Consider the following 264,899-nt stretch of genomic DNA (forward strand, 5'->3'; position numbering starts at 1 on the left):
GCAGTGTAGCTATTCTTGCATAGAAGGGAAATCAATTATACGAGTAGAAGACACTTTTATACTGGTTCTAACTGTGTCCACTCTAGCTGTCGCACTGGTTTGAAAATCACACCCCTAACCAAGAAGTTTCTACCAGCACCAAATCCATGTGTAGACCAGGCCTGACTTGGCAACAGCTTGACTGCTGGTGTGTGGAGCCCACTGACTATCAAATTGACTCGCGGTCCATCCACCATGAATATCACTCTGTAGTAATCACATCCGTGACTTGGAGAGGGTTTCAGAAGCAATCCTGTCTGGCCATAATCATTGCCAAAGGAGAGCTGCCGTGTGAGCGTGTGTCTCCAGAGGGGGGCCAAGTTAGCAGCCCCAATGCAACTTTTAATGGCTCAGCTAAATCGCACTGGGCATCATTAAAAGATCACATTGCGCTGTGTATTGCAGTGTGCGGAGAGTTTTCTCGAGGCATTTGGTCTGATCGCTACAGCAACGAGGTATCACACAACTGTGAAACGGACCTTTAATGAAACCCTTGGGGATGTGACAACTTTCCCAATGTTTCTGTAAGTGGCAATTGTTTTAATTGGCGTAGAGCAGAGAGACATGGTGCCACATTCATTTCCGATCTATCAGCCCTCCTCTTTTAGTGCTGAGAGCTAGCCAACCAAAACACCCCCGCTGAATGTTAGTAAGGGTGCAACAGTCCCCTTACACGTGCGAAAGTTGGGAATCGTCCCACACCTGCAACACTATGTGGTCCCACCAGTTTGTGCTTGTTTCCTGGGCCCAGAATTGGTGTTCCACAGCGTGAACCCACCCCATTAACAGCATGATCTCCAAAGCGCCGGGGCCCGCAGTTTGAGAGAATTCTGTATCCATGTCCTCATCACTCTCATCACCGCACTGCCGTCTCCTCCTCCTTGCCTGGTTTTCCAGGTTCTGGTTCAGCATCAACTGCACGATAATGTGCGAGGTGTTTACAATGCTCATGACTGCTGCGTTGAGCAGAGCGGGCTCCATGCTTGCTGTGGTATGGTGCCTGCACTGAAAAAGGGCACAAAACGATTGTCTGCCATTGCTCTGACAGAGAGAGGGGCGACTAACGACATGGCTTATGGGAAATTAAAATCCACAAAGGCGGAGGCTTCCATCAAGGAGAAACACAAACAACCATCACTTGGAATGGCCCCTTCAAGGATCGAACTCAAAACCATGGGTTTAGCAGGCTGTTTATTTCACGGAGGAAAGAGAGAGCAAATGAATACAAACCAAATCTGCTCTATTTCTTGTTTTGATCCACTCCATCTATCCTTTACATCTTAGGCTGGCAGCAGATGGTGCAGTATGACTGCTAGCCATCATCATCCCCTGGGTGCTTAGCAGAAGATGCTGCATTAAGGCTGCAAGCCATCATCATCTCCTGGGTGCTTAGCAGAAGATGCTGCATTAAGGCTGCTAGCCATCGTCATCTCCTGGGGTTTAGTAGAAGATGCTGCATTAAGACTGCAAGCCATCGTGGCTGGGAAAAGCCAGGAAAACAGCTGAGTGGGTAGTTGGCCCTGATAAGAGGTCTGGAGGCCAGGAGATGGAGGAGTCTCTCTCCAGCCCTGGAGGGGGAAGGGCTAGCTGCCTGAGAGGAAGGTACCTGAACTGGAGCAGTGCTGAGGAATAGGGCAAGGGAGCAAGGGAGCTCCAGCCTGGTAAAACCCCAGGCTGCAGGCCTTGTTGAAGGTCGACAGAGGTACTAGGGCTGCAGAGATACAGCCTGGGAATAGGCAAAGGCAGTAGGTCTTAAATCTCTTGCCAATGATGGGTGGCCATTACAGACTGCAGTCTGCCCCAGTGAGCAGGGGCTAGATGATGACTGGCAGCAGCCACTGAGGCAAGGTGGGTTTAGAGGGTTGGGGATTCCCCTGGGAAAGGAGACTCAGAACGAGGGGATACTGCTGGGACAGAACCCTGAGGTAAAGGGCCCCGGAGTCCGGGACAGACATGGGGCCAGTGGCAGGTGAGACACCAGCCTGCAGAGGGCGCTCTGGGCTGGACAAGAGCTAATTCCCAATATGACCAGCAGGAGGCACCATCCCAGTGAGTCTTGCTGTACTGATGAGTTTGCTGACTTGAAAGTCCCTCTGAATTGGATTGCTCAATGGTCTGCGGGGAGATGTTGGATGGGATGGGAACTGAGTTACTGCAGAGAATTCCTTCTTGGGTGCTGGCTGGTGAGTCTTGCCCACATGCTCAGGGTTTAACTGATCGCCATATTTGGGGTCGGGAAGGAATTTTCCTCCAGGGCGGATTGGCAGGGGCCCTGGAGGTTTTTCACCTTCCCCTGCAGCGTGGGGCATGGGTCGCTTGCTGGTGGATTCTCTGCAGCTTGAGGTCTTCAAACCAGTTTTGAGGATTTCAATAACTCAGTCCTGGATTAGGGGTTGTATGAAAGTGGATGGGTAGGGTTCTGTGGCCTGCCTTGTGCAGGAGGTCAGACTAGATGATCATATTGGTCCCTTCTGACCTATGAGTCTATGAGTCTATGACTTGAAAAAAAATCACAAGATTTTACAAATACAGTAATAAACCTTGGAGGGTTTTTTTCCACATTTGCCTTCTGGGTTTTGACCTTTCTTGGGTCAGGTTTTCACAGGTTTTCTCCGCAACTCAAAGGGTTAGAAAACTAGTTCTTTTTTTTTTTTAAATGAAAGCACAGATTCTCACAAAAAAAACTTGGCTAACAGAGCTGGAGACGTCAAGAAACACAAAATATCACCTGACAAAGTCACGCGAGACAGTCGAGGAGGCTACGCACCCAATCTGGACAGGACGTGAAAGTGAAAGTGGACATACATAGGCTGGTGGCAGCGGCTCATTCCCAGGGCTGGAATTTTGGCCAGGCACTGGAGTATAACATCCCTGCTCTTGCAAAACGTAAGGTGGGGAGGTGCTCTCAGTCACATGGGCAGAGTTGGAGTGGGACGTCTGTGTCCCAGGTCAAGAAGAAGGGGAACATCTTCTCGGAGAAGGGGTAGTTGAAAGTGAAGATGTGCTCCATGGTGTCGTTGTTGTAGAAGGAGAGTTGTCCAAGGAGGTAGTCTAGATGCACCTTGATCCTGCGCAGAGACGCCCGTAAGAAAAGCGTCGTCTTAGGGGTGCTGAGCGCCTGGTACTCCCCATTGTTAAACTCCAGCCCCCAGAACCCCCGCTCAGCCGTTATGTAGAGATTCCCCTTTCTCTCCACCGACTCCCGGGCGGCGCCGACGATCCAGCCTTTCCCGGCACCCACATCCACTACCCAGTCCAGCTGGCCCCTAGTGATGCCTGGGGCACCCAGCACGCAGGGCCGGAAATCAAAACGCTCGGAGTTGCTGGGAAGGTACTGGGGGCGGTCACCGAGCCTCATGCTTTTCTGGTCTTGGGAGATCAGCAGAGTGGGGAACGCGGTGTTGGGATCCAGCTTCACCTCCACTGGGGAGAGAGAAGCAGAGAGTTAGAGTGAGATCTTGGCATGCAGCACAACGGCCGCTGTGAAATCTCACTGCGCCCTGGACTGGTATCGGACAGTCACTGACCTTTCTTCTTGGTTCCGAAAAATCGATCGCACATATCCGAGATCAGCTCCTCCTGCTGGTCCTTCTCGCCGTCCTCTCTCGCGCCAGCCTGCTCTGGCGTCTGACGGAAAACTACGAGACACATGAGAGAAATAAATTACCCATGGGAGAAACTGCCTCCAAAAGGGACAAACGGAGGCAGGCTGGTGGGAGCTCAGGCTACAAACTCCCGTGGTCAGCCCCATTGTAGGTACTTCACTTCCCAGTAGGGGGTGCTCTAATGACAGCAGACAATCTCTATAGAGGGAGGACTCAAACCCTGAATGTTGCATTGTCTTCTCCCTCTCTTGTTTTATACATGAACAACAAATTACACCTACAGCCAGCACTGGAAGCAGTCAGTTTTTATGGGTTTATAATTTTGAGGGATAAATATCGATGTTTATTTTGAAGTTTTTTTTCTTTTTTTGTCGACTGAAATTTTCACAGGTGCAGGAAATTTCGGGTTTTAAGCATTTTGTTCTATTTTGATCGACCAACATTTTCACAGTTCTGCCACATGATGGGTTTTAAGCCTCTCTTTTCTGTTTTCATGGATTTAAATTTTTCAGAGTTGCAGGAAATCCTTTTTTGGGGGGTAAAGGGGGTCAGACAATACAGTAACTCCTCACTTAAAGTTGTCCCGGTTAACGTTGTTACCTTGCTGATCAATTAGGGAACATGCTCGTTTAAAGTTGCGCAACGCTCCCTTCTAACGTTCTTTGGCAGCCACCTGCTTTGTGCACTGCTTGCAGGAAGAGCAGCCCATTGCAGCTAGCTGGTGGGGGCTTGGAACCAGGGTGGACCGGCAGCCCCCCCCCACCCCAAGTTCCCTTGCAGCAGCCGCCCAGCAGGCTATTAACTGCTGGCAGTTCAGCTGTCCCTCCCCCCACTGCCATGTGCTGCTCCTGCCCTATGCCTTGGAGCTGCTCAGGGGAGCCTCCTGCTTGCTGTGCAGGGGGTGGGGGGAAAGAGGGATGCTGATGTCAGGGTGTCCCCTCCTCCCCCCGCTTCTGTACCCTATCTCCACAGTGCAGGCGGGGGACACGACAGGGCTCAGGACAGAGGGAGTTTGCAGGCAGCAGTTGCTGTCTCAACGTGCTGATCTACTTAAAAAGGCAACATACTTAGAGTGAGGACGTATATTTAAAGGGGCAGCACGCATCTCTCCCCCACACACACAGGGTGTGTGTCTCTGTCTCTCTCTGCCATGCTGTCTCCCTTCCCTCCATTTGTGCTGCCTTGTAGGGTATGAGGCTACATTAACGATGTGTTAACCCTGGAGGGCTCAGCCGAGTGCTAGTTCATCGTTTAGCAGTAAGGCTCCCTGGGAAATATCCCTCCCTCTTCCACCCCCTGACTTCACCAAGACCCATGTTTCCTGGCGGATTTCACCAGCCTCAGAGGCTCACTGTGACCCTCCACTTAACCCTTCTCTCTCTAGAGACACGGGTCATCGTCTACTGAGCCATTTTCCTCATAAGCCAGCGAGGAAGGTGCGGAGAAGCTATCCTCCCTTGCACAGTCTCTGTTGTCTCACAGTCTCAGTGATTAAGCAGGGGGGCAAAGAGGGTGGAGCCCAGGCTCACCCTCTAGCCCAGGGACCCTAATAGTATCAGCTATGGTATCGGGCAGTGAAAAATGTCATTTCCCGAGCGCCGGAGATGGGTCACCCTCATCCCCAGCGTCACTGCAGCTAGGTCGACAGATTCCTCCGTCGAACTCGCTACTGCCTCTTGGAGAGAGGACAGAAAAACCCCTTCCACTGAACTAGGAGGCGTTTCTACCCCAGCGGGAGAGGGGCAGCCCTTGCAGTGGGAAAGAGCGGCCGTGGCGTCTACATGAGGTTCAGTAGCAGAGATGTGGCTGCAGCCTCTCTGTGCCTTAGTGCTTTTCATCTGTAGAGGCAAAGCACTTTAGAGGGTAGGCCAATGTCCCTTCCAGCCATTTTTCAGATGAGAAAACTGAGGCAGGGAGCAGGGGAGGGGCTGTGATTTGTCTGGGATCACTGGCATAGAACCCTGGTCGGCTGAGTGCCAGCTCTGTGCGCTAGCCCCTAGGCCACCCTTGCTAGACTGGGGGAAACTGAGACATGCCAGGGGGTGACAACCCACCCATTTATCAAAAAGCTCCAGCAAGGAATGAGTCAGACTATGGGGATCTCCTCCATCTACTCACCCTCCGGTATGTCATTTTGGATCCTTAGCGACAGATCCTTCCGGCTAATGCCGTCCAATATCTTCACGGCCATTTGCAGAGCCCTGGGCTCCTGGTAAGCCTGGACCATGGCTCGAGCTATGTCCATCGTGTCGGCCGCCTCTGTCTTGGAGCGGGGGATGCGCTTGTAGCCATCTTCCAGCGGATAGTTCTCCAGGTGAAACTTGAACATCTTGAATTCCCGCGCTTCTAGATCGTTCAAATAATCTACGAGCTTGCAGCACGCGCTCTCTGCCATCTCTACCCTGGGCTGGCGTTCCAGAGCTCAGCAGGAAAGTGCCCTGTGCCGTGATAATATGAATCACTATTGCTGTACATCTGTCGGTCTCAAAGCCCTTTAAGGAGGAGGGAAGTATTATTAGTGCCATTTTATCAACTGGGAAACTGAGGCACAGAAAGGGGGAAGTGACTTGCACAAGGTCAGGATAGAACCCAGGAGTCCTGACTCTCAGCCCAGTCTAGGCACTAGACCCCACTCCCCTCCCAGAGCCAGAACCCTGAAGTCCTGACGGTCCTTAGCCATGGCCTAGCTCTGCCCACTAGGCCATGCAGCCTGATGTTTGTGCACCAAGCTAGCGGTGGCTGGAAATTTACTCAGGGAAATGCCAATTTTGTCAACATCAAAATATTTTGACGAACGGGTCTCGTTTTGGCCAAATGACCCACAGTACCTAACCCCCTGTGGAAACCAGTGGGAGTTGGGCATCCAGCATCTACAGCCATCCCACTAAGTGCCCATTCGCACCTTTAGGCTCCTGCATCCCTTTACAAATCAGTCCCTGGGCTGTAATAAAACATCCGCAGCTGAGCAGTGCCAGCAGCCTCGGGCTTACGGAGCTCAGGCTGCGGGGTTAGAACACGGCCGCGTAACTGTTCCAACTCAGGCAGGAGAGCCCTGCCTCCATCACAGGTGTTGCGAGGATCAATAAATCCCCAGAGGCGCTCAGACAGTGGCTAGAGACCCGAACTGGGATGCAGGACACCTGGATCCTCTGTCCGTCTCTGTTGGTAGGGGACTTCGGACAAGTCACTTCCCCCACCGTACCTCAGTTTCCCCACCTGGGCCATGGGGTTAATGATCCCAATTTCTTTTGCAGAGCACTTCAAGAGCTGCTGAAGGGAAGACCCAGGGGCTATGGGGCGTTATGAAGCACCTGACACAGACACAATCCCACATCGCCCCCCCATGCACATCCCATAGCAGAACTGGGTCCGGATCCCAAATCTGGGCTCCTCGTGCATCCCTGCAGCTTCCCCAAGCCAGTCCCTTGCCTCAGTTTCATCCCCACCTCCTGCTTTGGGCGCAGGGAGCTTGAACTGCTTGAAGCCAGCTTTAACCGCCGGGCCCCCAGTGCCCTCTTGGGTTGGCACCCGGGCTCCAGCCACTCGGCTGGTGGGAATTGGCGTCACCCCCATGAGGAAGTCAGAAGGCAGCTGAGAGCTCCCAGGCCCAGCTGCTGCGGCCTCTCAGGTCCCTGCCCGCCTGCTTCCCCCAGAGCCCAGGGGTGGCTGTGGGGGGGGGGGCAGCAGAAGGAGGGGGGGCAAGAGTCAGAGAAGAAGGGAGGGTTATCAGAGGGGGGTCAGGAGGGGAGGGGTGGAGAGGTGGAGGGTCTCGGGGGAAGGGGAAGAAGAGGGGGTCAGATGGGGTCAAGAGGGGTGGAGAGGAAGAGGAGATCGGGGGGGAGGGAGAGGAAGATGGAGGGGGGAGTCAGAGGGGGAAGGAAACAGGAGAGGAACAGGGAGACAGATGGGAAGAGAAGGGGGTCAGGCGAGGGGAGGGGAGGGGACAGGAGAAGAAGAAGAGATGGGGGAGAAGGGAGAGGGGGGCAGGAGAGGAAGATGAAGGGGGAAGGTCAGAGGGAGGAGACAGGAGAGGATCAGGGGGCAGATGGGAAGAGAAGGGGGCTGAGGATGGGACGGGGGCAGCACTTCATGAGTGGTGAAGAGCTGCCGGAGCTCAAGCAATATTTTAGCTTTCACAACAGACGGGCCAGGCCCAGCGGGGTTAGGAAGCGCCAGGCTCAGAGGGGCTGGGGTTAGGAAGCCCAGAGAGGCTGGGGCTCAGCCCTGGCCCAAATTAAGCCCTGGAAGGGGGACAGGAGAAAGCGGGGGGAGGGGGCGGAGGAGAGGGGAAGGTGCCTGAGGATGCAGGTTGAGGGGAACCTCCCTCCCCCACATCCCCGAGCATTGCCCCAGCCCAGCCCCACTCACCAGCCCCGAAAGTGAAAGTGCTCAGAGGCGGAGGAAGGAAGGATAAAGTCCACCCCACCCCCACATCCCCTGGGCTCCAGCCCTCCCTTAGCCCAGGGCTGCTGCGGAGCATCCCCACGGCGCAGGGGAGGCTAGACCCAGCCCGTCTGCGTGTGGAGACTCACCGGGGGAGCTGGGCAGGGAGGGGTGGCAGGGCAGGGAGCAGCACAGGGGACATGGGGGATACAGGGCGATTGCAACCTGGCTTTTCCCTGTAGATCAGGCCTCTGCTTTGAGTCTGTTGCCTGGGAGGGGTCCCAGCCCCCTCATACCAGCCCGTTTCCTCCACCCCCCCCATTTCCCCACCATATCACCTACTCCCCTGGCATCCCTGCTGCCCCCACGTGCCCCCACCTCATCCCTCATCTCCTCCTGCCCCCATCCCTTGCCATACTGACCCCCTGTCCTTCCCCCATCCCCAATTCTGCTGGCACCCCCTGCACCCCTGATCCAAGGCAGTAGAGGAGGAGACAGGGCCCATCCCCACCTGACACCTTCCCCAGCTCCTGCCCAGCCCCCTACCCTGAACCAGCCCTGCTAGGGAGGCTGGGACAACTCATCCCCTCCCCAGGGTGTCATCCACATCTGGAACAGCAACCCCTCGCAGTTCTCTCCATCTGTAGTGCCCCCAGATCAAGGGGAACTCAGGGCCATTCACCCCATTGTGCAGAGAGGGAAACTGAGGCAGAGATAGCAGAAGGACCTGGCACAGCGGGGAATAGAACCCAGGAATCCTGAGCACCAGGCTTTAGATGCTAGGACACACTGCCCCCTGGATGGCAGCTAAAGATGACTCAGAGATGGGAAACCCTGGTGCCTGCCAGAGCACTTGGTCCCTCTCCTTGTCTCAGCCAGCATGAGGGGCCCATTGTCCACCCTCCATGGGGGCTGTGTGGCAGGGCATGGGCCCACCCCCGAGGGAAGGGGCATGCTGGCAGCACAGGGGATGGATTGTATGTGCATCTGGCAGCTGCTGTAATAGTGCCCTCGCTGGGCTGGCGGAGCAGGGCCACTCCTGCTATGCCGTGCCCCATTGCCCCTGGATGGCTCCTTGCTCTGGGGACCCCACTCCCCCGTGCCATGCGCCATTGCCTCCATGGAGCCCCATAAAAATGTTTGAAGCTGGGCCCACAGAAGGTAAATCTGGCCCTGGATATGAGCAAATAACCCCGCGGAGAAGGAGACGCAGCTGAACCAACCCAACAGGGCCGTTTGCAGGGTAAGAGAGGTGTTTTGGCAGTGAGATTTGGCCACCCATGGTGGGAAAGTTCCTGCACGTTAACACCCAAGAAAAAACCTACCAGGAAAAGGGCAAAAGGCCCTGGCTCAAATGCTAACAGTCCCTGGTCATGGAGCCACATGTCCAGAGCTCGGGGAAGCCCCTTCCTCACTGCATCCCTAGGGGAAGCCACGCGGCTTCTCCACCTCCTTGGACTGAACCTTGGAGCTTCACTCTCTGAGTCACTTCAGCGGGTCCCCCTGAGATGAGCACCTCAGGGAGAGGTGTACCCCCACAGGGAGCCATGTGCACCCCCAAATCCAGCCCCTGCAGTGACCTTCCGCCAGCAGGGCAAAGACAGCAGGGTTTCTCAGCCTGCTGGAGCACAGCATAGAGCGTCCCTGGTTAACACGGGGGCCAGAGAGTTACAGCCTGGTCCATCTTCACCCCCTTTTGTCCCAGTTCATCTTCCAGCCGCCCAACATGCAACAGCCCCCACCTGGCCCCTCCTCAGTCCTTTGGTCTTCCCGGGCAAACTCAGCCAGCTTCCTGCAGCGGGATGGGCCAGCCATGGTCCTTAGTTGCTAGGTACCAAATGTCTGGGCAGCCGGCCTGACCATTGTCTTCGAGGACTCTCCATGGCCGTGGGGCCCAGGCCCCAGCGAGCCAGGCATCCGGCACACCTGGGTCTCAGGATCTCTGCAGAGAGTAACCAATCTTTTCCTACCATCTCCATACAAGGGAAACTGAGCAGACAGGATATTAATACAAAATATTACAGAAAATCCCCACTTCATCACCCCCGTCCCTCTCACATGGATCCAGCTGGGTTCTCTGTCACATTCTTCAGGTTGGGGAGTACGTATATCCCATCAGCCCCTGCAGTGCTCCCCCTCTGTGGGTGGGCTTTGAGAGAGCTGATTCTACTCTTCTAGCAAGTCACTGGGTGACCGTGAGCAGCTTACCTGGCTGCAAATTCCCAAAGGGAATTAGGCATCTGGATTGCATGGAAACCAATGGGATTTAGGTACGTAAGCGCCTTTTAGGATCGAGGCTGTAGTGTGCCTCAGTTTCCCCCACAGGAATAATTGGCTTCTTGGTTTCCGATGCACCCAGCACCACCAGAGCTGGACAAGTCCCTCCACGTCCCCATAGCCCCTGTTCTTCAACTGTGGCAGTGGGAGGAGAGTTTTCCTTTCACCCTAGGTGGTGCCCATTAAAACTGTGAACTTTTTGTGTCTGGGAGGCGCCCGGCACGAAGGGGTCCCAATCTTGGTGATTCCGTGTCTGGGCAGCGCCTGGCGTGACGGGACCCCGATCTCAGTGACTCTGGGTCTGAGTAGCGCCTGGCCCGACGGGGCCCCGATCTCGGCGACTCTGGGTCTGAGCAGCGCCCGGCCCGACGGGGCCCCGATCTCAGTGACTCTGTGTCAGAGCAGCGCCCGGCCCGACGCGGCCCCGATCTCGGTGACTCTGTGTCTGAGCAGTGCCCGGCCCGACGGGGCCCCGATCTCGGTGACTCTGTGTCAGGGCAGCGCCCGGCCCGACGGGGCCCCGATCTCAGCGACTCTGGGTCTGAGCAGCGCCCGGCCCGACGGGGCCCCGATCTCGGCGACTCTGGGTCTGAGCAGCTCCCTTCCCCACAGCTCTACTAGTGCCCTTCAATCCTAACCCACAGCCCCTGCTATCCCAGCCCTGCTCCCCACACCGCCAGCTGTTGCAATGCCTCTCAGTCCATCTTGTAGCCTCCGCCACAACCTGATCCTGGTCTCCTCCCTCTCCCGTAACTCCATCGGTGCCCCTCAGTCCCGACCAGCAGCCCTCTCCCACTGCTTTTCTCAGCCCTTGGCGGCAGGACCCAACACTGTGATGAGTGCACTGTCACAGACACTTTCCTCCTAAGCACCAGCTGATGGAGCCTGTTTGCTTGGTGGAAAGTAAATATACTCAGGGATTATCCAGTCACGGTCACCTGGACATGTAAACAGACCTAGGCAGTGCTCCTGTTCCTCAGAAACATCCTGTTTGCCTTGGAATGGTGCCAACCACACCAGGGACCCAAATTTTGGCTGGGACCCTGTGAAAGGCACATGATCCAGGAAGGAGTGGCTCCTGGGGTTAAACTGATTGCCAGAGATGCTGAGAGCAGCATTGGTTAATTTTCAGGAGCTGCCCCTTTCATGTAGAGGCATGGACAGCAGGTGGCATTTTCCCCTCTAGCTGGAGAGAGGATAACAACCTACTACAGCTGAAAGCTGACCACGCTTGCTTCTATAGTTCACTGGGGAGAAGGGCATGGCTCGATATTAAATTGTTGAGGACCAGGCAGAGGGAGGGGATGTGATGGTATCTTTCCCAATTCTGAACCTTAGCGTCCAAAATATGGGTACCAGCATGAATTCCTCTAAGCTCAATTACCAGCTTAGAACCTGTAGCGCTGCCACCAATCAGGAATTCCAGTGCCTGATACACTCTGGTCCCCCCAAAACCTTCCCTGGGGACCCCCAAGACCCAGACCCCCTGGATCTTAACACAAGGAAAGTAAACTCTTTCCTTCACCAGTGCCTTTCCTAGGCTTCCCTCCCTGGGTTACCCTGGAAGATACTGTGATTCAAACCCCTTGAATCTTAAAACAGGGAGGGATGTTCCTTCCCCTTCTCCCTCACCCAGAGGCAATACAGATTCAAGCTCCGTGAACCTAAAACAAAGGGATTCCACCCCTCTCCCCTCCCTTCTCTTTCTTCCCTGTTAAGTACAAACTCTATTCCCTTGAGCCTCAACAAGGGGGGAAAAATCAAACAGGTCCTGAAAACAAAACTTTTAATAAAAAGAAAAGAAAATAAAGAAAATCACTGTAAATTCAAGATGAACTATTAAAGGGTCTTTCAGTTTATAGAAACTGGAGGAAAAGCCTCCTCTAACAGAAATATAATGTAAAATACTTTCAGCCAAATACACATTAGAACTCTACCAGCCAGATACACATTTGCAAATAAAGGAAAAAAACAATTAAAAGACTATAACCGCCTTCCTTACTAAATACTTGCTATTTTGCATATATGAGACTGTAGCAGGGAGATTGGCAAGAAACCTGGTTGCATGTCTAGTCCCTTCCAGGACTCAGAGAGAACAAAGCCAAACTCAAAAACACAAACAAAGGTTTCCCTCCACCGAGGTTTGAAAGTATCTTGTCTCCTAATTGGTCCTCTGGTCAGGTGTTGCAGGTCACTGTTTGTTAACCCTTTACAGGTGAAAGAGACATTAACCCTTAGCTATCTGTTTATGACAGGGGGTCAGTGGTTGTTATATACACAGTGCAGGAGTAGAGGTGGGAAGGCAGTAGATTTCCTCTGCTGGCAAAATTGTCGATATTTTGACAAAATTTCCCATCCTGAAAAGTTAAAATCCCAAAAATACTTCATCCTGCAAAGTCGCCATGTCAGAAAACTGAAATCTTGAAAATTTTTCAGTCCCAAAAAGTCAAAACCTCAAAAATGTTCTCACCTTGAAAGGTGAAATCTCAAATATTTTCTATCACAAAAAGTCAGTATCTCGAAGATTTTCCTGACCCAACAAGTCAATTTCTCAATTTTCCCATCATAAAGTCATTTTTCTGACACGGAAAGGCGAAATCTCAATTATTTCTCATCACGGCCCAACAATGTAGCATTTAATTTCGGAAAGGGGAACTACACAAAAATGAGGAGGTTAGTTAAACTCTGACAAATGAAGTGTAAAAATACAATTAGGAAGGCCAAAAAAGAATCTGAGGAACAGGTAGCCAAAGACTCAAAAAGTAATAGCAGAATTATTTTAAGTACATCAGAAGCAGGGGCCACTGGACGATCGAGGTGCTACAGCAGCACTCAAGGATGATAAAGCCACTGCGGAGAAACTAAATGAATTCTTTGCATCGGTCTTCATGGCTAAGGATGTGAGGGAGATTCCCAAACCTAAGACACTCTTTTTAGATGACAGATCTAAGGAACTGTCTCAGACTGAGGTATCATTAGAGGACGTTTTGGAACAAATTGATAAATTAAACAGCAATAAGTCACTGGGACCAAATAGCATTCACCCAAGAGTTCTGAAGGGACTCAGATGTGAAATTGCAGAACTACTAACTGTAGTCTGTAACCTATCATTTAAATCAGCTTCTGTACTAGATGACTGAAGGGTAGCTAATGTGACATCAATTTTTGAAAAGGGCTCCAGAGGTGATCCCGGCAATTACAGGCCGGTAAGCCTGACTTCAGTGCCGGGCAAACTGGTTGAAACTATAAGAACAATATTGTCAGACATAGAGGTTAATATAATTTGTTGAGAAAGAGTCAACATGGTTTTCGTAAAGGGAAATCATGCCTCATCAATCTACTAGAATTCTTTGAGGGGGCCAACAAGCAAGTGGACCAAGGGGATCCAGTGGATATACTGTACTTCAATTTTCAGAAAGCCTTTAACAAGGTCACTCACCAAAGGTTCTTAAGCAAAGTAAGCTGCCACTGGAGAAGAGGGAAGGTGCCCTCCTGGATTGGTAACTGGTTAAAAGATAGGAAACAAAAGGTAGGTATAAATGGTCACTTTTCAGAATGGAGAGAGGTAAATAGTGGTATCCCCCAGGGGTCTGTTCTGGGCCCAGTCCTATTCAACATATTCATAAATGATCTGGAAAAGGGAGTAAACAGTGAGATGGCAAAATTTGCAGATGATACAAAATGACTAAAGATAGTTAAGTCCCAGGCAGACTGAGAAGAGCTACAAAAGGATCTCTCAAAACTGGGTGACTGGGCAACCAAAAGGCAGATGAAATGCAATGTTGATAAATGCAAAGTAATGCACATTGGAAAGAATAATCCCAACTATACATATAAAATGATGGGGTCTAAATTAGCTGTTACCACTCAAGAAAGAGATCTCGGAGTCATTGTGGATAGTTCTCTGAAAACATCCACTCAGTGTGCAGCGGCAGTCAAAAAAGCAAACAGAATGCTGGGAATAATTAAGAAAGGGATAGAAAATAGGACAGAAAACATCATGTTGTCCCTATATAAAGCCATGGTACACCCACACCTTGAATATTGCATGCAAGTATGGTTGTCCCATCTCAGAAAAGATACACTGGAATTAGAAAAGGTTCAGAAAAGGGCAACAAAAATGATGAGGGGTATGGAACAGCTTCGGTATGAGGAGAGATTAATAAGACTGGGACTTTTCAGCTTGGAAAAGAGATGGCTAAGGGGAGATATGATTGAGGTCTATAAAATCATGACTGGTGTACAGAAAGTAGATAAGGAAGTGTTGTTTACTATGTCTCATAACACAAGAACTAGAGGTCACCAAATGAAATTAATAGGCAGCAGGTTTAAAAACAAACAAAAGGAAGTATTTCTTCACCCAACGCACAGTCAACCTGTGGAACTCTTTGCCAGAGGATGTTGTGAAGGCCAAGACTATAACAGGGTTCAAAAAAGAACTAGATAAATTCATGGAGGACAGATCCATCAATGGCTATTAGCCAGGATGCGCAGGGATGGTGTCCCTGGCCTCTGTTTGCCAGAAGCTGGGTATGAGCAACAGGGGATGGATCACTTGATAATTCCCTGTTCTGTTCATTCCCTTTGGGGCACCTGGCATTGGCCACTGTCAGAAGACAGGAAACTGGGCTAGATGAACCTTTGGTCTGACCCAGTAGGGCTGCTCTTGTGGTCTTCTGACAAAAAGTGAAAATCTCAAACTATTCCTGTCCTGAAGGACTGAAATCTTAAATTTGATCATCACAAGTGGAAATCTTGGCATTTTTCTGACACAGAAAAGTGAAATCTCAACAATTTGCCATCACGAAAAGTCCAAACCTCAAAAATGGTCCTGCACCAAAAATAAAAAACAAACTCCATATGACTCAATCATTGCAATAAATTTGAATTAATTTTTTTTCAGTTTTGACCTATTTTTTTATCTACTTTTTTCGTCCCTTACCAGTTAACAAATTTTGAAACAAAAAGCCATTCCAAGCCAGAACTTTTCTGTGTCCAAAATCTCCAGACCAAGACAGGTGGGGCTAACCATAAATTACAGAATGCAGTAGGGGCTGGGTGCATCTTTAATTTTGAGTGATTGTTTCTGTGTTGCAAAAGTGAAAATTCCCCAAAACTGTCCTGGAATTTCCGGATGGCTCCTTTCAAGAATTTCAAACATTCCTTTTTCAAGACAAACAATGGGGCAAAAGCCACTTTTCCCCACACACCGTTTCACCTGCATCAGAGCTATCTTTCCAGCTGGAAATTCGTGTCAAAAATTCCTGGCACACCATATCCAGGAGGGATTGAATCTCTCACTTCTCCTAAGCCACGCAGGTATTTAAGCACCTAATTTCCACTGGTTTTGAATCCCTTTGCCAGGATCTGGGCCCCTGGGCTTTGGGGGTTTCATTGTGGGGGACAATGAGACAGTCTGGCCAAGGAGTGAGGTGTGGGCAGGGGGGCTCAGGTTTCAGGAAGCAGAGGGCTGATGATTTGCCATTGGTGTGGCAGGGTGGTGAGGTGGCAAGCCATCTGACAATCCCCTGGGGGCGGCCAAGGGGAGGAGCCCCCAAGGGAGGCTGTATATATGGGGCTGGGGCTCCGGGGCTGGGGCAGTGAGGACGGGACAATGGCTTCATCTGCAGCCACGTGCGTCCTGGCCTGGGCCCTGGCACTGCTCTGCGTGGGGACCCAGGGTAAGGGAGGCAGGGGCTGTCTTGGGTTGGTGTTTGTTGGTGTGTAGTGTGGTAGAGTGTGTGGCTGTGCAGCAGGGTGTTGGTGTTTAGTAGAGTGCGTGTTGTGGAGCAGTGTGCTGTTGTGTAGTAATGTATGTTTTGTGGAGCAGGGAGTTGTAGAGCAGTGGAGTGCATGTTGGGGAGTGGTATGTTGTGTAGTGGAGTAAAGTTCGTGTTGTGTTGCGCAGTAGGCTGTTGTGCATAGTAGAATGCATGTTGTGGAGCAGTGTGTTGTGTAGTAAAGTATGTGTTGTGGAGCAGTGTATTGTAGTGGAATGCATGTTGGGGAGTGGTGTGTTGTGTTGGGGAGCGCCTGTTGTATTGTGTAATAGAGTGCGTGTTGTGAAACAATGTGCTGTTGTGTTGTCTTGTGTAGTAGAATGCATGTTGTGTAGAAGTGTGTTGTGTTGTGGAGCACCTGTTCTGTTGTGTAGTAGAATGCATGTTGTGTAGCTGTGTGTTGTGTTGTGGAGTGCATGTTGTGGAGCTGGAGCAGGCTGTTGTGTTGTGGAACAGTGTAGGAGAGTGTGTGCCGAGGAGCAGTCTGTCATTGTAGAGTTGTGTGATGTGAAGTGTAACAGACTGTGTTGTGCGATGGAGCCGTATGGTACTGTTCAGGGGACTGTTTTGTTGTGTTGTGGAGCGTAATACACACTGTGTGTTGTGGAGCAGCGTGTTGTGGATTAGTGTCGTGGCCTGGGGGCTGTGGTGAAGTGCAGTGGGACACGCTGTCATTGTGTAGAGTAGCACAGTGTGTTTTGTGAAATGATGCGTGACATACCAACCTGGCAGCGGGTCAGAGATGGACAGCAGGAATTTCTCAGTCCGCTCTGCTCTGACCACTAGAGCCCCTGCCCCTCTCCTCCCCGAGCCAGGGAGAGAACCCAGGAGTCCTGGTTCCCAGCACCTTCCCCCAACCACTAGACACCTCTCCCTTCCTTTCCCTTCCCAGAACCAGGGAGAGAACCCAGGCATCCTGATCCCCAGCCCAGGGATCTGTGTTCCCCCCCATTTCTGATCTCTGTCCCTTGTTCATGGCCAGGTGCGGACCCTGCCCCCTGCATCTTCCCCTTCACCTACAAGGGCAAGGTCTACACGGAATGCACAACCAAGGACAGCATCTGGGCCAGCGTCTGATCCAGCATCTGGTGCACCACCACCACCAACTACGACCGGGACAGGGCCTACAAGTTCTGCTCTGAGGAGGGTGAGTGCCTGGGGTGGGACAGGGATGGGGGCAACCAAGGGTCAGGGAGCAGCAAGGGGATGGGACGGGGGCAGCCAGGGGTTAGGATTGGGATGGGGGGTAGCCGGGGGATGGGATGGGGGGCAGCCAGGGGGCAGAATGGTGGTGGAGAAGAAGCCGGGGGATGGGATGGGGACGGGGGGCAGCGCTGGGTAGCACAGACAACCGTCGTGTTCCCCACTTGTGATCCTACACGCCCGGAGCTGGCAGGTCTGGCCCATGTCCTGGCACTCGGCCACCATCTTCCTGGCACCCGCCCCAGCGACACCTCCAGGACCTGGGCAGGGCAAAGCCACACAGTCCTTCTCGCTGTCTAACCCCATACACTCCCCATTTGTCTGTCTAACCCCATATAACCCTCTCTGTCTGTCTAGCCCCATATACCCCATCTGTCTGTCTGGTTAACCCCATACACTCCCCATTTGTCTGTCTATCCCCATATACCTCCCCGTCTGTCTGTCTAACCCCATACACTCCCCATTTGTCTGTCTAGCCCCATATACCCCCTCTGTCTGTCTGGTTAACCCCATATACTTCCGATCTGTCTAGCCCCATATGCCCCCCATCTGTCTGTCTCTCTAGCCTCATACACTCCCCATCTGTCTGTCTAGCCCCATATGCCCCTGTCTGTCTAGCCCCATATGCCCCCATCTGTCTAACCCCATGCATCCCCTCTGTCTCTCTCTCTAACCCCACATGCCCCTTCTCTGTTTATCTGTCTAGCCCAGTACACCCCTGCCATCTCTCTATCTGTCTGTCAATGGGTCAGACCCTTTGTCACAGACTCACAGGTTGTGCCCATTCTTGGCCCCATACGGTCCCTGGAGGGAACCTTCTCGAGGGTCCACTCTCTGGGGGGTTAAGCCCCTCTGCCTCCTGGAGCCGCACCTATCTGAGCCTTAGCACGTCTGTCTCTCGCCCTGGGCCCCCTGAGGAGTGCACTCGCTCTGGACCCTCCCGAGGCCTCTGCTCCCAGAGGGAATAATGCCACCCTGTTCTCTAGCCCGGAGAGACCCTCAGCCAGCGTAAAACAGGAGGGTTTATTGAGCATCTGAACCAGCCCAGGGTGGGGTGAGGGGTCTGCACCCATTTGCGCTGCCCCCTGTCTGTGTCTCCCCCTAGCCTCCGGCGGGAACGCGGGTGGCCAGCCCTGCTTCTTCCCCTTCGTGTATAGGGGCCGCACTTTCCACACCTGCGCCATGGAGCAGAGCCACGGGGCCCAGCCCTGGTGCTCCACCACGGCAAACTACGACACGGACGGGCGCAGGAGCTCCTGCCCTGACACATGTATGGTGCCTCCGGGGGCTCCCCAGCCAGGGGACATGGGCACAACAACACTGACGGGCCCAGGGTCTCCCCATGGACCCAGCTCAGCAAGGGACCCTCATCCCAACCCGCAGCCCCCTGCCAGCCCAGCCCTGGGCTCCCCCACCAGGTCCACTAGTGCCCCTCACTCCTGACCCACAGCCCCCTGCTAGCCTGGCCCTGGGCTCCCCACCCCCAGCTCTGCCGGTGCCTCTCACTCCTGACCCACAGCCACCTGCTAGCCCAGCCCTGGGCTCCCCACAGCTTTGCCAGTGCCTCTCACTCCCGACCCGCAACCCCTGCTAGCCCAGCCCTGGGCTCCCCCCAGCTCTGCCGGTGCCTCTCACTCCCGACCCGCAACATCTGATAGCCCGGCCCTGGGCTCCCCCTAGGGTTTCCAGGTGTCCAGTTTGTCACCAGAACACCCAGTCGAAAAGGGACCCTTGTGGCTCCGGTCAACACTGCTGACCAAGCCATTAAAGGTCCAGTTGGCAGCGCAGCAGGGCTAAGACAGGCTCCCTGCCTGGCTCTGTGCCAGCATGTCCCACCAGCTCTTAGGCAAGGGGGAGGCCAGGGGCGCTACACACGCTGACTCCACCCGCAGGCGCAGCCCCAAGTACCGACTCCACAGCTCCAATTGGCCAGGAGCTGCGGCCAATCAGAGTTGCGGAGACAGTGCCTGTGGGCAGGGGCAGTGCACAGAGCTCCCTGGCCACCCCTCAGCCTAGGAACCAGAGGGACAGGTCGCCACTTCCCAGGAGTCACCTGAAGTCAGCGCTGCCCAGATCCTGCACCCCCAAACCCTCATTCCCAGCCCCACCCCAGAGCCCACATCCCTTCTGCACGCTGACCTTCTGCCCCAGACTGGAACTCCTTCCACATCCCAAGTCCCTCATCCCTGGCCCCACCCCAGAGCCTGCACCCCTCCCACACCCCGACCTTCTGCCCCAGCCCGGAGCCCCCTCTGCACCTCAAACCCCTCATCCCTGGCCCACCCCAGAGCCCACATCCCTCCCACACCCCAGTCGCCTGCCCCAGCCCAGTGAAAACGAGCAAGTCAGCGAGGGTTGGGGAGAGCGAGTGACAGAGGGAGGGGGATGGAGTGAGTGGGGGCAGAGCCTCAGAGAAGGGGCAGGGCAAGGGTATTCAGTTTTCTGCTATTAGAAATTTGGCAACTCTAGCTCCTCCCACAGCTCTGTGGGAGCCCCATAATCCTGACCCCCATTCCCTGCACTACCCCAGAGTGATTGGGAGGCAGTGGCCAGGCTGCTGGGGGGCTCAGGGTTTTATTTACCTGGACACAGCCTCATTTTGGGGGCGATTCTGGTTTGAGTGTGTCCCACATTACCCAGCATGCTCTCTGTTTCCCATGTCTCCCACGTCCCATCTCCCTCCCCTGCCTGATCTCTCCCAGTGCTTGGCGGGAAATCGGAGAAGCCCTGTACATTCCCATTCTGGTACAAAGGCAGGAGGTACACGACTTGCACCATGGATGACAGCAAGCGGCCCTGGTGTGCCACCACGAGGAACTATGATGCGGACCATAAATGGAGGTACTGCGGCATGGCAGGTACATGGGGCCAAGAGAGACACAAGGGGTGGGTGCACTTTGCAGCTGGTATGGGCAGCGCCCAGCGCAACAGGACCCCGATCTCTATGACTTTGTGTCTGGGCAACACCCGGCCCGATGGGGCCCCGATCTCGGCGTCTCTGTGTCTGGGCAGCATCTGGCATGACGGGGCCCAATCCCAGTGATTGTATCTGGGCAGTGCCTGGCGCGATGAGGCCCCGATCTCAGTGATTCTGTGTCTGGGTAGCAGATTGAGACATTGGATCTGGGAATGAGCTATAGAATCATAGACTTTAAGGTCAGAAGGGACCATTATGATCATCTAGTCTGACCTCCTGCACAAGGCAGGCTACAGAATCTCACCCACCCACTCCTGTAGCAAACCCCTAACCTATGTCTGAGCTATTGAAGTCCTCAAATCGTGGTTTAAAGACCTCAAGCTTCAGAGAATCCTCCAGCAAATGACCCATACCCAAGGCTGCAGAGGAAGGTGAAAAACCTCCAGGGCCTCTGTCAATCTGCCCTGGAGGAAAATTCCTTCCTGACCCCAAATTAGTTAAACCCTGAGCATGTGGGCAAGACTCACCAGCCAGCACCCAGGAAAGAATTCTCTATAGTAACTCAGATCCCATCCCACCTAACAGCCCATCACAGATCATTGGCATATTTACCGCCAGTAGTCAAAGACGTATTAATTGCCAAAATCAGGCTATCCCATCATACCATCGTCTCCATAAACTTATCAAGCTGTCACAGAGTGTGGGGGAGTCAAGGCCTGCACCCCCGGCTTCCTGCGATTCACCATGACTCTCAACCAGCCAGTAAAGCAGAAGGTTTATTTAAATGACAGGAACACAGTCCAAGACAGTCTTGCAGGCACGGACAACAGGATCCTCCCCAATTAGGTCCATCTTGGGGTCCCAGGAGCACCACAGCCTCCTTGGAGCGTCAGAGCCCTGTCCGTCCTTCCCTCCATTCCCCAGCCAGCTCCTGAAACTCCTCTCACGCTCTAGCCTTTGTTCAGCTTCCCAGCAGAGGTGTCGCCTGGCCTCCAACCCCTTCCTGGGTTCTCACTTTACATGCTCAGGCATCTTCCCTCCAGCCAGTCTCCCATCCCCCAGTGCAGACGGGCCTCCCAGGCCAACACCCCCCACTCAACATTCACAGACCACAGTAAGAACAGTCCCAGTTCATCACACAAGCTTAGTCTTGAAGCCAGATATGTTTTTTGCCCCCACTACCCCCCTTGGAAGGCTGTTCCTGAACTTCACTCCTCTGATGGTTAGAAACCTTCCTCTAATTTTCAGTCTTTTTCCTACCCTAGAAATATCTTTAGGAATATCAACATTTTTTCCACCTTTGATTGGAGAGGCAAAAATGAAACCTCGAAAATATTCATCAACTGAAAACCCAAACTCTCTTTCAATTCGGCTCAGTTGAAACGTTTTGTTTCGATCATTTTGAAACGTCGTTTCCATTTCCACCTTTTTTCTTTTTTCTTAACTTTTTTTTCTCTCTAATGAGTTTAAATTTAAAAAAAAAAAAGATGCTCCCATCAGGAACCCAGAATTTATTTTTAATTTCAAACGTGTCTAAACTTTTCCATGCTGCTTTCCCTCGACATCTTTTCAAGTCGGGAAATGCATCAAAACTAGCAAAATGTTGAAACGCTTTCAGTTCCCGTGAATCAGCATTTTTTTCACTTAAAAATAGTTTTGTTGAGCAAATTCACCCCCAGTCCTCCCAGCAAATCGCCTACCCTGCATCCTGCCTTCTGCCCCATTTTAACGCTTTCCTCATTTGCCTTTCTCCACCAGCGGTGGGGGGGAATTCGGAGAGCGGCCCTTGCGTCTTCCCTTTCATCTATAAGGACACGACCTACCACAGCTTTACAGCAGTCGATGACAAGATGGGACAATCCTGGTGTGCTACCACTCCCAACTACGACAGCCCTGACCCCACCAGTTAGGGGCTGGCTCAGGATTGATCCTGGGTGATGCTCCCCCGAGCTTTGCCCAAGGCACCAGTAAGCATTTCAGACTGGCAGACGAGCAGAGTGAACTGGGAGCAGGGAAGGGGTGGTAATTGTTTCCTGGGGTGGGGACAGTGCCTTCCAATGGATCCCAGAGGTGCTAGGATATTTCAAAGCTTTGGAGACGCAACTGCCACTACAAAGCAATTAAATCCTTCTCCAGCTGAGAGCTGTGTCTTCTCGCAAGGGGCTGGTGTTGTAAGAGGCAGAGGTTTCCAGAGCACCTGCTCCATCCAGCCTCGGTGAGGCACTCCAGCGACGTTTGCGCCAGGAATGAGATGGTCTTTTCAGCCACCGACACAGATCTGTGCACACCTGGACCCAGTGTGACTTCCGCTCTGCACAGATCCAGAGCTGAAGGTAAAGACTGTACCTCTTTCCCAATGGCCGAAAGCCCTGCTAGGGTGAATCAGTATCAGGCCAGGGCGGTGGCATGCTGGTCTCCTAATCCAAAGCCCAGGAAGTCTGCAGTGGGTTTAGGATCGGGCCTGCCACATTCAGACAAGAGCCTGTTCCTACTCCAGACAGCCTCCTCAGCACACAGAGCGTAGGTGGATGTGACGGTCCGCACCCCTGTATTCCTCCCTTTTAGGATTTTTAAATCTCAACCCGTATACTTCAGGAGTAATTTGAAACCTTTGTAAAACAGCTTTCTTAAATTCGGAATATTTCAAAGCTTCCTGAACTGGCATTTCAGTAAGTACATTCAAAACTTTACCAGACAGTTTTGCAGTCGGGGTGAGGACTTCCTTGTCAGAGCCCTGGCACATCTGGGCTTTGCCATGTCAGTTATGAAAGTAAAAAAATTGCTTGAGTCCTGGCACCTCTTTCATCACAAATGAAGCACCGGGTACGTCCACACTGCGCATTCAGCCCAGCTCTGTGACAGTTGCTGTACCCGGGTCTCGCAGCCATGCTAGCATGCCCACTCTGCGCCACACAGCCCTGGGCTGCGTCCACATTGCAAAATGCTGTGCTGAGTCAGACTGCTTAGTGTGTGGACAGAAGTGGGCCTTGGTCTCAAACCGGAGTCAGAGTCCGGGTTGAGTGTGCGGTGTAGACACAGCCTGCTCGGCTGGCAGGCTAGATTGCCCAGTGGTTAGATATCTAGCACGTGGGAGTCTAGGTTTTAATCCTCTGCTTTGCTACGGACTTTCCGTGTGCCCTTGAGCCAATCACCCAGGCTATGTCTATTCTGCCGGGGCGAGGAATGATTGCAGGATGGGCGGATCTACCCAATCTAGTTAGTTAGCTCAGGTATATCTCCGTGCGCTGTAATCACACCTCCAAATTGCAGCCTCAACCTACCCTCTCTGTGCCTCAGGGTACATCTACATTGCAAAAAAAAGTAACTTCACAACACCATATCTCAGAGCATTGGGCTATGGAATCAGGCTTGCCCTGCAGGGTTGAAAACACGTGGAGGCAGTGAAGACATTCCCACCGGAGCTCCCAGACCAACTCACCTCTCTGGGTCTCAGAGCCAGAGCTCCAGAGCAAGCGGAAATATCTACACTGCTGTTTTGAGACCCATGAGCCTGAATCAGTAGATCTGGGCTCAGACTTTCTGCAATTTTTTTTTTTTTTGCGTGTAGATGCACCCGTTCCCTATCTGTAATATAGGGGTAATGGCCCGGCAGGACAAGGAGGTGTTATAAGGATCGAGAGGTGCTTAGGTTGGGCTGTAGATTCTGGTCTCAAGTCTCCCAGATAAGCTATGCACGGACTGGGATTTTCAAGTCATGGGAAATTCAACAAGTTTGAAATTTGTTTATGGAACAAAACATCAAATTTTGAAATTTCCCACAAAATGAAATTTTCAACAACAAAACAATTGAGGCTTAAGCCAAAAGTTTTGTTTCTAGAAAATTAAAAAGCTTCATTTCTATAAAAGCGAAATGTTTTGTTTCCCTGTTCTGTTAATCCCTCTGAAGCAGCTGGCAATGGCTACTGCTGGAAGACAGGATACTGGGCTAGATGGACCATGGTCTGACCCAGTGTGATCATTCTTCTGGTATGTTCTTGTCACAGTCTGGTGAGTCTTTGCATTCCCGTTTGTGGAGGGGATATCCACACCTTCCCTGTGTTGTCTGAGCATGGTTAAGCACAGTCCACTGCCCATGGGGAAGGTGGCTCATTTTGGATCAGACAGGCTGGGCAATAATCTCATGGTGAAATGTCATCACGACATTGTAAGGTTGTGAATTCCCCTGCAGGATGTGATGCAGGAGCAGTGGAAGCTTCCTAAAAGTGTGAGGGAGTGAGCACCGGCATCTGAACTGTGCCCACGACCCCCTGCACTACCTCTTCCCCTGAGGTCCCATCCCTGTGCCACCCTTTCACCCCCAAGCCTCCATCCTGCCCCTTCCTCTGAGGATCTGCTCCCGTGCCACCTTTTCCTCCCAAGTCTCTGCCCTCACACCGCCCCCCCCATTGCTCTTCTCTGCCCCCTCACCCCCTCACTCGCCCTTAAGGCCAGTAAAAAGGGGGAGTCATGGCCCCGATTGCCCTCATTCCAGCACCCCTGATGTGATGCCTCCAAAACCAGCCAGCCCTGCCTAGGCTGAAGCCATTCAACAGATCTGGCCCAAGCAAGGGAAGATGGGATCGGCTCAGGTGCATGCAGGCGGTGAGCAGGGCCCTCGGGAGGCCAGGGCAGGAAGTTGCAGGGAACGAATGATTTACATTTTGGCAAACACAAGCAGGGGGCCAAGCTGGGAGCCTCCGTCTCCACCAGGCGCCAGATCACCATCCTCGTGGCCTGGATGTGCCACGTTGCAAACCTGGCGGCCTGGGCAGCCTGAAACCGGATCCAGGGCCATGGGGCTGGGAGGGCCCCAGGCAGAGCCCGAGGGACCTCTCCCCCCATCGCCAGAGAAGGAGCCACCTCAGGGCTGCCCAGGCCCAGGGGGGGGGGGTCCTGCCCTTGGAGGTCGGCACCACCCTGCTGGAGGTGTGGGTGGGGGTGAGACAAGGGGGGCTCTGAGGGGCGGGGCCTGTGGCTGGTGCTATGGGGAAGGGCGGGGCTCTGAGAGGCGGGGCCTGTGTCAGGTGCTATGGGAAGGGGCGGGGCCTGTGTCAGGGGATATGGGGAGGGGCGGGGCTCTGTGGAGCAGGGCCTGTGTCAGGTGCTATGGGGAAGGGGCGGGGCCTGTGTCAGGTGCTATGGGGAAGGGGCGGGGCTCTGTGGAGCAGGGCCTGTGTCAGGTGATCTGGGGAAGGGCGGGGCTCTGGGGGAAGGGGCGGGGCTCTGTAGAGCGGGGCCGGTAGCAGACGTTGAAGGTGGGGCAGAGCTTGTGGCGGGAGGGGAAGGGGCGGAGCTTTGGTGGGCGGGGCTTGTCTCGAGCAGGGGTGGGGGCAGGGCATGGCCCAGAATCCGATTGGCCGCCGGCGCACCCGACCTCGCTCTCGCGAGGTTGTCGCGGGCAGGCGGGGTTCGGGCTCTTTCCAGCTCTCGCGAGAACACGGCGAGAGGCCCCGCTGCGCCTGCGCCAGACTCTGGACAGCAGCCTCTGTGGAGTGATGGGAGCGGGGAGGTGAGACCGGAAACGGCTCCGGGGACCCCTCCCCCCGCGCCGCGTCACCGGCTCCCGCTTCCCCCCGGTACCCCCCGCGTCACAGCTACGTCACGGGAGCCCCGGGGACTCCCTTGCCGCGTCACCGACCCCCCCCGGGGATACGCCCCCGTCACCGCCCCTCCCAACTCCCCCTCCCCGCACGGGGGTTCCCTGCCCTCCTCGGGTGCCCCCCCCGGCCGCCGGCCTCCCCGCTCCGCAGCAGGTGCGCAGAGCCCAGGGATTCAAAGCTGGGGAGGCACAAACAGGGGCTGGGGGTGGAACCCCCCTTCCCGTATTGCTGGGTCCTGGTTATGGGGGGGGGTCACATGCAGATGCTGAGAGATCCAACATGTGGTGGAAATGTTCACAGGGGAGGAGCAGGTGTCCTGGCTATGGGGGCTGAGGGCGTGGATTGGGGAGGGGAGGGTGTCCTGGCTATGGGGGCTGAGGGCGTGGATTGGGGAGGGGAGGGTGTCCTGGCTGTGGGGGCTGAGGGCGTGGATTGGGGAGGGGAGGGTGTCCTGGCTGTGGGGGCTGAGGGCGTGGATTGGGGAGGGGAGGGTGTCCTGGCTGTGGGGGCTGAGGGCGTGGATTGGGGAGGGGCGGGTGTCCTGGCTATGGGGGCTGAGGGCGTGGATTGGGGAGGGGAGGGTGTCCTGGCTGTGGGGGCTGAGGGTGTGGATTGGGGAGGGGAGGGTGTCCTGGCTATGGGGGCTGAGGGAGTGGATTGGGGAGGGGAGGGTGTCCTGGCTATGGGGGCTGAGGGAGTGGATTGGGGAGGGGACGGTGTCCTGGCTATGGGGGCTGAGGGAGTGGATTGGGGAGGGGACGGTGTCCTGGCTATGGGGGCTGAGGACGTGGATTGGGGAGGGGAGGGTGTCCTGGCTGTGGGGGCTGAGGGCGTGGATTGGGGAGGGGAGGGTGTCCTGGCTATGGGGGCTGAGGGCGTGGATTGAGGAGGAGAGGATGTTCTGGCTATGGGGGCTGAGAGCGTGGATTGGGGAGGGGAGGGTGTCCTGGCTATGGGGGCTGAGGGCGTGGATTGGGGAGGGGAGGGTGTCCTGGCTATGGTGGGGGTGATGGGGTAGGTATTGATGCGGGCAGGAGAGTGTCCTGGCTTTAGTGGTCAGGTAGGTAAGACTGAGAGCCACTGGCTGGAGTGTAGCTCTGGTGTGTGTGTGGGGCGGAGTGATTCTCAGGGCCTCCCCATCTCTGTCTCTCTCCCCACAGATGCCCCGTCACTGCTCTGCTACCGGCTGCTGCACGCGGGACACCCGCGAGACCCGCAATCGAGGCATCTCCTTCCATCGGTAAGAACTACCCTGGCCCTGCTTCCTCCCCACAATCTCCCCTTACAACCAGCCCTTCCGTCCTCCTCTCCCTGAGGGGAAGGTGCAAGGGGACAGCCAGGTACCCTGAACGGCAGTAAGTGTAATGCCAGCAGAAAGGAAATACTTTCCCAGCACAGCCAGCCTGCGTAACTTCCTGCCACTAGGACTCAGTCATTATCATCAAAGCTTGTTGCTCCAAAACCACAGCTGAGACCTGGTGTGATAAAGGAATCGCTGAGGAGTTAGGACCAGTTTTCCCTTGTAGGCAGGTTATTCCAGAGCTGTCCACTAGGGAGTGTCTTGCCTCTTCTTCTAAAGCAGCTGGGGTCTGTCGGAGACGATGCTGGGCTAGAGAGACCTTTGGTCTGATCCAGTCTGGCTGGTCCTATGTCCCATCTCCAGTGGATCATTTGGAGGTGGTGTTCCTTTTTCTTCTCCGTACCTAGAGGACATTAGCATCTCTGGGTTGAAAACTCCTGGGGGGAGGTTGTTCCTGGATCTGCCTTTGCCCCTCCTTGTGGCGGTTGAACCCCTGCCCTGGCCCATGCCTCTCCCGGGAGCTGAACGGTGCCATCTCTGTCCTCGCAGGCTGCCCAAGAAGGACAACCCACGGCGCAGCATGTGGCTGGAGAACTGTCAGCGCAAGGACCCGAGCGGCCAGGGCCCCTGGAATCCAGCCTCCGACTACATCTACTTCTGCTCCAAGCACTTCGAAAAGAGCTGCTTCGAGATGGTGGGGATCAGGTGGGTGCAGGAGGCTGAGCCGACAACCAGGGATGCCCAGCTCTGTGCCTCGAAGCTGGGTGGTGCTAGCTTGGGAGATGAGCTTTTTCACCAGGTCTCCATAACTGTGCCAGCAGCTGCCCCTGGCATCCCAGCTTGGGTGGGGGGGGGGGGATGGAGAAGAACAGTGCCACCAGTCACATAAATGCCTGGTTCAGGTCCTCTCCCCTCTGGGAGGGTGGGTTGGACCTTGTGGAGCCGTGTGCTGAACCCTCTTCATCTGCCCTCTGGAAGTATGGACTGGTCCATACAGTTCCCCTAATCCTGACATACCTCCTCCTACCCGTGGGAAGATGGACTGGTCTGTACAGTTCCCCCTAGTCCTGGCATGTACCCCCAAAGATGGACTGGTCCATGTGGTTCCCTCTAGTCCAGATGCCCCCCCTAGTGAAGATAGACTGGTCTATACGGGTCCCCATAGGTCAGATGCCCTCACCCTTCCCTCCCTGTGAGGATGGACTGGGCCATACGGTTCCCCCACCTTCCAGTCCAGACACAGCCCCTCTATCCAGGAAGGTGAACTGGTCTGTATGGTCCCACTGGTCCAGATGCCCTTACACTCCCTGTGAGGAGGGACTGATCTCAATGGTTTCCCCTAGTCTAGACACTCCCTTTGTCCCACAAAAGTGAGCTGGTCTATTCTCTCCCCCCGCCCCCGTGCATCCGCATCCCATCTCCCTCTCCCTGTGAGGACTGAAGGACAGTGTGTCTCCCCTGAGATCTAGAGTTGAATTAAGGCCTGTTTGTCACAGTTCCTTGGCCCCATTTTGCAATGAATTATGTTGAAACGCAGTTCCGGTTTGTTACAGCAGCTCTCTTAATGCAGGGGCTTGCTAGCGAGCGAAAGAATGCACAGGGTGGGGGTTTGACGTTAATGTTTTTGAGAACATAAAAGTAGTGGGGGTTTATTGTAAGGTGGGTTAAACGTACCCGCAACCACTTATCCATGTGAGTAAAGTCATCCCACAGATGCGTGATAGGACAAAGAGCTCATCAGCGCCAGAAAGTTAACCGGGTGAGGTGTGAATGTAACGTCCTGTAACTATTGTACAATAACTACCGGCAAGTCACGGGGCTCAGGGCAGGGGAGAATGGATGAAATGCTCTGCCCGGTGCTAGATGGGAGGTCAGAGCAGATGATCTTCTGGCCTAAAAAATCTATGAATGTGGGACCCCCAGGGCTGGCTGTGTGGATCCAATCGTGGGATCCAATCAGGGCCTTAAGCGCCTGAATAAAACATGGTGTGGTTCAGAGACTAAGGGATTTGCAAGAGAGAGGGTAAAAATGTCAGACTGCTGCTTATTTCGAAACCCACATGCAGGTGACCACAAATTAAGCCCTGGTATACACTTACTAGCTACATGGCTCAGGGGTGTGAAAAATTCACACCATCGGGTGCCGTAGTTAAGCTGCTCTACGCCCCGGTGCGGACATGGCTAGGTCGACAGAAGAATTTTCTTGGGGAGGTGGATTACCCGCCTCTCCATCAACACAGGAAGCGTCTACACTGCTGCTGCGCTGCCCATAGTGTAGCCCCGGCCTAAGACAGACCGACTGGTAAACTGAAAACCGTATGCCCCAAAGTCAGAGCCTCATCTTGGCGTAGTGGTTCCTAGAGGGCAAAGAGCCATTTAAAAATATTCCCAGGCCAGCAAAGAGACACCCAGCTAAGCTAGTGGAACAGCGTTCCCATCCAAGAGTCCCCGTGCCAGGAGAGCTTCCTCCCAAGGTGATGGGGTTCTCCCCAAGCCAGCTGGGCCGGGGGCAGCTCGTGCCTGCCGATGTTTCTCCACAGCGGCTACCACCGGCTCAAGGAGGGGGCCGTCCCTACCGTCTTCGAGTCCTTCTCCAAAGCGCGCCGGGCAGCGAAGGTGAGGGCTTCTCGACAGAAGGGTGATGACCCCAAAGCTGCCAGGGCCTGGAGGAAGTGGAGGTGAGTGCCCGCCCTGTAGATGGTCTGCTGGGCTGTGTCGTGGGGTGAGGGGCTGGGATGTGCCAAGGCAAAGCACATGGAGCAAGGGGTGTGCAGGCTGGGTTGTGGATCAGAAGGGCCCAGTCTGCCCCCATGACACTGATGGGGGCCCAGCCGTGGCAGGGGGCAATGGGTCCGAATGAGGAGCTGAAACTGGCTCTGCTGGACTGTGTGCATTGGAGACCAGATCTGTAGGGCAGGGAGCGGGGTCAAGGTCTGGAGTGGGTGGGGCAGCCCTGCATGTTATCTCCTGGGCTAGATTTGAGGGGGCGGGGTCAGGATCGGGTGGTGGGGAGAACTAGGGCTGTCCCTGTATGTTGACCGCAGGCTTGGTTGGGGTGGGGCTATCCTGGGGGCGGGGTCAGGGTGTAGGTGGGCGGGGCTGGGGCTGCCTAAGGTTTGGATTGGGGGTCAGGGGTTGAGGGGGGTTGGGATGGTCTTGCTCTGGGGCTCTGCTCTGCCTTCCCCCTGCAGTGCGTTGGGCTCTTTCCCCTCAGACGCGATCCAGGCCAAGGGGAGCAGGACTCCCCAGCCAATGCGGAGATCTCGTGCTTCCCGGAGGAGGAGGAGTCTGAGCTGGCCACGCCCGCGGCCGCCCCCACCACTGAGCACCGCAGCCTGCCCGGGCCGCTCCCCCAGGAGGCGGAGCTAGAGGATCAGCATGACGTCATCCTGGCCAGCCTATCGGACATCCTCCTGGAGTACCCGGCCGTGGCCACGGGGCAGGAAGCGGCCACAGCCACACCAGCACTCCCAGAGACAGAGGCCCCCACGCTCCCAGAGACAGACGCCCCCTCAGAGGCCCCCACGTCGCCCACCCCGGAGCCGCCCCGCCCCGTCTCCCCGTCTTTCTACATGCTGCGCCTGCCGCCCCCGGCCGGCGCCTACATCCAAAGCGAGCACAGCTACCAGGTGGGCAGCGCCCTGCTGTGGAAGCGGCGCGCAGAGGCAGCCCTGGAGGCCCTGGACCGGGTCCAGCGGCAGCTGCAGGCCTGCAAGCGGCGAGAACAGCGGCTGCGGCTGCGCATCTGCGAGTTGCAGCGGGAGCGGCGGGCGGCCCCGGACATGCGGCGCCAGCTCAAGGAGCACCTCCAGGTCTTCGAGCTGCAGCTGCTGCGCGACCTGGAGTGAGCCTGGGACTGTGCTAAGGGGCCATCTGTGCGTAGGGCAGGGGGGCTTCACTCCACCCCAGAGGGACTGCATGGGACTCGGGCCTCCGCCCAGGCACAAAGCCCTGGGCTCTGTGGCTCGGCCATGGGCTGAGCTCACTCCCTGCCCACAAAATGTGGCAGGCAAGGGCTGCAGACACAAACCTTGTGACAGCACTTCTCTGCCCCCCACTCCCGCCCTGACCTCCACCTCTGTGCCAGGGAGGCGGATCGATGGGGTTTGTAAATAAAGATCTTGTTTTATGTGGGGGTGATGATCCCAGAGTGTGCACAGCCTGGTGTGAGTGTGGCTGCGGGGCAGCTGCAGGATCAGTCCCAGGGCGGGCAGTGCCCCCAGTGTGCATTTGCCCATTGCCCCCAGGGCAGTTGTGGGTTCAGTCCCAGGGCAGGCACTTCCCCTGCTGTGCGTGTGGTCATTGACCCAGGGGAGCTGCTGGGTCAGTCCCAGGGCGGGCAGTGCCCCTGGTGTGTGTGTGCCCATTGCTCCAGGGGAGCTGTGGGATAGGTGCTAGGGTAGGCACTGCCCCTGGTGTGCATGTGCCTGTTGCCCCTGGGGGAGCTGCGGGGTCGGTTCCAGGGCAGGCACTGCCTCTGGTGTGCGTGTGCCTGTTGCCCCTGGGGGAGCTGCGGGGTCAGTTTCAGGGCAGGCACTGCCACTGTACGTGTGCCCTATGGCCATGAGCACCTCAGCTCCATGCCTACGATTTTCCCCCTGCATCCATTCCCCCTTGACTTTGGGGTTCCCTTAGTCTCACCGGACCAGAATCCCAGCTTGCCCAGGCTCTGCTACTTGATCCCCCCACACTCCCCATGCTGGCTGCCAGGGGCCTGCTGTTGGCACGGTGGGGGCTGGGGAGGGGGTTGATGCCACCTATGTGATCGTCCCCTGCCCTCTGACAGGCCAAGCACCAGAACTGCGAATGCGCTGAGCTCCCAGCTGAGCGATAAAATGAGGGGCATGAAACGGGCCACATGGCAGCGAAGATGGACTACTGGGAGACTTGATAACGAGCTGGTGTGAATACCCCTAGCAAACAGAACAGTGTTGGGTTACACCAGCTGCGGATCTGGCCCCACTGAATCGGGGCCAGTTGACACCAACCGTGGGGGTTTTTTTTTTACATGTAATTACGAAATGATGAGTTCAGGACTAAACTGTCACCCCACTGAATCTGGGCCGGTTGACACCAGCCGTGGTGTTTTTTTTTACATGTAATTACAAAATGACGAGTTCAGGACTAAACTGTCACAAGCACCGACGTGTTCTCTGTCTATAAAACATGCCCCCCGTTGCTCACCACCCGTGAGGCCCAGCAAGCGCAGCAAATAGTGCCACGGCTGCGGCGGCCTTCTCTGTGGCCCAGGGGTGGCCTGTGCAGGGAAGCTCGGGGGTGGGGGGGCCCTGCTGGATTCCCCACCTGAACCACTGGCTCCCTTGTGCGCTGTAACTGCCCCAAATGGACAGCATCACCCGGAGTACCCCAGCATGAGAGATGGAGGAGGTAGACGATCAGGAGGAACGTACCTGGACAGCGGTCCAGGCCTGGGACTGGCCTAGGTAATTAAGTTCCCTAGTAGGTACCATGGGGGGCATCTTTCCTAGGGCTGAACCTCCCTTTCCTGTTTGGGGTGTGGGTCAGGCATAATCAGGGAGAGTCCGGACACCCCTTCTTCCCAGGCCATGGATGTGTGGGAGAGGTCCTGGTTTCTCTGGGGGTGGGGAAGAGATCCAAGCAGCCTCCTAGTTCTTCCCAAAACGTCCCTCAATGTCTCAGAGCAAGGTGGCGTTTTCACCTGGGGATCCAGCCCCATTGGCCCCAGCAGGAGTCAATGGAGCAGACCCCCAGCAGAGGGTCAGTTGGCCACAGTTCCTTTTAGGTCACCATCACTCAGCAGCCCAGGCTGATGAGCTGGACAGGGCAGGGGCAGTCGGACCCAGAGCGATGTCAGTAGAGCAACCAACAACCCAGAGCCACCCCAGGACCTTGTCCTGGCTTAGCCTTCACTGGATGAGCAGGAGCATTACACGGAGCTGCACAGACACCATGTGAGGGATGGTCTCTGCCCCAGTTGACATGCACCAGGCAGAGGTGTGGGACGGGAGCATCAGCATTTTCATTCTACAGAGGAGAAAGCAAGGCACAGAGAGATTGAGGCGCTGGGCTGGCACTCGAACCCAGCTCTCAGCACCACCTTCTGCCAGCTGAGAGACCCAGCTCACGTTTCCTGGGAATCGGGGACAGCGAGCTCGGGGCCCCCGGCTCCTCCCGTGAAGGCTCAGTCAGACAATTGTCCCTCATTTCAAGGTCCTAAAGTTGCATCCACGTGACACCATGTCACTGATGGTTGGGAACTCTTTTGATCCCGAATGGAGGGGTCCTGGCCCTGGGGGTTATCTACACTGAAGGGGACACATCTGTGATAGATCTCGGGGTGCCCAGCACTGTGACCCATCTCTAGCAAAAGGGGATAGTTCGTGGTAGCCAGGTTTCATCTTGACTCCACCAGCCCTTCCACCACCCAAGGACTCTCTTCTGGGCAGTGCCTGCCCCAACTTCACTTTGCATGATAACAGGAGCACCCTGAGTCCCTTTGCCCTCTTATATCCAGCCCCTGGCACAGGCTACTCATAGAAATTCCAGATCCTCTGCCCCCAGGCCTACCCCAGTTTTGCCTTCAGCCACCGCTCCTGTAAACCACACTGCACTGACAATGCAACAGAGGGGTTTATTTAGGAAGAAGTAAAGATTTAGCTAGGAGTGCGAGGAAGTGGTGGAAACAGTTACGCCGCACAGCAAAATCACAGGGTGCGGAGGGTCTGATAGCTAGTTTCCTTTCCTTGCTAATAAAGTAAGTTTCCCCCCCACACCCTCCGTGCAAGTAAAAGTTCAGTCTGTTGCAGGGCTGCCTGGGGATTTCCTCTGCGAATGCATCCAGAGTGCATTTCCCTCTGTGGTATGCTGAAAACAGTCTTTTTATCCTATTCGCCAGCAGGGCAAACCTCTGCCTTGTGGCAATGTTCCTTTTTTTAACATTCCGGTGGTTTCATTCGATAGTTCGCACTGACCGGTGATTTCCTGTACAAAATCTTGGTATTGTGCCAGACTAAACAACTAAGCCTTGCATTGCGTCACCAGCTAAGGAGGGGGAGCGGGAGGGGGACAACTCCCCTGGCCAAGTGGGCCATCGCCGAGATATTATCCCCCTGGGGTCTAATTTCTTCTCCAAGTCCATAAAGCATACAGTCAAGATCAAAACATTATCCCTTAAATGTCACCTGTACATGCATCTCGCAATGATTTTGAATCTTGACAAATTACGAGTGTTCTGTAGGTACTTTTCTCATTACACTTTCTGGATTAATATCCTTGGTACAGTGAGTTTGTCAGGTCTCAGGTGAGAGCTGTTTGCAAAGAAGGGGACCTTTCGCCAATGGTTTATGGTGTTTCAGCGTCACACTAGGGCTGAGAGGGAGTTTTCCATCAAGTGCTTTTTTTTAGACAGAAAATTGTTGCGTTTTTTTCCTTTTCTGAAACATTTTTTTTTTCACCAAAAGAGCCTGTTGGTGAAATGTAATTTTTTTCAGCAAAAACATGACTGCTTGGAAAATGGAATATTTCAATTCAGAAATGCTGCAGGGATGGCTTATGGGGATTGTAGTTTGGTTGTCTCATGTCCCCATTCTCCTCTATAGACTGGTCTCTCCATTTGGAACTACATCTCCCATGATGAACTACAGCATAGCATTCCCATTATGCACCACCTCTGTCCCCAAGAGGAGAGACCATAGTGCTTCATGGGAGATGTAGTCTGACGAGAGACCAACCTATAGAGGAGAATGGACACATGAGGCAACATGATGGCATTTCAGAATTGAAATATTTAGGGGTTTTAGCCAAAATTTTTCATCAGTTGGTGAAATTTTTTTCACCATGTGGCTGAAAGTTTCCAATATTAAAATTTTCACCAAGCAAAATTGAAATTTTCTGTTGAAAAGTCAGAGAAAACAAAAAAAAATCCACTTTCAAGGTAACTTTCTGAGGACAAATTTAGCTGAAAACAAAACACTTTTGTTTCATCAATATTTTCCGTGGGAAATGTAACCAAAATTGAAAATTTTTCACATCCAACGCTATTGTCTCTGGAAAATTAAAGGTAAAATGAAAAATTTCTGTTCAATTGATGTTTTCCGTGGAAAGTTTAGATAGGAACAAAAATTTTCTCTTTCACTGAAATTTTCTGTGGAAAGTGTAGATGAAAAGGAATATTTATGGTTCCATCTATGTGTTCTGTGGAAAAATTAAGGGAAAAAAGACAAATTTTCTCTCTTGCCAACATGTTCTTTGGAAACTTCAGACAAAAAATTAAAAAAATCAGTTCTGTTGACATTTTCTGTGGAAAATTTAGGCAAAAAAAAATTCTAATCCTTTTTTTTCCCCCGCTGCAGAAAATTAAAACAGAAATGTTCTGAGGAAACCCCCTTGTTTCTCAACCAGCTCTCACCCCACGACATGTCCCAAGTACCTCCTCATTTTAGGTCCATATTTGGGTAGCATGGCCTATTGGCCACACTTAGGACTTCTTGGTCAATCCAGCCCTGTGCTTCAGCTTGGCCACGGCCCCCTTGACCTCCTTGTTCCTCAGAGTGTAGATGAGTGGGTTGAGGGCCGGTGTGACCACAATATAGAAAACAGCGATGTGCTTGTCCCGGTCGGGGGCGGCGCCGGAGCGGGGCCTCATGTACATGGAGATGACGGTGCCATAGAAGATAGCCACCACGGCCAGGTGGGAGGCGCAGGTGGAGAACACTTTGCGTCGCCCAGCAGCCACCTGTCCTTGCAGCACGGAGGCCAGGATGAGGCCATAGGAGGCCAGGATGATGGCCAGCGGGAGCAGCAGGATGAGCACAGCTGCCCCGAAGACCACGCCCTCGGTGAGGTGCGTGTCGGTGCAGGCCAACTCCAGCACCACCGGCAGCTCGCAGAAGAAGTGGTTGACCCGGTTGGGCCCACAGAAGGGCAGCTGCAGGGTGCAGGCCACATTGACCACCGAGAGGAGGAACCCAGCAGCCCAGGAGGACAAGGCCAGCGCCCAGCAACGGCCCCACCCCATAAGGGCGGCGTAACGCAGCGGCCAGCACACAGCGATGAAGCGGTCGTAGGCCATGGCGGCCAGCAGGATGGCCTCCGTGCTCCCGAGCGAGAGGGCAAGGTACATCTGGGCGGCGCAGCGAGCGAAGGGGATGGATTTGCTCCGAGTCAGGAGGTGGGCCAGAGCCTGGGGGATGGTGCAGCTGGTGTAGCAGATCTCCAGGAAGGAGAGGTGGCTGAGGAAAAAGTACATGGGGGTGTGGAGGCACGAGTCGGCCCACACCAGGCCCACGATCAGCAGGTTGCCTGCCAGGGTGGCCAGGTAAGTGGCCAGGATGGCCGCAAATAGGAGGCGCTGCATCCGCAGCCGGCCAGACAGACCCACCAGGATGAACTCGGAGACTGAGGTGCGGTTCTCATCCTCCATCGCCTCCATCCGCCTGCAGGGAGAGAGAGTGGGGGGATAACGTAGGCTGGGTTGTGAGGCAGACCCAACGGGCTAGGCTACGCCGGAGTCAATCCAGAGTCACATCTGACTGCACAGAGGGCAGGGCTGGATTCTGATCTCAGCCCCCTGAGGTCAATCTGAATTTCAGGAGCAACTCCAGATTGACCACAGGGGGACTGAGATCAGAATCCAGCCCTGCACCCATTGCTGTCAGGGGTGACTCCGAGCAGGGATCTGTACCTGCCCCTCCCAGGAGAATGCCCTACTCACTGAGCTATTAGCAAGTCTCTCTCTCTCCCCACCCTCCTTCCTTATCCTGCACTTGCAAAATATGTTTGTCAAATCTTTTTAAACTTCCTAGTCATTAAAGATCCCCTGGAACATCCCATCCCCAACCCCTACTCCCACACACAGCCCAGATTCCTAGCCACTTTCGGCTGGTTTCTCCATCACTTCCTGTCCCAAACTCTTGCCATAGTGTTGCTTTATGCTGTTAAAGAGCCACTGTGCTCCACCCCAGAGGTGGCTGCAGCTCAGCACCAGTTGAGGGGTCCCTGTATAACCAGCCCCTGTGCCCCACCTCAGATCCCACGTCCCCTGCCTGCCCAGAGTGATTTGCTGGGCATGGAGCTCTGCACAGAAGCTGCGGATGGGATGTTCAGAAGCCTCCAACAATTGGACAAGACACCGGTAAGGCCTCACCTGTAATACTGTGTCCAACTCCCCCGTGTTCGAGAAGGAGGATTCCGACCGGACAGGAGCTGGGATGAGCAGGAGACGATGCCCTGATCTCCTGAGAACGAACTGGCAGAACTGGGCCCGTTTAGGCTGGAATGCAGGCTGAGAGGGGCACCGATAGGTCTATCAATCCATTTGCAAGGTGAACAAATGGGGGGACAAGCGACTGAAGCAGAATTTTTCATACTGCTAAACATGAATGCAGATGTCCAGGAACAAAGAAACGAGGCTGTGTTGTATGCACAGGGTGGGGGGCTCTCTCCTGGGGAGCAGGGACGCTGACAAAGATTCAGGGGGTCATGGCACCTAATCAGCTGAACATGAGCTCCCAGTATGGCCAGAGGAGCCAGTGCAATCCTGGAGTGTGCAAAGAGCAATCTCAAGTAGGCACAGAGAGGTTATTTTACCCCTGGATCTGGCCCTGGGGCCATCACCACTGGGATCCGGTGTTCATTTCTGGTGCCCACCATTCAAGAAGGAGGCTGATAAATCAGAGAGGGGGTCAGAGAAGAGCCAGGAGAATGATTGAAGGATTAGAAAACCTGCCTGAGAGTGATAAACTCCAGGAACTCAAAGAGAAGATCCAGGGGGGTCTTGATCCCAGTCTATAAGTGTCTACAGAGAACAAATATTTCATAACGGGCTCTTCAATCTAGCAGACAATGGTCTAACCCCGTCCAATGGCTTTAAGTTGAAGCTAGACAAAATCAGACTTGAAACAAGACGTCCATTTGGAATAGGGAGAGTAATTAACCATCGGAACAACTCGCCATGGGCATGGTGGATTCTCCATCACTAGCAATTTTCAAACTGGATGTTTCCCTGAAATTCTTTGGGGGCTGTTCTCTGGCCTGAGTTATACAGGGGGTCAGACTAGATGATCACATTGGTCCCTTCTGGCCTTGGGATCTATGAATCTAGGAAGTTTAGACTTGAAATTAGAGGAAGGTTTCTAACCATTAGAGGAGAGAAGTTCTGGAACAGCCTTCCAAGGGGAGTAGTGGGAGAAAAAGACATATCTGGCTTCAAGACTAAGCTTGATAAGTTTATGGAGGGGATGGTATGATGGTATAGCCTAATTTTGGCAATTAATTTGACAACTGATCTTTGATTATCAGCAGGTAAATATGCCCAGTGGTCTGTGATGGGATGTTAGATGGGATGGGATCTGAGTTACTGCAGAGAATTCTTTCCTGGGTGCTGGCTGGTGAGTCTTGCCCACATGCTCAGGGTTTACCCATATTTGGGGTGGGGAAGGAATTTTCCTCCAGGGCAGATTGGCAGAGGTCCTGGAGGTTTTTCGCCTTCCTCTGCAGCGTGGGGCACAGGTCACTTGCTGGAGGATTCTCTGCACCTTGAGGTCTTCAAACCACAATTTTAGGACTTCAGTAACTCAGACATAGGTGAGGGGTTTGTTACAGGAGTGGATGGGTGAGATTCTGTGGCCTGCATTGTGCAGGAGGTCAGACTAGATGATTATAACGGTCCCTTTTGACCTTAAAGTCTATGAATCTGTGAAGGACGATGTGGCCCAAGGGCAAAAGGGGATATGCTGACCGGGAGCCATGTGAGGCTGGAAACCAGACGCAGGGCAGGTTCTGGAGCAGCCTCACAAGAGGAAGAGGTGAAGGCAAGACAACAAACCAGAGCTTGATGATTTTCTGCCCCACAAACTTTACTCAGGTTAAAATAATGATGAAGATGCAGGAGCTTGGCTTTTAATGGAGGTTAGTAGCTCTGATCAAACTCCAGCCACCCTAAGATACAACTACACTGCAGGGGTGTTCCTAGAGTGGGCTAGCCTGAAATGCTAGTGAAGACAGGGCAGGCATGACAGGAGTTCATGCCTATGGTCCCTGAGGGTAAAATACTAGGAGCATGAGCTTTTTTTGATAGTGACAATAATCATAGAATCTCAGGGTTGGAAGGGCCCTTAGGAGGTTCTAGTTTAACCCTCTGCTCAAAGCAGGGCTAATCCCCAGACAGATTTTTGTCCCAGATCCCTAAATGACCCCCTCAAGGGCTGAACTCACAACCTTGGGTTTAGTAGACCAATGCTCAAACCACTGAGCTATCCCTCCCTCATACACCCATATAGAATCATTGGACTGGAAGGGACCTCGAGAGGTCATCAAGTCCAGTCCTCTGCACTCATAGCAGGACCAAGCACCCTGTTTAGCCCGGTGTCCTGGCTGCATTTCTATGTAACTCAGGTTATGAACACACCTTTTATTGTGTCTCCTTAGTTTCACGCACGCCAGGCAGGCAAAACTCACGAGCCAGACCTCAGAACGATCCCCTGGTCAACTTTCAACCCAGGAGATTGGTTTTATCAAAGGAACCACCGGCGAGTCGTTTCTTTGCCTGCAAGGTTTGTGCTCAGGCCACGATTCCCAGCTTCACTCCTCAACTAGGAGGGTCCGAAGCCAACTCTTTTATTTAAACATAAGCCAAGCGTTTCCCGTGACTGCCTGACCCCAGTGGCTGGGCCTTTGAGAGAAACACCAGACAGCAGGAGGCTCAGCAGCATGGCTTATGTAGGACAGGAGCTCCTGAGGCGAGTCAAGCCCCTGCGATAGCCGACAGTCCTAGTGTCCTGTTTGGTGAATTTATCACGCTCCACCTTCAAACCAGTTTGGTTGTTTGCCCCCAACTTCTCCTATCCCAGAACCTCCCTCTGATGGAGGTTCTCCAGCCTTCTCATTTCCAGCCTCTGTTTATTCCTGGCCAGCTCATCCCCATTTGTCTGTGGGCCAATAGCTCTTCTCCCTTCCTGCCGTTCACCCCCATGTCCCCTCCCAGCCTGCATTTTACCAAGCTCTTTCGGTCTCCGTCCATAGACTCCAAGGCTAGATCAGACCCGTTGTGACCATCGAATCTGATCTCCCTTCTAGCACGGATTGGAAAACGGCCCGCAAAATAATTCCCAGGCCTGATCATTTAGAAGAAGAGCCCGTCTCGATTAAAAAATTGTCAGTGATGGAGAATCCACTACCAAACCTTGGGAACTGGTTGCGATGGTGAGTTCCCCTCGCGGTTAAAAATTTGCACCTTCTGTCTATCTTCCACTTCCAGCCATTGGACAGTGTTAGCCCTTCCTCTGCTAGGTTGACGAGCCCATTCCTGAATATTTGTTCCCCATGGAGATACTTACAGACTCGGATCAAGTCACCCCAAAGCGTCTCTTTGTTCAGCTAACTACGCTGAGCTCCTGGAATCTCACGCTCTCAAATCCTTTCACCATTCACATGGCTTTTCTCTGACCCCACTCCAGTATATTGTAAGAAGGTGTAGTGGATGGGCTGTTTGTCTAAAAGCTCACCTCTGGTTCAGACAGGAATTAATTCAGGGTTGTTCTCCAGCCTGTGCCATCCAGGGGATCAGACTAGAGGATCACAACAGTCCCTTCTGGCCATGGGGTCTATGAATCGTCTCAGAATGCCATGGGATAAGAACATAAGAAGAACATAAGAACGACCATACTGGGTCAGACCAAAGTTCCATCTAGCCCAGTATCCTGTCTACCGACAGTGGCCAATGCCAGGTGCCCCAGAGGGAGTGAACCTAACAGATAATGATCAAGTGATCTCTCTCCTGCCATCCATCTCCATCCTCTGACAAACAAAGGCTAGGGATACCATTCCTTACCCATCCTGGCTAATAGCCATTTATAGACTTAATCACTATGAATTTATCCAGTTCCCTTTTAAACGCTGTTATAGTCCTGGCCTTCACAACCTCCTCAGGGAAGGAGTTCCACAAGTTGACTGTGCGCTGCGTGAAGAAGAACTTCCTTTTATTTGTTTTAAACCTGCTGCCCATTAATTTTATTTGGTGACCCCTAGCTCTTATATTATGGGAATAAGTAAATAACTTTTCCTTATTCACTTTCGCCAAACCCCTCACAGGAGCGGCGCCAGGGTTTTTGGCACCCTAGGCGGGGGTCCTTCCACGCTTCCGGTCGGCGGCAAATCTGCAGCAGGGGGGTCCTTCCGCGCTCCAAGTCTTCAGGGCACTTCAGCGGCGGGTCCCGGAGCGAGTGAAGGACCTGCTGCAGAATTCCCGCCAAAGACCCGGAGCGTGGAAGGACCCCCCACCGCCGAATTGCCTCCGAGAGTGGCAAAATGCCGCCCCTCCAAATCCTGGCACCCTACGCGACTGCCTAGGTCGCCTAAATGGAAGCATCAGCCCTGACCACTCATGATTTTATATACCTCTATCATATCCCCCCTTAGTCTCCTCTTTTCCAAGCTGAAGAGTCCTAGCATCTTTAATCTTTCCTCACATGGGACCCTCTCCAAACCCCTGATCATTTTTGTTGCCCTTTTCTGAACCTTTTCTAGTGCCAGTATATCTTTTTTGAGATGAGGAGACCACATCTGCACGCAGTATTTGAGATGTGGGCGTACCATGGATTTATATAAGGGCAATAATATATTCTCAGTCTTATTCTCTATCCCCTTTTTAATGATTCCTAACATCCTGTTTGCTCTATCCCCTTTTTAATGATTCCTAACATCCTGTTTGCAGAGTTGACTGCCTCTGCACACTGCGTGGACATCTTCAGAGAACTATCCACGAAGACTCCAAGATCGTTTTCCTGACTTGTTGTAGCTAAATTAGCCCCATCATATTGTATATATAGTTGAGGTTATTTTTTCCAATGTGCGTTACTTTACATTTATCCACATTAAATTTCATTTGCTATTTTGTTGCCCAATCACTTAGTTTTGTGAGATCTTTTTGAAGTTCTTCACAGTCTGCTTTGGTCTTAACTATCTTGAGCAGTTTAGTATCATCTGCAAACTTTGCCACCTGTTTACCCCTTTCTCCAGATCATTTATGAATGAGTTGAATAGGATTGGTCCTAGTACTGACCCTTGGTGAACACCACTAGTTACCCCTCTCCATTCTGAGAATTTACCATTAATTCTTACCTTAGTTAATAGTTCCGCAACTTCACATTTGAGTTCTTTCAGAACTCTTGGGTGAATGCCATCTGGTCCTGGTGACGTGTTAATGTTGAGTTTATCAATTCATTCCAAAACCTCCTCTAGTGACACTTCAATCTGTGACAGTTCCTCAGATTTGTCGCCTGCAAAAGCCGGCTCAGGGTTGGGAATCTTCCTAACATCCTCAGCCGTGAAGACTGAAACAAAGAATCCATTTAGTTTCTCCGCAATGACTTTATCATCTTTAAGCGCTCCTTTTGTATCTCGATCATCAAGGGGCCCCACTGGTTATTTAGCAGACTTCCTGCTTCTGATGTACTTAAAAAACATTTTGTTATTACCTTTTGAGGTTTTGGCTAGCCATTCTTCAAACTCCTCTTTGGCTTTTCTTATTACACTCTTGCACTTAATTTGGCAGTGTTTATGCTCCTTTCTATTTGCCTCACTAGGATTTGACTTCCACTTTTTAAAGGAAGTCTTTTTATCTCTCACTGCTTCTTTTACATGGTTGTTAAGCCACGGTGGTTCTTTTTTAGTCCTTTTACTGTGTTTCTTAATTTGGGGTATACATTGAAGTTGGGCCTCTATTATGCTGTCTTTAAAAAGCGCCCATGCAGTTTGCAGGGATTTCACTTTAGTCACTGTATCTTTTAATTTCTGTTTAACTAACTCCCTCATTTTTGCTTAGTTCCCCCTTTTGAAATTAAATACCACAGTGTTGGGCTGTTGAGATGTTCTTCCCATCACAGGGATGTAGAATGCTATTGTATTATGGTGACTATTTCCAAGCAGTCCTGCTATAGTTACCTCCTGGACCAGCTCCTGCACTCCACTTAGGATTAAATCTAGAGTTGCCTCTCCCCTGGTGGGTTCCCGTACCAGCTGCTCCATGAAGCAGTCATTTAAAGTATCGAGAAATTTTATCTCTGCATTTTGTCCTGAAGTGAAATGTTCCCAGTCAGTATGGAGATAATTGAAATCCTCCACTATTATTGGGTTCTTAATTTTGATAGCCTCTCTAATTTCCCTTAGCATTTCATCATCACTATCACTGTCTTGGTCAGGTGGCTGATAATAGATCCCTCATGTTATATTCTTATTAGAGCATGAAATTACTATCCATAGAGATTCTATGGAACATGTGGATTCACTTAAGATTTGTACTTCATTTGATTCTACATTTTCTTTCACATATAGTGCCACTCCCCTCCCTGCATGACCTGTTTTCTCCTTCCGATATATTTTGTACACGGAATGATTGCGTCCCGTTGATTGCTGTCAGTCCACCAGGTTTCTGTGATGCCTATTATATCAATATCCTTTTTTATCACATGGCACTCTAGTTCACCCATCTTATTATTTAGACTTCTAGCATTTGTGTACAGGCACTTTAAAAACTTGTCCGTTTATCTGTCTGCCCTTTTCTGATGTGTCAGATTCTTTTTTATGTGAATGTTTATCATCTGATCTGGCCCTTACATTATCCTCTTCCAACACAACATGCATCTGACAAAGTAGGTATTCACCTACGAAAGCTCATGCTCCAAAACTTCTGTTAGTCTATAAGGTGCCACAGGATTCTTTGCTGCTTCCAACACAATATTATCTCTGTTCTACCTCAAGGTCACCAAAGCCTCAGACCAGACCCGTCGTGACCATCTAATCTGATATCCCCTCTAGCACGGACCTGGGAACGGAGACTAGAACATCTATTTCTTGGGAGAGTCCAACCCTTTGAAATTGGTTTTCATTGCGAAAAGGCAAATCTCTAAATTTCCTGCGCAACAAAATTTTCGCCAAGTTTTGTTGTGGTAAAACCACAAAGGTCTTCCCCTTTCGGTGTTGAAAACAAAAATCCCCTTCCGTTCTGTTTTGTCATCTAGGAAACCAAACACAAATTGAAAGAAAAAGCTGTCTCAAAATGACAAACTGAAAAAGTGGCCGATTCCTTCCCCCCACTTCCCTCCACCCCCCGGTCATGAAATACCATTGAAAGCAATAGGGTTCCCGCGGAAAGTTTTGACTGAGACAGAACAGCATTTTCCAAGGGGAGAAGGGGAAATGCCTGTTGGAAACCGTTTCACCCGCTGTAATAACCATTGCACCCTCTGCAAGAGGGAAGTGAATACAAATTGAGAAATGTCTCACCTTCATTCTTCTCTACCGAGTTTGCAAACGCCTGGAAAGGCTGAGGAGCTCCCAGCCCCATGGTGCAGCAGGGGCTTCACATAGAAAGCAGCTCTGTGGCAAAGACGAGAGGCTCAGACACAGACGGAGCTCTGGGTCAGGCTCCACACCCAGAATAGGCTGTGTCAACTGCTCATGCAGAAGTTGACTTTCAGGTCAACCAGCCATGGAGACACAGAGCAGAGAGGGCTGCTAGACAGGGACTTGCCAAATTGTTTTGCTCACCCTCTTATCGAAGATTGGTACATAACTGACGTCCTGGGTGTGGGAAGATCCCCACCTCACCCTCCAGAGAGTGCGTTTTTCATCCGTCTCCTGAATCAATACACGAGATATCCTCGCTTCCACACTCAAAGCCGTCACCTGGCTGTGGTTGTTAGCGAAGCCGTCAGCACCAGAAGAGACACTAAATCAGACCCATAAAACCTCTGCAGCACAAAGGACATGGGCTACAACCCAGAGGGGCACTGGAAGGCCCGTGGCGTGTTCCCCCCAGCACAGATCTCTCTGATTGCCTGGGGCGGAGGACCAGCTCCACTGGGACCACTCCATTCCTGGTGGCAATTAACGAGCCTTGTCTGGCTCATAGACAGTCTCCTGTGGGTGCTCATCCCATGGAACCTGCAGGATTTTCAGCCTCTCTGAGCCTACGGTGGGAACCAGAATTAGAGCCGAGAAAATCACAGATTAAGAATGACCCCACTGGGTGAGACCATGGTCCATCTTGTCCAGTATCCTGTCTATGACAGTGGCCCATACCAGAGCTTCAGGGGAACCTACAGAACAGGGTGATTATGCAGTGATGTACCCTGCTACTGGTAGCCAGAGGTTTAGCATCACCCTGAGCATGGGGTTGTGTCCCTGACTCTCTTGGCTAATAGCCGTCGATGGACCTAGCCTCCAGTATCTTCTCTGGTGCTTTTTTGGTCCCAGTTGTGCTTTTGGCCTCCACAACATCCACCTGCAGTGAGATCCACAGGTTAACGTTGCACTTTGTGAGAAAGGACTTCCTCTTGTTTGTGTTATGGATTTCATTGGCTGGCCCCTGGCTTTTGTGTTATGTGAAGTGGTAAGTAATTCCTTATTTGCTTTCTCCACACCAGCATGATGTTATCAACCTCTGTCCTATCCCCTCTTAGTCATCTGTTTTCACCGATGAACACCTCTAATAGTTTTGGTCTCTCCTCATATGGAAGCTGTTCCATAACTTTGGTCATCATCTTTGTTGCCCTTCTCTGAACCTTTTCCAGCTAGCGATGTCCTTTCTGAGTTGGGGCAGCCAGAACCGGACGTGGTATTCAAGTTGTGGGTGCAACCATAGGTCAGATAGCAGCATTGCAATATTTTCTGTCTTATTTATCCTATTCCTGTCCGGTCAGTCCCTAGCATAACGCTGGCCTGTTTGATCGCTGCCTGCAGATGAGTTTGCAGAGAACTAGCCTCAGGGACACCAGATTTTTGGTTCTCTGGCAATTCCTAAAAAATCAGCAGGTGAGGAGAGGGCAGGATTCATGGTGGGTCCATCCAGAAAGGGGATTTTTTTGAACTTGTCAATGAATGGAAAGTAAAAATAAATAGGGCGGTGGTGTGCCCCAAACTTTTCTCCCCATTAACAGGAATGGAACGTGTCCGCGTCCCCACCCCACACCCCGACTGGGAGCGAAGCTGCAGCCAGGGCCAGGGGCTGGGGTTGCAGCCAGGGCAGAGCTGGAGGGGGGCTGGGGTGAGTGGCAGGGCCAGAGCAGAGCTGGGGGCTGGGTGGTGCTCCGTCCTCACCCTCATGGGGAGGGTCTCCAGGGCCCCCAGGTGATCCTTCACACACCCCTGGGGGGGAACACCCCACAGTTTGAGGACCACTGAAATAGAGTGATGAGATGTCCTGGGACTGTCTCAATATTAGGGGCTCTGTCTTCTCAAGGACCCTGTTGCCTGTTGTCCCAATTTTTCACCCTGGCTATCAGGTCACCATAAAACAAACCAAAATAAAAACATCTGTGTCCGTTCACTGCTGAGCTCTCTGTGATGTGGGAATAAAGCAAAAGGAGCTTTCCAGTTGTTTTCCATCATAAAACCAATCCGTTGTGGTTCAAAAATGTGGAAACCAACTTTTGGATGTTGCCTGAATATTTTTTCCCCACAGCTGAAATAATTTGGCCACATTGACCCAGATTTACTAACCGTCTCCAAGTCGTCACATCTGAACATTTAATCCAAGACAAGTTTAGGCTGCATAATTTCATCCAGATCTAACTGAAACTTGCCAGGATCTGAGAATCCAGGGTCCATGTGGCATCTGCTCCAGGGCAGAGGGGTAGGAGCCAGCCCCAGGCATCCCCACCACCTCCAAGTTGGGTGTCACTGGGGCTGAGGTGGGTGTTGGTGCCAGCCTGTCTGTGTGGGGAGAATTGGCCTTGTGAATAGAAAGCTCACTAGTGAAACGTGCGACTTCATCTTCCTCTAGTGGCCACTCCGCAGCAGGGAGTGGGGAGTTGGCCCAATTTCCCAGCTGTTCATTTCAGGTTCTTGGATTTTAATATATGGAGGTATACCTATCGCATAGGGCTCGAAGGGACCTTAAAAGGTCATTGAGTCCAGTCCCCTGTCTTCACAGCAGGACTGAGGACCAAGTACCACCCCTGACAGATTTTTTGCCCCAGATTTCTAAATGGCCCCCTTTAAGGATTGAACTCACAACCATGGGTTTAGCAGGTTAATACTCAAACCACTGAGCTATCCCTCCCCTTCAGACAATTGCAACAGAAAATTCCCACTTCATCACACCAGGCACCTGGGAAAAGCAGCAGGCCAGGAAACACAGGGACCTGCTAGATCTTCCAGAGGACCTGGGCCTGGATCCTTGACATAGGGGGGCAGATGTTGGGGCAACATGAATCGTGCCAGCCATGCACAGAGGCACCAACTTTATGATTTCCGGAGGGGTTCTTGACCCCCCACAATCCATCCCAAGCCCTGCCCCCTCTACCCTTCCCCTCATAAAGGGGAAACTGAGGCAATGGAGCAGGGTAGTGACGTGCCCAGGGTCACTGAATGGCATAGCCAGGGATAGAACCCAGGTGTCCTTCATCCAGTCCAGTGCTAGAGCCATTAGAGCCCTGTGATCCTGGCTGGAGAGTGAGCCATCCCCTCGAGCCCCATCCCTCCTAGAGAAACCGGGGGGGTCTCTAGCCCTAGAGACAATGACCCATCCCCTGCCTCATCCCCTTTGCTAGAACCTCACTGAGACACTCAAGCCCCTCTGCCCTCTCTCCCCATTCCCTCTCTAGCTCTTTCACAGCAGAATGCAGCCCCAAGAAAGGGGCACCGTGAGGGACAGGCCAAGCGTGGGACTGGTGAGGATGCGGCTTTGAGTTTCTCTTCCCCCCTCAGGGGCTCTGTGACCTGAGCAAGTTACCCAGCAAGAGCAGGAGCAGGGGACGAAAGGGGCCAGTCCCAGGCACCAGGCTCCCGAGAAACATTTCTCCTGCAAGGCGTCAACGTCCATGCAAGCTCCATCAGAAAAACATTTGGGAAGATCCAAAATGAGAGCGGAGAATTTCCTCCCAGCTATCTCCTTTTGCTTCCTTCTGACTTCCAGTGGCTTTTGCATCTTTGTGATCAGGGCACCATCACGCCAAGCGCGGCCCAGACACAAAATCACCAAGATTGTGGTCCATAAACCAATGACCAATTATCATCTAGGGCAGGGATAGGCAACCTAAGGCACGGGTGCCGAAGCTGGCATGCGAACTGATTTTCAGTGGCACTCACACTGCCTGGGTCCTGGCCACCACTCCGGGGCGCTCTGCATTAAAATTTAATTTTAAATGAAGCTTCTTAAACATTTTAAAAAACGTATTTACTTTACAGACAACAATCGTTTAGTTATATATAATAGACTTATAGAAAGAGACCTGCTAAAAACGTTAACATGTGTTACTGGCAAACAAAACCTTAAATCAGAGTGAATAAACGAAGACTCAGCACAGCACTTCTGAAAGGTTGCTGACCCCTGGGCTAGGGGCTGGGGCTCTCTGTTCCCTCTAAATGGGAGAAGAGGCAACGCCTACTCTATCTAGCCTGATTTACATGCTGTTTACCCATAGTCCCACCTGTTGAGTTTGGCTGTGCTACCTGGCAAGTTCTCAGGCTTCAGTGTGTAAATGTGACAATAGATTATTATCCTCGCTGGACTCAAGATGGGGCAGGGGGCTGGGGCATGAAGCCACCTGGCTGAGAGGTCACCCCGAGAGTACAAGCAATGTCGTTTGGTTGGGTAATGAAATGAGTAGAGCAGGGGATAGGAGGGCTGGAAATGAGGGAGGGGATAGAGATTTGCAGAGGAGAGAAGAGGAAGATGGGCTAATTTGTGGGTTCCCCATCTAGAGATTTGCTTTTCTGTCCTTGTGAGCACAAATCTGTGGGGGTACTTAGAGCAGAGGCTCATTGACTGTGAGGTGAAGCTGAATGAAGTGAATGGACTGTGGTAACACAGCGCTTAATGCAATGTGGCCCCCCATCTTAGTGAGCGTGTCTGGGCAGTGCCCAGCCCAACGGGGCCCCGATCTCAGTGACTCTGTGTCTGGGCATCGCCCAGCCTGACGGGGCCCCGATCTCGGTGACTCTATGTCTGGGCAGCGCTTGGCGCAGCAGGGCCCCAATCTCAGTGACTCTGTGTCATGGCAGCGCCCAGCACAAGGGGACACCTGGGCCATGCTGAACGAGTCTCTGGTTTCCTGTTCTACTGACATTTCCTGCCCAGTGCTGGCTGCAGCGTCAGTGCCCAGTTGCTGCCATGGGCCCCGAAGCCATGGACCAGGCGTTCATCCTCTTCCTCATCTGCTGTGAGTAGATTCCCCTGCCCACCTCCTACCCACACCCTATGGCTGGAGTGTCCCCCCCCCACGGCCAGAGTTCTCTCTGCCCAGTCCCCACCTCGTGGCCAGAGTGCCCCCCATCCCCCATCCCATGGCCAGAGTGTTCCCCCACCCAGCCCCCACCCCATGACTGTAATGTCCCCCCTCCTAACCCCCATCCCATGGCTAGAATGCCCCCTCGCCCACCTCCCCCACCCCGTGGCCAGAGTGTCCCCCATCCCCCATCCCATGGACAGAGTGTTCCCCCACCCAGCCCCCACCCCATGGCTGTAATGTCCCCCCTCCTAACCTCCCATCCCATGGCTGGAATGCCCCCTCGCCCACCTCCCCCACCCCGTGGCCAGAGTGTCCCCCACACACCCAGCCCCCCAACCCAGTGGCCAGAGTGCTCCATCCAGCCCCCCACCCCACTCAGAGGCTGGGATGTGCTGGCTTAGGGACTCTGGAGTCCAACTGTTTGGTGATTGCTTAGAGGAGTGACAGTGCTAGGGTTAGCCCCATCTCCACCCTCCACTGCCCCTCTCTGCCCCCCCAACCCCCTTCACTGCCCCCTCCACTTGTAACCAGATTTGCCTGTTACTTTGGGGTTTGCTCATTTATTAGGGTTACTCTTCTGGGGGGTGGGGGGTTCTGTACTTCTGTACTCTACTCCTTGCTGCAAGTTCCCTCCCAATGGAGCTACCCTGCAGGACCTCGGTTCCCTCCCAATGGAGCCATCCTGCAGGATCTCAGTTCCCTAAGGCTGGGTTCCTCCAGCCCCAGAATCAGACGAACACACACATTAACAGAGCGCGTCTGAGAGGACCGAGTTAATCAGCACTCCCACGCTAACCCCTCATATGTCCCTGGACTCAGCAGGCTGGGTCGAGCAGCACTTCCAAGCCATCCCCCTCATACGCCATGGGCCCCGCACCGGAGCAGAGCTCGCCTGAGCAGGCTGGGTTGAGCAGCACTTCCACGCTGCCACCCTCATATGTCCCAGGGTCACCACATCTCTAGCCCCACTTTCACATAGTAACCCACCTGATGAGCAAACCCCACAGGATGTTTGGGCGCTGCAGGGAACTTTTAGCTTAGGTACGAGGTGCGCTGCTGCAGAGCAAATGAGGAAACCAAAAACCACCCACAAATGGGGGAAGGAGAGAGAGAGAAGCAACCAGCTTAACTATTAAAGTTATTTCTTTCCAGGCGTCACAGAGTGTGGGAGAGTCAGGGCCCTGCACCCCTCACTTCCTGCGATTCACCATGACTCTCAGCCAGCCAGTAAAACAGAAGGTTTATTAGACGACAGGAACACAGTCCAAAACAGAGCTTGTAGGTACAGAGAACAGGACCCCTCAGTCAGGTGGTGGGGAGTCCAGATCCAGGTTCCCACCACCATCCAGCACCAATGCAGAAAGTAAACTATGCAACATTCCCAGGTCAATACTCCCCACTCCCTACTCCGTCACATCTCTCCCCCCTTCGAGATTGAACTCAGCAGGGTCACTCTAACCAGTGACCTGGGGAAATTCAGGGCCCCCTCTCTGGGACAACGCATCAGCTAGCCCATTGGCACTCCCCTTCACATGGACCACCTCCATGCCATAATCCTGCAGGAGCAGGCTCCACCTCAGGAGCTTGCCGTTGGCTCCTTTCATCTGGTGCAGCCAGGTCAGGGGAGAGTGGTCGGTGCACACAGTGAAGTGTCGCCCAAAGAGATATGGCTCCAGTTTCTTAAGGGCCCACACCATGGCCAGGCATTCCTTCTAGATGGCTGCATAGTTCTGCTCCCGGGGTAGCAACTTCTTGCTCATGTACACGATGGGACATCTCTTCCCCTTTTCATCCACCTGCATTAACACAGCCCCCAGTCCCGTGTCTGAGGCGTCGGTGAACACCATAAAGGGCTTGTCAAAATCTGAGGTTACCAGAACTGGGCCACTGACCAGAGCCTCCTCAGAACCTGGAGAGCCTGCTGGCACTGCTTGGTCCAGATCACCTTGTCTGGCTTCCCCTTCCTGCATAGCTCAGTGATACGGCCAGCTATGGCGCTAAAGTGGGGCACAAATCTTTGATAGTACCCCGCCATCCCAATAAAGGCCTGGACCTGCGTTTTGGTTTGGGGAGCGGGCCAGTCTCTGATCACCTCCACCTTGGTTGGTTCTGGCTTTAGGCAGCCACTCCCCACCCAATGGCCCAGATAAGATACTTCAGCCATCCCCACCTTGCACTTCTCAGCCTTTATAGTCAGCCCAGCCTCCCAGAGTCTGTCCAGCACTTGTCTAACCTGGGACACATGGTCCTCCCAGGTCTGGCTGAAGACGCAGATGTCATCAATATATGTCACAGCAAAATTCTCCTTCCCCCACAGTAGCTGATCCACCAGGTGCCGGAAGGTGGCCAGCACCCCCTTGAGGCCAAAAGGCAGGGCCAAGAACTCATACAGCCCCAGAGAGGTGATAAAGGCCGATTCCAGCCTGGCATCTGCATCCAGTGGCACTTGCCCGTAGCCCTTTGTAAGATCCATGGTGGTAAGGTAGCGAGCTCCCCCCAGCTTGTCTAGGAGCTCGTCAGGTCTGGGCATGGGTTAGGCATCAGACATGGTGATGGCATTGAGCTTCTGATACTCCACACAGAACTGGATCAACTCGTCCTTTTTGGGGACCAGCATCACTGGTGAGGCCACAGGGCTGGAAGATGGCTGGATCACCCCCAAAGCCAGCATGTCCCTGACCTCTCTTTTCAGGTCCTGAGCAGTTTTCTCTGTGACTGAGGGCTTGTCTACATCACAAAGTTGCAGCGCTGGTGAGGGGGTTACAGCGCTGCAACTTAGGAGGTGTACACATCTGCAGGGCATCACCAGCACTGCAACTCCCTGTTTGCAGCGCTGGCCGTACTCCCGTTTTGTCTCGGGTGTAGAGGATCCAGCGCTGGTGATCCAGCGCTGGTAATCAAGTGTAGACACTTACCAGTGCTTTTCTTGACCTCCGTGGAATAAGCAGGTATCCCAGCATACCTGAGGAAGCCTCTCTGGTAATCAAGCAGGTATCCTTCCCCGCGGTTTGCTCCGGTGTTCTCCGAATCCCCCCCCAAGCGGGTCTCCTTCCCAGCGGTTTGCAGGGGGGTTCGGGGAACGCGAGAGCAAACCGCGAGGAAGCAGGTCTCCTTCCCCGGTTTGCTCTCGCGTTCCCTGAACCCCCGTGCAAGTAGGTTTCCTTCCCCGCACCCCCGAGCAAGCAGGTCTCCTTCCCCGCCGTTTGCAGGGGGGTTCGGGGAAAGCGAGAGCAAACCGCGGGGAAGGAGATCTGCTTGCTCGGGGGTTCGGGGAACGCGAGAGCAAACCGCTGGGAAGGAGACCTGCTTGCTCGGGGGTTCGGGGAACACTGGAGCAAAACCGGGGAAGGAGACCTGCTTTCCCGCGGTTTGCTCTTGCGTTCCCCGAACCCCCCTTGAAGCCGCCCAACAGCGCTGCAGTGTGGCCACATCTAACACCACTTGCAGCGCTGGTTGCTTTAAGTGTGGCCACTCTGCAGCGCTGGCCCTATACAGCTGTACTAATACAGCTGTAACAACCAGCGCTACAAAATTGTAGATGTAGACATACCCTCAGAAGGGGAGCATCTTATAAGTGGGTGCAATCCTGTCTCCACCCGGTGGACAGTCAGATTAGTGAGTCCAGGCTGGTTGGCAAACAGCTGTCAGTACAAATGCAGCACCCCTCTGATCTCAGCTTGCTGGGCAGGGGTCAGCCAATCAGAGAGGGGAGGATTCCAGGGAGGAGCCATCTCCTGTCTCAGGGAATAGATCTACTAAAGGGTCATCTCCCTGCTCCTCCCAATGTCCACACACGGCCAACACCGCATTCCCCGTTTCATAATATGACTTCATCATATTAACATGGTACGCCCAGTGGCGGTGCGCTCCGTTAGTTCCACCACATAGTTTACCTCATTTAGTTGCCTGACAGCCTTGAAGGGACCTTTCCAGGCAGCCTGTAGTTTGTTTCTTCTCACGGAGATGAGAACCATCACCTGATGGCATAGGCAAGGGCGCGTGCCGTGTGGTCATACCAGACCTTCTGCTTCCTCTGGGCTCTGGCTAGATTCTCCTTGGCCAAGCACATGAGCTCAGCAAGTCTTTCTCGGAAGGTCAGGAGTTCAGGACATACTCCACCACTGATTCTCCATCGGGAGTGGCCTTCCCCTCCCATTCGTCTCTCATCAGGTCCAGGGGCCCCCTTACCCTCCTTCCATATAACTGTTCAAAAGGTGAAAACCCGGTAGACGCCTGGGGCACTTCCCTGTATGCAGGTGAGGTAAGTACTTGGTCCAGTCCTGCCGAAGCTGGTTCATAAAGGTTTTTAGCATCATCTTTAGCGTCCCATTGAACGTCTCCACCAGCCTGTTGGACTGGGGGTGATACGCTGAGGCCCAGGTGTGCCAGACCCCACATTTCTCCCACAAGCACCAGAGCAGGGCTGACATGAAGTTGGATCCTTGGTCTGTCAAGACTTCCTTGGGGAACCCCACTCGGCTGAAAATGGTCAGCAGCACATCCGCCACGGTGTCTGCTTCAGTGGAAGCTAAGGCCATTGCCTTAGGGTAGCGGGCAGCGAAATCTACCACCACCAAAATGTATTTCTTCCCCGTCCGGATCGTCTTGCTGAGAGCCCCCACTATGTCCACAGCCACCTTCTGGAAAAGCTCCTCTATAATAGGCAAGGGTCTCAAAGCCGCTTTCCCCTTGTCCCGGGCCTTCCCCACCCTCTGACAGGGGTCACAGAATCGGCAGTACTGTTGGACAGTACGAAAGACCCCAGGCCAGTAAAAGTTCTGTAGCAGCCTCTGCCTGGTGCACCGAATTCCCTGGTGCCCTGTGAGAGGGATGTCATGGGCCAGGTACAGCAGCTTGTGGCGAAACTTCTGGGGGACCACTGGCTGCCTCCGGATCCCCCACTACTCCACTTCCCCGGGGGGAATCCATTCTCGGTACAGGAACCCCTTCTCCCACAGGAACCTCTCCTTGCAACCTCTCCTCATGAACTGTACCGCACTGAGGTCGGCCAGGTCCCTTAGCTTCCACAAGGAGGGATCTGTCTGCAACTTGACCTAGAACTGAGCAGCTGGGGAAGGGATGGAGACCTGCTCTCTCTCACTGGCTGGGACTGAAGCCGCCGCCCCTCTGAGCCTTGTCCCTGGGCACTTCCTCCCCACCAGGGTAGGATCCTTTGCCCTGACCTCGGGGAGGGTATCTCACCGGAGTCATAGTGCCCCTTGCCGGCTCTGGCTACAGTCATAACCAAGGCATTCTTGGGGTTGCTTGTCCGGTCCTCTAGGTCACTCTACATCAACACCTCAGTGGGCAAATGGTGGTGCACCCCCATGTCCTTGGGGCCCTCTTTGGCCCCCCATTTCAGGTGTACCCTTGCCACAGGCACCTTAAATGGGGTCCTGCCCACTCCTGTCAGGGTCAAATAGGCATTGAGCATCACCTGATCTGGGGCCACCACCTCGGGCAGGATGAGCATCACCTCCGTGCCTGTATTCCAGTATCCATTGACCTTCCTCCCATACATCTCCAGGGGAACAAGGCACTCGCTCTGCAGGGACAGCCCCATGCCCACCCTGTAAACGGAGAACCTTAAGTCTGTAGCATCCCACCCCTCAGAGGAACTGGTCTGGGAAACTCCTCCCTCCTGAGCAGTTTGTAAGCTGCCAGCCCCCCCTGCCTGGGAAGCCTGCCCCTTGTCCGGCTGGGTCTCTACACAGTTAACCATGTGTGGGTTCGGTTTGCTCAGTCTGTCCTTGAGCTTGGGGCGCTGGGACCGTATGTGGCCTCTCTGGCTACAGTAATAGCAGCTCATGTCGCGTTGGGCCCCTTGAGCAGGTCGGTTGCTCGGTCCCGATACTGTTTTTTCCCCTTGAGAGGGGGTTCTCCACATTCCCACTTTGGGGGGCTCCCAGGGTGACTCTCTCTCTGCACCATCGTGGGCTTATTCTTTTGGGACTCATCCTTTCTACCCCCTGACTGGCTGTCCACAAACTCATCAGCCAGCTGCCCTGCGCTCTGCAGGTCCTCTGGCTTTTTGTCCCCCAACCATATCCTCAGGTCGGATGGGCACTGTTCATATAGTTGCTCCAGTACAATCAGTTTAACCATGTCCTCCTTAGTCTGGCCCCATCTGCCCACTTGTGGACATATCTCCCCATTCAGAGGGTCCATTCCAGATATGTGTCCTCAGGGGTTTTACGCTGACTCCGGAACTTTTTCCGATACGCCTCAGGAGTTATCCCAAACTTGCCTAGCAGGGCCTTTTTGTACAGTTCATAGTCCCCTGCCTCCACCCCTTCCATTCAGCTGTATACCCCATGGCTTTGGGGTCCAGTAAGGGGGTGAGAAACCGGAGCCTGTCTGCAGGGTCAACCCTGTGCAGCTCGCAGGCCATCTCAAAGGCCATTAGGAATTCATCTGTGTCCTCCCCTCAAAGCTCCATGCAATCCTGGGTCCCCCCTCACTCACCGCAGCAGGGGGCTCTCAGCCTTGCCAACTTCAGTTCATGCTGCCGCTGTTTCTCCCAATCCTCCAGCTCTTTCAGTTTTATCTCCCTCTCCAATTCCAGCTGCCTCCACTCCAGTGATGGGGAGCTCTGCCGTGAGGATCCCCTGCTGGCCACGGGAGTCACGGTGCCCCCAGTGTTCACCGGGCTCCTTCCAGCCCTTCCCCTAGCTATAAGTAGGAGGGGCCTTGGGATGCCCTCAGCAGCAGTCTGACCCCTCCCAGCCTGTATCTGCCAGGCTGCTTCCCTCAGGGACAGGAATTGGCTCCTCTGAGCGATCCTTCTCCTCCAGCTGGGCAATCAGCTGTGCTTTGGTGAGCTTTCCAATGCACAGCCCCCTCTGCTGGCACAGCTCTACCAGGTCCCTCTTAAGGCGATGGCTATACATCTTCCCTCTGTTCCCAAGTTGCTGTGGACTCGCAGGCCTGTGTGCTCTCAGCTCCCCACGGTTTCCAGGAAGAACCCCTACTGTACCAGCCCTCCTCCAGGTCACCACCTCTCTCCCGGGGTCAAGCCGCAGATGCCTCCACCCCTGGAACCACTCACCAAGGGGACCCTGTTCCTGAAACAATCCTTCTCTCTCCCAGGGTCAAGCCACAGACTCCTCCGCCCCTGGAATCGCTCACCGTGGTCCCCAGGGGGACCCTGTTACTATAACAGTCCTTCTTGCTGGTCACACACTCCCAGGGGTTAAGCGTAGCTTCTCTGATCCCAAAAACTGCTCCTCTCTGAGCCTTCAGCACGCCTCGTCAATCCCCCTTCATTTTACTGCTCCCCAGTTACTTACTGCAGGAAGCGCTATCCACAGGGTGCAGTACATCCCACCGCTTCCACCAGTTGTCACGGAGTGTTGGGGAGTCAGGGCCCTGCACCCCCCTCTTCCTGCGATTCACCGTGACTCTCAGCCAGCCAGTAAAATGGAAGGTTTATTAGATGACAGGAACACAATTCAAAAAGAGCTTGTAGGTACAGAAAATAGGACCCCCTCAGTCAGGTCCATCTTGGGGGCTAGAAGGTCCAGACCCTGGCTTTGGACCTCTCTCCATTTCCCCAGCCCACTCCAAACTGAAACCCCCTCCAGCCATCTCCCCCAGGCTCCCCCCGGCTCCTCCTCCAGGCTTTGTCCAGTTTCCTGGGCAGAAGGTGTCACCTGGCCCCAACCTCCTCCTGGACTCAGGTTACGTGCTGAGGTATCATCCCTCAAGTGAAGTCACACGCTGATATCCCATTCCCAACGCAGACAGTCCCAGTAAAACTCCCACACGACATTCCCAGGTCAATACACTCCATTCCGTGCTCTGTCACACCTACTCTGTCACACCAGGGAATAACCATAGGGGAGCCAAATGAACAAAACAGTTATAATATTAAATCTAACTTAAATTGATTATAAAAGTCAGGTTTACAAAACTGTAATTGATCACACAAGTCAGGGTCAGAAGGCTACACCTAGAGAGCGAGAGCTGGGTTCCCACCACTCTGTGAAGCTTGAATTGATCAGGGATCCCAGGTGGTGTTAGCTGAGGGCCCGGAGTGCTGGAAACAGGCAGAGCCCCCAGCACGATCAGTCAGGAGAAGATGACGTCCCAATGGAACTGATGCAGATTTTGGATCCAGGCATCAGAGCACTGACTTGAATATAGGTAGGGGTTTTTGTAGACAAACAACAATGGTTCAAGGGAGAACACTAGATGTGTTTATGTGTAAACAAGGGAGGATACCAAAGGTGTTTTGTTCAGGCTAGACCCTGGGAGCTGATCATTCCTAGCTATGGACGGTGTTCCTTCCAGGGAGCTCACAGTCCAATCAGGGAGTTTCACTATTTCGGATCCCAGTCAAGGATTGGTTACTAGAATTGGGCTGATCACTGCAGAGCTGGGGGTGTGCAGACCTGGGCTCATTAACATCGGGAGCAGAGATCCTCCAGCATGCACTGATTTCGCTGGGCCCAGAGTTTCCTGCAGTTCTTGCCTTGGAAACTCTGGTCTCCAGGCTGTGCTGATGGAGATGCCTCCTTGTCCCATCTCCCATGCAGATGAGGCCAGGGGAGTTTCCTTAATCTGGTCACTCTTGTCCCAGGGGTTTTGGTGGGTCTCCCACAGCCTTTCCATTGCTTTTTGTAAGTCTGCCGTCTGATCGGCTTTGGTGCAAACAGAGGCGCAGTGGGGTGGGGGGCGAAGGTCTGGGTACTGCGCCCTGGTTCCCCCAGAACACAGAGCTGCTACGTAGCACACTCCTCCACTGCTCCCCTCTGCCATCCCCCATAGACCATCCCACAGACCCCCTCCACTGCCCCCTTCTTCCATCCCCCACAGACCTCCTGCACTGCCCCCTCCACTCCTCCACACAGGGCCCCCCTTCACTGCTCCCCTCTGCAGCCCCCACAGAACCCTTCCGCTGCCCCTCCACCGCCCCACTCTGCCACCCGCCACAGACCTTCTGCACTGCCCCCTCCACTCCCCCGCACAGGGCCCCCCTCCACTCCTCCACTGCCCCCCTCTGCCACTCCCCACAGACCACCCCACAGACCCCCTCCACTGCCCCTCCACTGCCCCCTCTGCCATCTCCCACAGACCCCCTGCACTGTCCCTTCCACCACCACCCCACAGACCCCCCCCACTGCCCCACTCTATCACCACCCCCCACATACCCCCTCCACTGCCCCCCTCCACCACCCTGCCACAGACCACTTCCATTCCCCCACACAGAGCTCCCCTCCACTGCCCCCATGCTCCCTACCCTCTACCTCCCTTTCCACCTCCCGAGTCCTTCTACTGCCCCCCTCCACTTCCACCTCCACCCGCTCTGCCCGGGGCCGTGTCTCTGGCCAGTCTGGCTGGTTGGACGGGAACCATTGGTGTGACCCCAACCCATCCCTGGGGAGGTCTCGGTGCCAAGGGAGACCCAGGGGGTGTCTGACCCCTTCCCCAGGCCCCCTAGAGCCCCTACCACCAGGGACCCCCATTTGCCGCCCAGGCCCCTCCCACCAGGGACCCACCCTCCCCCCATATTGACACCCCCCCCATTCATTACAGGTGTCCTGAGGATTGGCCGCCCCCCAGCTGCTGCAGCACGTGAGTGACCCTGGGATGGGGGATAGGGGGGTCGGGATGGGGGCTGACCCCTCCCCCTCTTCCATGCAACCCTCTGGGAATCCCAGAGAGCCAGGCCCTCCCGCTCCAGGGAGGGGCCGAGCCATGGGGGGGAGATCTCTGAATCCCCCCCAGTAGAGTTGCCAACTTTCTACTCGCACAAAACCGAACGCCTTTGCCCCGCCCACTGCCCGCCCCTCCTCCGAGGCCCTGCCCCCGCTCTGAGACACACCCCCGCCCCACCCCTGCTCTCTCCATTCCCCCCCGCCCTCACTCACATGCTCACTTTCACCGGCCTGGCTCAGGGGACCTGGATGTGGGAGGGGGTGAGGGCTCTAGCTGGGGGTGTGGGCTCTGGGGTGGAATCGGGGATGAGAGGTTTGGGGTGCAGAAGGGGGCTCCAGGTTGGGGCAGGGGGTTGGGGTGCAGGAGGGGGTCAGAACTCTGGCTGGGGGTGCAGACTCTGGGGTGGGGCTGGGGATGAGGGGCTTGGGGTGCAGGACAGTGTTCTGGGCTGGGACCAAGGGGGTTGAAGGGCAGGAGGGTGATCAAGGCTTGGGTACAGGGTTGGGGCACACAGAGGGAGTGAGGGCTCTGGGATGGGACCAGAAATGAGGGTTTCAGGGTGTGGGAGGGAGCTCTGGGCTGGGGCGGGGCGGTACAGGAAGGGGTGAGGGCTCTGGCTGTGGGTGCAAACTCTGGAGTGGGGCCAGGGCTGAGGAATTTGGGGTGCAGAAGGGGGCTCTGGGATGGGGCGGGAGTTGGGGTGCAGGAGGGGATGAGGGCTCTAGCTGGGAGTGTGGTCTTTGGGGGTGGGGATGGGGATGAGGGTTTTGGGGTGCAGGACAGTGCTCTGGGCTGGGACCGAGGGGTCTGAAGGGCAGGAGGGGGCTCTGGGCTCTGGGCTGAGTTGGAGTGCAGGCTCTGGCTGGGGGTGCGGGCTCTGGGGTGGTGCTGGAGTTGAGGGGTTTTGGGTATAGGAGAGAGCTCTGAGCTGGGGCCAAGGGGTTCAAAGGGTGGGAGGGTGATCAGGGGTGCAGGCTCTGGGTGGCGCTTACCTCAGGCAGCTCCGGGAGCAGCAGCACGTCCTGTCTCCGGCTCCTACACAGAGGCACAGCCAGGCGGCTCTACACGCTGCCCCGTACGCAGGTACCACCCCCACAGCTCCCATTGGCCATGGTTCCCGGCCAATGGGAGCTGCAGGGGTGGCAATTGGGGTGGGGACAGCATGTCAGCCCCCTGGCTGCCCCTACGTGTAGGAGCCAGAGAGGGGACGTGCCGCTGCTTCTGGAGGGTGGGGGAAGGATAGGTCTCTGCCCGATGGGGGGTGGGGGAGGGGAGGGGAGAGGTCTCTGCCCCCTGGGGAGCAGGGTGTGGGAGTCTGTGTCTCATTGCCCCTCCCTCTGTCACCCCAGACAAGGCCTCACTCCGGGTGAACCCAGCGGGGGGCATGGTCCCTGCTGGAGGGCGGGTTTCCTTGCGCTGCCTCTGCCAGGTGCCCTGCGCCCGGCTCTTCCTCCACAGGGACACGGGCCCCATCCCGGTGCAGCACGCCGAGGCGTGGGGCCAGGCGGCCGAGTTCCCCATCAACCGCGCCGGCCCAGGTGACACCGGCACCTACCACTGCAGGTATCTCAGCCGATATGGGCAGCCCCGGTGGTCAGAGAGCAGCGACCCTGTCCGGCTGGTTGTGGGAGGTGAGTCCCCAATGTGCGGCTGACTCTGGGATGCGGTGGGGGTGCTGGTTATACGAGGACCCCTCACCCAAAGCTCAGATGCAGCCACCTCTGGGGTGAGGTGCAGAGGCTAATTATACAGGGACCACTCACCTGTCGCTGGGACACAGCCCCTCTGGGCTGGGGTGCAGGGGCGGGTTATATGGGACACCTCACCCAGAGTGGAGATGCAGCCACCTCTGGGGTGGGGTGCGGGAGTTGGTTATAGAGACCTTCACCCAGAGTGGAGATGCAGCCACCTCTGGGATGGGGCGTGGGGGCTGTTTAACAGCACAAAGCAACACCCCAAGCATTTGGGACAGGAAGTGAGGGAGAATCCAGTGGAAAGCGCAGAGTGTATTTAGGGCAGTCGTGTGGAACACACACACACACGAAAAATTCACAGGGATCCTGAGATGCTCTCCTGGAAGGAACTGAATGAAGCAACCCGCCCCCCTTCACTGCCCCTCTTCTGTACCCCCTTCCCAGCTCTCATCAGCGAACGCTGCTTCTCTTCACTTTGCTTTCATCCTGTTTCTCCGGCGTGTGCGAGGCGTGGGGCTTTGTACGTCACAAGTCACTGGGTCCGGTTATGCCCCGTCAAACTGGGGAGAACTATTATCAGGCGTCTCGCTGCAGCGAGGCAGCCAATGGGCTGAGAAGCCGAAGTCTAGTTTGGGTGGGTTTTTCCTGTACAACTATTTTTAAAATCAGAAGCAAAAGTTAATAGGGAAAAACAACCGAGAACTCCCCACACACACACTGGGGTTTGGCCAGGACGACGGGGTTCCTGCCCCTCCATGTGGGGGGACATGCCAAGGGATCGGTACCGCCCAGGCGCTGGCAGGGCTCGGGGATGGCACCCAAGATAGTGGCAGGGATAGCAGCCAGACAGACCAGGCTGGGAGGTTTCTGGTGCTGGATTTAAACATCCTTCCTCTGCCACTGCTCTTTGTACAGGCACCAGCCCGGATTCCAGCCCCAGTGCCCCCACCAGAGACCCCAGCCCCACCACCCCAACACCCCCGGCACACAGCCAGAGCCCTCCGCCGGGTAAGTGACGTAGGAAACAGAGGCCCAGGGCTGGGTTCGGATCTCAGCCCCACCAGGGTCAATCCAGAGTCACTCCTGACTGTTGTGGGGTCATATGGGGACCCCTCGCCTGGCACTGAGATGCAGCTCCTGTGGGGTGGGGCATGGGAGCTGTGTATACAGGGACCCCTCACCTGGTGCTGGGATGTGGCCCCTCTGGGGTGGGGCATGGGGACCCCTTACCTGGCACTAAGATGCGGCCTTTCTGGGGTGGAGAATGGGGGCTGTTTAACAGCACAAAGAAACAATCCACGGATTTGGGAGTGGACGTGACCGAGAATCCAGTTGAAAGCACAGAGGGTATTTAGGGAGGTTGAACATAATCCTCTTCCTCCCATCCCTGCTGGGGTTTGGCCAGGACACTGGGGTTGCCACCCCACTTCTGGGGGGCCATGCCAGGGGAGCTGCACTGCCCAGCACTGGCAGGGCTGGGGGATGGCGCCTGAGACAACAGCAGGGGTAGCGGCCAGACACACTGGACTGGGAGATTTCTGGTGCCGTGTTTAACACCCCTCCTCTTAATACAGGCACCAGCCCAGATTCCAGCCCTGCCACACCCCTCAGGGACTCCAGCCCCACCATCCTGGTACACAGCCCTCTGCCAGGTAAGTGACATGGGAAACAGAGGCCAGGCCAGGGCTGGGTTTGGATCTCAGCCCCCCAGGGTCAATCCAGAGTCACTCCTGCTTGCTGTGGGTTCATACGGAGACCCCTCACCCAGCACTGGACGTGGCCCTCGGGGGTGGGGCACGTGGCTGGTTATACAGGGACCCCTCGCCTGGCACGGGGATGCAGCCTCTTTGGGGTGGGGCGCGGCACGACACAGCACAGGGGCTGTTTAACAGCACAAACACCCCAAGAGTTTGGGACAGGAAGTGACAGGAGGGGGAGGGATAGCTCAGTGGTTTGAGCATTGGCCTGCTAAACCCAGGGTTGTGAGTTCAGTCCTTGAGGGGGCCATTTAGGGATCTGGGGCAAAAATCTGTCTGGGGATTGGTCCCCCTTTGAGCAGGGTGTTGGACTAGATGACCTCCTGAGGTCCCTTCCAACCCTGATATTCTATGAAAGAAAATCCAGTTGAAAGCATAGAGGGTATTTAAGGAGGTTGAACAGAATCCTCTGCACCCCCCCACCCCTACTGGGGTTTGGCCAGGACACCAGTGTTCCCACCCCCCATATGAGGGGGGGCATGCCAGGGGATCTGTACCTCGCAGGGCTGGGGGATGGTGCCCAAGACAGTGGCAGGGGTAGTGGCCAGGTAAAGCAGGCTGGGAGGTTTCTGGTGCTGGGTTTAACACCCACACACACACACACTCTTTGTACAGGTGCCAGCCCAGATTCTAGACAGCCACAGCCCTCTGCCAGGTAAGTGATGTGGGAAACGAGGCCCAGGGCTGGGATCAGATCTCAACCCCCCAGGATCAACCCAAGAGTCACACCCAGTTGCATTAGGAGCTTGGTGAGGTCTGATCCTAACACCCCACACTCCCCTGGGAAGTGCCTGCAGACTGACTCCTCCCCTCTTTAGCAGCTCCGGCCCCACCCTGGCACCTGGATTTTACCCAGGGCAACATCATCCGTCTGGGCCTGGGCGCCGGAGTCCTGCTGGCCGTGGCACTGATCCTGGCCGAGTCCTGCTGCAGCTGGGAGAGACGAAGACCCTGGACCAAGAGAGCTGCCAGATGCAGGGGAAGGGTCCCCCCACCAGGGCATCTTATGCCCCTCGACCATGACCTCCCCCACTGGGGGGGCCGCTCCTCACTCCCGACCCGCAGCCCCATGAAGCCCAAAGCCGTCTGCGAAGAGCTACGAAGGGATCTCGTAAAACGGGCGACTGGGAGACAAAACTCGCCAATGAAAAGCAGCATTGATCAATGCAAAGCACTGCACATGGGAAACCGTAACCCCAACTCTGCAGGCAAACGGACAGGGTCGAAATGAGCTGTTATCGCTCAGGAAAGAGATCTCGGCATCAGTGTGGACAGTTCTCTGAAACCATCCGCTCACTGTGCAGCGGCAGCCAAAAAAGCCACCAGAGAGTTGGGAATCATTAGGAAAGGGATAGATCATAAAACAGAAAATATCATGTTGCCTCTATATAAATCCATGGTTTGTCCACATCTTGAATGCTGGGTGCAGATTCGGTCGTCCCAGCTCAAAAAAGATACATTGGAATTGGAAAAAGTTCAGAAAAGAGCAACAGAAATGATCCGGGGTCTGGAACGGCTGCCGAATGAGGAGAGATTAATCAGTCTGGGACTGTTCACTTGGAACAGCTTAAGCCAACCCCCTCCTCCCCCCAAATTTCACCATCCATGTTCTGCAGTGCAGGGTGTCAGTGACCCCTTTCACGCAGCAAGCCTCTGAGTGTGACTGCCTCTTAATAAATTAAAAGGGGGGGGTAATTTAATGGGGGGGCTCAGGGCTGGCAGCCCCATGGACCCCCATGTAACCACCTTGTGACTCCCTGAGGGGTCATGACCCCCAGTTTGAGACCTCCCCCTGCTAGAGCAGTGGTTCCCAAACTTTAACAACCTGTGAACCCCTTTCACTAAAATGACAAGTCTCGCAAACCCCCTCCGAAAAATGAATATTGCCAGGGATTTTCTCGTTTACCCGACTATGAATTATAAAAGCACTGAGCGCAGAAATATAAAATTTGTTCTGATGACATGCGTATTGCACACTATTTATTATCGATTATTATTTATCATGACAGTGTTTTTATTACATCATGTCTAAGCTCTCACTTTCGTAGCTTGTATCACTTTGAATAAGCCTGTTATAAGACAAGGCTCCTACGTTTCATCAAGGAGTAGCCGACGTGAAACAGCAGGAAGAGATTTAAGACGCCAACTCAAAGAGTTCCTCCTACACAAGCATTCAGGGGTAGCGCAGTCCAGGCAAACAACGCGCGTGACAACAAAGCTTAAATTTGTTCTTCATAATCATTTTAAAAGCAGCACTAGCTGCCTATTTCATTCTAAAAACAGCCAAAAATATCCACCTCCCTTTCCATTTCTTATAAAGTGTCTTGAAGTTTAAATCTCCTCAGTGTGCTAGATCTGCTTGCTTCAATCTGCTTAGCTCTTGGAAGTCCAGGGGCTCCGGGCTACTGGCCCTGTGCTGCCTGGGATCCTTAGGGACAGCTCTGTCCGCCATTAGGGATTTTTTTCCTGAGAACCCCCTGTAATATTTTGCGAACCTCAATTTAGGAACCACTGTGCTAGAGGGTCTCAACAACACAGCGGTCGGTGTTGAACCCGGACCGGCAAACCAGTCAGGGGGGATATGATGGATGTCTATGAAATCCTGACTGGTGTGGCGAAAGGGATTAAGGAACTGTTATTTACCCCTTCTCGTAACACAAGAACTAGGGGCACCCAATGAAATTGACGGGCAGCAGATTTAAAACAAACACAAGGAAATCCTTCTTCACATACCACACGGTCAACCTGTGGAACTCCCTGCCACAGTAGGTTGTAGATGCTAAACTTATAATGGCGTCTGGAGGAACGGCCCATCAATGGCTATTAGCCAAGCTGGTCAGGGACGCAACTCCATGCTCTGGGTGTCCCTAAACCACTGACTGCCAGAAACTGGGACTGGATGACGGAGGCTGGATCAGTGGATAATTGCCTGTGACGTTGCACTCCATAATTTTTTATGGAAATATGCTGATGAGTGTGAATACGGTGTAACTGGAATATGCTTTATGCAAAGGTCTCTTGTAAGGTATCATTACAAAGCTTATAATCTATGGAGTGTGTTCATCCTCTTTGTATGAATGTATCATTCTTGTATCTGAAACTAGGAATATGAAGTAGAACTCTGAGGCCCATTGTAATTATGCAAAGTGTGGGTCATTAATGGTGGTTTAGAATCCTGATGGCTCCCATTGACTAGGACAATTGGTTGTAAATGGCTCTGTTTACTTGCAAACATTCCTCTGTATGTGTAGGCCAGCCCAGGAAGAATGAAGACTGGGGTCTCACAGGACATATTACCATGTCACATGATACTGGAATCCATATTAAACCTGGTGCTTTTCCATTCAGAAGGAGGGATGGGGACACAGAGAGACAAAAGAGTCCTGCCTTGTGCCAAAGCGATAAAAGGGGGTGGATCAGAACAAAGTGGGTCCCAGTCACGAAAAAGCCTCTAGTTTCCACCTAAAATTCCTGCTGCAGCTAACCAGGGCTGTACCAGGGGACAGGATTAGGCCCAGACTAGGAAGGAGTCTAGTCTGTGAAAGAAGCTTATTGGAACATCTCAGTAATCAGTTTCTAACTGTATTAGACTTAGACTTGCGTATTTTGTTTTATTTTGCTTGGTAACTTGTGTTGTTCTGTCTGTTATTACTTGGAACCACTTAAATCCTACTTTTTATACTTAATAAAATCACTTTTGTTTATTGATAAACCCAGAGTAAGTGATTAATACCTGCAGGAGCAAACAGCTGTGCATATCTCTCTGTCAGTGTTATAGAGGGCAGACAATTTATGAGTTTACCCTGTATGAGCTTTATACAGAGTAAAACGGATTTATTTGGGGTTTGGATCTCATTGGGAGCTGGAAATAGGTGACCTGCTGAGCAGATTTTGGTTAAAGCCTGCAGCTTGGGGGTGTGGTTCAGACCCTGGCTCCGTGTTGCAGCAGGCATAGCATGTCTGGCTAAACAAGGCAGGGTTCTGGAGTCCCAAGCTGGCAGGGAAAATGGGCTCCAAGGTTGTTTCAGCACTTCAGGTAACAGTCCTAAGGGTCCCATTGCCCTGTTCTGTTCATCCCCGCTGAAGCACCTGACCCCAGCCACTCAGACGAGAGGATACTGGGCTACACGGACCATTGCTCTGACCCAGTGCAGCTGTTTATGATCCAGCCACATGGATGGTGCCCCTGGGAAGTTGCTTTAGAGGAGAAAGTCCTTTAGTCCAGGATCTGAGTCTGTGAAAGTGACATTTCGACTCGAACAGTGGTGTTCTGTGTTGAGTTTCCCGGTAGCCCGCGCTGTTTCCACCCTCCTGCCTCAGCAGCTCGGCTGTCATCAGCAGTGGTAATAACCTTCTGGTTGTTTCCACTGCAGTGTCCCGAAGGCCTGACCCTGAGCTGGGGCCAGCTGTGGGTACCCAGCCACACCACTTGTCACCATGTGTGTCCGTGTCAGGGGCTGCATGCTGCTGGGCGATGCCTGCAGAAGGGGCTCGGGATGCCACCACCGCTACTCCACAAGGCAAAGCATGGGCCACCCAGAGGCGATTGCTCGGGGGCTGGCAGTGTCCAGGAGCTGACACCTGACAAACCAGTGGCCTGGGTCTCAGAACCAGCAGAACTGATTTGGCTAAAATTCTCCCCCCAAAATTCATCCCACAGCATTCACCTGGGCTGGGGTAATTCTATCCCCAGTGATGAACATCTGGTGAAGTCATCAGCATCTGGAAAACTGGGGCTTATAATGGGAAGAGTTTTCCCCCAGCTCTGGGAAGGGAGTGGGGTCTAGTGGTTAGAGCGGGGGGGCCTGGGAGCCAGGACGCCAGGATTCTCACCCTGGCTCTAGGATGGGAGTAGGGTCTAGTGCTTGATGGGGGGTAGGACTCCTGGGTTCTATCCTCCTGTGACAAAGTGGGAATGTTCTTAATGTTTTGTATGAATATGCTGTATGTGCCTCAGTTTCCCCTGTGTTATTCAAGTATCTAGGTGGTGGGATATGGGTCTGTGATTATTGCAGAGCCCCCCCCCTCCCCGAGGGTTGGTGTGATGCCGATGGGCTGCCTGGGCTCAGACAATAGCCGACACTGTGTATCCTGGCAACTGATGGCCAGGTGGAGGCTGGGGGACCTGTTTGCCCGGGAAAGAGACAAAGGGCGGACGAGGGGCAGCTGGGCATGACAGAGGCCGGGCTGCTGGAAGGGGGTCAGTCATCTGGTTTGGGACTAAGGTGGGAGGAGCCCAGGGGGGGGCTCCCCCCCTCCCCCGAGATGGACTTTGCTGGCTGCTCCTGATTTCAGTGCTAATGAGCTCGGTTCTACACTGTGCTCCCGATCGCTAATAAACCTTCCACGCTGGCTGAGAGTCCCTGCTGAGTGCAGAGGTGGGGCGCAGGGCCCCTTTGGGGGGCATGGGAGGCTTCTCCTGGGGGGGGTCCCAGCCAGGTGGAGTCGCTGCAGGGAGCTCACAGTGTGAACAGGGGCGCTGAAGCCAAGGGGGGTTGCCCTAGGCAGAGAGGGCCCTGGGAGGTGTCGCACTGCGATGAGGATCCTGTCTGACTTCATTTGGCGTGGTCCCAGAGCACCATGCCTGCGTACTCTGTTACACCTCCACAAGCTCCCTCCCCTCTCACTGCCTCGGTTTCCCGCTTTGGAGACGGGGGCTACCGATCCTGGCCCGGCTTTGAGGTCTATGGGACAGAAGGGCCTGTTATTATAGTACACTCCCCTTGCTGTGGGGCACCTGTAGCCCTGTCCAGCTCCCAGCTCTGTCAGGGGGACGGAGAAAGGAAATCCAGCTACCTCTGAACAGCCAGGGCTCAGCCAGCCTGGCAGAAACTAAATTCGGGGTAGGGGAATGGCATCTATTACCCCTGTGTCAGGGAGCCCCACTGTGGCGGAGTGGGAATTTTTCATAATAACTTGTATTACTATGGTGTGTGCCTCAGTTTCCCCTATGCAGTGCCTGGTAAACTAGGTGGTGGGAAAAGGCTGTTTACTCTTTACAGAGACCCAGGTGTGACTGACGCCAGCTGTCTGGGGCCAGGTCACTGGCCCATGGAGGGTCCCAGAAGATAATGGCCCGGCTATTTGGTACTTAACAACTAATGATGGGGGATGGTCCCCCTCCACAGGAAGCAGGCCGGGTATGAGCAACTGGAGGACAAAGGGCAAAGGAGGGGGACCAGGTGACCAGGTGTCCCAGACCCAGGCCAAAGACTGGAGGAGGGACTGGGGGGTCGCTCCATGTGGGGCACTGGGAGCAGGATGCTCTTTGGGGCTGTCTCCCAAGGCCCTGGGGGCTCAGCGAGAGGAAGATGCTGTCACCGTAGTCTAGCCCGGTCCACGGACGTCCTGGTGGGGCCCGAGGGCACATGGCATGTGAACACCAGCATGTGGGGCAGATCCCAGGAGCCCATGGTGTACACTGTCCCCCAGCAGAGTCTGAGCCAGGACAGGTGGGAGCGACGCCTTCAGACCCTGCATCCTGCTCCCGCCGGGGCTGGAGGTGGGGCAGAGGGGGCAGCATGGAGGAGGTGGGGTGGACCGAGCCGTGCCCAGGGGGGTGGGCACCCGAGAAGGGAGCAGAGTTGGGGGGAACCTGATGCCCAGCAGTCTCAGCGGATGTATCGAGCAGTTGAAGGCACCCTGACCCCCAGAAATATCCCAAGCCTGTCACTTTGCAGCCAGCAGGAGGCAGCGGGCTCACACCCACGCCCCTCGGCCTAACAAATTCTCCTGCATATGTTTGGTGCTCAGAATAAATTCCTGGCCAGTCCCCGGAGGTGGGACAGGCCTGCACCCAGCCTCGTAGCAGCTCACCCATTGGCCGTCTCCTGTAGTTCCGCCCCTTTGGTTTTATCCACGTATTGGTTTATTTACTGCCCCCTGCTGGGGAGAATCAGACCAGTTTCTCCCCCCACCCCCCACCTCACCCCTGGCTGGGTGCAATTAGAAGCAAGTCCAGAGCTGGAAAACAAAGCCAGGCGCTGCTGAACGGTAGCCGTGAGTTGATGCACCGCTGTGGATAATAACGCCCATCTCCGTAGGGTGAGCGCTGTTAAAACCAGCCTGGCAGCAGTCCGGGCCCCGAAGCGCTTACAAGCTGAAGTAGACACAAGGTGCATCACAACAGACCGGCCTTCTGACGCTGAAAGGCAAACGTTATAAACGGGAACAAGGACAAGGCAACATGCCTGGCACTTCTGGACACAAACATGGCTTCTTCCTGCTTTCAGTAGGTGACATGGACCGGAAGAATATGTAGTCGGTGGAAGTGTTACAGGATACGGAACTCTTGTAACTTTATCACAAGTCTCCTGCTATTTGGTGCTTTACTAAAATCCCCATCTCCCAGAGTCAGGTTATTTTGTGAGAGTCATAGAGATGTCAGGCAGGAAGGGGCCTTGTGAGTTCATAAGAATAGAAGAACGGCCCTACTGGACACCAATGGTCCATCTAGCCCAGTAGCCTGTCTTCTGACAGTGGCCAATAGCAGGTGCTTCAGAGGGAATGAACAGAACAGGGCAAACATCCAACCCCTATTGTCCAGTCCCGGGTCCTGGCAGTCAGAGGTTTAGGGGCACCCAGAGCATGGGGTTGCGTCCCTGACCATCCTGGCTAATAGCCATTGATGGACCTGTCCTACAGGAACTTACCTAATTCTCTTTTGAACTCCATTATCGTTTCGGTGTTCACAACATCCTCTGGCAAGGAGTTCCACAGGTCGACTGTGTGTTGAGTGAAGAAATACTTCCTTTTATTTGTTTTAACCAGCTGCCTGTTAATTTCATTTGGTGACACTTCCTTATCTACTTTCTCCAAACCAGTCATGATTTTATAGACCTCCATCTTATCCCCACTTAGCAGTCTCTTTTCCAAGCTGAAAAGTCCCAGTCTGATTAATCTCTCCTCACATGGAAGCCGTTCCATACCCCTAATCATTTTTTTGCCCCTTTCTGTACCTTTCCCAGTCACAATATATCTTTTTTGAGTTGGATCAACCATATCTGCACCCAGTATTCAAGATGTGGGAGTACCATGGATTTATACAGAGGCAACATAAAGATGCAAGCACTGGAATGGGTTACCTAGGGAGGTGGTGGAATCTCCTTCCTTAGTGGTTTTTAAGGTCAGGCTTTACAGAGCCCTGGCTGGGATGTTTTAGTTGGGGATTGGTCCTGCTTTGAGCAGGGGGTTGGACTAGATGATCTCTTGAGGTCTCTTCCAATCCTGATATTCTATGATATTTTCTGTCCCTTTCTTAATGAGACCCAACATTCTGTTTGCTTTTTTGACTGTTGCTGCACATTGAGTGGATGTTGAGGGATGGGGAGAGGTTCATCCCTCCCCATTCTCCACTCCCCCAGCGTTTAGCATTTCAGCGCTGCTGAGAAGTTTCCCATTCAGCATGGCCAACCGATCCCCACCTCTGGCATCCTCTGGCTGCGTCAACTCTGCCAGCTCCTGCATCTCCTGCATGAGGCCTGAGTCGCTGGCCTGCTGGGACGGGGCGGCTCTGGCAGGGAAGTCATGATGGCTGCAGAATCAGTGCGTGCAGCGAGCAATATTCTTTTTCTGCCATATCAGCAGCGCCACCACCATCACTGCCCCCACGACCGGCACCACCACCGCCTCCGCAATACGGCTGGACCAAGATCCGGGCTCTGCAACCAACGACAGGAATTGCGGCATTAGCAGGAGATTTGGTCAAACCCAGACAAAAACTTCCAGCCTCTTCACCACGCTCAGCGTTTCACCATGGCGCCCGCAAAAGGGATTTTCTGATTTGAGACACTCCACAGTCCCCGGCTAATCATGGGTTTGCCGATTTCCCTGGGGCTCTGAGGCGCTACCGTAACATACCTAATTGATAATGTGCAGCACCTAGCGCTGTGGGATGCTGGGCAATGACTGAGGCTGCTCAGCACCAAACACTTTAGATTAAGGTTCACTTGACAGCTGGTTTATAAGGTGTTCGTATGGGATGAATATACAGTCTCAGCATGTTAAAGACACGGGTAACGAGTGTGCTTGTCTACATAGGGCCTCTCAGGAAATCTAATCTGACTTTTAAAGTGAATTAGTTAAACAGCATTAAACCCCTGTGTGAACACTCTCCTTCAAGATTAAAGCAGCCTGAATTCAATTTAGCTTAATTCACTTCCAAAGTGAATCAAATTCAGGCCACTTCAATTCTAAATAAGAGCGTCCACACAGTGGGATCAATGTGGTTTAGCAAATCCACTTTAAATTCAGGGCAAGTCTATACTACAAAATTAACTCAACCTAAGTTACGTTGACGTACAGCCAGGGCAGTAATTAAATCGCTTTTGCATGTCCACACTACGCTCCTTGTGTCAGCGGCGCGCGTCCTCAACCTGCCAGCGTGGGGCACGGTGGGACGGCGTCTGAAAGGCAGCCACAGGTGATGTCATTAGCACCCCGGCATCGATCAAATTGCATCCATGGAAGCGCTAGGCCTCGCGCAGAGCTGGAGTTACTCCATTAGTTCAGCAGGTGAGTTCCACGGATGGTAGCTGCCTTTCAATGTAGACACTGACAGAGTGAGGGTGACGTAAGCTGCCTTATGTTGACCTAACACTGTAGTGCAGACCAGAGCCTGCACTTTGACATGATTCGGATTAATTTTCCGAGTGGCCCCGTGTAGACAAACCCTGCAGTCACCATTCAACCCTTTCTAAATTACTTCTACGTGGACCCTCAATATAAAGTGTCACCCAAGAAATCAAGTCCTAGACGGGCACGGACATGGCATTGGGAGCCAAGCGGTCAGTACCCAGAGGCTCTGCCCCACGCACTCTGCTCCATCGGCCAGTTAGGAGCTGGGCAGGACAATCTGCCAAGGAGCCAGGCAGCAGCCAGAATTTGCTGATGATCCCAGCAGTTCGGCAGCCCATTCCCAGCCCAGTTACTCACCCGCAGCTGCAGTCCCAATGCTGACCAGGGCCACCTGGGAGGCCGGAGCTGAGGATGGCGCTGAGGTTGGCGCAGGCTCTGGAATGAGACAATGCAGAGGCGGTTGCAGCGAGCAGATGCAGAGTCCCAGCAGGTCACCGCAGAGGGGTCCCATCCCCTCCAACCCCTTAAAATCTGCCCCCCAAATGCCGCTGCTCAGAGTCAGAGCAGGGTCGGGTCGAGAGGGACCTCGAGGGAGCATCTGGCCCAGCCCCCAGCGCTGAGCCCGGACCAGTTACCTTAGATCACCCTTTCAGGTGGTTTGTCCAACCTGTTCTTAAAAACCTTCAATAACGGGGATTCGCCAACCTCCCTTGGAAGTTGTTCCAGAGCTTCACCAGCTATAGAGTGAAAAACCTTTTCCTCCTGCAGAACCGAAATCTCCCTTGCTGCAGATTATCACAGAACCATAGAATATCAGGGTTGGAAGGGACCTCAGGAGGTTCTAGTCCAACCCCCTGCTCAAAGCAGGACCAATTCCCAACTAAATCATCCCAGCCAGGGCTCTGTCAAACTGGGCCTTAAAAACCTCTAAGGAAGGAGATTCCACCACCTTCCTAAGGAACCCATTCCAGTGCTTCACCACCCTCCTAGTGAAATAGTGTTTCCTAATAGCCAATCTAAGCCTCCCTCACTGCAACTTGGGACCATTACTCCTTGTTCTGTCATCTGCTACCACTGAGAACAGTCTAGATCCATCCTCTCTGGACCCCCCCTGCAGGTGGTTGAAAGCAGCTATCAAATCCCCCCTCACTCTTCTCTTCTGCAGACTAAACAATCCCAGTTCCCTCAGCCTCTCCTCATAAGTCATGTGCCCCAGGCCCCTAGTCATTTTTGTTGTCCTCTGCTGGACTCTCTCCAATTTGTCCACAACCTTTCTGTAGTGGGGGTTCCAAAACTGGATGCAATACTCCAGATGTGGCCTCACCAATGCCGAACAGAGAACAATCACTCCCCTCGATCTGCTGGCAATGCTCCTACTAATGCAGTCCAATATGTCGCAGGCCTTCGTGGCCACAAGGGCGCACTGCTGACTCATACCCAGCTTCTCGTCCACTGTAACCCCCAGGTCCTTTTCTGCAGAACTGATGCTTAGCCAGTCGATCCCCAGCCTGTAGCGGTGCCTGGGATTCTTCCATTCTAAGTGCAGGACTCTGCACTTGTCCTTGTTGAACCTCATCAGGTTTTTTTTGGCCCAGTCCTCCAATTTGTCTAGGTCCCTCTGTATCCTATCCCTACCCTCCAGCGTATCTACCACTCCTCCCAGTTTAGCGTCATCTGCCAACTTGCTGAAGGTGTATCCATCCCATCATCCAGATCATTAATGAAGATGTTGAACAAAACTGATCCCAGGGCCCCTTAGGCATACGCAACATATGCAGCTGCATAGGGCACCTGAAAATTTGGGGCACCACTGGGTCTTAGTGTCCACCCATCTGGCTTTCCTATCCCTGTTCTGACCCTTCCTGCAGGCTCCCACAGCTGGCTGCTGCAGCCTGGTGAGTCTTCCTCGGGAGGGGAACTAGTAATCAAAAGTGAAAAAGCCTCCAGCCTGCCGGACCTATTAGTACAACACTGAAACTGTTAAAGAGCCAGTCAAGGGGTAATGAACCCATTTAACAGGCCTTTGCCAACGCCCAGGTATCTACTGTCAGTTTCTGAACAAACACAGCAGAAAGTGCAGCAACGGGAACGAGACCCTGCCGCATGTCCTGTGTGGATGCAAGCAGCACGCCGGAGCCTGGCGGCACCGCCACAACGCCATCCTGCCGTCCCTGGGGAAGATCACCGTCGACTCCGCCATCCCCGGGACAGACAGCCGACTGCGACCCGACATCTTTGTGACGGACGCAGAAAAGAAGGTCCTCCTAGTAGACTTTATGGTGCCTTTTGAAAAGCAGTCACCAGCCTTCCACGAGGCCCGAGCACAGAAGGAGTAGAAGTACACTCCGCTGGCTGAGACCCTGAGAGCCCAGGGCTATGAAGTCCAGGTACACGCCCTGATCATGGGAGCCTTGGGCTCATGGGACCCCCGCAACGAGCCGGTTCTGAGAGCGTGTGGGGTCGGTCGACGCTACGCCTGGCCCATGAGACAGCTCATGGTGTCCGACACCATCAGGTGGTCCTGAGACATTTATACCCAACACATCACCAGACATCGCCAATACCACACCGAGTAACCGAGACAGATGACCAGGGAAATCACCCACTTCCTTCCCTGAGGGACCAAGGGACGCACCCTACCCATGTACTTATCCACTCCACCGATACTGACTTGGACTCCTTATTCATTCCATGGGTGGCGTACCCAAGCCCACTTATCCACTGACCTTTTAAAAACCCCCACACCCCAATCTGAGTCTATGCCGGTTATGCAATATGTATGTATCTTTTCATCCTTGCAAACGATATCTGTAACCCCCCATAACCCAAGCCTGACCCCAGATGTACACTACCTTCCCTCTCAACCTGTGTATATTTCATTTCAAACATTCACTTTAATCATTTTTTTTACTCCAAACATGTCAGTCTACAGGACCTTAGTTTAAAATTCGTTTAAAAATATTTCATTAGTGAGTTGGTGAAGATTATAAAATCACATCTCTAAAAAATCCGTGCATAGATTTTTAGATGCACACTCATCTTCAGCCTTAAATGCTTGGATCTTCAGACATATGGGTTTTTTTTAAATAAATCCTTCAAAAGACCCCCCTTATCTAAAATACACATTTTAATTTTAATTACTATAGTAAAAAAAAAAACAAAAAACCTGCTTCCTGTCCTTCCTGTCCTTTCTGTTCATCTCTTTCTCCCTTCACCCCCGTCCCACGCCCCGTTGAAGAGAGCCCTTAAAGGGACAACACCCTTTTCCTTCCAGATAGCTAGACAAAGAGTTTCCCTTTCTTTTCTTTGGACTCTCTGATGAACTAGTTTTAAGAGAACCCTCCAGCAAAATCAGTGCCTAGCAAGATATAAAATCCTTTGTCAGGCCTAAAAACTTTGGAAACATTTTTTTTAAAGTTGGTGAAATGTCTATTGTTATGGAGATCACACACAGTAAATCAGTGTTCCCTTTTTCTAAAAGCAATGAACGTTGCTGGGAACACACTAAACCTCTGTGACCGATTAATTTAAAATAATGTCTTTGTTCCAGTGAGTTAAATATGTAGTAATCTGGAAGGGTTACTTTATGAAGACTTAAGCGTACATTTAAAATATAAAATCAGCGTAGAAATACTGATTAAGAAAATGTAAAACAGAGGAGAGCTGCAGCATGTATTCCATAATATTTAATGTTGTATTCAGCAAGACAGCTGACTCGCCCTTACTACAAAGTCTTTGCAAATAAATGTCCCAGGGCCACCCGGGGGGGGAGGGCAAGCGGGGCAATTTGCCCCAGGTCCCTCCAACGAGAATATAGTATTCTATAATATTGCAACTTTTTTTTTTATGGAAGGGGCCCCCAAAAATTCTTTGCCCCAGGCCCCTGAATCCTCTGGGTGGTCCTGTAAATGTCTGACAAACTTCGGGGCATATCAAAAAACCCATGACTGACATTTTTTATTCCCAAGTTTAGTGCTTTTAATTAGGTACTTTCTGCACGTCCATTCTGCATGAGGGAGAGGGCATGGGGGTCTCTGTGGGGAACTGTGACTCTCCGCCACCGTGAGGCAGACCAGGCATCTCGTTATCATTTCCTGTCTCATCTCTCACCCTTTCCCGCCAGGCTGCGAGCTCAGGCATTGAGGCACCGGTTAATAATACTGCATAGGGCCCCATAAATCCTAAGGATGGCCCTGCCAGGACTGACCCTTGGGGCCCTCCGCTTGGTATCGGCTGCCAACTAGACCTGGAGCCGTTGATCACTACCCGTTGAGCCCGACGATCTAGCCAGCTTTCTATCCACCTTATAGTCCATTCATCCAGCCCATACTACTTTAACTTGCCGGCAAGAATACTGTGGGAGACCGTATCAAAACCTTTGCTAAAATCAAGGTATATCACATCCACCGCTTAAGCTCATTACTAATTGTCCTAGCTTCAGAGGGACTGAGAACAATTGATCCCCGTCCTCTTTATAACAGCCCTGAAAATCTCTGCAGCCTGTTCTCAGGTCTCCTTTTCTCAAGACTAAACATGTCCAGTGTGTTTAACCTTCCCCGCTAGGCCAGGTTTTCTAAACCTTTCAGCATTTTTGTTGCTCTTCTCTGGATTCTCTCCAATTTGTCCACAACTTTCCTAAAGCATCACACCCAGAACTGGACCCTGTACTCCAGCTCAGACCTGACCAGTTCCCAGGAGAGCAGGACAATGACCTCTCTTGTCTTACAGACAATGCTCTTGTTAATACAGCCCAGAGTAATATCAGCCTTTTTAGTGACTGCATCACACCAGGGGCTGCTAATCAATTTGTGACCTGCCCTAACCCCTAGCTCCTTTCCAGCCGTGCAACCCCCTGGCTGGTTATTCCCCAGTTCGGAGCTGGGCACTGGATTTTCCCTTCCTAAGTAACGCACTTTTCACTTGTCACTACTAAATTTCATCGGCCTGAACTAGCCCAATTCTCCAGTTTCTCCAGGTAGCTTGAATTCTCCCCACTCTCTCTATGGAAAGTGGAGCCTTCCTCTGTCTCACAGCTGGAACCTTCCAGGCAGCCCCAGCCAGGACCCTGTGATGACGTTATCTGATTAAAATATGACCATGTTCATCATTGTTGCAACCACTGTTATATATTTGAAACAAATCTTGCACAAAGGTTGCCAAGCGAGGTGTCTATGGAAAGGTGATGATCTGCTGAATATGATTATGCTATCTATATGCATGCTTCATTTTTGTATTTTACATTATGAGCATTGGCTCTGTCCCTGGATTTCAAAGGTTTGCTCCTGGGGTAACGCCCACAAGGTAGTTAGCCAGCACATCTGGGAGGCGGCTATTCAAATTGCGTGACCCATCGAAAGAACTTTTAACTCACAATGGAAGACATCCACCTAGCCTGGAGGGACTTTCCTGTGAACGTGCTGTCTGAGGTATAGCTAATGGCTTCTACTGTGACCAAGTGGAATCATGCATGGATGTGTGACTTGCCCATGTGACTCCAAACTCCATCTTGTCCCCTGTGAGTTTCCACTAGCTGTGCTGAGGGCTTTGTTTGAAACAACGGGTGTCCCGCCACATTGTAGAAGCTAAAAGGCCCTGGAAACATCTAATGGGAGTATTCTAACCAAGGGTCTGAGGACCTTCCAGTGATTTTGAAGCAGCCAGAGACTTGACTTAAGCCAGCAGTTTATTCCATCCCTGCTACAAGCCTGAACCAAGAACTCTGCAAGTGTTGTATGTATGTGATTCCTTTAACCAGTTTTAACTCTCACCTTTTTACTTTCGTTTTATAAATAAACCTTTAGATTTTAGATACTAAAGGATTGGCATCAGCATGATTTTGGGGTAAGATCTGAGTTGTATATTGACCGTGGTGTGTGGCTGGTCCTTTGGGATCAGAAGAACCTTTTAGGTGCCACCGGACTCCTTGTTGTTTTTGTGGATACAGACTAACACGGCTACCTTCTGATACTTTTATTTAATGAAATTGGTTTTAAAGAACCACTCATCTCTAAGGTGAGTGGTTTTGGTGGTGATACAAGGACTAGAATGCCCAAGGAAACTGCTGTTCTGACTTCCTGTTAGCCAGTGGGGTGAAACAGAAGTTTGCTTCTGTTGCTGGTTTGGTGTATCTCATGGGAGAAGAACCTCCAGTTTTGGGGTGTATCTGCCCAAAAGGATTAAAATTCAAAACAATCTGGACAAACTGGAGAAATGGTCTGAAGTCATTAGGATGAAATTCAATAAGGACAAATGCAAACTGCTCCACTTAGGAAGGAACAATCAGTTGCACACATGGAAAATGACTGCCTAGGAAGGAGCATGGCGGAAAAGGATCTGGGGGTCAGAGTGGATCACAAGGTAAATATGAGTCAACAGTGTAACGCTGCTGCAAAAAAAGCAAACATCATTCTGGGATGTATTAACAGCTGTGTTGTGAGCAAGACGCGAGAAGTCATTCTTTCGCTCTACTCTGCGCTGGTTAGGCCTCAACTGGAGTATTATGTCCAGTTAGACTCATAGACTCATAGACTCATAGGTCAGAAGGGACCAATCTGATCATCTAGTCTGACCTCCTGCACAAGGCAGGCCACAGAACCCCACCCATCCAATTTTATAACAACCCCTATCCCAGGATCGAGTTATTGAAATCTTCAAAATTGGTTTGAAGACCTCAAGCTGCAGAGAAACCACCAGCAAGCGACCCGTGCCCCACGCTGCAGGGGAAGGCGAAAAACCTCCAGGGCCCCTGCCAATCCACCCTGGAGGAAAATTCCTTCCCGACCCCAAATATGGCGATCAGCTAAACCCTGAGCATGTGGGCAAGAGTCACCAGCCAGCACCCAAGAAGGAATTCTCTGCAGTAACTCAGTTCCCATTCCATCCAACATCTCCCCGCAGACCATTGAGCAGACCTATCTGGTGGTAATCCAAGATCAATTGCCCAAATTAACGATCCTATCATAACATCCCCTCCATATACTTATCAAGCTTTGTCTTAAAGCCAGAAAAGTCTTGTGCCCCCACTACTTCCCTCGGAAGGCTGTTCCAGAACTTCACTCCCCTAATGGTTAGAAACCTTCGTCTAATTTCAAGTCTAAACTTCCTAATATCCAGTTTATACCCATTCGTCCTCGTGCCTACATTAGTACTAAACTTAAATAATTCCTCTCCCTCCCTAACGTTAACCCCCCTGATATATTTATATAGAGCAAGCATATCCCCCCGCAGCCTTCTTTTGGCCAGGCTAAACAAGCCAAGCTCTTTGAGTCTCCTTTCATAAGGCAGTTTTTCCATTCCTCGGATCATCCTTGTAGCCCGTCTCTGAACCTGTTCCAGTTTGAATTCATCCTTCTTGAACATGGGACACCAGAACTGCACACAATATTCCAGATGGGGTCTCACCAACGCCTTGTATAACGGTACTAACACCTCCTTATCCTTGCAGGAAATACCCCGTCTGATGCATCCCAAAATCGCATTTGCTTTTTTAACAGCCGTATCACATTGGCGACTCATAGTCATCCTGCTATCAACCAGCACCCCAAGGTCCTTCTCCTCCTCCGTCGCTTCCAACTGATGCGCCCCCAACGTATATCCAAAATTCTTATTATTAATTCCTAAATGCATAACCTTGCATTTTTCACTATTGTATTTCATCCTATTTCTATTACTCCAGTTTACAAGGTGGTTCAGATCTTCCTGAATAGTATCCCTGGGCACCACATTTCAGGAAAGATGTGGAGAAATTGGAGAGGGTCCAGAGAAGAGCAACAAAAAATGATGAAAGATCTAGAAAACATGAACTGTGAGGGAAGATTGAAAAAGCTGGGTTTGTTTAGTCTGGAAAAGAGACAACTGAGAGGGGACATGATAAGAGTTTTCATGTACATAAATGGTTGGTATAAAGGGGCAGGGAGAAAAAAAAAATTCTTAACCTCAGAGGACAGGACAAGAAGCAATGGGCTTAAATTGCAGCAAGGGCAGTTTAGGTTGGACATTAGGAAAAGCTTCCTAACTGTCAGGGTGAGTAAGCACTGGAATAAATTGCCCAGGAAGGTTGTGGAATCTCCATCGCTGGAGATTTTTAAGGGGTTGGACAAACTCCTGTCAGGGATGGTCTGGATGGTGCTGGGCTTGCCATGAGTGCAGGGGACGGGACTAGATGACCTCTCGACATCCCGTCCAGGTCTTTGATTCTGTGATTCTATTTCTCAGCAGTTTGTCCTGAATTTGGTATTCTCAGCTGCAACCCATTGAGACACAGTTACCATCTCGTGTAAAACAGGGGTTACAAGTGAGGGGCATTTCTTGGGGCTGTGATACAGGCATGGGAGGGCAGGAACCCCAAGACATCAGCCAAGGGCCACCACTGGCTGCAGACTGGGATCCCGCTGTGCAAAGCAGGCAGCTGACGCTCCATGTTACACCTCAAACGGGTGGAGGAAACTCAGCTCAGGTGGTTCAGGTGTTCATGGAGAACAGATATGTCAGTCTCTCTTTCAGCCAGAACGGCAGCACAGCCAGTGAGAGAGAGCAGGGGGCCTGGGTTTGATTCCCTGACCTCCCTCTGACTGGCTGTGTAACCTTTGGTAAGTCACTTCTGTGCCTCAGTTTCCCCCCTCAGATATTTTGTCTATTTAGATGGTAATTTCTTAGGGGTAGGGACTGATTTATTCTGTGTCTGGGCAGCGCCTGGCCCGACGGGGCCCCAATCTCGGTGACTCTGGGTCTGGGCAGTGCCCGGCCCCAATCTCAGTGACTCTGCGTATGGGCAGTGCCCGGCCTGACAGGGCCCTGATCTCAGTGACTCTGTGCCTGGGCAGCACCCGGCCCGACGGGGCCCCGATCTCGGGGACTCTATGTCTAGGTGGTGCCCAGCGCGACAGGGCCCTGACCTCCATGACTGTCTGGGACCTGCCAGGAACTTGTAACTGAGAGAGCAAACCTGGTTGAGGGGTTTGACCTGAGGTTGGAGCTGGGTCTGATCTCTGTTTAGCTGTCAGCAGGCATGCTGGGTGGTTTCTTATTTTCCATGTTTTCTCTGTGCTGCTAGGACTAAATGTGCTTTGTGACGGCTGGTTGGTACCTGGTGTACATTGTCGCAGCCCTGGAAAAAAGCGAAGCACAGGGGGCTTAGGGTGACCAGATAGCAAGTGTGCAAAATTGGGACAGGGAAAGGGGGGTAATAAGCATCTATATAAGACAAGGCAAAGCCCTGAATATCAGCACTGTCCCTATAAAATCATGGCATCTGATCACCCTACGGCTGGTGGACCATGCTCAGATATGTTGGGAAACTCACAGCAACATTCACAGGCAGTGCAAACCCAAACCCAGACCCCCAGGCTGGCGGGAGACAGACACAGGCCTCCACCTTAGAGAGGGGGTGGCTGGGAAGCTGGAACCTGACATCTGTGCCCTCCAGAGGCCCAGGGGAAATCCACAGTGCGGTTACCCCTGAAACTGTGACCCACGGCACTTACCTGTTACAATCAGATGGATGAAAACCAGACACTTGCTTTTCTGCATCTCAGATTCAATCTTATAAACCCCTGCAATGGCTTTGCTGGCGTTCATCACGGTGAACCATCTGTTGGACACAGAGATGTGCCTGGCGAAGAAGCTGTGGAGCAGGTTTGATTTCCCTGGACGGATGATGGCTATCGGCACCCATGTCCCAGCCAAGGCATCATACCAGGACAGCTGGGCAAAGTGCTCTGAGAGGTTAAGGGGCTGTTGTGCATCGCCACCCTTGGGCACAGATATAGAGATTTCCTGTTGATGTTGGCTGGGGCCTGGGAGAAGAAATCAACATTTTGGACTGGTTTTGGTGAAGCCTGGAAGTCGTCAGACCCAGATCTGCCAGGGGAGGGAGGGATGAGTTACAGGGGGCGCTTCAGATATAAGGCGCGGACCCTGCAAATGCTCAAGCAAGCCTTACGCTGCGGGCATAGCATCACCCTCAGCTCGCTGCTCGAGGAAGCGTTTACACAGCAGAAAGAGCCCTGCCGCGCTGAATCACAGGGTGGGTCTACACAGCAGCCAGATAGCCATGGGTGCCCCGTGCCAGCCAACTCCGGCTCTCGGGGCTGGGGCTGCACAGCTGTAAAACTGCTGAGTAGATTTGCACTCCCGTGAATGGGGAGGGTCTCGGAGCCCAGGCTCCAGCCTGAGCCCCAATATTTACATGGCTGTCTTTAGTGCGCGCACGCGCACGCGCACACACACACACACACACACACGCACACACACGCAATCCAAGTCAGCTGAGCCAGCCTCGGTGCTGCTGGGAGGAAAGGGGGAGGCTTGGCAGTGTAGACACCCCCGAGTGTTTGCAGAATCAGAGCCAGAATCACTAAGATCTGTGCAGTGCCCGGCACAATGAGGGACTGCTTTCTACACACACATCCCTCAATGCGCTGTGTTCCACACACCCCTCTTCCCTCTCCAAATGGCCTCCCAGCACATCCCCCCTCCGGTTTCCCTTCGGGACTCTCCCTTTCAAAGCCTTTCAAGGACCCCAGCCCCGCACAGAGCTCCCTGGGTGGCACTTACAGGTGTCAGGTACAGCTTGCCCAGCACGCTGCAGTAAGACGACGACTTTAAAGGCGATGCTTGCAAAGACAAACGGATGGGTTTGGTTTTTACACCTCGTGGCACCTGAGCTGTGCTGAGCCATGTCTGGCGCCCACATTGTCATCCGGGCAACCCCCAAGCAGGCCCGCCCCTTGATCCTGCCTCCTGCACAAAGCGTATCAATCCGCACGCTAACCACCCTGCAAAACTCCTGCGGGCCCCCTCTATGGAAAAAAAAAGCCTTCCAAAAAATCCAGACGGCCGTATAAGACCACGAGTGGGATGGCGAGAAATCGCTCCGTTACACGTGTCAGCATTTGTGTGTCCTATGGCAAGGAACGCCCTCAAACACAGTTAAAAGAGGGCAATCTTCGGCACCGTGTTATTTCCAAGAAATAGTATTTATCCCCCATTCCTCCAGCGCTCTGCTTCAGCAACTGTGTGCCTCTCTGCCTCATGCAGGTGCCGGGCCAGCAAAGCATGTTAGCGGGTGCTTTGTTTAAAGCACCTCAAATGTCCCCTGGAAGCAGGGACCGCATGTAACGCAAGAGGGCTCGTTTCTCTGTGATTCGGCAGGGGCGCTTGTGGGAGACTGTGAATATGGCCCTGCATATTTTTAGACCTGCCCTGCGAGAGTTATGAGCACCTCGGCATGTCTAACAGCGACTGTCCAAGAGATCAGTTGTTTTCTCCCAGGCTCCTAGCAGGAAAGCCACAAAATGTCATTCCTACGCAGGCTGTGTATCATTCTTCTGGGGCTTGGTGTCTTAAACCAGCCTGTGCCCTTTGAGTGACTTGTTCCTCATCTGAAACCTATTTCAGCCCAAATAAGGATGATCTCCCCCCCCCCCCGTCCTTTGTGCTCCAGTGTCAAACAGCAAGCGTGGCCGTCTTACCTCCTGAAAAGCGAGTTTCCTCCACATCTTTCCTTCCCCAGGGCTGCTGGCGATTCCCCCCTGTGCGAGAGGCCAACTGATAGAGCAAAATCTAAGCAGGCAGGAAAAGCAGAGCGGAAGTGGCCACATCCTTGTGAAGATGTCAGAGGAAGAGCGAGGAGGTGCTGCCCCACACAACCAGGTTTCACTTCTCAATTTTACGGAAGCGACAGCTGTAGCCTTGGGCCTGGCGTTTGTCACCTCTGCAAACAAAAACAACAACAACAACAAAAAAGCCCTGTCCTGAGAATTCGCGTCTCAGGAGGTTCCCCTGCCAAAATCGCCAGGTTGGCTTAGAAATCGGGAGCTGAATAGGAAACGCCAGGGGCTCTGTCTTTGCCTTCGGAACTTTGAGCCGTGTGGCCTGTTCCCTGCCCCAAGGACCAGGAGCTTCAATATTTTGTTTTCGATGGAACTTCCTTGAACCCGGGTGCCGTGGTCAAGAGGCAAGAAGCGGGGCAGGCGTGGGGTGTGAGACCATGAACGGGAGCTTGGGAGAGAGGCAGCGTGGCCCGGGGCAGTGGGGGGACAGGGGGAGCCTAGGGAGTCAGCGGGGGCCAGGGGTGAGGGGGGATGGGGGATCGAGGCAGCAGCAGGGACCGGGGCAATGTGGGGATGGGGGAGCCGGGGGGGGCAGCAGAGTGGGGGATGGGGGGGGATGTGAAACGTAACAAGCAGCACACAGCGGTCACCAAGCCGTGTCTGTCTCTCTCTCGCGTGCACAAACACATCCCCACCGGGCGGGACGGCCAAAAACCAGAGTTATCGGCTCATTCCCCAGCCACACGATGTCTGCAGCCACAGCCTGGCCTTGAGAGGGGGAGCCATTATTCCGAGAAAGCAGCTGGGGGGTGGGAACTGGAGCCGTCTCCTCTCTCCTCCCATTGGACTGATTCAGGCGAGTTGGAGCCAAAAGGATCATACAAGAGGGGATGATGGGCAGGGAATTGGCCCAGGCTAGCGCTGCGGGCGGTGGCACCAGGCAGCTCCGCTCCATGCCGGGCAGTGCAAGTTCTTTGACTGAGCGTGGGAGCCGTGAGCTCACTGCAGGCGGGTGGCGTTGGGTGCCCTAGTCTCGCTCCCTGGATTCTCTGGCATCCAAGCAGAGAATCCTGGGCGCTGTTTGTGACCACCCCTGTTCCAGGCCTGGGGCCAATAATAAAATAGCTTCTGCTAGCAAACCAGCTGGAAGCCATGGCTCTCAGTGCTCCAGCAGTGGGAAATTAATGTGCTAGGCCTCACACTGCTCCCACTTGGCTTAGCGGCGAACCCTCCCCCCACCAATTCCCCTTTGCTCAGCCCCAGGGAAAAGGCAGCCGTGCCCCACCCGACCCAGCCCCTTGCTAGCTAGTATGTGCCAGCACCTTACAGCGCTCAGCTGCTCCAACATGGACACACACAGAGAGCAGGGGGCAGCAGGATTTACACACACAACAGGGCCCGCCCCTCCAGCAGAGGGCGGCACGCACACACGCACACACATGCGTGCCCAGCCCTTCTGGCAGGGACACACACACATCAGGGCCCAGCCCCTCCAGTAGTGGGCACCAAGGACACATACACCCAGTGCAGCCCATATTCTTCACAGTGATATTATGATAGGATTATGGCATAATTATGATGCATTTTGTACAAGACCGGTCATGCAAGGTGTCACTGGAAAGGTTATGGTTTACTGAATATGATTATCCTATTTGTGTGCATGTATCATGTTTGTATCTGGAGTTAGGAATATTGACAATGTACCTGTATTTCAAATGGACTTACTCTGGGTGACACTCACAAGCAGCTTTTCAGGTACAACAATGAAGCCAGACAGTGCTGATGGCCCATCAGCAAAGACAATGGACCCTGGAAGAACTTAACCTTCCTGTGAACCTTCCAGACCGTCTGTAAGTTATGGCTGCTATGACTCATGCAAGGTCATGTGACCAGGCCACATGTTTCTGGACTCCATCTTGGAATGTCAGTGTTTTTCTACAGACTGGTCTGGGAACCAAGTTTTCAAACAAAGGGTTCCCGCCTTATGCCAAAGCCGTATAAGGGAGGGAGTGACATCATCTGGGGGTCTTCACCAATGACTCCCCACACAAGTGGACTCCTGAAAACACCCCTGAACCGGGGGAACCCAGTACTAAAGGGATTTCTAGCCTGTGCGTGAAAACACTGGGGATGCCAAGCTGCAAAGCCAGTGTAGCTTGTGCCTTAAGAACCTGCAGCCTGCTTTTGCCATCCGTCAGGCTGAGAGATTGTGCATTCAGATCCTATCCTTCTAGTACAGGGGTAGGCAACCTATGGCACGGATGCCGAAGGCGGCATGTGAGATGATTTTCAGTGGCACTCACACTGCCCGGGTCCTGGCCACCGGGGGGGGGCTCTGCATTTTAATTGAATTTTAAATGAAGCTTCTTAAGCATTTTAAAAACCTTATTTACTTTACAGACAACAATAGTTTAGTTAAAAATTAAAGACTTCTAGAAAGAGACCTTCTAAAAATGTTAAAATGTATTACTGGCACAGTGCGAAACCTTAAATTAGAGTGAATAAATGACAATTCGGCACAGCACTTCTGAAAGCTTGCTGACCCCTCTTCTAGTAGGTTAAGCTGAGTTTGTGGTTTTGTTTATTTGCTAGGTAATCTGCCTTGATCTGCGTGGGAATCTTAGCTCAGGGGGCTGCTGCATTTCCTCTCCACATTGAGTTGGGGGGGACCAACTCTACGAGCTTGTGCTACACAGTTCCCTGAGCAGTACAAGATGGTTTCATGTTGGGTTTATACCCCAGTTTGGGGGATGTGTGCCTAGGGAGCTGGGGGTTATTTTGGCTGGAGCCTCTCTACTGTTGGTTCATGCAGTGGCTGGCCAGAGCCTGCATGTAACTGCAGCTGGGTGTGGCCCTGCCTGTGTGAATGCTGGTGAAAGTGTAGGACCGGGAGCGGGTCTGCAGCTTGTCATACAGCACAGTGAGAGAGGGAGCTCCAGCTGGTGGGTCAGAGGGCTCAGTGGTACCCCAGTTCCAGGTGGCACCCTGGGGGGAACGCATCACACAGGGCCCAGCCGCTCCAGCTGGGGGTGACACACACATGGCCTTGGTGCCTATATTATTTTGAAGGCAGGTGGGGGGTGGTCTCAGTGGGGGGATGGGACCAGTATCTGTGGGGGCACAGGTGCAGAGCAGCAAAGGGGGCAGGGGGGAGAATTGCTGTGGTACCAGATTCCCACTGGCAAAGTCCCACCCCCCTCACCTTTTCTTCCCTCTCTGACTCTCACCTTGGCCACAACTCCACCCCAGGACATCAGTCCCCAGGGGGTACCCACTGCGGCCCACCAACCCATGGCCAGAACAGGGTCACGCTGCACCCAGCCTGCGGCATCACCCTGCACCTCCCCACCTGAGCTCCTCCATCTCCCACCTGTGCCAGGGCCCTGCTCACCCATGGCACATCCAGCAGGCCCCAGGGCATCTTCCCAGCAGCCAAGCAGGAATTATGGGGTCCCAGGCGCCCCTGCCAGGCAACCGGTGCCACATGTTCCGAGGATGCCTCCGGAGGGGTGGAGGACGTCCTCAGGCCTCCTGGGCAGAGATGCGCCCCCCCAGCCCCCAGGATCTGTGTCCCTAGCCAGAAGGGACAGTTTGGGGCTGCACGGATGGAAGCGGACGCTGATTAACCCCAGTGCACATCGCCAGGCAACATTTCCAATCACCTGCCGTTTGGGATGTTTCGGGTCTTTTTCAGTGCCTGGAAAATGAAGTTCTGTTTATTCATTTGATACAAAATATAGACATATTAATAAAGTCTTCATAATAATAGTAATTCAATCTAAGTAAAAAGAAAATTTCATTCTTCAGCTCTACATCTGTACCTTTTTCAGTTACAATGGATCTTTTTTGAGATGGGGCGACCACATCTGCACCCAGTATTCATGATGTGGACATACCATGGATTTATGTAGCGGCAACATGGTATTTTCTGTCTTATTTTCTGTCCCTTTCTTAATGAGTCCCAACATTCTGTTCGCTTTTTTGACTGCTGCTGCACATTGACCAGATATTGAAGGATGGGAGGGTTCATCACTCTCCATCCCTCAGCATTTAGCATTTCAGCATTGCCAAGAAGTTCCCCATTCAGCACAGCTGACCGGACCCCACCGCTGGTGTCCTCCGGTTGCGTCAGCTCTGCCAGCTCCTGCATGGAGCCTGCGTCGCCAGCCTGTTGGCACGGGGTGGCTCTGGCACAGAAGCCAAGATGGCTGTGGAACCAGCATATGCGGTGAGCAATATTATTTCCCTGCCATAGCCCCAGTGCTAACACCAACAGCAGAAAGACCACCACTGCCCCACCACCACCGCTACACTATGGCTGGACTGAGATCCGGGCTCTGCAAGCAACAACGGGAGAGCTGCATTAGCAGGAGAGTTGGTCAAAGCAAGCGAAAATTTCCAGCTTCTCTACCATGCTCAGCATTCCACCCGGCACGCAAAAGGGATTGTCCAATTCGAGACGCTCCGCTGTCCCCAGGTAATCATGGGTTTGCCAATTTCCCTGGGACTCCGAGGCGCTACCGTAACATACCTAATCGATAATGTACAGCGCCTAACCCTGTGAGCTGCGGGGCCATGACTGGGCCTGCTCGGCACCATACACTTTAGATTAAGGTTCACTTGATCACTTGTTTATAAGGTGTTCGTACGTGGTGGATATACGGCCTTGGCATGCTACAGACACAGGTAACGAGTGTGTTTGTCTACACTGGGCCACTCAAGAAAACTAATCTGAATTGACTTTTAAAATGTATTAGTCAAACAAAATTAAACCCCTGTGTGGATGCTCTCCTTCAAAATAAAGGCAGCCTGAACTGTATTTAGCTTAATTCACTTCCAAAGTGAATTGAATTTAGGCCACTTCAATTCCAAATGAGAGTGTCCACACAGGAGCGAGGGTCAGTGAAGTTTAAAGAATCCACTTTAAATTCAGGGCAAGTCTACACTACAAAATTAAGTTGACCTAAGTTACGTCAACATACAGCCAGGGCAGTAACTAAAACGCTTTTGCATGTCCACACTACGCCCCTTGTGTCAGCGGCGCGCGTCCTCAACCTGCCAGCGTGGGGCACGGTGGGATGGCGTCTGAAAGGCAGCAACAGGCGATGTTATTAGCACCCCGGCATTGATCTAACTGCATCCACCCAAGCGCTAGGCCTCGCGCGGAACTGGAGTTATTCCGTCGCTTCAGCGGGCGAGTTCCATGGCTGGGAGCTGCCTTTCAGTGTAGGCACTGACAGAGTGAGGGTGACATAAGCTGCCTTATGTCTACCTAACACTGTAGTGCAGACCAAAGCCTGCACGTTGACTCCATTCAGATTAATTTTCCTGAGTGGCCCTGTGTAGACAAACCCTGTAGCCACTATTCAACTCTTCCTAAATTACTTCAATGTGGAACCTCAATATAAAGTGTCACCCAAGAAATCAAGTCATAGATGGGCATGGACGTGGGGCTGGGAGCCAAGCGGTCAGTACCCGGAGATTTTGCCCCACCCATCAGCAGTCGGGCAAGGAGAAGGGATGTAAAGCCATGGACGGCTCTCAGCAAGAGATGGAGATCTGACCCTGCTACTCCCAACCCTGCTGGGACCAGGGAGCAGAGACCCTCTCTCCTGACTGCCTCTTGGCCTCTAGCTGACACCGTGCTGTTCCTTGCTGTCTGGCCTGGACAATCTGCCGGGGGGCCAGGCAGCAGCCAGAATTAGCTGGCTATCCCGGCAGCCCATTTCCAGCTCCATCACTCACTCCCCGCTGCCATCCTGTTGAGGTGATCGTCCCTGGCCAGGGAGGCCGGAGCTGAGGTTGGCGCAGGCTCTGGAATGAGACAATGCAGAGGCGGTTGCAGCGAGCAGATGCAGAGTCCCAGCAGGTCACAGCAGAGGGGTCCCATCCCCTCCAACCCCTTAAAATCTGCCCCCCAAATGCCGCTGCGCAGAGTCAGAGCAGGGTCAGGCTTAGAGCGACTGTGATAGGGAATCTGGGCCAGCCCCCAGTGCTGAAACCAGGCCAGTTATCCTGTATTCCAGCCCTGGCAGGGGGTTTGTCCAACCTGTTCTTAAAAACCTCCCATGACAGGGATTCCCCAATCACCCTTAGAAGCCTGTGTCTGGGCAGCGCCTGTGTCATAAACAGATAGCTAAGGGTTAATGTCTCTTTCACCTGAAGCACCTGACCAGAGGACCAATCAGGAAACCGGATTTTTTCAACTTTGGGTGGAGGGAATTTTGTGTCTGAGTCTTTGTTTTCTGGCTGCCTGCTTTCTCTGAGCTTTGGAGAAGTAGTTTCTACTTTCTAGTCTTCTGTTTCTATGTGTAAGGACAAAGAGATCAAATAGTAAGTTATATGGTTTCTTTTCTTTGGTATTTGCATGAATATAAGTGCTGGAGTGCTTTGATTTGTATTCTCTTTGAATAAGGCTGTTTATTCAATATTCTTTTAAGCAATCGACCCTGCATTTTGTCACCTTAATACAGAGAGACCATTTGTATGTATTTTTTCTTTCTTTTTATATAAAGCTTTCTTTTAAGACCTGTTGGAGTTTTTCTTTACTTCAGGGAAATTGAGTCTGTACTCACCAGGGAATTGGTGGGAGGAAGAAATCAGGGGGGAGATCTGTGTGTGTTGGATTTGCTAGCCTGATTTTGCATTCCCTCTGCGTGAAGAGGAAAGTACTTTTTGTTTCCAGGATTGGGAACAGAGAGGGGGAGTCACTCTGTGTAGTTTCACAGAGCTTGTGTCTGTGTATCTCTCCAGGAGCACCTGGAGGGGGGGAAGGGAAAAAGGATTATTTCCCTTTGTTGTGAGACTCAAGGGATTTGGGTCTTGGGGTCCCCAGGGAAGGTTTTTCAGGGGGACCAGAGTGCCCCAAAACACTCTAATTTTTTGGGTGGTGGCAGCAAGTACCAGGTCCAAGCTGGTAGCTAAGCTTGGAGGTTTTCATGCTAACCCCCATATTTTGGACGCTAAGGTCCAAATCTGGGACTAAGGTTATGACATGGTGTAGCAGCGGTTGGGAGATAGACAGAATCCAGAAGCCAGTAGGAATATTATATTTTTCTTTTCTCTGCTAAGGGCTTTTTAGCAGAGAGAAACAGTTTGGTTTTAAAAGGGAACCAGAGAGAATTTTTTTTTCTGCTCTCTCTGGCAGTTTGTGGCTTGCATGTTAAGCAAGAAGCCATTAAGGTGCTATTAAGAGTCTTTTGTCACACAATAGCACTCCCATTGAGAGTCATTACCAGCACTATATAAATGCAAATAAAGTGGTTTTTCAGGTTTACTTAACATTGAAGATTAGCTAAAGGCACTGTTGCTAGGCAGACTCCAGGAGGCAACAGAGCCTGCAGTTCAGAAGATAAACACCGGAGGGCACCCCAACCCAAGAAAACAGGAACCATGACTTCTAAGGCAAAAATTGAGGCCGAAGTACAAATCAAAGAAGCTGAACACAGGCGACAACTGGAAATAAAACAAAAAGAGATGGAGATGAAAGAAAGAGAAGAACAGATCAGAGAGGCAGCCTACCAAAGAGAACAGGCAGCCTACCAAAGAGAACAGGCAGCCAAAGAGGCAGCACACAAAAGAAAACTAGAAGAAGAAGAGGTGGCCTACCGAAGGAAACAAGCAGAAGAAGAGTTGGCCCACAGAAGGAAGCAAGAAGAAGAAGAGGCGGCCCACCGCCGAGACATGGAAAAACACCAAAAAGAAATGGAAAAACAACAAAAAGAAATGGAAAAACAACAAAAAGAGAATGAAGAGAAGGAAAAACAGAGAAAACATGAACTGGACTTGGCAAAAGCTGGGCTGCATGTGCCAGCCAACCCTACCAACCCGGCGCCAATTATTGCTCCACAGCACAGGAAATTTCCCACCTACAAGGCAGGTGATGACACCGAGGCCTTCTTGGAAAATTTTGAAAGAGCCTGTCTTGGGTACAGCATCCCCGAAGACCAGTACATGGTAGAATTGAGGTCACAGCTCAGTGGACCTTTAGCAGAGGTGGCAGCTGAAATGCCTAAGCAGCAAATGAATGACTATAAACTTTTTCAAACCAAGGCCAGATACAGAATGGGGATAACCCCAGATCATGCCCGTCGGCGCTTCAGAACCCAAAAGTGGAAACCAGAGGTGTCATTTCCCAAACATGCCTACTACATTGCAAAAAACTATGAGGCCTGGATAACAGGAAACAACGTTCAAACCTTGGAAGAACTGCACCTCCTCATACAAATGGAGCAGTTCTTGGATGGTGTTCCTGAAGACATCACACGGTACATACAAGATGGAAAACCCAAAGATCTCGCTGAGGCGGGGGAGATTGGAGCCAAATGGATGGAACTGGCAGAAAGCAAGAAAGCTACTGTCAAGGGGAACGATTACCCCAGGGGGCACACAGACCATAAACCCTACAACCGAGGACAGCCAAAGACCCCACATACCACCCAAGTAAAGCCACAGACACCCTACTCTTCCACCTCACCAGTCTCCAGTAACTCACCTCGGCCCAGTGACCCATCAGATGGAAGATGCTTTAAGTGTAATGAACTGGGACATATCAAGGCCAACTGTCCCAAGAACACCATGCGAGTGCAATTCATTACACCACCATCACACCAAAGATCCCCAGGCCCGGATGCCTCTCAAATACCCTTGGAGCGAAGGGAAAATTTGAGAGTGGGCGGAAAGAAGGTTACTGCGTGGAGAGACACGGGGGCACGAGTGTCAGCTATCCACCAATCCTTCGTAGACCCCAAATTCATCAACCCAAAGGCCAAAGTTACAATTTACCCCTTCATGTCACAAGCTGTAGACTTGCCTACAGCTGAACTGCCTGTCCAGTACAAAGGCTGGTCAGGAATGTGGACTTTTGCAGTCTATGACAATTATCCTATCCCCATGCTACTGGGGGAAGACTTGGCCAACCAGGTGAGGCGGGCCAAGAGAGTGGGAATGGTTACACGTAGCCAAACCAGGCAAGCTTCCAGACCCATTCCTGTTCCTGAGCCGTCCACAGACGCCCCGTCTGTGTTACCAGAGACCCAGACAGAGGTAGTGGACCCGGATTCCATGCCTACCACTGAAACAGCCACAGCATCTCCAGTCCCAGGCCCGGAACTGGAACAGCAACCAGCACCAGCAATTGCAACCACATCTTCAAACTCAACGCCAGAGGGCGCCAGCGAGCCAGAACTGGCAGAAGCACAAGACAGCCATACCCAAAAGGCTCAGCCAGAGCCTGAAATACCCTCAGGTGCACCAGGGGAGAGCGGTTCACCAGCAACGAAAACAACCCCATCACCTACATCGCTTCCAGAGGGACCAAGCCCAAGTCCACAGTCTGAGGAAGAACTGGTGACCCCAGCCTCAAGGGAACAGTTCCAGACTGAGCAGGAAGCAGATGACAGCCTTCAGATAGCTTGGGCGGCGGCACGGAGCACCCCACCGCCTCTCAGCTCTTCTAATCGATCCCGGTTTGTTATAGACCAAGGACTTTTATACAAGGAAATTCTTTCTGGTGGACACCGGGAAGAATGGCAGCCGCAAAAACAGTTGGTGGTTCCAACTAAGTACCGGGGGAAGCTCTTAAACTTAGCCCATGATCATCCCAGTGGCCATGCTGGGGTGAACAGAACCAAGGACCAGTTGGGAAAGTCCTTCCACTGGGAGGGGATGGGCAAGGATGTTGCCAAGTATGTCCGGTCTTGTGAGGTATGCCAAAGAGTGGGTAAGCCTCAAGACCAGGTCAAGGCCCCTCTCCAGCCACTCCCCATAATTGAGGTCCCATTTCAGCGAGTAGCTGTGGATATTCTGGGCCCTTTCCCAAAAAAGACGCCCAGAGGAAAGCAGTACATACTGACTTGAGTGGACTTTGCTACCCGATGGCCAGAAGCAGTCGCTCTAGGCAACACCAGGGCTAACACTGTGTGCCTGGCCCTAACAGACATCTTTGCCAGGGTAGGTTGGCCCTCCGACATCCTTACAGATTCAGGGTCTAATTTCCTGGCAGGGACCATGGAAAAACTGTGGGAAACTCATGGGTTGAATCACTTGGTTGCCACCCCGTACCACCATCAAACCAATGGCCTGGTGGAAAGGTTCAATGGAACTTTGGGGGCCATGATACGAAAATTCATCAACGAATTCTCCAATAATTGGGACCTAGTGTTGCAGCAGTTGCTGTTTGCCTACAGGGCTGTACCACATCCCAGTTTAGGGTTTTCACCATTTGAACTTGTGTATGGTCACAAGGTTAAGGGGCCATTACAGTTGGTGAAGCAGCAATGGGAGGGGTTTACGCCTTCTCCAGGAACTAACATTCTGGACTTTGTAAGCAACCTACAAAGCACCCTCCGACACTCTTTAGCCCTTGCTAGAGAGAACCTAAAGAATGCTCAGGAAGAGCAAAAGGCCTGGTATGACAGACATGCCAGAGAACGTTCCTTCAAGGTAGGAGACCAGGTTATGGTCTTGAAGGCGCAACAGGCCCATAAGATGGAAGCATCATGGGAAGGGCCATTCACGGTCCAAGAGCGCCTGGGAACTGTGAATTACCTCATAGCATTTCCCAATTCCTCACTAAAACCTAGAGTTTACCATGTTAATTCTCTCAAGCCTTTTTATTCCAGAGACTTACAGGTTTGTCAGTTTACAGTCCAGGGAGATGATGCTGAGTGGCCTGACGGTGTCTACTACGACGGGAAAAAAGACGGTGGCGTGGAAGAGGTGAACCTCTCAACCACCCTGGAACGTCTGCAGCGGCAACAAATCAAGGAGCTGTGCACTAGCTTCGCCCCATTGTTCTCAGCCACCCCAGGACGGACTGAACGGGCATACCACTCCATTGATACAGGTAATGCTCACCCAATCAGAACCCCACCCTACCGGGTGTCTCCTCATGCCCAAGCTGCTATAGAACGGGAGATCCAGAACATGCTACAGATGGGTATAATCCGCTCATCTACCAGTGCATGGGCATCTCCAGTGGTTCTGGTACCCAAACCAGATGGGGAAATACGCTTTTGCGTGGACTACCGTAAGCTAAATGCGGTAACTCGTCCGGACAACTATCCAATGCCACGCACTGATGAGCTATTGGAGAAGTTGGGACGTGCCCAGTTCATCTCTACAATAGACTTAACCAAGGGGTACTGGCAAGTACCGCTAGATGAACCTGCCAAGGAGAGGTCAGCATTCGTCACCCATGCGGGGGTGTATGAATTCAATGTCCTTCCTTTCGGCCTTCGAAATGCACCCGCCACCTTCCAGAGGCTGGTAGATGGTCTACTAGCTGGACTGGGAGAATTTGCAGTTGCCTACCTCGATGATGTGGCCATTTTTTCAGACTCCTGGCCCAAACACCTACTACACCTAGAAAAGGTCTTTGAGCGCATCAGGCAGGCAGGACTAACTGTTAAGGCCAAAAAGTGTCAAATAGGCCAAAACAGAGTGACTTACCTGGGGCACCAGGTGGGTCGAGGAACCATAAACCCCCTACAGGCCAAGGTGGATGCTATCCAAAAGTGGCCTGTCCCAAGGTCAAAGAAACAGGTCCAATCCTTCTTAGGCTTGGCCGGATACTACAGGCGATTTGTACCACACTACAGCCAAATCGCTGCCCCATTGACCGACCTGACCAAAAAGACCCAGCCAAATACAGTTAAGTGGACTGATGAGTGTCAAAAGGCCTTTACCCAACTTAAGGCAACGCTCATGTCTGACCCTGTGCTCAGGGCCCCGGACTTTGACAAGCCATTCCTAGTAACCACGGATGCATCTGAGCGTGGTATAGGAGCAGTGCTCATGCAGGAAGCAACAGATCACAACTTCCATCCTGTCGTGTTTCTCAGCAAGAAACTGTGTGAGAGGGAAAGTCACTGGTCAGTCAGTGAAAAGGAATGCTATGCCATTGTGTACGCCCTGGAAAAGCTACGCCCATATGTTTGGGGACAGCGGTTCCAACTACAAACTGACCATGCTGCACTAAAGTGGCTTCATACTGCCAAGGGGAACAACAAGAAATTTCTTCGTTGGAGTTTAGCTCTCCAAGATTTTGATTTTGAAATTCAACACATCACAGGAGCTTCTAACAAAGTAGCTGATGCACTCTCCCATGAGAGTTTCCCAGAATTCAGTAGTTAAAAAGTGTTCTTAAAATGTAGAAGTCTGTTAGTTATATACTTAGGGGTATATGTAAAGGTGCATGTGTTGTATTAATCTGTTTATTTTCAAGTTCTAGAAGGAAATCGCCGCCAGTGAGCTTCCCCACTGTCTGCAATTTGGGGGGCGTCATAAACAGATAGCTAAGGGTTAATGTCTCTTTCACCTGAAGCACCTGACCAGAGGACCAATCAGGAAACCGGATTTTTTCAACTTTGGGTGGAGGGAATTTTGTGTCTGAGTCTTTGTTTTCTGGCTGCCTGCTTTCTCTGAGCTTTGGAGAAGTAGTTTCTACTTTCTAGTCTTCTGTTTCTAAGTATAAGGACAAAGAGATCAGATAGTAAGTTATATGGTTTCTTTTCTTTGGTATTTGCATGAATATAAGTGCTGGAGTGCTTTGATTTGTATTCTTTTTGAATAAGGCTGTTTATTCAATATTCTTTTAAGCAATCGACCCTGTATTTTGTCACCTTAATACAGAGAGACCATTTGTATGTATTTTTTCTTTCTTTTTATATAAAGCTTTCTTTTAAGACCTGTTGGAGTTTTTCTTTACTTCAGGGAAATTGAGTCTGTACTCACCAGGGAATTGGTGGGAGGAAGAAATCAGGGGGAGATCTGTGTGTGTGTTGAATTTGCTAGCCTGATTTTGCATTCCCTCTGCGTGAAGAGGAAAGTACTTTTTGTTTCCAGGACTGGGAACAGAGAGGGGGAGTCACTCTGTGTAGTTTCACAGAGCTTGTGTCTGTGTATCTCTCCAGGAGCACCTGGAGGGGGGAAGGGAAAAAGGATTATTTCCCTTTGTTGTGAGACTCAAGGGATTTGGGTCTTGGGGTCCCCAGGGAAGGTTTTTCAGGGGGACCAGAGTGCCCCAAAACACTCTAATTTTTTGGGTGGTGGCAGCAAGTACCAGGTCCAAGCTGGTAGCTAAGCTTGGAGGTTTTCATGCTAACCCCCATATTTTGGACGCTAAGGTCCAAATCTGGGACTAAGGTTATGACAGCCTGGTCCAACGGGGCCCCAATCTTGGCAACTCTGGGTCTGGGCAGCGCCCGGCCTGACAGGGCCCCGATCTCGGTGACTCCGGGTCTGGACAGCGCCCGGCCCGACAGGGCCCCGATCTCAGTGACTGTCTGGGCAGGACCCAGCCGTATGTGGATAAATGGAAGAAATGGCTGATCTCTCCCCAGGACCTGCCAGGAACTTGTAACCGAGCAAGCAAACCTGGCTGAGGGGTTTGAAAGTCCAACCACTACCACAGCCTGAGGTCGGAGCTGGGGCTGATCTCTGTTAAGCTTTCAGCAGGCATGTCAGGTGGTTTGTTTTTTTCTGTGCTGGTAATGTAGCCTATTAATTAGACTTGTTTTACATAAAATATAATAGTGATAAATGGAATGGTTAGGATGGATTACGTTGATTAGAGTATTTAGTAGAAGGTATCTGGATTATATTGATGATGTGGATATTGTTACTTCTTCTCTTTTCTTTGCTTTACCAGGCCAGCCACCCTCTCTGGCTAGCAGAAAGGAATGGCCTGGTGCCATTGGGAAATACGCATCGGGTAAGCTGATAAGGGCATACTCTGATGCTAAGGCATACCCGAGGACAAGGGTTTTATTACGTCTGCTATAAGGCCTTGCTTCTTGTACGCACTGCAAACTAAGTTTGTGTAAGGTTCTTTTGTAACCTCTTTAGTAATCCTTTCTAAAATGTAATCCTGTCTGAAATTCTCTGTAAAACTGTTTGGTGTGAGGGAAGGCTGAGTGCATGGTTAAGGATGAGTGTGAAAGTCATCAAAAATGTCCAGCTGGTCAAGTGAGAGACTTGGAAACACCAGAAAACATCCATTGTATCCGATGCTAACCGAGTTAGCAGATTTGACAACCCTGGAGATGAGGTCAACATCCCCGAAGGTGAGACAACAAATAAAAGACAATGATGGGAAAAGCCAGCAATTATCATCAAATGCTAAAGCAGCAAAGAGTCCTGTGGCACCTTATAGACCAACAGACATATTGGAGCATGAGCTTTCATGGATGAATACGACTTCGTCGGATGCATCCACGAAAGCTCATGCTCCAATACGTCTGTTAGTCTATAAGGTGCCACAGGACTCTTTGCTGCTTTTACAGATCCAGACTAACACGGCTACCCCCCCTCTGATACTTGACATCAAAGGCTAATGACTATTGCAAAATCCACAGACTCGAATGGGAACTTACAAGTATAAAGCTGGAGTGTTCTGCCATGGGACTCTGGGTTCAGTCCTGCAAAGCCTCAGAGCATCGGCTTCACGATGGACAGAGCGCAGCTCCTCACTCGTGCTCAATCTAACTGGCCATTAGATTGACTCGAGCTATGACAGTCCGGTAACCGTTGTGGTATGTAAGGGTTGAGTAAAGACCTGGGTGACTACTACCGTGGTAATAGGGCGTAGGGCACGGGTGAGCACTACTCCTTTTGCTTGATAGAGTGGCCATCCTGTCCCTTCTTTTTTGCTTGTTACGGATAGATAAGCATTACAGCCGCGTAAGAAATGTGGAATCCCCTCTGGAGGAAGCAGTGTTCTCACGCTTCTCGCTCCTTTTTCCCAGCTACATCAAATGTGTTCAGGGTTGTGGCCCCCATATGCTGCTGATTAAGGAAATTTGTAACTATAAAGGACTGTAACAGTGCCAACATGATATGGATAATATTGTTAACAGTAAACAGGGGCGGGTAGAATTATATTCCATATATAGTTATTAATATTCATTATATGGGTGTTCATACGACTAAATAAGGGTGTTGAGGTGTTGTAGTAGATCCAGGTATTTGTGTATTAACTTGGATAAAAGAGTGTAAAGTGATTAACCTGGCGCTTACTCGATGGGTTGGGTCGAGGGGAACAAGTACTGCAACTGCTCAACACCACTTGCCGTCACCTTCAGCCCCCCACTAAAACCTCTCCAGCGCATCATCAAGGATCTACAACCTATCCTGACTGGAGGACGATCCCTCACTCTCACAGACCATAGGAGACAGGACAGGCCTCACTTACAGACCTGAAGCAAATACTCACCAGCAACCACACACCACACAACAAACACACTAACCCAAGAACCAATCCCTGTAACAAAGCCAGTTGCCAAGTCTGTCCACATATCTATTCAAGGGACACCATCATAGGACCTAACCACATCAGCCACACCATCCGGGGCTCGTTCACCTGCACATCTACCAATGTGATAGATGCCATCATGTGCCAGCAATGTCCCTCTGCCACGTACATTGGCCAAACCAGACACTCTCTACATAAAAGGATAAATGGACACAAATCAGACGTCAAGAATTATAACATTCAAAAACCAGTCAGAGAACACTTCAACCTCCCTGGACACTCAATAACAAAACACTCTTCAACAAAAAAACTTCAAAAACAGACTGTGACGAACTGGGAAAGTTCTTAATGTTTTCTCTGAGTACTGTGTTGGTGCCTCAGTGTCCCCATGGCAGTTCTTAAGTATCTGGCAAAGCAAAGGGCCAGTGCACCTAAATGCCTGACACTCTGACAGCAACTAATGGCCTGGGCCCCTCTCTGCAAAGGTGCCAGCTGAAGGTGTTGAAGACAAAGGGTACAGGTGACCTCCTGGCCCGGGAAAGGGGCTGAGGAGAGAGGAGGGGCTGGGAGGGGTTGTTAGTCTGGAGCTGGCTGGGGTCAAGGGTGGAGGGCAGACCTGGGGGTCTGGCTCACTGCCCCCCAGAATGGACCCAGCCGAGGGGTCCGGTTTGCTGTATCTACAAGCTCTGTTTTAGACCCTGTTCCTGTCATCGAATAAACCTCAGTGTTACTGGCTGGCTGAGAGTCACGTCTGACTCAAAGTGGGGGTGCAGAACCCGGTGGCTTCCCCAGGACCCCGCTGGGGTGGACTCGCTGTGGGAAGCACACGGAGGGGCAGAGGATGCTGAATGCTCCAAGGAGAGACCCAGGAGGTGAAGCTGTGTAAGCTTCTTGCCCTAAACAAGTCTGCTCCAAGGGAGAGGAGGCTCCCCAAAGTCCTGACTGGTTTGGTGGGGAGCAGTTCCAGAGCATCGCCCTGGGACTCCGTGACAACTGGTGGCAGAGGTGGGATGTACTGCATCCAGTGAATGGTGCTGCTTGCAGTAAGTGATTGGGGAGCAATAAAACAAAGGAGGAATAATGAGGACCAGGCGTGCTGAATGCGCAGAAAGGGACGGTTTCAGGGGGCAGTTAACCTCTGGGAGTGTGTGACCAGCGAGAAGAACTGTTGGAGTAACAGGGTCCCCCTGAGGACTGCAGCGAGCAGTCTCAGGGGCGGAGGAGCTTGCCGCTCGACCCTGGAAGAGAAAAGGATTTTTGCAGTAGCAGGGTTCCCCGGGGGATTGCAGGAGCAGTCCCAGGGGCGGAGGAGTCTGCAGCTCGACCCTGGCAAAGAGGTGGTGATCACGAGAAGGGCTGGCACACCAGGGGTTCTTCCTGGAAACCATGGGGGAGCCAAGAGCACACAGGCCTGTGAGTCCAGAGCCACTTGGGAACGGTGAAGTGATGGCCTATCACCATCTCCTTGAGAAGGACATTGTGATCCTGTGCACAAAGAGAGGGTTACGCATGGGGAAATTCACCAAGGCACAGTTAATCATGCAGTTGGAGGAGAAGCACCGCTCTGAGGAGCAGATTCCTGGCCCAGATGGGGCTACAAGAGGATCTGAGAGCAGCTGGAGCATCAGCCAGGCATCCCCAGGAGTCTGGTCCCCAATCAGACGAGGGTCTTCACGATTGGGTTCCCCATCATGAGACTGGAGACGGATGGGATGGGAGCAGAGCCCGAGAAAGCAAGAGGACCGTGAGAGAAAGCAAGAGCCCGAGGAAAAGCTGCATAAAAAGCAGCAGCAGCATGGACTGGTGATGGTGAAGCGGAGAGACACAGGGGGCTACCCAGGGGTCAGTGGGGAAACACGCCTGCAGGGGCGAGACCCTGGGACAGAGAGAACTGTGGTGGTGCAGCCCCAGATGCTGAGGGACTGTGGGACCTGGGTGAAGTTCCCTGGGATGAAGCCCCTCACCCTGCCTATGGCCCAGATCCCTGTGCAGACCCAGGAGGGGTCGGGCTGGCTGGTAGTTGGGGTTCTCCAGGATATCGGCTGGGAGGCCCTGTTGGGGGGTGACTGTCTCCCCATGGGACAGGATCCAGGCCCCGCCCCTGTAACGGCCGAGGGTTTAAATTCAAATCCAGGGAACCAATTGGCTAGGATTGAAATGGTCAGTAAAAATACAAATAACCTGGCTGGCAGGCGGGACGGGCTGCAGGGCTCAGGATACCTGCCTACCTATAACCAGCCCCCTGGGGCTGAGTGGGAGGGAGAGAGGCTCCCTGCCCCCCTGCACACCGGAGAGGGGGCTCACGCTGGCTCTGATGCTGTGACCAGAGCAGAGAGCTCGCTGCCTGTCCCCACTGGGACAGCAAGGGCAGCGCTGAGCACAGGGGGAGCTGAGACCCCAGCTGAGTGGGGGGACAGCCAGGCAGGTCAGCTCGGCTGCCAACCAGGTTTGCCTGGTCCAAACATGCTGCTGGAAAGTAATTACACAGCAGGGAGGGAGCTACCAGGGAGAGGGCTCAGGGGGGCTGTGACCCCAGGCCCAGCCAGCGAGAGGGAGCAGGTCCCACTCCCTGCCCCAGCTGCTGAATCCCAGACCGAGCTGCAGAGGGATCCCTCCTTGAAGAAGCTGAAAGAACTTGCTGGCCACAGCACTGCAAACCTCCTTGGGGAAGGCTGCAGGGACAGAGTCCTGCCGGAGAAGGGATTCCTGTACCGGGAATGGGCTCCCCAAGGGGAAGTAGAACTGGGGGAAATCGGGAGGCAGCTGGTGGTGCCCCAGGAATCCACAGGGTTCTTCCCATTTGAGCTGCTGGATGGGAGGAGAATGAGGGGACCCCTGGACCTGAAGGTGAAGGATTGGATGGAGAAGGGGGAAAGCCCCCTGGGGGATCTCTTCCCTGAGGTGAAAAACAATCTCCCCATCAGGTGTTCCCCATTCAAAGTCACTGGGAAAGCAGCCCAGAACCTGAAAAAAATGGTCAGGGACATGCTGGCTTTAGATGGGATCCAGCCATTTTACAGCCCATGGGCCTCACCCGTGGGGCTGATCCCCAAGCGAGACAGAATGATCTGGTTTTATGGGGGCTATCAGAAGCTTAAAGCCATCACAGTGTCTGATGCCGACCCCATGCCTAGGCCTGGGGAGATTCTAGACAAGCTGAGAGGGATGGAAAACTTGGCCCTGGAAGACACTAATAACACGTGCATCTTTAGCCAAACCTGGGAGGAACAGGTATCCCAGGTGAAAAGGGGGCTGGGCTGCCTCAAGGAGGTGGGACTGACGGTAAAAGCTAAAAAGTGCAAGGGGGGACGGCAGAGGTGTTGGGTCTGGGCCACAAAGTGGAAAGCGGCTGCCCAAACCCAAAGCTGGCAAAGGCCAAGATGGGGGCTCTTAACCAAGAAAGCCCGAATCACAGACCAGAGGGCTGGAAAAAAACCCAATCCCAGCTTAAACCCAGGGGTACTGGAGTGGCAAAGGGTGTGGGCTGCAAAAACCTTCCCACATGCGGTCTGCAAGTGCCATCAAGCACACCCGACCTAAGGGAGGGCGTAAAACTGGACTGTCCTGGTGTAACTCACACCAAGAGATGGGAGAGATGCTGGGGCATCCATGGGAACCTTGGTGGGTTCGAACTTCCCCAGGTTACTGGCTGGAGTGACCTCGCTCAGTTTGGTCTCGAAGGGGGGAGAGATGTGACGAACTGGGAAAGTTCTTAGTGTTTTCTCTGAGTACTGTGTTGGTGCCTCAGTGTCCCCATGGCAGTTCTTAAGTATCTGGCAAAGCAAAGGGCCAGTGCACCTAAATGCCTGGCACTCTGTCTCCTAGCAACTGATGGCCTGGGCCCCTCCCCTGCAAAGGTGCCAGCTGAAGGTGTTGAAGACAAAGGGATCAGGTGACCTCCTGGCCCGGGAAAGGGGCTGAGGAGAGAGGAGGGGCTGGGAGGGGTTGTTAGTCTGGAGCTGGCTGGGGTCGAGGGTGGAGGGCAGACCTGGGGGTCTGGCTCACTGCCCCCCAGAATGGACCCAGCCGAGGGGTCCGGTTCGCTGTATCTACAAGCTCTGTTTTAGGCCCTGTTCCTGTCATCGAATAAACCTCTGTGTTACTGGCTGACTGAGAGTCACGTCTGACTGCGAAGTGGGGGTGCAGAACCCGGTGGCTTCCCCAGGACCCCGCTGGGGTGGACTCGCTGTGGGAAGCGCACGGAGGGGCAGAGGATGCTGAATGCTCCAAGGAGAGACCCAGGAGGTGAAGCTGTGTGAGCTTCTTGCCCTGAACAAGTCTGCTCCAAGGGAGAGGAGGCTCCCCAAAGTCCTGACTGGCTTGGTGGGGAGCAGTTCCAGAGCATCGCCCGGGGACTCCGTGACACAGACTCTAATGAGAAACTGCAAAACTGGAATTAATTTGCAAACTGGACACCATCAAATTAGGCCTGAATAAAGACAGAGTGGATGGGTCACTACAAAAACTAAAAACTAATTTCCCCGTGCTAATTTCCAACTACTGTGACTCACACCTTCTTGTCGACTGTTTGAAATGAGCCACCCTGATTACCACTACAAAAGTGATTTTTCGTCCTATTGATAATAGCTCAGTTCCACTTTAACTGAATTGTCTCGCTAGAACTGACACCCCACTGGGTAAGGCAACTCCCATCTTTTCCATGTACTGTTATATATATCTTCCTACTGTATTTTCCACTCCATGCATCTGATGAAGTGGGTCTTAATCAACGAAAGCTTATGCCCAAATAAATGTGTTAGTTTTTAAGGTGCCACAAGAACTCCTCATTATTTCTGCAGTAAAGGAGTTCATTTACTCAATCCGCCGCCTCCTCCTTTCCTTCTCTAACAGTAAATATAAGGCCATCTGCAGGACCTCTGTGTGTGTGGGATTGAACTGTTGTATTTTCAATAAACATGGCGTATTGCCTTTTCCCCTGAAAAAGATCCTGTGTGCATAACACCAGGACTAAATGTGCTTCACTTTGCGGTGGCTGGTTGGTACCTGGTGCACATTGTCGCAGCCCCAGGAGAAAAGCATAGCACGGGGCTGGACCTGCTGGGAACTGACAGCGATATTCAGAGGCCGTGCAAATCCAAGCCCCCAGGCTGGAGGGAGACAGATGCAGGCCTCCACCTGTGAGAGGGGACGGCTGGGAAGGTGGAAACTTGACATCCGTGCCCTCCAGGAGGCCCAGGGGAAATCCATGATGCGGTTACCCCTGAAATTGTGACCCACGGCGCTTTCCTGTTACATTCAGATGGATGGAAGCCAGACACTCCCTTTCATCCATCTCATGCACAATCTTCAAATTCCCTGCAATGGCTTTGCTGGCGTTCGTCACGATGAACTGTCCGTTGGACACGGAGATGTGCCTGGCGAAGGAGCTGTTGTAAGGGTTTGATTTCCCTGAATGGATGACAGCTATCTTCATCCATGTCCCAGCCAAAGCAGGGGACGAGTACAGCTTGGCAAAGCGCTTTGAGCAGTTAAGGGGGTGTTGAGTGCTGTTGCCTTCAGGCACAGAGATATAGAGATTTCCTGTTGACATTGGCTGGTGCCTGGGAGAAGAAATCAACATTTCAGGTCGGCTTTGGTGAAGCCTAGAAGACGTGTGGAAGTAGACCAAGAACTGACAGGGATTTCAATGCAAACACTCTCTTTTGTTAGCAAGAGTCAGGCTAACTGTAACCCTAATAACACGAGATTTGTAGAAGCGAAGACTGCGTGAGGCGAGTGGGAAAGAACTGTGGGAGAAGTCGTTGGGACCTTGTGTAAATAATATGAAATGAAGACTAAAGTCTAAATAAGTAAGAAAAATAAAACATCAGGATGACCTATGTATAAACAAAATGCAGCTGTTGCTCATTATTGTCTGTAACAAAGGTATAAATGCTTGCTGGAATTTTTTGTCAGGGAGAGACCTGTTTAGCTCTCCTCCTCCACCGAATTGCTAACAATAATAAAATTAATTTGCTGCACCCAACCAAAAAACTGAAAACTCTGTTTTTCTCCGACAGACGTCAGACCCAGATCCGGCAGGGGAGGAAAGGATACACTACCGGGGGTGGGCGGCACTTCAGATATAAGGCACGGACCTCGCAAATGCTCAAGCAAGCCTTGAACCGCAGGCATAGTTTACGCAAGTCACCCTCAGCTCACTGCATCCTTAGCCCCGTCTACACAGCAAAACAAGCCCTGCCACGCCGAATCGCAGGGTGGGTCTACACAGCAATCAGACACCTGCAGCAGGCCCATGCTGACTGTGGGGCTGTCAAATTGCCAGGTAGATTTGCGCTCCAGCAAACAGGGAGGGTCTCAGAGCCCGGGCTCCCGTCTGAACCCCAACATTTACACTGCTGTCTTTAGCCCGTTAAGGTTCCATCCCCACTTTGAACTTTAGGGTACAGATGTGGGGACCTGCATGAGACCCTCTAAGCTTAATTACCAGCTTAGATCTGGTTTTGCTGCCACCACCCAAATTATTTGAGTCATCTGGGAAACTGTTTACCTCTCCTCCCCCAGAATATCTTTTTTCCAAGTATTATAATCCTTCCCTAAGTAGCCTTGAGAGACTTCTCCACCAATTTTTTGGTGTACAGTGATTTAAACCCTTGGATTTTAAAACAAGGAGAATTTAACCATTCTCTCTCCTTCCCCCCCCCCAATTTCTGATGAGTTTAGATTTAACCCCCCTGCATTTTAAAACAAGGAAATATTAATTAGATTTTTAAAAAGATGGCTTTTAATTAAAGAAAGAAAGGTAAAAATTATTTTCATAAAATTAGGATGGAAAATAACTTTACAGGGTAATCAGATTCACATAGCCCAGAGGAACCCCCTTTAGCCTTAGGTTCAAAGTTATAGCAAACAGAGGTAAACCCTCTAGCAAAAGGAACATTTACAAGTTGAGGAAACAAAGATAAACTAACACGCCTTGCCTGGCTGTTACTTGCAAGTTTGAAATATGAGAGACTTGTTCAGAAAGATTTGGAGAGCCTGGATTGATGTCCGGTCCCTCTTAGTCCCAAAAGCGAACACCCAAAACCAAAGAGCACAAACAAAAGCCTCCCCCTCCTCCCCAGATTTTAAAGTATTTTGTTCCCTTATTGGTCCTTTGGGTCAGGTGTCAGCCAGGTTACCTGAGCTTCTTAACCCTTTACAGGTAAAAGAATTTTGGCGTCTCTGGCCAGGAGGGATTTTGTAGTATGGCACACAGGAGGGCTGTTCCCTTCCCTTCATAGTTATGACACGCCCGCCAAATCACAGATAGTGTTGGACAGCCGGTTCCACACCGGCTGTGATTTTTTCCTGGAGCTTTGAGAGAAAACAGAGTTAATAAGACACATGCACCTTTAGACATACTACTGGTTATATAAAAACTAACAATATGTTCCATATTCCAAGAACAATTTTTAACCAGTTGATTTAGGGAAACTTTTATGGTAGAGTGCATTAGCCACTTTGTTAGAAGCTTCTGAAATGTGTTGTATTTTAAAATTAAAATTTTGGAGAGCTAAACTTCACCGAAGAACTTTTTTAATTCCTTTGGCGATATGAAGCCACTTTAGCGCAGCATGGTCGGTTTGTAGTTGGAAACGCCGTCCCCAAATGTATGGCCGTAGCCTTTTTAGCATGTACACAATGATGTAGCATTTCCTTTTCACTGACTGACCAGTGGCTTTCCTTTTCAGACAGTTTTTTGCTGAGAAACACGACAGGACGGAATTTTTGATTCGGTCCTTTCTGCATTAAAACTATGCTTGGACACATTTGTGGTTACTAGGAACGGCTGGTTAAAGTTTGGGGCCCTTAGCACAGGGTCAGACATGAGTGTCGCTTTAAGCTGGTTAAAGACCTTTTGACATTCATCAGTCCACTGAACTGCATTTGGCTGTTTTTTTTTTGCTTAGGTTTGTCTGTGGGGCAGCGATTTGGCTGTAGTGTGGTACAAATCGCCTATAATATCCAGCCAAGCCTAAGAATGATTGGACTTGTTTTTTTGACTTTGGGACAGGCCACTTTCGGATAGCATCCACTTTGGCCTGTAGGGGGCTGATAGTTCCTTGATCCACCTGGTGTCCAAGGTAAGTCACTCTGTTTAGGCCTATTTGACACTTTTTAGCCTTAACAGTTAGTCCTGTCTGCCTGATGCGCTCGAAGACTTTTTCCAGGTGCTCCAAGTGTTCTGCCCATGAGTTAGAAAAAATGGCCATATTATTAAGGTAGGCAACTGCAGATTCTCCCAATCCCACTAGGAGACCATTTACAAGTCTTTGGAAGGTGGTGGGGGCATTTCACAGCCCGAAAGGGAGCATATTAAATTCATACACCCCTGCCTGGGTGATGAAGGCTGACCTTTCCTTGGCGGGTTCATCCAGTGGTACTTGCCAGTACCCCTTGGTTAAGTCTAATGTAGAGATGAACTGGGCACGTCCCAATTTCTCCTATAGCTTGTCTGTGCGTGGCATTGGACAGCTGTTGGGACAAGTTAAAGCATTTAGCTTACGGCAGTCCACGCAAAAGCATATTTCCCCATCTGGTTTGGGAACTAGAACCACTGGAGATTCCCATGCACTGTTAGAGGGGCAGATTACACCCCTCTGTAGCATATTTTGGATTTCCATTCTATAGCCGTTTGGGCATGAGGAGACACCCAGCAGGGTGGAGTTCTGATTTGGTGAGCATTATCTGTGTCAATGGAGTGGTACACCCGTTCTCAGTCACCCCAGGATGGACTTAGAACATTGGTGCGAAGCTAGCGCACAGCTCCTTGATTTGCTGTCGCTGCATATGTCCCAGGGTCGTGGAGAGGTTCACCTCTTCCACGCCGCCGTTACTTTTTTTTTTCTTCAGGTAGTAGACACCTTTAGGCCACTTAGCATCATCTCCTCCCTGGGCTGTAAACTGACAAACCTTTAATTCTCTGAAATAAAAGGGCTTTAGAGAATTAACAAGGTATGCTTTAGACTTTAGGGTGGAGGTGGGGCATGCTATGAGATAGTTAACAGCTCCTAGGCGTTTTTGGATTGTGAATGGCCCTTCCCATGACGCTTTTATCTTATGGGCCTGGAGCACCTTTAAAACCATAACCTGGTCCCCTACTTTGAAGGAACGCTTTTTGGCATGTTTATCATACCAGGCTTTTTGCTCTTTTTGAGACATTTTTAGGGTTTTTTTTAGCAAGGACTAAAGAGTGTCAGAGGGTGTTTTGTAGGTTGCTTACAAAGTCCAGAATGTTAATTCCTGGAGAAGGCGTAGAACCCTCCCATTGCTGCTTTACCAACGGTAATGGCCCCTTAACCTCGCGGCCATACACAAGTTTAAATGGCGAAAACCCCAAACTGGGATGTGGTACAGACCTGTAGGCAAAAAGCAACTGCTGCAACACTAGGTCCCAATCATTGGAGTGCTCATTTACAAATTTACATATCATGGCTCCCAAAGTTCCATTAAACCTCTCCACCAGGCCATTGGTTTGATGGTGGTAAGGGATGGCCACCAAGTAGTTCACCCCATGAGCTTCCCACAGGTTTTCCATGGTCCCTGCCAGGAAATTAGTTCCTGAATCTGTAGAGATGTCGGAGGGCCAACATACCCTGGCAAAAATGTCTGTTAGTACCTGGCACACACTTTTAGCCCTGGTGTTGCTTAGAGCTACTGCTTCCGGCCATCAGGTAGCAAAATTTATGAAAGTCAGTATGTACTGCTTTCCTCTGGGTGTCCTCTTTGGAAAAGGACCCAGAATATCCACAGCTACTCGTTGAGATGGGACCTCAATTATGAGCAGTGGCTGGAGAGGGGCTCTGACCTGGTCTTGGGGTTTTCCCACTCTTTGGCACACCTCACAAGACCGGACATAATTAGCAACGTCCTTGCCCATTCCCTCCCAGTGGAAGGACTTCCCCAAACGGTTTTTGGTTCTGTTCACCCCAGAATGGCCACTGGGATGATCATGAGCTAAGCTCAAGAGCTTTACCCAGTACTTAGTTGGAACTGCCAACTGCCTTTGAGGACGCCCGTCTTCCTAGTGTCCACCAGAAAGAGTCTTTTTGTATAAAAGTCCTTGCTTTACAACAAACTGGGATCGGTTAGAAGAGCTGAGAGGCGGTGGGGTGCTCTGTGCTGCCACCCAAGCTTTCTGAAGGCTGTCATCTGCTTCCTGCTTGGCCTGGAACTGTTCCCTTGAAGCTGTAGACATCAGTTCCTCCTTAGACTGTGGACTTGGGCTTGGTCCCTCTGGAAGCGATGTAGGTGATGGGATTGTTTCCATTGACTGTGAACCGCTCTCTGCTGGTGGACTATGTGGTATTTCAGGTTCTGGCTGAGCCTCTTGGGTAGGGTTATTCGCTGCTTCTGCCAGTTCAGGCCTGCTGGTGCCCTCTGGCATTGGAGTTGACAGGTTTGCAAGCACTGGACTCAGTGCTGGCAATGGTTCTGGGGCTAGTTGCTTTGCCAGTTCCGGTTCTGGGACTGGCTTTGGCTGGGTCTCTGGGACTGGATCCACTATGGCTGTTGCAGTCGTTGGCAGGGGATTCAGATCCACCACCTCTGTCTGGGTCTCCGGTAACAAAGACAGGGCCCTGGTGGACAGCTCAAGAACAGGGATGAGGGTGAAAGCTTGCTTAGCCTGGCTGCAGGTGACCATTCCCACCCTCTTGGCCAGCTTCACGTGGTTGGCCAAGTCTTCCCCCAGTTGCATGGTGATAGGATAACTGTCATAGACTGCAAAAGTCCCTGTTCTGACCAGCCTCTGTACTAGACAGGCAAGTTGGCTGTAGGCAAAGTTACAGAGTGTGACATAAAGGGTTGAATTGTCATCGGGGCTTCTGGCTTGATGAATTTGGGGCCCACTAAGGATTGGTGGATAGCTGACAATTATGCTCCAGTGTCCCTCCACACAATAACCTTCTTCCCGCCCACACCCTGTTTTCCTTCGCTCTGAAGGTACCTGGGAAGCATCTGGGCCTGAGGACCTTGGGTGTGACTCCGGCATAATGAACTGCAGTCGGTTGGGGTTCTTGAGGCAGTTGGCCTTCACATGCCCCAGCTCATTACATTTAAAACATCGCCCAGCTGACTGGTCACTGGGCCGAGGTGGGTTGCTGGAGACGGGTTTGGTGGGACGATAAGGTGTCTGGGTTTTTTCCTTGGGATGTAGGTGGGGCCTTGGGCTGCCCCCAGTGATAGAGTTTTGTTTCAGTTTGCCCCTTCTGATATTCGCCCCAACTGCTACTAGTTTTTTTTCTTTTCTGCCATCTCCACCCATTTGGCTCCAATCTCCCCCGCGTCGATTACACTTTTGGGCTTCCCATCTAGGATGTACCTTTATTTCCTCAGGAACATCCTCTAAGAACTGCTCCATTTGCATTAGGAAAGAGAGATCTTCCAGAGATCTAACGCTTGCTCCTGATATCCAGGCATTCCAATTTTTTTCAATGTGGTAGTCATGTCGGGGAAAATGCCACATCCAGTTTCCATTTTAGGGCTCTGAACCGCTGACAGGCATGCTCAGGTGTTAGCCCCATTCTGATTCTGGCCTTGTTTTTAAAAAGTTTATAACTGTTTGTGTTTTTTAGGCATTTTAGCCGCCACCTTTGCTAAGGGCTTACTGAGCCGGCCTTAGCTCTTGGGCCTAAGAGGGACCAGACATCAATCCAGGCTCTCCAAATCTTTCTGAACAAGTCTCTCATATTTCAAACTTGTAAGTAACAGCCAGGCAAGGCGTGCTAGGTTTATCTTTGTTTTCTCAACTTGTAAATGTTCCTTTTGCTAGAGAGTTTACCTCTGTTTGCTGTAACTTTGAACCTAAGGCTAGAGAGGGTTCCTCTGGGCTGTCCCCACACGCCCTCCTCCCGCTGCAGATCGCCCCCTCGCATGGGGTGTCCCCACACACCCTCCTCCCACTGCAGATCGCCCCCACACACGGGGTGTCCCCACACACCCTCCTCCCGCTGCAGATCGCCCCCCCCACACGGGGTGTCCCCACACATCCTCCTCCCGCTGCAGATCGCACCCCCCACACGGGGTGTCCCCACACACCCTCCTCCCGCTGCAGATCGCCCCCCCACACACGGGGTGTCCCCACACACCCTCCTCCCGCTGCAGATCGCCCTCCCCGCCACACGGGGTGTCCCCACACATCCTCCTCCCGCTGCAGATCGCACCCCCCCACACGGGGTGTCCCCACACACCCTCCTCCCGCTGCAGATCGCCCCCCCCACACGGGGTGTCCCCACACACCCTCCTCCCGCTGCAGATCGCCCCCCCCACACGGGGTGTCCCCACACATCCTCCTCCCGCTGCAGATCGCACCCCCCACACGGGTGTCCCCCACACACCCTCCTCCCGCTGCAGATCGCCCCCCACACACACGGGGTGTCCCCACACACCCTCCTCCCGCTGCAGATCGCCCTCCCCGCCACACGGGGTGTCCCCACACATCCTCCTCCCGCTGCAGATCGCACCCCCCACATGGGGTGTCCCCACACACCCTCCTCCCACTGCAGATCGCACCCCCCACATGGGGTGTCCCCACACATCCTCCTCCTGCTGCAGATAGCACCCCCCACACGGGGTGTCCCCACACACCCTCCTCCCACTGCAGATCACACCCCCCACACGGGGTGTCCCCACACATCCTCCTCCCGCTGCAGATCGCACCCCCCCACACGGGGTGTCCCCACACACCTTCCTCCCGCTGCAGATCGCCCCCCCCACGGGGTGTCCCCATACACCCTCCTCCCGCTGCAGATCGCACCCCCCCCCACGGGGTGTCCCCACACACCTTCTTCCCGCTGCAGATCGCCCCCCCCATGGGGTGTCCCCACACACCCTCCTCCCGCTGCAGATCGCACCCCACACACGGGGTGTCCCCACACACCCTCCTCCCGCTGCAGATCGCACCCCCCACATACGGGGTGTCCCCACACACCTTCCTCCCGCTGCAGATTGCCCCCCACACACGGGGTGTCCCCACACACCCTCCTCCCGCTGCAGATCACCCTCCCCGCCACACGGGGTGTCCCCACACATCCTCCTCCCGCTGCAGATCGCACCCCCCACACGGGGTGTCCGCACACACCCTCCTCCCGCTGCAGATCGCACCCCCCACACGGGGTGTCCCCACACACCCTCCTCCCACTGCAGATCGCACCCCCCACACGGGGTGTCCCCACACACCTTCCTCCCGCTGCAGATCGCACCCCCCACGGGGTGTCCCCATACACCCTCCTCCCGCTGCAGATCGCACCCCCCCCCACGGGGTGTCCCCACACCCCCTCCTCCCGCTGCAGATCGCACCCCCCACACGGGGTGTCCCCACACACCCTCCTCCCGCTGCAGATCGCACCCCCCCACACGGGGTGTCCCCACACACCTTCCTCCCGCTGCAGATCGCCCCCCCCCACGGGGTGTCCCCATACACCCTCCTCCCGCTGCAGATCGCACCCCCCCCCCACGGGGTGTCCCCACACACCCTCCTCCCGCTGCAGATCGCACCCCCCCCCATGGGGTGTCCCCACACATCCTCCTCCCGCTGCAGATCGCACCCCCCCACACGGGGTGTCCCCATACACCCTCCTCCCGCTGCAGATCGCACCCCCCCCCACGGGGTGTCCCCACACCCCCTCCTCCCGCTGCAGATCACACACCCCCACACGGGGTGTCCCCACACACCCTCCTCCCGCTGCAGATCGCCCCCCCGCCCCGTTCAGGCCCCTGGTTCCCAGGGGACCGGCACAGCGCTGCCCGGGGCGCGGCCCCGCCCGCCGGGTGCACAGACAGGAGATACCCCCCCCCGCAGACGGGCCCGCGCGAGCGGCCGCACGGGGGGCACCAGCGGGCCCGGTCCACGCGCTTCGGTCGCGCGCCTGACTCCGCCCCCGCCGCGCGGCCTCACAGCCAGCCCCGCCCCGCCCCTTCCCGCGCGCCGCTCCGAGGGGGAGGGGGCCCCGCCCTTCGCCCGCCCACGGCGCGCGCCGGGCGCGAGCGGCTCCACCTACCGCCCGAAGAGCGAGTGCGACCCCCCCCCCGCCCCCCGCTCAGCAACACCCGCCCCTGCCCATGCGCAGAGCGCACCTGAGTACGGCCCCGCCCCTTCCCGTAACCGCTCCCGAAGCCCCGCCCCGCGCCGCCAACCTTCCCCCGAAGCCCCGCCCCCGCCCCCCAGGGGCCTGCGCTCAGGGGGGCGGGAAGGGCAGCGGCTCCGCCCCAGCCCCGCTCGCGCCGCCGGGGGGGGCGGGGCGCTAATGACTCCTGACAGCCCCCCCCAACCCCACGCCTCAGGTGCCCCCCCGCGGGGCTGGGGACCCCGCGCCTGCGCAGTCAGACCTGGGCCCTGTGTCCAGCTGGGCGGGGCCCCTTGCCGAGGGGGGGTCCTCTGCCAGCCTCCCCCCCGCCGCCCCCGATTGTTGGGGGGGGGCTCCCCAGCCTTCCTGCTGCTAACCAGGGTGGCGCAGCGCCTGGGGGGCGGGTCAAAAAGAGGGGGCCCCTCCCTCCCCCGGGTGACATGGGGGCGCCCCTCAAATCTGTCCCTTCAGAGCCCCCCAAAGCCTGCCGAGCTGTACGGGGCGGGACCCCCAAGGCCGGACTGCGCCCAGAGCCGGAGACACCCCCACACCTAAGGTAACACACTGAAATTCAAGAGGGTTTCCCCCAGACCAACGTGGCGCCCCTGACTTGTAGGAGGACCCCCAAATTCAAGGGGACCTCCCCAGATCAGGGTATCCTGGCAGTCTGCAAATGCCCCCCCCCCATCTGTCAGCTCAGCACCTGGCATGCTCCTCACTGCATCCGCTTGGGGGGTGCCCACCAGGTGGGGTCCCCCGCTTCCTTCGGGGGGGGAGGGGGGATGGGGAGGAGCTTGTGGCCGGGGGAGGGGAACAGGGGTGGTTGCCGTGGTTACCACCCCCCTGGCGCCACTCCGACAGGGTGCGCCGGGGTGACGGGGGGCAGGTAGCCAGGGGGATCTGGGCCCCAGAGGGGGGCACCGTCCGTGCCCGGGGTGGGCAGGGAGTCCCAGGGCAGGGGACACTGGCTAGGCTCCAGGGGGTTGTGGGTAATTGGGGCCCAACTGGGGGGCAGCCCCAGATCTTCTGGGCTGGTGATGGGGTCAAAGAGGTCGCTGGGGTCAGGGGTCAGGGAGGCCATGCTCAGGCCCCAGCCAGGCCCCGGTTCCGGGGCCACAAAGGCCTCAGCCACGCCCAGGAAGGAGCTGGCAGCTGGGGCAGGAGGCTCTGGGCCAGGATGCCGGGGTTCTGTGGGGGGCGCAGGGTCCCTTGGGGTCTCCTGGGCCAGGATGGAGGAGGCCAGGCGGTGCATCGAGGCTTCAATGTCAGTGAATTGCCTGGGGAGAGAAGAGAGGGGCTGTGAGCTTCCCACAGCAGTGCCCTTAGGGGCTGTGAGCTTCCCCCAGCCATGCCCAAGGGGCTGCGAGCTTTCTGCAGCAGTGCCCTGAGGGGGGTGTGAGTTTCTCCCAGCAGTGCCCTGAGGGGCTGTGAGCTTCCCCCCCAGCCATGCCCAAGGGGCTGTGAGCTTTCTGCAGCAGTGCCTTGAGGGTGCTGTGAGCTTCCCCCCAGCCGTGCCCGAGGTGCTGTGAGCTTCCCCCCAGCCGTGCCCGAGGTGCTGTGAGCTTCCCCCCAGCCATGCCCAAGAGGCTGCAAGCTTCCCCCCAGCAGTGCCCTTAAGGGCTGCAAGCTTCCCCCCAGCCTTGCCCAAGGGGCTGCGAGCGCCCGAGGGCTCCCACCTGCTGATCTGGTTGTGCAGGAACCGCCGGTGGTTCACCCGCTGCTTGCCAGGGCGGCTCTTGCGGGGTCTCTGCAGCGTCCGCATCATGTGGGACGAGGCCACGGTGACAAAGGTGAAGAGATCCCGGCCACGCCCAGAGAGCGCCACCTGCTGGGGGGGCAGGAAGCTCAGGGACAGGCGCCCACCCCGCTGCATCCCAGCTCTTGGGGTGGGGGCTGCCAGGCAGAGCCCCCAGGCTGGGCGAGGCCGGCCCCCAACAGAGCCCTGCAGGAATAAATGACAGTTCTCAGCCCAGCAAGCCTGAGACTCCACAGAACCCTGGGGAGAGGGGCTGCGGGTCGGGAGTGAGGGGCACCAGTAGGGCTGGGGTGGGGGGGAGCCCAGGGCTGGGCTAGCAGGGGCTGCGGGTCAGGAGTGAGGGACATCAGCAGAGCTGGGGTGGGGGGGAGCCCAGGGCTGGGCTAGGAGGGGCTGCGGGTCAGGAGTGAGGGACACCAGCAGAGCTGGGGTGGGGGGGAGCCCAGGGCTGGGCTAGGAGGGGGCTGCGGGTCATGAGTGAGGGGCACCAGCAGAGCTGGCTTGGGGGGGAGCCCAGGGCTGGGCTAGCAGGGGCTGCGGGTCGGGAGTGAGGGGCACCGGCAGAGCTGGGGGGGAGCCCAGGGCTGGGGTAGGAGGGGGCTGCGGGTCGGGAGTGAGGGGCACCGGCAGAGCTGGGGGGGAGCCCAGGGCTGGGATAGCAGGGGGCTGCGGGTCGGGAGTGAGGGCACCGGCAGAGCTGGGGGGGAGCCCAGGGCTGGGCTAGGAGGGGGCTGCGGGTCATGAGTGAGGGGCACCAGCAGAGCTGGCTTGGGGGGAAGCCCAGGGCTGGGCTAGCAGGGGGCTGCGGGTCGGGAGTGAGGGGCACTGGCAGAGCTGGGGGGAGCCCAGGACTGGGCTAGCAGGGGCTGCGGGTCGGGAGTGAGGGGCACCGGCAGAGCTGGGGGAGAGCCCAGGGCTGGGCTAGCAGGGGGCTGCGGGTCGGGAGTGAGGGGCACTGGCTGGGGTTGGGGGGAGTGCAGGGCTGGGCTGGGGGGTCTCTGTCTCCGAATAGGGGTCAGCCCCAGCTGCGAGGGGACAGCGCCTCCGGCTGGGCCCCCCAGGACACTTACTTGGTTCGGGGTCCAGCTGTGTGAAGAATCAGCTGTGGTCGCACCCCTAGTGCTGCGTGGGGGGAGGAGGCCGTTCGGTTCTCCCTGGGGGCTGCCCCCCCCTCACCTCCTGCCCCCCCAGCCCCGACCCTCCCAGCCAGCCCCAGCACCGGCTCGGGTCTCTGGTGGGGCCAAGCGCCACTGAGAGAAGCAAGAAGATGCTCAGAGAGTCACTGTCTGAGCCCCTCCCCACTCCCCCCACCCGTCTGAGCCTCTCCCTCCTGCTCACCCCCCCTCTGCCCCCCATTCCTGCGGGAATGGGGCATGGGGCCTTAGCCCCCAGGGGCCACTGTCTGCAAGCTGCCCCAGGGTGGGGGGGTGGCTGGCTTGGGGGGGGTATGGCACGGGGCCTCCCCCCTCCAGCCAAAATCCTTCACTGTGCTAGTTAGGGGGCTGAGGGTAGGGGGCTGAGGGGGACCCCCTTTGACTCTAATAACAGGGGTGGCTTGATGGGGCCCCTCCCCTAATCCGTCTCTTCCTCTCCCTGGACCCCTATCAACCCCCCGAACCCTCCCCACCTCCCCCACCCTCCCCATCATCTCCTGCCCCCCCTTCGGCTCCCCCCATCCCCCCCCCCACACCAGCTGCCCAATTAGGACATTCTTTCCCCTGGGATGCGGCCCTGGCACTTAGCAGCAATTAGGGGCGTCCGGGGGCCGGGGGGAGCCACGTGCCGGCGGCTCCATGGAGATGAGCTCAATGGGGCGCACGGGGGCAGGAATCCGGCTGCACAAAGGGGCCCCCCCAACTCCCCCCTGCAGCCGGCACCCGGCCACGCGGAGCAGTTAGAGCAATTGCTGGCAATTGGAGACTTAAGTGCGAGGTCAAAGTGTGTCCAACCCCCACCCGTCCCCGCATCAGCCCTGGGCCCCTCTACCCCAGCGTCCCGCCCCCTGCATCAGCCCTGAGCCCCTCTGCCCCAGTGTCCTGCCCCCCACATCAGCACCTGGGCCCCTCTACCCCGGCGTCCCGCCCCCTGCATCAGCCCTGGGCCCCTCTACCCTGGCATCTCGCCCCCTGCATCAGCCCTGGGCCCCTCTACCCCGGCGTCCCCTTGCATCAGCGCCTGGGCCCCTCTGCCCCAGCGTCTCGCCCCTGCATCAGCGCCTGGGCCCCTCTACCCCGGCGTCCCGCCCTCTGCATCAGCCCTGAGCCCCTCTACCCCGGCGTCCCGCCCCCCACATCAGCGCCTGGGCCCCTCTACCCCGGCGTCCTGCCCTCTGCATCAGCCCTGAGCCCCTCTACCCCAGCGTCCCGCCCCCTGCATCAGCACCTGGGCCCCTCTACCCCGGCGTCCCGCCCCCTGCATCAGCCCTGGGCCCCTCTATCCCGGCGTCCCTCCCCCTGCATCAGCACCTGGGCCCCTCTACCCCGGCGTCCCGCCCCCTGCATCAGCCCTGAGCCCCTCTGCCCCAGTGTCCTGCCCCCCACATCAGCACCTGGGCCCCTCTACCCCGGCGTCCCGCCCCCTGCATCAGCCCTGGGCCCCTCTGCCCCAGTGTCCCGCCCCCCACATCAGCACCTGGGCCCCTTTACCCCGGCGTCCCTCCCCCTGCATCAGCCCTGGGCCCCTCTACCCCGGCATCTCGCCCCCTGCATCAGCCCTGGGCCCCTCTACCCCGGCGTCCCCTTGCATCAGCGCCTGGGCCCCTCTGCCCCAGCGTCTCGCCCCTGCATCAGCGCCTGGGCCCCTCTACCCCGGCGTCCCGCCCTCTGCATCAGCCCTGAGCCCCTCTACCCCGGCGTCCCGCCCCCCACATCAGCGCCTGGGCCCCTCTACCCCGGCGTCCTGCCCTCTGCATCAGCCCTGAGCCCCTCTACCCCAGCGTCCCGCCCCCTGCATCAGCCCTGAGCCCCTCTGCCCCAGTGTCCCGCCCCCCACATCAGCACCTGGGCCCCATTACCCCGGCGTCCCTCCCCTTGCATCAGCCCTGGGCCCCTCTACCCCGGCATCTCGCCCCCTGCATCAGCCCTGGGCCCCTCTACCCTGGCGTCCCCTTGCATCAGCGCCTGGGCCCCTCTGCCCCAGTGTCTCGCCCCTGCATCAGCGCCTGGGCCCCTCTACCCCGGCGTCCCGCCCTCTGCATCAGCCCTGAGCCCCTCTACCCCGGCGTCCCGCCCCCCACATCAGCGCCTGGGCCCCTCTACCCCGGCGTCCTGCCCTCTGCATCAGCCCTGAGACCCTCTACCCCAGCGTCCCGCCCCCTGCATCAGCCCTGAGCCCCTCTGCCCCAGTGTCCCGCCCCCCACATCAGCACCTGGGCCCCTCTACCCCGGCGTCCCTCCCCTTGCATCAGCCCTGGGCCCCTCTACCCCGGCATCTCGCCCCCTGCATCAGCCCTGGGCCCCTCTACCCTGGCGTCCCCTTGCATCAGCGCCTGGGCCCCTCTACCCTGGCATCTCGCCCCCTGCATCAGCCCTGGGCCCCTCTACCCCGGCGTCCCCTTGCATCAGCGCCTGGGCCCCTCTGCCCCAGCGTCCCGCCCCCTGCATCAGCGCCTGGGCCCCTCTACCCCGGCGTCCCGCCCTCTGCATCAGCCCTGAGCCCCTCTACCCCGGCGTCCCGCCCCCCACATCAGCGCCTGGGCCCCTCTACCCCGGCGTCCTGCCCTCTGCATCAGCCCTGAGACCCTCTACCCCAGCGTCCCGCCCCCTGCATCAGCCCTGAGCCCCTCTGCCCCAGTGTCCCGCCCCCCACATCAGCACCTGGGCCCCTCTATCCCGGCGTCCCTCCCCCTGCATCAGCCCTGAGCCCCTCTACCCCGGCGTCCCGCCCCCCACATCAGCGCCTGGGCCCCTCTACCCCGGCGTCCTGCCCTCTGCATCAGCCCTGAGCTCCTCTACCCCGGCGTCCCGCCCCCCACATCTGCGCCTGGGCCCCTCTACCCCGGCGTCCTGCCCTCTGCATCAGCGCCTGGGCCCCTCTACCCCGGCGTCCCGCCCCCTGCATCAGCGCCTGGGCCCCTCTACCCCGGCATCTCACCCCCCACATCAGCGCCTGGGCCCCTCTACCCCGGTATCCCCTTGCATCAGCGCCTGGGCCCCTCTACCCCGGCGTCCCGCCCTCTGCATCAGCCCTGAGCCCCTCTACCCCGGCGTCCCGCCCCCCACATCAGCGCCTGGGCCCCTCTACCCCGGCGTCCTGCCCTCTGCATCAGCCCTGAGACCCTCTACCCCAGCGTCCCGCCCCCTGCATCAGCCCTGAGCCCCTCTGCCCCAGTGTCCCGCCCCCCACATCAGCACCTGGGCCCCTCTACCCCGGCGTCCCTCCCCCTGCATCAGCCCTGAGCCCCTCTACCCCGGCGTCCCGCCCCCCACATCAGCGCCTGGGCCCCTCTACCCCGGCGTCCTGCCCTCTGCATCAGCCCTGAGCTCCTCTACCCCGGCGTCCCGCCCCCCACATCAGCGCCTGGGCCCCTCTACCCCGGCGTCCTGCCCTCTGCATCAGCGCCTGGGCCCCTCTACCCCGGCGTCCCGCCCCCTGCATCAGCGCCTGGGCCCCTCTACCCCGGCATCTCACCCCCCACATCAGCACCTGGGCCCCTCTACCCCGGTATCCCCTTGCATCAGCGCCTGGGCCCCTCTACCCCGGCGTCCCGCCCTCTGCATCAGCCCTGAGCCCCTCTACCCCGGCGTCCCGCCCCCCACATCAGCGCCTGGGCCCCTCTACCCCGGCGTCCTGCCCTCTGCATCAGCCCTGAGCCCCTCTACCCCAGCGTCCCGCCCCCTGCATCAGCCCTGAGCCCCTCTGCCCCAGTGTCCCGCCCCCCACATCAGCACCTGGGCCCCTCTACCCCGGCGTCCCTCCCCCTGCATCAGCCCTGAGCCCCTCTACCCCGGCGTCCCGCCCCCCACATCAGCGCCTGGGCCCCTCTACCCCGGCGTCCTGCCCTCTGCATCAGCCCTGAGCTCCTCTACCCCGGCGTCCCGCCCCCCACATCAGCGCCTGGGCCCCTCTATCCCGGCGTCCTGCCCTCTGCATCAGCGCCTGGGCCCCTCTACCCCGGCGTCCCGCCCCCTGCATCAGCGCCTGGGCCCCTCTACCCCGGCATCTCACCCCCCACATCAGCGCCTGGGCCCCTCTACCCCGGTATCCCCTTGCATCAGCGCCTGGGCCCCTCTACCCCGGCGTCCCGCCCTCTGCATCAGCCCTGAGCCCCTCTACCCCGGCGTCCCGCCCCCCACATCAGCGCCTGGGCCCCTCTACCCCGGCGTCCTGCCCTCTGCATCAGCCCTGAGACCCTCTACCCCAGCGTCCCGCCCCCTGCATCAGCCCTGAGCCCCTCTGCCCCAGTGTCCCGCCCCCCACATCAGCGCCTGGGCCCCTCTACCCCGGCGTCCTGCCCTCTGCATCAGCCCTGAGCTCCTCTACCCCGGCGTCCCGCCCCCCACATCTGTGCCTGGGCCCCTCTACCCCGGCGTCCTGCCCTCTGCATCAGCGCCTGGGCCCCTCTACCCCGGCGTCCTGCCCCCCACATCAGCGCCTGGGCCCCTCTACCCCGGCATCTCACCCCCCACATCAGCGCCTGGGCCCCTCTACCCCGGTATCCCCTTGCATCAGCGCCTGGGCCCCTCTACCCCAGCGTCTCGCCACCGCCCCCTGCATCAGCGCCTGGGCCTCTCTACCCTGCATCAGCAGCTGGGCCCAGCCCCTTCCCTGTCCCCCAGATCGGACCCATGGCCCATCTATCCTGGCATCCAGCCCCTTTCCTGCCCCCCAGGTGGGATCCATGGCCCATCTACCCTGGCGCCCTGCCCCCCGGATCAGACCCACGATCTATCTACCCCAATGATCAGACCCATAGGCCCCTCTTGCCTCCAGCAGAGGGTGGCAGACACCCTCACCCTTTTCCCCGACACAGACACAGACATACATCTGCTTCCCTGCAGTTGGCTAAGCCAACACCCCCCCCCCACGCCTTGGCAAACACTGCCCCCCCTTCCTGGCTGGGGGAGATCAAAGCTCACCTGCCCCCCTCCCTGGCTCCCCTGCCCTTCGCAAGCAGGCAGCAAAATAAACTCAGGCTGGGAACAATGTCGCCTCTCATGTTAGCAGGGCCTTGCCGGGTGTGTGTGCACGGGAGGGAGGTCGAGGGGCAGCGAAAATCCTCTGAGTGAGGAGACCAGGATGCCTGGGTTCTTTCCTGGCCCTGAGAGGGGAGTGGTGTCTAGTGGTTAGAGTGGGAAGGGGGCTGGGAGCCAGGACTCCTGGGTTCTCTCCCGGCTCTGGGAGGGGAGTGGGGTCTAGTGGTTAGAGCGGGGGGGCTGGGTGCCAGGACTCCTAGGTTCTCTCCCGGCTCTGGGAGGGGGAGTGGTGTCTAGTGGTTAGAGCAGGGGGGCTGGGAGCCAGGAGGCCTGGGTTCGCTCCCCAGCTCTGGGAGGAGAGTGGGGTCTAGTGGTTAGAGCAGGGGGGGGCGGGCTGGGAGCCAGGACTCCTGGGTTCGCTCCCCAGCCCTGGGAGGAGAGTGGTGTCTAGTGGTTAGAGCAGGGGGGGCTGGGAGCCAGGAGGCCTGGGTTCTCTCCCCAGCTCTGGGAGGAGAGTGGGGTCTAGTGGTTAGAGCAGGGGGGGCTGGGAGCCAGGAGGCCTGGGTTCTCTCCCCAGCTCTGAGAGGAGAGTGGTGTCTAGTGGTTAGAGCAGGGGGGGCGGGCTGGGAGCCAGGACTCCTGGGTTCGCTCCCCAGCCCTGGGAGGAGAGTGGGGTCTAGTGGTTAGAGCAGGGGGGCTGGGAGCCAGGACTCCTGGGTTCGCTCCCCAGCTCTGGGAGGAGAGTGGGGTCTAGTGGTTAGAGCAGGGGGGGCGGGCTGGGAGCCAGGACTCCTGGGTTCGCTCCCCAGCCCTGGGAGGAGAGTGGGGTCTAGTGGTTAGAGCAGGGGGGCGGGCTGGGAGCCAGGACTCCTGGGTTGTCTCCCGGCTCTGGGAGGGGGGTGGGGGTGGGGGTGGGGGTGGGCGGGAGGAGCTGGTTGGCTTGCAGACCCTCGCACGGCACCCAGCAGGGTCTGAGCCTGGCTGGGGATGCTGCTTGCAGCTCCTCTCGACCATGGGGCTGGCTGGGCCTCACCTGGGCACAGAGTCGCCTGCTCCAGCCAGCTGCCTGCCCTGCCCCATGGCAGCCCCACTCCCCCTGCCCCATGGCGCCCCCTTTCTTCTCCCTCCCCCTTTCTCTGGGGCTAGCTTGACTCAGCTCTTTTTTGTTCCCTGCATCTGGCCGCTCCCCCAGTTCACTCCCTCCCCTTCTCTTCCCCCAGCCACCCGCCCTGGCGCACTGTTTGCCCTGCTGCCGAGGCATGACGGCCACGGGCCGCACGATTCCTGGGCACAGCTCATGTCCGCTTTGGCTAAGGCCTAGGCCAGGGGGCCAGCGGGGTTCCCTCCCGGTCCCAGCCCCAGCCCCAGCACTCCCCCTGCCAGCAGCGGTTTGGCAGAAAAATAAACCACCAAAGACCAGCGAGGGGCCGGGCAGACAGACAAACACCCTCCCCCTCCTCACAGCTCCCCCTGCTCTAACCACTAGCCCCCACTCCCCTCCCAGAGCCGGGGAGAGAACCCAGGAGTCTTGGCTCCCAGCCCTGCTGCTCTAACCACTCGACCCCACTCCCCTCCCATAGCCGGGGAGCGAACCCAGGAGTCCGGGTTGGGCTGATATTTCTGTTGTTCATTTCCTTCTGGGGGCAGGGGGCAGGTCAGGGGCTAGACAAACCCAGGAGGAACAGGCCTGTTTGCCGGGGGGGGGTCCCCGCTGCCTGCTGAAGCTAAAATTACAGCCTGGGGCAAACTGCCTCAGGGGACGTTTGTGCCCTGTCCCCAGTTACCCCCCGTGGGAGTCCCTGTCCCCGCCCCCCCCAGCGCACCGCAAGCACTTCCCAAAATTCCCTGCACCCGCCGGTGGCAACTCCCCGACCGGGTAGCTCCCCCCGGGAGGGCAGGCTGGGCGTGCCCCGGGGCACCGGAACAGGGGGCCATGGCCCCCCCACTTTTTACCTGCCGCAAGGGCAAGCGACGGGGAGGGGGAGGAGAGGAGTGAGGGGGGGGTCTCGGAGGGGCGGCACGGCACAGGGCCCCCCCCAATTTTAGCACCCAGCCACCGCTCCTGATGTGCACAGCCGGTTCCGCCATGCGCCGCCGTGCGCCGGCTCCACTTCGTTTTGCAGTGTAGCCGCGGCGTTAAACCGGAGCGGTTGCTTTGTGCAGACGACTCTGCAGGGCGGCAAGGGGGCTGCTCCTGGGGAAAGCCCATCGTGTTTGCTGAAGGGAGGGATTTACTCACATACCCACAGGCGGCCCCCAGAGCTGGGCGCCCGGCCAGCAGCCGCTGCTCGCCCGGCCTGAGTCCCAGCACAAACGAAGCACTGTGGGGAGGGGTGATGGGCCCAGTGGGGGGAGGGGGACAGCAGGGGCCAGGTGCATTTTCCCTGAGACCAGTCCGGGGAGGGATCTCTGGCTTGTTCCTCTCCCTGCGGTTTGGTTTGTCTCTGCGGGCGAGTCACCGACATTTCGGCAGAAAGTTTTTCCAAGGCAAACGCCCTGGACCCAGGCCTGGCCAGGTCCCCGCTCCCAGATGGCTGCCTCAGGGTGGCACTAAGGGGTACAGGGCTGCAGGGAGCGGGGCAGGGGCTCAGCAGGGGGTGCTGGGCTGCAGGGAGCGGGGTGGGGGTCCAATAGGGGGTGCTGGGCTGCGGGGAGCAGGGTGGGGTCTCAGCAGGGGGCACTGGGCTGCGGAGAGCAGGGCAGGGGTTCAATAGGGAGTGCTGGGCTGCGGGGAGCGGGGGTGGGGTCTCAGCAGGGGGCGCTGGGCTGCGGAGAGCAGGCAGGGGGCTCAGCAGGGGGCGCTGGGCTGCAGGGAGCAGGGTGGGGGTCCAATAGGGGGTGCTGAGCTGCGGGGAGCGGGGTGGGGTCTCAGCAGCGGATGCTGGGCTGCGGGGAGCAGGGTGGGGGTCCAATAGGGGGTGCTGAGCTGCGGGGAGCGGGGTGGGGTCTCAGCAGGGGGTGCTGGGCTGCAGGGAGCAGGGTGGGGGTCCAATGGGGGGGCTGAGCTGCGGGGAGCGGGGTGGGGGGCTCAGCAGGGGGCGCTGGGCTGCAGGGAGCGGGGTGGGGGCCCAATGGTGGGGGTGCGGGGCTGGGGGTGGCCAGCAGGGGGCACTCTCACCCAGCAGTCAGTGCCAACCCTGAGGCCTCACGATGGCAATTTTCCGAGCCAACCGGAGATTTCCTGGTGCCGACGTTCCCTGGGTGACAAGGGACGTTTTTCCCTGGCCCAGCAATGGCCATTTTTCAGCTGGCTCCTTGTTTTCCTTCCTCGGTCTGTGTCTCTGGCACTGTTTATTTCTCGCGCCCGCAGCTGGCGCTGGGCCCGCTGAACCCAGCAGGGGTGTGCCCGCCCCAGCAGGGCCACCTCACCCTGCCTTGCGTTCTCGCCTTTCTCCTTGGGGGTCTTTTTTCCTAGTTCGTTCGTCCCTTCTCCCTCCCTCCGTCCCTCATGTTTCAGGGGAGCCCCCTTCCTTCCTTTCCTGACCCCTCTGTCGAGCCGCCCGTCCCGCCTGCCCCGTGGCTGGAAGAACCAGGTCGCTCTCTGCAGCTCAGACAGAAGCCAGGAGCATGCGCCCCCCGCCAGGGGCTGGCCCGGCTCAGCCCCACATACCGACCTAGCAGGGTGCGTGGAATGCGGACAGAGCAGACGGCGCAGGCCAGACACACACACACGCCCGCCAGCCGCGCACACACCCGCCCCAGCCAGGGCGCCGCCAGCCGCCGACCCCGCCGGACCCTGGGCAGCAGGGGGCACAAGGCCAGCGACAGGGCGATCGGACCCCCCCCCCCCCAGCCCTTCCGGCACGGCTTGGGGCTTGGAGGGTCGGACGAGAGGCGCACCGGACAAAGCCATGGACTGATAGATAGATTGATCGATCTATATGGGGACAGACAGACGGGGGATCTGGAGGACGGGCGACTAGGCAGACAGACTCTGCCGGCCGAGTGACATCTCCTCTCCTGCCGTCGGATCCAGCCCCGTGTCCAGCCCCCCAGCCATGGACCCCCCCTCCAACGTGTCGTCCCCCTCCAACGGCTCGCTGGTGGGTGGGCTGCCGGAGGCGGCAGGGCTGAGCCTGCTGGGGGCGGCCGGGGCGGCCGGGAACCTGTACACGCTGGCAGTGGCGCGGGCTGGGGCCGTCCCCTCCCCGCTTCACATCCACATCGTCCACCTGGCGCTGGCCGACCTGCTGTACCTGGCCGGGGTGCCCTTCGTCGTGCACAACGGGCTGGCGCGGGACTGGTGCTTCGGCGAGGCCGGCTGTCGGGCCCTGCTCAGCCTGGACCTGCTCACCATGCACGCCAGCATCTTTCTGCTCACCCTGCTGAGCACCGAGCGGTGCCGGGCCGTGCGGCGCCCCTTCCGGGCCGCTCGCCGCTCCCCCGCCCGCCGCCAGGCCCTGGCCGGGGCCGCCTGGGCCTCCGCCTTCGCCTTGGCGCTGCCCATGATGCTGATGGTGCGGCAGGAGGAGCGGGCGGCGGACGACGGCCGGGTGCGGCGGCTCTGCGTGCCCACCTGGCACGAGGCCCAGTACAAAACCTACCTGACCGTGCTCTTTGTCACCAGCATGGTGGGGCCTGGGCTGGCACTCGGGTACCTCTACGGGCGGCTGGCGTGGGCCTACTGGCTCTCACAGAGCCAGGGGGTGCTGGGCCCCCGGCGGGGGCCAAAGCAGCGGGTCTTCTTCCTAATTTTCCTCATCGTCGTGGCCTTCTGGGCCTGCTTCCTGCCCTTCTGGCTCTGGCAGCTGGTGCCTCTCTACAGCCCGGGCATGGCTGCCCACCTGCCCGTGGCCACCGAGATCTACATCAACCACCTGGTCACCTGCCTGACCTACAGCAACAGCTGCATCAACCCCTTCCTCTACACGCTGCTGACCCGCAGCTACCGTGACTACTGGCGGGTGCGACGGGCCGGGCGCAGGGCAGCGCCGCGGGCACAGGACGCGGGGCGCTGAGCAGCCAACAGACCTCCACAGGTAGGGGGCAGAGTGGGAGAGGGGCACTGCTGGGGAAAGATCGCAGCACTGGTGAGAGGTGCCATGGGGTACTGCTGGGGGAGGATCACAGCGTTGGAGAGAGGTGCAGTGGGGCACTGCTGGGGGTAGATTGCAGCATTGGGGAGAGGTGCTGTGGGAAGATTACAGCGCTGGGGAGAGGTGCCACGGGGCACTGCTGGGGGAAGATCACAGCGCTGGGGAGAGGTGCAGTGGGGCACTGCTGGGGGACGATCGTAGCTTTGGGAAGCTGTGCCGTGGGGCACTGCTGGGGGAAGATTGCAGCACTGGGGAGAGGTGCTGTGGGGCACTGCTGGGGGAAGCTCGCAGCTGTGGAATCCCCAGCTCTTGTCCAGCCCTAAGCCAGGGGGATGGGAATGGAATGGGGTACAGGGTTTCCCCTCTAGGGGGCGCCAGCCCCCTTAGCAGCCATGTGTCTATCTCACACTGCCAGAGCTGGAGCTTGGATCGCGGGGGCGGGGGAAGCTGCTGACATGGCCCCCTCCCCCAGTGCCCTCACACATGCTGCTGGCTCTGAGCCCCCTTCTCTCTGCACCCCTAGGAGCGGCGCCCCCCTGTGGCAAGCCCTGGACACGGCCCTACCTCACCCACTGCCCCATGAGGACGATGCATCAGCCCCCAGCGACCCCTCGACCCCACGCAGCCGGGACCGGAGGAAAAAGGAATAGGCCCAGCAAGAAACAAGGCGCCAGGACTCCTGGGTTCTCCGCAGCCAGCTGCACTGGGAGGGAAGGTGGGGGCAGGTCTCCTGGGTTCTCCGCAGCCAACTGCGCTGGGAGGGAAGGTGGGGGCAGGACTCCTGGGTTCTCACCCCGGCTCTGGAAGGTGTTGGACCTCTGTGGTACCTTTGGGGACCCCTGTATGAAATGGATGTAGGGGGGGTTCTATGCCGGGGGGAGGTAACCAGAACCCCTCAGGCACTACCACAGTGGGGGGTCCATGCTCCCTGTGCCCAGCTCCAGGGATGTTCTGCCCGCGAGGGAGGTGCCACAAGCCGGCACCGCGTCTGCCTTTGTGGTCCTCAAAGAGAGACACCCCTCCGGGTCCCTCCCCCAGCTGTGCCAGCCCCACCCTGGGCCCACGGAGCTGGGCATGAGCCCTGCAGTGCCCAGGGGCTCCAGTGGCTTCGCCCTTGGCCTTGCCAGGCTGGTCCTGCTCTGCTGGGCGACGGGCTGTGGCTGGCACCAGCCTCCTGCCAGACAGCAAAACCCAGGCACGAGCACAAGGGTTTTGGGGGGGGAGGGAGCATTGTGAGCCAGGACTCCTGGGTTCTCTCCCTGGCTCTGGGAACGGAGAGGGACTGGGAGCCAGGACTCCTGGGTTCTCTCCTAGGAGGGGAGTGGGGAGGAAAGAGCTGGGAGCCAGGACTCCTGGGTTCTCCCCCTGGCTCCTCCCCTGCTGAAACACCCTGCGCTAAGATTGTAACTTTGGTCTCTCTCTCTGGCTGCTGCAGTGGGGCCCAGGCCGAGTGCTGGGGTCCTGTCCAAACTCAGCTCCCCTGGAAACGCTGTGAGGGGCAGGCCCCAGCTTTTAACCCCCCCCCCACACTCTGAGCTGAGGGTGTCAATAAACTGCCCGTCTCTCCGCATCTGCTGCGTGCGTCTTGCCCCCCGTTCACCCCCACTAGGCAGCCACGTGCAGCGAATCCGAGATGAATTTTAATAGAAGACACAAACCGGGGGGGGGGGGGTGTAAAACGAAAAGCAAACAGAACCCCCTGAACTCCCCACAACCTCACCCAGCCAGTGCCCACTCCAGCCCTGCCCGCCCAGGGGGGGAAACACCCCACAACGGCTCCAGCCCCAGCCACCTTAGGAGCCTCCATGCCCCAAATCACTGTGCAGAGAGAACAGCACGGGAGGGGGGGGGGGGAAGGATCCAACCAGGGAGAGGGGGAGACCCCCACAGCCAAAGGCCAAGAGACGCTAGGAAAAGGGGGCCTGGCGGGGAGGGGATTGGCGACCCAGCATTTGCTGGAGAGGGGGAGGGCTTAGCAGAGTTTCCATTGCTCTTCAGGGCAGGGGGGGGGTCCCACCGTTTGTTGGTTGTAACCCCAGGTGGACCTGCTAGGGTTTACACTGAGCTGCTGACGTGGGGAACTCAGAGGACCCGATCCTGGTGGGTGGGAAGGATGTGGGGCTAGATGGGCCTGGGGTCTGGTCTGAGGGACAGGAAGGGGGCGGGATACCAGGGTAGATGGACCCAAGGGGGGGCGGCTCCATAGGGCAGGGAGGGGGCTGATGCCAATGAGGCCCCGGGGTGCCCCTGATGGCCGGGCCAGAGGCCGGGGTGCCCCAGACGGGGGCAGGACCCAGCCGCCAGGGGTGACACATTGGCACCAGGTGAGGGGTCTCGCTGTGGGGCCTGGGACGGGATCTGAGTTGCGGGGGTTCAGCCCCAGGGAACCCATTAACCCTTCAGTTCCTGCTTCTTCCAGGGTGTAGCTTGTGGGGGCGCCCCTGGCCAGCGCCACAGCACAGGGGAGGGGAGGGGTGGGGGAAATGTGCCCAGGTGGCCCCTCTAGTCCTGGGGCTGAACAGGCAAAGGGGTGGGAGGGTAGCTGGGTCGGGGAGATCCCAGGCTGGGGGTGCTGGGTCAGGGGGGCAGGAGATCCCAGACTGGGGGTGCTGGGTTGGGGGGAATCCCAGGCTGGGGGTGCTGGGTGAGGGGGAATCCTAGGCTGGGGGTGCTGGGTCAAGGGGGCAGGAGATCCCAGACTGGGGGTGCTGGGTTGGGGGGAATCCCAGGCTGGGGGTGCTGGGTCAAGGGGGCAGGAGATCCCAGACTGGGGGTGCTGGGTTGGGAGGGACCTCAGGCTGGGGGGGTGCTGGGTCGGGGGGAAGGAGATCCCAGACTGGGGGTGCTGGGTTGGGGGGGGCAGGAGATGCCAGGCTGGGGGGTGCTGGGTTGGAGAGGATCCCTGGTTGGGCGTGCTGGGTCGGGGGGGGGCAGGAGATCCCAGGCTGGGGGGGCTGGGTTGCAGGGGATTCCTGGTTGGGGGGTGTTGGGTCAGGGGGGATCCCAGTAGGAGGGAGCCATTGCTGTGCCCCCCTGGCGGTCAGACCCTGGTGGGGGGCATGGGGGTTATTCCATAGGAGATCCAGTTAGGCTGCAGCCCCCCCACCCCCTCCAGGACTCCCGCTCTAAAGTGCTGCCTGATCCACAACCAGCCCCCAGCGTGAGGCCGGGATGGGGCCCACGGCCCAGTGCTGGGCCTGGCTTCATCGCTGCACCAGGGGGCCCGGTCCCGGGGCCCCTCATGGGGCAGGGGGCTCAGCTGGGGGGGGCTGCGGCTGCTGGTCAGGGGCTGGAGTCTCTGCGTTGGGCCCGTCGGCCTCATCGTCTGAGACGCCCTCCAGCTGGAAGACCTGACGCACCGTGCGGGTGGTGAACGTCAGGGGGGTGCGCCTGGGGGGGGAAAAGGGGTCAGAACAGGCCATGGGCCCCCCACAGCACCCCCACCTGCTCCCGCCGTGGTCCCTAGGTCTCCTACCATCACCCCACCTGACCCCCATGGCGACCCCTGCTCCCAAAACCAAGACCTCCACCCCTATCAGCCCATGGGTCCCCCCCACAACCAGCACCCCATGTTCAACAGTGCCCCCCTGGTCCCACAGGGTCCCCCACAGCCAGCACTGGTGCCCCCTGCCAGCTCTCCTGCACCCCCACCACAGCACCCGCACCTTGCTCATGGTGCCCCCAGGACCCCCCACAACCAGCAACGCCCTCCTTGGAGGCCCCACACCCCCCACAGCACCCACGCCCTACCCTGCGCCCCTTGCCAGAAGAGGCTAGAAATGACACATTCGGCCCCACACGCCCCCCAAGCTGAGTGCAGCAGCAGCATCACAGCAGAGCCTGGGGATTTGGGACACGAGTGACCCCCAACACCAGTAACTGCCCCCCACCAGCCGGCACCTGGGACTGCACTGGGGGGGGGGAGAGAACTGGGGGGGAGGGGGATCCCACAGCTCAGGGGTGTGATGAAGTGGAATGTTCGTAATGTTTTCTCTGAGTGCTAGGTGGGTGCCTCAGTTTCCCCTAAGCGGTTCTCGAGTGTCGGGGTGGGGTGCAGAGCCCTAGGGGGGCCGGTGCGATGGCGTCTGCACGGAGAAGGGCCGACACCCGGTCTCCTCGCAACCGACGGCCTGGGCCCCTCCGCTGCAAGGTGCCGGCGAACGAGGGGATGAGGCAGCCTAAGGCCAGAGGAGGGGCTGGGGAAAGGGAGGGGAGCCCCGACGGGGCTCTGGCCTCCCTGGGGCCCCCCAAGACGGACCCAGCTGAGGGGTCCTGTCGTCTGCCCCTGCAAGCCCTGTCTGGGACTGTGCTTCTGTTTCACTGGCTGGCTGAGAGTCGTGGGGGGGCAGGGCCTGGGCTCCCCCAAACTCCCTGACAGAGGGGGGAGTTCCTGAGCTCAGAGGGGTTGGCAGTGGGGGAGCTCGGACAGGGGTACCCCAGGAGGGAGCAGAGGGAGCTCGAGGGGGGGAACTGCTGTTAGGGGGAGGGGAGCTTGGGGTGGGGGGACCCCAGAAGGGGGCAGAGGGAGCTCGGAGGGGGGGAACCGCTGGTGGGGGGAGAGGAGTTTGGATGGGGGACCCCAGGAGGGAGCAGAGGGAGCTCGAGGGGGGGAACTGCGGTTAGGGGGAGGGGAGTTTGGGGTGGGGGACCCCAGAAAGGGGCAGAGGGAGCTCAGGGGGGAGGAACCGCTGGTGGGGGGAGGAGTTTGGATGGGGGACCCCAGAGGGGGGCAGAGAGAGCTCGGGGGGGACGACCACTGGTGGGGGAGGGGAGTTTGGATGGAGGCCCCAGGAGGGAGCAGAGGGAGCTCAGAGGCGAGGACCACTGGGTGGACGAGGGGAGTTTGGATGGGGGACCCCAGAAGGGGGAGAGGGAGCTCGAGGGGGGACTGCTGTTAGGGGGAGGGGAGTTTGGGGTGGGGGACCCCGGAAGGGGACAGAGGGAGCTCGAGGGGGGAACTGCTGTTAGGGGGAGGGGAGTTTGGGGTGGGGGACCCCAGAAGGGGGCAGAGAGAGCTTGGGGGGGGGACGACCACTGGTGGGGGAGGGGAGTTTGGATGGGGGACCCCAGGAGGGAGCAGAGGGAGCTCGGGGGGATCCCCGTCCGTTGATGGCTCAGCCCCTTCCCCCCTCAACACGCACACAAGCAGCCCCTCCCCCACAGGGCACCGGGAGCAGGCACTGCCACACAGCACACAGGGCTGGCATGTCGGGGGGCAGCAGGAGCCGGGGGGGCACGTACTTGCGCTGGAGACGCTCCAACTTGCTGAGGGGTCGGAAGAGAGAGAAGGAAACAGGAGAGACAGAGAAAGTGAGAGGGACAGAGACTTCCCCAGCCTGGGAGAGAAGGGGGCTAGCGGACACAGCAGGCTGGAGCGGGGGCGGCTGGGAGCCCGGACTCCTGGGTTCTCTTCATGGCTGTTCTGTAGATCCCACCCCCATCCCTGTGCCTCAGTTTCCCCTCCTGTGCTGAACTAGTGCGCATAGATGCCTTTCACCTGAGCCCTGGTGGTGCTGCCCGGCTGACACCCTTCTCCAGCACCAGCTGGCCCCCAGCAGCACATGGCCCCCACCCCGCCCCCGAGAGCTGGACCGACCCCCATCCCTGGGGGGGCTGACGGGCACGGCAGGAAGAGCTCTGGGGTCAGATGTGCAGGGCAGGATTTGGATGGGTGCCCAGTGCCCATACTGGGAGAGCAGGGTTTCAACCCCCCCAGCCCCACAAGGAGAGACAGGTTCCACCCCCCAACCCCATGAGGAGAGCCAGGTTCCACCCCCACAGCCCCGCGAGGAGAGCCAGGTTCTACCCCCCCAGCCCCACGAGAAGAGCCTGGTTCTACCCCCCCCCAAGCCCCATGAGGAGAACCGAGTTCCAACCCCTAGCCCCGCGAGGAGAGCCAGGTTCTACCCCCCCAGCCCCGCGAGGAGAACCGGGTTCCACCCTCCCAGCCCCGCAAGGAGAACCAAGTTCCAACCCCTAGCCCCACGAGAAGAGCCTGGTTCTACCCCCCCAGCCCCGCAAGGAGAACCGAGTTCCAACCCCTAGCCCCGCGAGGAGAGCCAGGTTCTACCCCCCCAGCCCCGCGAGGAGAACCGGGTTCCACCCCCCCAGCCCCGCGAGGAGAACTGGGTTCCACCCCCCCAGCCCCGCGAGGAGAGCCAGGTTCTCCCCCCCCCCCAAGCACCATGAGGAGAACCGGGTTCCAACCCCCAGCCCCGCGAGGAGAACCGGGTTCCAACCCCCAACCCCGCGAGGAGAACCGGGTTCTACCCCCCCAGCCCCACGAGGAGAACCGGGTTCCACCCCCCCAGCCCCACGAGGAGAACCGGGTTCCACCCCCCCAGCCCCGCGAGGAGAACCGGGTTCCAACCCCCAGCCCCGCGAGGAGAACCGGGTTCTACCCCCCCAGCCCCGCGAGGAGAGCCGGGTTCTCCCCCCCCCAAGCACCATGAGGAGAACCGGGTTCCACCCCCCCAGCCCCGCGAGGAGAACCGGGTTCCAACCCCCAGCCCCGCGAGGAGAACCGGGTTCCAACCCCCAACCCCGCGAGGAGAACCGGGTTCCAACCCCCAGCCCCGCGAGGAGAACCGGGTTCCACCCCCCCAGCCCCGCGAGGAGAACCGGGTTCCAACCCCCAGCCCCGCGAGGAGAACCGGGTTCCAACCCCCAGCCCCGCGAGGAGAACCGGGTTCCACCCCCCCAGCCCCGCGAGGAGAACCGGGTTCCAACCCCCAGCCCCGCGAGGAGAACCGGGTTCCAACCCCCAACCCCGCGAGGAGAACCAGGTTCTACCCCCCCAGCCCCGCGAGGAGAACCGGGTTCTACCCCCCCAGCCCCACGAGGAGAACCAGGTTCCAACCCCCAGGTGCCCAGTGCCCCATCTGCAGCCTGGTGCCCCTGCTCCCCCGGTCACCTGAGCCGGTTGCGCAGCGTGGTGACCTCGCGGTTCATGGACTCGGCCGACTCGGTGACATCGTCCAGCTCCCGCTGCATGCGGCGCCGGCTGGAGTTCGCCCGTGACGCCTCCTCCTCCGCCTCCTCCAGCTGCCGCTTCAGCTGCTTCAGCCGGATGTGGCCCTTCTCCACCTGCCGGGCGCGGAGCGGGCGGCTCAGCGAGGGCACCAGGGGGCGCCTGCCGCAGGGAGTGCGGGGCGCTGGCCCACACACGCTGGGGGGGAGGTTGGGCATGGGACAGGGGGCCGGGATGCGCCGTGTCGCGAGGAGCTGAGCAGGCCATGGGGCTGGGCAGGGCAGAGGGTCAGTGGGGGGTGCCATGCTGCGGGGTACTGGTGTCAGCAGGGGGGCGCCATGCGACAAGGGACCGAGCAGGCTATGGGGCTGGCAGGGGGCGCCGTGGGGCTGGCCAGGGCAGTGGAGCGGTGGGGGGTGCTGTGCTGTGGGGTACTGGGGGGCACCATGACACAAGAGGCCAAGCAGGCCATGGGGCTGGCAGGGGCTGCCATGCGGCACGGCAGGGCAGAGGGTCAGTGGGGGGTGCCATGGGGCAGGGCAGGGCAGAGGGTCAGTGGGGGGTGCCATGCTGCGGGGTACTGGTGTCGGCAGGGGGGCGCCATGCGACAAGGGACCGAGCAGGCCATGGGGCTGGCAGGGAGCACTGAGGGGCATGGCAGGGGAGGGCAGGGCAGAGGGGGGATGCTGTGGGGCGGGCCCATACCTGGTCCTTGAACTGGTCGGCGCTCCGGCGCTCTTCCTCCACCTGCAGCACCACCTCCTTCAGCCGCTTCTCCGCCCGGCGCACCAGCTTCCCCGACAGGATCCGCTCCCTGAGCCGGGGGGGACGGTGGGGAAGGTCAGCCACAGCTCACGGGGGGGTGCACCATACCCAGAATCCCCTGGGGCAGCCACATCCCTTCTCTGACCCCCCGAGGGTTCTGGGTAGACAAATACCAAGCCCTCCACCTGCTCTGGCCATGGCTCTGACCCTGGAGCATTCTGGGTAGTCAGGCCCCCTGGTCCCCCAGCAGTGGGTTATACCCCAGGGGATACAGCCCCAGAGCATGCTGGGAACTGTTTCACAGGCTCTGCCCCTCCACCCCCACCCTGATGTCCAGCCCCGGGGCATACTGGGTAACCCCCTCCCAGGGGGTCTGGGCCCAGGGTCACCTGGACTCCTGCTCCAACTGCTCCTCCAGCTGGGCCACCTTGGCCTCCAGGGTGGCGATGGTCAGCTTGTACTTGGCCTTGACGGAGGAGTCCAGCTCGCCCAGCTTGGCTCGCAGCTCCTTGTTCTGCCGCTCCATCTGCTGCCGGGTGTTCTCCGCCTTCTGCGAGAAGCTGCGCTCGGCCCCCAGCTCCGTCGTCAGCGTCTCCACCTGTGGGGGGGCGGGGGCTGGTCACGCGAGGCCTGGGACCCCCTGTCCCACCAGGCGCTTCCCCTCACAGTCAGTGCTGGCCCCGAAGGTGGCAAAAAGGGGCGCTGGGCCGCAGGGAACGGGGCGGGGGCAGAGAGCGGAGCAGGGGCTCGGCAGGGGGTGCTGGGCTGCAGGGAGCGGGGCGGGGTCTCAGCAGGGCTGCTGGGCTGCAGGGAGTGGGGTGGGGGTCAGTGGGGGCACTGGGCTGCGGGGAGCGGGGTGTGGGGCTCAGCAGGGGGTGCTGGGCTTCAGGGGTCGGGCGGGGACCCAGCAGGGGGCGCTGGGCTGTGGGGACCCAGCAGGGGGCGCTGGGCTGCGGGGAGCGGGGCAGGGGATCAGCAGGAGGCGCTGGGCTGTGGGGACCCAGCAGGGGGCGCTGGGCTGCGGGGAGCGGGGCAGGGGATCAGCAGGAGGCGCTGGGCTGTGGGGGCCCAGCAGGGGGCGCTGGGTTTCAGGGGTCGGGCGGGGACCCAGCAGGGGGCGCTGGGCTGCAGGGAGCGGGGCAGGGGATCAGCAGGGGGCGCTGGGCTGTGGGGGCTCAGCAGGGGGCGCTAGGCTGCGGGAAGCGGGGCAGGGGATCAGCAGGAGGCGCTGGGCTGTGGGGGCCCAGCAGGGGGTGCTGGGTTTCAGGGGTCGGGCGGGGACCCAGCAGGGGGCGCTGGGCTGCAGGGAGCGGGGCAGGGGATCAGCAGGGGGCGCTGGGCTGTGGGGACCCAGCAGGGGGCGCTGGGCTGCGGGGAGCGGGGCAGGGGATCAGCAGGAGGCGCTGGGCTGTGGGGGCCCAGCAGGGGGCACTGCAGGGCTCTCGACCCCCACCCACCTGCAGGCTCAGCTTGCGGTAACGGTCGTTCAGCAGCTCCGCGTTACTCTGCTCCTCGTCCAGCTCCTCCTCCAGCTGCCCGATCCGGGCCTCCAGGTGCCGCTTCTCATCCAGCAGCGCCGACCTGCGGGGAGGGCGGCCTGGGCTGAGGGGGGCCGGGAGCCCGGGGCAGGGGCATCTCTGGGGCAAGCAGCTCCTGCTCCGTGCCCAGGATACAGATTGTGGCAGCAGCAGCGGCTGGGGGCAGGGTGTTCACAAGGGAGCAGGAGGGGCAAGGGGCAGTGGGTGGGGCAAATGAAAAGATGGGGTGGGTCATGGACATGGCATACATGGGGCATGGGTGGGGCGGGCATGGCAGTGGGTGGGGCAGGCAGAGGGGGCAGAGCTCACGGCAGCAGAGGGTGGAGCTCACGGCAGCAGGGGGTGGAGCTCACAACAGGTCAGAGGCGGGGCGGGGCGCACCGTGGGCAGGGGGGCTGGGCTTTGTGCACCGGGCAGGGCCCAGGGCACTCGTCATTGGCAGGGGCAGAGCCTACGGCAGTGGGTGGGGCCTATGCAGTGGGCGGGGCACTCACTTGCCGCTGACGCCATTGGCCAGCTCGTCGGCCAGGTCGTCGCGTTCCTGCTGCGCCTGCCGCTTGGCTCGCTCAGCCGCCGCCAGCTCCTGGAACGGGTGAGGCAGGAGTCAGAGGCGGGGGGGTCTTGACTGTGCTCGTGGGGCACTGACACCCCCACAGCATGTACCCGCCCCCACCACCTCATGTCGCTGCATTAGCCCAGCCCCCAAAATGAAACAGGCCCACCCCCTCACCTCCTGCAGCTGAAGTAGCTCCGCCCTCAATGAGAGCCCCACCCCCTCACCTCCTGCAGCTGCAGTAGCTCCGCCCCCAATGAAAGAGCCCCAGCCCCTCACCTCCTGCAGCTGAAGTAGCTCCGCCCCCTCACCTCCTGCAGCTGCAGTAGCTCCGCCTCCAAGTTTTTCAGTTTCTTCTCGTTCTCCCTGGACTGGATGAAAATCTCCTCGCGGGACGTGCGTGACTCCTCCACCTCCCGCCACAGCTCCTTCATCTGGGCCTGCGGGGATGGGTTGAGAGCAAGTGAGAGGGATCCCGTAAGGAAGGGTAAGCCCCACCCCTGGGGTGCCCGGACTCCAGGGTCCTGTAACGCACGGTAAGCCCCACCTCTTGGGTGCCCGGACGCCAGGGTCCCATAATGCAGGGTAAGCCCCACCTCTTGGGTGCCAGGACGCCAGGGTCCCATAACACACGGTAAGCCCTGCCCCTGGGATGCCCGGATGCCGGGGTCCCATAACGCAGGGCAAGCCCCGCCCCTGGAAGCAGGTTGAGCCCCGCCCCTTTGGCACCTGGATGCCTGGGTCCCATAATGCAGGGTAAGCCCCGCCCCTGGAAGCAGGTTGAGCCCCGCCCCTTTGGCACCTGGATGCCAGGGTCCCATAATGCAGGGTAAGCCTCACCCCAGAGCACCCGGATGCCAGGGTCCCATAACGCAGGGTAAGCCTCGCCCCTGGAAGCAGGTTAAGCCCCACCCCTTTGGCGCCTGGATGCCTGGGTCCCATAACGCAGGGTAAGCCTTGCCCCTGGGGCGCCTGGATCCCATAATGCAGGGTAAGCCCCACCCAAGAGCACCCGGATGCCAGGGTCCCATAACATAGGAGGAGGAGGAACAAGATACTCCAGCTCCCAGCATGCACTGCTCCCCTTCTGGCTTCCCCTGTAGCCCAGCCAGGTGCCTGATGCTCCTCCCTGAGCCCCACAGGATCCTCCTCCTGCCCCCAGGCCCCTCCCCCTGGTCCCAAGCCACGCCCCCCACCTGCAGTTTGCGGAGCTGCTTGACGGCCTCTTCGCGCCCCTTGTTGGCGGCGTCGATCTGCCCCAGCACCTCCTGCAGGTCCAGCTCCAGCTTCTTCCGCGCTGCCACCGCCTGGGCTCGCTGCTTCCGCTCGCCGTCCAGCTCCTGCTCCAGGTCCCGCACCTGATGGGGGGGGAAAAGGGGTCACCCATGGACAGCGCCCGCCCTGCAGCCAGTGGGCACCAGCCTGCCGCTGGCCCAGCCCCCTCCCCGCCAACCCCCTAGCCCCGGCAGCCCCCGGCTGCCCCCACCTGCTTGGCGAGCAGCTTCTTCTTGTCGTCGTCGGTGTTGTCACGGCTCTGCAGCTCCCGCTCGTGCTGCGCCTTCATGGCCTGCAGGGTCACCTCCAGCCGCAGCTTCCCATCCTCCGTGGCCTGCAGCTCGTCCTCCAGCTCCTCCAGCTGCGCCCGCATCTCCTGCACCTGCTGCTCCAGCGCCCGCTTCGACCGCTCCAGCTCGTGCACCTGTGGGAGGGCACAGACCAGGGTTCCCAGCATGCACTGAGCCGGCATCACCAGCAGGCACCGCGCTGCCGTCCCCAGCGTGCACAGCACCATCGCCCTCCCAGGGGCACAGCCTAGGGCTCCCAGCATGCACTACACCCAGGTTCCCAGCATGCACTGCGCCACGGCCCTCCCAAGGGCACGGCCCAGGGCTCCCAGCATGCACTACAAAGGGTTCCCAGCATGCACCACGCCACAGCCCTCCCAGGACATGGGCCAGGGCTCTCGACGTGCACCGCATCAGGGCTCCCAGCATGCACTACGCTCAGGTTCCCAGCATGCACTGCACCACGGCCCTCCTGGGGGCACGGCCCAGGGCTCCCAGCATGCACTACACCCAGGTTCCCAGCACCGCACCAGGGCTCCCAGTGTGCACCGCACCCAGTGCTCCCAGCATGCACCATGCCACGGCCCTCCCAGGCACACACAGCTGTGTTTGACCCCACGCCCCTCCCAGAGCTGGGGAGAGAACCCAGGACTCCTGGCTCCCAGCCCAGGCCCCCCTCCCCATGCCAAGGCAGGGGCAGAACCCAGGCGTCTGGGTGGAGCTCCTTACGTTCTTGCCGACGTCGTCCTTGGAGCTGACCAGATCGTCCAGCTCAGCCCGGAGCTGCTTGTTCTGCCGGTCCAGCTCCTCCCGCAGCTCCAGCGACTCCTCCAGCGCCCGGGTCAGCGACAGCACCTTGGTCTCCTTCTCCCGGGCCTCGGCCTCGGCCCGGTCCCGCTCCTCCGCGTGGCGCGCCGACACCAGCTTCTCCTCCGCCAGCATCTGCCGGGGGCCAGCGCGTCAGGGGGGCCGTGGCCAGGCTGGGGGGTGGGGATGGGGAGCCCTGGCCAGGCTGGGGGGTCAGGAAGGGGAGCCTCCGCCAGGCTAGAGGGTGGGGAAGGGGAGCCCTGGCCAGGCTGGGGGCTGGAGGGGGATACAGGGGAGGGGTGAGTAGGATTTGGGAGGCTCCGTAACAGTGGGGTTGATAGGACGTGGGGAGGGGGAAGTCAGTGGCTGTTGGATGGGGAGGTCAGTGGATGGAGGAGTCAGTGGCTGTGGGGGAAGGGAGCAGGGGGGGAGGAGAAGGGGGCAGGAGGGCAATAGGGGGAAGCAGCTGCGAGGGGCGGGGGGGAAGCAGGGGAGGGGGGCAGTGGAGGGGGAGGACAGCAGGGGGAGCAGAGGGGGATGGGGTAGTGGGGGGCGGGGGCAGCGGAGGATGGGGAGCGGCAGGGGATGGGGTGGTGGGGGATCAGGGGGCAGGGGCTGCGTCCTCACCTGGTCGAACTTCTTCTGCCGACGCTCCAGGTTGGCCACAGCCTGGCGCTGCTGGCCCAGCTCCAGGCTGGCATCGTCCAGCTCCTGCTGCAGCCGCGCCCGGTTCTTCTCCAGCTTCTCGGCTGCCTGCGCCTTCTCCTCCCAGCGCTGCCCCAGCAGCTCCAGCTCCCGGGCCGCCCGCCGCCGGGCCTCCTCCAGCGCCTCCGCCGTGCCCGCGTCCTCCTCCAGCTTCCGCCGCGCCTCCACCACCTGCCGGCAGCCGGGTCAGCCGGGGAGCGGGACGCCCACCCTGGAGCCAGCTGGCCCCACGCGCCCCCACAACCCCCCACCTCGGAGCCGGCCGGCCCCACGTGCCCCCACAGCCCCCCACCCCGGAGCCGGCCGGCCCCACGCACCCCCACAGCCCCCCACCCCGGAGCCGGCCGGCCCCACGCCCCCCCACAACCCCCCATCCCGGAGCCGGCCGGCCCCACGCGCCCCCACAGCCCACCACCCCGGAGCTGGCCGGCCCCACGCACCCCCCAAGCTCCCCATCCCACAGTCAGCCAGTCCCAGGACATGCTCCTCACCCGAGCCAGCAAATGCCCCCCTCTCGGGAGACGCTGGGACGCGAGCAGGGATGGAACAAAGAGGGGGCCAGGGCAGGAAACACTGCACCTGCCATGCCAAGCACACTGTGCCAGTGCTCTGCAACCACTGCGTCCCCTTCACTGCATCCCCACGCTGCACCCCGGCACCCCTCACATAGCACCCACTGTGCCCCTCATACTGCACCCACTGTGCCAGCGCTTGGCACCCACTACATCCCCGGCACCCTCACAGTGCACCTGCTGCACCACCCACACCTGTGCACACTGCGCCAGCTCCGTGCTGGCTGCACCCCCCTGCGGCCCCCGGCCGGGCCCACCTGCTGCTGCAGGGCCTGGATCTGGCGGTTCAGGTTGGCCTTCACAGCCTCCTCCTCCTCCAGCTGCTCCAGCACGGCGCCTTTCTCCTCCTCCAGCTGCCAGACCCGCGAGCCCAGCGCCAGCTTCTGCCGCGTCTCCTCCTGCAGCAGCTCCTGGGGGGGGGGGGGGCATCCCGGGTTAGAGACCCTGCCCCTGCCCCTGACCCCTGACCCAGGCAGAAACCCCGACCCCGGGTTAGAGACCCTGCCGCAGACCCTGACCCCCGACCCAGGCAGAAACCCCGACCCCGGGTTAGAGACCCTGCCGCTGACCCTGACCCCCGGCCCAGGCAGAAACCCCGACCCCGGGTTAGAGACCCTGCCACTGACCCTGACCCCCGGCCCAGGCAGAAACCCCAACCCCGGGTTAGAGACCCTGCCACTGACCCTGACCCCAACCCCAGGCAGAAACCCCGACCCCGGGTTAGAGACCCTGCCGCTGACCCTGACCCCCGGCCCAGGCAGAAACCCCGACCCCGGGTTAGAGACCCTGCCACTGACCCTGACCCCGACCTTAGGCAGAAACCCTGACCCCGGGTTAGAGACCCTGCTGCAGACCCTGATTCCCGACCCCAGGCAGAAACCCCGACCCCGGGTTAGAGACCCTGCCCCTGCCCCTGCCCCCCGACCCAGGCAGAAACCCCGACCCCGGGTTAGAGACCCTGCCGCTGACCCTGACCCCCGGCCCAGGCAGAAACCCCGACCCCGGGTTAGAGACCCTGCGCTGACCCTGATCCCCGGCCCAGGCAGAAACCCCGACCCCGGGTTAGAGACCCTGCCACTGACCCTGACCCCCGACCCTTAGGCAGAAACCCTGTCCCGGGTTAGAGACCCTGCCGCTGACCCTGACCCCCAACCCCAGGCAGAAACCCCGACCCCAGGTTAGAGACCCTGCCACAGACCCTGACCCCCGACCCAGGCAGAAACCCCGACCCCGGGTTAGAGACCCTGCCGCAGACCCTGACCCCCGACCCAGGCAGAAACCCCGACCCCAAGTTAGAGACCTTGCCGCAGACCCTGACCCCCAACCCAGACAGAAACCCCAACCCCGGGTTAGAGACCCTGCCACAGACCCTGACCCCCAACCCCAGGCAGAAACCCCAACCCCAGGTTAGAGACCCTGCCGCTGACCCTGACCCCCAACCCCAGGCAGAGACCCCACTGCAGGTCCCTCCCTCTGCCCCCAGGTTAGAGACTCCGCCACAGACCCTGACCCCCGACTCCAGGCAGAAACCCTGACCCCGGGTTAGAGACCCCGCCACAGACCGTGACCCCTGGCCCAAGGCAGAAACCCCGACCCCGGGTTAGAGACCCTACCGCAGACCCTGACCCCCAACCTCTGGTAGAGGCCCCACCGCAGGCCCCTCCCTCTGCCCCCAAGTTAGAGACCCTGCCGCAGACCCTGACCCCCGACCCCAGGCAGAAACCCCGACCCCAGGTTAGAGACCCTGCTGCAGACCCTGACCCCCAACCCCAGGCAGAGACCCCACCACAGGCTCCTCCCCCTGAATCCAGGGCAGAGATCCCACCGCAGGCCCCGCCCCCGGGTTAGAGACCGGACCAGAGACCCTGCCGCTGACCCTGACCCCTGACCCCAGGCAGAGACCCCACCGCAGGCCCCTCCCTCTGCCCACAGGTTACAGACCCTGCCGCTGACCCTGACCCCTGACCCCAGGCAGAGACCCCACCGCAGGCTCCTCCCCCGAATCCGGGGCAGAGACCCCACCGCAGACCCCATCCCTCGACCTCAGTGCAGAGACCCTGCCGCAGGCCCCTCCCTCTGCCCCCAGGTTAGAGACCCCACCACAGACCCTGACCCCTGACCTCAGGGCAGAGACCCCACTGTAGACCCCGACTCCCAGCAGAGACCTCGACCCCAGGGCAGAGACCCCACTGCAGGCCCCTCCCCCTGACCCCAGGGAGAGACCCTGACCCCAGGATAGAGACCCCGACCCCGGGGCAGAGACCCCACTGCAGGCCCCTCCCCCTGACCCCAGGGAGAGACCCTGACCCCAGGATAGAGACCCCGACCCCGGGGCAGAGACCCCACCGCAGGCCCTGCCCCTGGGGTATAGGCCCCGCCCCAGGAGCCGGGTCAGAGACCCCGCCACAGGCCCCTCCCCCTGACCCTGGGTTAGAGACCCCACGGCAGACCCCGACCCCCAGCAGAGACCCCGACCCCGCCCAGAGCAGAGACCCCACCGCAGGCCCCTGCCAGACCCCCAGGCCCAGGGGCAGAGCCGCCCTGTGCCTACCAGACACCACCTTGCCCACACTAGCCAGGCCCCACTTCCCTGGCCCCACCCCACCTGGCTCCCCCAGCCCAGGCCCCATTCCCAGCCCCCCCTTCAGAAACTGCTCCATCCCCTCCCCCCGCCACCCACCTCTGCATTAACCCCGTACTTCCCAGAGCCCGTCCCCCCGCCCTGAACCACTGCCCCCAAGCCGGCACCTGCTGGGCTTAGCCCCACGTTCCCCGGGGGGGGCCCTACCTGGGTGTCCTGCAGGTGGGACTCCGCGGTGGCCAGCTCCTTGGCGAGCTTGGTCGTCTTCGACTCCGTGGTGCCCAGGGCCCCTGAGACGCTGTCCAGTTCACTCTGCCCAGGGTAGACGGGGGAGCTCAGCGACCCTGCTCCATGGCCCCCATCGTCCCAAAGGGATGATCTGCTGGGCTGGGGGCACGGGGGGGCAGGATACTGGGGTACATGGGCTCGGAGGAGAGATGGAGGGGGCGGGATATCTGGGTAGATGGGCTCAGGAGGGCAGGGAAGGATACTGGGGTAGATGGGCTCAGAGGAATGATGGAGGGGGCAGGATATCTGGGTAGATGGGCTCAGGAGGGAAGGGAAGGATACTGGGGTAGATGGGCTCAGAGGGGTGATGGAGGGGGCAGGATATCTGGGTAGATGGGCTCAGGAGGGCAGGGAGGGGGAAGGATACTGGGGTAGATGGGCTCAGAGGGGTGATGGAGGGGGCGGGATATCTGGGTAGATGGGCTCAGGAGGGCAGGGAGGGGGAAGAATACCGGGGTAGATGGGCTCAGAGGGGTGATGGAGGAGGCGGGATATCTGGGTAGATGGGCTCAGGAGGGCATGGAGGGGGAAGGATACCGGGGTAGATGGGCTCAGAGGGGTGATGGAGGGGGCAAGATATCTGGGTAGATAGGCTCAGGAGGGAAGGGAAGGATACTGGGGTAGATGGGCTCAGAGGGGTGATGGAGGGGGCGGGATATCTGGGTAGATGGGCTCAGGAGGGCATGGAGGGGGAAGGATACCGGGGTAGATGGGCTCAGAGGGGTGATGAGGGGGCAGGATATCTGGGTAGATGGGCTCAGGAGGGCATGGAGGGGGAAGGATACCGGGGTAGATGGGCTCAGAGGGGTGATGAGGGGGCGGGATATCTGGGTAGATGGGCTCAGGAGGGCATGGAGGGGGAAGGATACCGGGGTAGATGGGCTCAGAGGGGTGATGGAGGGGGCGGGATATCTGGGTAGATGGGCTCAGGAGGGCATGGAGGGGGAAGGATACCGGGGTAGATGGGCTCAGAGGGGTGATGGAGGGGGCGGGATATCTGGGTAGATGGGCTCAGGAGGGCATGGAGGGGGAAGGATACCAGGGTAGATGGGCTCAGAGGGGTGATGGAGGGGGCGGGATATCTGGGTAGATGGGCTCAGGAGGGCATGGAGGGGGAAGGATACCAGGGTAGATGGGCTCAGAGGGGTGATGGAGGGGGCGGGATATCTGGGTAGATGGGCTCAGGAGGGCAGGGAGCGGGAAGGATACCGGGGTAGATGGGCTCAGAGGGGTGATGGAGGGGGCGGGATATCTGGGTAGATGGGCTCAGGAGGGCAGGGAGGGGGCAGGATACCGGGGTAGATGGGCTCAGAGGGGTGATGGAGGGGGCGGGATATCTGGGTAGATGGGCTCAGGAGGGCAGGGAGGGGGCAGGATACCAGGGTAGATGGGCTCAGAGGGGTGATGGAGGGGGCGGGATATCTGGGTAGATGGGCTCAGGAGGGCAGGGAGGGGGAAGGATACCGGGGTAGATGGGCTCGGAGGAGAGATGGAGGGGGCGAGATATCTGGGTAGACGGGCTCAGGGGGGCAGGGAGGGGGCAGGATACTGGGGTAGATGGGCTCAGAGGGGTGATGGAGGGGGCAGGATATCTGGGTAGATGGGCCCAGGGGGGCAGGGAGGCAGCAGGATACCGGGGTGGGTGGGCTCAGAGGGGTGATGGAGGGGGCGGGATATCTGGGTAGATGGGCTCAGGAGGGCAGGGAGGGGGCAGGATACCGGGGTAGATGGGCTCAGAGGGGTGATGGAGGGGGCAGGATATCTGGGTAGATGGGCCCAGGGGGGCAGGGAGGCAGCAGGATACCGGGGTGGATGGAGGGGATCCATGGGTACGATCCAGGGGCAAGGGGGGGTCTCACCTGCAGCTTGCCCACGCGGTCGGCAAGCTCGGCCTTGGCTCGCTCGGCCTCGCTGGCCCGGATCTGCAGCTCCTGCACCTGCCCCTCCAGCTTCTTGCGGCGCTGGTCCGAGTCCAGCCGGGTGGCCTGCAGCCCCTTCACCTCCTGCACCAGCTCCGCCTTCTCCCCCTCCAGCGCCTGCTTCGCCTTCTCCAGGGTGCCTTTCACCTGGGGGGGCCGAGACCTACCTCACACAGAGCTAACACCCCACAGCAGAGCCCAAGAGAACCCAGGAGTCCGGGCTGCCAGCTCCTGACCCCCTGCTCTCACCACTAGACACCGCTCCCCTCATAGAGCCAGGGAGAGAACCCAGGAGTCCGGGCTGCCAGCTCCTGACCCCCCTGCTCTCACCACTAGACCCTGCTCCCCTCCCAGAGCCAGGGAGAGAACCCAGGAGTCCGGGCTGCCAGCTCCTGACCCCCCTGCTCTCACCACTAGACCCTGCTCCCCTCCCAGAGCCAGGGAGAGAACCCAGGAGTCCGGGCTGCCAGCCCCTGCCCCCTGCTTTCACCACTAGACACCGCTCCCCTCATAGGGCCAGGGAGAGAACCCAGGAGTCCGGGCTGCCAGCGCCTGACCCCCCTGCTCTCACCACTAGACCCTGCTCCCCTCCCAGAGCCAGGGAGAGAACCCAGGAGTCCAGGCTGCCAGCTCCTGACCCCTGCTCTCACCACTAGACACCGCTCCCCTCATAGAGCTGGGGAGAGAACCCAGGAGTCCGGGCTGCCAGCCCCTGCCCATGCTGACCCCACTGAGCTCTCCCCAGGCAGCACTGGGGGGAGATGGAAGGGGGGAAGGCTGAGGGAGCCTGGCACAACAGAGATCCAGGCACAGGAGAGCAGGGAGGACCCAGCCCCGTGGGGGACCCTTCCCCTCCCGGCCCATACCCGGCGCAACTGCTCCAGCTGCTCGGACAGCTCCTCCAGGGCATGGGCGTGTCGCTGGCGCATCTCCAGCACCTGGGCCTCGTGCACCTTCACCTCATCCTCGATCCCCTTCTTCAGCTCTGCCACCTCCTGCTCCCGCTTCGACCTGCGGGGGGGCAGCAGTGAGCCACAGGCTGGGGGCGCAGAGGGGCTACTGCTCCGGGAACTCCTCGCCCTAGGCTGAGACGTGGGTGGGCTGGGTGCACGGGGACTTTGCCGGCTCCGGGTGGGTGCACAGGGATGCAGCTGGCTCTGGGGGAAGGCAGTCGGGTGCGTGGGGTCGTGGCCGGCTCCCAGGGGAAGCGGACGAGGTGCGTGGGAATGCGGCTGGCTCTGAGGTGAGGTGGGCCAGGCCTGGGGATACAGCCAGCCCCAGGGGTAGATAGGCCAGGCATACAGGGATGCGGCTCGCTCTGGGGGGAGGCAGGTGGGCTATGGTGATGGTGCACACCAGCCCCGGGGATAGGCAGGCCAGGGAGGGTGTGCTGGGATGTGGCTGGCTCTGTGGGGAGGCGAGCCAGGCCCGGGGACGTGGGCGGCTCTGGGGAAGGTGCGCGGGGATGCGGCTGGCTCTGGCGGGTGGCAGGCCTGGGGATGTAGGCGGCTCTGGGGAAGGTGTGCGGGGATGCGGCTGGCTCTGGGGGGAGGCGAGCCAGGCCCGGGGATGTAGGCGGCTCTGGGGAAGGTGTGCGGGGATGCAACTGGCTCTTGGGGGAAGCGAGCCAGGCCCAGGCATGTGGGCAGCTCTGGGGAAGGTGCGTGGAGATGCGGCTGGCTCTGGCGGGTGGCGAGCCAGGCCTGGGGATGTGGGCGGCTCTGAGGAAAGGTGCGCGGAGATGCGGCTGGCTCTGGCGGGTGGCGAGCCAGGCCCGGGGACGTGGGTGGCTCTGGGGAAGATGCGCGGAGATGCGGCTGGCTCTGGGGGGAGGCGAGCCAGGCCCGGGGACGTAGGCAGCTCTGGGGAAGGTGCGCGGAGATGCAGCTGGCTCTGGGGGGAGGCGAGCCAGGCCTGGGGACGTGGGCGGCTCTGGGGAAGGTGCACAGGGATGCTGCTGGCTCCGGGGGGAGGCGAGCCAGGCCCGGGGACGTGGGCGGCTCTGGGGAAGGTGCGCGGATATGCGGCTGGCTCTGGCGGAAGACGAGCCAGGCCTGGGGACGTGGGCGGCTCTGGGGAAGGTGCATGGGGATGCGGCTGGTTCCGGGGGGAGGCGAGCCAGGCCCGGGGACGTAGGCAGCTCTGGGGAAGATGTGCGGAGATGCGGCTGGCTCTGGGGGGAGGCGAGCCAGGCTCGGGGACGCGAGTGGCACCGCACCGTAGCTCCTGCTGGGTGGCGGTGGAGTCCAGCGTATCCTCCAGCTCAGTTTTCAGGGCCTCCAGCTCCTCGCCCAGGTCCCGTCGCTGCTTCTCGGCCTTGGCCCGAGCCGCCCGCTCTGTCTCCACGTCCTCCTGCAGCTCTGTCAGCTGGGCCTGCAGCTCCCGCAGGGCCTTCAGCGCCTGGTTCTTCTGGGCTGACTCCTCCTCCAGCCTGCGGGGCAGAGAGTGGGTCAGCACCGTGGGGGGGGAGTAAGCGGGTTAGCTCCCGGGGGGGCAGCCAGCCGGGGGGGAGCTCAGCAGGGGGTCGGTGGCTATAGGGCTGGCAGGGGGTTAGGCAACAGGTATCTGGCAGGGGGATCCCACTGGGATAGGGGCATGGGGCAGGGGGGATCCCAGTGGGGAGGGCAGGGCAGGGGGATCCCGGTGGGGGGGGGCAGGGCAGGGGGATCCTGGAGGGGGAAAGCAGAGCAGGGGTCTCTGACCATGGGAGGACGCAGCAGGGATCCTAGGGGAGCGGGTTGGGGGTCCCCAGGCAGGAGTTGGGAGCAGATCTCTGGGGAGACCCAGCCAGGGGATGGGGGAAACTAGGGGGGGCCTGGATGAGGAATGGGGGGGTTCTGGGGGGGCACCTGGCCAGGGCAGCCTGCAGCTCGGCCTCCTTGCGGGCCAGCTGGGCCCGGAGCTCCTCCAGCTGCTGCTGCAGCTCCAGCAGCTGCTCCTGCAGGTCGCTCGTCTCCCCGTCCAGCCGACGTCGCTGCTTCTCCAGCTCCTGGCGCCCCTTCTCCTCTTTCTTCAGCCGCTCTGCGGGGGGGGGGGGGGTCAGCCCCTGGGGAATCTCTTCCCCCACTCCCCATCCCTGCCCCCCAACACACCGCTCGGCCCGCCCAGGGGTGAGCACCCCCCATCTCTCCCATCCCCTGTGCCAGCCAGGCCTGCTAGGGCCTCCCCTACCCGGATGCCGGGGTCCCCCAAGGGCCCATCCCCCACCCCTCACCTTCCATGTCGGCGAGGACGGCCTCGTATTTGTTGCGCAGCTTGGAGAGGCTCTTCACCTTCTCCTCCTCCTCCGTCATGTGCGAGGTGAACTCCGCCAGGCGCTCCTCCATCAGCTTCCGCTCCTGGGGGACGCGGGGCGCAGGTCAGGCCGTGCCGGGGACCCACCCGCTCCCACCAACCCTCCCCACTGGGAAAGGAATGGGGGATGGACCCAGCTAGGGCGCGGGCGGGTTCGGGGGGACGCTTCACGGCTGGATCCGGATTCAGATCTGAATGGGTACGGAAACACCGATTCTGATGGAGATTTAGATCACGGCACAGAGCCGGCTTCAGCTCTGGGTCACACCCCAGCTGGTGAGGTCCTGATCTGGATCACAGGTTCAGCTCAACCATCCCGGATTTGGGTTCAGAACTGGACTTCGAATCAGTTGAGAGTTTGGGTTCTAATTCCTATTCGTATGCAGATTAGGGATCAGATGGGGATTTGTAAAATCCCCGTCCAGGCTTGGATTCAAATTCAGTTGCATTTGCATCTTGCACCTACATGAGATCTGGATCCAGATTCGGATCAAAACTAGTGCCAGATCAGGATCAGAAAATCAAATTTAGATTCAAATTCAGATACAGACCCTGTTCTGGATCTTAAATCAGATTTAAGTGTGGACTATAATTCAGATTAGGATGAAAACTGCAACTGAAGGTCAGATTAAGACTAAAATCCAGATTCAAGAGTGCACTGGGATTCAGATCAAGGTCCAGATTTAAAGTGAAATTAAGATCCAGTGTATGTTTGGATTCAAATTCAGATCAAGAGTCAGATTCAGTGTGAGATTAAGAGCCAGATTCAGGGGGCAATTAAAATGTGGACTCAAATTTAGATTCAGATTAATATACAGGTTTGAATTAAAATTCAGATTTGGAATGAGATTAAGATCCAAATTCAGATTAAGATTTAGTGTACGTTTGGATTCAAATTCAGATCCAGAATCAAATTAATATCCAGATTCAAAGTGAGATTAAAACCCAGATCCAGAATAATATGATTTGGATTCAAATCTAGATTCGGATTCAAATGTAGGTTTAGATTAAAATTCAGATTCAGATCCAGATTAACAACTGGCGAATATTTGGATTAAAATTCAGATCCAGAGTCAGATCTGGATTCCAATTCAGCAGGAGATTAAGAGCCAGAATCTGAACCAGATTCAGACTCCATTCTAGGTGTCACGAAAAACTCAGCTTCCAGTTAAGATCCAGAGTCACACCTGGATCACAATTCAGATCTCTGTTTGGGCTCAAACCCACATTCCGATCCAGAGTGAGAACAGGATCCAAACTGAGGCTAAGACACACAGACCCGGGAGCATCTCTTCTCACCCCCATGAAGAACCCAACCACAGGGGCTGGCAAGGGGGCATAGAGCCCCACAGGGAGGGGGCACAAAGGGTGGACTGGGCAGCGGGGACCAGACTCCCCTCCCCAGCATGCGGGGCACACAGCCCGGGGCCCTCTCACCTTGTGCAGCTTGGAGTTCTGGTCCTCCAGCAGGAGCAAATCCTCCTCCATCTTCTTCATCTTGGACTCCGTGGTCACCTTCTCCAGCTGCAGCTTCTGCCGAGCCGCCTCCTCTTCCTCCAGCTGCTCCTCCAGGTCCTGGGGGGCAGCGGGATGTCAGAGGGCTTGGGGCTGGCCGTCGGTGGGGCTCAGGACATGGGCAGTGGCAGAGGTCGGGGGGTGCATGGCTCAGGGGGGTGGGCACTGGTGGGCATCAGGGGGCACAGGGCTGGCCATCGGCGGAGCTCAGGGGCATGGGCACCCATGGAGGGCTGTAGGGTGCGGGGCTGGCTGGCAGTAGGGGCAGCCGGGGCAGCTCCCTCCCAAGACAGCCCAGGCAGAGAGGCGCCAGTCGCAGAACAACCTCACAAGACGGGTGGGAGAGGGCCTCCTTCCCGATCCCGGCTCTGGGATGGGAGTGGAGCCTAGTGGTTAGAGTAGGGGTGGGGGCTGGGAACTAGGACTCCTGGGTTCCATTCCGAGCTCTGGGATGGGGGAATTGGGTTTAGTAGTTGGGGGGGAGGGATTCGGAGCCAGGACTCCGGGTTTCAATCCCTGGCTCCGGGAGGGGAGTGGTGCCTAGTGGTTAGAGCAGGGGAGCTTGGGAACCAGGACTCCTGGGTTCTCTCCTGGGTCTGGGAGAAGATGTGGGATGCCAGCAGAGCCCCATGGGGTGGCCCGGACGTGCCAGCTGGGCTGTGCCCCTCGGGCCTTGGCACCACAAGGAGGTCTCCCCCTCTCGTCCCCTGGTACCTGAACGTGCTGCTGCATCTTCTTCTTGTCGTTGTGCAGCTGCTGGCAGCGCTCCTCCTCCTCCTCCACCCGCCCCTCCAGCTCGTGCAGGATCTCCTCCAGCTCCTGCTTCTTGGTGGCCAGACGCGCCCGCAGCTCCTCCGCCTCGGCGAACAGCTCCGTCTCCGCCTGCAGCTGCTCCGCCAGGATCGCCTTCTCCTCCGCCAGCTGCGGGGCACGGCGGGCTAGTGCGCTGGGAGCCAGGACTCCTGGGTTCTCGCCCCGGCTCCCAGGGGGGAGGGGGAGCTAGTGCTTAGAGCACGGGGGCTGGGAGCCAGGACTCCTGGGTTCTCGCCCCGGCTCCCAGAGGGGAGGGGAAGCTAGTGCTTAGAGCACGGGGGCTGGAAGCCAGGACTCCTGGTCTCCCCCTGGGTCCCAGAGGGGAGGGGAAGCTAGTGCTTAGAGCACGGGGGCTGGGAGCCAGGACTCCTGGGTTCTCGGCCTGGCTCCCAGAGGGGAGGGGAAGTTACTGCTTAGAGCACAGGGGCTGGGAGCCAGGACTCCTGGGTTCTCAGCCTAGCTCCCAGAGGGGAGGGGGAGCTACTGCTTAGAGCACGGGGGCTGGGAGCCAGGACTCCTGGGTTCTCACCCCGGCTCCCAGAGGGGAGGGGGAGCTACTGCTTAGAGCACGGGGGCTGGGAGCCAGGACTCCTGGGTTCTCGGCCCGGCTCCCAGAGGGGAGGGGAAGCTACTGCTTAGAGCACGGGGGCTGGGAGCCAGGACTCCTGGGTTCTCGGCCTGGCTCCCAGAGAGGAGGGGGGGCTAGTGCTTAGAGCACGGGGGCCAGGAGCCAGGACTCCTGGGTTCTCTCCCCAGCTCTGGGAGGGGAGTAGGGGTTAGTGGGCTGGGAGGCAGGACTCCTGGGTTCCATTCTCAACTCCTAGAGGGAAGTGGGGGGTAGTGCTTAGAGCGAGCTGGGGAGGCTTGGAGCCAGGACTCCTGGGTTCTATCCCCAGCTCCTGGGGGGTGGGGGGCTAGTGGACTGGAGGGGCTGGGACCCAGGACTCCTGGGTTCTAACCTCAGGTCCCAGAGGGGAGTGGGGAGCTGGAAGCCAGGACTCCTGGGTTCTCTTCCTGGCTCTCAGAGGGGAGTGAGGGGCAGGAGTCAGGCCCCTTCCCGGTCCCTCACGCCCCCACACCTCACCTGCTGGTACTTGCTCTCCAGCTCCTTGAGCTCGCTCTGGGTTTTCACATGTTGATCCTGCACTTTCTGCAGCTCCACAGCCTTGGCCTGCATCACCTCGTCCTGCCGCGTCACCTGCAGCAGCGGCTTCACCTGCGGGGAGGGGTCAATGGGGGGTGAGTCCAGACCCCCCCACGCACACACCCTGACCCCCCGGCCTTGGATCCCGGCTCCCCACCCCCACCGCTGCCCCCAGCCTGGCTCTGGACCCCTCACACCGACATCCCCAGCCCCGCCTCCCTGGGGCCTGCACCTCACTCCCACCCCGACATTCCCAAGGCCTGCACACCCTCCACCCCTACATCCCCAGCCCCGCCTCCCTGGGGCCTGCACCCCCCACCCTGACATCCCCATCCCCCTCTCCCTGGGGCCTACGCCCCATCCCGACATCCCTGCCTCCCTGAGGCCTGCACTCCACCCCAACATCCCCAGGGCCTGCACCCCCCCAACCCCGACATCCCCACCCCCACCTCCCTGGGGCCTGTGCCCCACCTCCACATCCCCACCCCATCTCCCCGGGGCCTGCGCCCCCCCAGCCAATACAAACTCCGGGCCTCTCCCGCTCCCCAAGCTCTCAGCCCCGCCCAGCCCCCACCTTGGTGAAGAGACGCCACCACTGCCAGTGGCGCAGTTTGAGGTAGGCGGCGCAGTTCCGCTGCATCACTCGGAGGGCGCTCAGCTGCTGCTGCTTCTTCACGAACGCCCTGCAGGGGGCGGGGCAGCCTGTCAGCCCGGACGCCTGGGTTCTCGCCTCACTCTGGGAGGGGAGTGGGGCTAGTGGGGTGAGGGGCTGGGAGCCAGGATGCCTGGGTTCTATCCCCGGCTCCAGAAGGGGAGTGGAGGCTAGTGGTCAGAGCAGGGGAGCTGGGAGCCAGGACCTTTTGCTTCACAGCCCTGGGAAGTGGGGCCCCACCCACCAGCCCCCCGACCCCCATTCGGTCCCAGTGGTGGGTATTGCCCTGGCCCCGCGCTCCCCCCAGCACTCACTTGCGGGCCAGGTACCCGCGCGCGGCGGCCTGGAAGGAGACGATGATGTCGGTGATCTTGAGGTCCCGTTCCTCCTCCAGGTGGGCCAGCACCCCCGCCCGGAAGAAAATCTTGCTCTGGCCAATTCGGTACAAGTTGGCGTCAAGCTCCAGGGCCTTGATCTAGGGCAGGGAGAGAGAGCGGGGGTGAGCAGGAGAGGGGAGCCAGGGTCCTCCCCATGCAGCATCCGCCCAGAAGGGCAAAGTCCTCAGGGTGGGATGGAGGTTTGGGGGGGACGAAGGGGATGGAGCTATGGAAGGGTAGATGGGGTGGAGGGGGATAGGGAGGAAGGGATGGGGAGGTGGCTGAGGGGGTGGGTGTGATGGGGCTGGGGTGTTCAGGGGGTCCGAGGGGGGATGGCTGGATGGGGGGATGGGTAGGGGATGGCTGGGGGATGGGGAGGGGTGGGAGGATGGCCAGGGAGAGGGGATGGGGAGGTGGATGGGGGAGTGGGAGGAGGGATGGGGGGATGGCGATGAGGGGGATGGGTAGAGGATGCTCGGTTGGTGGATTGGGGGTGGCTGGAAGGTGGGGGGAGGGGCGTGGGGGGCTGGCTGGGGAGGGGGATGGGGGACTAGGAAGAGGGACGGGTGGGGGGAGGGGGGATGGCTGGGGGATGGGAGGATGGGGAGGGGTGGGAGGATGGCTGGGGGAGTGGGAGGAGGGATGGGTGGGGGGGATGGCTGGAAGGTGTGGGGAGCGGAGGGGAGAGGGGATGGCTGGGGGATGGGGAGGTGGCTGTGGGGATGGCGATGAGGGGGATGGGTAGGGGGATGCCTGGTTGGTGGATTGAGGGTGGCTGGAAGGTGAGGGGAGGGGACTAGGGGGAGGGGGGAGGGGTGGGCGGATGGATGGGTGGGGGGATGGCTGGGGAGGGGGAATGGGGAGGTGGATGGGAGGAGGGAGAGGATGGGAGGAGGGGGAGGTGGACAGGGGATGGGGAGGAGGGATGGGTGGGGGGAGGGGGATAGGGGGATGGCTGGGAAATGGGAGGATGGGGAGGGGTGGGAAGATGGCTGGGGAGGAGGGATGGTGGGGGAGGGGGATAGGGGGATGGCTGGGGAGGGGGAATGGGGAGGTGGATGGGGGAATGGGAGGATGGGAGGAGGGATGGGTGGGGGGAGGGGGATAGGGGAATGGCTGGGGGATGGGAGGATGGGGAGGGGTGGGAGGATGGCTGGGGGAGTGGGAGGAGGGATGGGTGAGGGGATGGCTGGAAGGTGTGGGGAGCGGAGGGGAGAGGGGATGGCTGGGGGATGGGGAGGTGGCTGTGGGGATGGCGATGAGGGGGATGGGTAGGGGGATGCCTGGTTGGTGGATTGAGGGTGGCTGGAAGGTGAGGGGAGGGGGAGGGGGGTAGGCGGATGGATGGGTGGGGGGGATGGCTGGGGAGGAGGGGATGGGGGATGGCTGGGGAGGGGGAATGGGGAGGTGGATGGGGGAGTGGGAGGATGGGAGGAGGGATGGGTGGGGGGAGGGGGATAGGGGGATGGCTGGGAAATGGGAGGATGGGGAGGGGTGGGAAGATGGCTGGGGGGAGGAAGAGGAGGAGGGGGAGGTGGATGGGGGTTGGAGGGAGGGATGGGGAAGAGGGAGGGGATAGGGGGATGGCTGGGGGATGGGAGGATGGGGAGGGGTGGGGAGATGGCTGGGGAGGGGGGAGGGGGACGGCTCGGGAGCGGGGGACAGTAGCAATGAGGGGGGTGGGGCAAGGGACCCCCCAGAGCAGGTGCTGGGGGCAGGAGACTGGAGGTTGGGGGTCCCAGTCCCACTGCTGACCCCAGCCTGGGTGTGGGTTTCTCCCGGGGTGGGCGGGGTCTGGCTCCCAGAGCCCCTCCCCCAGACAGGCCCCCCCCGCCCCCCCCGTACCATGCGCTCGCAGGCCTGTTTCCCGTCCATGAAGCCCTTGGGGATGGCGTTGGAGGTCAGGATCTCGTACCTGCAGGGGGGAGGGGAGAACACAGGTCAGAGGTCACCCAGCACCTCCCCCCCGCCCGTCCAGAGCAGTCACTGGCAGGATACCAGGGTAGATGGGCCCGGGGGAGGTGGGATACCAGGGTAGATGGGCCCAGGGTGGATGGGGGAGGCGGGATACCAGGGTAGATGGGCCCAGGGGAGGCGGGATACCAGGGTAGATAGGCCCGGGGGAGGCGGGATACCAGGGTAGATGGGCCCAGGGTGGATGGGGGAGGCGGGATACCAGGGTAGATGGGCCCGGGGGAGGTGGGATACCAGGGTAGATGGGCCCGGGGGAGGCGGGATACCAGGGTAGATAGGCCCGGGGGAGGCGGGATACCAGGGTAGATGGGCCCAGGGTGGATGGGGGAGGCGGGATACCAGGGTAGATGGGCCCAGGGGAGGCGGGATACCAGGGTAGATGGGCCCAGGGTGGATGGGGGAGGCGGGATACCAGGGTAGATGGGCCCGGGGGAGGTGGGATACCAGGGTAGATGGGCCCAGGGTGGATGGGGGAGGCAGGATACCAGGGTAGATGGGCCCAGGGTGGATGGGGGAGGCGGGATACCAGGGTAGATGGGCCCAGGGTGGATGGGGGAGGTGGGATACCAGGGTAGATGGGCCCAGGGTGGATGGGGGAGGTGGGATACCAGGGTAGATGGGCCCAGGGGAGGCGGGATACCAGGGTAAATGGGCCCAGGGTGGATGGGGGAGGCGGGATACCAGGGTAGATGGGACCGGGAGAGGCGGGATACCAGGGTAGATGGGCCCAGGGTGGATGGGGGAGGCGGGATACAAGGGTAGATGGGCCCAGGGTGGATGGGGGAGGCGGGATACAAGGGTAGATGGGCCCAGGGTGGATGGTGGAGGCAGGATACCAGGGTAGATGGGCCAGGGGGAGGTGGGATACCAGGGTAGATGGGCCCAGGGTGGATGGGGGAGGCGGGATACCAGGGTAGATGGGCCCGGGGGAGGTGGGATACCAGGGTAGATGGGCCCAGGGTGGATGGGGGAGGCAGGATACCAGGGTAGATGGGCCCAGGGTGGATGGGGGAGGCGGGATACCAGGGTAGATGGGCCCAGGGGAGGTGGGATTCCAGGGTAGATGGGCCCAGGGTGGATGGGGGAGGCGGGATACCAGGGTAGATAGGCCCGGGGGAGGCAGGATACCAGGGTAGATGGGCCCAGGGTGGATGGGGGAGGCGGGATACCAGGGTAGATGGGCCCGGGGGAGGCGGGATACCAGGGTAGATGGGCCCAGGGTGGATGGGGGAGGCAGGATACCAGGGTAGATGGGCCCGGGGGAGGCGGGATACCAGGGTAGATGGGACCGGGGGGTACCTCTGGCGGAACTCCTGGAAGATGATGCGGTTGGGGAAGCCCTGGCGGCAGATGCGGATGCCCTCCAGCACCCCGTTGCAGCGCAGCTGGTCCAGCACCAGGTGGGGCTCCAGCTTCCCGGCCTGCAGGAGGGAACGTCAGAGCCCAGCAAAGGGGGGGCACTCATGCAGTGCACCTGGGCTGGCACACCACAGCTCCCAGCCCCTCGCACCTACGCACTGCCCCTCCGCCGCCCAGGGGCACCGCGCCAACGCAGGCTGCAGCCATGCACACCAGCCACAGCAGCTACCCGCCTGCCCGAGGCATGCTCGTTTGCATGCCTACCCCAGGCTGGCACCATGAGCCCTCAGCAATGCTCACGCTCGCTGGTCCTTGTCTCTTCACACTTCCACACACACCCACAGCACACTGGTGCCAGCCCTGCAGAAGCCCCTTCGCCAGCTCATCCTCGCACGCCCTCCCTTGGGCACAACGGCTGACACCAGCTCTCACGGGGACACATGTTCCTTCACTCGTGTGTGTGTATGTGCATGTGCATGTGAGGATAAATGGGGGGTGGCGCACACCTAGCAAGGGCACAAACACCTTCATATGTGTGCACACTCACTCGCTCTCACCGCACCACACACTTCCTCGGAGGCTGACGGTGCTTGCACAGTTTTACACTCACACTTTACATCTCACAGCAGTTCACACTTCTCCCCATATTGAAAGCACTTGCACCATTTGTGCACACTCAATTGCTTTTGCACGGCTGTTCACAATTCCATGTATGAGCAATGGTGCTTGCACTGTTTTGCACACTCATTCTCACCTGGCTGTTCACACTTCTGCATACGCTGATGGTGTTCACAAAGCTTTGCACACTCACACTTGCTCTTGTATGGCAAGTCACACTGCCCATCAAGGACGATGTCACAGAGGTTCACATTTCCCTGCACACACAATGGCACTTGCACAATTGTGCATGCACTCTTGCTCTTGCACAGCCATTCAACCTCCCCCGCAGGGACACTAGAGCTCACCCAGTTTTGCACACTTGCTCTCACATGATGGTTCACAATTCTCCACATGCTGACAGTGCTTGAATGGTTTTGCACACTCACACTCAGTCTTGCACACTAGTTTGCACTGCCGCACATGAACAATGCAACAACACACACATTAGCCCTCTCACCATAGTTCACATTTCCTCACAGGCACAATGGTGACTGCATGATTTTGTACTCACTCTCACACAGCCAGTCACACTCCGTGCATGAAATTTGTACTCACAACGTTTTTCACACTCACACCCACACGGCCATTCACATGCCCCTGCGTGAACAATGACACACTGTTTTGCACACACACACTTGCTCTTCCATGGCAGGTCACACTGCCCTCTATGAATGATGCCACACATGCACACTCACATTCGCTCTTGCAGAGTGGTTCACATTTCCCCACACACACTATGACACTTGCACGATGTTGTGCTCACACGGCCATTCAGTCTCACCTGCCGGGACAATGGTGTTCACCCAGCTTTGCACACACACAGACCACACTCTCACTCAGTTCACACGTCCCCACACACTGACTGCTCTTGCACAGTTTTGCACACTCACTGTCACACAGCTGGTCACATTTCCCCACATGCACAATGTCCCTTGCACAATTGTGCGCATTCCCACTCACTGTTGCACAGCCATTCCCAGTCCCCTGCACGAACGATGCCGCTCACAAGCTTTGCACACTCCCCCTTCCTCTTGCACAGCAGATCCCCTGCCCCCGCTTGCCTGATGCAGCTCCCACTGCCATTCCCGCTTCCCCACAAGTGCCACGTGCCTGGGGGGGCAACTGACCCTTCCCCTTGTGCCCCCTCACACGCCCGGCTGGCACCAGGGCCCGACAGCTCACCCGCTTCTCGTGGTTGGGGATGATGCAGCGCACGAAGTTGGGGTTGGTGTTGCGCAGGGTGGCCATGAGCTTGGCCAGCGACTCCTTGTAGAGCTGGCCCACGGTGCGGAACATTCCCTTCTTGGTCTTGTAGGAGGCCCCGAAAGCCACGTCCCCCATGCCGCTCACCTGGTCCAGGCCCACGATCCGGTCCACTGCGGGCGAGGGGGCGGGGTCAGCCGGGAACACCCCACTCAACCAGTGCCCCACAGCACCCCCTGCTGGGAGAGGTGGGGCTGGGATAGTGGGGAGACCCCACAACAGCCAGACCCCACAGTGCCCCCCGCTAGGAGAGGTGGAGCTGGGATAGTGGGGAGACCCCCCCAACAGCCAGACCCCACAGTGCCCCCCCCAGGGACAGGTGGGGCTGGGGTAGCGAGGAGTCCCCCCCCCGCCAGCCAGCGCCCGACAGCTCCCCCTGCTGTAGCGGGCAGAGGGCCCTGAATGGATGGAGGATGCAGACAGATGAGCCAAGGGGTGACAAAGGAACGGTCCTTCTCCTGCCCCCCCCGACCTGGCAAAGGGCCAACTGGGGGGCTGCTGCCTGGTGGGAAAGGGGGTCTGGCTAGACGGGCCCTGATCCCCCTCCCTGGGGCTTAGCCATTGCAGCGAGGCGGGGATCTTAGTGGGGGGAGGGCAGCTCAGGCTGGGGGGCTGATGTGAGCAGGGGGGGTGATGTGAGGGAGGGTGATGGGGGAGAACGTGGACGTACTTTCACCTTGGCCTGGGGACACCCCGGCGTAGCTGTCAAAGAAATAAACCTTCTGGATGTTCCCGATCTCTGGAGAGGCCGACGCGGGGGCGGGGGGGGGGGGTCAGACAGACAGACAGACAGACAGAGAGAGAGAGATCAAGGACAGACGGACGGACAGAGATCAAGGACAGACGGGGCCAGCCCCGCAGGGCAGAGAACACGGCAGAACAGCGAGAGGCAGTTAGTTACAGCACCAAAAGGGTTAATGGAGGGAGAGAAATCATCATGGGGGGGAGGTAAGTGGGGGGAACATCCCAGCAGCCCCCCGGGCCCTGAGGCCAGAATGCCGGGGGGGTGGAGGAGAGGTCATGAATTAGTGGATGTTACTGGGGGGGGTCACAGAGGTCACAGGAGGGGGGGTCAGTGGCTGGGGGTGCTAGCGACCCCCCTGCCCCCCTAGTTATTTATAGTGAGCTTTGCTTTGAGTCACCTGATTCCCGGGGAGTGAGTGTGGGGGGACAGGTGGGGGCCAGTGGATGGTAGCTGTTGGGGGGGGCACAAAGGGCCAGTGGCTGGGGCTGTCTGTGGGGGGGACCAGGAGGTGCACAGAAGTGCTGTGCCGGGGGGGGGTCTGTATGGAGCCGGGGGTGCACAGAGGTGCTGTGAGGGGGTGGGGGTCTGTGAGGGGCAGTGGCTGGGGCTGTCGGGGGGGCACAAGGGCTAATGGCTGGGGGGTCCGGGGGGTGCACAGAGATGCTGTGCTGGGGGGGGAGTCTGTGAGGGACAGTGGCTGGGGCTGTCGGGGGGGCACAAGGGCCAATGGCTGGGGGGGGCCGGGAGTGGATCTGTGAGGGGCAGTGGGGGCAGTGGCTGGGGCTGTCTGTGGGGGACTGGGAGGTGCACAGAGGTGCTGTGCCGGGGGGGGGTCTGTGGAGGCAATGGGGGGCAGTAGCTGGGGCGGTCTGTGGGGACCTGGGGGGTGCACAGAGGTGCTGCGCCAGGGGTGCCTGTGAGGGACCTGGGGGGTGCAGGGAGCTGCGGCATCTGAGGCAGTAGATGAAGGGAGCAGACACTGGCTCTGTGGGGAGAGTGAGGGTGTTCCCCCTCCAACCCCGCCCCCAGCCCGCCCCCCCCGGCCCGGCACTGCCTCCCCCCGGCCCGGCACTGCCCCCCCACCCTACCGTCCTTCCAGAGCTCGGCGGTGAAGCGCTCTGTGCTCTGGTGCAGCAGGGTGGCCACGTTGTCGTTCAGCGGGTCCATGTTCTTCATCAGCCACTCATCCGCCTTGTAATCCACCTGGGGGGGGCGCATGGGTCAGAGGGCTGGGGGGCACCCCAGCCCCCACAGCCTGACACAAGCTGGGGCCTGTGGGACTCCCTGCCACTTGACAACCTGGAGGATTTAAAACCACAGCGGGGAGGCGGGGGGGTCACAGGACTGGGGGAGTAAAGTGAGCAGGACGACACAGCGAATGGGAGCCAGGACGCCTGGGTTCTCTCCCCGGCCTTGGGCAGGTAGGAGGGTCTGGTGCTTAGAGCGGGGGAAGGGGAGCTGGGAGCCAGGACGCCTGGGTTCTCTCCCCGGCCTTGGGCAGGGAGGAGGGTCTGGTGCTTAGAGCAGGGGAAGGGGAGCTGGGAGCCAGGACGCCTGGGTTCTCTCCCCGGCCTTGGGCAGGGAGGAGGGTCTGGTGCTTAGAGCGGGGGAAGGGGAGCTGGGAGCCAGGACGCCTGGGTTCTCTCCCCGGCTCTGGGAGGGGAGTGGGCAGCATAACACTGAGCTAGCCGGGGCCATCTGAGTGAATTGGGCTATTATGGGAAAACTAGGTCTGCCACTGTACTAATGGGACTGTCCACTAGAGGGTAACACACACACACCCCTCTCCCTCAGTGTCCACTAGAGGGCAACACACACACACACACACACACACACACACACACACACACACACACACACACACACACACACACACACACCCCCTCTCCCCTCCAGCAGGGACACACACACACGCACAGAGGCCTGGGACCCCGAGCAGGGACACACACACACACACACACAGGCCCGGACCCCCGAGCAGGGACACACACACAGGCCCAGGCCCCGGAGCAGGGACACACACACACATACACACACACGGGCCCAGGTCCCCGAGCAGGGAGACAGACAGACACACAGACACACACACACACGGGCCCAGGTCCCCGAGCAGACAGACAGACAGACACACACGGGCCCAGGTCCCCGAGCAGGGAGACAGACAGACACACAGACACACACACACACGGGCCCAGGTCCCCGAGCAGACAGACAGACAGACAGACACACACGGGCCCAGGTCCCCGAGCAGACAGACAGACAGACACACACACACACACACACACAGGCCCGGACCCCTGAGCAGGGACACACACACACACACACACACACACACACACACAGAGGCCCAGGTCCCCGAGCAGACAGACAGACACACACACACACACACACACCTTGCCGGCGTAGTGGAGGATGCAGAAGTCGGCCTTGTCGCGCAGCTGCCGGGGTTTCTGGAACTTGGGGTGCCCCCCCTGCTCCTGGATCACCTTCTCCACAAAGCTCTTGTCGGTGGCTTTGGGGAACCAGCACTCCTCGTCCAGCAGGGCCAGCACCCCCGGGGGGTTCACCTGGCGAGGGGGGGGGGCGTCACCCCACTGAACCCCTGCGCAAGGGGTCCCCTCCCCTGCCCCCTGCCCCGTGGCACAGAGCCCCCCACCCAGCCCCCCACCACACACAGCACTTCCCCCCCTGCCCGGACACCCCGCCCCAAGACACAGTGACCCCTACTGGGCTCCCCCCTGCCTCGCCCCCACACCCTGCCCTGCCCCCTGCCCCATGGCACAGAGCCCCCCTCTCAGCCCCCCTGCAGCACAGTGCCCCCTGCCAGGTCTCCCCACCCTACCCCGTGCACAGAGCCCCCCGCCCAGCCCCCCACCACACACAGCACTTCTCCCCATGCCCAGAGGTCCCACCCTGAGACACAGTGACCCCTGCTGAGCTCCCCCTCCCCAGGCCTCCCTGCCCAGCCCTGCCCTGCCCAGCCTGTGGTCTGCCCCACCCCCTGCAGCACAGTGCCCCCTGCCAGGTCTCCCCACCCTGCCCCGTGGCACGGAGCCCCCCGCCCAGCCCCCCAGCAGCACGGTGCCCCCTGCCCCACCCTGCCTCGTGCACAGAGCCCCCCGCCCAGCCCCCCAGCAGCACGGTGCCCCCTGCCCCACCCTGCCTCGTGCACGGAGCCCCCCGCCCAGCCCCCCAGCAGCACGGTGCCCCCTGCCCCACCCTGCCTCGTGCACAGAGCCCCCCGCCCAGCCCCCCAGCAGCACAGTGCCCCCTGCCCCACCCTGCCCCGTGCACAGAGCCCCCCGCCCAGCCCCCCAGCAGCACGGTGCCCCCTGCCCCACCCTGCCCCATGCACAGAGCCCCCCGCCCAGCCCCCCAGCAGCACAGTGCCCCCTTCCCCGTGGCACAGAGCCCCCCGCCCAGCCCCCCAGCAGCACGGTGGCCCCTGCCCCACCCTGCCCCGTGCACAGAGCCCCCCGCCCAGCCCCCCAGCAGCACAGTGCCCCCTGCCCCACCCTGCCCCGTGCACAGAGCCCCCCACACAGCCCCCCAGCAGCACGGTGCCCCCTGCCCCGTGCACAGAGCCCCCCGCCCAGCCCCCCAGCAGCACGGTGCCCCCTGCCCCACCCTGCCCCGTGCACAGAGCCCCCCGCCCAGCCCCCCAGCAGCACGGTGCCCCCTGCCCCACCCTGCCCCATGCACAGAGCCCCCCGCCCAGCCCCCCAGCAGCACGGTGCCCCCTGCCCCACCCTGCCCCGTGCACAGAGCCCCCCGCCCAGCCCCACAGCAGCACCGTGCCCCATGCCCCACCCTGCCCCGTGCACAGAGCCCCCCGCCCAGCCCCCCAGCAGCACGGTGCCCCCTGCCCCACCCTGCCCCGTGCACAGAGCCCCCGCCCAGCCCCCCAGCAGCACGGTGCCCCCTGCCCCACCCTGCCCCATGCACAGAGCCCCCCGCCCAGCCCCCAGCAGCACGGTGCCCCCTGCCCCACCCTGCCCCGTGCACAGAGCCCCCCGCCCAGACCCACAGCAGCACCGTGCCCCCTGCCCCACCCTGCCCCGTGCACAGAGCCCCCCGCCCAGCCCCCCAGCAGCACGGTGCCCCCTGCCCCACCCTGCCCCGTGCACAGAGCCCCCGCCCAGCCCCCAGCAGCACGGTGCCCCCTGCCCCACCCTGCCCCGTGCACAGAGCCCCCCGCCCAGCCCCCCAGCAGCACGGTGCCCCCTGCCCCATCCTGCCCCATGCACAGAGCCCCCCCGCCCAGCCCCCCAGCAGCACAGTGCCCCCTTCCCCGTGGCACAGAGCCCCCCGCCCAGCCCCCCAGCAGCACGGTGCTCCCTGCCCCACCCTGCCCCGTGCACAGAGCCCCCCGCCCAGCCCCACAGCAGCACCGTGCCCCCTGCCCCACCCGGCCCCGTGCACAGAGCCCCCCACCCAGCCCCCCAGCAGCACGGTGCCCCCTGCCCCACCCTGCCCCGTGCACAGAGCCCCCCGCCCAGCCCCACAGCAGCACCGTGCCCCCTGCCCCACCCGGCCCCGTGCACAGAGCCCCCCACCCAGCCCCCCAGCAGCACGGTGCCCCCTGCCCCACCCTGCCCCGTGCACAGAGCCCCCCGCCCAGCCCCCCAGCAGCACGGTGCCCCCTGCCCCACCCTGCCCCGTGCACAGAGCCCCCCGCCCAGCCCCCCAGCAGCACGGTGCCCCCTTCCCCGTGGCACAGAGCCCCCGCCCAGCCCCCAGCAGCACGGTGCCCCCTGCCCCACCCTGCCCCGTGCACAGAGCCCCCCGCCCAGCCCCACAGCAGCACCGTGCCCCCTGCCCCACCCTGCCCCGTGCACAGAGCCCCCCGCCCAGCCCCCCAGCAGCACAGTGCCCCCTGCACCACGGCACAGAGCCCCCCGCCCCAGCCCCCCAGCAGCACCGTGCCCCCTGCCCCACCCTGCCCCGTGCACAGAGCCCCCCGCCCAGCCCCCCAGCAGCACCGTGCCCCTGCCCCACCCTGCCCCGTGCACAGAGCCCCCCGCCCAGCCCCCCAGCAGCACGGTGCCCCCTGCCCCACCCTGCCCCGTGCACAGAGCCCCCCGCCCAGCCCCCCGCAGCACGGTGCCCCCTGCCCCACCCTGCCCCATGCACAGAGCCCCCCGCCCAGCCCCCCAGCAGCACAGTGCCCCCTTCCCCGTGGCACAGAGCCCCCCGCCCAGCCCCCCAGCAGCACGGTGCTCCCTGCCCCACCCTGCCCCGTGCACAGAGCCCCCCGCCCAGCCCCACAGCAGCACCGTGCCCCCTGCCCCACCCTGCCCCGTGCACAGAGCCCCCCACCCAGCCCCCCAGCAGCACGGTGCCCCCTGCCCCACCCTGCCCCGTGCACAGAGCCCCCCGCCCAGACCCCCAGCAGCACGGTGCCCCCTGCCCCACCCTGCCCCGTGCACAGAGCCCCCCGCCCAGCCCCCCAGCAGCACAGTGCCCCCTTCCCCGTGGCACAGAGCCCCCCGCCCAGCCCCCCAGCAGCACGGTGCCCCCTGCCCCACCCTGCCCCGTGCACAGAGCCCCCCGCCCAGCCCCACAGCAGCACCGTGCCCCCTGCCCCACCCTGCCCCGTGCACAGAGCCCCCCGCCCAGCCCCCCAGCAGCACAGTGCCCCCTGCACCACGGCACAGAGCCCCCCGCCCAGCCCCCCAGCAGCACCGTGCCCCCTGCCCCACCCTGCCCCGTGCACAGAGCCCCCCGCCCAGCCCCCCAGCAGCACCGTGCCCCCTGCCCCACCCTGCCCCGTGCACAGAGCCCCCCACCCAGCCCCCCAGCAGCACGGTGACCCCTGCCCCACCCTGCCCCGTGCACAGAGCCCCCCACCCAGCCCCCCAGCAGCACGGTGCCCCCTGCCCCACCCTGCCCCGTGCACAGAGCCCCCCGCCCAGCCCCCCAGCAGCACAGTGCCCTCTGCCGCACCCTGCCCCGTGCACAGAGCCCCCCGCCCAGCCCCCCAGCAGCACCGTGCCCCCTGCCCCACCCTGCCCCGTGCACAGAGCCCCCCGCCCAGCCCCCCAGCAGCACGGTGCCCCCCTGCCCCGTGCACAGAGCCCCCCGCCCAGCCCCCCAGCAGCACGGTGCCCCCTGCCCCGCCCCGCTGACCGGGCGCTCGATGAGGTCGATGCAGGGCTGCAGGTCGAGGCCGAAGTCGATGAAGTCCCAGGCGATGCCCTCGCGCTGATACTCCTCCTGCTCCAGCACGAACATGGTGTGGTTGAAGAGCTGCTGCAGCTTCTCGTTGGTGTAGTTGATGCAGAGCTGCTCGAAGGAGTTCAGCTGCGGGGGGGCGGCAGGTCAGGGGGCGCTGGGGCAGGGGCGGGGGGGCAGGGGGGCGCTGGGGGGCTCAGCGCCGGCTCACCTGGAAGATCTCGAAGCCGGCGATGTCCAGGATGCCGATGAAGGAGGCTCCCTGGCGCTTGGTGCGGTCCAGGGCCCGGTTGATGCGATGGACGAGCCAGCGGAACAGGCGCTCGTAGGTCGCCTTGGCCAGCGCCTCCACGGCGAAATCCGCCTGGGGGGGCAGAGAGTCACCCCCTGCCTGGCCTGGCGGCACCCCCCCACACCACACCCCCCACTCCTCCCCCGCCACGCCCCCTGCCCTCCCCCCCACACCCACCGCACCCTGCTCCTTCTCCTCCCCCGCCACGCCCCCTGCCCTCCCCCCCACACCCACCGCACCCTGCTCCTTCTCCTCCCCCGCCACGCCCCCTGCCTGGCCTGGCGGCAGCCCCCTGGCACCCTTCCCCCGCCACGCCCCCTGCCTGGCCTGGCGGCACCCCCCCCGCTCCTCCCCCGCCACGCCCCCTGTCTGGCCTGGCGGCACCCCCCCACGCCACGCCCCCCGCTCCTCCCCCGCCACGCCCCCTGCCCTCCCCCCCACACCCACTGCACCCTGCTCCTTCTCCTCCCCCGCCACGCCCCCTGCCCTCCCCACCACACCCACCGCACCCTGCTCCTTCTCCCCCCACCCCTCCCCTGCCACGCCCCCTGCACCCTGCTCCTTCTCCCCACCATGCCCCTGCCCCTCCACCCACACCCACTGCACCCTGCTCCTTCTCCTCCCCCACACCCCCTGCCCTCCCCTCCACACCCACTGCACCCTGCTCCTTCTCCTCCCCCGCCACGCCCCCTGCCCTCCCCCCCACACCCACCGCACCCTGCTCCTTCTCCTCCCCCGCCACGCCCCCTGCCCTCCCCCCCACACCCACTGCACCCTGCTCCTTCTCCTCCCCCGCCACGCCCCCTGCCCTCCCCCCCACACCCACCGCACCCTGCTCCTTCTCCTCCCCCGCCACGCCCCTGCCCTCCCCCCCACACCCACCGCACCCTGCTCCTTCTCCTCCCCCGCCACGCCCTCTGCCCTCCCCCCCCACACCCACCGCACCCTGCTCCTTCTCCTCCCCCGCCACGCCCACTGCCCTCCCCCCCACACCCACTGCACCCTGCTCCTTCTCCTCCCCCGCCACGCCCCCTGCCCTCCCCCCCACACCCTGCTCCTTCTCCCATCCATGCCCCTGCCCCTACCCCCACACCCACTGCACCCTGCTCCTTCTCCCCCCCACGCCCCCTGCCCTCCCCTCCACACCCACTGCACCCTGCTCCTTCTCCCCCCCCACGCCCCCTGCCCTCCCCCCACACCCACTGCACCCTGCTCCTTCTTCCGCAGCGCCCCATCCTGCCCCTCCCCCACCACACTGCACCCAGCCCCCACATTGCCTTCCTCTCACCCGCCATACCCCCTGCCCCTCCCCCCCACACCCACTGCACCCTGCTCCTTCTCCCCCCGCGCCTCACCCCTGCCCGCCCCATCCCACCCCCACCGTACCCCATCCTGCCCCTCCCCCACCATGCCCTGCTCCTGCTACACCCCCTGCCGCTCCCCCCCCACCCAGCCCCCACATCGCCTTCATCTCGCCCACCATGCCCCTGCCCCTCCCACACATCCCCCTGCCCCTACGCCTGCCACAGCCCCTGCCATGCCCTGCCCCACCCCCACCACACCCCCAGCCTCCCTAGGGTTCCAGCTCCACGTTCCCTGGCATCTGTCCCCCCCCAGCCCCACCTGCTCCTTGGTCTGGGCCTTCTGCACGTAGTCGCGCCCGACTTTGATGCGCGGCATGAGGATGGCGCGGGAGAACTCGGTCACGTTCAGCCCCAGCAGGTGGCAGAGCTTCTGGGCGGCTGGGGGGCAGGGAGAGCTCAGCCCGGGGGGCGGGAGGGGGGCAGGCTCCCTCTCCCCCAACCCCCACCCACAGCCCCCCTCTTCTCTCCTCCCACCCCACAGCCTCCTTCTCCCCCCACAGCCCCCACGCACAGCCCCCTCTCCCCCAGCCCCCATGCACAGCCCCCCTCCACCCGCTCCCACCCCCCACCCACAGCCCCTCTTCCCTCTTCCCACCCCACGGCCTCCCTCTCCCCCCAGCCCCCATCCACAGCCCCCTCCTCCCCCCTCCCACGCTCCCAGCCCCAACCGAGTCTGCCGCCTCCCACCCGCCCCATCCACAGCCCCCCTCTCCCTCCCAGCCCCCATGCACAGCCCCCCTCCACCCGCTCCCACCCCCCACCCACAGCCCCTCTTCCCTCTTCCCACCCCACGGCCTCCCTCTCCCTCCCAGCCCCCACCCACAGCCCCCCTCCTCCCCCTCCCAGCCCTCCAGCCCACTTCCTCCTGCCCCCCACAGTCCACCTCTTCCCTCCTCTCACCCCCACACATAGCCCCTCCCATGCCCCCACACAGCCCCCCATGGGTCACCCCTCCCACACAGGACCCCCCCAGACGGTGCCCCCTACAGGGGAAAGCCCCATGTCCCATTCCCTGCCATGGGGCTGGATCGGGGCCGGCGCCCCCAGGAGGGGAAGGACCCCGGGCTGCCCTGTACCGGTGTTGTCCGGCATGGAGGCTTGGTCCGTGTTTCGCTCCTTGCGGAAGACGATGTTCCCGAACTGCAGCACGGCCGACACCATCCGCAGCATGTCTGTGGGGCGGGGGGCCAGTGAGGGGGGCAGGGAGCTGGCAACCCCGGCCTGTGGAGCCCTCCCCATGGCCCCTCCTCCCACTCCTCGGGCTTCTCCCCCGCCACCCCACACCCAGTCCTACCTGATCCCCCAGATCCTGCCCCACAACCTATTCTCTGCAGGCCCTCCCAGATCCTGCCCCCCAACCCAGGGTCCCCCATTCCCCCTCCACTAGATTAACCCCACACAGGCTGCCAGTTCCTGGCCCACCACCCCTCCCATACCCTGCCCCAGACACCTTTCAACTCTCCTCTCCTAAGTCCCAATCTACACAGGCTTCCCCACCCCTCAGGTTTGCACCCCCATAATCCCTTCCTGGTACCAGGTGAGCCCCCGCCCTGGGTGGGGATCTGCCCCCGGACGGAGGGGCGACTCACTGTGGATCTCCTCAGGGGAGAAGCCCATGATGCGCATGGACTCCATGGTCTCCTGGAAGATCTCCTTGTCCTGCTGGCCTGGGATGGGCAGGAACCCATTGGACAGGAACCGGTACTGGTTGAACGGCTCCAGCAGCAGCTCAGCTAGCGGGGAGACAGGGACGGGGTCAGCACCACGTCCGACCGGCCGCCTCCCCCAGGCCAGGACCAGCAGGGATGGGGTCAGCACCACGTCCGACTGGCCTCCCCCCGGCCAGGACCGGCAGGGACAGGGTCAGCACCACCTCCGACCGGCCGCCTCCCCCAGGCCAGGACCAGCAGGGACGGGGTCAGCACCACGTCCGACCGGCCGCCTCCCCCAGGCCAGGACCAGCAGGGAGGGGGTCAGCACCACGTCCGACTGGCCTCCCCCCGGCCAGGACCGGCAGGGACAGGGTCAGCACCACGTCCGACCGGCCGCCTCCCCCAGGCCAGGACCAGCAGGGACAGGGTCAGCACCACCTCCGACCGGCCGCCTCCCCCAGGCCAGGACCAGCAGGGACGGGGTCAGCACCACGTCCGAACGGCCGCCTCCCCCAGGCCAGGACCAGCAGGGAGGGGGTCAGCACCACGTCCAACCGGCTGCCTCCCACCAGGACCAGCAGGGATGGGGTCAGCACCATGTCCGACCAGCCTGCCCAAGGAGCCCCACATGGGACTGCTGTACTCTCTCAGGCCCCAGAGAGTGTGTCAGAGAGGTAGTGGGGTCCAGAGTGGGGGGGGGGGCTGGGAGCCAGGACTCCTGGGTTCTCCCCAGGCCTGGGCAGGACGTGGGGCTCGCGGGGAGGCTCTGTACCCTTTGTGTGCTCGCCTGCCCCCACCAGCAGCTGGTAGAAGATGTGGAAGGTTCGCTCGTCCTTGGCCTGCCGGATGGCGCGAGACTTCTCCAGCAGGTCTGAGCCGGGGCTAAGGAAAGGGACACAGCCCTGGGACCCATCCCGCTCCCACAGAGCCCCGCCATACCTCAGGGAGGGGGAATCACCCCACACACAGCCCCAGAGCCCCGCCATACCTCAGAGAGGGGGAATCACCCCCACACGCAGCCCCAGAGCCCCGCCATACCTCAGGGAGGGGGAATCACCCCCACACGCAGCCTCAGAGCCCCCACATACCTCAGAGAGGGGGAATCACCCCACACACAGCCCCAGAGCCCCTCCATACCTCAGGGAGGGGGAATCACCCCCACACGCAGCCCCAGAGCCCTCCCATACCTCAGGGAGGGGGAATCACCCCCACACGCAGCCCCAGAGCCCCTCCATACCTCAGGGAGGGGGAATCACCCCCACACGCAGCCCCAGAGCCCTCCCATACCTCAGAGAGGGGGAATCACCCCCACACGCAGCCCCAGAGCCCCCCCATACCTCAGGGAGGGGGAATCACCCCCACACGCAGCCCCAGAGCCCTCCCATACCTCAGAGAGGGGGAATCACCCCCACACGCAGCCCCAGAGCCCCCCCATACCTCAGGGAGGGGGAATCACCCCACACACAGCCCCAGAGCCCCGCCATACCTCAGGGAGGGGGAATCACCCCCACACGCAGCCTCAGAGCCCCCACATACCTCAGAGAGGGGGAATCACCCCACACACAGCCCCAGAGCCCCGCCATACCTCAGGGAGGGGGAATCACCCCCACACGCAGCCCCAGAGCCCTCCCATACCTCAGAGAGGGGGAATCACCCCCACACGCAGCCCCAGAGCCCCCCCATACCTCAGGGAGGGGGAATCACCCCACACACAGCCCCAGAGCCCTCCCATACCTCAGAGAGGGGGAATCACCCCCACACGCAGCCCGAGCCCTCCCATACCTCAGAGAGGGGGAATCACCCCCACACGCAGCCCCAGAGCCCTCCCATACCTCAGAGAGGGGGAATCACCCCCACACGCAGCCCCAGAGCCCTCCCATACCTCAGGGAGGGGGAATCACCCCCACACGCAGCCCCAGAGCCCCCCCATACCTCAGGGAGGGGGAATCACCCCCACACGCAGCCCCAGAGCCCCCTCATACCTCAGGGAGGGGGATCACCCCCCACACAGCCCCAGAGCCCCTCCATACCTCAGGGAGGGGGAATCACCCCCACACACAGACCCAGAGCCCCCCCATACCTCAGAGAGGGGGAATCACCCCCACACAGAGCCCCAGAGCCCCCCCATACCTCAGAGAGGGGGAATCACCCCCATATGCAGCCCCAGAGCCCCCCCCATACCTCAGGGAGGGGCAATCACTCCCAACCCCCCGCCAAACCTTGCTAGGGGCCAAGTGCCCTGCCCACTCCCCTCCCATCCTGCCCCCCAGCCCAAAGGATACAGGTCTCTATATTGGCTCCAACAATGTAGCCGGCCACGTCAAAATTGATCCGGATGAATTTACCCTGGTGGGGGACAGAGGGTGCAATGGAATTGATGTGGTGGGTGGAAGGACTCCTCTGCCCCCACACTCCCCCGCAGGACCTCCAAACCCCCACCTGCCCCTTCCCCCGGGGCCCTCACACCCCTGCCTGCCCCTTCCCCTGGGACCCCTACGCCCCTGCCTCCCCCTCCCCCCAGGGCCCTCAGACCCTGACCTGCCCATCCACTAGGGGCCCCCACACCCCGACCTGCCCCTTCCCCCGGGGCCCTCACACCCCTGCCTCCCCCTCCCCCCAGGGCCCTGAGACCCTGACCTGCCCGTCCACTAGGGGCCCCCACACCCCGACCTGCCCCTTCCCCCATGGCCCTCACACCCCTGCCTGCCCCTTCCCCTGGGACCCCTACGCCCCTGCCTCCCCCTCCCCCCAGGGCCCTCAGACCCTGACCTGCCCGTCCACTAGGGGCCCCCACACCCCGACCTGCCCCTTCCCCCGGGGCCCCCATGCCCCTGCCTGCCCCTTCCCCTGGGAGCCCTACGCCCCTGCCTCCCCCTCCCCCCAGGGCCCTCAGACCCTGACCTGCCTCTCCACTTGGGGCCCCCACACCCCTGCCTGCCCCTTCCCCTCATTCCTCCCCCCCAGCCCTGCCGCCCCCCCGCACTCACGAATCGGGAGGAGTTGTCGTTTTTCACCGTCTTGGCGTTGCCGAAGGCCTCCAGGATGGGGTTGGCCTGAAGCAGCTGCTGCTCCAGCTCGCCCTGCAGGGAGAGGGCTGGGGTCACACTGGAGGGGGCACTAGGGGGGCAGGGAGCTCCTGGATGCCCCGGCCCCCCACCTCTCCCAGCAGGGGGCGCTGTGGGGCGCAGGGAGCTCCCGGCTGCCCCGGCCCCCCACCTCTCCCAGCAGGGGGCGCTGTGGGGCGCAGGGAGCTCCCGGCTGCCCCAGCCCCCCACCTCTCCCAGCAGGGGGTGCTGTGGGGCGCAGGGAGCTCCCGCCTGCCCCGGCCCCCCACCTCTCCCAGCAGGGGGCGCTGTGGGGCGCAGGGAGCTCCCGGCTGCCCCGGCCCCCCACCTCTCCCAGCAGGGGGCGCTGTGGGGCGCAGGGAGCTCCCGGCTGCCCCGGCCCCCCACCTCTCCCAGCAGGGGGTGCTGTGGGGCGCAGGGAGCTCCCGCCTGCCCCGGCCCCCCACCTCTCCCAGCAGGGGGCGCTGGGAGGTGCAGGGAGCTCCCAGCTGCTCCAGCCTCCACCTCTCCCAGCAGGGGGCGCTGGGAGGTGCAGGGAGCTCCCGGCTGCTCCGGCCCCCCCACCTCTCTCAGCAGGGGGCGCTGGGAGCTGCAGGGAGCTCCCGGCTGCTCCAGCCTCCACCTCTCCCAGCAGGGGGCGCTGTGGGGCGCAGGGAGCTCCCGGCCGCCCCGGCCCCCCCACCTCTCTCAGCAGGGGGCGCTGGGAGCTGCAGGGAGCTCCCGGCTGCTCCAGCCCCCACCTCTCCCAGCAGGGGGTGCTATTATACGAGTGACCCTCCCCCCACCCCCGGGGATTTGGGGGTTATCACAGGAACCGCGGGGCTGGGCGCTACTCACATAGGAGACGGGGCCGGAGCTCTGTGCAGGGGTCACACGCACACGAGATGTGGGAGGGAGAGGGGCAAAAGACAAACAGAACCAGAGGGTTAGTCGGAGCGGCGACAAGGGGTGCGACCGAACAGGACAAAACGAGCCGACAGCGACACAAACCAGGAATCGACTCCCCCCTCCAGCTCTAACCACCGGCCCCCACCTCCCTCCCCGAGCGGGGGAGAGAACCCAGGAGTCCTGGCTCCTGGCACTGGGGCAGATGTAACCAAAAAGCCTTTGCCAAAGTCAGCCCAAAAAAATATTAAAAAGCCAGGCAAAGCAGCAAAAGGGAACTCGATGAACCGCGCGCCAAGGGGGCTGGGCTATGGGTAGCCAATCAAAGGGCAGGAATGGCTGCGGGCGGGCAGGCGGGTGGCACACGATGCGTCCACTTGCCAGGTGCCTGGCCAGGTTCGGCGACTCCAGCTGGGGGCAGCAAGACAGGGGAGAGGAGAGGTTACTGCTGGAGGACGCGTGTATCCCACCGCACCCACCAACAGCCCCCTTTGGCCACACTGCCAACAGTCAGAACACGGCCGCCTCCAACGGGCTAGGGCTGGTTATACAGGGACCTCTCACCCGGCTCTGGGAGGTAGCCCCTCTGGAGTGGGTCACAGGGCCTGGCTATATGGGGACGCCTCACCTAGCACTGGGACGGCGGCCTCTCTGGGGTGGAACCCAGACGTATTGATACCCACTCCCCATCCTCTCAGCACTAGATAGCTCTAACCCTCACTACAGCCCCAGACCCACCCTCCTAATTGCTCCAGGGACTCTGGGGTAACACACAGGGCACGAACACAGCTTAGGGGGGCACATCAGGGTTGAGGGGAGCTGGGAGAGTCTAGACACAGGTGTTGGGCAGTTGGTTTATATAGGCAGCTGGGGGGGAGGAAGGGACCCCGAACTGGGTCAGGTGAGCTGGCACAGGTGCTGAGGCCCAGTAGTACCCGCCCGCCCCCACAGGGAGCACCCACCCCAGCACCCATGGGTGCTCAGTGCCAGGCCAGCGCAGCTGGACTCTCACCGGGATGCTCTGCTCCTTGCGGGCCTTGTGGGAGGAGGCCACGTGGGCCAGGTACTGGATCACCTTCTTGGTGTTCTCCGTCTTCCCGGCGCCTGACTCGCCCCTGCAACAGCACCAGGGCTGCGGTGACGGGTACATGGGGCAGCACCACACACACAGCCCAGCAGGAGGCAGCACTGGGTGTGAACACACACACACACACACACACACACAGCCCAGCAGGGGGCAGCGCTTGTCGCACACACATCCCAGCAGGAGGCAGCGCTGGGTGCACACACATAAACACACAGTCCAGCAGGGGGCAGTGCTGGGTGCGAATGCGCGCGCGCGCACACATACACACACACACACACACACACATACACACACACAAACAAAGCCCAGCAGGGGGCAGCGCTGGGTGCGAATGTGCGCGCATACACACACACAAAGCCCAGCAGGGGGCAGCGCTTGCCGCACACACACCGCAGCAGGAGGCAGCGCTGGATGCACACACATAAACACACAGCCCAGCAGGGGGCAGCGCTGGGTGCACACACATAAACACACAGCCCAGCAGGGGGCAGCACTGGCCGCACACATACCCCAGCAGGAGGCAGCGCTGGGTGAACACACATGAACACACAGCCCAGCAGGGGGCAGCACTGGCCGCACACACACCCCAGCAGGAGGCAGCACTGGGTGCACACACACGCACACACACACACACAGCCCAGCAGGGGGCAGCGCTGGGCACACACACACACCCCAGCAGGAGGCAGCGCTGGGTGTGCACACACACACACACACCAGCAGGGGACAGCGCTGGGCACACACACACACACCCCAGCAGGAGGCAGCGCTGGGTGCGCACACACACGCGCGCACACACACACACACACACACACAAGCAGGGGGCAGCACTGAGTGTGCACGCACACACACACAGGGTACGTCCAGACTACCCGCCGTTTCGGTGGGTAGCAATCGATTTTTCGGGGATCGCTATATCGCGTCTCATCTAGACACGATATATCGATCCCCGAACACGCTCCCGTGGACTCCGGAACTCCACCGGAGCGAGTGGCGGGAGCGGAGTCAACAGGGGGAGCCGCGGCCGTCGATCCCGCACCGTGAGGACCCGAGGAAAATCGATCTAAGATACTTCGACGTCAGCGACGCTGTTCACGCAGCTGAAGTTGCATATCTTAGATTGATACCCCCCCAGTTTAGACCAGCCCTCCCCCACACACACACACAGCCCAGCAGGGGGCAGCGCTGGGCACACACACACACACACATATACCAGCAGGGGGCAGCGCTGGGTGCATGAGTGCAAACACACACACACACACATATACACACACAGAGCCCAGCAGGGGGCAGCACTGGGCGCACACACACACACACATACACCAGCAGGGGGCAGCGCTGGGTGCGGGCACACACACACACCAGCAGGGGGCAGCGCTGGGTGCGTGAGCGCAAACACATACACACACATATACACACACAGCCCAGCAGGGGGCAGCACTGGGCGCGTGCACACACACACACACACACACCCCAGCAGGGGGCAGCGCTGGGTGCGTGTGCGCAAACACACACACACACATATACACACACATCCCAGCAGGGGGCAGTGCTGGGCACGCACGCACACACACACCCCAGCAGAAGGCAGCACTGGGTGCACGCACACACACACCAGCAGGGGGCAGCGCTGGGCACATATATACACACACATGCCACCAGGGAGCAGCGCTGGGCACATAAACACCGCCCCAGCAGGGGGCAGCATCGCTCTCTCTCTCTCGCACGCACACCCTCATCCCCCCAGCAGGGAGCGCGCACACACATACACATACACACACACACACAGAGTTTGTGACACTTACGTGCACAGGATGGATTGATCCTCTCGGTCTGTTGGAAGAGACAGGCGATGAGTGTGGTGCTGCACACACCACCCAGCAGTGTCACCTCCCCCACCCGCAGCCCCCTCCTGAATATGGGGGCGTGTGTCACCCGGCTGGATGTAGCAGCCCCAACCCTTGCTGCCCCAGAGCCCCCATTTCCCCAGCCCACACAACCCCCAGCACAGACACACACACACACACACTGAGCAGGGCCCAGCCCCCAGCAGGACACATACACACAGGGCAGGGCTGGACACACTCACACAGAGCAGGGCCCAGCCCCCAGCAGGGGCAACACACACACACACACACACACACACACACACACACACACACACACAGGGCAGGGCTGGACACACACACGCACAGACAGTGACAAACTAGGAATGGTCTTAATATTTTCTCTGAATACTGTGTTGGTGCCTCAGTTTCCCCTATGCAGCTCTTAAGTATCTAGCAGAGCAAAGGGCCAGTGCACCCAAATGCCTGGCACGCTGTCTCCTGGCAGCTGATGGCCTGGGCCCTTCTCTGCAAAGGTGCCAGCTGAAGGTGTTGGAGACAAAGGGATCAGGTGACCTCCTGGCCCAGGAAAGGAACTGAGCAGAGGAGGAGGGGCTGGGAGGGGTTGTGAGTCTGGAGCTGGCTGGGGACAAGGAGTGAAGTGCAGACGTGGGGGTCTGGCTCACTGCCCCCCAGAATGGACCCGGCCGAGGGGTCCGGCTCGCGGTACCTACAAGTTCTGTTTTAAATCCTGTTCCTGTCATCGAATAAACCTCTGTGTTACTGGCTGGCTGAGAGTCACGTCTGACTGCGAAGTGGGGGTGCAAGACCCTGTGGCTTCCCCAGGACCCCGCTGGGGCGGACTCGCTGTGGGAAGCGCACGGAGGGGCAGAGGATGCTGAACGCTCCAAGGTCAGACCCAGGCGGTGAAGCTGTGTGAGCTTCTGGCCCTGGAGACAGTCTGCTCCGAGGGAGAGGAGGCTCCTCAAAGTCCTGACTGGCTTTGTGGGGAGCAGTTCCAGAGCATCACTGGGGGACTCCGTGACACATACACACACAGAGCAGGGCCCAGCCCCCAGCAGGGGCAACACACAGACAAACAGACACACACACACAGCAGGGGACACACACACACACACACACACACACAGACAAAGAGCAGGAACCACACACACACACAGAGCAGGGCCCAGTCCCCAGCAGGGGCGACACACAAACACACACACAGAGCAGGGCCCAGCCCCCAGCAGGGGCGACACACACACACATCCAGCAGGGGCCACACACACACACACAGAGCAGGGCCCAGCCCCTAGCAGGGGCGACACACAAACACACACATACGCACAGGGGACAGAGCTGGACACACACACACAGCAGGGCCCAGTAGGGGCCACACACACACACACCCTGCAGCATGCTGCGGTAGGCAGCCTCCGAGATGGCGTAGATGTGGGGTGGCATCTCATGGCGCTTCTTGCCCCGATACATCTCGACAATCTGCTCCGTGTAGATGGGCAGGTTCTTGTAGGGGTTGATGACCACACAGAACAGCCCTGAGTACGTCTAGGAGGGGGCACAGAGAGAGGCAGGGAATCAATGGGGGAAGGGCAGGGAGCCCGGACTCCTGGGTTCTCCCCACAGCACCTTACGACAGGGAAACTGATTCCTAGTAGTTAATTCCCAAGCAGGGCCAGGCGTTCGGGGGCCAACTCAGAGGAAAGGGGTCGTGCCAGAGCGAGGGCCACGGGTGTCCCCATTCGGTACAGCTGGCCTGAGCCCCCTGGGGGGTGTTGGGGGGCAGGACCCTCTGCAAGGCCAGGAGGATGGAGATACGTCTGGACTTTCTTTTGACTACAACCAGCGCCCACCTGATCCCTAACGGGTGCATGGAAAGGGGGGAAGGGAGATGGGGGGATCTGATGGGGCTTTGTATCCCCACTTCCCTCACAGAGCTGGGGAAAGAACCCAGGAATCCTGGCTCCCAGCCCCCCCTGCTCTAACCACTAGCCCCTACTCCCCTCCCAGAGCTCTAGAGAGAACCCAGGAGTCCTGGCTCTCAGCCCCCCTGCTCTAACCACTAGAACCCACTTCCCTCCCAGAGCCATAGAGAGAACCCAGGAGTCCTGGCTCCCAGCCCTAACATCTCACGGCTCCCCATGGCAGCTGGGCTCAGGGTCTGTAATTACAGGCGGGGCCACTCACCAATTAAATCCCAGCTAATTACAGAGCCGAGGGGCATTTGCCGGGCATGTCCCTGCCCCAGGCTGGGCGAGGTGCCCAGGCCAGCGCAGCAGGGTGGGGGCAGATCCAAGCCCACCCAGGGGCACCATGGGAGACCTCTGGCAACTCAAGAACTAACATGGTCTACACTCAGCGCTGGGAGCCAGGACGCCTGGGTTCTCTCCTGGCTCTGGGAGGGGAGTGGGGTCTAGAGGTTAGAGCAGGGAGGGCTGGGAGCCAGGACGCCTGGGTTCCCTCCTGGCTCTGGGAGGGGAGTGGGGTCTAGTGGTTAGAGCAGGGGGGGCTGGGAACCAGGAAGCCTGGGTTCTCTCCCTGGCTCTGGGAGAGGAGTGGGATCTAGTGGGTTTGGGGTGGGGGCTGGAAGACAGGACTCCTGGGTTCCACAGGGGATGGTGTTTTTCTCCCTGTAGTATTGGGGTTGGGGCCATGACCAGCTTCAGACCCATCTGTGGGGCCCAGCAGTGGGTGACCAACCCCAAATCCCCATTGATGGAAGAGAGGGCCTGGACCCAGGTCAGGGGGGCATTGCTCCCGGGGGGGAGGGGGCCAAGCTGCCACCCCGTGACCCCATCTCATGCTAAGCAGGGACAGGCATGTCCTGAGCAGGGAATGGTGAGGGGCTGGGGTGAGGCCTGGGGGGGCTCAGTGGGGGACAGGGCAGGGGCACCTCCCTGGGGGTGCTTTCCCTTCGGCGCCAACCCCCCCCCACTACCCCGCAGGGCAGGACTCACACCTGGCGCTGTGGCCCGCCCCAGTTCCCATCAAACAAGTCGGGCCTGTCTTAGCCCTGGCACCACGCCAACCTGCCCCACACCCAGCCCGGCCGAGGGGGGGCAGGGATCCAAGACAACCTGCCCCGCCCCCCATCTCGGCTGCTGTGTCCTCTGCCCCCCGCCTCACACTGCCGCAGACCCAACCCTGTCTGCCCCCCGCACTGCCCAAATTCCCACTCTGACCCAAGCGCCCCCCCTGCCGGGCACGGGCACGGCCCTGTCAAGGCATCGGGGCAGCCCTGACAGCTAGTGGACAGCGACCCCTGCTGGGACCCCTTCCCTGTAGCCCAGAGCCTCCAGCTGACAGCACCCCCTGCTGAGCCCCCCGCCCCACAGCACAGAGCCACCTGCTGAGCCCCCTGCCCCACAGCCCAGCACCCCCTGCCCCACAGCACAGCATCCCCTGATGAACCCCCGCCCCACAGCCCAGTGCCCTCTGCCCCATAGCACAGCGCCCCCTGCTGAGCCCCCCGCCCCACAGCACAGAGCCACCTGCTGAGCCCCCTGCCCACAGCCCAGCGCCCCCTGCCCCATAGCACAGCACCCACTGATGAACCCCCCACCCCACAGCCCAGCGCACTCTGCCCCATAGCACAGTGCCCCCTGCTGAACCCCCCGCCCCACAGCCCAGAGCCCTCTGCCCCATAGCACAGCGCCCCCTGCTGAACCCCCCGCCCCACAGCCCAGTGCCCTCTGCCCCATAGCACAGTGCCCCCTGCTGAACCCCCCGCCCCACAGCACAGAGCCACCTGCTGAGCCCCCTGCCTCACAGCCCAGCACCCCCTGCACCATAGCCCAGTGCCCCCTGCTGAACCCCCCACCCCACAGCCCAGCGCCCTCTGCCCCATATCACAGCACCCTCTGCTGAACCCCCCACCTCACAGCCCAGCGCCCTCTGCCCCACAGCACAGAGCCCCTGCTGACCCCCCCGTCCCACAGCACAGAGCCACCTGCTGAGCCCCCTGCCCCACAGCCCAGTGCCCCCTGCCCCATAGCACAGCGCCCTCTGCTGAACACCCTACGCCACAGCCCAGCGCCCTCTGCCCCATAACACAGCGCCTCCTACTGAGCCCCTCACCTCACAGCACAGCACCCGCTGCTGAACACCCCGCCCCACAGCACCCCACCCCTACTGAGTCCCCTGCCCCACAGCACCCCCTGCTGAGCTCCCCGCCCCACAGCACAGAGCCCCCCTGCTGAATCCCCTGCGCCATAGCACAGCACTCCCTGCTGAGCCCGTCGCCCCGCAGCACAGCGCCCCCTGCTGAGCCTGTCGCCCCGCAGCACAGGCCCCCAGGTGCCGCCCTGGGGCACTGGACCAGTGCTGGGCCCATGGCTCCCACGGGGCAGGGCTGACCCTAACGGGTTCCCTGCTAAGCTCTCGGCTGTGCTCCACCCCCCCGGCCCGTGAGCCAGCCCCATGGAATCCACCTGCCCCGCCCCTCACCTCAGCCCAGCCCTCCCTGCCTGGGGCAAAGTACAGGCCACTCCCTGCCTCCCCCAGCCCAGAGACGCGCCCAGCCCCACACCTGCCGGGACAGGCCATGGATGGAGTGGGGCGACCCCTAGTGGGGACATCGGGCACAGCAGGCCGGGGCAGCCCCTGGCAGGGTCCAGGCGGGGCCCCTCGAGATGTCACCGCCCGGCCCTGTGGCTTCCCCCAGCCCCATCTCTCCCAGCCCGCATGACAATAGGCAGAGGGGGGCACATTCGGGACTCTTGGCTGCATCGGGGGGAGGGGGACAAGTGGCTTTTTCATATCAGGGGTGCTGCGAATCCTTGGTTTGCGGGGGGGGTGGTGTCTAGTGGGTTAGAGCATGGGGGCTGGGAGCCAGGACTCCTGGGTTCTCTACCCAGCTCTGGGAGGGGAGTGGTGCCTAGCGGTCAGAGCAGGGGGGCTGGGAGCCAGGACTCCTGGGTTCTTTCCCCAGCTCTGGAAGGGGAGTGGATCCTAGCGGTCAGAGCAAGGGGGCTGGGAGTCAAGACTCCTGGGCTCTTTCCCCAGCTCTGGGAGGGAGTGGGGCCTAATGGTCAGAGCAGGGTGGCTGGGAGCCAGAACTCCTGGCTTCTCTCCCTGGCTCTGGGAGGGGTGTGGGGGGTCGGGCTCCCGGACGCCGGGCTCCCTCACTCACGTAGATGAGGCCAGAGTAGTAGCGGTCCTTGAGGTTGTGCAGCACAGAGGCCTCATTGAGGCAGGTCAGCTCAGCCATGTCCTCCACCTTGGAGAACTTCGGGGGGTTCATCTTCTGCACCTCGTGCTTGGGCACCAGCACCTGGCGCCCGTTCTCCGCCAGCTCCACCAGCACCTCGTCGGCCCGCTCCTCCCGCAGGCCGGCTGCCTCGAAGCCGTGCCGCTCCGAGGGCACCCACACCAGCCGCTTGGCCGTCCAGTCCGCCTGCGTGGCCAGGTTCCCCACCGAGTCCCGGTCCACGAAGAGGTAGCGCTCGGCAGCGTCCCGCTGAGCCACCCGCGCCGCCATGGCTGCGACGGGGGGAGCCTGGGGGGAGAGGGGTGGGGTCAGTGAAGCAGGGAGACCCTCCGAGAACAAGCCGGACCACGCCGCCCCCCTGATTGACCCTACAATAACACACCAGCCCCGAGAGACCCTACAATAACAAACCAGCCCCAAGAGACCCTACAATAACACACCGGACCACGCCACCCCCGAGAGACCCTACAATAACACACCAGCCCCGAGAGACTCTACAGTAACACACCGGACCACGCCACCCCCCTGAGAGACCCTACAATAACACACTAGCCCCAAGAGACCCTACAATAACACACCAGCCCTGAGAGACCCTACAATAACACACCAGCCCTGAGAGACCCCACAATAACACACTGGACCACGCTACTCCCCTGAGAGACCCTACAATAACAAACCAGCCCCGAGAGACCCTACAATAACACACCAGACCATGCCACCCCCCCGAGACTCTAAAATAACACACCAGCCCCGAGAGACCCTACAATAACACACCAACCCCGAGAGACCCTACAATAACACACCGGACCACGCTACCCCCCTGAGACCCTACAATAACAAACCAGTCCCGAGAAACCCTACAATAACACACCAGACCATGCCACCCCCCCGAGACTCTACAATAACACACCAGCCCTCAGAGACCCTACAATAACACACCAGAGCACACCACAGCAGGAAGACCTACAATAACAAACCCAAGAAGCCACAGCGTGGCCCTACAATAACAAACCAGCCTGCACAGACCTGAGAGGATCTGCCTGACAGAGAGGCTCTGAGGGTGCCTCTCACTCCCGACCCGCAGCCCTCCTTGCACTGGAAGCAGTGAGGCCGGGCTGCGATGGGGGGAGCTGAGCTCTGGCCACTACAACAGAGACCAGCCAACTCACGGCACCCGCCAGCCCGATTCCGGGCCCATGGCAACCAGACCCAGTGATTCCCCCTCCTGCTGCCCACCTGCCCTTCCCTCAGGCTGTTTGGGGGCCCAGATGGGGAGGGGCAGGCCCCCTGGGTCTCCCCCACCTCATCCCATCACTTGCACTCACACACACGCACGCACACACACACTCTCTCCAGCTCCAAAGCTAACCCTAGTCTGGCACTAGGGGCCTCCCTCCCCCCCCCCCGCCCCCCTCCGGGCGGGAATAAGCACCCATGAGCCTGGGACTGAAAACTCTTGGGCACGGGGGGGTGCGGGGGGGCGGATATTCTCACTGTGATCCGTCCAGAACTGTTTGTTATTGTAGGGTCTCTCTGCCGGGGGTGGAGGGGGGAAGGTACATGGTTTGTCACTGAAGGGATTCTGGGGAGCACTGGGGAGCACAGACACAGGTTCTGTTATTGTAGGGTCTCTCAGGATGGCTGGGGCTGAGTACGCTGGGTTGTTATTGAGCCTGAGTAGCTGTGGAGTGGGGGAGATCCCAGGGCTGGGCTAGCAGGGGCTGTGGGTTGGCAGTGAGGGGCACTGGCAGAGCTGGGGGGAGCCCAGGGCTGGACTAGCAGGGGCTGCGGGTCCGGACTGAGGGGCACCGGCAGAGCTGGGGAGTAAGTGGGGGCTGAATCAAGACTCTTGGGTTTTATCCTCGGCTCTGGGAGGGGAGTGGGGGCTAGTGATTAGAGTGGGGGGGCTGGGAGCCAGGACTCCTGGGTTCTCTCCCGGCTCTGTTAATTTTCCTGTCCCTCAGTGGCTTCGCTGGGGGGCAGCAGGGTCGGCTGGGGGTGGGGCCAAGCTGCATTTCCCCATTCCCGAAGCCGGGAGAAGTCTGCCTTCCCCCCCACACACACAGGACAAGCCCCAGCCTGCCCTCTCCCTGCAGGTGTTTCGCTCGCCGGGTGCACACGGGGGGGCGGGCCCTGGCTCCAACCCCCGAAACCGGCCCTTCAGCTGGGGAGGGGGTTCACCCCAGCCACCCCCTGCCCCAGAGGAGGGGACCTCAGAGCACAACCCAGGATCTAATCCACCTCCCACCCCCGGATGCGCCCCTCACCTGGCCAGGCCTGGGCAAGGGTCAATCCTGGTTTCTCAGGCAGCAGCGCCCAGCGGAGCTGCCAGGCTGCGTCACTGAGGCAGGGAGGAGACAGGAGGGAACTGCCAACCCCAGCAGCTGGCATGGGGCAGCTCCTGGCACTGGGGAGGGGACAGACCCAGCCCCGCCCCCACGCTGACCCACCAGACCCCACCCTCCTCCCAGAGCGGGCGGGGCGGGGGGGAAGAGAACCCAGGAGTCCTGGCTTCCAGCGGGAGGCCTGAATACTCCTGACTGATTCAGAGCCCATCACCACCAGAAACTGAAAATCAGCTGTGGGTGGAGCCCAGGGCTGGGCTAGTAGGGGGCTGCGGGTCGGGAGTGAGGGGCACCAGCAAAGCTGGCGGGGAGCCCAAGGACGGGCTAGCAGAGGCTGCAGGTTGGGAGTGAGGGGCACCAGCAAAGCTGGCGGGAGATCCCAAGGCCGGGCTAGCAGGGGCTGCGGGTCGAGAGTGAGGGGCACTGGCAGAGCTGGGGCGTGGGGGTCACTTGCCCCACTGCTTGGACTTGCCAATACTTCGTATGTTGTTGGCTGGTGTGTCATCCCTCCCGCCTCGCCCCGGGCAGGGCTCAGCTCGGCTCAGCTCATTACCTAACAAGGAGCGAAGAGGCAGGTATGACCCCTCCCCGCCCGCCCTTTGGCCCAGACCCAAGGCAGGTGGATCGGTCGGCTCAGCAGGGCAGGGTGCAAATTCCAGAATCACCTGCTCCAACCGCACCCGCCCAGGGCTGGGGAGAGAACCCAGGAGTCCTGGCTCCCAACCCCCTGATCTAACCGCTAGACGCCATTCCCCTCCCAGAGCCAGCTTAGAACCTAGGAGTCCTGGCTCCCAGCCTCCCCCCAGCCACTACATGCCACTCCCCTCTCAGAGCCGGGGAGAAAACCCCGACCCCAGTGATTGGCTGCGTTCCAGCTGAAGCCCCCGGCCCTGGAGGGTCGGGAACCCAGCCCAGCCCCCACTCTCCCCCCAGTTGTGCCCAGCCAGCCCATTAATTAGCTCATCAATCAGCGCATGGAGCAGGCATTGCCGGGCGCGTTGGGGATGAGCCAGAGGCCCCGAGGTGCCTGCGACACCTGGGGAACCCCCTGCCACTGCACTGCTGCCAAGTGGGGAAGCTGGCGAAGCGGGTTCTGGCCAGGTCAGCACGTGGAGGAGGGACGACACAGCTGGACCCACGGGACTGCCCTGGGGATGGATCAGCAGGGGGCGCTCTCTGCAGCCAGGCAGTGCAGGCCCCATGCCCTAGGGCAGCACTAGGGGGCGCTGGGATGCGGGGGGCTCAGCAGGGGGCTCTCTGTGGCTGGGCAGTGCAGGCCCCATGCCCCAAGGCAGCACTGGGGGCGTTAGGCTGCAGGGAGTGGGGGGCTCAGCAGCGGGTGCTCTCCCCGGGCAGGCAAGACGGGCCCCGATGCCTCAAGGGGGAATAATCCCTAGGAGACACAAGCAGGCTTTGGCCATCATGACTGGTTCTCTCCTCAGCTCTGGGAGGGGAGTGGGGACTAGTTGTTAGAGCAGGAGGGCTGGGAGCCAGGACTCCTGGGTTCTCCCCCCAGCTCTGGCAGGGTCAGGGCTCTGAGCCAGGCCCATCGCGCCAGGGGTGAGGGGAGGGTGCTCTCAGCATAATTGTGGTCTGTGCTGTGGAATGCCAGGAATGCCTCTGAGACCCACAGGCCAGGCTGCATCACCCCCCACCCCCAGCCCCTCGTGAATCGTCTGGCCAGGCGTCCCCCTCACCCCGGCTCAGTGAGCACCAGGCAGGGAATCTGCCAAAGCCAGGGGAGATGGGCTGGTGGGCAGAGAGGGGGCAGGATACCGGGGTAGATGTGACTGTGGGGGTGGGAATCCATCTCCCTGTCCTGTCCTGCCCTCAACCTCCCTCTACAGGGGCAGTTATTGCCAAGGGGGGGTTGATGGAGGTGGAAAGGGAGTGAGGTCTAGTGCTCAGAGCAGGACTCCTGAGTTCTCTCCCCAGCTCGGGGGAGGGAGGGGTTGTGGGGACTAGAAGTTAGAGCAGAAGGGCTGAGAGCCAGGATTCCTGGGTTCTCTCCCCATCTCTGGAAGGGGAGTGGGGGTTAGTGGTTAGAGCCATGGGACCAGCTTGGAGGGAAACATCCCATTCCCTGCCCCTGCCAATCTGAAAGATCAAAGTCCCCTAAGGAAAGGCCCAGCCCCAAAATGCCCAGCGGCCTCTTCTCTCCCTTCCTTCCCCCCCAACCCTGCACTGTCACTGAAGACACAGCGGGGGGGTGGAATCACGCCAAGCCGGCCCTGCAGGTGCCTGTCCATCTCCCGCTCCCCTCTGGCTCCCTGATCCCGACGCGCCAGCTAATTGGTCTGGCAGCCTCCCCTTGGGCTCATGGCTCCCGCCAAGAACAAGAGGGCCGGCCGCCTATTTTCGGTGCAAAAGGAGCCGGCCCAGATTCTCAGCACGGGGATATAAATACAGCCAGCCCAGTGCCCGGGCGCCCTCCCTCCCGGTGACAGGACCCTCCCATTCCCACCCTCATCCCTTTCAACCGGACGGGGGCCACCACTCCACCCCCGTCAGTTCGAATCAGCTGCTGGCTACGATTCGCGTCCTCACCACAGCCCAGTGCCGCTCAGAGCCTAACTCAGTCCTTACGGCCGCAGCTCCAGCCCGAGCCAGGCAGGGCCCAGGCACCAATTGCTGCCGGAAAAAACGGTGCGGGGGAGAGATTTGATACGGTGCAATTCCCTCTGGGGTGCCGGGCCGTTCTGCTTGCAAAATCGAGAAGCATGGGGCCTTCCTTCCCAGTATGAAAGGGGCCGTACCCTGGGGGAGTTTCTTCCAGCAGCCAGGCCCGCGCCAGCCCAGTATCACCACCCCCACGCTCAGCTGGGCTGGGCCGGCAAAGCCAGCAGGAGTCTGGTGCGCCGAGCAACACGGGTATCCGAAGCCACAGAAAATACCCGCGAGAACTCAGGTCCCACGTAAACCTCTAGCACAAGCCGCTGCGTTTGCCTGGGCCGACCCGCTGCGGCTAGAAACCAGTCCCTCTCCGGGGACGCAGGGTCCACAGCCCAGCTAAACAGGGACAGATGCCAGAGACCAGAGTCGTTCAGCACGCGAGGGGGGGGGAGGGCAGAGCCGCCGTCTCACGGCCTTAGCTCCTATGGAAAGCTAAGAGTCCGGGCGTCTTTTCCCCCTGGCACAAACCCACCTCAGTTCCCCCCCGCCCCCGGATGCGGAGCGGCACCGAAAAGTCTTCCCGGCCTACGTGCCAACATGGGAATCTCCTCCCATGCCGAGGGAATTTCATGCCACATTGAGCCGCTTTGCCCAGCATAAGCCACAGAAAAATTCTGGCGTCCCTCGCCCTAAACAGACCCCGCTTTGGGGGGTCAAGGAACCTGCCTGGCCTGGTTCCTCTCTTTCTGCCCCGGCCCGTGAGCGAGACACGGACCCGCCGGACAGCAGGTTCCGTTCCCCACCGCACCCACCAGGCCTCGGCAGAGGATCTCGCCCAGGAAAGGGAATCGTGTCATGTCACTGCACAGCCCCCAGCAAAGAAACAAACCGAACTCGGCCTTGCCCCAGGCCAGTTCCCGGGGTCAGACCAGGGGACCCCCAGGCTGGCACCCTGCTGAGCATAAGGGGACCCCAGGGCCAGATAAGGGGACCCCCCGCGGCAGATAACAGGACCCCCGGGACCAGCTAAAGAGACCTCTGGGCCAGTCTCCTGCTGCAGATGACGGGACTCCCGGGCCACCTCCCTGCTGCAGATAACGGGACCCCAGGGACCAGATAACAGGACCCGCGGGCTGGCCCTCTGGTGAAGATAACGGGACCCCTGGGACCAGGTAACAGGACCCCGGGTCAATCTCCTGCTGCAGATGACGGGACCCCGGGCCACCTCTCTGCTGCAGATAACAGGACCCCCGGGCCAGCCCCACTGTGCGGATAACAGGACCCCCGGGCCACCTCTCTGCTGCAGATAACAGGACCCCCGGGCCAGCCCCATGGTGTGGATAACAGGACCCCCGAGCCACCTCTCTGCTGCAGATAACAGGACCCCCGGGCCAGCCCCCCTGTGCGGATAACAGGAGCCCCGGGCCAGCCCCATGGTGTGGATAACAGGACCCCCGGGCCAGGCCCCTGCTGCAGATAACGGGACCCTCGGGCCAGCCCCATAGTGCGAATAATGGGACCCCCAGGCCAGCCCCCTGCTGCAGATAACAGGACCGCAGGCCAGCCCCATGGTGCGGATAACACGACCCCTAGGACAGGTAACAGGCCCCCCGGGCCAGCCCCCTGCTGGGGCTACCAGGTCCCCCGGACCGGATCGCGGCCCCCCCTTCCTAGCACGGGCCGGTACCGGCGCCCGCCTGCGCGGGGGTTACCTGAGCAGGGCCGGAGGAGGGTGTCCGGGCCGGGGAGGTGTTGGCCGCAGCTCTCACGGGCTATTGACAAGGCCGAGCCGTGCTCACTGGCCCGGAGAGGCAGCCGGGTGATTATGCAAATTTATGTAAATTTATGCAATTAGATTATTGCATTTTTGGACCCATCCAGGCCCAAGGGGCACCCCCGCCAGCCGGGTGCCCCCCCAGGAGAGTGGGGGAGGGGACAAAGCCAGGCCCCCCCCTCGTCCCCCCCACATCAGCCAGGTGCTGCCGGTCCAGCGGCCAAGGAGCTACTGCGCTGCCCCGGGCTGGGGGGCGGTGTCCCGGTGCTATGGCCCCGCCCCCTCCGAGGCAGCCCACCAATGGCACAGGGGTGGGACCCCACAGTAGCCCTCCGATAGGTTGATGGGGGGAAGGCCACGCCCACTAAGACGTGGGCGGGAGGTGAGGGTGAGCGGCAGAGGTTCTGACCAATCGACCGAGCGCAAATACTGGCGGGGGTGGGGCGAGTGGCGGCTGAATGGGGCGCTTTGTGTGAAGCTTGGGGGGACGGGGGATGGCGGGATCAATGGGGCCCATTGTCTGGGGCCCCGCGGGGGGGCAGATAGTCATTGGACCAGCAAAGCGCCCCCTTCCACCGCAGGCACGGAACCCAGGAGTCCTGGCTCCCAGCCCCCCCCCATTGCCCCTGCTCTAACCACTAGACCCCACTCCCCTCCCATAGCTGGGAACAGGACCCCAATCTTCCCTGCAGAGGTCCCAAGCGGCTGCCAGACTCACCCTCTGTCCGAATTCCCTGTGCATGGAGCCCCGGGCCGGCACACACACCCCCACTGCCCAGGCCTCCGGGCCGGCGCGCTCACCCCCCACACCCTGCCCCGCCCAGGTTGCCCTGACCACTTGCGGCTTAAGCCACCAGGGGCTGGAACTGGGTGCTGCCAGGCTTGGGGGGTTCCTCCGCCCGCCCCGGACATGGACCCTGCCTGCAATGACACAGCACCAGACCGGGCCACGGGAGAGTGAGCCCTCCGGAGCCCAGCACCAAGCCTGGGGATTCAGTGGAGCTGGCTGGCAGAAGGAGCCAGCCTGGCACCCCCCCCCCAATCCCGGCCCAGGCACTCTGTGCCACCACCACAGCCCCCTGCTGTCACCCACACTCAACCCCCAGCCCAGGCATCAAACAGCATCGGGAGGTGGGGTCTTCCCATGCCACCAAGAGGGGACAGGCCCTGCTGCCAGGCTCACAGGGGGTCACGGCAAAGCTGGGGCTACGTTATACTTCCCCTCCCACACGTTGTCCGGTTAGACTGGCGATCATTGGGACAGGGAATCTCTCTTGCTCTGTGTCTCCGTGTCTGGGCAGCACCTGGCCCGACGGGGCCCCGATCTCAGCAACTCCATGTCTGGGCAGCGCCCGGCCCAATGGGGCCCTGATCTCGGGGAATCCGTGTCTGGGCAGCACCCAGCCCGACGGGGCCCCGATCTCGGCGACTCCGTGTCTGGGCAGCGCCCGGCCCAATGGGGCCCTGATCTCAGGGAATCCGTGTCTGGGCAGCACCCAGCCCGACGGGGCCCCGATCTCAGCAACTCCATGTCTGGGCAGCACCCGGCCCAATGGGGCCCTGATCTCGGGGAATCCGTGTCTGGGCAGCACCCAGCCCGACGGGGCCCCGATCTCAGCGACTCCATGTCTGGGCAGCGCCCGGCCCAACGGGGCCCTGATCTCGTGGAATCCGTGTCTGGGCAGCACCCAGCCCGACGGAGCCCCAATCTCGGCGACTCCATGTCTGGTCAGCGCCCGGCCCGATGGGGCCCCGATCTCGGCGACTCCATGTCTGGGCAGCATCCGGCCCGACGGGGCCCCGATCTCTGGGAATCTGTGTCTGGGCAGCACCCGGCCCAACAGGGCCCCGATCTCGGCGACTCCGTGTCTGGGCAGCGCCTGGCCCGACGGGGCCCCGATCTTGGGGAATCCGTGTCTGGGCAGCGCCCAGCCTGACGGGGCCCCGATCTCGGTGATTTTGTGTCTGACCAGAGCCCGGCGCGACTCTGTACCCACACACTCCTCTGCCCACACCGTACCCACAATCCCACACTGCATTGTGAGGTCACCCTTGCCCCGAGGATTCTCCCTGGTGCCTGGCGCACGGTGGGGCTGAGAACGGGCAGAACTCGTCCCACTGGGCTGCGCCATGGCGCTCCTGGCTCCCCTTGTGCTGGGGGCCTGGCTGGTGGCGGGGGCCGGGGGCTGCCTGCAGTGCGACCGGCAGATCCGCAGCACCCTGGAATCGCTCCGCACCGGCCTGGTGCCCCGGCAGATCCGCGACAGCCGCCTGCGGGCGCGGGCCCAGGTCCTGCTGCGTGGCATGGAGGGCGAGTTCTTCCGCCACTACGCCACCAGCCAGTTTGCAGGCACAGCTGGTAGAGGGCACGGTCAAGGGACCTCTGGGGGGGCATGACTGGGGGTATCCAGTGGGCACAGCCTGAGGACACTGCATGTGGGGGGGAGTCATAGGGCAGAAGGGATGAGATCTGAATCCACCAACACTCCACTGTTCCCTCTGTACCCAACCCTCCAAGCCCCCACTGCCCTGGCACTCAGGGCTGGCCCCAGGGCAGCGCTAGGGGGCGCTGTGCTGCAGGGGGCGGGACGGTGGGCGGGCACCACAGTCCACCTGGGGCCGATGTTTTCTCCCCCCTTCCAGCTCTGAGCAGCATCAACGCCCTGATCCACCGCGTGAGGCTGACGGCAGCCGGCCTGGAACGAAGCGCCCTAACAGGTGACAGCCCCCAGTGCCCCACAGCATCACCAGTGCCCCACAGCAGCCCCCACTCCTGCACCCCCAGTGCCACCAGCACCCCACAGCACCCCCCAGGCCCACACCCACAGAGCCCCCAGCATTCCACAGCAACACCAGCACTGTGCAGCACCCCTCAGCGCCTCACAGCACCAGCAGCGCCACAAAGTCCCGCACCCCACAGCGCCCCCCAGCACCCCACAGTACCCCCAGCATCCCACAGCACCACCAGCGTGCCACAGGCCCACACCCCACAGCGCCCCCAGCATCCTACAGTGCCCAACAGTCCTGTGCCCCACAGCACCAGCAGCACCCCACAGTGCCCCAGAGCCCTGCACCCTACAGTCCCATGCTCCACAGCCCCACCCCCCACAGTCCAGCACCTCCCAGCATGCCACAGTCCCATGCCCCCGGTACCCCACAGTGCCCCACACCCCACAGTACCATGCCCCCAGCACCCTACCGTTCCGCATAGCCCCACAACCTATAGCCCCCTTCTCCCAGCACCCCACAGTACCCCCCGCACTGGAGTCACTCCCCCATCTGTCCGCAGACCAGGCCCTGCTGGACGCGCTGGTCGCTTACAGGCGCAGAACAACCATGGAGCTGAAATCGGCTCTGAAGGAGCATCAGGCAAAAGGTACCTGCTCCTGGGGAGAGGGCCGGGGCTGCCCCTGAGCCTCTCCCCCTTCCTCCAACCCCCCCAATCCCCCAGTTCTGGGGGACCCTTCAGTCACAGTCTGGGGCTATGATCGGTTTCTCTCTCCCCAGCTTGTAACCCCAAAACCTGTGGTAAGTCAACTTTCCATCGCTGCTCAGGCAATGGGGCAGGGGGCCTGTCCCCCTAGGGGGCGCCGACCCCGGTCTGGCCCCAGGGGGGAGGAACCGGCTGTCTCGGGGGGCAGGGAATGGGGCACGGGGCCTGTCCCCCTAGGGGGCGCCGGCCCTGATCTGGCCCCGGGGGGAGGAACCGGCTGGCTTGGGGGGCACGGGGCCTGTCCCCCTAGGGGGCGCCGGCCCTGATCTGGCCCCGGGGGGAGGAACCGGCTGGCTTGGGGGGCACGGGACCTGTCCCCCTAGGGAGCGCCGGCCCTGATCTGGCCCCGGGGGGAGGAACCGGCTGGCTTGGGGGGCACGGGGCCTGTCCCCCTAGGGGGCGCCGGCCCTGATCTGGCCCCAGGGGGAGGAACCGGCTGGCTTGGGGGGCACGGGGCCTGTCCCCCTAGGGGGCGCCGGCCCTGATCTGGCCCCGGGGGGAGGAACCGGCTGGCTTGGGGGGCACGGGGCCTGTCCCCCTAGGGGGCGCCGGCCCTGATCTGGCCCCGGGGGGAGGAACCGGCTGGCTTGGGGGGCACGGGGCCTGTCCCCCTAGGGGGCGCCGGCCCTGATCTGGCCCCGGGGGGAGGAACCGGCTGGCTTGGGGGGCACGGGGCCTGTCCCCCTAGGGGGCGCCGGCCCTGATCTGGCCCCGGGGGGAGGAACCGGCTGGCTCGGGGGGCAGGGAATGGGGCAGGGGGCCTGTCCCCCTAGGGGGCACCGGCCCTGATCTGGCCCCAGGGGGGAGGAACTGGCTGGTTCGGAGGGCAGGAAATGGGGCACAGGATGGGGGGCGGGGGCTGGATGTTTCATGCTTTCCCCCTTCCCAGGCTGGCTCTACTATGACGTCTTCGACTGCACCAGCTGCAGGAAGGCCAAAGCCGTGTGTCTGAAGCAGCACCACTGCCTTGGTAGGGGGGGAGTTGAGGGGCAGAGGGGTGGGGGGCAGGGAGCCATGGGCAGATGAGCGTGATGTCCAGCGGGGCTGTGGGGTGCAGGGTCGGGGGGATATGGGGGCTTCAGCATGGCCATGGGGCAGGGAGGGGCACAGAGCTGATGCCCGGGGATATCACTGACCCCAGCCCCCCACGTGGGGGGTGTCGTGGTTGGGTCAGCGCTGAGGGGGGCAGACAGCAGTTGTGGGGGGGGATACTCAGGAGGGTCCTTCAGCTCTGTCAGCTCCTAACCCCCCTCCACAACACAGTGGACTCCCAGGTCCGGCTCTCCCTGCGGTACCGGCCCCCAGCCCCTGGCCCGGCCATCGCCCGGACCGGCGTCTCCGTGGTGCTGTGCATGGGAGCCCTGCTCTTCCTGGCGCTGAGCGTCGCGTGAGTGAGAGAAACCCACGCGCCCCAGAGCCGGCTGCATCCTCCGTGCCCCCCGCAAGCTGGCTGCGCCCCCTGAGACTCCTCAGACCCAGCTGCATTCTCTGTGATTCCCCCCCCAAGCTGGCCGCACCTCCTGAGCTCCCCCAGAGCCAGCTGCATCCTCTGTGCCCCCCCCCGAGCTGGCTGCACCCCCTGAGACCCCTCAGAGCCAGCTGCATCCTCCGTGATCCCCCACCAAGCTGGCCGCCCCTCCTGAGTTCCCCCAGAGCCAGCTGCATCCTCTCTGCCCCCCCCAAGCTGGCTGCACCTCCTGAGCTCCCCCAGAGCCAGCTGCATCCTGTGCCCCCCCCCCGAGCTGGCTGCACCCCCTCAGACCCCTCAGAGCCAGCTGCATCCTCCGTGATCCCCCACCAAGCTGGCCGCCCCTCCTGAGTTCCCCCAGAGCCAGCTGCATCCTCTCTGCCCCCCCCAGCTGGCTGCACCCCCTAAGACCCCCCCAGAGCCGCCTGCATCCTCTGTGCCCCCCCCCCCGAGCTGGCCTCATCCCCTGAGACCCCCCAGAGCCGGCTGCATCCTCCGTGCTCCCCCCCGCAGCTAGCCTCATCCCCTGAGACCCCCCAGAGCCAGCTGCATCCTCCGTGCCCCCCCCCCGAGCTGGCTGCACCCCCTGAGACCCCCCCAGACCTGGCTGCATCCTCCATGCCCCCCCTGAGCTGGCTGCACCCCCTGAGACCCCCCAGAGCCAGCCTCATCCCCCATGGCCCCCAAGAGCCGGCTGCATCCCCCGAGACCCCCGCAGAGCCGCCTGCATTTCCGGAGACCCCCAGAACGGCCGCATCCCCCGCGAGCGAGCAGTCACTGTCCGGGTCGTCTGACTCTGTCTCTCGCCCCCCAGGGCCGTCACCTATTGGAGGAACCAGCAGTCCCTGAGGTAGTAGCACCCACACAAGCACCCCGGCCCGGGGCCTGGCAGCCACCTGGGGCGGGGCTGCAAGGACGCGGGAGCTGCCGAGGTGGAGATCACAGACAGGAGGCGCTAGCCCCCGGCCCCCAGATCGCAGACCCCTCCTGCCTCAGCTTGAAATTAAACACAGACAACAAGGTTTTGGGTAGGGTCCTGGCTCCCACCCCACTCTAACCACTAGACCCCACTCCCCTCCCAGAGCCAGGGATAGAACCCAGGTGTCCTGGCTCCGAGCCCCCTGCTGTAACCACTAGCTCCACTCTCCTCCCAGACCAGGGAGAGAACCCAGGAGTCCTGGCTCCCAGCCCCCCCCACACCCCCACTCCGCTCTAACCACTAGACCCCACTCCCTTCCCAGAGCCGGGGAGAGAACCCAGTCCTGGCTCTCAGCTCCCCCCCCACCGGCTCCACTCTAACCACTAGACCCCACTCCCCTCCCAGAGCTGGGGAGAGAACCCAGGAATCCTGGCTCCCAGCCCCCCCCACTCTAACCACTAGCCCCCACTCCCAGTGAGGAATCTATGTACAAACTACAACAGTATTTTATTTCCAGGCTTACACTGGGGAAGCCTTGGGGCCTGGCATGCCCAGGTAGGGGAGGGGCTGGGTCCTGCTGCCCCCCCAGGCTGGGGGTCCGGGTCCCGCTGCCCCCTTGTCAGTCCCTCACCTGGCTAGCACGCCAGCCACGTGCCCGGTCCGGCCCAGGCCCTTTCCTCCAGCCACCTGCGGTGTCGGCAGCACACACAGTACCTAGGGGGGAGCGGCTGTCAGGGTCTGCCCCCTGCCCCCACCCCCAGACTCCTGGGTTCTCTCCCTGGCTCTGGGAGGGGAGTGGGGTCTAGTGGTTAGAGCAGGGGGGGCTGGGAGCCAGGACTCCTGGGTTCTATCCCCAGCTCTGGGAGGGCTGTTCAGATTCCTCCGAGTGCTTGGTGGGGTCACCCCACTTTCAATATCTGCGGTCAGCCCGGAGGGGCAGAGGCCCCCAGAATCTGCCTCAATTAGTGGGTGATCTCAGGTTTTGGGGTGCATGGGGGCAGGGTTGCTGTGAAGGGGGGAAATGTGGGTGGTGGGCGTCAGAGGCAGGGAATGTAGGGTACCCAGGGCAGCCCCCCATCCTGCACCCCCCAGGTCCAGGCAGGGCACTCACAGCAGGGCGGCTGAGGCCAGTAGCACGGACTGGCAGACCAGGAAGAGATAGAGGGTGATTTCCTTCCTCTCCGCGTCCCGTGGGTCCTCCTCTGGGGACAGGAAGGGGGTGAGCCCCGAGCGCCCCCCACACCTCCACCCCACTGACCAACAGACCCCTGGTTCATACCTCTGCCCTCCAAGTCCCAATTAACCCCACTGCCCCCCAACCTCCAGGAGCCCACACCCCCTGCCACCCCCCAGACCCTATTCACCCCACTGCCCCCAACCCCCAGTATCCCACACCCCCTGCCACCCCCCAGGCCCCCATTCACCCCACTACCCCCGAATCCTCAGTATCCCACACCTCCTGCCGCCCCCCAGGCCCCCATTCACTCCACTGCCCCCAACTCCCATACCCCACACCCCCCAGGCCCCCATTCACCCCTCTGCCTCCAACCCCCAGTACCTCACACCCCCTGCCGTCCCCCAGGCCCCCATTCACTTCACTGCCCCCAACCTCCAGTACCCCACACCCTCTAGGCCCCCATTCACCCCTCTGCCCCCAACCCCCAATACCCCACACCCCCTAGGCCCCTATTCACCCCTCTGTCCCCAAACCCCAGTACCCCACACCCCCTGCCACCCCCCAGGTCCCTATTCACTCCACTGCCCCCAGTACCCCACATTGCCTGCTGACCCCCATTCACCACACTGCCCCCCAAAACCCCCATACCCCTCACCCCCTGCTAATCCCCTGTTCACCCCACTACCCATCAGCCCCCCTTCACCTCACTGCCCGACAGCCCCCCGTCCTCCCCTCCCCCAGCTGCCCCCCCACTGTCCTGCCCCCTGGCAGCAGCTACCTCCGCAGAGCTCCCCGTCGAAGCACTGGGCATTGATGCGAAGGCAGGTCCAGCAGTCGAGAACTGGCCCCTCCGTAACCGCTGGGATGTGGAAAGAGGGGACCAGGTCAGGGACCCACAGGGAGACCCCGCCCTGCCCTCCAGGGGCCGCCAGCTCCCACCCAGCCCCAGGGCAGGGACTGGCTGGCTCAGGAATGGGACATGGGGCTTTTCCCTCTAGGGTGCGCCGGCTCCCATCCGGCCCCAGGGCAGGGAATGGGGACTGGCTGGCTCAGGGGGGCAGGGAATGGGGCCTAGAGACTTTCCCCTCTAGAGGGCGCCAGCTCCCATCAGGCCTCAGGCAGAGACTGGCTGGCTCAGGGGGACAAGGAATGGGGCCCGGGGCCTTTCCCCTCTAGGGGGCGCCAGCTCCCACCTGGCCCCAGGGCAGGGACTGGCTGGCTCAGGAATGGGACATGGGGCTTTTCCCTCTAGGGGGCGCCGGCTCCCATCCGGCCCCAGGGCAGGGACTGGCTGGCTCAGGGGGGCGGGGAATGGGGCCTAGAGACTTTCCCCTCTAGAGGGCGCCAGCTCCCACCTGGCCCCAGGGCAGGGACTGGCTGGCTCAGGGGGGCAAGGAATGGGGCCCGGGGCCTTTCCCCTCTAGAGGGCGCCGGCTCCCATCAGGCCCCAGGGCAGGGACTGGCTGGCTCAGGGGGGCAGGGAATGGGGCACGGGGCCTTTCCCCTCTAGGGTGCACCAGCTCCCATCCGGCCCCAGGGCAGGGACTGGTTGGCTCAGGGGGGCAGGGAATGGGGCCTGGGGCCTTTCCCCTCTAGCTGGTGCTGGCAGGGGGTTGTGGGTCGGCGCTGGGGGGCCACACTCACTGCAGTCCTCGGAGCAGGCTGTGGGGGAAGCACAGACAGACGCAGCGTTAGAGCCCCCTTCCCATGGGGCACTCCCTGTCCCCCACACCCCTCAGAGCCCCCCACCGCCCGCCTACCACCCAGAGGACCTTACCCTGATCTCAAGGACTCTGGACCCAGATCTCCCTGCTCCGCCCGCAATGCTGCTTGTGTCTCATAGGGCTGGAGATGGGGAGTCCCTGGCTGTCCCATGGGGGAGTGGGGCGGGCAGCCCCCCATCTCTGGGGGCACTTACCCAAGTCGGCGAAGCTCTCCAGGGCCTCTCGGAGGCGAGTTCGCAGGGAGTCGCGGTGCTGGGCCAGTGTCAGCTGCAGCAGGTGAACTCCTGGGGGGCAGACAGACATTGCTGGGGGGCAGCAGGCCCCATGCGCACCTGGCACCCCTCCCCCAATGCCAGCCGAGATGGGGGCACCTGTCACGTGGTCCACGCCCCACTTCGGAGACCCACAGCCCCACTCCCGCCCCCCCACCTCCCGGCCACTGCCGGCTCCTGTCCAGCCTCCCTGCCCCCTGGAACCCCCAGCCCTGCCCCCACCCAGCCTGGGCCACTCTCAGCCCTCCCAGATTCACCCCACACACAGACTCACCTTTCCAGGGCGTCTCCTTGAGAGCCCTCAGCCAGCCGCTCAGAGCAGCTTTCACAGCCAGCATCCTGCGGACATCTGTACAGGGAACCAAGGGGTCAAAGGGGGCGCTCTCTGCCCCCCAGCAACTGTGCCGGTGCCCCTCACTCCCAACCCGCAGCCCCTGCTAGCCCAGCCCTGGACTCCCCCCCAGCCCTGCTGGTGCCCCTCACTCCCGATCCACAGCCCCTGCTAGCCCAGCCCTGGGCTCCCCTCAGCCCTGCCAGTGCCCCTCACTCCTGACCCGCAGCCCCTGCTAGCCCAGCCCTGGACTCCCCCCCAGCCCTGCTGGTGGCCCTCACTCCCGACCCGCAACCCCTGCTAGCCTGGCCCTGGGCTCTCCCCCAGCCCTGCCGGTGACCCTCACTCCCGACCCACAGCCCCTGCTAGCCCAGCCCTGCCTCCCGCCAGCCCTGCCAGTGCCCCTCACTCCTGACCCGCAGCCCCTGCTAGCCCAGCCCTGGACTCCTCCCTCCCCAGTCCTGCCGCAGCCTCCTGCTGCCCAGCCCAGGTACCCCTGGGGGAGGGGCACGCACCCAGCACCCGGTGGTGTTTCTCTGGCAGATGGGTGCTGTAGAGGCGCTCAAAGGCCTCGACCTGGCGCTGAATTAGAGCGTCCCGGTTGGGCACTTCAGAGGGCACCGCCTCCCCCAGCAGAACCCCCAGCCCCCGCAGGAAGGGCCGGTCGCAGTGCAGGCAGCCGCCCGCCCCCCAGGGGGGCAGCAGCAGCAGCAGGAGCAGGAGGGAGCAGGACATGGCCACGGATCCCCGGCCTCGCTGTGACCTCATCGCCCCAGTGACATCACAGAGGGGCAGAGTGGTCCTAGGCAGGGAGGAAATGACATTGTAGGCAGAGGAGGGGGTTAAAAGGTGTTGGCTGCCACACAGGAAATGATGTCACAAACAGAACTGGGATCTAAGGAGAGGAATAGGTGTAGAACAGGAAGTGATGTCAGAGGCAGAAGAGGCAGTGTGACGAAGTGGGAATGTCCTTAATGTTTTCTCTGAATACGGTGTTGGTGCCTCAGTTTCCCCTATGCAGTTCTTAAGTATCTAGGTGGTGGGATTAGAGTGTGTGGTTGTTGCAGAGCCATAGAGGGCCAGTGTGATGCCGTCTGCACAGAGAATGGCCGACACCCTGTCTCCTGGGACTGATGGCCTGGGCCCCTCCCCTGCAAGGTGCCAGCTGAAGGTGTTGGAGAACAAAGGGATCAGGTGACCTCCTGGCCCAAGAAAAGGACAAAGGCCAGAGATGGGGCTGGAGAGTTTCAGTGCAGAGCTGGCTGGGGAAAGAGAGGTCTGGCCTCCCTGGCCCCAGGATGGACCTGACTTGGGGTACGGTTTCTGTACCTACAAGCTCTGTTTTAGATTGTGTTCCTGTCATTGAATAAACTTCTGTTTCACTGGCTGGCTGAGAGTCACGTCTGACTGCGGAGTTGGGGTGCAGGGCCCACGGGCTCCCCAAGGACCCCACCTGGGCGGACTTGCTGGGGGAAGCCCTCGGAGGGGCAGAGGATGCTGAATGCTCTGGGGCCAGACCAGGAAGGTGGAAGCCGTGTGAGCTTCTTGCCCTGGAGCCAGTCTGCTCGCAGAGAGGAGACGTCACCAGAGTCCTGCCGGGCTTCGTAGGGAGCCGTTCCAGCATCGCCCGGGGACTCCGTGACAGGCGGTTAAAAGAAGAGGTGGAGGCAGCACAAGAGACGATGTCAGAAGCTGAACAGGCAGCTAGTGGGAGGAGCGGATGTAGAACAGGAAGTGATGTCAGGGGCAGAAGATAGAGCTAAAGAAGAGTTGAAGGCAATCAGGAAGTGATGTCGAAGGCAGAACAGGAAGTGATGTTCACAGCAGAAGAGGGGCTTAGAAAGGATTGGAGACAGAACAGGAAGTGATGTTCACAGCAGAAGAGGGGCTTAGAAAGGATTGGAGACAGAACAGGAAGTGATGTCAGAAGCAGAATGGGAAGTGATGCAGGATTGCTGACCCTTGACCTTGATCTCCATCCTGGGATTTTGGTCCCCCCCCCGTGCCAGGAGTTGCCCTGTTCCCCCGGGCAGAGTCCCCCGGATCCCAGCCGTGGCCTCGGGGCAGCAGGAGGAAGGGCCGGGTTGAGACACAAACCAGGTCTAGGAGCTGGCTGGGGAACTCGTTCGAATTCTCACACGCTCGTCAACCCATGGATGGTGGCGATAGGCTTGTTTCTGGGCGTGGGTCCCGGAGCGAAACCCAGTGAGTTAAACTCCTTGTTGAAACACTTTGCAAGCAAACTGAATATTGAAAATAACAACGGTAGCAGTGAAGGGGAAAGTGTGGCCATTGAATGCATTGGGGAAACTGAGGCACACATGGGCTTAGTAAAAATATTACAGAAAATCCCCCCCTTTGTCACAGGAGATCCAGGATGTGATGTCAGACGCAGAAGGGGCTAAAGAAGAACTGAGGCACAACAAGAAGTGATGTCAGTGGCGGAACAGGAAGTGATGTCAGAAGTGGCACAGACCTTTATGGCAGGCCTGGAGGCAGAACAGGAAGTGATGTCAGAGGCAGAAGCAGCCTGTAAGGGAGGATTAGAACAGAACAGGAAGTGAGCTCATGGTGGTTGCCGGGGCGATGCTGGCGCTGGTGGTGCTGGTGCTGCCCCTGCTGGCCCCAGGCGCTGCCCCCTGCCTGCGCTGCTGGCCGGACGCGCCCCCCTACGTCCACTACGACGTGCGGCTGCTGCTGGGGGCGGCGCAGCCCGGGGGGGCCGCGGGGCTGGAGCAGGAGCTCAGCGCCCTCATCCTGGGGGGGGACCCCGGTGTCCGGGTCATGGGTGAGGGGTGGGGAATGGGACCCCCCTGGGGGTCACAGCACCCCCTGCCCTTCCCCCCACGGCATCCCCCACTGACACCCCTGCTGAGCCCCCCGACTTCCCCATAACAGCTTCTGATGAGCCCCCCACTCCCTGCTCCCATAGCTCCCCCCTCCCTGCAGCCCAGCGCCCCCTGCTGAGCCCCCCGCCCCGCTCCCCATAGCCCAGCAGCCCCTGCTGAGCCCCCCACCCCAATCCCCACAGCCCAGCGCCCCCTGCTGAGCCCCCTGCCCCAAACCCCATAACCCAGCGCCCCCTGCTGAGCCCCGTGCTCCCCTCCCCACAGCCCAGCGCCCTCTGCTGAGCCCCGTGCTCCCCTCCCCACAGCCCAGCGCCCCCTGCTGAGCCCCCCACACCCTGCTGAGCCCCTAACCCGCAGCCCAGTGCCCCCTGCTGAGCCCCCAGCCCCCTGCTGAGCCCCCCGCCCCCTCCCCACAGCCCAGCGCCCCCTGATGAGCCCCCGTCCCCCTCCCCGCAGCCCAGTGCCCCCTGCTGAGCTCCTGACCCCCGCCCTGCAGCCCAGCGCCCCCCTGAGTCAGGCCGAGGGGCATGGTGGGTGCTGGAGGGGCTGACAGGCAGCAAACCTCACCTCTGTCCGTCTGTCCGGCCGCAGAACGGGAGCGCCTGGAGCGAGAAGCTGGGAAGCTCTTCTATCGCCTGGACCAGATCATCACCCGCAACCGGCAGGGTGAGCGCCAGGGGCCCAGCCCCCCTCCACCTGCCCTGTCTGCCCCGCCTGGAGGGAGCAGCAAACCCCGTGATGGATCAGGGCTTGCCTTTCCCTCCCAGAGCCAGGGAGAGAACCCAGGAGTCCGGGCTCCCAGCCCCCCCACGCCCCTCCAGTAACTAAGGGATGACAAGAAGTTGGGACTTTTTCCCTTTTGACCTGAGCCATTAGCCGAAATTCAGGGTCTTGTGGCCTGTTGCCATTCAGAGGAGAAATCGAGCCCTAGATTCTAAGGCCAGTGGTGACGGTGTGATCGTCTGGCTGGATCCCCCCGCCCCCCGGCCTCCACCCCCCCGCCCACCGGCCTGGTCTAGACTGAACTGGGGCTGGAGATGCAGTGAGGTACCTTTGGGACGATCCCCTTTCGTCAGTCGCATCCTGGCCTGCTTGCAACCCGAGCACCAGCCAGGGATGGAGAAGAGCCCTTGGCCCCCAAAACACTGCAGGAGACGGGCTCTTTGTTCACAATCCCACGCCTCCTCCGACACAGCCCTGTGCCCAAAAGCTCTCCCGGGAGGTTTGTTCCCTCGTGCCCCAGGGCTTCCATCAGGGGCTTCGTCACCACCTTCTCCCATGTCTCTCTCCCCGTCCCCTAACATATGACCCAGCCCAAGCCAGGCAGTGGCCTTCCTGGGGCAGACCCCACCATCAGGACAGGTCGTGGGGGGGTTCCCATCACTGGAGGGACTCCACCTCCCAGCAGGACGTTGCCAAATGCCATCTCCTACCTGCATCTACCCCAGGGGCTAGGTCAGCCCAGCCCTGGCACACACGGGGTGTGGGGGGGCACCGTCGCCCTGAGTTCTAACCATGGCCCGTGCTCCAGTGGCCTCGTATGAACAGTTCAGCTCCAGGCCGAGCACGAAGCTTCCTTCCCAGCTGTGCGCGGGGGCCGGGCATGGCCCAAATAAGTTGTGTGACACACGGTGCCCTCCACCCCCAATTCCTCCCCTCCCCCACTCCTGCCCCACAGATCCAGGACGCCTGATGAAAGAGGCAGCGCTTGAAAAGCAGAACTTCACCCGGCGCCTGAGAGCAGCGTCGGCAGCCGTCCGGCAGCAAGGTACCCGCTGCGTCCGCCTCCTGCCCGAGTCGGTGCCCCTCACTCCCGCCCCGCAGCCCCTGCTAGCCCAGCCCTGGGATCTCTCCCAGCTCTGCCGATGCCCCTCACTCCAGCCCCACAGCCCCCTGCTAGCCCAGCCCTGGGCTCCCCCCAGCTCTGCCGGTGCCCCTCACTCCCGCCCCGCAGCCCCCTGCTAGCCCAGCCCTGGGCTCCCCCCAGCTCTGCCGGTGCCCCTCACTCCCGCCCCGCAGCCCCTGCTAGCCCAGCCCTGGGATCTCTCCCAGCTCTGCCGGTGCCCCTCACTCCAGCCCCGCAGCCCCCTGCTAGCCCAGCCCTGGGCTCCCCCCGAGCCCTGCCGGTGCCCCTCACTCCCGCCCCGCAGCCCCCTGCTAGTCCAGCCCTGAGATCTCCCCCAGCCCTGCCGGTGCCCCTCACTCCCGCCCCGCAGCCCCTCCTAGCCCTGCCCTGGGCTCCCCCCAGCCCTGCCGGTGCCCCTCACTCCCGCCCTGCAGCTGCCTCCTAGCCCAGCCCTGGGATCTCCCCCAGCCCTGCCAGTGCCCCTCACTCCCGCCCCGCAGCCCCCTCCTAGCCCAGCCCTGGGATCTCCCCCAGCTCTGCCGGTGCCCCTAACTCCCGCCCCGCAGCCCCTGCTAGCCCAGCCCTGGGATCTCCCCCAGCTCTGCCAATGCCCCCACTCCAGCCCCGCAGCCCCCTGCTAGCCCAGCCCTGGGCTCCCCCCGAGCCCTGCCGGTGCCCCTCACTCCCGACCTGCAGCCCCTGCTAGCCCAGCCCTGGGATCTCCCCCAGCCCTGCCGGTGCCCCTCACTCCCGCCCCGCAGCCCCCTGCTATCCCAGCCCTGGGATCTCCCCCAGCTCTGCCGATGCCCCTCACTCCAGCCCCGCAGCCCCCTGCTAGCCCAGCCCTGGGCTCCCCCCGAGCCCTGCTGGTGCCCCTCACTCCCGCCCCGCAGCCCCTGCTAGCCCAGCCCTGGGATCTCCCCCAGCTCTGCCGGTGCCCCTAACTCCACCCCGCAGCCCCTCCTAGCCCTGCCCTGGGATCCCCCCAGCCCTGCCGGTGCCCCTCACTCCTGGGTTCTCTGCCCGCTCAGGGTGGGGGGGCGGGGCAGGGAGCCCCGATTCCTGGGTTCCATCCTGGCTGGGGTGGGGAGCTGGATTAGGGGTCGGGGCCGTTCTGCCTGCGCTGATCCGTGTCTCTCTCCTCGCAGTGTGCAGTGCGTCCTGTGGTGAGTCCGTCTGTCCGTCCGTCTGCCCCCCTGGGGGTGGGGGCCGCAGCTCCTGCATCTCGCGCTCTAGGCCAGCCCCCAACACTGCTCCCTGGGGAGGGGCCCCCAGGAATGTGGGGGGCTGGGACGGCTCCCCTGGAGGTGTCTCTCTAATGGGATCCCCCCCCCAAACAGGACGGCCTGAGCCCTTTGATTTGTCTGAGTGCGACAGCTGTGAACGCCTCCAAGCTCGGTGCAGGGACCAGAGGGTCTGTGCAGGTAACCCCCAAACCCCAATGGCCCCAGCCCCCCAAATCCTGACCCCCCCAGCCACCAAACCCCAACACTCCTCCACACCACCAAACCCCGACACCCCCAGCCACCGAACCCCAACACTCCTCCACACCCCCGAACCCCAACACTCCTCCACACCCCCGAACCCCAACACCCCCAGCCACCGAACCCCAACACTCCTCCACACTCCTGAACCCCAACACTCCTCCACACCCCCGAATCCCAACACCCCCAGCCACCAAACCCCAACACCCCCAGCCACCAAACCCCAACACTCCTCCACACCCCCGAACCCCAACACCCCCAGCCACTGAACCCCAACACTCCTCCACACCCCCGAACCCCAACACCCCCAGCCACCGAACCCCAACACTCCTCCACACCCCCGAACCCCAACACCCCCAGCCACCAAACCCCAACACCCCCAGCCACCAAACCCCAACACTCCTCCACACCACCAAACCCCAACACCCCCAGCCACCAAACCCCAACACTCCTCCACACCACCAAACCCCGACACCCCCAGCCACCGAACCCCAACACTCCTCCACACCCCCGAACTCCAACACCCCCAGCCACCGAACCCCAACACTCCTCCACACTCCTGAACCCCAACACTCCTCCACACCCCCGAACCCCAACACCCCCAGCCACCAAACCCCAACACTCCTCCACACCACCAAACCCCAACACCCCCAGCCACCAAACCCCAACACTCCTCCACACCACCAAACCCCAACACCCCAGCCACCGAACCCCAACACTCCTCCACACCCCCGAACCCCAACACCCCCAGCCACTGAACCCCAACACTCCTCCACACCCCCGAACCTCAACACTCCTCCACACCCCCGAACTCCAACACCCCCACCAACCGAACCCCAACACTCCTCCACACCCCTGAACCCCGACACCCCCAGCCACTGAACCCCAACACTCCTCCACACCCCCGAACCCCAACACCCCCAGCCACCGAACCCCAACACTCCTCCACACCCCTGAACCCCAACACCCCCAGCCACCGAACCCTGACACCCCCAGCCATCAAACCCCAACACTCTTCCACACCCCCGAACCCCAACACCCCCAGCCACCGAACCCCAACACTCCTCCACACCCCCGAACCCCAACACCCCCAGCCACCGAACCCCAACACTCCTCCACACCCCCGAACCCCAACACCCCCAGCCACCAAACCCCAACACTCCTCCACACTCCTGAACCCCAACACTCCTCCACACCACCAAACCCCAACACCCCAGCCACCGAACCCCAACACTCCTCCACACCCCCGAACCCCAACACCCCAGCCACCAAACCCCAACACTCCTCCACACCCCCGAACCCCAACACCCCCAGCCATCAAACCCTGACACCCCCAGCCACCGAGCCCCAACACTCCTCCACACCACCGAACCCCAACACCCCCAGCCACCGAACCCCAACACTCCTCCACACCCCCGAACCCCAACACCCCCAGCCACCGAACCCCAACACTCCTCCACACCACCAAACCCCGACACTCCCAGCCACCGAACCCCAACACTCCTCCACACCACTGAACCCCAACACCCCCAGCCACCGAACCCCAACACTCCTCCACACCCCCGAACCCCAACACCCCATCACTGAACCCCGACACCCCCCAGCCCCCAAACTCCAACACTCCTCCACACCCCTGAACCCCAACACTCCTCCACACCACTGAACCCCAACACCCCCAGCCACCGAACCCCAACACTCCTCCACACCCCCGATCCCCAACACCCCCAGCCACCGAACCCCAACACTCCTCCACACCACTGAACCCCAACACCCCCAGCCACCGAACCCCAACACTCCTCCCCAGCCACCGAACCCCAACACCCCCAACCACCGAACCCCAACACTCCTCCACACCACCAAACCCCAACACCCCCAACCACCGAACCCCAACACTCCTCCACAGCACCAAACCCCAACACCCCCGACACCCCCCAGCCCCCAAACTCCAGCCCTCCTCCACACTCCTGAACCCCAACACTCCTCTACACCCCCAAACCTCAACACTCCCAGCCACCGAACCCTAACACCCTCAAACCCCGAACCCGAACACCCCCAGCCTCTCGAACTCCGACATCCCTCCACATGCTGCACCCCCCATGGCCCTCAAACCCCAGCATCCTCCACAGCCCCCTGAACTCTCCTGAACCTTTTTCAGTTTCCCCCACAGCCCCCCCCATTCACCCTCTAGTACCCCCATGGCCTCTTCTAGTTCCATCTCCCCACAGCCCCCAAACCTCAGCACCCCCCGCACTCTCCCCAGCCTCCCCATCACCCTCTGGTGCCCTCCACAGCCTCCCAAACCATTCATCCCCCTGAGCCCCCTCCACGACCTCCAACCACAGCCCCCTTTCCACCACCAATTCCCGCCCCAGCCCCCTAACTCCTGCCCCCTCTCTCTCCCCAGGAGCTGCCGTGATCCTGGCCATGGGGCTGAGCCTGCTGGGGCTGGTGCTGGGAGCTGCAGTGGGGTGAGTGGGGATCAGACAGAGGTGGGCGGCGGAGAGGGAAGTGGGACCCAGGCGTCCTGGGGAAGAGAATGGAGATGGGCCCCGATCCAACCCTGGGGCTGGGGGCTGGCTGGGAGGGACAGGGGTGGGGAATGGGGCCACTCCCATCTAAGGGGCACTGGCTTGGGTCTGGGGTAGGGGGGGCTGGCTGGGGGGCGGTGGGATGCAGCCATTCCTCTAGGGGCACTGGCTCTGGCCGGGGCATGGGGCTGGCTGGGAGGCAGGAGCCTGAGGCCCCGGCCCGGGACAGGGCCTTCCTTTGTTACAGGAGGCGAGCGAGGCCGGCGGGCGGCACAGGGGCCGAGGAGGGGCCGGCGGCAGCCAGGACAGAGCCCCCGGCAGAGCAGCGGGACGGGGCCCCCGTGGACCTGGAGAATGGGGCCCCCGCAGAGCAGGGGGACGGGGCCCCCGCGGACCTGGAGAATGGGGCCCCCGCAGAGCAGCGGGACGGGGCCCCCGCGGACCTGGAGAATGGGGCCTCCGCAGAGCAGCGGGACAGGGCCCCCGCGGACCTGGAGAATGGGGCCCCCGCAGAGCAGCGGGACGGGGCCCCCGCGGACCTGGAGAATGGGGCCCCCGCAGAGCAGCGGGACAGGGCCCCCGCGGACCTGGAGAATGGGGCCCCCGCAGAGCAGGGGGACGGGGCCCCCACGGACCTGGAGAATGGGGCCCCCGCAGAGCAGCGGGACGGGGCCCCCGCGGACCTGGGGAATGGGGCCCCCGCAGAGCAGCGGGACGGGGCCCCCGCGGACCTGGGGAATGGGGCCCCCGCAGAGCAGCAGGACGGGGCCCCCGCGGACCTGGGGAATGGGGCCCCCGCAGAGCAGGGGGATAGGGCCCCCGCGGACCTGGGGAATGGGGCCCCCGCAGAGCAGGGAACCGGGGCCACGACTCATTAAATGTTGGCGTCTTTTCCCATCCCAGCTTTTCTGACTGACTTGCTCCCGTAACCGAAATCCCGAGCCGACAGGCCCCTCTCCCCCAGTATCCCGCCTCCCCCAGCCCCACAGACCCCTCTATCCCAGCATCCTGCCTCCCACAGCCCCATGGGCCCCTCTACCCTGCCTCCCCCAGCTCCACAGGCCCCTCTAACCCGGTATCCCACGTCCCCCAGCCCCACGGGCCCCTCTACCTCACCTCCTCCAGCCCCCCTACGGGCCCCTAGACCCCGGTATCCCACCTCCCCCAGCCCCTCGGGCCCCTCTACCCCCCATCCCGCCTCCACCAACCTCCTGGGCCCTGCTACCCAGCCTCCCCTAGCCCCACAGGCCACTCTAGCCCGGTATCCAGTCTCCTCCAGCCCCACAGGCCCCTCAACCCTGGTATCCCACCTCTCACAGCCCCTCGGGCCCCTCTACCCCCGTCCCACCTCCACCAACCCCCCAGGCCCCTCTACCCAGCCTCCCCTAGCCGCATAGGCCACTCTAGCCCGGTATCCAGCCTCCCCCAGCCCCATGGGCCCCTCTAGCCCAGTATCCCGCCTCTCCCAGCCCCATGGGCCCCTCTACCCCAATATCTCACCCTCCCTCAGCCCCACTGGCCCCTCTACCCCAGTATCTCACCCTCCCCCAGCCCCCACTACTCTGCCCCTCCTCCCCCACCCTGAAGCCGAGCCATCAGATAAGATTAATCCAGCCCCTCCCTTCCCCACATACTCATATCTCCTGTGACCCCCCCCAACGTTCTCATGCCTCTGCCCGCCCCAGAGCAGCCCTCCACAGATGCCCCATCGGTGCCTTAGAAGAATCTCACTTTATTATTAATTCATTTTAGCACATTCTGCATACACTGGGAGGGGCATGACACAAATGGGGGGGCAGAAATCAGATGGGGGACCTCTCCCCCCAGCAGGGGGGGCAGGCTTAAGGATCAGCCCCCCCTTCTGAGCACCCCCACCCCGCACAACCACAGAAAAGGATCTGACATTGCTGGGGGTTGGGGGGCCGGTGGGGGAGGGCAGCCCCCACCTCCCTGCAGTTGATTGGTGAAGGGGGTGGGGGGCACACCTGGGAGAATTCATACACAGGTTGTGATTGGGGGGAAATCAAGGGGCATTGGAGGACCCTCCCCTCCTGTGGAGGGTTGAGTCTGGGGACGGGAGGGAAGCTGGGTTCACATCACAGCCACTCACACAAGCCCCCTGCCCCCTCTGCCCTGAGGGGGTGGGGGCAGGGATCATGCTGCAGGGGGGAAATCAGGGATTATGAACACACAACCAGCAGGGGGCGCTGTCGATGTTGCACATCCTGGGGGTCGGGGGTCATGTGCGGCTCAGACCTGGCCCCCCCCATACACTTCAGTCCACAGGCCAGCAGCAGAGGCCCGGCGGGGTCCAGTCCTGGGTTTCAATCCCAGTGCCAGCCCTGCTCCATGAGCTGGGGGGGATTAAGGCAGCCCCCCCAGACAGCAAGTCTCTCACAGGAGGGGGGGGTCCAGTGGCCCCGCCCAGGTGGCTCCAGAGGAGATGCTGGCGTGAGGGGGTCATGGCGGCCATCGCTGCCCTCCTCTAGCAGCAAGGCCCCCATGCGTCCCGGGGGGGTCGTCTCTGGAGCTGCAGTTGAAGAGCATCGCTCTGGCCCCCTGGGGCCACGCCTGGGGGGGGGGAGGTCAGGAAGCAGAACCTGGGCCAGATGGGGATGGATCCTGCCCCCGGGATCTGGAGCAGATGCAGGGGGGGGGATGTCCCATTAGCCCCTGGGGCAGGCAGGTAGGCCCTGGAGGGGATGACATGGCCGGGGGGGCCAGTAGTGTGATCAATGGGGGGCAGGGGGGCATAGCTATAACTTAAAGGGGCAGGAGCACCCCCACTTCTGAGAGATGGGGCAGGACTTGGAGGTGGAGTTTAGTGAGGTGTGGCCCCAATGGGGGTGGAGCTATACAGGGGGCGGGGCTTAATAATGCCTCCCTGCCCCCACTTAGGAATTCTCGGGTAAGGGAGGGTACTGCCCATGAAGGGGAGAATCTGATCCCACAGCCAGCAGCCCCCCCTGCCTGCCTCCCCCATGGCATGGGCTGCCCCAGGGCTCCCTTCCCCCTCCCCAAGCAGCCCCTCGGGGGGCTCCCCTCTCATACCCCCCACCCCCGGGCCGGCCCCCTTATAGCAGGAAGGGGTTTGTGTTGCCCATGGACTGGACAGAGGCGCTGGTGGGCACGACGGGCTGGGGGGGCATCATGGGGGGCATGGCCATGGGGGACAGGCCAGGGGGCGGGACCCCAACCATGGGCATGACTGGCCCCAGGGGGGTGACTGAGCCCATGGTGGGGGCGAAGGGGGCGGCAGGGGGGCCCAGCCCCATGACGGGGCTGACGCGGAGCTGGTTGAGGGTCAGCAAGGGGGGCTGAGCCGGCTGGAATGGGTTGGTGGCCGAGGCGCTGGCTGCTCCGGGTGCCGTCAGGGACGCGGGCGCTGTCCCTGGAACGGAGAGGGGGAGGGTGAGAGACCAGCCACATGGCCAGGAGAGAACCCAGGAGTCCTGGCTCCCAGCCCCCTCCCCCCAACCACTAGGCCTCACCCCCCTCCCCGAGCCAGGAGAGAACCCAGGAGTCCTGGCTCCCAGCCCCCTCCCCCCAACCACTAGGCCTCACCCCCCTCCCAGAGCCGGGAGAGAACCCAGGAGTCCTGGCTCCCCGCCCCCTCCCCCACTGCTAGACCCCACTCCCCTCCCAGAGCAGGAGAACCCAGGCGTCCGGCCGGGCGCTCACCTGTGGCCAGGAAGGGGTTGGAGGTCTTGGCGGTGGGGGGCGCATGGGGTTTGCTGAGCAGCGAATCCAGGTCCACCAGGGCGGCGTTGGGGCCCAGGAAGGACTCGGGGGTCTTGCGGGTGGGTTTGGAGGCCTCGGCCAGCGAGCCCCCGACAGCTGCCATGTCGAAGGTGCTGGGGCTCCGGGCGCCGGCCGAGCGCGTCATCGGCACCTCCCCGGCCAGCAGGTCCAGCTCCCCTGGGGGGCAGAGACGGAGGAGGGGCTCAGACACCCGCCCAGCCCCCCGGGGCAGGCGAAGCAGCGGGGGGGCTGGGAGAGGCGTCCTCACCACACTGTGAGCCCAGTCACGGGGGACCCACTGCAGACACCCTTCTGGTCTGGCAGCGACCCACTGATAACCCCATAACGCCCCCTCCGGACAACAAGGGGTTAAACCCACCCCCCCTCCCTAAGCACCAGCTCCCGTCTGGCCCCAGGGTGGGGACTGGACGGCACAGCGGGGCGGAGAGTGGGGCATGGGGCCTTTCCCCTCTAGGGGGCGCCGGCTCCCATCTGGCCCAGGGCAGGGACTGGCTGGCTCAGGGGGGCAGGGAATGGGGCCCGGGGCCTTTCCCCTCTAGGGGGCGCCAGCTCCCACCTGGCCCCAGGGTGGGGACTGGACGGCACAGCGGGGCGGAGAATGGGGCGCGGGGCCTTTCCCCACTAGGGGGCACCAGCTCCCATCCGGCCCCAGGGTGGGGTCTGGCTGGCTCAGGGGGGCAGGGAATGGGGCCCGGGGCCTTTCCCCTCTAGGGGGCGCCAGCTCCCACCTGGCCCCAGGGTGGGGACTGGACGGCACAGCGGGGCGGAGAATGGGGCGCGGGGCCTTTCCCCACTAGGGGGCACCAGCTCCCATCCGGCCCCAGGGTGGGGTCTGGCTGGCTCAGGGGGGCAGGGAATGGGGCCCGGGGCCTTTCCCCTCTAGGGGGCGCCGGCTCCCATCTGGCCCAGGGCAGGGACTGGCTGGCTCAGGGGGGCGGGGAATGGGGCCCGGGGCCTTTCCCCTCTAGGGGGCACCAGCTCCCATCAAGGGGGTTGTATTCAGTGCCCCCCGCCCCCAGTTTCCCAGCAGCCCCGGCACACACACAGGGCAGTGAAGTACAACGGGGGAGGGAAGGCAGTGTGTGGGGGGGCAGCCGGAGGCCCCCCAAGCCCACCTGTGCTGCTCCCCGACTTGGGCAGCGCCGGGCGCAGGCTGTCGAAATCCGAGAACTCGTCCGGCTCAAAGGCGCCACTGGCTGGAGGGGGAGGGAAGAGGTGAGTTACAGGGAGCGGGGGGAGTCCCTGCCCCAACCCAGCCCCTTTCCCCTCCCAGAGCCGGGGACAGAACCCAGGCGTCCTGGCTCCCAGCTCCCCAGCCCCTCCATCCACTGGACCCCACTGCCATCCCAGAGCTGGGGACAGAACCCAGGCGTCCTGGCTCCCAGCTCCCCCGCCCCTCCATCCACTGGACCCCACTCCCGTCCCAGAGCTGGGGACAGAACCCAGGCGTCCTGGCTCCCAGCTCCCCCGCCCTATCCACTGGACCCCACTCCCATCCCAGAGCCGTGGACAGAACCCAGGCGTCCTGGCTCCCAGCTCCCCCGCCCTATCCACTGGACCCCACTCCCATCCCAGAGCCGTGGACAGAACCCAGGCGTCCTGGCTCCCAGCTCCCCCGCCCTATCCACTGGACCCCACTCCCATCCCAGAGCCGTGGACAGAACCCAGGCATCCTGGCTCCCAGCTCCGCAGCCCCTCCATCCACTGGACCTCACTCCCGTCCCAGAGCTGGGGACAGAACCCAGGCGTCCTGGCTCCCAGCTCCCCCCGCCCTATCCACTGGACCTCACTCCCGTCCCAGAGCTGGGGACAGAACCCAGGCATCCTGGCTCCCAGCTCCCCCGCCCTATCCACTGGACCCCACTCCCATCCCAGAGCCGTGGACAGAACCCAGGCATCCTGGCTCCCAGCTCCCCCACCCCCACACACTCTACATTGGACCCCACTCCCACCCCAGAGCAGCGGAGAGAACCCAGGCATCCTGGCTCTCAGCTCCCCCGCCCAATCCACTGGACCCCACTCCCATCCCTGAGCCGGGGAGAGAACCCAGGTGTCCTGCCTCCCAGCCCCCCACCGCTCTATCCACTAGGCCCCGCTCCCATCCCAGAGCCGGGGAGAGAACCCAGGCATCCTGAGTCCCAGCCCCCCCAGTGTCTAACCACTAGGGCCCACTCTTCACCCAGAGCCGGGGAGAGGACCCAGGTGTCCTGGCTCCTCGCGACCCATGACCCACCCACCTGCGGTGCCGTTGGTGCTGGCTTTCGAAGGCGACCCTCCCCAGTGGTCGGGGAAGGTCTGCGCAGGGGCCCAGGGGTCGGCCGCGGGTTTCCCTTGGGGGGCTGCGGCTGGGCCCGACGACCACGGGTCACCGGTGGGGGCCGCTCCACTCACTGCAACACCCCCAGCTGGAGGAGAGACGAGCAGTTAGCAGCCAGGGCCAGTGGCTCCAGTACCCTCTCCCCCCATACACCCACAATGCACTGCAGGCCGTGGGGCAGGGTGTCAGCAGGGGGCGCTCTCCCCTGGCAGGCAGTGCTGGCCCCAATGCCCCATGGTGGCGCTAGGCTGCAGGGGGCTCGGCAGGGAGTGCCGGGCTGTGGGGGGACACCGGGCTGTGGGGAGCAGCGCTCGGCAGGGGGTGCTGTGCTGCGGGGGGACACCGGGCTGTGGGGAGCAAGGACGGGGGGCTCGGCAGGGGGTGCTGTGCTGCGGGGAGCAGGGCGGGAGGCACCGCACTGCAGGGGGGCTCGGCGGGGGCACTCTCCCCAGCAGACAGGGTTGTTTGACCACCTCTGCTCCAGGACTGGCACGGACAATCCCCAGGGACACAGCTCAGAATCCCCCCACAACACTCAACCTCCTGCGTCCAGCCCAGCCACCTCCAGGACCTGGAGGAGACGTGGCCTGGGGGTCACCATCTCTCCGCTGTGGGGCCCTTGGGGCTGATCCCAGCCAGGGGGCCGCTTCCCCAGCCCCATGGGGAGAGCCCGGATTCAGCCGACCTGGGTTCTGTTTCTGGCCCTGCCATGGCCCCCCTCTGTACCTCAGTTTCCCCATCAGGGACGTGGATACTGCGCTGCTGTGGCAAGAGCTTTGATAGCTCCCCTCGCCCCTCCTGCCCCATTGCATTCATTGGGGGCACAGATTTGCCCCTCCTTGCACAGGGCTGGGGCCACCGAATTCCCCCCACCCCTGCGCACTGGGACTTGGCATTTTTTAGCGACCAAGGCAGGAGGGAGCCAGAGTGACGCGCACGACGCGGAGACATACCAGGGAGTGGGGAAGGGCCCGTCCCCTCCGGGTTCCAGGGGTCGGAGCTGGCGACGGCCGGGGGGCCCCCCCAGGGGTCTCCCGGGGCCGTGACAGAGGCGGATGCTCCCCATGGGTCACCAGTGGAAGCCACGCCCCCAGGAGCTCCTCCCCAGGGGTCAGGGGCAGGCGGCCCAGCGGGAGCGGGCACAGAGGCACCCCATGGGTCGGTGGGGGCGGGGGAACCCCATGGGTCCCCGGCAGCAGGGGGGGCCGGCGAGGTGAAGACATCGGCCAGGTCCATCAGCGATGACTGCGGGGTAGAAATATGGTGAGACGGAGCAGCTGGTCACCCCAGATACACCCCAGCGCCCAGGCTCCGCCCCCGAATCTGGGCCCCATGCTTGACCCTTCCCCTGCCACAGACCCCGCTCCCCCCCAAGTCAGACCCCAAACACCGAGACAAGGGCTGGGCAAACTTTTTGGCCCGAGGGCCACATCTGGGTCTGGAGATTGTATGGTGGACCATGAATGCTCAGGAAATTGGGGGCTGGAGTGCAGGCTCTGGGGTGGGGCTGGGGATGAGGGGTTGGGGTGCAGGAGGTTGCTCCAGGCTGGGACCGAGGGGTTCGGAGGGCGAGGGGGGGGGGCAGGGAGTTGGGGCACAGGAGGGGGATCAGGGGTGCAGGCTCTGGGAGGCACTTACCTGAACCAGCTCCCAGAAGCAGCAGCACGTCCCCTCCTCCAGCTCCTACGTGGAGGCGCGGCCAAGCAGCTCTGCACCCTGTCCCGTTCGCAGGCACCGCCCCTGCAGCTCCCATTGGCCGTGGTTCCTGGCCAATGGGAGCTGCGGGGGCACCATGCAAAGCCCCTGGGCTGCCCCTATGCATAGAAGCCGGAGGGGGGACCTGCTGCCGCTTCCGGGAGCCAAGCAGAGCGAGCAACCCCCCAACCCCACTCCCTGGTGAGAGCTCGGGGGCCGGATTCAAACATCTGAGGGGCCGGATGGGCCCCCGGGCCGTAGTTTACCCACCCCAGGCTCTGCCCCTGAATCTGGGCCCCCTGCTAGACCCGGCCCCCTGCAAGAGGCTCCACCCCCAAGTCAGACCCTGCCCCAGGCTCCACCCCCAAGTCAGACCCCACTAGGGTCACAGATGTCCCATTTTCATAGGGACAGTCCCGATTTTTGGGTCTTTTTCTTATATAGGCTCCTATTATGCCCCACCCCGTCTCGATTTTTCACATTCGCTGTCTGGTCACCCTAGACCCCCCAGCTGGACCCTGCCCCCAAGTCAGGCCCCACCCCAGGCTCCACCCCCAAGTCAGGCCCTGCCCCAGGCTCTGCCCCCAAATCAGACTCCACCAGCAAGATCCTGCCCCCAAGTCAGACCCCGCCCCAAGTCAGAGACCCCCGCTAAACTCCACCCCCCGTCTCCACGCCCAACTGAGACCCCGCTGAACCCGAGCTAGGCCTCGCCCCAGCTGGCTAGACCCTGCCCCCTGCCCCAGGCTCCACCGCCATGCCAGCCCCCCGCCCCCCCAGCTAGCCCCAGAGGGAGGGGTTACCTCCTCGCCCTTGGCTGGCACTGCTTCCTTCTTGCTCTCCTCGATGGCCATCTGTAGGCGCAGGTCGTCCCCGCGCCGGATCCGCTCCTCCTGGGGGGAGGCAAGGGAAATGGGGGGGCATAAGCGGGGAGGAGCAGCCCAGCCCCGATTGGGGGGCAGGGGAGGGGAGCTGGAGTACTCACCTATGGCTGGCCCAGCAGCGTTCCCGGCCGGAGCTGCCTGCAGCTGCCTGCCCCCAGCCCGACTCCTATCCCATAATTCCCTGGCAATGCAGAGCGGGCTTTGGCATTGCTACTGACTGGCATCTATAGCGTTAACAGATCAAGTCCCGCCCAGAGCTGGGGACAGAACCCAGGAGTCCTGGCTCCCGGCTCCTCCTTCTCCCCACTCTATGCACCATACCCCACTCCCCTCCCAGAAACAGAGAGAGAACCCAGGAGTCCTGGCACCCCCCTCTAACCATCATACCCCACTCCCCGCTCAGAGCCAGGGAAAGAAGCCAGGCATCCTGGCTCCCAGCCCCCTCAGAGCCCGCTCTCCTCCCAGAGCTGAGGACAGAACCCAGGCGTCCTGGCTCTGCATGGCTGAGCCAGCAGAGGCTGTTACCGGCGCAGTGGGTTTCACTCGCGGTGGGCAGCGTTACGCGGCTGGTCCGGTATAAGCCGGGGCCCCGTCGCTGGTCCAGGCCCCCGATCCGAGGAACAGCGCGAGAACAGCCGGCAGCAAGAGAGCGCGAAGGGACGTGGGGGGACTTGATCTCAAGCTCCCACAGTTCCCTGCAGGCACCAGGATTGCACCACACGTTGTGGGAATGCGCCAGAGGGCAGCGCTGGGACGTTTACCGTAGGACACCTGGTGTGTGCCGGGGTGGGGGGAGCTGGCAAAGGCAGCTCGCGCTCTAGCGCCTGGCGCAAATGCAACCGGCCAAACTGCCCAGCGCAGATACCGGCCGGGGCAACGCTGCTTTGGGAGGGGATTTGTCGGCTCAGCCAGGCCGGCAACTCCCCCAGGCTCCAGGGAGTGACCCCAGCAGGGCAGTTCTCGGACCAGGGGACTGTGATTTGCTCTGCTGGCCAAAGGACTTTGTGGGTAGAAACTCTACTAGGTGGGTTTGCCGGCATGGCCAGGGGGATTGGTGTCCACAACCACAGGGCTTTGCCGGTACGGCTACAGCGGCAAAGCCTGAGCCGCCCCCTATGGGCCCTGGGGGGGCAGGGAACAGCACAGTGCCCTGGCCACACCCCTACCCTGCCACCCGCTGCAGCCTGCCCCACAGTGCTGCTCCCTGGGGGCTAGGCAGGGGACGGATCCATCGGGGGGGGGGGGCTCGATTCTCTCCCCTCAGCTGCAGTCGAGGACATGGCCCCCACCCCCCGTCAATGCCCTACAGAGACTGTATAAAAACAGCCCCCCACTGAGGTCTCAACTCCTGAGCCTGCAGCAGCCCCCACCCCCCGCCCCGATGTGGTGGAGTCCCGATCTCCTCAGGCATGGCTCCCCCAGCTCCCCTCAATTTTTCAGCTGTGCCCCCACCCCCCCAGAAACCAGGTACAAACCCCCCCTACCCGCCATGCCAGCCCCTACCCCTCCCAACTTCAGACACAGCAAATTAAACATGGAGTCCAGATGGGAATCCCCATATCAGTACTGGCCCCCGCCCCACCCCAAATCAGGGACCCCGAGGTGGCAATTAACCAGAGCAAAAGCTGGGTGGTGGAGGAAGGACAGACAGAGATTAGCGCTGGCTGTGAATCAGAGCGAGGATTAATGGGGCGAGGGGGGTTAGAGCACAGCGGCCGCAGAGAGACCCAAACGCCCCAGACAGACCCAGCCAGAACCTTTCAGAACCTTCCGCTGCCTCCGTTCGGGGGGGGTGATGGGATCTGGGTGCGACCCGGGGGGTCCTGGCATCGTGCCCCGGAATTAAACAAGGTGCAGAGAAGTGACGAGGGGCCCTGGGGGAGCCGGAGCAGCCCTCCGGAGAGGCCAGGCATCCGGGACATTTCAATCTGGAAGGGGGGGGTCAAGTTTGGGAGAAGGGGCTGGGTGGGTCCATTTGGCAACACTGCCCAGCAGGCCAGCCAGCACCCAGGGGGAGAACCCAGGAGTTCTGGCTCTGGCCCCCCTGCTCTGAACATTAGACCCCACTCCCCTTCCAGAGCTGGGGCCACAACCAAAGCTTGAAGCTCAAATTGCTCCACCCACCACTAAAAGGCAGCTGGCTAGCAGCCGTTTGGGACAGGAAGTGATGGGGGAACTGGTGGAGAGCGTGTGGGTTTAGGGAGGGGAAAGGGGATGATCCAAGCTGGGATTGGGCCCAGCCACCAGGGTTCATGCCCCTGACTGGGGAAAGCTGAGGAGCTCACCTGCTAAGCACTTCCAAGGGCATGCGAGGGGTCACGCAACCAGGAGACCACCCAACAGCACCCAGCGAGACTGAAACTGACCAGGAGCAAAACCGACCCTGGCACCCAGCGGGACTGAAACTGACCAGGAGAGAAACTGACCCTGGTACCCAGCGGGACTGAAACTGACCAGGAGAGAAACTGACCCTGGTACCCAGCGGGACTGAAACTGACCAGGAGCGAATCCGACCCTGGCACCCAGCGGGACTGAAACTGACCAGGAGAGAAACTGACCCTGGTACCCAGCGGGACTGAAACTGACCAGGAGCGAAACCGACCCTGGCACCCAGCGGGACTGAAACTGACCAGGAGCGAATCCGACCCTGGCACCCAGCGGGACTGAAACTGACCAGGAGCGAAACCGACCCTGGCACCCAGCGGGACTGAAACTGACCAGGAGAGAAACTGACCCTGGTACCCAGCGGGACTGAAACTGACCAGGAGTGAAACTGACCAGGAGCAAAACTGAGAGGCCAGGTAGAGGGACTGAAACTGACCAGGAGCGAAACCGACCCTGGCACCCAGCGAGACTGAAACTGACCAGGAGCAAAACTGAGAGGCCAGGTAGAGGGACTGAAACTGACCAGGAGCGAAACCGACCCTGGCACCCAGCGAGACTGAAACTGACCAGGAGCGAATCCGACCCTGGCACCCAGCGAGACTGAAACTGACCAGGAGTGAAATTGACCCTGGTACCCAGCGGGACTGAAACTGACCAGGAGTGAAACTGACCAGGAGCAAAACTGAGAGGCCAGGTAGAGGGACTGAAACTGACCAGGAGCGAAACCGACCCTGGCACCCAGTGGGACTGAAACTGACCAGGAGTGAAATTGACCCTGGTACCCAGCGGGACTGAAACTGACCAGGAGTGAAACTGACCAGGAGCAAAACTGAGAGGCCAGGTAGAGGGACTGAAACTGACCAGGAGCGAAACCGACCCTGGCACCCAGCGGGACTGAAACTGACCAGGAGCGAAACCGACCCTGGCACCCAGCAGGACTGAAACTGACCAGGAGTGAAATTGACCCTGGTACCCAGCGGGACTGAAACTGACCAGGAGTGAAATTGACCCTGGTACCCAGCGGGACTGAAACTGACCAGGAGTGAAACTGACCAGGAGCAAAACTGAGAGGCCAGGTAGAGGGACTGAAACTGACCAGTAGCGAAACCGACCCTGGCACCCAGCGGGACTGAAACTGACCAGGAGTGAAACTGACCCTGGCACCCAGCGAGACTGAAACTGACCAGGAGCGAATCCGACCCTGGCACCCAGCGAGACTGAAACTAATCAGGAGTGAAACTGACCCTGGCACCCAGCGGGACTGAAACTGACCAGGAGTGAAACTGACCCTGGCACCCAGAGGGACTGAAATTGCCCAGGAGTGAAACTGACTGGAAAGTTCACCCCCTTTTAAAAGCATCTGTTCCCTGGAGGAGAGAAAAGCCCTTCGAGGCGATGGCGAGCAGTGAGTGGAGTTAGCGCTGATCTAGTCGGGGGTGGGGGTTAGTGCAGTGGGGGAGGGGGAAGGCCGGCCCCCGCTCCCGTCAGGGGGAGGGTGTTAGGTCCTCCGGGGTCGGCTCTAACCTTGTCGTGCTCCTCTTTGCTCAAGCTAAGAGCAAGCTGGAGCTGCAGGTCCTCTTCGGCGACGGCGACGGGGGGCTGGCGGGGGCGGAGAGAGCAGAGAGTGAAGGCGCAGCAGGGCACACACCCACACCGGGGGGGGGAAACGGGGGGGGACACAGGAGAGGGGCAAGGCGAGGCTTGGTCCATGGATAGGAAAGCAGACAGGACTGGGTGGGCCCGTGACCCCTAATGTCCCCCTGGGGAGCTAGACGCATAAACAAGGGGGGGAATGCAGGGGAGGTGAGAAAGAAAGGGCAGATGATGCCGGGGGCAGCAGATGGGGGCCCAGGGCAGTGGGTGGGGGGAAGAGGATGGGGGCGCAGCAGACACGGCTGTGGAAGTGCAGGAAGGGGACGGCTGGCTCCATTCCGAGAGCCCCTCTAAGCAGACAAGTGACGGCCTGTTCCAGGGGAGCGAATCGGCTCGGAAGGGGCTAGGGAGCAGGCTGAGCTGGGATGAATAAGGGGGGCTGTACAGGACCCTGGCTGGTGCAGAGGGGATCAGGGGGCCGACCCTCCCCACCTACAGCCCCTGCTGGGGAGGGTGAAAACAGGCCCTGGTTCTTTGCCCCACAGCACTGTGAGGTTTATTGGAGGGCCGGGGGGGGCCTGTACCCCCACTGTGTGCAGATGTCTCCCTGCCCTCCCGAGACCTGTGTACCCTAAAACAGCCCAGGATCTCAGATAACCCAGGCCACAAAGAGACACGCCCCCGCTGAGATGCTATGAACAAACCCTCTCCCCGCCCCCCCCACTGTACCTGCCCTCCCCTGCCCCAACACCTGCACAGGGGAAGGGCCAGAATTCAGCCCCACCGATATGCTGAGCAAACACAGACTTGCTCCTCTGAGGGGACCAGCTGGCTGGCTCAGTGGGGCAGGGAATGGGGCATGGGGTCTTTCCACTCTAGGGAGTGCCAGCCACAATCTGGCCCCAGGACAGGGACTGGCTGGCGTAGGTGGACGAGAAATGGGGCACGGGGCCTCTCCCCAGTAGGAGGTGCTGGCCCCGCTCTGGCAGCACTGAACCAATCCCTGCCATCAGTGAGACGAGCTGGGCCGGTCCCAGCCTTGCACCCGGTGTCAGAGGCAGCCTGGCCACGACCAGGGGCTAACACCCCCCCCCAGGACGGCAGCAGGGAGGCCGAGGGCTGGACGCCTCCCTGGGAGCAGATGCCCTCGGTGAGGGGGACAATCACAGCCGGCCCTGGCCCAACCAACGCCCCGTGGAGCCGCCACAGGGGCCCCAGCTCGACCGGTGTCTCAGGATCCATCTCCTGGCCCAGCTGCGCCAGCGCCCCCCTCCCCCCGTGCCCAGCAGCCGCCGCTCCAGATTTACCTTGCTCCTTACCTGCTCCGCTTCTTCCTTGCTCATGGCCAGCGCCAGCTGTAGCTGCAGTTCCTCCTCGCCGCTGCTCTGCGGCCAGGCCTGCTCCGCCTCTGCCGGGGCACTGGCGGCCGAGGCCGAGGAGGCTGCGGGGCAGAAAGGGTTAAACTGTCAGCCAAGGGCCCAGAGCAATGGGCAACACAGACCCTCTGGGGTGGGGTGGGGTGGGGCGGGGGCTGGGTATCCAGGGACCCCTCGCCTGGCACTGGGATGTGGCCCCTCTGGGGTGGGATGTGGGGAGTGGTTACACAGGGACCCCTCGCCTGGCACTGGGATGTGGCCCCTCTGGGGGGGACACGGGGGCTGGGTATCCGGGGACCCCTCGCCCTGCGCTGGGACACAGCCCCTCTGGGGTGAGGCAGGGGCTGGGTACACGGGGACCCCTCACCCGGCGCTGAGACGTGGCCCCTCTGGGTATTCGGGGAACCAGCCCAGGGAGGGAAGAGGAGGCCCGAGGGTGTTTTAAGGGGCACCATGGAAACTAGCCTTGGGGCTTTATTTTTATTCTCAGCGTGGAGCACGGACACCGTGGGGCTGGGCTGGGGCTGGGGCTGGGGCAGGGCCGTGGGCCCAGGAAGCAGCCGGCCTGGCCTGTCTGGTCAACAAACAGTCTGCGCTGGCTCCTGGCCACAGGCTCCCCGGGGCAGGGAAACGACCCATTGACAAGCAACAGGCGGGTGAGCAGGGAGGAGATGCTGGGTCAGGTCAACAATCCCCCTCACTGACTCCCCCCCACTCCCAACCCCCCAGAACCCCTTCCTGCTCATCCCCCACTCCCATCCCCCTCACTGACTCCCCCTCACTCCCAACCCCCCAGAACCCCTTCCTGCTCATCCCCCACTCCCATCCCCCTTACCCCCCACAGACTCCCCCCCCACTCCCATCACCTCAGAACCCCCTCCCTCCCGTCCCCCCCCACACAGACCCCCACCTGCTGTCCCCCACCCATTCCAATCAACAGCCCCTCACACACTCTGTTATTCCCATCCCCTCCTACCCACATACACTTCACCAACTCCCCCCAAAACTGCAGGTCGGGCTTGAGGGACACCAGGAAAGCAGGGGGGTGGGGGATGCCCAGGGCCCGGCTAGCAGGGGCTGTGGGTCGGGAGTGAGGGGCTTGACTCCAAATATACGTTATTGTTATTAGCACCAGGGTGTGTGTTTGTGTGTATAGGGGGCATGTGGGGTGGTACAGGGAGTGGGTTGTGGAGGGGTGCGGGGTGTGTGTATAGGGGCGTGTGGGGGGATGGATTGTGGGGTGTGCGGATCGTGTGTATAGGGGGCATGTGGGGTGATGCAGGAGGATGGGTTGGGGGATGCGGGGTGCGTGTACAGGGGGGCGTGTTGTGGGGTGGTGCAGGAGGGTGGGTTGTGGGGGGTGCGGGGTGCGTGTACAGGGGGCGTGTTGTGGGGTAATGCAGGACGGTGGGTTAGGGGGGTGCAGGGTGTGTGTACAGGGGGGCGTGTTGTGGGGTGTGTGTACAGGGGTGCGTATGGGGTGGTGCAGGAGGGTGGACTGTGGGGGGGTGCAGGCTGTGTGTACGGGGGGCGTGTGGGGTGATGCAGGAGGGTGGGTTGGGGGGGTGCGGGGTGTGTGTACAGGGGGGCGTGTTGTGGGGTGGTGCAGGAGGGTGGGTTGTGGGGGGGTGCGGGGTGTGTGTATGGGGGGCATGTTGTGGGGTGTGTGTACAGGGGGGCATGTGGGGTGATGCAGGAGGATGGGTTGGGGGGTACGGGGTGTGTGTACAGGGGGGCATGTTGTGGGGTGTGTGTACAGGGGGGCATGTGGGGTGATGCAGGAGGATGGGTGGGGGGTACGGGGTGTGTGTACAGGGGGGCGTGTTGTGGGGTGTGTGTACAGGGGGGCGTGTTGTGGGGTGGTGCAGGAGGATGGGTTGGGGGTGCAGGGTGTGTGTACAGGGGGGCGTGTTGTGGGGTGGTGCAGGAGGGTGGGTTGGGGGGTGTGGGGTGTGTGTACTGGGGGGCGTGTTGTAGGGTGGTGCAGGAGGGTGGGTTGTGGGGGGGTGCGGGGTGTGTGTACAGGGGTGTGTGTTGTGGGGTGGTGCAGGAGGGTGGGTTGTGGGGGGGTGCGGGCTGTGTGTACAGGGGGGCGTATTGTAGGGTGCTGCAGGAGGGTAGGTTGTGGGGGGGTGCGGGGTGTGTGTACGGGGGGGTGTTGTGGGGTGGTGCAGGAGGGTGAGTTGTGGGGGGTGCGGGGTGTGTGTACAGGGGGGCGTGTTGTGGGGTGTGTGTACAGGGGGCGTTTGGGGTGGTGCAGGAGGGTGGGTTGTGGGGTGCAAGGTGTGTGTACACAGGGGGCATGTGGGTGTGTACAGGGGGGCATGGGTTGCGTGGGGGGGGTGTAGCACCTGCTCTCTGACCCACAACCTCAGCTCACACCTCAGCCTGGCCTTCACCCCCCCGCCCCCCCTACCAGGGCTGGCTCCAGACCCCGGTGCCACCACCTCAGCCTCACCCCCAAGCAGTGCTGCGGGGGGGTCACGACAGTGCCAAGGGACAGGCAGGCTCCCCTCCCCTGCAGACACCCTGGCACCAGCTGTCAGCCCTGGTTAGCGGGACGCTCGGACGCTCTCCCTCATGCGGGGGGAAGGGGGGGTGCCCGGGTCTGCCCCGAGATCTGCCCCAGTGAGCCGACTGCCCCCCAGGCCAGTGAACTGATCGGGGGAGGGAGGACTGAGAGACAGGGAGGGGGCAGCTCTGCTGAGGGGGCACAGAGCCACGTACCCCACGGAGGGAGGCCGAACGCAGAGGAGCTGACCTAGGGGGACGGGATGGGGGCCCCTGGCTGTAGGGCTGGGCGGGGGGGGCAGAATGGTGTTACTGCCTCTTTAAGGGCCAGCCGTTCCCCTCCCCGCCCTTATCAGCGCTGGCTGGCAGAGGGGCAAGGTCACTGGCAGCTCAGCCCTGATAAGAGCCCATGGGGCAGGGCAGGAGCCGCAGGCCAGGGCCTGAGGGAAGGGACACGTGTGTTCACCCCTTCGCTGCTACCCACAGTGGGCTGGGCGAGCCCAGGGCCGGGCTAGCAGGGGCTGCGGGTGGGGAGTGAGGGGCACCGGCAGGGCTGGGGGGGAGCCCAGGGCCGGGCTAGCAGGGGCTGCGGGTGGGGAGTGAGGGGCACCGGCAGGGCTGGGGGGGAGCCCAGGGCTGGGCTAGCAGGGGCTGCGGGTGGGGAGTGAGGGGCACCGGCAGAGCTGGGGGGGAGCCCAGGGCTGGGCTAGCAGGGGGCTGCGGGTCAGGAGTGAGGGGCACCGGCAGGACTGGGGGGAGCCCAGAGCTGGGCTAGCAGGGGCTGCGGGTCAGGAGTGAGGGGCACCGGCAGGACTGGGGGGGAGCCCAGGGCCGGGCTAGCAGGGGCTGCGGGTGGGGAGTGAGGGGCACCGGCAGAGCTGGGGGGGAGCCCAGGGCTGGGCTAGCAGGGGGCTGCGGGTCAGGAGTGAGGGGCACCGGCAGGGCTGGGGGGGAGCCCAGGGCTGGGCTAGCAGGGGCTGCGGGTCAGGAGTAAGGGGCACCGGCAGGGCTGGGGGGGAGCCCAGGGCTGGGCTAGCAGGGGCTGCGGGTCAGGAGTGAGGGGCACCGGCAGGACTGGTGGGGAGCCCAGGGCCGGGCTAACAGGGGCTGCGGGTGGGGAGTGAGGGGCACCGGCAGAGCTGGGGGGGAGCCCAGGGCTGGGCTAGCAGGGGGCTGCGGGTGGGGAGTGAGGGGCACCGGCAGGGCTGGGGGGGAGCCCAGGGCTGGGCTAGCAGGGGGCTGCGGGGCGGGAGTGAGGGGCACTGGCAGGGCTGGGGGGGAGCCCAGGGCTGGGCTAGCAGGGGGCTGCGGGGCGGGAGTGAGGGGCACTGGTAGGGCTGGGGGGAGGGGCTCACTCAGCTGCTGTGTTGGCTGGGGGGAGGGGTGCCGTGTGGGAAGCAGGGGGCGGAGCTAGCAGGGGTGAAAGGTCACACAAGCAGATGCCAGATGGGCAGCAGATGGCACAGCCTCTCATTGGCTCTAGACCCTGTCCATCTGCACCCTACGTCTCACCCCCTTAGGGTGGGGCAGGATCAGTCCCCGCCCCCCAACTTGCAGGCTCCGGCGCCCCGGGGCGAACCCTGTGGGCAGCGGCTGGGGCAGTGTTGGGGGGTTCAGCCACTGGGCAGGGAACCCGGAGCTGCCTGGGCCAGGGGAGGGCAGAGGGGGGCCTACACCTCCCCCCAAACCGCACCTGAGCCCCACAGTCACCACCCGACCCCTGAGCCCCACAGCCACCACCCAGAGCCTCAGAGCTGTCACCTGCTCCCCAGAGCCCCCAACCATCACCAGCCCCCGAGCCGCCTCCTGAACCCCACAGCTGTCACCAGCCCCCCAAGAGTTCCCAGCCCCCCTGAACGTCAGAGCTACCCCCCCCAACCTCACAGCCACCACTCTCCCTCCAAGCTGCCCCCCTGAGTGCCTGAACCTCCGAGCTGAAGGGTGAGCCGGGGCCCGGTTTAGGACAGGAAGCGAGGGAGGACCCCAGCTCCAGCCAGGCCGGGATCTGAGCGAGGCCCTGGGGGAAGAGGCACCGAGACGGGGGACGGAGCAGGGGCCACCCACCAGCCCCGGCTCACCCGTGGAGGTCTGCGCCAGCTTCTCCTTGGTCTTGAGGGCGTGGGCCCGCTCCTCCCTGAGCCGCTCGTCGTCCCGGAGCAGGGCCACCAGCTGCTTGGCCTTCTCCCGCACGTTGACGCCCTGGTCCTTGCCGTCGCGGTCGACGTACTGGAAGTCCTTCAGCGTCTGGATGGCGTAGATGTTCTCCTTGCACTGCTGGGCCACGCGCTCCGAGCCCGTCTTGATGAGGTACTCCATCAGCGTCATGGCCTGGGGGGGGACACAGCAGCCTCAGCCACGCAGCCCACGCGCCGCCCCCCCTCCCCAGCCCCTCTGCCTGCCTCCACCCAGCCCTGCCCTACAACCGCAGCCCCCAAATACACCACACAGCTCCCGCACGCCCCACACCCACAGCCCTGCCACCCCTGGCCCCTCTGCCTCCCTCCACCCAGCCCTGCCCTACAACCAATACACCACACAGCTCCTGCACACCCACCCAAACACCCCACACTCACAGCCCACCTCCTACCCAGCCACAGAGCTGCTCCTCATACTCCACCCCTTCCCAGGCAAAGGGTATGCAGGAGGGGAGTGGTGCCTAGTGGTTGGGTAGGGGCTAGGAGCCAGGACTCCTGGGTTCGCTCCCCAGCTCTGGGGGTGAGGGGCCAGTAGTTAGAGCAGGGGGGTGGGAGACAGGACTCCTGGGTTCACTCCCTGGCTCTGGGGGTGGGGTCAGTGGTTAGAGCAGGGGGTGGAGGCCCGGACTCCTGGGTTTGCTCCCAGGCTCTGGGGGTGGGGGCCAGTGGTTAGAGTGGGGGTGGGGGAGCCAGGGCCCTGGGGGCGGCACCTTGTAGACGTGGCGCCAGTTCTTGCCGTGGTCGTTGAGCCGTTTCCAGATCATGCTCATAATCTCGGAGAAGGCCACGACGTTGTAGGTGAGATCGGCGATCTCCGACATGAGCGAGCTGGACGGGCCCCAGGGGTCGTTGGACGTGGCCTCCCGCACCTTGATCTCCGCCTCCGAGTAGTTGTGGACGATGTTTTTCATCTGGCGCCGCAGCGACGAGGTTGACATGGTGGGGGTGGGACAGGGGGGCGGCCCGGCAGTGGGGCGGCTCCTGATCCCAGTCCTGGGGGGCGTGAAAGCTCCCTGTGTCTGTGCAATGAGGGGGAACCCCGATCCCAGTCCTGGGGGAGGCGGGGCAGGAAACCCCCCGTGTCTGTGCAAGGGGGTGCAGCTCACACCAGCAGGTGACAGGTCGGTGGTCAGGCTGCTATCGGTGCCCAGGACGGCACGGGTGATCCGGGCATGAGCCGCATCTGCAAGACAGAGAGAGCGAGATCAGTGATTCAATACACCCAGAGCAGGGCCTGAGGCCGGCATGAGATGCAGCAAGGGGGGCTGGGAGCCAGGACTCCTGGGTTCTCTCCCCAGCTCTGGGAGGGGAGTGGGGTCTAGTGGTTAGAGCAGAGGGGGCTGGGAGCCAAGACTCCTGGGTTCTCTCCCCAGCTCTGGGAGGAGTGTGGAGGCTGACGGTTCCAGCAGAGGGGCTGGGAGCCAGGACTCCTGGGTTCTCTCCCCAGCTCTGGGAGGGGAGTGGGGTCTGGTGGTTAGAGCAGAGGGGCTGGGAGCCAGGACTCCTGGGTTCTCTCCCCAGCTCTGGGAGGGGAGTGGGGTCTGGTGGTTAGAGCAGAGGGGCTGGGAGCTAGAATTCTGACATCAGTCCCTCCCCGCAGGGAGCGTGTATGGAGGGAGGGTTGGCAGGGAGGTAACATGCCCAGCTGCCCGACAGGAGATGACCCCCCAGACAGCAGGAAGAGCCAGCTGCCAACCTCTCGTGCCCCTGGTGGAGGGGTACCAAGTGCAGCAGGAACGCAGCCCCTTTGGGGCCGGGCAATGGACCCCCATTTAAAGGCCCTGAGAAAGGAAGGGACACAGCAGCACTAGGGGTGCCGTGCTGCAGGGCTGCACCCCCCAATCAGTGCCGGGGCATAAGAGCGGCCAGACTGGGTCAGAACAAAGGTCCATCCAGCCCAGTGGCCTGTCTGCCGACAGCAGCCAATGCCAGGTGCCCCAGAGGGAGTGAACAGAACAGGGAATCGACTGATCCATCCTGTCGCCCGTTCCCAGCTTCTGGCAAAAGGGGTCAGCAGGTAACCAGCCCCCTGCATCCCACTCCAGAGTGGCCACGTCACAGCCTGAGCCAGGGGGTGCCCCGATAACCAGCCCCCGCCCCAGAGGGGCCATGTCTCAGCGCTCGGCGAGGTGTCCCCCTATAACCAGCCCCAGCCCCACCCCCACCCCAGAGGAGCCACATCTTTGTGCCAGGCAAGGGGTCCCCAGACAACCAGCCCCCGTGCTCCACTCCAGAGGCGGCTGCATCTCCATGCCCTGTGGAGCACAAGGGGACCGAGGCACCAAGCAGAGCATGGTGCAGCGCGGAGGGGAGGAAGGAAATCTCCGGGCATCCTGGCGCCATGACTCACGTCTCAGAAATGCAGAAGGCCTCACTTCCTTCCCCCTGGCTGCTCCCAGCTGGGACAAGAAGACCCAGGGGAAGGAATTCAGGTGACACCCCCCCCCAAATGACTGGCACAATGACCCAGCGGCGTTCCTGGGACTGAGCTGAGGGGCCAATGAACCAGGGGACCCCTCCCCATGTTCCCGTGCAGCACTCCCACCCCACTGCCCCACCGCAGCCTGAAGCAGGGCAGCTCTCTGGGCCGGGGGCTGCAGCCACTGATGCACCTGTCTGCGCTGAGAGGGGCCAGGGACAGGTCCCAGGAATCCTGTCTCCCAGCCCCACACCCCTGCTCTAACCACTAGACACCACTGTCCTCCCAGCGCCAGGGAGAGACCCCTGCTCTAGACTGCACAGCAAGACAGGGAAGGCAACTCAAACGCCGAGTGCTGAAGGTTGAACAGACAGGCGAGCGCATCCCTGTGGCAGCTGAAGGGACGAGGTAGGCAGGGGATCAGTTCAAAGGACAGGAGCTCCCCATTTTAAGGTGGCCCCAAGTGACAAGCCAGGCCCTCCCCTACTAAGCCCCACAGGGTTCAGTTCAGAAAACACCCGCGCATCCCATTCCTAGAGTTTGTCCTTTATATTCTGGTAGTGACTTGAGGTCCTAAAGAAGATCAGGGCCCCGTCAGGCCGGGCACAGCCCAGACACAGAGTCGCCAAGATCGGGGCCCTGTCAGGCCGGGCGCAGCCCAGACACAGAGTCGCCAAGATCGGGGCTCCGTCAGGCCGGGCGCAGCCCAGACACAGAGTCACTGAGATCGGGGCCCCGTCGGGCCGGGCGCTGCCCAGACACAGAGTCACTGAGATCGGGGCTCCGTCATGCCGGGCGCAGCTCAGACACAGAGTCACCAAGATCGGGGCCCCATCAGGCCGGGCGCAGCCCAGAAACAGAGTCACCAAGATCGGGGCCCCGTCGGGCCGGGCGCAGCTCAGACACAGAGTCACCAAGATCGGGGCCCCATCAGGCCGGGCGCAGCCCAGACACAGAGTCACCAAGATCGGGGCCCCATCGGGCCGGGCGCAGCCCAGAAACAGAGTCACCAAGATCGGGGCCCCATCAGGCCGGGCGCAGCCCAGACACAGAGTCACCAAGATCGGGGCCCCATCAGGCCGGGCGCAGCCCAGACACAGAGTCACCAAGATCGGGGCCCCGTCGGGCCGGGCGCAGCTCAGACACAGAGTCGCTGAGATCGGGGCCCCGTCGGGCCGGGCGCAGCCCAGAAACAGAGTCGCCGAGATCAGGGCCCCATCGGGCCGGGCGCTGCCCAGACACAGAGTCACTGAAATCAGGGCCCCCCCCGGCTGTGCCACGACCTCTACAGAGGCAGCGACGCCCCGTCTCTCTGGGACAGGGGCAAGCACCTCGTGCTCCAGGCCTGGCAAGGGGTAGGAGCGACGGAGACAGCAGCAGATGATGAGACGCTAGCCAGGGTATGTCCAGCCCCGCCCCAATCCCCTCTGTACCCCGCCAGCTGCCCACGGCCCCCAGGTGGCTGTGGCCAGGAGATCACTCCCTGGATGGGGTGGGAGCAGGTGGGTACGCACCAGCACAAAGGCACTTCCAGGATGCACTCGGGGTGGAGATGCAATAAATCATCCAGGCCTTATATCACCCCACAAGGCAGCTGCCCCCCTGCAGCGCCAGGGGCACGAATCAGGGCCACACACACACACCCCTGCCCTGGGCTGGCCTGACGGGGAGGATCTGGACAGAGCACGAACAGGGAACCACCCAAGCCGCAGCGCTGGGCTGGGGGATTAGAACCACTCCCCGTGCTGGGCAACACCGCTGGGCCCTCCACCTGCCAGCCTCCCCGGGCCACTCTACCCTCCACCTGCCCAAGGCGCCCCTGGGCCAGCCCCACTCTCCCACCCCCCAGGAGCTCCCTACCAGGGCATTCCCAGGCCAGCCCCACTTCCCCCCACCACCACTGGCGGGATCTCCCAGGGCCAGCCCCTCTCTCCCCGATCTCCCTGCCAGGGCACCCCAAGGCCAGCCCCACTTCCCCATTCCCTGGGGATCTCCCTGCCCAGGGCACCCACGGGCCAGCCCCACTCTCCAGGATCTCCCTGCCAGGGTGCCCCCAGGCCAGTCCCAATCCCCCCCGATCTCCCTGCCCAGGGTGCCCCCAGGCCAGCCCCACTCCCCAGGATCTCGCTGCCCAGGGCGCCCCCGGGCCAGCCCCTCTCCCCAGGATCTCCCTGCCCAGGGCATCCCCAGGCCAGCCCCACTCCCCAGGATCTCCCTGCCCAGGGCATCCCCAAGCCAGCCCCACTCCCCAGGATCTCCCTGCCCAGGGCGTCCCCAAGCCAGCCCCACTCCCCAGGATCTCCCTGCCCAGGGTGTCCCCACGCCAGCCCCACTCCCCAGGATCTCCCTGCCCGGGCGCCCCCGGGCCAGCCCCCCCCCCCCCCGATCTCCCTGCCAAGGTGCCCCCAGGCCAGCCCCACTCCCCAAAATCTCCCTGCCAGGGCGTCCCCAGGCCAGCCACACTCCACAGGATATCCCTGCCCAGGGCACCCCCGGGCCAGCCCCACTCCCCCCGATCTCCCTGCCAGGGTGCCCCCAGGCCAGCCTCACTCCTCAGGATCTTCCTGCCCAGGGCGCCCCCAGGTCAGCCCCACTCCCGCACAGCACTGTGTCCCCAGGGCACCCTGAAGGCCAACCCCTCCCTACTTCTCAGCACTCCCTCTCCAGGGCCCCACAGACCAGATGCCCCTAATCACGCTTCAGGTCTGGAGCTGGTTTGAGCAAGTGACTCCACCCCATCGCCTAAGGGGGCTGCAGTGTCCAGCAAGATGCCCTCCCACCCCAATCCGGGCACACAAGACCGTCCTCTACTGGATTACCCCCACGGCCTCCTCCTTCCCCCTTTGTAGCCCTCCCACACCCTGCAAAGCTGCTGGGGGCATGAGAGCCTGCTCCTCCGCAATGTCTGGGCCCCAGATCTCCCAACGGCCGGTAGCACCGGCCTCTTCCCTGCCCTCAGCAGGCTGCCCCCCACCCTGAGCCAAAGGCACTGGCCCAACCTCCTCTCCCAGCCCGGCCCTCCTGTGAACTCTGGACAGCACCGTGCGCGCTGCACTGTGGGCCCATCAAAGGGGTGACAGGCAGCTGGCTCCCTCCTCCCGCTCTCCCCTGCCTGCAAAAAGCCATCAGAGCACAGGGGCACCCTGTCCCCATCCCCGATTGCTGGCAAGGGGAGGTGCCCAGGTGCAGAGCCTTCCATGGGAGGATCCCGAAGCACCCGACCAACATGCAGCGCGGGAGGGCAGTACAAGCCTTGTTTCACAGGTGGGGAAACTGAGGCAGAAAAAAGTATTGACTTGCCTTTAAATTCATAGCAACAAAGCCAGGAGTTGAACCCAGGAGTCTGGACTCCCAGCCCCGCCTGCTCTAAATACTAGATCCCACTCCCCTCCCAGAGCCGAGGAGAGAACCCAGGAGTCCTGTGGAAGCAGCGCCCCCTGCTCTAACTGCTAGACCCTGCTCCCAGGAGAGCTGACAGCAATGCCAGAGACAAGACTCACCCCGCAGGCTTCAACCAGTCGAGAACTCACCTCACGTCTCCCGCTCTCAGGTCACCCGGACTCCTGGGTCCGCTTCAAGCTGCACCCCAGCGAGAGCGAGCAGCTCTGTAGAGGTGGGGAGGCTGGTGTCCCCCCCAGCACCTCTCCCCGTTACCGGGCCTTGGGCCGGCCTGAGCTTCCGTGGACACCTCCTGTCTGGACTCAGGCCCCAGCCGGGCGGGCAGAGGGGAGGCAGAAGTGTCCCCCAGGAGATGTCGAGCCCCCCCACTGCCCTGCCTTGGGTGGGGGTCTCAGGGGCAGGGAGGGGGGGTCTCTCGCCCACCTACCCACCCCCACCCCTTCCACCTCTGATCCGCCCCCTACAGCCGGGCTGAGCGGGGGCCCAGGGGGGGCATGTCTGGGGCCCCTACGCGGGGGGGGAGGAAGGTGCCCCCCTTGCCCCTGTGTTTGGGGGGGGCCTCTGGGGGCTGCTTCGCTCTGACTGGGGGTTTCCCCTTCCCTGGGCGGGGGGGGTCTCTGGGGGGGAGCTGGGGGGTGGGGGGGTCACTGGGCGGGGGGGGTCTCTGGGCCCGGGGCGGGAGCTGGGGGGCGGGGGGGGGCTCTGAGGTCAGGAGCTGGGGGGTGGGGGGGTCACTGGGCGGGGGGGTTTCTGGGCCCGGGGGGGGAGCTGTGGGTTCTCTGGGGGGGTCACTGGAGGGAGAGCTGGGGGGTGGGGGGGGTCACTGGGCGGGGGGGTTCTGGGCCCGGGGGGGAGCTGTGGGGTCACTGGGGGGGGTGGGGGGGTCACAGGGCGGGGGGGAGCTGTGGGGTCCCCGTGGGGCGGGGTGGGTCTCTGTTGCTCTGGCCCCGCCCCGCCGGGGGTCCCCGCTGGCTGACGCGCGGGGCGGGGGAGGGGCCGCTCTAGCCCGTCTCTAGGGGCCCCGGAGGCTCCGCGTCGCCGCTCGGCGCTGGGCTGGGGCGGCCGCGGCTGCTGGACCCTCCGCACCGGAAGCGGAAACCGCCGCCCGCCCGGCCCCGCTTCCGCCCTGCTCCTCCCTCCGCAGCGCCGCGCTTCCGCCCTCGATGTGGCGTCACTTCCGGCCGCGCCCAGAGAGACGCGGAGCCAGAGGGGGAGTGCTGGGCTCTTCACCCCCCCATGACCCCCCCCGACCCTTCTCCGTGACCCCGCCCCCAGTGACCCCCCCGGCTGGCCCCCGTGACCCCCTGACCCTCCTCCGTGACCCCCCAGGCCGGCTCCCGTGACCCCGCCCCCAGTGACCCCCCTCGGGTGGCCCCAGGGACCCCTTGGTCCGTCCTAGTGACCCCCCCAGTCCCATCCCAATGACCCACCTCAGGCTGGCCCATGTGACCCCCCCGCCCCAGTGACCCCATCCACGCCGACCCCCGTGATCCCACCCCCAGTGACCCCCCCAGCTGGCCCCTGGGACCCCCGCCCCAGGGACCCCTTGGTCCGTCCTAGTGACCCCCCCGCCCACCCCAATGATGCCCCCCCCGGCTGGCCCGTGTGACCCCCCCCGCCCCAGTGACCCCTCCCCCAGGCCGGCGCCCGGGACCCCCGCCCCAGGGACCCCTTGCCCCATCCCAGTGACTCCCCCCTAGTCCCACCCCAGTGACCCCCAGGCCCAGCAGCGTGTTGATGCCCCTTTGACCCAACCCAACCCCTGCGATGTCCCCACGTCAGCCGCCTTGGCCCGTACCCGGCTCCTCGCCCTGGCCTGGACTCCCTGCCTGTACGGCTAGATGGGTCCCCAGTGATCTTCTCGTCTGACCTCCGTCCTGTCTAGCACGGGCCAGAGACCTCCCTCAAAATCCTTCCTGGAGCAGAGCTTGTCGGAAAAACATCCCCTCTGGATTCTCAGCAGTCTCAGTGATGGAGAATACCCCACGGCCCGTGGCCGTTTGTGCCTACGCGTAATTACTGTTCAAAATGTACAGCTCGTTTCCACGCAGAACGGGTCGGGCTTTAATTTCCAGACGTCGGATCGTGTTAGACCTTTCTCTGCTAGACTGAAGAGCCCATTGTTCAATATTTATCCTCCGGGTAGTTACTCATAGACCGGGATCAAGTCACACCTGGACCCTCTCTTTGTAAAGCTAAATAGGTTGGGCTCCTTTTGTCTATCGCTATTAGGCAGGTTTTCTAATCCTTTAATCATTCTCATAGCTCTTCTCTGAACCCTCTCCACTTTATCAACATCCTTCTTGAATGGTGGGCACCAGAACTGGACACAGCATTCCACCTGTGCCAAATATAAAGGAAAAATAACCTCTCTATTTTTACTCAAGATTCCTCGTTGATGCATCCCAGGATAGGGTGACCAGGCAGCAACTGTGAAAAATCAGGACAGAGGGTGGGGGGGTAATAGGAACCTATATAAGAAAAAGACCCCAAAATCGAGACTGTCCCTATAAAATCCGACAAAGTGGGTATTCACCCACAAAAGCTCATGCTCCAATGCGTCTGTTAGTCTATAAGGTGCCACAGGACTCTGTCACTTTTTACAGATCCAGACTAAACACGGCTACCCCTCTGATACCTATAAAATCAAGAGATCTGGTCACCCTATCCCAGGATCGCATTAGCTTTTTTGGCTACAGCAGGGGTCGACAACCTTTCAGCAGTGCTGTGCCAAGTCTTCATTTATTCACTCGAATTTAAGGTTTCACGGGCCAGTAATACATTTTAATAGTTTTAGAAGGTCTCTTGATATACGTCTATAATGTAAAACGAAACTATTGTTGTACGTAAAGTAAATAAGGTTTTAAAAATGTTTAAGAAGCTTCATTTAAAATTAAATTAAAATGCAGAGCCCCCCAGACTGGTGGCCAGGACCTGGGCAGTGTGAGTGCCACTGAAAATCAACTCGTGTGCCGCCTTCGGCACGTGTGCCATAGGTTGCCTACCCCTGGGCTACAGTGTCACCCTGGGAGCTCACATTCAGCTGATGGGCCACCATGACCCCCAAATCTTTTTCAGAGTCACCACTTCCCAGGATGGAGTCCCCATTCTGCCTGTCAGCATTCTGTGTTCCTAGATGGATACATTTACATTTAGCTGTATTAAAATGAAATTGTTTGCTTGTGCCCAGCTTCCCAAGCAATCTTGATCACTTTGTATGAGTGACGTGTCCTCTTCGTTATTTACCACTCCACAATCTTTGTGTCATCTGCAAACTTGATCAATGCTGACTTTGTATTTTCTTCCGAGTCATTGATAAAAACATTAAATAGCTGATGTCCAAGAACCGCTCCCTGCGGGATCCCACTGAAAGCACAGCTGCTTGATGACAATTCTGCATTTTCGTTTACGTTCTAAGACCTATCTGCTTGCCCACATTCAATGGATTAAAAACTGGCTATGTTCACATTCTATTGTTCTAGTTCTGTCCTCACAATGTCATGCAGTACCAAGTCAAACACCTGCTAAGAAGTCTAAGGATATTGCGTCAGTGCTACCACCTTTATGAATCAAACTTGTAATAAAGTTATCAAGTTAGTTTGACAGGATCTCTTTTTCCATAAACCCTTGTTGATTGGCATTAATTACATTACTCTCCTTTAATTCTTTATTAATTGACCTATATCAGCCACTGAATGACATCAGGATGACAGGGCTATAATTACTCAGGTCATCTCATTTACGCTTTTTAAATATTGGCCCAACATTAGCTTTATTTCAGTCTTCTGAAACTTGCCCCGTGCGCCATAAACTTATTGAAAAACTTTAACAGGTTACAGAGCCCCTCGGCCAGTTCTTTTAAAACTCCTGGATGCAAGTTATCTGGACCTGGTGATTTTAAAATGTCTGACTTCAGTAGCTTCTGTTTAACATTCTCCAAAGATGGAATGGCAAGAGTGTTGTCATCACCATATGATGAGACACTATCATCTGTTTTTTCTCCCAAACCAGAAGAGACTACTTCTGACGTTGCTGCATTTCAACAGAAGCTAGCAGCTGAAGCATGGCATCCATTTAATAAGCAAAGCCAAGAACTTAAGAAGCCCTCTCGGTCCTTTCTAAATAGGGGTATAACCGTTCCTTTTAACAATCCAGTCGTGCAAACCGTCCCACCAGCTTTCAGTGATACCAACTAGATTGCATTTATGCTCACAAATGAGCAATTCCACTTCCTCTTCTTTGTTCCCCAGGCTGCCAGCATTGGTGCACAGGCAGTTCAAGAATTTCTTCTCTTCGTGCCCTTCGGTTCCTTGACTAATTTGCTTCTCAGCATCTCGCTTCTGTGCAGTCTCTTCCCTCTTTCTGCCTGCTCCTTTTGCTAATTTGTTTAACACAGTGGTTCTCAATCTAGGGCCGCTGCTTGTTCTGGGAAAGCCCCTAGCAGGCCAGGCTGGTTTGCTAACCTGCTGCGTCTGCAGGTTCGGCCAATCACAGCTCCCACTGTCCGTGGTTCGCTGTCCCAGGCCAATGGGGGCTGCGGGAAGCGGGGCAGGCTGAGAGATGTGCTGACCACCCTTCCTGCAGCTCCCATTGGCCGAACCCGCGGACACGGCAGGTCAACAAACCGGCTCGGCCCACCAGGAGCTTTCCCTGAACAAGCGGCGGCCCTAGATTGAGAACTACTAGTTAACACACACCAGCTACTCTAGCCAGCTTGTCCATAAGGAAATTGGTGGCCCTTCTCCTGAGGTGGAGGCCATGCAACCTGTACAGCTCCCTCTCCAATGTTCAACCAGCCCCAGCTCACCTCACCGGTGGTTCACTTCCAGACTCTCCAGCCTTCTGTCTCCCTTTGCTTGTGGGACGGGAACGATCTCGGAGAAGATTGCTCGGCTATTCTTCTGCTTCGACATGCTCTCGCATTCCCTGAAGTCCTCCGCTGCCCGCGAGGTATCCCGCTAAAGCAGCTTCCATCTCTAGGAACCATCACCAAATGCATCCATGCCTGAGGGCCTCTTGACCCCATCAGATGACTCTTTGGCCCAGTCTGATGCCCCCTTAACCCGATGCGATGATCGCTTGACCCAGTGAGATGATCCACTTGACCCATCTGTGCATCAGGTTCATGTGTGATGCCCCCTTCCCCCACCCCGGCCAAAGACAGGGGCAAAACAGGCAACCTCACATACACACCAGGGTTGCATCCACTGGTTTGTTGGTATAGGGTCTCTCAGGAGCAAGAGGGCTGTGTACTAGTTTGTTATTGTAGGGTATCTCATCAACAATGGGGATGTATATGCTGCTTTGTTATTGTAGGGTCTCTCATGAATGGTGGGACTGTGTATGGATTTGTTATTGTAGGGTCTCACCATTGGGAGCAATGGAGGCTGAGGCCTTGTTTTTTATTGTACGGTCTCTCTGGAAGAACAGTGCTGTACCCATTGTTGTTGTAGGGTCTCTCTGGCCCATACTGACTGCAGGGCATGGTGGAGGAGTGCCCATCCTATGGATCTGGGAGCAGGCATCAGCTCATTGCAGTTCCCCAATGAACTGGAGTCCAGTCCATTCCAGCAAGGCCCCCAGGACAGGACAGGGCAGGGCCCCAGGGAAGACACCCTGAGAGGGGCTGGGCCCCAAGCTTCATGGTCAGCAGCCCCCAGAACCCAACAGCAGCATGAGGCCCTGTCCCCACAGCCACCTCCCACCCTGGGGACCCGCTTCTAGGGGCAGAGCTGGGCTCAGGCTCTGTGGCCCATCTCACTAGGAATTGGGCTGAGACCAAGTGAACCCATTTCAGGCAGGGGCCGCAAAACAGCTGGAAACCATAGCTAGTCATAGAGGGAAAGACCCCTGTACCCCATTCCCCATCCCTGAGCCAGCCAGTCCCTGCCCTGGGGCCAGATGAGAGCCGGCGCCCCCTAGAGGGGAAGGCCCTATTCCCCCAAGCCATCTAGTCCCTGCCCTGGGGCAGGATGGGAGCTAGTGCCCCCTAGAAGGGAGAGGCCCCAGTCCCCTGGTCCCATCCCTGGGGCCAGATGGGAGCCGGTGCCTCCTACAGGGGAAAGTTCCCGGGCCCCATACCCTGCCCCCCGGCCACATGAGTTCTGGGTCATCTGTGACCCACCCTAGAGATGGAATCCCCCTGCCCCCCAGCGCCTGTTCTGAGTTGGGCAGGGGCCAGCCCTGACAGTGTGTGCGCGTGTGTGTGGGGGGGAAGGATGCCAAGCTCTGTCACTGCCAGCCTCAGGGAAGGGACCTTGGCGGGAGGGGGAGGGCAGCCGGAACCCCCAACCCCACCCCCAGAAAGCAAGGCTAATCCCCTCCAGCAGGGGGCCGGGCCCCCCTAAGGAGGACTGTCCGGGAGCCAATTGCTGACACCATGACTTTAAGGACCCTGGATTACTGGAGAAACTGGATTTATTCCTCCTAGTACAAAAGCCAGCCGGGGGGGAGCAGAGATGAGGCAAACAGCAGGACCAGGGGGAGAGGGTCAAGCCGCCTCTGGGGCAGCTCCCTATAAGCCATCACCGCAGCAACCTTATGCTACACCCCCTGCCCACAAAGCCCCCTTTCCCTCCCCCGTCTCCCTGCACCCACAGTGACGGCAGCTTGGAGCCAGTGCCCCCGCCCCTGCCACTGGTGCGGTCGCTGCTGAAGAAGCCGGGTTTCCATGGCACAGTCTGTGGTAGGGGGTTGCCCTTTCTGCTACCACTAGTAGGCACTGGTCCCTATTGTGCAGTCCTCAGTGGCTACCCCAGGGTGGCGCTGTCACTGCTAGAGAAGCCAGGTCTCCATGGCACAGTCCCTGATCGGGGGCTGCCTTGCTGCTACCAGTAGTAGGCACCAGTCCCTCTGATGCAGTCCCTGGTGCCTCCTCCGGGGGCGCTCTCACTGCCCTGGGTAGCACCCCCCCCCGTGGCACCGTCCCCAGCCCTCAGCGCCGGGCCATGTGTGCCTGCACCACATCCAGCAGGCCCTGCGCCAGCCGCAGCACTTCCTGCTCCTCTCCGGCCGGAAAGGCCTCGTTGGGGATGGTGGGCGGCGGGTGGTAGCTGGGATACTGGGTGGTCTTGTCGTCCACGCCGTGACGGCGCAGTTCAGCCACTTGTGCTGGCAGCCCTTCCAGCCCGGGGTCGTAGGCTGCCACCTTCTGCGCCAGGTAGGCCAACGTCTGCTCCCGCTCGAAGCGCTCGCCCCGGTTGTACGCGGCAGCCGCCAGGGCCTTCTCCACGGCACGGTGGACCTTGTAGAAGACCCAGTTGGTGCAGCACTGCCCCACGTCGTGGCCAGCCGCCCGCAGGTCGCTCTGGGCCTGCCGGAGCCAGCGCCTGGCCTCCTCGGCCTGGGGACGCCGGCCAGCCTTGGGCCGGTGGTATGACCAGAAGTCGTAGTGGAAACCACTGTCCCTTTGGCCGGTGAACTCCCTGCGGCTCTGCCTGTGGCGCCTGGCCTCCCCGTCCCATTCATCCCATGAGGCTGAAAAGCCCCAGTGGCTACTGGGATGGCCCCTGCCGCCCGAGGCCTGGGGCTTCCTGCCCTCCTCCAGATCCTGGATCCTCTCCCGCAGGTACTTGCAGACCTCATTGGCCATTTCCTCCTGCCCCACGTTCTTGTCGGGGTGATAGCGTAGGTAGAGCCGCCGGATCGCCTTCCGCCGCTCCCCCTCGGGCAGCTCCCAGATCTTGGCCAGGCAGGTATCCACCTCCTCCTTCACCTGCCCCAGCGACTGGCGGTACCATGCTTCCCGCGTCTCCTGCTGCCGCTGCTGGTCCACCACGGGCACCAGCGCCCGGTCGCAGCCATCCACCTGGATCCTCTTGAACTGATACAGGTCGTTGGCACTCACCTCCTCCTGGCGCCCGGCTCCCAGGTCGATGCGGTACATAGGCACTGCTCCGTCCGGCAGGACTTCTAGCACCACAGCGTACTGGTAGCACTCCTCGGGTGCCTCTGGGTCCAGGTAACCCACGTAGTCACCCGGGGCAAAGGTGTTGAGGATGCTCATGTCCAGGCTGTCGTACCACTCCTGTGGGATTTCTGTACCAGGGCTGGACAGGGTGTAGGCGTCAGGGTGGGTGCTGGGTTGCAAAGGCACCCTGTTCCTCTCCAGCACGCCGAGCACTTTGCCAGGGTCTTTGCAAGCCAACATCTGCATGAGGATTGACATGGATTCCCAACGCAGCATCCCTCCCATAATACTGTCCACCTCCAGGGCCAGGCTGCCCAGGATCTGGACTGATTGGCCCAGATCCATCCTCTCCCGATGCAGCAGGTAGACCCGGCGTCTCCCATCGGCATGCAGGACCACATGGACAACTCGGGAAGCCTGACTCCCCTCCAGCCGCCCCCCATGGTGCATCATCACCGTCTGGATCTTCTCACAGCACACCACCTCCAGCCGCTCGGCGGAGAAAGCCACCTCCTGCTCCCTGCTGGCCGTCTCCACCTCTTCTTCCTTGTCCCATCTCTGCCACCTCAGCAGCGCTGCCAAGCCCTCCCGGAATTCGGGAGACACCAGGATGCCTTGGAGCTGGTTCCGGCTCTCGCAGAACTCACCGTAAAGGCACAGCTCTAGAGAGGCCTCCTCCAGCTGCAGCTCCGTGATCTCGGACAGGAGCTGGGGCCTCAGGGGCTGGGGCAGCTGCCGCACCAGCTTCCAGGGGTCATATTCTGGAGAGGGCAGGTGGCATCTGGAGAGGTCCACCAGGAAATGGAAGGTGCTCCCCAAGGCTTGGCTAACGTCAGCAGAGGCACAGTCACTGAAGACCAGGGTGGTGGAGCGGTAGAGCTTCCCATCAGTGCAAGGCAGATGGAGCTCTTCCACCCCAGAGAAGTCCGCTTTCCCTTGGCTGAGCAGCTGGAAGAGATGCTGGGTGGCCCGCAGGACGGTCTTGGTGAGGTTGGGCTGCAGAGTTTCCTTGTCTTGGGTCTCCTGGTGGATCTGGCGCAGCACTCGGGCATAGTGCCGGACGGAGGGCTCCTGCTCCACCCCCAGCTTCTGCAGCAGCTCGCTGTAGACAGCCACCAATGGGGGCACGGTGTAGAGATAGGGCCGAAACTCCTGCTCATGCCACAAGGAGAAGACCACCTGGCTGGCCTCTGCCACCTGCTCCCCCTTCACCAGCACCACCGGCATCCCCGCCAGGCAGTCAGCGTCAAAGCCCCTCAAGTTGCGCTCCAGGTAGCCGTACGTCTGCATGAAGATGTGGGTCCGGGTTTCCCGCCCTTCTTTGGTCTCACACCGCGCTTGGCACACGTTCTTCAGGTTGTCCAGGACCATCGGGGCTGGCACGGCCTGCAGCACTCCCAGAAGCTCCAGCACGGATCGGACGTTCTCTGTGCAAGGGACCAAGGGCAGGGTAAGGATGACAGCGGATGTCCAAACCAGGGCCACATCCTCATTCCGTGGCACCACTAGAGAACCCTTGAGGGCCACGGGCTGTGTGTGAAGGACACAGGGTGGATGGAAGTTCCCCAGATTGTCCGGCACCCTCCGTGGGGTGAGGAAGCGGATGGACGAGACTCTCTCCAGGAAGTGATCCGACAGCGAGTCCCTGGGCCGGGACAACAGATGTGACAGAAGAGCCTCCCGCTGGGCGGGGAGTTCGCCGGCCGCCGCGCCTTCCTGCCCCGCCTGATGCTCAATCCACGTGGCGAATTCCACTAAGTCATCCTCCAAGATCTCCCACTTCATGCCCACGTCTTGCAGGAAGGAGTTCACCGTGAACTTCTCCACCCTGAACTCCTGGAAGAACCTGTCGGGCACGAACCTGGAATCCAGCTGCATTGTCTGGAAGAGCAACACCTCTCTGTCATAGAAGTAGGAAGCTGGGCGCAGGACCCCCTGCTCGTCCCGGATGAAGCTGATGGGCCCAAAGGCTGAGACAATGGTCTTCTTCTCCTCAGGGTACTCCTCCCGGTAGTGGCTTTGGATGGTGAAGAGCAACCTCAAGACCTCAAGCAGCTGGGACTCTGGGAGACGGGGCAGACTGGGCAGGAGATGGCGGATGAATTGCTGCAGGTCGTTCAAGATGCTAATGCCAAGGCTTTTAGAGAGCTCTTGATGGAGATCGTTGTCCTGGAGCAAGACAGTCTGCTGGTCCAGCTGGTACAAGGCCTGGAAGTCCTTTGAGAGCTTGGGGATCCTGGTCTCTAGGATGTAGACGTTGTGGTAAAATGCCAGCGCCACCCACGTCCCCTGATGTGTCTGGAACAAGGGCAGGGACTGGAGCTGAGCCAGCAGATCGTGCTCCAGCTCCTCCACCTTTTCCGTGAGGAACCTCAACAGCCTGATGGTGTCATAGGACTTCAGCTTGCCCCAATGGAGACCCGTCCTAGCGGCCAGCTGCTTCAGCACCGAAACAGGGTCGTGTGTCTGCAGCAGGCACGGGCGAATGCAGTGGAAGCTGATATCATGGGGGACCATCAGGATATCCAGCTTGGCAAAGCCAAGCTTGCCCAGGGATTTTTCCACGTCGCTGGAGAAACTATAGATGATGGTGGGCAGGGAAACCAGAGGAACCAGGCACTCGTCTCCGGGCTGGTCGCTGCAGATGGGGAGGATGGCCCAGTACTCGAAGAGGGAGACCAACTCTCTGAAGGCCTTGCTCATGCCTTCTTCCTTGTGTTCACTGGCCTTATAGATCATGTGGTTGAAGAGCTCCCACACCTCTTTCAGCCACTTCCTGGCCTCTGCTGACTGGGCCTCCCAGTCTAGCTGCCCCAGCACCTCCTGGATGAACCTGGCCGCCTCCTGCAGGGTGAATGCCTTCAGGAAGCCGGCTTGGAGCAGCAGCGGCTTCTGCTTGACGTGGTAAGCGAGGAATTGGCAACGCTGCCGCGGGAAGAGGCAGTGGGCTCTGCTCAGGAACACCGGCTCCCGGCTGCTGAACGGCCGCAGCATGCCGTCGCAGGTCACGGAAAGTGGAAGCCCCTCCAGGTCCCGGATGTCCCCTTTCCGCAGCTCCTCCAGGCAGAACTCCAGCAGGAGGGAGCAGCTGGACGAGTCCTTCAGGGGCGTCTCCAAGACCCGGCAGGGCGGGTCCAGAGGCAGCGCTTTGAGGAAGCAGCAGAGAGATCCAGGATTCAAGGTCAGAACCTTCACGCCCGCCCTGGCGAACTCGGCGTGGATCTGTCTGAGGCCTTGGAAGGCCGGGACGAGCTTCATCTCAAGTCTCTGGAGGACGCGGCTCATGGAGTCACAGGGCTTCTCCTGCAGGAAGAAGGGCTCCTGGAGCAGGCGTCCCTCACCAGTCGCAGTCCATGTGATTCTCACCATCTCCATACTGTGCACATGAGGGCGGATGGTCTCTGTCTGGTAAATGGGTATCAGGGGCTGCTGCATCTCCGCAATGAGCTCGTAGACCCGGTTGACCAGCTGGTGCCAGGGCGGGGGCACGCACTCCCTCACGGCTGGGAAGTAGCTGAGATATTTTGAATCCAGCATCTTGCAGCAGGCCTGCAGGGTCATGAAGCACAACGCCTCTCCCAGCTTCTTCCGCAGCCAATCCAGCAGCCGGCAGTAGAGCGGAGCCAGCAGCCACTGCATCAGGAAGCCGTTCCAGGCCGTGTTCCGGCTCCCGCCATCCTCTTTGCGCAGATCGCGGCGAGCCGAGTCCACCGAGAAGTTGCCGTTGATGTGGACGGGCAGGCCGGTCTCCAGCGGCAGTGGCAGGGTGCAGAAGGCCCTGCCAGGCCGGACTGCATCCAGGGAGGCGGCCACGGCGCCGTACGGTAGGCGCTCCGGGTCCGGAGACTCCTTCTTGGCTGCGTTGTCCACCCCGGCCTGCCACACCACTGCCCAACTGGTGGGAGGCCGAGAGCGGCCGTGACTGACTTTCATCGTATAGACCACCCTCACCGGCGCGGCCTCCTCGCTGCCTGACGCAGCCATTTGGCTCAGCCGCTCCTGGAATGTCCTTCGCAGTGCCAGGCTGCCTTCCTCCATCTCAGTCTCCACCCGCAGCAGTTCCCGCGGCTGCGCCTTGCCCTCGGTGATCTCGGAGAAGACGACGGTCCTCAGATGGCGAAGGAACAGCACCAGGCTCTCGGCCTCCTGCGCCAGTGCCTCCTGCATCTCCTTCAGGTCCTCTTCGTGGATAACCCGCTGGCACACCCGCGAGCCAGCCGCGCCCTCCGCTGTCCGCAGTGGCAGCCGGAAGAGCACGCCCTGGCTTAGGTTGAAGAGGTCTGGCAGGAAGGTGGCGTAGACGTCGGGGAAGGTCTTCTTGAAGTCCCCGTTGACACTGAACATGGAGCCCGGGTACTGCTCGCTGGCCGTGGGCACGTAGCGGAGATGGGGATCGAAGACGCCCAGGGCACTGTCGCCCGTCATGAAGGCAGGGCAGTCTGTCAGGTGGAAGACAGCGTTAAAACCCAATCCGTACTTGCCCGTCTTGTCCTGGCGCCCACCTTTGCCCCCCACGCCCAGCCGCTGGATGCCCTCGATGTCCTCCTGCGTCAGGGCCTTGTCGTTGTAGACGCAGAGGGCGGGGCCTTGCAGGCCGCCCCACTCCTCCGAGATGACGCGCTGGGTGGAGTGGTGGCGCCGGTCCCAGACAAAGTGGATCCGGCTGGCGCCAGCATCGTCGGCATTCTGCAGCAGCTCCTTCAGCACATCGCGGGAGGACGAGGAGTACTCCCGCAGGATGTTCTGCAGCCGCACAGTCAGCTCCTCCCGGGCGCCGAACTCCGACGCCCACGGTGCCAGCTCCAGCCCCTGGATCTTCCCCTGGACCAGCGCCCGGTGCCTGGTGGTGGGCACTCTGCAGCGCAGTGCCAGCTCCCGGGGGATCCGGCCGTGGCACAAGGGCATCCCCTCCTCCCCGGGCAGCCAGGGTGTGTCATTGAAGTGCAACTTGGCCACTGGGCGCAGAACCCCCTGCTGATCCGGGAAGAAGATGCCCTGAGCTTCGTAAGCAGCTACCGGCTGCAGATCCGATGAGGCCTCCATCAGCCCAATGGTCACCAGCCTCAGCACCAACTGCAGCTCCTGTGGGGACAGACTCTGCCCAGCTGTTTTCCTGGCCAGGTCCCGGAGCACCCACGTGTAGTTCTCCAAGGCGAAGGTCTCCTGAAGCCCCACGCACCCCCACAGTGCCTTGAACCCCCAGTACTCCTGCGGCAGCTGGTGGAGATACGGGGAGGCCTCGAATGACAGCTCGCAGGCCACTGCCTTCACCGGCACAAAGTGCTCCCCCACCAGGACAAAGGAGAATGCTGCAGCCTTCTCAGCTACCTCCTTCTTGCACATGGGCTGCTTGCTCAGCAGCTTGTCGAGGTAGGCGTAACACTGCCGCGCAGTCTCCTGCAGCTCCTGTTTGGGCAGGGCGTTGGAGCGCTGGCACGTCTCTGCCAGCTGCCGCAGCACCATGCCGGCTGGCGGCTTGCGGCTCAGACCCAGGAAGTCCTGGAGCGCCTTGGAGAACCTGAAGTCCCCTCCCAGGTCCTTGCCAGCCAGGACGGGTTGGATCAGCCCCACCAGGCTCCTGTGCTTGTGGTGGTAGAGATCGGTGGGCCGGCAGAGCTCATAGTGGGCATCAGGCAAGGCAGCCGGCAGGAAGGGTACGGCACGGAAGGCCACCTGGGCAGGGTTGTCCAAACCTTGTTCCAACAGCTGCTCCAGCAGCTCCAGGATGCGGCAGATTCTCCGGCAGCCCTGCTGCTGGTCACGCTGCCAGAGAGTCTGCACGGTATGGGCCCGCTCCAGCAGCTCCTTCATCGGCACCATGTCCTTGGCCATGCCCAGCCCCTCCAGCCGCAGCAGCCTCTCCGGCGCCAGGAAGTCAGTCCCGGTGGGGAAGCGCCCGTCCTGGGGGTCGTACAGAGGGGCGGCTCTGCCCTGGGGGTGCACCAGCTTCCCAATGGGCTGCAGCTGCCCTCGGGGGGTGGTAGGGATGCAGGACACAGAGGCCAGCAGCTGGTCTACCCTGGCATCATTCATGTCCAGGGCATGGAGAATCAAGGCATCACGGTCGGGTGCGTCCAGCGTGCCCATGTTGGCAAATACAATCTTCTGGTAGAACTCCACCCAGTCATAGGTGTTGGGCAGCAGGGTGTCCTCCTGGCCACTGGCCTGGAATCCAGATCTCACCCAGTTCGGCAGCTGCACGGCCAGGAGGGGCTCCGGCAGCAAGTTGGCAAAGACCCTGGCGGCCGTCTGCCCCACCCGCGTGTTACGGGTGATGGTGAAGTCCAGGAAACGGGCATTGTTCATGGTGCACCATCGCCGGCCGTCAGAGAACAGCGCCAGGTCCCGCCCATTGGCCAGCGCATGGTAGAAGGCCTTCACGGCCTCAGTGAAGGGATGCCTGGCTTTGCCAGCATCCGGCCAGAAGGTGTGGTATTCATAGTCCTCCAGGTCACCCTCCTGGTGCATGTCTCGGAGCAGGCTCAGCGCTTGGAGCCAGGCAGCTGGCACCGCGTCGCGCAGCAGCGCCCAGTTCCACTCACCCTTGGCTGTGGCATCCCAGAGTCCTTTGCGATTGGAGAGGACGGCGAAGGCCCCGTGGAGGTGAACCGGGAGGCCAGAGGCAATGGGCAGGGGCAGGAAGCAGAAGACGTGCCCTTCAAAGCCATCCAGGTGTGGAGCCCACTTCCCCGGCTCAGTGGGGGCGAGCGGCAGAGCCACTCCAGCGCTGGGGGGTAAGGGCTGTGTCCCGTCATGCATCCCCTGCTGAAACAGAACCAAGGACTCTCCGGTGCCCTGGCAGGTGTGTACCAGGTAGTGGCTGATGGTGATGTCCAACTCCCACCATACCGTCAGTTGTTCGATGCTGGACTGGCCTGTCCTGGAGTCTCCAGCATCCTCGAGGCTCTTGATCCGCTTCCGGCACAGCGTGGCCAGAGACTGGGTGGCCTCCGGGGAGGGGGCCTGGTTGGGAAGGCGCTTCAGCGACACCTCCCGCACCCCACGTAGGAAGAGCAGCAAGAGGTGGCAAAAGTCCCGGAAGCCGCTCTGGAGCCTCTCGACCCGGTCGATGCCGAAAGCCACTTGGCTGATCCGTGATTCCCGGGCCTCCTCCTCGGTACGGAAAGGCAGGCGGAAGAGCGTCCCCGGGAAGTCGAATGGCTCCTGCGTTTGGAAGCCAAACAAGCCCTGGTAAGGCCGGAACTGCTCGGCGAAGGTGGTCAGCGTGGCCGGGCGCTGGCGCAGGTCCAGCCGGATGCCGGGGCAGGCTGGGTTGGGGATGTGCTTGCGCAGGTGGGTGACGTTGGGGTCAAAGATCAAGAGGGTGCTGCCGCTCAGCACCAAGGGCACATCGGTCACATGGTAGACGGTGTTGAAGCCCAGACCAAACCTGCCGATCTTTCCCTCCTGCCCTTCCTTGGTGGCAGCTCCCACCCGGACGATGTTGACTAAGTCTTCCTGGGTGAAGGCTGCATCGTTGTAGGACCAGAGGGCCGGGCCGTGACAGGCGGCCATGCCAGGATCCAGCAGCCCGGCTGTGCCACCGTCGTGGCGCCGCAGATCCAGCAGGAAAGAGCATTCCCTGGCACCGGCATCCTCCGCGTTCTGGATCAGCTCTTTGAAGATGTCGGCCTCTTCCGTATACTCCCGCAGGATGTTCCAGATCCGCGTGGTGATGGGCTCCGAGGGCCCCCATGCCTCAAACAGCTGCGGCTGCAGCACCCGTGTGCTCAGCAGCGCCACCCCCAGGAATGTGGCCGTAGCCGGCGCCACCGCTTCATGCACCACAGCCAACTCAGCGTCGTCACCTTCCAGATTCGCCAGGCTGGCCCGGTCGATGTCGCAATACAGGGCAGACGAGGCTGGCCGCAGAGTGAAGCCGGATCCTCCCGGAGCCTGCACTGGCACTGGCAGGTCTCTGTCGCCCTGGTGCCCTCTGCTTTTCAGGCAGTCTAGGATGGCCACAGTCAGCCGCAGCTCCGCCTCGGTGCCACCTCCGGCGCGGCCCTCAATCTCCTTCCCCAGCCGGCACAGGGCCTGGCTCAGCTCCTCCTCGCCCACCGCATCCCGCACCCCCCAGGCCAGGAAGAGCTGGCGGTAAGGCAGCAGCTCCGGGGGGACCTTTGGCACAAGGCAGCTCAAGTCCAGGCCATCAGGGTAGGCCAACACCGCCGTGGCTGGGACAGAGAATCCATTGCCGGTCCAGAGGACAGCGTGGGACGACGCCACCAAAAACTGCCTCCGATTCTGCTGCATGTGCTGGTAGATGATGTGGAGCTTCGGCACCAGCGTCCTGATGTCCTTGGGCTGGTCCCCCTGTGCCAGGAGCAGCAGGTTCACCAGCACCTTCTCCGGGGGCGGTGGGCGGCTCAACCCCAGCTTCTCCTCGGCCGGCTCTCGGAAGGCGTCCGTCAGCGGCATCGCCAGCCCCACCAGGTCGGCGTAACGGGTCGATCGCAGCCTCTCCGGGGGAAGGAAAGGTCCATTCGGCTGGCGCTCGGTCGGGTCGGTGGCGGGCACCCAGGCCAGCTCCCGCAGCCGCTGCAGCTTCTTCTGGCAGAAGTGGCCAAGCGCCGGGGTCTGGTTGCACAGCTCGATCAATGCTCGGGATTTGGCCATGGCCGCGGGGGCGTCTCTGGCCTGCTGGAGCCGGCCCACCTCCTGGGCAGCCTCTAGTATGTGGTTGGGGGTGATGGCTGTCTCGCTGGTCTTCAGCCCCAGGGCACAGAGGGACCGGAGCACGGCCGTCTCCCGGAAAGCCATGGGTGGGAAGCACTGGGGGCCCAGCAAGGCCCGAAAAATCGTGTTTTGGGGGTCGAAGAGCTCGTTGGCACGTACCAGGGTCCCGTCGCGTTCCATGAAGGCCAACTCCTCGCACAGAGTCTGCAGTTTCTTGCTGTGTCCGAAGAGGGCGTCCCCGTGCCGCAGCACCCACAGCATGAGCTGCTTGGCGTCCGGCGCCCTCTTGGCGTACACCCCCTTCTTCACCGCCCTCACTGCCAGCAACGCCAGCTCTGCTGCCCCAAGCAGCTTGTCTCGGGTCTGCAGCAAAAGCCGGCGGTCTGCCTCATCCCGGCACCGCAGCACCGGCTCCGGCAGCACCAGGTCTTCGGGCACCGCCGGCACCGTACTCCTCTCCAAAGCTTGGTAGCTGCCGGCTGGCACCAGCCCGGCCGGGCAAGGCGGCGAGACAGAGGGCATCTTCTGGAAGATGGGCAAGCTGCCCAGCACCACGGCCTCCCGGTCAGAGAGGGAAGAAGCAGGCGCCTGGGAGAGAAATTGGCAGAGGATCCTGCCGCGATCCGGGGGCAGGGAGCGCAGACGGGCAGCCACGCCAGCCACGCCCAGGTGGTCGAAGGCTCTCAGTGCGTTGCTGGCCGTGGGCGCCAGGACATAGTCTATCAGCTGCCGGTGCCAGAGTTCTTGATCCCACCTGTGGATCACCGTGCAGCCCAGAGCCTCCAGGATGCCAGATTCATCCTCAGTGAGGCTGCACCCCTCCCAGCTCCGGAACAGCAGCGTGGGCGTGTGCGAGAGCCGCGCCAGCTGGAGGCTACAGGCGCCCTTGCCCAGGGGGGTAAGGGGGACGAGCGGGTGGCCCTCAAACTGCGCCAGGGAGTGGACATGGTGCTGTAGGAAGTCCCAGAAGGCAGCCAGCCACTGGTGGGGAGGCTGGCGGGGGTGGCCGCCGAGGCACCAAGTAACGTGGGTAGAGCCGTCTTTGAACCAGTCTGTGGGGAGGGCGGCCTTCAGGTTCTGCTTAATGACAGCTGGGTCCAGAGAGATGAGGTTCGTGAACAGCTCTGAAAGAACCACAGAGACCCAGGATCACAGCCAGACCAGAACCGCGTCGGTGCCCAGTCTTGCACGCAAACCCAGAGCAGCCTAATATAGTCCACCGGAAATGCAGCCACCTCTGGGATGGGGTGGGGCGGGGCGGGCTGGTTATATGGGGACCCTTCACCCGGCACTGGGACTTGGCCCCTATAGGGTGGGGCGTGGGGGGCTGGGTATACGGGGACCCCTCACCCAGCACTGGGATACAGCCCCTCTGGGGTGGGGCGTGGGGTGCTGGTTATACGGGGACCCCTCACCAGGCACTGAGACATGGCCCCTCTGGGGTGGGGCACAGGGGGTTGGTTATATGGGGACCCCTCACCCAGTGCTGGGACATGGCCCCTTTGGGGTAGGGCGTGGGGGCTGGGTATCCGACGACCCCTCGCCAAGCGCTGAGATGCAGCTGCCTCTTGGATGGGGTGCAGGGCCCGGGTAACAGGACCCAGCAACGTTCATGTTGCCCCAGGCACACCGTGCAGAGACGGGCACCTGAGGACAGACGGTTCCCACTTACCCTGCTCTGCGATCCGCTGCAGGTGACTCAGCAGGGCGGGTGTCAGATCTTCCGGCAGAAAACTGTCAGCCAGGCCAGGGAGCAGGATCCTGGAAACCAGGAATTCAGAGAGTTAAGCCAGTAGGGCTTAGGGGGGCAGGGGGGGGGGAATAGCAGGGAATGGGGCCTGTCCCTTTTAGTGGGTGCTTGCTCCCATCTGGCAACAGGGCAGGGACTGGCTGGCTCAGGGGGATGGGGAATGGGACATTTCCCCTCTAGGGGTCACCAGCACCCATCTGGCCCCACAGCAGGGGGCTGGCTTGGCAGGGGCAGTGGGTTCCCCGGTCCATGGGCTGATTCGTGGCCCTGGCATGAAGCGGGTCCGTGCGTCTCAGCCCGGCTCCCCACAGAACCAGGAGCGTAGCTAGTGGGGTGCAGGGGAAGCAGCCGCTTCCCCTCAGCACATTTTCCAAAAGCGGCACCTTAGTTAGGGGCTGCCATGGTGCCAGCGGGCAGGACCCACGCTCCGCTCCGAAGCTTGGCCTGCCGGCCGGCGCCACACCCCTACAGACAAGGGGAGGCGGGGCTGGTCCCTGCGGTGGGGTGGGCACAGGAAGCAGAAAGCAGTGGTCCTAGCACTTGCAGCAGTGGGGCTGGTACCAGGAGCAGCATGGAGCAGCTGCGAGAGGTGGGGGTGGGCAGCCCGGCTCCCCCTGCCTGGGGCTCCCCTCGCCCACCGCGGGGCTGGCTCTCCCAGGACTCTGCCCTGCATGCGCCCAGTACCCCCGGGGCTGCTCCTGCCTCCCCTGGCTGGCCCCAGATCCCCTCCCTGGGAGGCTGGGGTCCTGCTGCAGCTTGCGCCCCTCTGCGGGGCAGGCAGCCCCGAGGGGTTGAGGCCGTGCCAACCCTCCCCCAGCTTCCCCCTCCAGCAGCCCCCGCACCTTCCTGCTGGGCCTGTTCAGCTCAGCCCCACCTGATCCTGCCCTACCTCACGCAACTCGCCCCTACCGGGGGGCGGCCCAGCCCGGGGGCACTTGGGGAGCCGCAGCAAAGCCCCGCCTGAAGCTGGTGCAGGAGACAAGCGTGGCTCTCAGCCCAGGCTCTGGCATCAGGCTGCAGCGGAGCCACCCCCCGCCGGCTCAGCTCAGCTCAACCCCACTCTTAAAGGGACACGGACCCCACCGTGGCCCGGCCCAGCCCAGGGCACGTGGGGGTGTCACCTCACCCCACGCTTGGGGGCCTGGAGAGGGGGGTGCTCGGCACCATGGCAGCGCAGAGGGCAGGCCAGCGCGGAGTGGACCCCATGAGGGCAGGGGGCGGGGCGGAGCGGCCAGAGGAGGAACTAAGGGGGGGCGTGGCCAGAGGAGGAGCCGGGGGGGTGCCTTTTTTATGTTTGCTCCCCCTGCTCTTAGAATCTGGCTACACCACTGCCCAGAACCTGCTTTTCCCAGGTGCCGCGGGCTGGGGGAGCCGCGCTCACTGGGTGCCCGGGAGGCGGGTGAGGGGCCAGGGGCTCTTACCTGGGAAAGGCCTCGCTGTCAGCATAGACCGTGCCGCCGGCACCCCCGAAGCAGGCAAAGCCCCCATCAGCGCGTGGCAGCAGCTCCAGACCTGCCAACTCCCCATAGCGCTTGTCTCCGGCCACATACTCCAGTAGCAGCCGCTTGTTGGCCGGGTATCGGGCAGGACCCACACGGCCCAGGACCTTTCGCATGTAGGCCGGTGTGGCCTCCTTCACCGCTGGGCCGCCCGCAGCCAGCGCCCGGCGCACATGGGCTGGCACCATGGCCAGCGGCTCGCCCGCTTGCACCAAGGCATCCTCCAGCACCCGGAGCATGGCCTCACCGGCCCCGTTCTGTGGCAGGAACACAGCGTCCGTGGCTCGGAGCCGGCGTGTGCCGGGTTGGCCGGCCGGCACCAGGGCTTCCATGCCCCACAGCTGCTGGCAGATCCGTTCCGCCAGGCTCCGGTAGCGCTGCTGGTGCCAGCTCAGCTCCGGGTCGGGCCAAATGCCATAGGGGTTGCCGGGACAAACTGCCGCCGCCACCACAACAGCCTGACGGTAGGCGAGCGGCAGCACCGCCTCGGTCAGCAGCTGGTTCCACCGGGCGGCATGGTCCCGGCCACGGTCTTCTTCAGCCCACTGGACATGCCGCCGGTCGTCCGTCAGGTGGAAAGGGGCGTTGACGTGGAGGGGCAGTCCTGTGGCATTCTCCTCCGTGGCCGGCAGCGGCAGGAAGCAGCAGAGGTGCCCGGCACAGCCGCCCCGCAGCGGGTACGCCAAAGCCACGCCAGGCAAGCTCCCCAGCGCACCCGCCAGCTCCGCCAGCTCTGGGAAGGCACCTTCAGTCGGCACGGCCGAGACCACCAGCCACTCGCGCTCTGTGTCCCCGTCAGCGGCCGTGCCGTGCGCAGCCACGGCCTTGATGCAGGCTGTGGTGGCCAGCGCCGCAGCCGCCACGTCATCCTGGACCGAGCCTGGCCCATTGAGCGGGCACGGGGCAGCCGTTGTCTCCAGCAGCTCCGTCGTGGCCCCCTGACCATCCACCATCTTCAGGGCCAGGCGCCGGACGTGGCGGAGGAAGAGGAGGCAGGTAGAGGCATCGTGGATGAAGGCCAGGAAGAGCTGGCGCACGCGCTCGGGGCTGTACACGTTGTCCGAGATGCCGGAGGGTTCGTGGCGCAGCGGGAAGCGGAAAAGGGTGCCGGGGAAGTGGCCGGCCGCCAGGGACCCTGCGCCGTGCGCCATCACCTCCAGCGCCCCCCAGAAGGGCGCGAACTGGTCTGCCAGCTCCACTCTCTCCTCCAGGTGCCACTGCTGCCCACCATCCGCCAGCACCGCCCGCTGCGGGTCCAGCATGCCCAGCCAGGGGCCACTCAGCACCGCCGGCAGGTCTGCAGGGAGAGGGGATGAGAGACAGGGAGCCCCAGCTGTGACCCCAAACCCACCCAGAGACCCCCGGGCTGTGACCCAGACCCCCCGAGCTCCCCCAGAGACCCCTGGCTGTGACCCTGAACCCCCTGAGCTTCCCCAGAGACCCCCCCGGCTGTGACCCAGATCCCCTGAGCTCCCCCAGAGACCCCCTGGCTGTGACCCAACCCTCACCCCGAGCTTCCCAGCACGGGAGGCCCCTGCCCCCCAGGGCACTCACCTGTCAGGTGATAGACGGAGTTGAAGCCCAGGCCGAAGCGGCCGACAGTGCTGGGGTCGTGCAGCTTGTGGCTGTCGCCCGTGCTCTGGATCCCGTCCCAGTCGGCCTCCGAGAACAGCCCATCATTGTAGGCCACCAGCGCCGGGCCTGGAGCCAGGGAAAGCAAGTCAGGGGCGGGGCCTCGACCCCCCAGACCGCACGTGAGGGGCGGGGCCTTGACCTCCCACCCCCCAGACAGCACTGAGGGGCAGGGCCTTTGCCCCCCAGACAGCATGTGAGGGGCAGGGCCTTGACCCCCCACTCCCCAGACAGCATGTGAGGGGCCCCCATTTCCCCCAGACAGCATATGAGGGGTGGGGCCTCGACCCCCAACCCCCCAGGCAACGCGAGGGGCCCCAATCCCCCGCATACAGCACGTGAAGGGTGGGGCCTCAGTGCTCCCCACCCCCCCTGAGCGCACATGAGGGGCGGGGCCTCGACCCCCAACCCCCCAGACAACGCGAGGGGCCCCAATCCCCCCCATACAGCATGTGAGGGGTGGGGCCTCAGTGCTCCCCACCCCCCCTGAGCACACGAGGGACGGGGCCTCGACCCCCCACTCCCCAGACAGCACGTGAGGGGCCCCCATCCCCCCCAGACAGCACCTGAGGGGCTTGACCTCAATTCCCCCCAACTCCTCAGACAGTACCTGGGGCAGGGCCTCGACCCCCGACCCAAGACAGCAAGTGGGAGGTGTGGCCCCCATCCTCCCTCCCAGAAAGCATTTGAGGGGGGGCCTCAATACCCCCAATCCCCCCCAGACAGCATGTGAGGGGCAGGGCCTCAATACCCCCAATCCCTCCCAGACAGTGCATGGGGGCGGGGCCTTGATACCTCCAACCCCCCCAGACAGCACATGAAGGGCGGGGGCCTCAATACCATCGACCCCCCCCCGACAGCACATGGGGTCCAGGGCCTTGACCCCCTCCAAGATAGCAAGTGATAGGCAGGGCCCCATCCCCCTCTCAGACACATGAGGGGAAGGGCACTGATCCCCTGCAGACACCGTGTGAAGGGCGGGGCCCCGATCCTCCCAGCACCCCCAGACAGCATGTGAGGGGCGGGGCCTCAATACCCCGACCCCACCGGACAGCACGTGGGGGTGGGGCCCTGATCCCCCCCAGACCCTGTGTGAGGGGCGGGGCCCTGATTCCCCCAATCCCCCAGACAGTGGATCAGGGCCCCGCCCCTCACCCCCCCCCCAAGGCACCACATGAAGTGGGACTCTGATCCTCTGATCCCCTAAACTAGCCCCCCCGACACTGTGTGAGGGGCAGGACCCCGCAGCCCCTCTAGACATTGTATGAGAGGTGGGCCCCCCCAATTCCCTAGCTCCCCTTCCCCAATCCCCCTTGCCCCCCATCTGCTCCCATTTCCTCATACACACCCCTTCAGTCCTGCCAGGCCTCCCCTCAATCACCCAACATAAATCCCTTCCCCAGATCTAGCACTGTCAGCCCCCCCCCACACACACACCGGCTGCTGCCCCCTCGTACCCTGGGCTCGCTGCAGCCCCTCCGCGGCCAGGCTCTGGGTCCCGTAGCAGCGCTCATCGTACAGGAAGATCACCTCCGTGGCCCCTGCATCGTCCGCGTTCTGGATCAGCTCCTGGGGGGGTGGGTGCAGCACCCGTCAGCACATATCCCGCCCACCCCTGGCTCATTACCAGCCCCCCAGCTTGAGCACATGCTCCTCTGAGAAGGGGAACTAGGACGTCTGGATTCTCTCCCCAGCTCTGGGAGGGGAGTGGGGTGTAGTGGTTGGAGCAGGGGGGGGTTGTCCTGCTGTGAACCCCCCAAGCCTGGGACTCACCTTCAGAATCTGCCCCCCATCTGGGTACTTGCGCAGGATGCTCTGCAGGTATTTGAGGAAGGGGGGGGCTCTCTGCCGGAACCCCCTCCTGTGGAGAGGGGGAGAAAGACGTGCATCACTCAGCAGGAGATATCTCCCATCCGTCCCCCAACACAGGCTCATCTACCCAGGTATCCTGCCCCCTGGATCAGCCCCATGGCTCCATCTACTCAGGTATCCCACCCCCTCCCTGCCCCCTGGATCAACCCCACAGGCACACCTACCCCGGTTTCCCAGCCCCTGCTGATGGGAGGGGTCACTGAACCCTCCTCAAGGGCTCCTGCCTCATCATAAACACACCCTGCCCCCAATTGCTGTCTGTCCTCGGGTCCATCAGCCCCCCGCCCTCCCCTCATCCATGGGGTGGCCAGGCTCGGATGCGATCTCCTCTCCAGCCACCAGAGGGCAGCACTGCCTCAGGAACCAACCACCCCCTTCCCTGCCTCCAGACCCCTAACAGCCCATGGGAGACAAGGGTGGGGGTGGCCGAGGCCTGGGAAAGGCGGAGAGAAAGGGGGACTGGCCTTTCCTGGGGGCTGGAGGGCCAGGCTCTGGGCCGGGGTTGGGGGCGGGGATGAGGAGGGGACCTCCCTGCAGGGGTGAAGGAGAGCCCTGCATGGCTTGCAAGGTGGCGCAGGTAGGACAAAGGAAATTGGGGGGGCTGGGGTATGTGCCAGCGCTGGGGAGGGGGATTAGACTCCCTGCCACTCAGAGCGGGACAATGACCCCCGTGTCTTCACATAAGAGTGGCCACACTGAGTCAGACCAAGGGTCCATCTAGCCCAGTGTCCTGTCTGCCAACAGTGGCCAGTGCCAGGAGCCCCAGAGGGAATGAACAGAGCAGGGAATCATCAAGTGATCCATCCCGTCGCCCATTCCCAGCTTCTGGCAAACAAGCTAGAGACACCATCCCTGCCCATCCTGGCTAATAGCCTCTGATGGACCTGTCCTCCGTGAACTTGTCCAGTGGTTTTTTGAACCCTGTTATAGTCTCGGCTTACACAACATCCTCTGGCAGAGTTCCACAGGTTGACGGTGCGTTGGGAGAAGAAATATTTCCTATCATTTGTTTTAAACTTTCTGCCTATTAATTTCATTGGGTGACCCCTAGTTCTTGTGTTATGAGGAGTAAACAACACTTCCTGATTTACTTTCTCCACACCAGCCATGATTTTATAGACCTCTATTGTATCCCCCCTTAGCCGTCTCTTTTCCAAGCTGTAAAGTCCCAGCCTGATTAATCTCTTCTCATATGGCAGCCGTTCCATCCCCCTCATCATTGTTGTTGCCCTTTTCTGAACCTTTTCCAATTCCAATATATCTTTTTTGAGATGAGGCAACTACGTCTGCACACAGTATTCAAGATGTGGACGTAACATGGATTTATACAGAGCCAAAATGATATTTTCTGTCTTAATATCTATCCCTATACAGGAAGTATTTCTTCACCCAAAGCACAGTCAACCTGTGGAACTCCTTGCCAGAGGATGTTGTGAAGGCCAAGATTATATCAGGGTTCAAAAAAGAACTAGATAAGTTCATGGAGGACGGGTCCATCAGTGGCTATTAGCCAGGATGGGCAGGGATGGTGTCCCTGGCCTCTGTTTGCTGGGAGGATGACGGGATGGATCAGTTGATGATTCCCTGTTCTGTTCATTCCCTCTGGGGCACCTGGCATTGGCTGCTGTCGGCAGACAGGACACTGGGCTGGATGGACCTTTGGTCTGACCCAGGCTGGCCGCTCTTATGAGCCCCGGGGATTCTGGCTCAGGCCACAGACGGGGTCTAGGCTCTGCTGAAAGGGCAGCCCCGGGGAGAGAGTGTTGGGGGCCTTAGCCCAGTCTGGTGTTACCTACACAGTCCTGATGGAGGCGCTGTCATCCAGGGAGAAAGGTGCTATCTGCCTGGGTAGTGATCCCACCTCCCACGCCGGGCCAAGCCCTGCAGGCCAAACTAGCTGTCCCCACCGCCCACCCCAGGGGTCCCGGCTTTCCCTGGGCTAAATGAGAGTCGCCAAACCAGGGATAGTGCAGCCCCCTCTGATCCCCCCAACAATGCCCAGCATCCCCTACCCAAACACCCACCCCCAACAGCACCCAGCACCTCCTACCCAAACACCCACCCCCAACAACGTCCAGCACCCCCCTACCCAAACACACCAACCCAACAATGCTTAGCACCCCCTACCCAAACACCCACCCCCAACAACACCCAGCACCCCCTACGCAAACACCCACCCCCAACGCCCAGCACCCCCTACCCAAACACACCAACCCCTCAACAACGCCCAGCACCCCCCTACCCAAACACCCACCCCCAACAATGCCCAGCACCCCCCTACCCAAACACCCACGCCCAACAACGTCCAGCACCCCCCTACCCAAACACACCAACCCAACAATGCTTAGCACCCCCTACCCAAACACCCACCCCCAACAATGCCCAGCACCCCCTACGCAAACACCCACCCCCAACGCCCAGCACCCCCTACCCAAACACACCAACCCCTCAACAACGCCCAGCACCCCCCTACCCAAACACCCACCCCTAACAATGCCCAGCACCCCCCTACCCAAACACCCACGCCCAACAATGCCCAGCACCCCCCTACCCAAACACCCACGCCCAACAACACCCAGCACCCCCAACAATGCCCAGCACCCCCCAACCGCCCCCAACAACTCCCAGCACCCCCCAACCCAAAAGCATCCTCAATCCAAACGCCCAGCACCCCCCAGCGCCCACCTCTTCGGCTCTGTGGCAGCCATGGGGAAATCTGCGGAACAGAAAACAGAACCGAGCATTAAACACATGGACGTAACCCTTCCCCCTCCGCCCCACAGCACCTCACCCGCAGCCCTCCCGCCGGAAATAGGCACTGGGGGGAAGGGAAACTGAGGCAGGGCAGGGGTTGTGTAAGGCCATCCAGTAAGTCAGTGCGAAAGCCAAGGGAAGGAACCCAGGAATCCTGGCTCCCACCCACCGCTGTAAGCACCAGACCGCGCCTCCCCTGCCAGAGCCGGGAGAGAACCCAGGCGTCCTGCCCCCCAGGGCCCCACCTCGCTTGGGCTGGAGCTGCCGGGGCAGGACACGGGGACCCCGGCGAAGGAAGCGGGCCACGGCGCTTCTCGGGCTTTATAGCGCCCGCCGCTCGCCCCGCCCCGTTTCGATTCCTTCGGTTTCCAGTTCGGTTTCGATTCAGCTCCGCCGGACACGCCGCGCTGGGCAGCGCAGGGGCAGTGGGGGGTGAGGGGGCAGGTGAGGTGGGGTACGGGCGAGGGGGTGGGGGTCAGTGGGAAAGACGGATAGGTCGTGGGGGGGGTCTCTGGGATGGGGTTAGAGGGCTCGGTGGGGCAGGATATGGGGAAAGAGTCAGTGTGGGGTGAGTAGGGGGGCTGAGTGGGGCAGGGGATGGGGTTATCAATGGGGAGGTTGGCGGATGGTGGGGTGGGGGCGGAGTCAGTGGTCAGATGAGTGGGGCGGGAATGGGGGTATCAGTGGGGAGGTTGGGGGCTGGTGGGTGTGGGGCAGAGTCAGTGGGCGGACGAGTGGGGCAGGGGATGGGGGTATCAGTGGGAAGGTTGGGGACTGGTGGGGTGTGAGGTGGAGTCAGTGGGCAGTGGATGGGGATATCAGTGGGGAAGTTGGGGGTTGGTGGGGTGTGGGGCAGTCAGTGGGCGGATGAGTGGGGCAGGGGATGGGGGTATCAGTGGGGAGGTTGCGGGCTGGTGGGATCTGGGGCAGTCAGTGGGCGGATGAGTGGGGCAGGGGATTGGGGGATCAGTGGGGAGGTTGGGGGCTGGTAGGGTGGATTTAGTGGGTAGATGACTGGGGCAGGGGATGGGGTATCAGTGGGGAGTTTGGGGGCTGGTGGGGTGTGGGGCAGAGTCAGTGGTTGGATGAGTGGGGCAGGGGATGGGGGTATCAATGGGGAGGTTGGTGGGGTGGAGGCAGAGTCAGCGGTCAGATGAGTGGGGCAGGAATGGGGGTATTAGTGGGGAGTTTGGGGGCTGGTGGGGTACGGAGCAGAGTCAGTGGGCGGATGAGTGGGGCAGGGGATTGGGGGATCAGTGGGGAGGTTGGGGGCTGGTAGGGTGGATTTAGTGGGTAGATGACTGGGGCAGGGGATGGGGTATCAGTGGGGAGTTTGGGGGCTGGTGGGGTACGGAGCAGAGTCAGTGGGCGGATGAGTGGGGCAGGGGAGGGGGGTATCATTGGTGAGGTTGGGGGCTGGTAGGGTGTGAGGCAGAGTCAGTGGGGTAGTGGATGGGGATATCAGTGGGGAAGTTGGGGGTTGGTGGGGTGAGGGCGGAGTCAGGGGGCGGATGAGTGGGGCGGGAAGGGGGTATCAGTGGGGAGGTTGCGGGCTGCTGGGGTGTGGGGCAGAGTCGGGCAGATGAGTGGGGCGGGAATGGGGGTATCAGTGGGGAGGTTGCGGGCTGCTGGGGTGTGGGGCAGAGTCGGGCAGATGAGTGGGGCGGGAATGGGGGTATCAGTGGGGAGTTTGGGGGCTGGTGGGGTGCAGGCAGAGTGAGTGGGTGGATGAGTGGGGCAGGGGATGGGGTATCAGTGGGGAGTTTGGGGGCTGGTGGGGTGCAGGCAGAGTGAGTGGGTGGATGAGTGGGGCAGGGGATGGGGTATCAGTGGGGAGTTTGGGGGCTGGTGGGGTGTGGGGCAGGGTCAGTGGGCGGATGAGTGGGGCAGGGGATGGGGTATCAGTGGGGAGGTTGGGGGCTGGTGGGGTGTGGGGCAGGGTCAGTGGGTGGATGAGTGGGGCAGGGGATAGGGGTATCAGTGGGGAGGTTGGGGGCTGGTGGGATCTGGGGCAGTCAGTGGGCGGATGAGTGGGGCAGGGGATGGGGTATCAGTGGGGAGGTTGGGGGCTGGTGGGGTGTGGGACAGGGTCAGTGGGTGGATGAGTGGGGCAGGGGATGGGGGTATCAGTGGGGAAGTTGGGGGCTGGTGGGATGTGGGGCAGGGTCAGTGGGTGGATGAGTGGGGCAGGGGATGGGGGTCTCAGTGGGGAGGTTGGGGGCTGATGGGGTGTGGGGCAGGGTCAGTGGGCGGATGAGTGGGGCAGGGGATGGGGTATCAGTGGGGAGGTTGGGGGCTGGTGGGATGTGGGGCAGTCAGTGGGCAGATGAGTGGGGCAGGGGATGGGGTATCAGTGGGGAGGTTGGGGGCTGGTGGGGTGTGGGACAGTCAGTGGGCGGATGAGTGGGACGGGAATGGGGGTATCAGTGGGGAGTTTGGGGGCTGGTGGGGTGTGGGGCAGTCAGTGGGGTAGTGGATGGGGTATCAGTGGGGAAGTTGGGGGTTGGTGGGGTGTGAGGGCGGAGTCAGTGGGCGGATGAGTGGGGCAGGGGATAGGGGTATCAGTGGGGAGGTTGGGGGCTGGTGGGGTGTGGGGCAGAGCCAGTGCGTGGATGAGTGGGTCAGGGGATGGGGTATCAGTGGGGAGGTTGGGGGCTGCTGGGGTGTGGGGCAGAGTCAGTGCGTGGATGAGTGGGTCAGGGGATGGGGTATCAGTGGGGAGGTTGGGGGCTGGTGGGGTGTGGGGCAGAGTCAGTGCGTGGATGAGTGGGTCAGGGGATGGGGTATCAGTGGGGAGGTTGGGGGCTGGTGGGGTGTGGGGCAGAGTCAGTGGGTGGATGAGTGGGGCAGGGGATGGGGTATCAGTGGGGAGGTTGGGGGCTGGTGGGGTGTGGGGCAGGGTCAGTGGGCGGATGAGTGGGGCAGGGGATGGGGTATCAGTGGGGAGGTTGGGGGCTGGTGGGGTGTGGGGCAGTCAGTGGGTCAGGGGATGGGGTATCAGTGGGGAGGTTGGGGGCTGGTGGGGTGTGGGGCAGGGTCAGTGGGTGGATGAGTGGGGCAGGGGATGGGGTATCAGTGGGGAGGTTGGGGACTGGTGGGGTGTGGGGCAGGGTCAGTGGGTGGATGAGTGGGGCAGGGGATGGGGTATCAGTGGGGAGGTTGGGGGCTGGTGGGGTGTGGGGCAGGGTCAGTGGGCGGATGAGTGGGTCAGGGGATGGGGTATCAGTGGGGAGGTTGGGGGCTGGTGGGGTGTGGGGCAGGGTCAGTGGGCGGATGAGTGGGTCAGGGGATGGGGTATCAGTGGGGAGGTTGGGGGCTGGTGGGGTGTGGGGCAGAGTCAGTGGGTGGATGAGTGGGGCAGGGGATGGGGGTATCAGTGGGGAGGTTGGGGGCTGGTGGGGTGTGGGGCAGTCAGTGGGCGGATGAGTGGGGCAGGGGATAGGGGTATCAGTGGGGAGGTTGGGGGCTGGTGGGGTGTGGGGCAGCCAGTGGGCGGATGAGTGGGGCAGGGGATGGGGTATCAGTGGGGAGGTTGGGGGCTGGTGGGGATGTGGGGCAGTCAGTGGGCGGATGAGTGGGGCAGGGGATAGGGGTATCAGTGGGGAGGTTGGGGGCTGGTGGGGTGTGGGGCAGTCAGTGGGCGGATGAGTGGGGCAGGGGATGGGGTATCAGTGGGGAGGTTGGGGGCTGGTGGGGATGTGGGGCAGTCAGTGGGCGGATGAGTGGGTCAGGGGATGGGGTATCAGTGGGGAGGTTGGGGGCTCATGGGGTGTGGGGCAGGGTCAGTGGGTGGATGAGTGGGGCAGGGGATGGGGGTATCAGTGGGGAGGTTGGGGGCTCATGGGGTGTGGGGCGGAGTCAGTGGGCGGATGAGTGGGTCAGGGGATGGGGTATCAGTGGGGAGGTTGGGGGCTCATGGGGTGTGGGGCGGAGTCAGTGGGCGGATGAGTGGGTCAGGGGATGGGGGTATCAGTGGGGAGGTTGGGGGCTGGTGGGATGTGGGGCAGTCAGTGGGTGGATGAGTGGGGCAGGGGATGGGGTATCAGTGGGGAGGTTGGGGGCTGGTGGGATGTGGGGCAGTCAGTGGGCGGATGAGGGGTCAGGGGATGGGGTATCAGTGGGGAGGTTGGGGCTGGTGGGGTGTGGGGCGGAGTCAGGGGTCGGATGAGTGGGGCGGGAAGGGGGTATCAGTGGGGAGTTTGGGGGCTGGTGGGGTGTGGGGCAGGGTCAGTGGGTGGATGAGTGGGGCAGGGGATAGGGGTATCAGTGGGGAGGTTGGGGGCTGGTGGGGTGTGGGGCAGTCAGTGGGGCGGATGAGTGGGTCAGGGATGGGGTATCAGTGGGGAGGTTGGGGCTCCTGGGGTGTGGGGCAGTCAGTGGGTGGATGAGTGGGGCAGGGGATTGGGGGATCAGTGGGGAGGTTGGGGGCTGGTGGGTGTGGGGCAGGGTCAGTGGGTGGATGAGTGGGGCAGGGGATGGGGGTATCAGTGGGGAGGTTGGGGGCTGGTGGGGTGTGGGGCAGGGTCAGTGGGTGGATGAGTGGGGCAGGGGATGGGGTATCAGTGGGGAGTTTGGGGGCTGGTGGGGTGTGGGGCAGGGTCAGTGGGTGGATGAGTGGGGCAGGGGATGGGGTATCAGTGGGGAGTTTGGGGGCTGGTGGGGTGTGGGGCAGGGTCAGTGGGCGGATGAGTGGGGCAGGGGATGGGGTATCAGTGGGGAGGTTGGGGGCTGGTGGGGTGTGGGGCAGGGTCAGTGGGTGGATGAGTGGGGCAGGGGATGGGGGTATCAGTGGGGAGGTTGGGGGCTGGTGGGGTGTGGGGCAGGGTCAGTGGGTGGATGAGTGGGGCAGGGGATGGGGTATCAGTGGGGAGGTTGGGGGCTGGTGGGGATGTGGGGCAGTCAGTGGGCGGATGAGTGGGTCAGGGGATGGGGGGATCAGTGGGGAGGTTGGGGGCTGGTGGGTGTGGGGCAGGGTCAGTGGGTGGATGAGTGGGGCAGGGGATGGGGGTATCAGTGGGGAGTTTGGGGGCTGGTGGGGTGTGGGGCAGGGTCAGTGGGCGGATGAGTGGGGCAGGGGATGGGGTATCAGTGGGGAGTTTGGGGGCTGGTGGGATGTGGGGCAGTCAGTGGGCGGATGAGTGGGTCAGGGGATGGGGTATCAGTGGGGAGGTTGGGGGCTGGTGGGATGTGGGGCAGTCAGTGGGCGGATGAGTGGGTCAGGGGATGGGGTATCAGTGGGGAGGTTGGGGGCTGGTGGGGTGTGGGGCGGAGTCAGTGGGCGGATGAGTGGGGCAGGGGATGGGGTATCAGTGGGGAGGTTGGGGGCTGGTGGGATGTGGGGCAGTCAGTGGGCGGATGAGTGGGGCAGGGGATGGGGGTATCAGTGGGGAGGTTGGGGGCTGGTGGGGTGTGGGGCAGGGTCAGTGGGCGGATGAGTGGGGCAGGGGATGGGGTATCAGTGGGGAGGTTGGGGGCTGGTGGGGTGTGGGGCAGGGTCAGTGGGCAGATGAGTGGGGCAGGGGATGGGGGTATCAGTGGGGAGGTTGGGGGCTGGTGGGGTGTGGGGCAGGGTCAGTGGGCGGATGAGTGGGTCAGGGGATGGGGTATCAGTGGGGAGGTTGGGGGCTGGTGGGATGTGGGGCAGTCAGTGGGTGGATGAGTGGGTCAGGGGATGGGGTATCAGTGGGGAGGTTGGGGGCTCCTGGGGTGTGGGGCAGGGTCAGTGGGTGGATGAGTGGGGCAGGGGATGGGGTATCAGTGGGGAGGTTGGGGGCTCCTGGGGTGTGGGGCAGAGTCAGTGGGTGGATGAGTGGGGCAGGGGATGGGGTATCAGTGGGGAGGTTGGGGGCTCATGGGGTGTGGGGCAGTCAGTGAGGCAGGGGATGGGGTATCAGTGGGGAGGTTGGGGGCTCCTGGGGTGTGGGGCAGAGTCAGTGGGTGGATGAGTGGGTCAGGGGATGGGGTATCAGTGGGGAGGTTGGGGGCTGGTGGGGTGTGGGGCAGGGTCAGTGCGTGGATGAGTGGGGCAGGGGATGGGGTATCAGTGGGGAGGTTGGGGGCTGGTGGGGTGTGGGGCAGGGTCAGTGGGCGGATGAGTGGGGCAGGGGATGGGGTATCAGTGGGGAGGTTGGGGGCTGGTGGGGTGTGGGGCAGGGTCAGTGGGCGGATGAGTGGGGCAGGGGATGGGGTATCAGTGGGGAGGTTGGGGGCTGGTGGGGTGTGGGGCAGGGTCAGTGCGTGGATGAGTGGGGCAGGGGATGGGGTATCAGTGGGGAGGTTGGGGGCTGGTGGGGTGTGGGGCAGGGTCAGTGGGCGGATGAGTGGGGCAGGGGATGGGGTATCAGTGGGGAGGTTGGGGGCTGGTGGGGTGTGGGGCAGGGTCAGTGGGCGGATGAGTGGGGCAGGGGATGGGGGTATCAGTGGGGAGGTTGGGGGCTGGTGGGGTGTGGGGCAGTCAGTGGGGCAGGGGATGGGGGTATCAGTGGGGAGGTTGGGGACTCGTGGGGTGTGGGGCAGGGTCAGTGGGCGGATGAGTGCGTCAGGGGATGGGGTATCAGTGGGGAGGTTGGGGGCTCATGGGGTGTGGGGCAGTCAGTGAGGCAGGGGATGGGGTATCAGTGGGGGCCCATGGGGGGCAGATGGGAGACCACGGTGACAATCTGACCCCCCCTCCGCCGACTGATGAAAACTAACCCAGCTCACTCGGGGCAGGACGGGGCGTTGGTGCTGGGGGCAGGAATTGGGGTGCCTGGGCCCCTCCCCCCAGCTTGAGGGCCCGAGAGGGGTGCTGGGGGCACAGGGAGCTCATCCCCCTTACAGACACCCCAATGTGCATCCCCCTGTGACCCCCCAATCTCCCCAGCCCAGCAGCCCCCCTGGTGCCACCCCACTGCACCAGGCCAAGGACCCAGTGACCCCCCAGCCATGGGGCCACAGGCCAGCGAGCCCCTCAGAGCACTTCCTGGGAGCCTTGTCAGGGAGGGGAGCCGCGCCCCAGGCATCTTGCGGGACCCCGGAGTCCTGATGCCCAAATGGCCCTTGGCTCTATCCCACTGACCCCCACCTGGTGCCAGATGGGAACCGCTGCCCCCTTGAGGGGAAAGGCCCCATGCCCCATTCTCTGCCCCCCCATAAGCTGGCCAGACCCCTGTAGAGTCCTGTCCTTAGGGGGCTGCATGTGGGGCAGCAGGGGACAGCCTGGGGGGGCATTGTGGAAAAGGCACACGACGCCCCCACCCCCGGTGGCTCCAAGCCAGATGCTGACTCACTCCTGCACACTTCCAGGGGGCAGGGGGGGAAGGCTGTCCCCATTGGAACTGGAGGGGTGCAGAGCAGGGGCCGGGGCCCAGGACTCCTGGGTTCTCTCTGCCACTCTGGGAGGGGGTCTAGAGATTAGAGCAGGTGTGGGGGGGGGTGTGGAGGCAGGAAAACTCAGCTTTCACCCCAATGCTGCCACTGATCTGCTGTGTGATCTTTAGCAGGACACGGCCCCTCTCTGTGCCTCAGTTTCCCCTCCCCCACTGTGCCTATTGAGACTGAGTGTCTCTGAGTGTGTCCAGGTGGCACACGGTGCAACAAGTCCCCACTCTCAGCGACTCTGGGTCTGGGCAGCACCTGGCACAACGGGGCCCTGATCTCGGTGACTCTGGGTCTGGGCAGCACCTGGCGCGACGGGGCCCCGCTCTCGGCGATTCTGGGTCTGGGCAGCACCTGGCACAACGGGGCCCTGATCTCGGTGACTCTGGGTCTGGGCAGCACCTGGCGCGACGGGGCCCCGATCTCAGCGACTCGATGTCTGGGCAGCGCCCGGCGCGACGGGGCCCCGCTCTCGGCGACTCTAGGTCTGGGCAGCACCTGGCGCGACGGGGCCCCGATCTCGGCGACTCTGGGTCTGGGCAGCACCTGGCGCGACGGGGCCCCGATCTCGGCGACTCTGGGTCTGGGCAGCACCCGGCGCGACGGGGCCCCGATCTCAGTGACTCTGTGCCTGGGCGGCACCCGGCCCGACGGGGCCCCGATCTCAGTGACTCTGTGTCTGGGCAGCACCCCGATCTCAGCGACTCGATGTCTGGGCAGCGCCCGGCGCGACGGGGCCCCGCTCTCGGCGACTCTGGGTCTGGGCAGCACCTGGCGCGACGGGGCCCCGATCTCGGCGACTCTGGGTCTGGGCAGCACCCGGCGCGACGGGGCCCCGATCTCGGCGACTCTGGGTCTGGGCAGCACCCGGCGCGACGGGGCCCCGATCTCAGTGACTCTGTGCCTGGGCGGCACCCGGCCCGACAGGGCCCCGATCTCAGTGACTCTGTGTCTGGGCGGCACCCGGCGCGACGGGGCCCCGATCTCAGTGACTCTGTGCCTGGGCGGCACCCGGCCCGACAGGGCCCCGATCTCAGTGACTCTGTGTCTGGGCGGCACCCGGCCCGACAGGGCCCCGATCTCAGTGACTCTGTGTCTGGGCAGCACCCGGCGCAACGGGGCCCCGATCTCAGCGACTCGATGTCTGGGCAGCGCCCGGCGCGACGGGGCCCCAATCTTGGCGACTCTGGGTCTGGGCAGCACCTGGCGCGACGGGGCCCCGCTCTCGGCGACTCTGGGTCTGGGCAGCACCTGGTGCGACGGGGCCCCGATCTCGGTGACTCTGGGTCTGGGCAGCACCTGGTGCGACGGGGCCCCGATCTCGGCGACTCTGGGTCTGGGCAGCACCCGGCCCGACAGGGCCCCGATCTCAGTGACTCTGTGTCTGGGCAGCGCCCAGCCCGACGGGGCCCCGATCTCGGTGACTCTGTGTCTGCCCCAGCATCGCCTGCAGCCCATAGTTAAGCATTGGGGTCCCTGCCCTTCCCTGGCGGTGCCGTGACCCCGTTACGTTCATGTCCAGGGATTGTTCTGAGGAGGGGGCTAGAAAACGGCAAGTCCTTCCACCCGCAGCCAGGGTGTTTCCGAGCACCTTACGCCAGGCCAAGGGGAGGGGAGCAGCGGCCAGAACAGGACACAGGGCCTCAGGCCTCCCGGGGTGAAGTTTTCCTGAGCTGTGGGGGTCAGCAAGCCCCAGGCCAGGGGGACCCCAGCGAGCACCGAGCCTGCCCCTCTGGCTCTCACCCCCGAGAAGGGCCCTGAAATCAGCCCCAGAGCGGATCTGCTTCTTTCGCAACTTGGCCAGGGCACGAGCCCGGGGAAAGATGCTGACACGGTGTTTCCTGGCAGCCTGGGGCAGCCCTCGGCGGGGGGTGTACTGATCCATCCTGACAGTGCTGATGGGCCGGGCTTAAGTCACCCCAGATGGGCAGCTGCAGCAGGTTCTCCAGGCCCTGTGTGCGGCCTGGCGCTGGTCTCCGACCCCCCGTTTGAACCCCTCCCCAGGGCCCAAACGCTGGCAGCAGGGGCATCTCCCTGGCTGGGATTTGTAGGGCAGGCAGCCCCTGGCGCACGTCACCCGGCTGCTGGCTCTTCCCTTCCCCCGTTTCACTTCCCTGGTGGCCCGAGCACCCACCCACCCTTCGGTGCCCAGCCTCAAGCAACCGGCAGCCCCTGCGCGGCGCAGCTCCCTGGGAGGGTTCGGAGAACAAAGCCCTGGCACTTGGGGCATGGGTGGCACCGAGCAACGGCCGCCCCGGAGCTGGGTGCAGGGAGCGGGGCGGATGCACTGGAAACTGGGCCCGGTTCTACCCAGCCAGGGCCTGGCTCATTTTCCCCAGGTGCTCCTGAGGCTTGTGGGGCGTGCAGGAGCCATGGGGGGAGGGAACCGAGCTGGACCCCCAGCTGCCAGGACAGGGCTGGCACCAGCCAGAGCAGCGGAGGGCAGCTCCCACCCCTGGGCTGAGCAGAGGCCCCAGATCCAGCTCAGGGGGGCGGTGAGGGGCAGGCAGGGCTGGGTGCTGAACGGGCCACTGAACCGAGGAGCCTGGGAAGCGGCCGCTGGTTTGTCTCCCCTGGTCTGTGAATCCCATCTCGCTTTAGCCTAACATGGCCCAGAGGGGGCAGGGGGAAGCCCACGGCCGGTGCCATGCGGGTGACC

General features: G+C 60.7%; 14 protein-coding genes across 39 annotated transcripts in view; 5 read left to right on the forward strand and 9 right to left on the reverse strand.

Annotated features, from left to right (window-relative positions):
- Window positions 1-84,004, reverse strand: part of LOC115641616 — a 147,818-nt gene extending 63,814 nt beyond the window's left edge. The window contains exons 1-3 of the transcript XR_003998094.1: window positions 83,474-84,004; window positions 72,360-72,437; window positions 70,670-71,086 (exon numbers count right to left, since the gene is read on the reverse strand). The gene's annotated coding sequence lies outside the window, so the exon portion shown is untranslated. Of the gene's footprint in view, window positions 71,087-72,359; window positions 72,438-83,473 lie in introns of the transcript that reaches the window.
- On the reverse strand, window positions 2,539-8,035 carry LOC115641611 (E3 ubiquitin-protein ligase TRIM7-like). 3 transcript variants are annotated; one of them, XM_030544918.1, is made up of 4 exons: window positions 8,013-8,035; window positions 5,763-6,082; window positions 3,567-3,677; window positions 2,539-3,462 (listed from the first exon to the last, which is right to left on the reverse strand). In XM_030544918.1, exons 2-4 carry the CDS (start codon window positions 6,037-6,039, stop codon window positions 2,945-2,947), a joined length of 906 nt encoding a protein of 301 aa, XP_030400778.1. In that variant the 5' UTR covers window positions 6,040-6,082; window positions 8,013-8,035; the 3' UTR covers window positions 2,539-2,944. The 3 variants fall into 3 exon arrangements, with proteins under 3 accessions (XP_030400778.1, XP_030400779.1, XP_030400776.1); XM_030544919.1 differs by lacking the exon at window positions 8,013-8,035 and adding an exon at window positions 7,091-7,283; XM_030544916.1 differs by lacking the exon at window positions 8,013-8,035 and having other exon boundaries at window positions 5,763-6,186.
- Window positions 15,919-22,114, forward strand: LOC115641532 (matrix metalloproteinase-9-like). The gene is made up of 4 exons (XM_030544736.1): window positions 15,919-15,985; window positions 18,393-18,557; window positions 19,990-20,145; window positions 21,963-22,114. Exons 1-4 carry the CDS (start codon window positions 15,919-15,921, stop codon window positions 22,112-22,114), a joined length of 540 nt encoding a protein of 179 aa, XP_030400596.1.
- On the forward strand, window positions 25,591-31,249 carry LOC115641603 (THAP domain-containing protein 7-like). The gene is made up of 5 exons (XM_030544906.1): window positions 25,591-25,713; window positions 26,965-27,044; window positions 27,654-27,809; window positions 29,645-29,782; window positions 30,319-31,249. Exons 2-5 carry the CDS (start codon window positions 26,965-26,967, stop codon window positions 30,950-30,952), a joined length of 1,008 nt encoding a protein of 335 aa, XP_030400766.1. The 5' UTR covers window positions 25,591-25,713; the 3' UTR covers window positions 30,953-31,249.
- LOC115641533 (olfactory receptor 2D2-like) lies at window positions 35,563-36,507 on the reverse strand. The gene has a single exon (XM_030544738.1). It carries the CDS (start codon window positions 36,505-36,507, stop codon window positions 35,563-35,565), a length of 945 nt encoding a protein of 314 aa, XP_030400598.1.
- A 29,098-nt stretch (window positions 84,005-113,102) lies between the features above and the next one.
- Window positions 113,103-127,066, forward strand: LOC115641607 (urotensin-2 receptor-like). 2 transcript variants are annotated; one of them, XR_003998092.1, is made up of 2 exons: window positions 113,103-113,432; window positions 126,326-127,066. XR_003998092.1 is itself a non-coding variant. In XM_030544912.1 (2 exons), exon 1 carries the CDS (start codon window positions 124,765-124,767, stop codon window positions 125,722-125,724), a length of 960 nt encoding a protein of 319 aa, XP_030400772.1. In that variant the 5' UTR covers window positions 124,629-124,764; the 3' UTR covers window positions 125,725-125,745; window positions 126,326-127,066. The 2 variants fall into 2 exon arrangements, 1 of the variants encoding a protein (XP_030400772.1); XM_030544912.1 differs by lacking the exon at window positions 113,103-113,432 and adding an exon at window positions 124,629-125,745.
- LOC115641593 (uncharacterized protein C19orf85-like) lies at window positions 113,429-114,916 on the reverse strand. Its single transcript, XM_030544887.1, has 2 exons — window positions 114,553-114,916; window positions 113,429-114,153 (listed from the first exon to the last, which is right to left on the reverse strand). The coding sequence occupies exons 1-2, from the start codon at window positions 114,747-114,749 to the stop codon at window positions 113,709-113,711; spliced, it is 642 nt and encodes a 213-aa protein (XP_030400747.1). The 5' UTR covers window positions 114,750-114,916; the 3' UTR covers window positions 113,429-113,708.
- A 363-nt stretch (window positions 127,067-127,429) lies between the features above and the next one.
- LOC115641537 (myosin-10-like) lies at window positions 127,430-186,365 on the reverse strand. 12 transcript variants are annotated; one of them, XM_030544746.1, is made up of 44 exons: window positions 186,101-186,365; window positions 179,353-179,718; window positions 175,613-175,769; window positions 174,183-174,210; window positions 172,306-172,408; window positions 171,246-171,266; window positions 170,331-170,423; window positions 169,626-169,689; window positions 168,116-168,214; window positions 167,281-167,424; window positions 166,768-166,863; window positions 165,951-166,069; window positions 164,247-164,399; window positions 163,991-164,164; window positions 160,255-160,428; window positions 158,950-159,064; window positions 157,787-157,855; window positions 157,036-157,229; window positions 155,134-155,255; window positions 153,706-153,775; window positions 151,798-151,958; window positions 151,406-151,514; window positions 150,772-150,903; window positions 149,589-149,795; window positions 148,797-148,934; window positions 147,280-147,403; window positions 146,915-147,086; window positions 146,284-146,496; window positions 144,932-145,076; window positions 144,006-144,212; window positions 142,066-142,170; window positions 139,535-139,687; window positions 138,628-138,876; window positions 137,923-138,135; window positions 137,115-137,327; window positions 136,825-136,986; window positions 135,940-136,068; window positions 135,570-135,658; window positions 134,995-135,118; window positions 133,927-134,135; window positions 133,478-133,586; window positions 132,716-132,888; window positions 131,044-131,067; window positions 127,430-129,192 (listed from the first exon to the last, which is right to left on the reverse strand). In XM_030544746.1, exons 2-44 carry the CDS (start codon window positions 179,698-179,700, stop codon window positions 129,042-129,044), a joined length of 6,054 nt encoding a protein of 2,017 aa, XP_030400606.1. In that variant the 5' UTR covers window positions 179,701-179,718; window positions 186,101-186,365; the 3' UTR covers window positions 127,430-129,041. The 12 variants fall into 12 exon arrangements, with proteins under 12 accessions (XP_030400606.1, XP_030400602.1, XP_030400604.1 ...); XM_030544742.1 differs by lacking the exon at window positions 171,246-171,266 and adding an exon at window positions 171,675-171,704; XM_030544744.1 differs by lacking the exons at window positions 171,246-171,266; window positions 186,101-186,365 and adding exons at window positions 171,675-171,704; window positions 184,323-184,656.
- Window positions 186,366-188,292: 1,927 nt separating this feature from the next.
- On the forward strand, window positions 188,293-191,977 carry IZUMO2 (IZUMO family member 2). Its single transcript, XM_030544739.1, has 6 exons — window positions 188,293-188,521; window positions 188,806-188,880; window positions 189,452-189,538; window positions 190,545-190,625; window positions 190,919-191,042; window positions 191,938-191,977. Exons 1-6 carry the CDS (start codon window positions 188,293-188,295, stop codon window positions 191,975-191,977), a joined length of 636 nt encoding a protein of 211 aa, XP_030400599.1.
- Window positions 191,978-192,927: 950 nt separating this feature from the next.
- Window positions 192,928-196,314, reverse strand: IZUMO3 (IZUMO family member 3). The gene is made up of 6 exons (XM_030544740.1): window positions 196,062-196,314; window positions 195,490-195,564; window positions 195,138-195,227; window positions 194,864-194,881; window positions 193,998-194,078; window positions 192,928-193,244 (listed from the first exon to the last, which is right to left on the reverse strand). Exons 1-6 carry the CDS (start codon window positions 196,312-196,314, stop codon window positions 193,150-193,152), a joined length of 612 nt encoding a protein of 203 aa, XP_030400600.1. The 3' UTR covers window positions 192,928-193,149.
- A 1,212-nt stretch (window positions 196,315-197,526) lies between these two features.
- LOC115641585 (skin secretory protein xP2-like) lies at window positions 197,527-205,151 on the forward strand. 7 transcript variants are annotated; one of them, XM_030544875.1, is made up of 7 exons: window positions 197,527-197,751; window positions 197,914-198,078; window positions 198,987-199,061; window positions 200,074-200,163; window positions 201,390-201,665; window positions 204,130-204,193; window positions 204,483-205,151. In XM_030544875.1, exons 4-7 carry the CDS (start codon window positions 200,088-200,090, stop codon window positions 205,129-205,131), a joined length of 1,065 nt encoding a protein of 354 aa, XP_030400735.1. In that variant the 5' UTR covers window positions 197,527-197,751; window positions 197,914-198,078; window positions 198,987-199,061; window positions 200,074-200,087; the 3' UTR covers window positions 205,132-205,151. The 7 variants fall into 7 exon arrangements, with proteins under 7 accessions (XP_030400735.1, XP_030400736.1, XP_030400737.1 ...); XM_030544876.1 differs by having other exon boundaries at window positions 197,917-198,078; XM_030544877.1 differs by lacking the exons at window positions 197,527-197,751; window positions 197,914-198,078 and having other exon boundaries at window positions 198,852-199,061; window positions 201,390-201,407; window positions 201,582-201,665.
- Window positions 205,152-205,965: 814 nt separating this feature from the next.
- Window positions 205,966-229,403, reverse strand: EPN1 (epsin 1). Of its 4 annotated transcripts, none has more exons than XM_030544823.1 (11): window positions 228,921-229,403; window positions 223,682-224,154; window positions 222,855-223,104; window positions 218,209-218,330; window positions 216,821-216,895; window positions 212,831-212,920; window positions 211,286-211,577; window positions 210,253-210,420; window positions 209,131-209,211; window positions 207,935-208,171; window positions 205,966-207,644 (listed from the first exon to the last, which is right to left on the reverse strand). In XM_030544823.1, the coding sequence occupies exons 2-11, from the start codon at window positions 223,907-223,909 to the stop codon at window positions 207,328-207,330; spliced, it is 1,860 nt and encodes a 619-aa protein (XP_030400683.1). In that variant the 5' UTR covers window positions 223,910-224,154; window positions 228,921-229,403; the 3' UTR covers window positions 205,966-207,327. The 4 variants fall into 4 exon arrangements, with proteins under 4 accessions (XP_030400683.1, XP_030400682.1, XP_030400685.1 ...); XM_030544822.1 differs by having other exon boundaries at window positions 218,197-218,330; XM_030544825.1 differs by lacking the exon at window positions 216,821-216,895.
- LOC115641606 lies at window positions 214,415-216,667 on the reverse strand. Of its 3 annotated transcripts, none has more exons than XM_030544911.1 (4): window positions 216,314-216,667; window positions 215,952-216,225; window positions 215,390-215,629; window positions 214,415-215,257 (listed from the first exon to the last, which is right to left on the reverse strand). In XM_030544911.1, exons 1-4 carry the CDS (start codon window positions 216,654-216,656, stop codon window positions 215,200-215,202), a joined length of 915 nt encoding a protein of 304 aa, XP_030400771.1. In that variant the 5' UTR covers window positions 216,657-216,667; the 3' UTR covers window positions 214,415-215,199. The 3 variants fall into 3 exon arrangements, with proteins under 3 accessions (XP_030400771.1, XP_030400769.1, XP_030400770.1); XM_030544910.1 differs by having other exon boundaries at window positions 214,417-215,257; window positions 215,952-216,245; window positions 216,334-216,667; XM_030544909.1 differs by having other exon boundaries at window positions 214,416-215,257; window positions 215,952-216,667.
- Window positions 229,404-235,188: 5,785 nt separating the features above from the next.
- On the reverse strand, window positions 235,189-255,219 carry LOC115641536 (sacsin-like). Its single transcript, XM_030544741.1, has 8 exons — window positions 255,130-255,219; window positions 254,816-254,846; window positions 252,032-252,119; window positions 251,716-251,827; window positions 250,181-250,327; window positions 248,549-249,923; window positions 247,050-247,138; window positions 235,189-246,501 (listed from the first exon to the last, which is right to left on the reverse strand). The coding sequence occupies exons 2-8, from the start codon at window positions 254,836-254,838 to the stop codon at window positions 235,724-235,726; spliced, it is 12,612 nt and encodes a 4,203-aa protein (XP_030400601.1). The 5' UTR covers window positions 254,839-254,846; window positions 255,130-255,219; the 3' UTR covers window positions 235,189-235,723.
- Between the last annotated feature and the right edge of the window lie 9,680 nt (window positions 255,220-264,899).

The sequence above is a fragment of the Gopherus evgoodei genome, unplaced genomic scaffold (genome assembly GCF_007399415.2).
Source record: "Gopherus evgoodei ecotype Sinaloan lineage unplaced genomic scaffold, rGopEvg1_v1.p scaffold_35_arrow_ctg1, whole genome shotgun sequence".
NCBI lineage: Eukaryota > Metazoa > Chordata > Testudines > Testudinidae > Gopherus > Gopherus evgoodei.

Coding starts and splice junctions, on each gene's coding strand:
- LOC115641606 (XM_030544909.1), bottom strand. CDS start 216,656: ATGCTTTTAAAAGGGGGTGAACTTTCCAGTCAGTTTCACTCCTGGGCA. Junction 215,630..215,951: donor CCTGGTCAGTTTCACTCCTG/GTCAGTTTCAGT, acceptor GTTTCTCTCCTG/GTCAGTTTCAGTCCCGCTGG. Junction 215,258..215,389: donor GTCAGTTTCAGTCCCGCTGG/GTACCAGGGTCA, acceptor CAGTCTCGCTGG/GTGCTGTTGGGTGGTCTCCT.
- LOC115641536 (XM_030544741.1), bottom strand. CDS start 254,838: ATGGCTGCCACAGAGCCGAAGAG. Junction 251,828..252,031: donor ATGGGGGGCAGATTCTGAAG/GTGAGTCCCAGG, acceptor CCACCCCCCCAG/GAGCTGATCCAGAACGCGGA. Junction 250,328..251,715: donor GGGGCTGCAGCGAGCCCAGG/GTACGAGGGGGC, acceptor CCCTGGCTCCAG/GCCCGGCGCTGGTGGCCTAC.
- IZUMO3 (XM_030544740.1), bottom strand. CDS start 196,314: ATGAGGTCACAGCGAGGCCGGGGATCCGTGGCCATGTCCTGCTCCCTC. Junction 195,228..195,489: donor CAAGGAGACGCCCTGGAAAG/GTGAGTCTGTGT, acceptor TCTGCCCCCCAG/GAGTTCACCTGCTGCAGCTG. Junction 193,245..193,997: donor CGACGGGGAGCTCTGCGGAG/GTAGCTGCTGCC, acceptor TCCTGTCCCCAG/AGGAGGACCCACGGGACGCG.
- EPN1 (XM_030544822.1), bottom strand. CDS start 223,909: ATGTCAACCTCGTCGCTGCGGCGCCAGATGAAAAACATCGTCCACAAC. Junction 218,331..222,854: donor GCTGGCGCAGACCTCCACGG/GTGAGCCGGGGC, acceptor TCTGCCCCGCAG/CCTCCTCGGCCTCGGCCGCC. Junction 207,645..207,934: donor CAACCCCTTCCTGGCCACAG/GTGAGCGCCCGG, acceptor TCTCCGTTCCAG/GGACAGCGCCCGCGTCCCTG.
- LOC115641533 (XM_030544738.1), bottom strand. CDS start 36,507: ATGGAGGATGAGAACCGCACCTCAGTCTCCGAGTTCATCCTGGTGGGT.
- LOC115641607 (XM_030544912.1), top strand. CDS start 124,765: ATGGACCCCCCCTCCAACGTGTCGTCCCCCTCCAACGGCTCGCTGGTG.
- LOC115641593 (XM_030544887.1), bottom strand. CDS start 114,749: ATGCAGCGGGGTGGGCGCCTGTCCCTGAGCTTCCTGCCCCCCCAGCAG. Junction 114,154..114,552: donor CTGCACAACCAGATCAGCAG/GTGGGAGCCCTC, acceptor TTCTCTCCCCAG/GCAATTCACTGACATTGAAG.
- LOC115641585 (XM_030544872.1), top strand. CDS start 198,923: ATGGTGGGTGCTGGAGGGGCTGACAGGCAGCAAACCTCACCTCTGTCC. Junction 201,666..204,129: donor GGACCAGAGGGTCTGTGCAG/GTAACCCCCAAA, acceptor CTCTCTCCCCAG/GAGCTGCCGTGATCCTGGCC. Junction 204,194..204,482: donor GTGCTGGGAGCTGCAGTGGG/GTGAGTGGGGAT, acceptor GGCCCGGGACAG/GGCCTTCCTTTGTTACAGGA.
- LOC115641611 (XM_030544918.1), bottom strand. CDS start 6,039: ATGGCAGAGAGCGCGTGCTGCAAGCTCGTAGATTATTTGAACGATCTA. Junction 3,678..5,762: donor CCAAAATGACATACCGGAGG/GTGAGTAGATGG, acceptor TGTGTCTCGTAG/TTTTCCGTCAGACGCCAGAG. Junction 3,463..3,566: donor TTTCGGAACCAAGAAGAAAG/GTCAGTGACTGT, acceptor CTCTCTCCCCAG/TGGAGGTGAAGCTGGATCCC.
- IZUMO2 (XM_030544739.1), top strand. CDS start 188,293: ATGGCGCTCCTGGCTCCCCTTGTGCTGGGGGCCTGGCTGGTGGCGGGG. Junction 188,522..188,805: donor CCAGTTTGCAGGCACAGCTG/GTAGAGGGCACG, acceptor CCCCCCTTCCAG/CTCTGAGCAGCATCAACGCC. Junction 191,043..191,937: donor TTCCTGGCGCTGAGCGTCGC/GTGAGTGAGAGA, acceptor CTCGCCCCCCAG/GGCCGTCACCTATTGGAGGA.
- LOC115641603 (XM_030544906.1), top strand. CDS start 26,965: ATGCCCCGTCACTGCTCTGCTACCGGCTGCTGCACGCGGGACACCCGC. Junction 27,810..29,644: donor TTCGAGATGGTGGGGATCAG/GTGGGTGCAGGA, acceptor GTTTCTCCACAG/CGGCTACCACCGGCTCAAGG. Junction 29,783..30,318: donor AGGGCCTGGAGGAAGTGGAG/GTGAGTGCCCGC, acceptor CTTTCCCCTCAG/ACGCGATCCAGGCCAAGGGG.
- LOC115641537 (XM_030544742.1), bottom strand. CDS start 179,700: ATGGCGGCGCGGGTGGCTCAGCGGGACGCTGCCGAGCGCTACCTCTTC. Junction 164,165..164,246: donor CCGGCTTCGAGATCTTCCAG/GTGAGCCGGCGC, acceptor GCCCCCCCGCAG/CTGAACTCCTTCGAGCAGCT. Junction 160,429..163,990: donor TCGACCTCATCGAGCGCCCG/GTCAGCGGGGCG, acceptor CCCCCTCGCCAG/GTGAACCCCCCGGGGGTGCT.
- LOC115641532 (XM_030544736.1), top strand. CDS start 15,919: ATGGCTTCATCTGCAGCCACGTGCGTCCTGGCCTGGGCCCTGGCACTG. Junction 15,986..18,392: donor GCTCTGCGTGGGGACCCAGG/GTAAGGGAGGCA, acceptor GTCTCCCCCTAG/CCTCCGGCGGGAACGCGGGT. Junction 20,146..21,962: donor GAGGTACTGCGGCATGGCAG/GTACATGGGGCC, acceptor TTTCTCCACCAG/CGGTGGGGGGGAATTCGGAG.